The sequence below is a fragment of the Arachis ipaensis genome, chromosome B2 (genome assembly GCF_059453495.1).
Source record: "Arachis ipaensis isolate K30076 ecotype BB chromosome B2, ASM5945349v1, whole genome shotgun sequence".
NCBI lineage: Eukaryota > Viridiplantae > Streptophyta > Magnoliopsida > Fabales > Fabaceae > Arachis > Arachis ipaensis.
In genome coordinates this window covers 4,100,589-4,388,946 of record NC_142437.1, presented here as the reverse complement: position 1 = coordinate 4,388,946, position 288,358 = coordinate 4,100,589, and the positions used below count along the sequence as shown (strand labels likewise).

Here is a 288,358-nt window from a genome sequence, read left to right as displayed (position 1 = left end):
AAGCAGCGATGAATTGGGAGTGACCAACCTCAGTAACAGAGATTAGGAGTTTCCTAGGTCTAGCAGGTTATTATCGCAGATTCGTTAAGAGATTTTCACAGCTCGCCTTACCTTTAACTAAGTTGACTAGGAAGGATACGCCTTTTGTCTGGACTCTGGAGTGTGAGGAGAGTTTTCAAGCATTGAAGCATAGGTTGACTACTGCACCCGTATTGATATTACTTGAATCAAGTGAACCGTTTGAAGTGTACTGTGATGCATCACTGAAGGGTTTAGGGAGCATTCTGATGCAGCACCAGAATGTTGTAGCATACGCCTTATGGCAGTTAAGGCCGCATGAGATGAACTATCCGACTCACGATTTAGAACTTCCTGCTGTTGTGTTTGCTTTAAAGATTTGAAGGCACTATCTCTATGGCATTAAGTTTCATATTTTCTCAGACCATAAGAGTTTGAAGTATCTTTTTGAGCAGAAAAAGTTGAATATGCGTCAGAGGAGGTGGATGGAGCTTCTAAAAGATTATAATTTTGAATTGAATTACCATCCAGAAAAAGCGAACGTTGTGGCGGACACCTTGAGTCGTAAGTCTTTGTATGCAGCTTGGATGATGCTACAGGAAGAAGAGTTACTAAGGGCATTTCAAGGTTTAAATTTGGGAGTTAGAGAAGAATCTGAAATTCTGTGTTTGAGTCAGTTGCAGATTTTAAGTGATTTTAAATCAGAACTTCTGAAGGCTCATCGAGATAGTGAAGCGTTATGTAAGGTATTACTAGCAGTTGAACGGGGAAAATAGTGGAGAGTGTCAGAAGGTCAGGATGATTTGTGGAGGTTCAAGAACCGAATCGTTGTGCCAGATGTCGGAGACCTGCGACAAAGTATCTTGAAGGAAGCTCATAAGAGCGGGTTCTCAATTCACCCGGGGAGTACCAAAATGTACCAAGATCTGAAAGCGATGTTCTAGTGGCCAGGAATGAAGAATGATGTGGCATTGCATGTATCTAAATATTTAACGTGTCAGAAGGTTAAGATCGAGCATCAGAGACCATCAGGGACCCTTTAGCCTTTAAAGATTCCACAATGGAAATGGGAGAGTATCGCAATGGATTTTGTGATAGGGTTGCCTAGAACCCGGTCTGGTTGTGATGCTATTTGGGTGGTTGTGGATTGACTGACAAAATCAGCTCACTTTCATCCCATTCGAATAAGTTGCACAATGGAGGAATTGGCTAGAATGTATATCAAAGAGATTGTCAAGTTGCATGGCGTGCCTTCTACCATTATCTCTGACAGAGATCCTCGTTTTACCTCAAGGTTCTGGGGGGCCTTTCAGTGCGCATTTGGGACCCAGTTAAGTTTGAGTATTGCATATCACCCTTAGACATATGGTCAGTCAGAAAGAACTATTCAGACCTTGGAGGATATGCTAAGGGCTTGTGTTTTGGACCAGCCGGCGAGCTGAGATCGGTATATGCCATTAGTGGAATTTGCTTATAATAATAGCTATCATGCAAGCATCGAAATGGCTCCATATGAGGCTCTGTATGGCAGGAAATGTCAATCTTCGCTATGTTGGTATGAAACTGGAGAAAGAAGTTTATTAGGGCCTGAGATGATAGCTGAAACTACTGAGCAGATAAAGAAGATTCGTAGCCGAATGCTTATAGCCCAGATCCGTCAGAAGAGCTATGCTGATCAGAGGTGAAAGCTTTTGGAGTTTGAAGAAGGAGAGCATGTCTTTTTGAAGGTTACACCAACCACTGGAGTGGGAAGAGCTATTAAGACCAAGAAGCTGAATCCCCATTATATTGGGCCATTTGAGATCCTGAAAAGAATTAGGCCAGTGGCTTATAGAATTGCCTTACCGCCGTATCTTTCGAATTTGCACGATGTGTTTCATGTGTCACAGCTTCGGAAGTATACTCCTGACGCAAGTCATGTTTTGGAACCGGAACCAATCCAAGTAAGAGAAGATCTAACACTCCCAGTAATTCCGGTGAGAATTGATGACACCAATTTTAAATGATTACGCGGGAAGGAAGTATCATTGGTAAAAGTAGCTTGGAGTCGAGCTGGTATCGAGGAACATACTTGGGAACTCGAATCAGATATGCGGAAGGACTACCCACATCTCTTTTCAGGTATCGAGGAATGAATTGTTTAGTGTTATTGAATGGTAGTTGATAAATGGTGTAAACTTGTGTTGAGTTTTGTTATTGGTATATGGTGTTAGTGTTGGGTTTGGCAAATTTAACAAGGAAAGGAGTGAAGTTTTTTATTGAAAATTGAGGTTTGGATACTTTTGAAAACGTTGGTTTTTGACTAAACTTTGACGGGCTATAACTTGGCTTTTGGAACCCTAAATTGATTATAACTTGTTTTAAATGAAAATTGGGTTCGTGAAATTTATGCCGTTCAAAGAACGGAAGAAAAACGATTTAAAACAATTAAGTTATGGCCATTGGAAAATTTGGTAAAGAATATGTGGATATGCAGGTGGTTTTCCCTGATTGTGCAGCTCTCTGTTAATTCTTTTTTTTTAAGAACGCATGTCCATGCGTACGTGTGGCCCAAGCGTACGTGTGGCATGAAATTTTGGTGATGCATACGCGACCGGTCCCATGTGCACGCGTACGGTAAACAAGCATGTCCACGCGTACGCGTGACATGGAGTTTTCACCCATGCTCACGCGTGAGCCACGCATACGCGTGGCACCTGTTCCAACAAACATGATTTTTGAGGTTTTAAAACCTATTTCAAACTTCTAAACCTCTATTTTCATTCCTTTGGTCATAAATAATAGTGTTAAACCTGATAAATCAAATGAAGTTAGTAGGTAGGAATAACTTGAAGGTGAAGTAAAGTTGAAAAGTGATGAGTTGATTATGAAATGTTACGAATAATCATATATGATACTTGGCTGGATATTGAAATGAATGATTATGCATGATACTTGGCTTGGATGATTAAATGATTTGAGATACGAGATTCCCTAGATAAAGTACCGTGGGTTGCCACCACGTGTACCAGGTTGAAAACTCGATACTCTCTGTTGACCCTACGACGTAAGGGTGACCAGGCACTATAAATTCCCGGGAATGTAACCCCCATTGAGCAATATTGATTATTTGAGAAAAAGCTATGCATAGACTCTTGGGGATGCACGTTGAGGGACAGTCTAAGGTTTTCGGACTTGTCGGGTTGGCTAGATAACCGACAGATGAGCCTCATCAGCCATAGGACATGCATGCATCATATGTATATTACTTGAAGTACTTGCTTGTGCATTAACTGGGTGTGCCTAAGTGTACTTGCCATGCTATATGTATATTCGTTACCTGTAGTATTTGTAACCTTCTTGTGTTTGCCTTTATCTGTTTATCTATCTGTGAAATGCTGACGGAGATGGAGGTATAGAGGAATGGCAGTATCGGACTTAGATTTAACGTTAAGTTAAGTTATGTTTAGATACTTTTAGAAAACCACCTTTTATGGCTTCTGTTTAATACTTTAAGCTCTATAATTTGAGTGTCGCCATTCTAGGATTGCCTCTGGCATTCCCAGGACCTTATATATTATGTGTGTGGCACCTTTACCATACTGAGAACCTCCGGTTCTCATTCCATACTATGTTGTTGTTTTTCAGATGCAGGTCGAGAGGCATCTCAATAGGCGTCTGGATACCTGAGGCAAAGTGGTTACTGGGTTATTTTGTTGTGCTGTGATATATATATATATATATGTATATATGTACTTAGCTTTCTCTCTGCATAACTTATTCTTTTTGATCCTCTTAGAGGTTTATGGAGAGGCAGGATTGTGTTTATGTACATTTAGATTTTGGATATGTATATGTGTGTGTGTGTGTGTGTGTGTGTGTGTGTAAATATTCTCTGGCCAGTCTTGACTTCGCGGGTTGAGATAGGAGCTTGTTATTTTGTATCTTTGGCATTCTATTCTACTTTTATTATCTTATGTTTAATAGTTATAGTTTTCTTAGCACGCAAATTAATTCGTTCCTTGAGCGTTGCGCTTTTATTTCGCGATTTTTATTTCCCCTATTCTTCAAGGTTCCTAGCATATTACAATCTTTCTGCTATTACATGTATACATTTTATTTTAGAGGTCGTAATACCACACCACCTCTATTTTACGACTTAAGCGTAAAGTTTTATGTGGTAGGGTGTTACACCTTAGAAATTGTGGGAATCGGTACCATCAAAATTAAGATGTTTGATGGTTCCATCCATATAGTTCAAGGTGCAAGACATGTGAATGGCCTTAGAAAAATTTGTTATCCGTTGGGCTGTTAGGTTCTTAAAGGTACAAGATCAATATTGAAAGTTGATTGTTGAAGGTGACTAATGGTGCTTGTGTGATTATGAAGGCAAAATGGCTAACAACCAATCTCTACTTGCTTTCTAGAGATGCAGTTCGAGATGTAGAAGCATCAGTTGCATCTGCAAACCAAGAAGACACAACGATATTGTGACATCACAAATTAGGCCATATGTCAGAATGTGGTCTATAGGTTCTTGCATAATATAATCTCCTTCCATGGCTTAAAACGGTGAATCTACCTTTCTATGAGCACTTGTGACAAGCAAACAGCATAGATTAAAGTTTGAAAGATCAACCGCTAAAAGCAAACGCATACTAGACTTGATTCATTCTGATGTGTGGGAATCACCAGAATTATCATTAGGAGGAACAAAATATTTTGTCTCCTTCATAGATGATTACTCACGAAGAGTCTGGGTATTTTCCATCAAGAAGAAGTCAGATGTGTTTCTAGTATTTAAGGAGTTTAAAGCACGAATATAGCGTGAAAGTGAGAAGAAAATAAAGTGCTTGAGGACAGACAAGGGAGGAAAATACACTGATGGTGATTTCACTATATTTTACAAGCACGAGGGTATTCAGAGGCAATTCATAGTTGCATATACAGCTCAGGAAAATGGTGTTGTAAAGTGGATGAACAGAACTCTTCTAGAAAGAAGTCGAGCTATGTTGCAGACTGCAAGATTAGCCAAGTTTTTCTGGGCAGAAGCAGTCAAAACAGCCTGCTATGTGATTAACAGATCATCGTCAACAACAATTGGGTTGAAAATTTCATTGGAGATGTGGCAAGATAAGCCACCTGATTATTCTTCTCTCTATATGTTTGGATGTCCTGTTTATGTGATTTTTAATATCCAAGAAAGAACAAAGCTTGATCCTAAATAAAAAAAGTGTATCTTCTTGGGATATGCTGACAATGTAAAGGGGTATCGTTTATGGGATTCCACTATCCACAAAGTTATTGTCAGTAGAGATGTTATATTTGATGAAAACGAGTTACAAAAAGAGCAAGAAAATAACAGTAGCACTAAAGAAACTAATACAATATACATGAATAATAAGTCTAGAGAAAAGGACACTTCTGAAGCAGAACCTGAGCAAGTTGAACAAGGACCAGCTGAAGCTCACAGAACAACACGTGAACTGAGAAAATCATCATGGCATGCCCACTATGCCATGACTTATCATGATGCATATTATTTTGTTATTGAAAATGGAGAACCATCAACCTTTCAAGAGGCTGTTGAAAGTCCACATTTTTTTTATGGATGGCAGCCATGCAAAAAGAAATGGAAGCACTACGTAGAAACAAGACGTGGGAGCTTGTCCCACTCCCGGACAGAAGAAAAGCAATTAGTAACTATTACGGATCCTACACCCGGAACGGTCCCCGAACCCGGTTACCAGGGTCCGACCTACTTCGCCCTTCCAGAAGGCCCGGAACCGACCCACCAGAGCTCCGAACCAACTTTCGAATTCAAATGTCTCCCTTATCTTAGCCAAATAAGATAAGATAAGATAAGATATTTACCATCACTTATAAATAGAGGACCCAGGTCCCTCCAGGTATTCATTCATTCCTCACACCTTATACCTCTTAGATCCATTCTGACTTGAGCGTCGGAGTGTCTTTGCAGGTACCACCCCCCATTGCTCCAGTCAAATAATCTGGCATCCGCCTCGACCCGCAAGTTCTCGATCCATCTCTCAACCCGTACCGGAGACATCTTGTACAGTAACAAATGGATTTAAAAAATAAAGTGTGACAATCACGACCAGATAGAAGTTATCGTGCAAAACTAGCGGTGAAGGGATTCTTCTTTTCGGTCGATCTGCTTTGTCATTCTCCATCGTTGCTATGTCTCCTGGCTGTCGATCCTTGTCATCACAGCTGGCCATCGTTGTTGGATACCTAGTCATTGCTGCATCTAGTTTTGATTCATTGAGTTGAGCTTTTGAGTTTGCCCCAGTTTCCTTACTTTGAGCCCCTACTTCTGATAGGTTTTTTTTTCTCTTTTAATTTTTTTTGCTTTAGTTATTGCATATTATATTTTTCTATTGTAATGCAAAAGAACATGCTTGGTTTATACTGCGAGGTGTTTTACCAAAACTAATTCTTACAAAGATTAATTGCTTTGAATTGTCTTTGTTTTTAATCCCATGATAATTCTCAAGGCTAAGCTGTTTATATATTATTTCTCTTAGGTGCCTCAGTGAGATGTTAGCATCTACTTATTAATTCCTCATTACAGTATTATAATTAATTATAATTTATGTTTATGCTAAATTCTTATATGTTAATAGTTTATTTAAATGATGGTTCATGATTGTTAGTAACTTGATTAAATTTAATTGTCAATAAACTGTTGAACTTGAATGTTTAATTGTCAAATGTTTTTTTTTTTAAGTTAAATACTTTAAGAGTGGTTGTTGAATGATTTTGAATTTGTTAAGGACAGGCAGAGTGCTTGAGAATGTTGGTTATGGAATAAGTTCCTCAATTTATGATGCCATGAAGATTGATGTTAGAAGATTTGAGTTTAGTCTAATACAACTTTTAATCATTGATTAGTTGTATTTCTTTTATTTTGTCTGCTAGCTTTGATTATCTTTGTGTATGTTTTATGTTGTCTTAATGTTGAGATTTAGACTCAGAGTGCTTAATTATAAGTATTTATTATATAATTGTAGAGGATTTGAATGTATAATACTTATTATAACTTATATTACTATATATTTTAGTTTATTATGTGTTTTGGGTTAAAGTTATTAATTTTAAATGCCTAGATTTAAGTAAATATACATATTTTATGTATGACGATATATACATATTTTCTTTAAAAATTCATAACAAGTAAACTCATGCAAATTTATTAGTCTCATGCAAGTTTACTAGTCTTAGGTGAGTTCTACGAATTTTTTTAGGTTTGTGAATTTGACAACTTTGATATGAATTTAGAAAAGACAAATTTATATAATATAATTATATAAATGGCGAAGGTTAAAACCTATTAAGAAACTTTATGACTTAATATAGTAATAGTCTAAATTTTACTATTTATTTTATTCTCATTATAAATCATCGTTCTAATGTGAAATGATATGCTAACAAAGAATGAAGGACGAGATACAAACCTGGTAAGTTATAATATAATCTCCAAATTAAACCTGATAATCCAAGTGAACCTTCAAGAATCTTAGGACTCGAATCTAATTGCCACAATAGAAGAAGGAAACAAATCATGATTATTTCAACATTGCTAATAGAGGTAGAACATATGTTCATCAAAATAGGCCAAGTGTTATAAAGATGTATGTATTTGTACATTTCATATATACAAAATAAATCTAACTCTAACTCTATATTAAGTTGACACCGTATATATTAGAGGAAAAAAGATTTGACATGAAATTGAAAGGGGTGTTAGCCAACTTCAAGTATTTTGATAATCCATTAAAAAATAACTAGTTTTTTTAGTGTTTAATGCATTGAATTTTAATTTAAAAATTATTTATCCATGAAATTTACTACTTTAATAACCTTAACAAATGTTTTTAGGATCCTCGTCATCACTGGTATAAATTAAATAAAAATAATAATAATAATAATAATTACACATTGTAGAGAAAAAAAAACCACTTACGGAAGAGTGTCAAACTTGTGTGCCACAAATAAATTGAGGCGAAAATAATGTATGATAAGTTGCTGAATGGAATTAATTAAGAGTAAGAGTTTAATTTGAGAATGGGATAGATGAGGTGCTGAGAGTGAGAGAAAGGGACTTTGTTCTTTGCAGGATAACATAAATTAAAAGAAGAGCAATTATATTATGAAATCAAACAAAACGGTTCTTAAGAGAATATATCATAAAGCACGCAAAATAAATCTTTCTTCTTGAAATCATTTTAGAAACATTAAACAATAAAGTTAAGTTTGCATTGGATTACTTGGATGATTTCTTCATCAAAGTATATACTATATAAAATGGGATTCTAAACCTTCTCAGTCAGAAAGGTATATGAACTTTTAAAAGTAATAATACATAACATATGAACTTTACTCTACTAATATTGTTTTTTTATCCCATTATATATATATAATGTCAATCTTATTGATGATCAATAATGATACCGAATTAAATTATCATAACAAGAAAGTATAAGGAGCCAATATATGTATATTGTACAATGTGTACAATAAGAATTAAATTATAATTAAAACCAAATCATAATCAATTAATTTTTGAATAGTTTTTAATTTTAAATTTGAAACAAATTAGGATTGCAATCAGTTATACCAACACACAGACTCTCTCTTTATACAGTCTTATCCTCTCTATCTCTTTCTTCTCGGTACTCCCAGCTGTGCGTAGAGGTCACCCACCACCATTGCCTTCCGATCGTGTGCGTTGTTCTCGTCGCACCGCACCAGCGCAACGACTCCAACCAACACCTTTCTCACCGCCGTGCGCAAAGGCCACCCACCACTGGTACATTACGATCGTGTGCGTTATTCTCGCCGCACCGCAGCAACCCACGTTGCAACCATCGCAGCAACTCCAACCAGGACCATAACTGAAGGTTCATTTCAATATGTATCTGGATGGTTAATTATTAAACAAAATAGATAGTCAATAGTCATTCTGCGTATATGATACCACTTATTGCTTACATGATTATCTTTACGCACAAATGTCGGATGTTCTTGTCTACGTATAACTGGATGTTCACAATTACTTTACGCGTGGATGGTTGGTTTAGGAGGTTCGGTTCTGCGGTTTGCGTGGGTGACGATCACTATTCCGGTTCACGCGGCGCCGCAAAGGTCGGATGTTCAACTGCTTCAGGTGCGAAGCAGTTCCTTCCTGCGACAGGAGTAGGCGCGCGGAGGCTGAGCGCTGCAGTTTGGGTCGGGGATGAGGGATGCGCCGGTTTGCAGTGGCGGGATGCAGCTTGCAGCGCACACGTCGGGGTGGGGATGGGGGGTTTTGCGGAGCAAAGTGGGGGGTTTGGGGGACTAGGGAAACGGTGGGTGCAAAAGGGTTAATGATGGATAAATTTGAATTAGGGGTAAATGGGTGGTCAATAACACAAAATTGAACAGGCTATTTGGGATTAGGGTAAATAAGGGTTAATTTGCATTTTTAATTTAGATTGGGTCAAATAAACAACCAATTGTACATATTATATAGATATCTCATTGTCTCTCTAGCAGGACTCACAACCAATTAAAAATAAAATATACTTAATGAGAGACATTTCGAATAATTAAGGTTTAATTACTCTGTTGGTCCCTATAGTTTCGCGAAATTTTCAATTAGGTCCTTATACTTTTTTTCCTTTTAATCAGGTCCCTATACGTTAATTTTTTTTTTCAATTTAGTCCCTATTAACGTTAAACGTCAAAAAAAATGTTAGTAAATTGTGAAATTACTTTTATACCTTTAGGAACCTAATTGAAAAGAAAAAAAATATAAGGACTTAATTGAAAATTCGGTGAAACTATAAATATTCAATGAAAAATATTCCTATAATCCCTATTCAATGATTCATTATGTTAAACAAATAATTTTTTTATTAAAATTTCATAATAATAAAAAATTAATATCCATAAATAAAATATTATATAACTCAAACAAAATCTTAAAAATATACCTTTTATTATGCTTTCGCTCATTTTCTAACACATAAGGCATACAAAATGTTGCTATCTCTACTCTGAATTAAATAAAACAATGTAAAACAATGAGGCATAGAAAGTCCATTTCTTTTTGCCTCAAGCTTCTCACATAATCTTGGATTTAAACAGTCTCAAATCGTCTGCAAATTTCACATGATTTAGATTGCTCCTTAGAATATTGTTAGGTTGGCAAGCTGAAATCAGAATATTTCTCTGATGACGTTCTTGTCACAGCTACTTTTGATAGTGTCTGTTTAGCTCTTGGCATTGGCTGAGAACCAGCACCATTCCTCCCACTTAAAGCATCCAACTTCAACAAATTCTGTAAATAAGAATTAGTATATATGACCTCCTGTTGTCAATAAGAAGCACAAGATAGCTTGCTTGATATATGGAAGTTGAGAAAGGTAGAAGTATATATGGAAGTTGAGAAAGGCACAATAATAAGATAATGAAAATTATCCATCTATAGATATTCCAGAAATCATTTTTTCTATCTGTGATGAAAAAAAGCTCACCTGCATATTAAAATAACCTAAAGCAATAAAAATCATGGGTCAATGTCTCATGAAATCATAACTTGATGATATTAAGGAAATATCTTGTTTAGAGATTAAAGAAGATGCCAAATTTACATACCATCAAGGGATCACGTAGGCTCAGTTAGAGATTCCATAAGTGAAGGATCACTCCCAGCAACACAGATGCGCTTGTGGATCTCTCTGTATGAAACATTAAGATAATTAAACTCCAAGTTGAAAAATAACATATACAAATATCCCAAATCAGTAACTCCAACTATCATCAGTACTTGAAAGCCAGATCCAATACACAAAATAAGAGCATAAATGGATAGTTAAAAAGGAAAAATCTTTTAGAGGGACTAAAATTTTTTTATAAGCTTGTATCTAAACAATGAATCAATGTAAGGAATAGTATATTAAATAGAAACTATCAACTATTGAGTTTCATTCCACCTCATTCATAATTAATTCCTTTGTGGTACTATATATTAAAGATCCACATAGTGGATGAATAGGTCCACATATATCACCTTGAATTTTTATAGGAATTCAGGGGACTCAAATCCAATCTTTACTGGTGATGGCCTTAAAATTAACTTCCCTTGAAAACATGCAGCACAACAAAATTCACTAGATTTAAGAATCTTCTGGTTCTTTAGTGAATGTCCATGGGAGTTTTCAATAATTCTCCACATCATGGTTGTTCCCGGATGACCCAATCGGTCGTGCCAAGTTATGAATTCATTTGGACTAGTAAACTTCTGGTTTACAGTGGCATGTGATTCAATTGCACTAATATTGGTATAATATAACCCAGATGAAAGTGAGGATAATTTTTCTAATATAACTTTCTTATTTGAATCATGAGTTGTGATACATAAATACTCATGATTTCCCTCATTCATTGTCTCAATATGATATCCATTTCGGCGAATATCTTTGAAACTCAATAAGTTCCTCAGAGACTTAGTAGACAATAGTGCATTATTTATTATGAATTTTGTTCTTCCGGAAAATAAAATTATAGCTCTTCCGGAGCCTTCTATCACATTGCCTGAGCCAATAATAGTATTAACATATTCTTCTTTTGGCACAAGATGGGTAATATATATCACTTTTGAGAATGGCGTGCGAACTTGCACTATCCGCAAGGCATACATCTTCATTATATATCATTGCTATTTTCTTCAAAGACAAATAATAATAATATTAATAATAATAAAATGAGTAGTATGCACAGTTAAATTGAATACTTTATCGAAATTATTTTTCTAAGAAACACTGTCCATAATGTCATATACTAAAATTTTATTTTGAAACTTGACACATTTAATGATTTCAAAGCATAAACATTAATATTTTATTATTTATATACATCACATTTGAAACTTTAAATACATAGAAAATAAAAATTTACAATAAGTTTCTTACATTATTTATTAACATGGATGCTTAACAATCTCACATATTAAACCATTCCATCATTAATCAAATGACCAATATTTCCTTCAAGATCCTCAAAGAAATTAGATACATCATAATGAGTAGTAGAATTTTCAGCATCATTTGAAACAAAATTTGTTTCCTTTCCTTTGTCATCCTTTTTCAAAGATGCCTGGTAAAGATCGACTAGCTGTCTTGGGGTACGACAGGTACGTGACCAATTGCCCTTTCCACCATAACGGAAACACTTATCCTCTGTTGATTTATTTTGCCCAATATTTCTTTCTTTATCCCACTTCTGGTGAGATCCTCTCTTTTGAACATAATTCCTTTTCCTTCCATAATTTTTCTTGTTATTAAAACCTTGCCATTTACCTCTTCTGGGGTAATTTGCCGCATTTACTTCAGGAAATGGGGTGGCGTCAGCTGGGCGCGCTTCGTGATTCTTTAAGAGCATCTCATTATTGCGTTCAGCAATAAGAAGGCAAGAAATTAACTCAGAATATTTTTTAAATCCTTTTTCTCGACACTGCTGCTGCAGGTGCACATTCGAGGCATGGAAGGTCGAGAAAATTTTCTCTAACATATCATTATCAGATATCATTTTCCCACATAATTTCATTCGTGAGGTGATTCAAAACATTGCTGAATTATATTCATTTATGGATTTAAAATCCTGTAAACGCAAGTGCATCCATTCATATCGGGCTTGAGGAAGTATCACCGTCTTTTGATGATTATACCTTTCTTCAAGGTCTTTCCAAAGATCTGCAGGATCTTTTAATGTAAGATATTCATTTTTCAATCCTTTGTCAAGATGACGACAAAGAAAAATCATGGTTTTGGCTTTATCCTTCTGGGCAGGGACGGACTTAGAGGGGGGCGAGTAGTGGCCTCGGCCCCTCAAAATTTTTAAAAACTATATTTATATACGAGATATGTATTTAAAAATATAAAAAATATTATATAATTCAGTATTTTTATATGTATTATTTTTTATTATGTGATAGATTTATGTCTTAATTATTTAATGCACTAATATTTTTCACTTAACTAATTTAATATCATATAACTTTTAAATTAGTTTTTATATAATAATCTCTATATTTATTTAAAAAAAATCATTTGTCTATTTTATATTAACATATTTAAAATTTATATTATTATATTAATAATAACTTACGTAGTTATATTTTGGTAATCACAGTATGTACTTTAGATATTCTTTTCTTATAAAAAATACTTATTTTTCTTCTAAATTTACGTTGTTAAAAAAAAACTTTTATAAAAATATCTTATATCTTGTATTCTATAAAGGTATTGTATCTTTTAAATAATTAATAATTTATCATTTATTTTCAAATTTTTAAAAATTTTTGAAAGAATTAATTTTAATTGATAAGATATGTGATCATTTTTAACTAAACACGCTATAAATTATTGATACTTTATAATTTTATAATGTACGATTGATATTGTTATATTTTTTTATGTAACTATCATATTAAAAATAAAATTGTGAAAAAAATTTATAATTATATATATATATATATATATTTGATAAATTTTTTAAAAAATTAACTCTAATAACTATATGTTAATTATTTTTATGAAATGAAAAAAATTTATCTAAAATTCGGCCCCTCCATACTAAACTTTCTGGATCCGTCCCTACTTCTGGGATGCATTATTTTCAGTCTTAATGGTATCTCCAAGATTCATTGAATCAAGATGGATTTCAGCATATAGTATCCATGATAAATAGTTATTTCCAAATATATCAAGAGCATTAAATTCAAGATGAGAGAGTTTCGACATAATGAAAATTGTTACCTGAGTCTTCCTAAAATTTGATTAGAGTCTCGTGCTGATAACATGTTTTAGAATAAATAAATAAGACTCTAATATTAATATTTACCACAATTACTATCTCAATATAATACATATAATTAATGTATTTATTAATATATGTAGTATCTTATATATAAGAGAGAAGAGTATTTGATAGTATAAAGGAGGAATAGAGAATTTTTATTACTGTTGGTGTGTTTTGCTCAGAGGCAAAAGCCTCTATTTATATGCGTATATGATAGTAGTTTTTTAAATTATATTAAATAAAATTCTCCTTAAAAACCTGAGCCTCGTAAAAAATGGACATCCACCTCAAACTATCTTATCACAATCGTTCCTAATATGTTTCTTTCTAATTTTTCAGTTATGGTCAATTTTTTATTGGATAATCTTCACATTACTATGCTTTGATATTGGTCCCACGTTTTTTCTTTTTGTGTAACACCCTAACTACCAAAGCTCGCACTTCCGGCTGTGCGACTCTGATAGCTCGGACATTACGACGACACTTATATTATTTAATACTAAAATATGAGCCTGTTTAAAACTTTAAACCGCAATACCGCTCCCAAAGATACTTTCATTCGATAACGTACATCCATAAATACCATTCAACTTACAACAACTCATACAGAGTACATCCATATATATATATACATAAATATATATAAATAATATTACAAACATAATACAATACAATTCCTATCCCTCTTACAGATTATATCGAGATAAAGGCGAGGGTACAATAAACCATAACTAAAACAATATAGAGCATCATAACAACAATTAAATAAGCTCTTCGTAACTTCTGCGCCCATATCCTGAAAGGGGAAAAATGTAGGGGGGTGAGAACATCATCCTCGAAAGGGTTCTCAGTAGAGGGTTTTTGGGAATTACTGTAATAGGATACATGAAGATAATCGCACCAGTAATTCATAACCGTCTTATGCCTCTTTTCAAAAATAACGGTTTACGATGAAAGTAAAGTCGGAAATCTTTTCAGAAAGAAGAACCGTTCAATTCTCAAAAACTCAAAAGCCTTTCAAAGCGGTTTATCTAAGCGAAACCAAAATAGCCTTTCATATTTTATTCCAAACCAGAAACACAAAACCGAAATCAACCGTCAGTTCATCTCTTTCCAACCACGGCCCTAGGCCCAAACAATCCAACCAACAACCAATCACCTCAATCCAACAGAGTCCCAGATGCAAACACAGATAGGAAGTTCAAGCACAAACAAACAGTTATTACAAGTAGAACAGTTAGCAATTAATCACATAGGCAAACCAAGTATAATATGCACACCCAACCAATGTCACACAAATGCATATGATGCATGCCTGTCCCTAGTGGCTGATGATATCATCTGTCGGTTATAGAGCCAACCCGACAAGTCCTGGTAGCTAACCATTGGACTGTCCCTCTGTCGTGCATCCCCAACTCGAGTTATACTCATCATAAACTTGATCATAATCATGATCCATATCCATCACCCTCACTGGTGAATATTTATCCATCACCATCACTGGTGAATATTTATGGGGGCGAGCTCATCCGGGCCTTTCACAGTGCCCGGCCACACTTACGACATAGGGTCAACAGAGTATCAAGTCTCGACCTGGAGCACGTGGTGGCTAGCCACTGCTACTACCCAGGGAAACTCGTATCTCAGATAGTGGAAGTGCAACATTCATATATATCAATGATTCAGCATAAACATGCATTCAATCTCATCCATGGATCAACATCCATCTCAGCCATCCGGCTCACGGTTCAGTCCAGAACCAGCCAATATTCATATCATACACAGCCATTCCGGCTCACGGTTCAATCCAAAACCAACCAATATGTATAATCATACACAGCCATTCCGGCTCACAACAAAACATCACTTCCACCATTCAACATCATTAAATTCATAAAGTCGGCATTTAAGCCATAAATTATTTTCTCAATTCATTTCACTTTGAAATCGAGTTTCAACTCTTTTCAGCCTTGGCTTTAAAGATCTCATTTCTCAAATCATCTTAGGCTCATAAGCCACTTTTACTCAAGGTAAATTCCCCTTTGAAAACAATGCCACTCTCGGCATCCTCTTTCCAAACTTCCATAACCATGGCAAGTTAAAGATTTATTTTGAAACATTCAAAATCATCCATTCAACAATGGGATTTTATAACAAAGTTTCTCGACAGAGTCCCAAGTCTTTAGGGGAGAATAACATATCTCATTTCACCAAATTCATTTAAAATCATTAAAACATTGGCTTTCTGATTTGAGTAAGAAAATAGGATCTAAGCCAAACCGAGTCACGTAATCTTTACTTCTTTCAAAACCATTTCCTTTACTTAAACAAAACCGGCTTCAATTCCATAATTAAATCTGAAGCGTTTCAAACTGATAAGAGAATCATTTTTGTTGTGTTAAACTTAGAGTTCAAAAGATACTTTGAATCTTATTTAAAACGTCAAAATAATGAGGCTCATCACTCGAAATCCAATTCCTTTTAAAATCACGAAAACTCTCCCAAGGGACAATCTTTGTGTTTAATAGAGAAAAACATAAACCCGTTTTACCTTTTAAAACAGCCTCAAAGCAAAATTCTCTTTCGAATGACTTGTACCCAAAGACATACTGTTCTTCTTGGAAAATAAGGAGAAATCATGATTCTCTTTTCAATAATTCTTTCAACGCATAACTTCATTGCTTTCTTAATTGTTCTAAGTAAAGGTAATAAAAGAAGCCATAATTTCACAATCCTCAAAATAGATAGGAAAGGCATTAAACTTAAAATTCCCCAATTAACATTTCAAATAAGGACTCGGATTCTATAGAAATTTCGGCAGCACCTCCCCTAAAACTTGGACTTTTGCCACCCGGTTCGGGTCCCAACTAAACCGTTTCTCATTCCTTTTCAACAGCTCAAAACCAGAAATCAATTCAAAAGCAAGCTAAATCCAACAATCGCCTCAGTGGCATATCTCAAGGAAACCATTTCAAATATCAACTCAATATCAACCGATTTAACTCATTTCTAAAGCTTTAAAGAATCGGTTCAGCATTAAATCATTTATCAAAACCAAATCAATTAAAGCGACCCAGGCTGACTTTCAAGAGTATTCTATCTTTCACATCATCAAAATAATTGACTCAATTCAAACTAATCCTCAACGGATTAAACTCATATTTCAAATCTTTAAAGAATCGACTTCAGACATTACATTTCACAAAGCCGCACCACAATTCAACCAAACCAACATCCATAGTCATTCGAGTCAATCAAATAATACATAAGGCAGATACAATCACCAAATACACAATATCTCGCACCAGTATCCATATGTAATAATTCCAATAATAAACTATAGTTTTTGGAAAGCGCCCCTACCTCAAAACGCAAATCCATAACTCAAACATGTCACAGAGTCCTTTCCGCCTCAACCCGAACTGACGGCAACTAAAATCTCAGCTCCCAGTCACGTTCGCAACAACCATCGCAACACTATTCGCAACATATAATAATCAGGACTCGACCCCACATTACCCAAAACTCATATTCATTAATCAAACACAACCGAATACCAACGCGAGGCTTTTTGAAACATAATTTACTTACTGAGCTAGCGAAACGAAGCAGCCGCAGCTCCATATCAACCCGGCAGCGACTCCGTCAGCCACCTCAAGCGGCAGCGGCGATGAAAGACTCCGACAACCGCGGCTACACAACAACGTCATAGCGATAAAACCCAGGAATAGAAAGGAATGAAGACCAAATGCAAGGACCCTTACCGGCAGTGGTTTTCCGGCGACTAAACTGCGTTCTCCGGCGGCAGAGATGGCGGAGCAGCTCGAAACGGCCAGCAGCAGTGGCGGCGTTATCCCAGCACCAACATCCACCACCGTTTTCCGGCAACCAGAGGCACTGCGGGGTTTCACGGCGGCAGATCTAGCAGGAAAAGGGACCCTCGGCAGTGGCGCGTCGGCGGCGACTGGACGCAACTCCTCCAGCTTGCATCTCCTTCTCTCCCAGCGTCGCCCATTCTCGGCCTTCCTCCTCCTTCGAGTTCGACAAAAAGGGACCCACGGCGGCGCTGTGCTTCCTCCACGATTGCGGACCCGACGATGGCGCAGCAGTGAGGACGACGGAGCTGGCGGCGAGTCCCTCTCTGCGCGACACTGACAGAGCGGCTTCTTCCTTCCTTCGACTCGGACCTGACGGCGGACCCCAAGACGGCGCGACGGCTGGGCGGCGATCACAACGCAGCCCTTCCCTCTCTGCGCGATCTCCCTTCTCAAGCTCCCTCTCCCTCTCTGCCTCAATTTCTTTCTTTCATGGTAAAGGGAAGCCGTGTGGGTGTGGGCCACGAAGCACAGCTCGCAGTGAGGCGGCTGAGGACGATGGCGGCGCGGTGAACTCCCTTCCCTTCCCCCTTCACGCCGGCGACCCCTCATTCCTTCTCCCTCAATTTCACTTTCTGCTTCTGTTTCCTTCCTTTCATGAAAAGGAGAAAGGAAACCGTGCGTATTGTGGCTGCTGGGGTATGGGCAACAACGGGTAACCGGGTAGGGTTTCAGGGTTAGGGTTTTACTTTTGAAAATTAGGGTTAAGGGCATTATGGTAATTTCACATAAAATTGGGAATAATATAGTAATTGAAACCCAAATTAAATCCAACACTAGTTATATATAGAAAATACTATTTGCTCACCAATTTCACAAATTATTTTCAATAAAATGCCCAAATCTAAAAATTAGAAATAGTATACTTAATTTCTTCATTTTCCAAAATAGCAGTAATAATATTTAAAATATTATTTATCTAATCCAAATCATATAAAATCCTTATTATTTCATAACTATCAATCTTATACTTTAAATATAGAAAATAATCCAATAATTATAAAATTGGATAATAATTATAACTCATCTCAAATCCAATAAATCAAAACTTGCCTTAATTATCTTTAATAAAATAATCTCTGAAATTAAGGCTATAAATTACTGTAGGATTTGAGACTTGATCATAATAAGACTTTTCAAAAGTTTTGGGTCTTACATTTTGAACTTGTATTGGTCCTAAATTTGATTGGACTATTGGGTCAATTTATTTGGAATTTAGTTTTATCTTCAACAAAAGTCCATATTTAGGCCGAGGTTTTGTATTTAATTTTTAAATATGGTAGTTGTTGGGCTTTCTGACATATATTAGATTTGATGTTTATTATTTTTATAGTTATGATCAATTTGTCATTTTGGTATTATGTATTTAATTTTTTAAATATTTTAAAAATATTGATATTTCAGTAATTTTAATCATTAATCTATATATTTTATAATCAATGAATAAAATTACTGAAACATTAGTATTCTTCTTAAAAGGCTTCTTAACTTATATTCTACAAAATCCCAAATACTAAGGCCAAGGCTAATATTTGAATTTGTTTTTTTTTTTTTTGAACAAATGTAGCTCAACACAATAAAGTAGAGCAGAGGAACAAGGACAACCAAATAAACACAGACATAACTAGAAAGCTAGTATCCGTTGTCATCTCCGACATTGCCATCAACAACCAAACGGATCGACCCCACACCATTCCTTGTAACTCAAGAACGACATGATCTTTACTCCTTCAACACTTGTCTCTATCTGTTGGAAGACTCTGTTATTCTGCTCCAACCAGATGTTCCAAATAACCGCACAAAATCCAATTAGTCATTTTTTTCTCAGACTTCTCACATGTAGCTTCGATCCAGCTCTCATAGAACTCTTTAGTGGTTCCCGGGATGGCCCAAACTCTATCAGAATACGTCAGCCATGCACACCACACCTGCCACGTGAAGTCAAAGGCAAAAAATAAATGATGAACAAACTCTATGTCCTTTTTACACAATACACAAATATTGTCATGATGATTAATAATGCAAGTCTACTCAACCTCTCTTTCGTATTTATCCTGCCTACTAGCACAATTATTTATCAAAAACGGTTGAGAACAATGACCAAAATAAATATTCTAGTTTTAGTTAAAAATTACAGGAACCCAAGCAAAATAATATATTTTCATAAAAACTAAAAGCTTAGTTAAGCCTAAAATATTTCATACAAGACTTTTTTTTTAATTCTTAAAGGATGAACAAAACAAGATCCTTGAGCAGTATTAAATTCTCTATGCAATCAAAACCTGGGAATTTTTTAAACTACAAAATCCAATCAAAAATCGAATTAATCTATAGTAACATTCAGAACAATTCAAACTTAACATATTATTCATAGTTTCAGTCTTAAATAATAATGCAAAATTATATAAAGGATAAAAGTTTCGTAGCTAAAAACATGAATTGTACTCAAAACAAAGCAATTAAAACAGAATCATTAGACAAAGACACTACACATAAAAATAATGCTTTTATTTCCCTTTCTTCTCTTCATATTTGATCTTGATTGCATCTCCTCCATCTTCTTCATCATCATCATCATTCTGGTCTTGCATATCTATCTGCAAAAATTCAAGAGTACACTACCAGCTACTAGAGATGATATATGAAATAATAAATATACCACAAACAAGTAAGTGCATGTATGTAAGGATTTTCAACGCTTAAATAGTCAAAATCGTCTCTGAAGTCTGAAAAATTAATCACTCTCTAAATAGGTTTTTGAAAAATTTTTTAAATTAAATTTGTCTTTTAAACATTTTAAATTAGTCACATTAATCTTTCCGTCACTTTCATTGCTGACGGCGTCAAAATTTGCTATTGTGACACATTAAGTATGAATAAAGTTTTAGAAATTTAAAACTTGTGAATGATAAATTTGATTAAAAAATCTTTTAGAGACTAATTTAAAAAATAAATAATCTTTTAGAGATAAATTTGACCATTTACTCAATTTTCATTAGAAATTTTCATGCAAATATAAATAAAGCATTAGAAATTGAATAAACTAACCTCGCAATGTGGGATATGAGCAATTTTTTTCAAATTCAGACCTGTCTTCCTGTTATACCTTGCACTTAGTATAGGACAATCTTCTATCTCTAAGAATTGAAGATTATGAAATTGATCCAAGTTGTTGGGAAGAAATGACAAGAGTCTACAAGAAATGTATTGAAGTTCTTCAAGAGAATTACTTGGAAAGCATGTGGGAAATGATTCCATTCTTCCTCCCCATATTCTCAAATAGCGCAATTTAGTAGCTCTGTAAAGCCAATCAGATAAAGCTTCCAACTTGAATGATCCATTAATCACAAGCACTTGAAGGTTCAAACTATAGGCTGCCACATTTTTCTTTTTTTCTTCTTCTTCGCCTTCGAAATTCACCAGTTCAGTACACCAATGAATCACTAGCTTCTTTAAAGCAGTTAACCGACCAACAGCACTTGGTACATACACTAACTTTGTACAATACCAAAGAAACAAGAATTTGAGTTGTCGAAAGTGTCCTATGTTCATGGAGGACAAACTTGTAACTTTGACAGTTAGAAAAAAATATTGAAGGCTGATGAGATTTTTCATGTTTGTTGGAAGCTCTTGAAGGTTGTAACATTTAGGAAGGTTCAAACATTGTAGATTTTGCAAGTCACAAATGGAATTAGGGAGTGTTTTTAAACTACTACAACCTTTTAGATTGAGGTATCTCAAGTGTTTCTTCATCTTGGCAAAACAATTATCAGGCAATGAGGTGAATTTCATCTCTTCTAAGTTGAAAACCTTTAGATAGTTGAATTTGTCAGAGGCCAATTCCTCCATGGATGCTTCTTCTTGTTTCCCCAGCTGCACAATGCTTCTAGCTTTGCTTGACTCCTTCATTGTTAATTTTGCAAGTTCATGCACAAGATCATGCATTTTGAGCCTTTTAAATGTCATTGAATTTTTCAAATTAAAGGAGTAGGAAGAAGCATCAATTTGAAGCAAAGAAGCTGAAACTAGCTTATTAATATACAGCTCTCCAATGTCTTCTGCATCTTCGTCTTCGCGTGTAGGTTGAAGGAGTCCATGCGCCATCCAAAACATAATCAACTCAATAACCACAAATGGATAATCTTTTGGGAAACAAGAGCAATATGAAAAACATTGCTTTAGTTCTGGTGGCAAGTAATTATAGCTCAATCTCAATGATGGCAAAATAGTACTATTTTCTTGATCTAACTCCCACACCTCACTATCACTTATTTTTTTTTCCACTCATTTTCATCATGGGATTTTGATCTAAGAAGGCAACCTAAGATTACTATTGCTAAGGGTATTCCATTACATTTTTTAACAACATTTTTTCCAATTTTCTTAAGCCTTGGGTATTCCTCTGCTTCCTTCTCTGCTTATTGGAATGAAAATTTCACAAATAGTTTCCAACACTCACCTTTGTCAAATGGTTTCAACTCAAATTGAAGATTGCTTCCCATAATAGAGGCAACATTTTTGCTACGAGTAGTCACCATGATTTTGCTGCCTTTCGATTCTTTATCGCTGCTCGCTGTGAATAGGTAGTCTCTCAATACTTTCCATTCAGAGAGATTTTCATTCCAGACATCGTCTAGCACGAGCAGGAACCTCTTACCATGTAATTTCTGATCAAGAAGAGATTACAAAGCATCCAAACTAGAATTTTGTTCAACTCTACCTGGTTTTGAGGCAACTTCAACAATTTGGAATATTATCCTCTTAACAACAAATGAGTCAGACACACACACGCACATTAGTACATCAAAATTCTTTGACACTTCAATATCATCTATTTAAATGCCTGTGATTAAACGATTTTCTGTTGAGATTAATATGTTGTGTTTGTTATTTAATTGGTTGATTTCTAGATCTTTTGTGAAACGGATTGAATCCGTGACTTTTAGTTTCCTTTGATTTAAATACATAAGGAATGATCCTAAATGATGGATTTGGAAACGTTGATTTGAAATGTTGGTTTTGATTGAGTTGAGGTTGAAAGGAGGGGACTCGTGATGGGTGGCAAACTTCAGTTTTTAGGGGAGGTGCTATCGAAATTTTCTCAAGAATTTGAAAGAGTGTTGGTTATGGTGTTGAAAATGATTTTTTTTTTTAGTAACTTTAACAAAAGAGATGTGTTTCGAATGCTTTTATAGATTATTAAAGAAGATCAGATTCTTATGATTTTGTTAACTTGTTATTTCAAACTCATTTGATTTCTAAAAACGAAGAGGGTTTTGATTAATTAGTCAAAGACTTTAAAACAGCAAGTTATATATAAATTTGAGGGTTTGGGAATAAGAAAGTAAGTCTGGAGGTTATGCTTGGTGTTGAGCTGTGATTAGTGGTAATTGGCTTGATAGAGAGAGAGAGGATAAGGATGGAGTATAATTAAGGCATGGTGATGATTTTTGGTTGATTATAGCGATGTGGGATGATGACTATGATTAATGATGACGGTGATATTATTGATGACATGATTTTAGATTTAATAAGAAGTGAGTTGATGAGATGATGAAAGTAATGAACGAGGCTGTTGGTCAGCGTTGGACGAATGATCGAGATCCTCGGAGATAAAGGAATTAGAGCGCGGCAACGGAAGCGCACTGAGTAAAAAGACCTTGGAACTACTATGCATTGAATATAAAGGCAGAGTACGCTCATGTACTCGTGGTGGCGGATGGAATTTTCGAGGGTGAAAATTTCTATTAGGGGGTAGAATGTAAAACCCGGTCAAACCGTAATTAATTAAATAATAAATTAAATAGGAGCGAATATGGTTAGAAAATTTAGCAATCAGAATTTGATAATTTAAAAATGCGCACTAAAAATTTGACCGGCAGTATCGACTGCGATCTGTCCGGTACTGTGGCTGAGAAAATTAATTAGAAGTGAATGATTTTAAGAAATAAGAATTTATAACTTGGGAAGATAAAAATATTTAAAATACGATTTAAAACTCTAATCTTAAAGGTTTTGGACCAAAATTGGGCCAACGAATTAAACCAAGTGAACCAGGTCTAAGTGGGTCCAAGACCAAGACCCAACATATATAAACATTAGTTATGAGTATTTCAGCTCATTAACCCTAAAGAAAGGGTGTGGGGCGCTGAAATGGAGAAGAGAGGAAGAAGAGAGAAAATCCTAACTTCATCAAACTTTAAATCACCATAACTTTCTCTTCGAAACTCTGATTGACGAGCCGTTTGCAGCCACACGTCGCTCTTCTCATTCTCTACAATTCTATCGAAGTTTTATGGTGAGAACTCACTGTCCTCTGCCCAGTTTTTTTCCTCCTTAAATTCAAGTTTGGTTATGGGTGTTGACTAATTTTATGATTTTGGTTATTTAGGAGTGCTCTAGTATGAGCCATTGGTGAGTTCCATCAACCAATTTTGTGGGTTACGGTAAGGAACCCTCTAACCCTTGTGATTTATCAATTTCATAAACCCTAAGTTGATTATAACTGTGAAAATTGATTATGTAAGAGTATTGGGTGATTTTGGTGCACAATTGGAAGATTGATATTGCTTGTGGGGCTTTGGTGAGGCTTGGAGTTAAGGGTTGGTGAAGACTCTCAAGAAGAAGCTCAATTATTTTGGCTACAAGAGGTACGGTTTAAGTTTTATTTAAGTACCGTATGATGTGATGATAATTCCTAGGTTAGATGCCCCTAGGATTAAGTTTGGATTGTATAAATGGTTGGTACTAATATGTATAGTTGATATGTAAGGTAAATTAATGATTGGATTGAGAATTGTGTGAATTTGTATATTTGGTGTGTTGAGAATTTGACGAATTGGATAATGAATATTGGTTTGTGGAATATGCATTTAAATTGTGAATTTGGGCCGGAGGCCGTAAATCTTGGGCCGGAGGCCGGAAAGAGGTAAGGAAGGTAAGTGATGTGTGTATTGTGTGATGTCATATGAGATTGAATGGATATTGAATATTGAGTGTGTGAATAAATGGGAGGAATGTGGAATAATAAGAAATTAGGAATTTAGGAGTGGAAGGTGACGAAATTGAATTGAATTGTGTAGATGAGGTAGATTTGGTTTTGGTTGAGTGTAATTTTGTGAATGTGGTTGGATTGTGGTCATTTGGATGAGTGGAAATGAATTTGGCTTGTGAACATTGGAATAATTGGTGATTTCTATTTTTGGGTAAAAACTTATTTTTGACCAACTTCGCCGGTCCGTAACTCGGCTGTCGAAGTTAGGAATTCTTCAAAACTGAATTTTTATGAAAGTTCATTCAACGATCTTTCCAACGGTTCAGACATGGTTGAAAAAGGAATTTTGTAGAAGAAGTTATGTGTGGCGGAAGTTTGAGGTTTGAAAATGAAATTCTGCAGCTTTTTAAACTTAGTAAAATTTTTGGTAAAACGTAATCCGATGCGCACGCGTCACTCACAATTTTTACTCTCTCACGCGTGCGCCTGGCTGATGCGTACGCGTCGCTGTATTGATGCAGGTGCGTGGTATAAATTCCAGAGAGTTGTGATGGTAGCGTGCCGATTTTGTGCGAGGAGCACAAAACGCATCCATGCATATGCGTGGCTGATGCGCACGCGTCACCCTACCTCTCTACTTCCCACGCGTGCGCATGGGCAACGCTTATGTGTCACCTGCTTTTCTCCGCTACCCACGCGTGCGCGTGAGCGATGCGCACGCATGACCCTGTTTTCACCAAAAAAATATTTTTTGAGTTTTTAAAGCCGAATTTCAGACTTCTAAACCTCTATTTTCATCGTTTTAGTCCTAAATTTTTATAGTGTGCCTAGTAATGAAAAGAAGTTAGGACATGTGGTAACTTGTGGATGAAGTAAAGTGAGAATCAATGATGAATGGTGAGAAATGATGATTGTATGAGTTGCTGAGGATGATGGTGAAAGTGTTGTGTATGTTATGAGCCGGATGGCTGCGATAAGCATTGAATTATGGCTGAGTATGTATACGTATATGACTAATGATTAAATGATTATGATTGATTGAGGAAGCTTGAACATGTGGCGAGTATGCCAAAGATGCATATATGGTTAATAAATGAATATGGTAAATGAATAATGATGGAAAATGTTGAATGTGAATATGTTTGTGTTTTCTCTCTGGTTGTAAGGGTGACAGGGCACGAATTCCCTCTAATGGTAATAAGGCACAACAGAGAGACTGTGCCCAGGTAGTAGGCAGTGGCATTGTCCACTTGCTTCGGGTATGAGATGGGAAAGGAGAATTATGATAAATGAGTTTAATTATGAAGTTTTGAATGAATGTATGTCTGTGATACCTGGGTAGTAGCAAGGGTTGTGGTTCGTCCCGCTTGCTCCGGGTCATTGTTTGAGAATTGGTAATAATGAAGAGTGCTATGAATGAATGTGTATTTGTGATACCTGGGTAGTAGCAATGGTCGTGGTTTGTTCCGCTTGCTCCAGGTTAATGTTTGAGATTTGATAATAATGATGATTGATTTTAAACTGAATGAATGTATGTTTCGAGATCCTGGGCAGTAGCAAGAGTTGTGGTTCGACCCACTAGCTCCAGGTCAGAGATTGTGACGCCTGGGTAGTAGCCGCAGTAGTGGTGATTCCATTCGCTCCAGGTTGAGCTTTTAAACACCCGCCTGGATAGTAGCCGCAGTAGTGGTTGTTGCACTGGTTCTGGGTTAAACGGGTAGTAGCAAAGGGGTTGTAGCTCAAGCCCACTTGCTCCGCATGGGTGTTTCTGTCCATGGTTAGCTACCAGGACGTATCGGGTTGGCTATATAACCGACAGATGATATCATCAGTAATAGGACAGGCATACATCATTTGCATATGTTTGAATTGTTTGGGTTTGCCTATTTGTTTTGGATTGCTATATCATATATGCTGTGTTACCTGATTATGTGCTACTTGTTCTACTTGTACCTTAATGTGTATTACTTGCCTGTATTATTTGTGTTTGTACAACTGAGAGGTCCCTCATGCTGGTGTCGATTGACGCTGAGGACTGTTCTTGTTGAGATGGAGTAATGATATGATTTTATTTTTACCTTCTTTTTGTCGATACGTGAGCGCTACGAATTCGCGATTTTATTTTTACTCTTTTCAAGCTTCTCGATTAATACTCCTTTCAATTTTATTTGTAATTATGTGTTAAAATTCCCCTTTGAGAGTTATACCACCTTATTATCATTAACTTATGACTCGAGTATAAGGATTTGAATATTACGGTGTTACATATATAATTTTAATTTTAACAATATATAATCACCATAATAATAATTATCGTAGAATCCAAATTATATATACTAGTATGAATTACTAATATTATTATTATTGTTAGATATAATTGTTTGTGTATATTTTTTATCAGTTTATGTTTTTTTTTTAATAGTATTATAATATAATATCATAATTTTTATAACTTAAAAATTTAAAATTTAATTTTTATTATTTAAAAAAATTCAATTTACGCGCCCTCCAAAAGAAAGAATTTGACCAATGTGATATGAACAATCGGAAAAGTTAAAAAAAAATCTTTTATACCATAAAAAAATATAAAAAAGGAGTATAAAAAATTATGGACACATCATTTCTCACAAGTTCTACCTTGTATTTTTTTTAGGTCTTGAAATTATGCTGCACTTTTAATTTATGGTTGTATTATTCTATTAATTTTAAATTTTAATGCTAAATAAATTTTTTATTTTTGGTTGTATTTAATTTTTAAATATGGTAACTGTTGGGCTTTCTGACATATTTGTTCTAGATTTGATGTTTATTGTTTTTATAGTTATGATCAATTTATCTTTTTGGTATTATGTATTTACTATTTAATTTTTTTTAAATATTTTAAAAATATTAATATTTCAGTAATTTTAATAATTAATCTCAACTATATTTATATATTTTATAATCAATGGATAAAATTACTGAAACATCAATATTCTTAAAACATTTCTTAACTTATATTCGACAAAATTCCAAATATTAAGGTCAAGGCTAATATTTCAATTTGTTATGCTAGTATTTAATATGTTACATCATTATTTATCAAAAACGGATGAGAACAATAATGACCAAAATAAATCTTCTAGTTTTAGTTAAAAATGATAGGAACCCAACCAAAATAATATATTTTCATAAAAACTAAAAACTTAGTTAAGTCTAAAATATTTCATACAAGACTATTTTTTTTTAATTCTTAAAAAGGATGAACGAAATAAGATCCTTGAATAGTATTAAATTCTCTATGCAATTAAAACCTCGGAAATTTTTTAAACTACAAAATCCAATTAAAAATCGAGTTAATCTATAGTAACATTAAGAACAATTCAAACTTAAAATATTATTCATAGTTTCCAAACTCAACATACACACTCAAGCCTGAGGTGGCCAAATACATAGCTTTACTTCAGTCTTAAATAATAATGCAACATTATATAAAGGACAAAGTTTTGTAGCTAAAAACATGAATTGTACTCAAATCAAAGCAATTAAAACATAATCATTAGACAAAGACACTACACATAAAGATAATGCTTTTATTTCCTTTTATTCTCTTCATATTGATCTTGATTGCATCTCCTCCATCTTCATCTTTATCATTATGGTCTTGCCCATCAATCTGCAAAAATTCAAGAGTACACTCCTAGCTACAAGAGATGATATATGAAATAGTAAATATAGCCGTAAACAAGTAAGTGCGTGTAAGAATTGTCAATGATTAAATGATCAAATTCGTTTCTAAAAAAACATTTGTTCTCTAAATTGGTTTTTGAAATATTTTTTTAATCAAATTTGTCATTCAAAAAATTTAAGTTAGTCACATTAGTCTTTTTATCGTTTTCATTGCTGATAGCGTCAAAATTTACTTAAATGACACCGCAGTAGCTACATCATACACCTAACCGTCCTAATTAGGTCTAACATGATAAGTTTATCTAATCTAATTAGGACAATCATCTATCTCTGAGAATTGAAAATTATATATGAAATTGGTCCATGTTGTTGGGAAGAAATGACAAGAGTCTACAAGAAATGATATGAAGTTCTTTAAGAGAATCACTTGGAAAGCATGTGGGAAATGATTCCATTCTTCCTCCCCATATTCTCAAATAGCGCAATTTAGTAGCTCTGTAAAGTCAATCAGGTAAATCTTTCAACTTGAATGATCTATATTAATCTCAAGTACTTGAAAACTTTTAGATAGTTGAATTTGTCAGAGGCCAATTACTTCTTCATTCTTAATTTGCAAGTTCATGTACATGATTATGCATTTTGAGTCTTTTAAATGTCATTGAATTTTTCAAATTCAAGGAGTAGGAAGAACCGAAGAAGAATCAATTTGAAGCAAAGAAGCGAAACCAGCTTATTAATATACAACTCTCCAATATCTTCTAGTTAACAACAAAAATATTATTTAATTAATACACTAAATTAATTATTATGTATTTTTGTATAGGTATATAAATAGTTTAATTTATTTTTAATGTGTATTCTTACTATTCTATATTTTAATATATATTTTATATTAGAAACTAATTTTAGTAGTTAATTTTAGTGTACACCTAACATAGTTGAATTAACAAATATATTAATATTAATTAATAGAATTTCAATAATCCTTTTGTTATTTTAATTATTTTTTGCCATATTTTATAAGTCTTTGATTTTCAAGCTACTAAAAGGTTAATAGATTTTATGAAGCTTAGATCAGAAGTTCTTGTGATCATTTATATATAAATATATATTTTGTTGTCCTAAATTGAAGAAATCCAAACACTCCTATTAAATTTTAGTGAATCAAAAGAAAAGTAATTACAAGAACTAAAGCAAAATAACATGTATTTTATAAAAGTCATTTAACCATTTAATAATTGTAATAAGGATGAATGAAATAAAATGCATGCTTGGATGTAAAATTTGTTTGCACAATCAAATGTGATTAGAAATTTTAGCTGTAACACCGAATTAAAAATTGAATAAAATAGATAGAAATCTAGAACAAGTAAAACCTTGACATATTCAAACTACTTCTAAACTCAACACCCAAAAGTTTGAGGTGCCCAGCTACATAGCTTTCTTTCAGTTTTAAAAGAAAATGGAACATACAAAAGCAATCGACCCACACAAATTAAAGCATTTATAAAGTAGTTGTAGCTAAAGACTGTTAGTGTTGTAAGTGTGAGGAGTGTATGGAGTTAGTTCCACATAAAAAAAAAAAGAGTAAAAAATTTATAAGATGAGAGACTCATAAACTTAACATCTTAAGTTTGTGAGTTAGATGTAGTATCTACTCTTGCTTAAATACTAGTCTCTGTCTTAAATACTAGCCTCCAATAAGCATCCTTCTTAATGGTCTCCAACAAAAATATAATCTGAGTTGCCAAACAAAGCAATTATTAGAACACAACCATTAGGCAAAGATAATGCTATTATTATCAAGTATATGTAAAGTTGCAATAATACAGACTAGTGCTTATGAAATTAAAATAACTTGAGCTTTAATTCAACCATGCATGTATATATATATATATATATATATATATATACTATTAAATTGTTTTATAATTTTCTAAATTTCCATTTTCTGTCAATTGACAATAAAAAAAGTATTTCACTATCCAAAAATAAAGATTCATGCATCAACTCCTATAATCACAGTAATAATAAAATTTTGTGCTCATTTTAAATAATGTTGAACCAATATTCAAATGGTTAAGAATTATTCATTCTTTGAATTTCACATAACAATTAGCTTATTGTGGTTTTCAATACAATAATTCATAATACGTAGTAATGGAAAGAGTTACCATTATTAGTGGTAATATTAAGATTCATAACTAAAATTCAAGACATGTGCTGCAGGCATAATAATGTTAATCGATTTCATGTATTTATTTAGAAAGATTATTAAAAAGAAATTCAAACAATTGACAATTTAAAAAGTTCTAGAATTAATTATAGGGAGAGTAAGATATAACTCTAACTGGTTAATTAAACATAAAACATCAACAATTAATTATTCATGCATCATAATAATAATAATAATAATAATAATAATAATAATAATAATAAAGTTAGATTTGTAATATTATGAGATAGACTATTTGAACTAACCTTGCAATGTGGGATATGAGCAATTTTGGACCAATCTGGACCTGTCTCCTTATTGTACCTTGCATATAATGCAGGACAATTATATACCACTAAATACTGAAGATTATGAGTTTGATCCATGTTGGGAAGAGATGACAATTCTTCACACCGATAGATATAAAGTTCTTCAAGAGAGGTCATCGGCAACCTTGTGGGCAATGATTTTATCCCTGTTTTGTCTATACTCAAATATTGCAATTTAGTAGCTCTTTCAAGCCATTTTGGTAAAAAGTCCAACTTTTTTGATCCAATGATAAAGAACAATTGAAGGTTTAAATTATTTACTACCACATGTTGCTTTCCTTCTTCCTCTTCATCCTCAAAATTCATCAGCTCTTCACACCAAAAAAATCCCAGCTTCTTTAAAGTAGTCAAGCGACCAACTGCACTTGGTACGGACACTAACTTTGAACAATTGAAAAGATACAAGAATTTGAGTTGTTGGAAGCGCCCTATATTCATTGAAGACAAACTTGTAATTTTGATCTTCATCAAAAGCAAATATTGTAGATAGATGAGTTTGTTCATGTTTTTGGGAAGTTCTTGAAGGCTGTCACAATAAAGGCCCAAACTCTGCAAACTTTGCAGCTTACAAATGGAATCAGGAAGCTTTTTCAAACTAGGAAAATTTTCAAGAAAGAGAAATCTCAAGTGCTTCTTCATTGTGGCAAAGCAATCATCAGGAAACGAGCTCAACTCCATATCTTCTTTTAGGTGCAACACCCTCAGATAGTTGAACTTGTCGGAGATCCATTCTATCGATGCTTCTTGTTGCCCCTCTTGCACAACGGTTCTTGTTCTGCTTGACTCTTTCATTGTTAATTTTGCAAGATCATGTACAAGATCATGCATTTTGAGTGTTTTAAATGTCATCAAATTTTGAAACTTAGGAAAAAAGAAAGATTTTTCTTCATCAATTTGAAGTAAAGATGTTGAAACAAGCTTCTTAATATACAACTTCCCAATATCTTCTGCATCTTCATCTTCGCGTGTAGGTTGGAGGAGTCCATGAGCCATCCACAACATAATCAACTCAAAAACCTCAAATTCATAATCCTTTGGATAACAAGAGCAGTATGAAAAACATTGCTTTACTTCTGGTGGCAAGTGATTGTAACTCAATCTGAGTGATGGCAAAATATGAGTTTCTTCTTGATCGAGATTCCACACCTCACTATCCCTTATTCTTCTCCACTCATTTTCATCATGAGATTTTGATCTAAGCAAGCAACCCAAAGTTGTTATAGCCAAGGGTACTCCTTTGCATTTTTTAACAATTTGCTCCCCCATTTGCTTTAGCCTTGGGTACTTCTCTTCTTCCTTCTCTTCTTGGAATGCACATTTTACAAACAGCCGCCAACATTCATTCTCAGGAAGTCCTTCTAATTTCATTACAAGATTACTCCCCACAATGTCAGCAACTTTTCTGCTACGAGTGGTCACTATAATTTTGCTGCCTTTGTCACCACCTACTTCTAACAAGTGATTTCTCAATTCATCCCATTTGTTGTGGTCTTCATTCCAAACATCGTCTAACACGAGTAAGAATTTCTTACCATGTAATGTTTGATTGAGAAGAGATATCATATATTCCAAACTAGAATTTGCATCCGCAACATTCTCTCTCTTTAAGGCTGCATGAATAATTCTTTGTATTAGCTTCTTCACATCAAAATCATCAGATACACACACCCACATTAAGAGATCAAAATGCTTCTTTATTGGGGTATCATTGTAAACCATTTGTGCAAGTGTAGTCTTTCCCAAACCTCCAATCCCAATAATTGAGATCACATCAATACTATTAGCTTCTGATTTTTGTGTCATCAATGAATTTATAATCTCCTCTTTCTCTTCAAGTCTACCACACAAACGGAAAGGCAATGAAGAAGCAGTCTCTCGCCATGCTAAATTGTGCTCCATAGCTGGAGCGTTGACATGTTGTTCAACTATACCCAACTTTCTCCCTTCTCTTATTTTTTCATCCATCTTCTGTTTCATATCTTTGATTTTGTGGGCCATCCTGATGCGAAATGCAAGTGGATTACTTGTATATGAGAAGAACCGGCGGACCTTGGTGCAAATGCTTCCATACATTTTGATCACTTCATTAAGTTTTGCTTCATACTCTATTTCATCTAATATGTCACCAGCGTCATCAAATGCCTCTCTGAGTTGCTTCAACCACTCATCTATACTGTGGTTTTTTGCTTGCTTGTTCTCAGCATCTATGAGATATGCTTTGATGATTCTCAAAGAACTTTCAAAGTTTTTTACATCATCTTTAAGACCACATGCCAGAGCAATCTCTTGAAAAGATTTTGTTGCTAGATTGCCTAAGAGTGTTGATGCCACACCAGAAACAACATCAGCCATTGGAGAATTAGTGAAAACAACCTAGCAAAAAAGTATAAGATGGAAAAGAAAGGTTAACCACACAAAGGGAAAAAAATTACAATTGCTCAATGTAAAAATTACTAGTAAAGTAGTTAATTTCCTAGTTAATAAAAAAACAACATTGTATACTATAACATAAAAAATCTCCTAATAAAATATAAGTGGTTTATTCTTTGAGTTATTAAAATCGATTTGGTATAATCAATTTGGTCACACTGCTTTATGAGTATATCTGTTGTCTGATTCTTGCTCAAAATTGGAAGTAATTTGATCAGACAAGATGCAGACAATCAACATCAATGTCTGGACATGAGGCCCAATTAATATTAATAAATCCTTTCAAACTAAGGTCAGGTGAGACAGGGAATAGAAGTCCAGTAGCAGGGGTGTTTTTAAGGTACATGAGAACTTAAATTGCTGTTTGGTAGTGTGCAGTGGTAGGACAATCTAAGCATGGACTTAATTTGCCAACAACATAGCAAATATCAGGTCGTATTGTTGTCAAATATACTAATCTGTCCACTAATAGACGATAACCTAAGACGTTAATGTAAGGAAGAGCCACTATCTTGGATAGTTTGGATGTGTATTTCATAGGTGTACTCGTAGGTTTGGCATCATCAAGGCCATAGTCTTTCAACAAATTAGTAACATATGTGAAAAGAAGAAGCAAAATTCTTCTTTTGGTTTGAAATCAACAAAAATGGCTAGAGGTTACAAATGATACAAGTAGAGCATGATGAAGTTTTAAGAAAATTAAAGAACATTATAGAACTTAAACTTGGTCTAGAATCAAGTATGATGCAAATGGTCCTTATTAAGTTAGAAGACTCATGAAACTACTTGCAAGTTGTCCAACTTGTATAGTCAAAGTTCTAGTTGTAAAACCCGTAAAATTAATAAATAAGTATCCAATAAATAAATTATTATTTAAAAATATTAGAAAGTTAAATTTTACAGTTAAATCATAGTTATCAAAACCGAACTGGTAATCGACCCGGTTAAGTTACTGGGTCACTGGATTAATGGTTCAACCGGTGGGTTACTAGTTGAACCGTTTGACCCAGTAATAATTAAATAAATATATACAATTATAATAAAATTAAATTTTTGATACATTATATTTAATTATGTAACGCTATATCAAAAAAAATAATTATTTTTTATATTAACAGCATGAAATGGTTATTCAAAAGAAGAGAGGTGATTGATACTTATGTAAAATATCTTATATTGTTAGTATATCAAAATTAACTATAAAATAAACAAATACAATATTATTATGAAAAAATAAAAATAATATTTTATATTTTTAAATTATATTGCTTTAATTTAAATATAATTATTTTTAGTATAATATATATAATTATTAGTCCTTAGTATGATAACTTAATAAGTGCTTGGTTTTGCTTTTATAATATATATAATTATTTACCCTATTACTACTAAAGGACAAGTTGTCGTAGCGGAAGATCTACCTTGCTTTATCGCAAAGACCCTAGGTTCGAGCCACACACAGTCATAATTTTTTCCATGGCACCGCTTGTACATCATGGAGGTGCGGACATTGACCCGCCGGTCAAAGATGTCCGGTTCAAACCGAGTCGACCGGTTTTAGGCGAGTCAAACCGGTTTTCTGTGGGTCAATTGCAGAAACGGTTAGGAGAGTCACCTGGACCGGTTTAAGATCCGGTTCACTAGTTTGATAACTATGAGTTAAATAAGGTAGAGATCATTAAAAATAAATTTTGATACTAATTTTAAAAAATTTGACCCGAAATTGAGTCGAACGGACCAAACCAGTTGAACCGGATCCAAATCAAGCCCATGACCCAACCCAACCCCATTTTACTTAAGCAACTCAGCATCCCCTCTCCCCATATGATGAGAAACACGGTGCACAAGGGAGAAGGGGGAAGAATAAAGCACAAATTTACAAACCCTTGGCTAAAGTTTAACTTCATATAACTTTTGATCCGGAGTTCCGATCGCCGCACCGTATGCGGCCATGCGACCGCAATGTCAAGCTCTACAAAGTCCAGTACTCAATTAGGTAAGGAAGTCACTTTTCAGTTTCGATTCTCTCCTCCCCCAATTTCAAAAATCCTATGATTTGGGTGTTGAGATTTTATTGGTTTTGATGTTTAGGATCAAGCTAACCTAATAGGCTTGCCGAGTTTTGACCCAATTTTCCGTTGGTAAGGTGAGGATTCTCAAACCATAGTGAATTTCTTTATTAATTGTGGTTAAGTATTAAGTTTGTGTATATGTATGTGATAATGTATATTAGGTAGTGAATATGTGATTGTGGAACACAATTGAGGTGATTGAAAGCTTGGATTGAGTCTTGGTTGCTGAATTTTGGTGGTGAAGGCTTGTGGTCTTGCGTATTTAAGGTGTCTTTAGCATAGAGAGAAATCGGCCAAGGTATGATTTTGGTTTCCCGTATATAATATATAATGTCTTGTGAAAACATAGGCTAGATGACTATAAGATAGGTTGAAGCATGTATGTATGTTATGAGTTAGTAACCTTAATAAAAATATTGACTGGTCTTGAAATGCGTTGGTGATTGGTGATTTAATGATGATATTTTAATGATTGAGAATGAGATTATGTTGATTATGAATTCTTGGGGTTGAAATTCATGAATTTGTGTATTGATGGGTCACGGAGTGAATGAGAATTGGTTAGGTATGAGTATGAATTGGTTGAATGAGTATGACTTGTTATATGTAGAAATATTGTTGTGTAATTATTGATGAGTATTGACTTAAAGTATATTAAATTGAGAATCTTGAATGAGTTGAGGAATTGAGAATTGAATAGTTTAAATGGTTGAATGATTGATTAAAGGTTGATAAGCATTTGGCATTGATTATGAGTGTTTTGGAAGTGTTTTGGTTGATAGTGGTTTGGTTTGAAAAAGAAAATTTGGTAAAAATAGAGGTTGGTATTTTTGAGGAAAAATATGATTTTTTACTGAACTTCAGCGGGCCATAACTCGGCTTTCGAATCCTCAAGTTTTTCCAAATTTGTTTCAATTGAAAATTGCGTCCGTGAAGTTTACACCGTTTGAAGAATGATGAAAAACAATTTTTTACAAAAAAAGCTATACGCGTTGGAAGTTTGGTGTTTAAATGTAAATTCTGCAGCATTAACAGTGTTGAGTTTGGAAAACTAATTTCTATGATGTACAAACATTATAAGCTAATTATCAATTGTTTGTATAACTTATTTGGTTAAATGTGCAGGAAAATAAATTAAACATCTTGGCCCAAGGAACAAATGATTAAGCCCATTGTAACACATACATTGGTCCACCATAATTAATCCAAGTCCCATCACACATCCATGAACCAAAGAAAGATAGATGGCCCAAATCCTTCAAGCCCATTCGGTAACCTATACTTCCCACCTTCAAATACTTGAACCCTAAATTCATTTCAATTAATTTCCTTGAAGCTTCCACCGAAAGCCAAATCCTTTCTTCTCTCTCCTCTCTCGTTTTACTTCAGTCACGTCATAGACAAGGAAGGAAGAAAGAAAAGGAAAGTTCAGAAGCTATGGTAGGTTGAAGAACAAAAGGTTTGTTTCCAAATCTAAGCAAGAAGAAATTAAAAGGCTACAACCAAGTAGCTAGTTTTCATATGGTCAGAGCACATCAAGAAAGTATCTTCTCTCATTTGTGCTACATCGAGGAACCAAGAAGAAATCCACGAAGTCTCAAGCACAAATCAAGCAACCATGGAGAAAGTGAAGTCAACTATAGTCAGAAGCTCATCCACAGTCCAAATCAAAACCTGGAGCCAAAACAAAGCTCTACGGTCAAGATTGAAGAAGCTTGAAGAAAAAGGATGAGAGAGAATGGATAAGTTGCATTCAACAAATTCGGATCTCTCCCCCATCACTGACAAAGCCACTGCAAGCTCTGTAAAGAAGAAGAAGATAGTATGGACCTTAAACTAGCTTCAACCTTGGAAGATTCACTCTTCTATAATAAGAGTGAACGGCCAAGGGTTGAAAGTAAGAGAGAAAGAACAAAGCACAGAGTTCGGTTCTCATAGCTTCCTAAGCTTGTTGATTTCTCCTCCTTCATGTTGTTCATTAGTATTTTCTTTTTCTCAGTTTAATTTGTCTGAGTCTCATTGAAAAAGGCAAACATGGTGAGGTTTGTAAGAAAAAGCCAATAAGAGGTAAAAGGCAGTGAGTTAAATTAGGAGAAAAAGCCATAAGATGTCTCAGATTTTCTTTGTACATCTTTCTGTTTTGTTTCATAATCCTGTGGGGATTCCCTTACAAGTTGGGTTAGCACTTGACTGTTGAAAGATAGGTTGAGTCCTAGTCAAATTTAGATTGGGTTAGAATCTAGATTTGTTCCAAATAGGATTGGGTAGATCCTAGGGAAACATTGGTGTATGTAATGTGTTAAAAAAGTTAGTGAAATTCCATCATAATTGTGATGGAGACTGGACATAGGCTACATTGCACTAGGTAGCTGAACCAGGATATATCTGGGTGTTACTCCTTCCTCTCTACTTCTCTTCTATTTCTATTACTCAGGAGACAAAAAGAAAATGTCTCTCAATTCGATACGAGACAAAAGTAAAAATATCTCCTAAGTTTATTTGAAAAAGCAAAAAGTAATAGTCACAAGAAAAGGAGGCTAAGATTCAACCCCCTTTCTCTTAGCCATTGATAACCATCAAACAACTTTTTGAGAAAAAGGTGTGGGACGCGTACGCGGACATATGGCTGCGTATGCGACCATTCGCCTCTGTCCAGGGTACTCGCGTACGCAGGCAAGGGTCGCGTACGCGAGTTGGGAAAAATCACCCTTCTGCATACACGGGACATGATTCGCATACGCATGCCCTGTTTTTCAAAAACTTGAGTTTTGTGATTTTAAACATGATTTTGAACTTTTAAAACTCTATTTTTACCCTTTAAGACCCTAAACTTAGTTTTATTCATAGTGAGGGGGTTGAACCTTGAGGAAATGGTGACTTGGAAGTGAAGAAAGTGTGTGAAGTGGTGAAGTATGGTTGAGGAAGTGCGGAATTGATGATGACGTATAGTTGATGACTAAATTAAGAGGTGAATGTTGAGATTGGTAATGATTGAATATGGCCGGATTGGCTGAGATGGTAAGATCTAAGTGTGATCCTGCTTATGTGTCACCTCGAAAATTGTATTGGTGCTTACACCGGGCAATGATGGAGGTTCCAACCCGTTTTGCTCGTGGTTGCGGTGTCCTGATGGAGACGGAGGTTTTATCCCGCCCGTGGTGAGGACGGGAGTTTCATCCTGCTCACGAGGTTTGCAAGTTGAGGACAAAGGATTCCCTCTCTTGTCGTGATGTAGATGTGGGGAAGGTAGAAAGGCACTCTCCTTCGTATTGTTTTTTCTCACATTCTTCTCCGGTTGCAAGGTGGAAAGGTACACTTATTTGTAATTCCTCTAGGAGAAGGTGGAAAGGCACTCTCCTTCATTTGTGTTCCTCCTTGGGATGCGTAACCTAGAGACCATGTCCAGGTTAGCTACCGGATGTGTCGGGTTCTGGTAACTTAACCAACACGTGAATTCACGGCTAGTAAGAAAGGCATACATCATATGCATATGTGTGTTTTGAATGATTGTGCATTAATTGGATTTGCCTATGTGATTATCATGCTTACCTGCTATATTTGCTACTTGCCATATCTGTATCCTATTTGTGTTTGTTTTGTTTGTATTTGCTTGTCTGTGTACTAGAGTTTTGGAGGATTGGAGAAAGGTGGAAATTAGGGCTTAAGTTAGAAAGGAATTAGAAATAAGAACCTTAGATAACCTACCCTGTTTATGGTTTTTTATTTATAAACCTTAAGATTTAAATCTGAGTGTCGAAGTTCTAGGATTGCTTTTGGCTTTTCCGGGACCTTGTATATTATGTATGTGGGCACTATTACCATACTGAGAACCTTCGGTTCTCATATCATATATATGTTGTTATTTTCATATGCAGGTCGGTATGCACCTCGGTGAGCATTTGAGATCTCTGGCAAACAAAATCTATTTTAGGATTTTATATTTTGATATCATATGATATATTATGATTTAGAATTCTCCTATATGTATATATAGCTAACTATGTCCCTCTTAGAGGTCGACGATGGAGAAACATGTCGTTTATTTTGTATTTTGGGATTCCTTCGGGTTATGACATATGTATTTACTTCGCGGGATGAGTCAAGAGCTTGCTATTTTGTATTTTTATCCTCCACTTCTTATTGTGTAGTTTATGTTTTATCCGGTTGCGCTTTTCCATGTGCAATGTGTTTTATTTTTGCAGTTTTTATTTAAACCTTCTTTCAAGGCTCCTAGTTATAAATTTCTTCAACTATATTACGTACATGTTTTCTTTTAGATGTTATAATATCTCACTACCTCTATTTTATGACTTAAGCTTAAATCTCTACGTAGTAGGGTATTACATGCAAAATTTGCAACTTGAAGATAAGTTATTTTAGTTGCAATATTTGACTTAGTCAAAGAATGAGTTATTACATAAGTTGATATTTATCAACTTGTCATACAACTTGATAAAGATGAATATGAAAGAAGACTCTAGTATACACACTTGTGCAATTTGTGCATAACTTGATCAACTTGTAAACCAAATGCACCTCCATAAAATACTATATAGGGAGTTAAGGTATTTGCTAATGTATGTCATGTTTTTGCATAGAATTAGTGAGTGAAACTTAGAGAGAAAAGTAGTAAGGTCTCTCATGTGTGTAATCTCTTTGTATGAATTTCTATAATATGTAAGAGAGTATTATAAACTTCTCTATATATTGTGAGAGACTGTAATTACACCACTTTGTCATATTATTTTCACTATTGTCTATATTCTTGTTCAGTTCCATCTATTTCTCGTCCACAAATTATAGTTGTGTTATTTTGTCTCTATTAAATCTGGTACCTAACAGTGGTATCAGAACTTTAGGTTCTTAATCTTCCGCTGCAAAAGGGCAAGTTGGTATCAGAACCATGGAAACAAAATTTAAGATCGAGAAATTCAATGGGAATAACTTTTTTCTTTGAAAACTGAAGATCAAGGCAATTTTGAGAAAGGATCATTATAGAAGGCAGGCCTACCGATATTCCTGATGACAAGTGAAAAGAGATGGAGGGGAACGTCATTGCCAATTTACACTTGGCTATGGCAGATTCCGTATTATCAAGCATATCGGAGAAACAGACAGCAGAGGAGATTTAGGAGGCACTCACTAAGTTGTACGAAACGAAGTCACTTCACAATAGAATATTCATGAAAAGGAGGCTCTATACTCTTCGTATGAGTGAATCTACATCGGTGACGGATTATATCAACAATCTTAATACTGTATTTTCACAACTGACAGCCATGGAGTGTCAAATTGTAGAAAATGAACGTGCTGAACTGCTTCTCCAAAGTTTACCAGACTCGTATGATCAACTTATCATCAATATCACAAATAACAATATTTCTAATCAACTTTGATTTGATGATGTTGCTGCCACTATTCTTGAAGAAGAAAGCAGGCACAAAATAAAGATGATCGAAATGGAAAGTTCTAAGCAAGCAGAAGTTTTGTTGGTGATGAGAGGTAGATCAACAAAATGTGGCTCTAGTGGGAGTCAAAGTTGTGGTAGATCAAGGTCTCGAAAGAAGAACCTTACTTGTTATAACTGTGGCAAAAAAGGGCACTTGAAGAAAGATTGTTGGTTCAACAAGAAGAGCATAGAAAAAACTGCTAATGCAACTACCTCACATAGTTGTGTTGCAAACACCTTTGATGATGGAGATGTCTTGTGCATCGAAGTTGCTATTGGTCATGAAGACAATAAACCATTAGCTGATATCTGGCTATTGAATTGTGCAGCAACATATCACATGACTCCACATCATGAGTGGTTTAGCACTTATGAACCTGTTTCAAAAGGATCTGTACTCATGGGAGATGATCATGCCTTAGAAATTTTTGGAATCGGTACTATAAAAATTAAGATGTTTGATGGTTCCATCCATACAGTTCAAGGTGTAAGACATGTGAATGGCCTGAGAAAAAATTTGTTATCCGTTGAGCGGTTGGATTCTTAAGGGTACAAGATTAATATTGAAATTGGATCATTGAAGGTGACTAATGGTGCTTGTGTGATCATGAAGGAAAAATGGCTAACAACCAATCTCTACTTGCTTTCTAGAGATACAGTTTGAGACGCAGAAGCATCAGTTACATTTGTGGACCAAGAAGACACAATGATATTGTGGCATCGCAAATTAAACCATATGTCAAAACATGCTCTATATAGGTTCTTGCATAACATAATCTCCTTCCAGGGTTTAAAACGGTGAATCTACCTTTCTATGAACACTTGGGACAAGCAAACAGTATAGATTGAAGTTTAAAAGATCAATCGCTAAAAGCTAGCACGTACTAGACTTGATTCATTCTAATGTGTGAGAATCACCAGAATTATCACTAGGAAGAGCAAAATATTTTGTCTCCTTCATAGATGATTACTCACGAAGAATCTAGGTATTTTCCATCAAGAAGAAGTCAGATATGTTTCTAGTATTTAAGGAGTTTAAAGCACGAATAGAGCCTGAAAGTGAGAAGAAAATAAAGTGCATGAGGACCGACAATGGAGGAGAATGCACTAATGGTGATCATTGCATTTTGCAAGCATGAGGGTATTCAGAGGCAATTTAAAGTTGCATATATACCTCAACAAAATGGTGTTGTAGAGCGGATGAACAGAACTCTTCTAAAAAGAAGTCGAGCTATGTTGCGGACTGCAGGATTAGCCAATTCTTTCTGGACAGAAGCAGTCAAAACATCCTGTGATTAACAGATCACCGTCAACAGTAATTGGGTTGAAAACTCCAATGGAGATGTGGCAAGGTAAGCCACCTGATTATTCTTCTCTCTATATGTTTGGATGTCCTATTTATGTGATGTTCAATATCGAAGAAAGAACAAAGCTTGATCCTAAATCAAGAAAGTATATCTTCTTGGGCTATGCTGTTATTCTCAGTAGAGATGTTATATTTGCTGAAAACGAGTTGCAAAAGGAGCAAAAAAACAACAGTAGCACTAAAGAAACTACTACGATATACATGAATGATAAGTCTAGAAAAAAGGACTCTTTTGAAGTAGAACCTGAGCAAGTTGAACAAGGACCAGCTGAAGCTCGCAGAACAACACCTAAACTGAGAAAACCATCATGGCATGCCGACTATACCATAACTTGCCATTATGCATATTGTTTTGTTATTGAAGATGGAGAACCATCAACCTTTCAAGAGGCTGTTGAAAATTCACATTCTTCTTTATGGATGACGGCCATATAAGAAAAAATGGAAGTACTATGCAGAAACAAGACGTGGGAGCTTGTCCCACTCCCGGATAGAAGGAAAGCAATTGGTAACAAATGGATTTATAAAATAAAGTGTGATAATCATGACCCGATAGAACGTTATCGTGCAGAACTAGCAGTGAAGAAATTCTTCGTTTTCGGTTGATCTGATTTGTCATTCTCTATCATTGCTATGTCTCCTGGCTGTCGATCCTTGTCATCACAGTTGGCCATCGTTGTTGGGTACCTGGTCATGGCTGCATCTAGTTTTGATTCATTGATTCGAGCTTTTGAGTTTGCCCCAGTTTCTTTACTTTGAGCCCCTACCTCTGATAGGTTTTTATTTTCTTTTTTAATTTTTTTGCTTTAGTTATTGTATATTACATTTTACTGTTATAATGCAAAAAAACATGCTTGGTTTATGGGGCGAGGTGTTTTACCAAAACTAATTCTTACAAAGATTGATTGCTTTGAATTGTCTTTGTTTTTAATCCCATGATAATTCTCAAGGCTAAGCTGCTTATATATTATTTCTCTTGGGTGCCTCAATGAGATGTTAGCATCTACTTATTAATTCCTCATTATAGTATTATAATTATAATTTATGTTTATGCTAAATTCTTAATTATATGTTAATTGTAAGACCCAGAATTTTCGAATAAATCTTATTATAAATTAATTTCAATTCATTTAATTCATTAGAAATTTTATCTTTAGGAATTATTTTATTAAAGCTAATTAAATCAGGTTTTGATAATTAATTAGAATTTTACCTAATTTTATAATTATTGAATTATTTGCTATATTTAAATTTCAAAATTAGTAGTTATTGGATGACAAGAATATTTATGTGATTTAATTCAAATAATTGATATTTCTATGATTTAATACTTCAAGTTTTAGAAATAAAGAAAATTAATCTTATTATCTTATAAATTCAATTAGAGAATTTGATTTTAAACCAATTAGTATTTTAATACAACAAATAATATTTTAAAATAATTTTGAAGATTAAAATTAGATTTCAAATTAACATTATATACTCTAATTTGATTAAAAATAACTAAAATCTAAATTAAATCCTAAATTGCTAAAACAAAACCATAAGCCTAATTTTTATAAACACTCACACTCACATCTCTCAGTTCACACGCACACACAGCTGCACCCCTTTCCCTACCCTCACTTACCCACAAAAATCCCATCAGAAGGAAAGAAAGAAAAAAAAAAAAGAGAAAGGGGAAGAAGGATGGGAACCGAGGAAGGAAGGAGATGGGGGAGAAGAGTGAGGCGGCGCGGTGGGTGTCACTGCCACCGTCGCCGCCGCTGCTGGCAGAGGAGAGGGGAGATCTGAGAGAGAAGGAGAGTGTCGCGTGGGAGCCGCTGCGTCGCGTCACCGCTGTCGGATCTGTCATCGCGCCGCCGAGGAAGAGAAGAGGAAGACCCGTGAGAGAGGGAGGGGAGGAGGAGCTGTTCGGACCGCCTTCGTCGTGTCACCTGCGCCGTCGCCACCATTCGTCGCGCCGCCACCACGCTGCGCCGCCATCGTCATCATCGCGGGCTGCTGCTGCTGCGCGTATGGTCGTTGCCGCCTCTGGGTCCGTCACCGTCAAGGCTGGTCGCGGGTAGAAAAAGGAGAAGAGATCTCCGTTGCCGCCGAGCCAAACGCAGGAGAGAGAAGGAGCCCGCGGGAGAGGAGCTTGTTGCCGCCGCTGCCATGGCTTCCTTGCCGTCGCCGTGGTTAGGTAGTCACCGGAGGGAGCCGTCGTTGTCAGCGCCGCCATCGGGGTTACCGCCGCTTCTACCGTCGGAGAACACCTCTGCCGCCACCGAGATCTACCGCCGGTAAGGTTTTAAGTTGGTTTTTGCTTTCTTTGAATTTCCGGGAGCTTAATCATCGCTGTATGTTTGTTTCAGTCGCCGATGCCGGAGTTCTGGTCGCCGCTGCCGTTCGAGGTGGCTGCCGGAGCTGCCGCTAAACCAATTCAGCGACCGCCGCTGTTTCATTTTCTTAGTTCGGTAAGTATTTACGTTTCGGAAAGCCGTGTTAATATTATGTTATGTTTGGTTATAAACTCTGAGGTTCTGGTAACGTAGGGTCGTGTTTTGAGCGATGCATGTCGCTTTTAAGTTGCTGTGAGTGCTGCAAAAGTGATCAGGGACGGAGTTTGCGGTTGCTGTTGGTTTCGGGTTAAGAGAAATGGTTTCGTTGACGCATTTTAAGTTATGGTTTCGACGAGTCGAGGTAGGGGTTTTTCTTAAAATCTAATTTATATTACAGAGTTGTGATAAATAGATATTAATGTGAGAGAACATATGCCTGTGATTATAATTGCCTTCTAAATGTGGTTGTTTGCTGGACTGAATGACTGATTGCTTGGCTGCTTGAGTAGTTTGTGATTGCTGAAAAGAAATTAGTTTGAAAGGTTATTTAGTTGATTATTATGAGAAATGGCTTTTCTTGGTTTTGAAGCTATTTTTGATGATGTAAAAGAATTGGCTTTGGAAATGGTTTAATTTTGAGTTAGTGACTTCATAAATGATTTAGTATTTGAGCTGGTCTGATTTTAAAAAGAGATTTATTATGGGCACTGATTCGCTTTGAAAATTATTTGATATTGGAACTAGCCGAATCTTGGAAAATGATTGAGGTTTTGGAAAGGTTTGAGAAACGTTTGGATGGGACCCGAAAAGGGTGGCAGAATCCGAGTTTTAGAGGAGATGCTGCCGAAATTTTATAAAATTAGAAGTTTCATTTGAAGTAGTTATTTTAAAAGGTTTAATTTTAAGCATTAAATGATGATTTAAGAATACTTCATTTATCAAAGAAGGATGATGAGGATTGATTTGAAATATGATTTTTGAATAAATTTGGAAATGGATATGGATTGACGAATGATGATAATATTGAGAATGGCTTAGATATTGATGAATGATGAATGAATTATTTATATGGCTTATGAATTTGAAATATCTGAGATACGAGGTTCCCTGGATTAAGTGCCGTGGCTTGCCACCACGTGTACCAGGTTGAAAACTCGATACTCTGTTGACCCTACGACGTAAGTGTGACCGGGCACTATATAAATTCCCGGGAATGTTACCCCCATTGAGTAATATTGATTATTTGAGAAAAAAACTATGCATAGACTCTTGGGGATGCACGTCGGGGGACAGTCTAAGGACAATTCAGACTTGTCGGGTTGGCTGGATAACCGACAGATGAGCCTCATCAGCCATAGGACAGGCATGCATCATATGCATTTGTATGCTTTGCTTGGGTTTGAACTTGTTTTGGTTTGCCTAATTGCTAAACTGTTCTTAACTGCTACTTGAACAATTTGCTGTAACTGCTACCTACTTGTGCTTTCCTTGTTTGTCTTGCCTGTGTTTGTCCTGGTGTGCTACATTTAAGAATGAACCTTGGTGCTGAATTAATGACTGTGTTGTTTGATTGTGTGGTTGGTTTCTGATTGAGATTTGCTTATGAGAAAGGAAAGATTTTGATTTTTTTTGAAAATGTTAAACACTGCCTCTTTGAAAAGGTTTTAAACGATTAGCTATTGAATTTTAGAAGTATTTATAAGACAATGATAATTACAGAATCTGAAAACAGTTTTCTTATTGAATATCTTCTTATGACAACTTTGAAACTCCGTGGTGAGACCGTGTGGTTAGGTTCTCACCCCCCTACAGCTTTACCTTTTCAGGAACCGGATGAAGAAGCGTTAAGAAGAGTTATACTGCGTTTGGTTGATATGTTGTTGTATTAATTAGGTTATTTTATTCCCTCGTCTTTGTTATAACAAATTTGTAAGAGGGATAGGAATTGTATGTTCTATATGTATATTATATTATGGGTTATTATGTAAGGAGTCTTGTATATGAATCTATGCCTGTTTGTATTTTTATTAAGATAAAGTGTTTATTTCCGGTTTTTAAGGAAATCAGCGATACAGTGTCGAGTCACAGGCTCCTATTTTAGTATTTAGTATGTAAAGTAGTCGTAATACTCCTTGCTATCAGAGTAGCGCAGCCGGAAGCGTGATTTCTGATAGTGAGGGTGTTACATTATGGTATCAGAGCGGTCTTTCCTGTAGAGCCTGAGAAATGGACCGATTATGCTTCAATTGCATACTCTGAGTGTCTGTCATGTTATAGGTCTTGTCCGAATGACGAGAATTAGAGCTTTATGCACATGACTGTCTTTTGATTAACGCTGTTAGCTTACTATTGCATATCTGTTGATATTAAGTCTGGCCAGCTTAATGTTGATGGTTTATGTATACGGTAAAGTTAATGGGTTATCATGGACAAAGTGGAGTTAATAAGCGATGCGGTTCACGGGTTCTGGGAACGTTAGAAATTAATTTTTGAAGTTAGTTCCATTTTGACGTATAATTTTGTTCGTGTCGCGTAGCTTAATACACCGTTTTCTCTTTTATTGGTTATGTTGGAATTCCTTGTTCTAGATTTTTCCTTTTAGAATATGATTCGACTCTGTTTCTAGCAATACTTATTCATCCCTATATATATATATTTCTGTTTGATTATAATCCTGATTATTCACTTGAAATCATTTGGAACCTCTACCCTAATGTTGCTCATATTTCTCTCTTCGAATCATGAGTTTTTTTTCTTTAAGTTGGTTTTGAACTTGTTTCGCATGACAACGGTCTTTAATTCTTTGATAAACGTCAAATGTTATTTCTTGATTAGTTTACACTGAAGTTAGGTGTTTTAATCATGCCACATGATGCGTGTGTTGCTTATTCTTCGATTTATTATCTTTTTCGCTCCCTGTTTCAATTCTTTTTGGAACCAGATTTGATTATTCATCATTGTTATTATTTATACATTTCTTCATAAATTTTGTATCCTTTTATTCGATCTTAAATCTGTTCTAGCGTAACACATAATTCTTAATACTTGAGTGATTTGAAACCGTGAAAGTTACGATTCATAGTAAGCTAATTGTGTGATTTGGTTCTTCTACTTCACCTTCTACAACTTATGCGTATTTTGCCCAGGTTACAATTTTTTTTATCCTGTTTTCCTTTAAATGAATAAAGTACTCTCCTTGGTAAAAATTTCGAGTTTGTTTTGGTATGAGATAATAATTCTAGTAATATTCTTTCGAAGTTTTTGTTTCGAAATCTACATTGAGAAAAGTTTTGATCTTTTTATTCTATCTAATCTTGTCTATAACCATTCTTTGAATTTTGGATATAACTATCTCTGATCTTACATGTACTTTCCTACAAGAAATAAATAAATCCTTTATGTAGCTAAAGACATACTTGTTTTTAAGGGTACTATCTATACTTTTATTAACTATATAGGAACACTTTACATTAGATTTCTTTCTTTGAACATAATTTGATTCTCCTCTAATATTTACTCAAATTTTTATATATGTCTTTACTTGATTATGTACTCTAAGATTCTTGATAAGCGGTTCTTGCTTCTGTTCTAGTTAATTGACTAACTTTATATAATTTATTTTAAATTGGATTATTTTGACGCAATACCTTATTAAAACTTCTTGTAATTATTTTGGGAAAGTGAATTCATTCCTTCATAGGGTTACAACTTGATTTTTCCTTTCAGTACATCTTTCTGTTTTTATACATCCTTGCTTACCTATAATTTCAAACGTTTCTCCAAGTTTTTGTGAAATACCATTTTGGTTGCTTATTCTTCTTTATCAAAATTTGTATTCCTTTGAGTAAACTTCAAACTTATTTTGGTGCAACATACCACTTTTTATAATCTCGTTCTAAGATTTTTGTTTTGGATTTCATTGAAAAAAAAAAAAAAAAATTCAATTCAGTTCTTTTGCTGGATTCTATTTGTAGCCTTACTTTAAATTTCAATAAAATCGTTTTGGAACTTCGCATATATTCACTATATGAAGCTTTAAAACTTTCTTATGCAAACGAAACTAACTTGTTTGTAATATACCAAGTATTCTTTTATTGACTAATTTACCTCGGACCTTCTCTTCTGAATAAAATTTAAATTTTTATGCATATTCTTGTTTGATTATGATCTTTTAAGATTTTTCAACATTTTTAGTTCAATTAATTTTTATTATTTCAAGTTTTACACAAATAATCTAATTTAACTTGAATTCGATTTAACATAACTCAATATTTACGCTTCTATTACCTCACTTGAAGGATATTTATTTCATATCTTTTCTTTTTAAAATGAGAAATCACACTTTCTTAAATTTTTCCATGCTTTTGAGTTTTGCAAATGATGTCGTTAGTTCAGTCATTCCTTTCTTGTGAACTTAGTGTTCCTTTGTTCTGGCTTGAACTTATTTCAATTTAAATCATCACTACTTTTCTTATTTCTTATGGAGTTCCTGGATTCAAATTTCCTATTTAGATGCAAAACGATTTTCTTTCCAGAACATTTTCTCGTGCCTGTAAATCGTTATTTAGTTGCAATCTTACGCATCCTCTTGAATTTATACGAATTTTATCCTCGTCAGCATAATCTTTAATCATTTCTTTTCTATGAAATCTCATATTTTTTCGACTCAGCTTGGATATGTTAAAAACTAATACGCAGATTTTCTTCTTATTGGTCCTATTGAATTTCTTTTGATCCAAGGGTTATCCTTGAAATTATCAATTGATTCTTTTCTAGCAAACTTCATTGCTTGAGCATCCTTGTTTACCTGCAATTGCATTTATTCTTTCAAATTTTCGCGAACGCGGCCCTTGTCGCTTTTCTTTCTTTTTCATGGTTTATTATCGTTCTGAATATACTCGAGATTAGTTTTGGTATCTTGTGTAACCGTTAGACTTAGTAAACGACATATTAGTCCTTTAGGACAGTTTTGGTGAACGCAAAAGGTGAAATTCGTAAGTGTACGACGTTGCAGGGAGTTGTGGAACCTTATTTCATGTGAAAGGATTTTGTTGATGTTGGGTTTGTGACCATTAAAATTTGCGAAGTGTTGACGAGGTTGAAAACCTTCGGATGAGTTACTCAATGAAGTACGGTTGAGAATAGTGGAGATAAGTTATGTTGAAGTTTGAATAGTTGAATCTCTGAAGTTGGTATGAGATCAGTAAACGGACATTAAGCACATCGTTTTAACCCCGGCTTATTTTATAAACTTTTTCCACCTTACTTTACCATTACATGTTGAAACATATCATCTTGTACATCAAGCCTATCTTGTAATTTCTATTTCACATCATACTTATACCCTTTAAGTTTTTATGCTATATGAAAATTCTGGTATTTGAAGTGATATAAAAATCTCTTTTATTTTGTATCAATTTTCGAGGACGAAAATTTTATAAGGTGGGTAGGATGTAAGACCCAGAATTTTCGAATAAATCTTATTATAAATTAATTTCAATTCATTTAATTCATTAGAAATTTTATCTTTAGGAATTATTTTATTAAAGCTAATTAAATCAGGTTTTGATAATTAATTAGAATTTTACCTAATTTTATAATTATTGAATTATTTGCTATATTTAAATTTCAAAATTAGTAGTTATTGGATGACAAGAATATTTATGTGATTTAATTCAAATAATTGATATTTCTATGATTTAATACTTCAAGTTTTAGAAATAAAGAAAATTAATCTTATTATCTTATAAATTCAATTAGAGAATTTGATTTTAAACCAATTAGTATTTTAATACAACAAATAATATTTTAAAATAATTTTGAAGATTAAAATTAGATTTCAAATTAACATTATATACTCTAATTTGATTAAAAATAACTAAAATCTAAATTAAATCCTAAATTGCTAAAACAAAACCATAAGCCTAATTTTTATAAACACTCACACTCACATCTCTCAGTTCACACGCACACACAGCTGCACCCCTTTCCCTACCCTCACTTACCCACAAAAATCCCATCAGAAGGAAAGAAAGAAAAAAAAAAAAAGAGAAAGGGGAAGAAGGATGGGAACCGAGGAAGGAAGGAGATGGGGGAGAAGAGTGAGGCGGCGCGGTGGGTGTCACTGCCACCGTCGCCGCCGCTGCTGGCAGAGGAGAGGGGAGATCTGAGAGAGAAGGAGAGTGTCGCGTGGGAGCCGCTGCGTCGCGTCACCGCTGTCGGATCTGTCATCGCGCCGCCGAGGAAGAGAAGAGGAAGACCCGTGAGAGAGGGAGGGGAGGAGGAGCTGTTCGGACCGCCTTCGTCGTGTCACCTGCGCCGTCGCCACCATTCGTCGCGCCGCCACCACGCTGCGCCGCCATCGTCATCATCGCGGGCTGCTGCTGCTGCGCGTATGGTCGTTGCCGCCTCTGGGTCCGTCACCGTCAAGGCTGGTCGCGGGTAGAAAAAGGAGAAGAGATCTCCGTTGCCGCCGAGCCAAACGCAGGAGAGAGAAGGAGCCCGCGGGAGAGGAGCTTGTTGCCGCCGCTGCCATGGCTTCCTTGCCGTCGCCGTGGTTAGGTAGTCACCGGAGGGAGCCGTCGTTGTCAGCGCCGCCATCGGGGTTACCGCCGCTTCTACCGTCGGAGAACACCTCTGCCGCCACCGAGATCTACCGCCGGTAAGGTTTTAAGTTGGTTTTTGCTTTCTTTGAATTTCCGGGAGCTTAATCATCGCTGTATGTTTGTTTCAGTCGCCGATGCCGGAGTTCTGGTCGCCGCTGCCGTTCGAGGTGGCTGCCGGAGCTGCCGCTAAACCAATTCAGCGACCGCCGCTGTTTCATTTTCTTAGTTCGGTAAGTATTTACGTTTCGGAAAGCCGTGTTAATATTATGTTATGTTTGGTTATAAACTCTGAGGTTCTGGTAACGTAGGGTCGTGTTTTGAGCGATGCATGTCGCTTTTAAGTTGCTGTGAGTGCTGCAAAAGTGATCAGGGACGGAGTTTGCGGTTGCTGTTGGTTTCGGGTTAAGAGAAATGGTTTCGTTGACGCATTTTAAGTTATGGTTTCGACGAGTCGAGGTAGGGGTTTTTCTTAAAATCTAATTTATATTACAGAGTTGTGATAAATAGATATTAATGTGAGAGAACATATGCCTGTGATTATAATTGCCTTCTAAATGTGGTTGTTTGCTGGACTGAATGACTGATTGCTTGGCTGCTTGAGTAGTTTGTGATTGCTGAAAAGAAATTAGTTTGAAAGGTTATTTAGTTGATTATTATGAGAAATGGCTTTTCTTGGTTTTGAAGCTATTTTTGATGATGTAAAAGAATTGGCTTTGGAAATGGTTTAATTTTGAGTTAGTGACTTCATAAATGATTTAGTATTTGAGCTGGTCTGATTTTAAAAAGAGATTTATTATGGGCACTGATTCGCTTTGAAAATTATTTGATATTGGAACTAGCCGAATCTTGGAAAATGATTGAGGTTTTGGAAAGGTTTGAGAAACGTTTGGATGGGACCCGAAAAGGGTGGCAGAATCCGAGTTTTAGAGGAGATGCTGCCGAAATTTTATAAAATTAGAAGTTTCATTTGAAGTAGTTATTTTAAAAGGTTTAATTTTAAGCATTAAATGATGATTTAAGAATACTTCATTTATCAAAGAAGGATGATGAGGATTGATTTGAAATATGATTTTTGAATAAATTTGGAAATGGATATGGATTGACGAATGATGATAATATTGAGAATGGCTTAGATATTGATGAATGATGAATGAATTATTTATATGGCTTATGAATTTGAAATATCTGAGATACGAGGTTCCCTGGATTAAGTGCCGTGGCTTGCCACCACGTGTACCAGGTTGAAAACTCGATACTCTGTTGACCCTACGACGTAAGTGTGACCGGGCACTATATAAATTCCCGGGAATGTTACCCCCATTGAGTAATATTGATTATTTGAGAAAAAAACTATGCATAGACTCTTGGGGATGCACGTCGGGGGACAGTCTAAGGACAATTCAGACTTGTCGGGTTGGCTGGATAACCGACAGATGAGCCTCATCAGCCATAGGACAGGCATGCATCATATGCATTTGTATGCTTTGCTTGGGTTTGAACTTGTTTTGGTTTGCCTAATTGCTAAACTGTTCTTAACTGCTACTTGAACAATTTGCTGTAACTGCTACCTACTTGTGCTTTCCTTGTTTGTCTTGCCTGTGTTTGTCCTGGTGTGCTACATTTAAGAATGAACCTTGGTGCTGAATTAATGACTGTGTTGTTTGATTGTGTGGTTGGTTTCTGATTGAGATTTGCTTATGAGAAAGGAAAGATTTTGATTTTTTTTGAAAATGTTAAACACTGCCTCTTTGAAAAGGTTTTAAACGATTAGCTATTGAATTTTAGAAGTATTTATAAGACAATGATAATTACAGAATCTGAAAACAGTTTTCTTATTGAATATCTTCTTATGACAACTTTGAAACTCCGTGGTGAGACCGTGTGGTTAGGTTCTCACCCCCCTACAGCTTTACCTTTTCAGGAACCGGATGAAGAAGCGTTAAGAAGAGTTATACTGCGTTTGGTTGATATGTTGTTGTATTAATTAGGTTATTTTATTCCCTCGTCTTTGTTATAACAAATTTGTAAGAGGGATAGGAATTGTATGTTCTATATGTATATTATATTATGGGTTATTATGTAAGGAGTCTTGTATATGAATCTATGCCTGTTTGTATTTTTATTAAGATAAAGTGTTTATTTCCGGTTTTTAAGGAAATCAGCGATACAGTGTCGAGTCACAGGCTCCTATTTTAGTATTTAGTATGTAAAGTAGTCGTAATACTCCTTGCTATCAGAGTAGCGCAGCCGGAAGCGTGATTTCTGATAGTGAGGGTGTTACATTAATAGTTTGTTTAAATAATATGGTTCATGATTGTTAGTAACTTGATTATATTTAATTGTCAATAGGCTGTTGAACTTAAATGTTTAATTGTCAAATGTTTTTTTTTTTAAGTTAAATACTTTAAGAGTGGTTGTTGAATGATTTTGAATTTGTTCATGACAGGCAGAATGCTTGAGAATGTTGGTTATGGGATAAGTTCCTCAATTTATGATAGCATGAAGATTGATGTTAGAAGATTTGAGTTTAGTCTAATAGAACTTTTAATCATTGATTAGTTGTATTTCTTTTATTTTGTCTGTTAGCTTTGATTATCTTTGTGTGTGTTTTATGTTGTCTTAATGTTGGGATTTAGACTCAGAGTGCTTAATTATAAGTATTTATTATATAATTGTAGAGGATTTGAATGTATAATACTTATTATAACTTATATTATTATTTTAGTTTATTATGTGTTTTGGGTTGAAGTTATTAATTTTAAATGCCTATATATATATATATATATATATATATATATATATATATATATATATATTATTATGATATATATATTTTTTAAAAAAATTTATAACAGGTAAACTTATACGAGTTTATTAGTCGAATTTAGGTGAGTTCCACGAATTTTTTTAGCTTGTGACTTTGGCAATCTTGATATAAATTTAGAAAAGACAAATTTATATAATATAATTAGGCAAATGACGAATGTTAAAACCTGTTAAGAAACTTTATAACTTAATATAGTAATAGTCTAAATTTTATCATTTATTTTATTCTCATTATAAACAATCGTTCTAATGTAAAATGATATGCTAACAAAGAATGAAGGAAGAGATACAAACCTGATAAGTTATAATATAATCTCCAAATTGAACCTGATCCAAGTGAACCTTCAAAAATCTTAGGACTCAAATCTAATTGCCACAATAGAAGAAGGAAACAAGTCATGATTATTTCAACGCTAATAGAGGTAGAACATATGTTCAAAATAGGCCAAGTGTTATTAAGATGTGTGTATTTGTACATTTCATATATACAAAATAAATCTAACTCTAACTCTAAATTAAGTTGACCACCGTACATATTAGAGGAAAAAAGATTTGACATGAAATTGAAAGGGGTGTTAGCTAATTAATTTCAAGTATTTTGATAATTCATTAAAAAATAACTAGTTTTTTTAGTGTTTAATGAATTGAAGTTTAATTTAAAAATTATTTATCCATGAAATTTACTACTTTAATAACCTTAACAAGTGTTTTTAATAATAATAATAATAATAATAATAATAATAATAATAATAATAATAATAATACACATTCTAGAGAAAAAAAAAAATCACTTACAGATCAGAAGTGTCAAACTTGTGTGCCACAAATAAATTGAGGCGAAAATAATGTATGATAAGTTGCTGAATGGAATTAATTAAGAGTAAGAGTTTAATTTGAGAATGGGATAGATGAGGTGCTGAGAGTGAGAGAAGGGACTTTGTTCTTTGCAGGATAACATAAATTAAAAGAAGAGCAATTATATTATGCTTTCCTTTTGAAATCAAACAAAACGGTTCTTAGCAGAATATATCATAAAGCACGCAAAATAAATAACTTGGATGATTTCTTCATCAAAGTATATACTATATAAAATGGGATTCTAAACCTTCTCAATCAGAAAGGTATACGAACGTTTAAAAGTAGTAATACATAACATATGAACTTTACTCTACTAATAATTATTGTTTTTTCTATCCCATTATATATATATATAATGTCAATCTTATTGATGATCAATAATGACACCCAATTAAATTATGACAACCAATTAAAAATAGAATATACTTAATGTGAAACATTTTGAATAAGAGAGTCACTCACATAAAGACGTTTGAAACGTCTTTTTTTAAAGACGTTTTTTAATAATTAAAATTTAATTTATATAATCGATCAAATTGTGTTATTTTTGTCAAAATTAGACCAAACAAACGAATTTGACCGAAAATCGATAAATCAAATCTTGAACCGATCTAAATTAATATTCTTTTTTATAGAAAATGACTATAATACTCTTATTATAAAAAATGACTAAAATATTCTTATTATTTATATTAATTTTAAAAATCTTAAATTCTAATTCTATAATGACATAGAGAGAAGAGAACGGTTAAAATTTAGAGTTTTAAAATATATAGTAGAAATATTTTAAGTCATTTTCTATAATAGGGATATTATAGTCATTTTTATAAAAAATATTAATTTAAATTGGTTCAAGATTTGGTTTATCGATTTTTTGGTTAAACCGATTTATTTCATCTAATTTTAACAAAAATAACACAATTTGATCGATTATATAGGTTAAATATTAATTATTAAAAAAACATCTTTAAAACAGATGTTTTAAGCGTCTTTATGTGAGTGGCTCCCTTCGAATAATTAAAACATAACATATTCCAACACAACACCCCTGAAAAGTTTGGGATGAAGACGCATAGTTTTAATTCAATTAGAGTGAGTCCCTATATCGTGGGGATGATAAATAAATAATAGTATATAATATATTTTAATAAATATTATATTATTTAAAAATTAATTAAAATATATATATAAATTACTATTAAATTTGATTTTTATATTAAAATATTTTATAATATAAAAATTATTTTATATTAAAATTATACAAAATTATATTTTTATTTTTTATTTATATTTTTATATTTATTTTAATTGATAAACTTAATCTTTTTGTATGATATATGTTTTTTTTTTATTTTTTTGTTGTTATTTGTTAGAGTAGTTTTTTTCTTCTTCCTGTCATATAGTTTTAAAAAAGCATATTTCTTTTTTGAACTATTGACATGTATGTATTTTTTATTATCTTTTTTATTTTATCTTTATATATATGTTCTTCGTCTGAAGATCTGTTTTGAATTCGTTTACTTTTTTATTTTTAATTTCTTGATTGGTATATTATCTAAGTTTAATAATATTATTAATGTTGGTAAATTTGGTTCCTATAATCAATGAAGAATATAAATGAATAATATAAATGATGTTTTGAATAAATAAAATTTTTGTAATATTATCTATTTTATTTATTGTAATAGAGACTGAGTTTTAATATTTTTTATTAGAACAAATATTTTAACAACAATGTATTATTTAGAATCTTTTTTAAAGTTAAAATTATTTACTTTGACTTCAAATATAAGTATTAAGTTGCATATGTTGTGATAAGATAAGATAGCCTGAGGTGGATGTCCATTTTTCATAAGGTTCAAGTTTTCAAGAGAAATTACATTTAATAAGGTTTGAAAACATAACCTTATGTATGTATATAAATAGAGGCTTAAACCTCTGAGATACACAACAACATAAATAAAAGTACTTTTCTCTCTTTTCTCTCTATATTCTACTAATACAATATCAATATATTATAATAGTATTGGTGAATATTAATATTAGAGTCTTTTATTTATACATATTTATTTTATATTTTATCATATCTTCCTTATTTATTTTACAACATGTTATCAGCACGAGACTTTGATCAAATTTTAGGAAGACTCCAGGTAACAAATTTTCATTATATCGAATCTCTCCCATCTTGAATTTAATGCTCTTGATATATCTGAAAACAACTATTTATCATGGATACTAGATGCTGAAATCCATCTTGATTCAATGGATCTTGGAGATACCATTAAGGCTGAAAATAATGTATCCCGGAAGGATAAAGTCAAAGCCATGATTTTTCTTCGTCGTCATCTTGACGAAGGATTGAAAAATGAATATTTCACATTAAAAGATCCTACAGATCTGTGGAAAGATCTTGAAGAAAGATACAATCATCAAAAGACAGTGATACTTCCTAAAGCCCGATATGAATGGATGCACTTGCGTCTACAGGATTTTAAATCCATAAATGAATATAATTCTGCAATATTTTGAATCACCTCACGAATGAAATTATGTGGGGAAAAGATAACTGATAATGATATGTTAGATAAAACTTTCTCGACATTCCATGCCTCGAATGTGCTCCTGCAGTAGCAGTATCGAGAAAAAAGATTTAAAAAGTATTCTGAGTTAATTTCTTGCCTTCTTGTTGTTGAACGCAACAATGAATTACTTTTAAGGAATCATGAAGTGCGCCCAACTGGCGCTGCCCCATTTCCTGAAGTAAATGCGGCAATTCATAACCCCAGAAGAGGTAAATGGCAAGATTTTGGTAACAAGAAAAATTATGGAAGGAAGAATAATTATATTCACAAAAAAGGATCTCACCAAAAGTGGGATAAAAAAAAATTCTGGGCAAAATAACTCAACAGAGAATACATGTTTCCATTGTGGTGGAAAGGACCATTGGTCACGTACCTGTTGTACCCCAAGGCACCTAATCGATCTTTATCAAGCATCTTTGAAAAAGAATGACAAAGGAAAGGAAACAAATTTTGTTTCAAATGATGCTGAAAATTACACCACTCATTATGTGAGGATCCTGAATAAAATATTGGTCATTTGATCAATGATAGAATAGTTTAATATGTGAGATTGTTAAGTATTCATGTAAATAGATAATGTAAGGAACTTATTGTTAAGTTTTATTTTTTTATGTATTTAAGTTTTAAATATGATGTATATAAATAATGAAGTATTAATGTTTATGTTTATGTTTAAGAATTTTGAAATCACTAAATGTGTCCGGTTTTAATAATAATAGTGATAATAATAAAATTTTAGTGTATGACATTGTACAGTGTTTCTTAGAAAAATAATTCCAATCAAGAATTTAATTTGACTGTGCATGTATTACTACTCATTTTATTATTATTTATCTTTGAAGAAAATGGCAAGGATATATAATGAAGATGTATGCCTTGCGGATAGTACAAGTTCGCACACCATTCTCAAAAGTGATATATATATATATATATACCCATCTTGTGGTAAAAGAAGAATGTGTTAATACTATTATTGGCTTGGGTAATGTGATAGAAGGTTCCGAAAGAGCTATAATTTTATTTCCTAGAGGAACAAAATTCATAATAAATAATGCACTATTATATACCAAGTTTCTGAGGAACTTGTTGAGTTTCAAAGATATTCGCCGAAATGGATATCATATTGAAACAATGAATGAGGGAAATCATGAGTATTTGTATATCACAACCCATGATTCAAATAAAAAGGTTATATTAGAAAAGTTACCATCACATTCATCTGGGTTATATTATACCAAAATTAGTACAATTGAATCACATGCTATTGTAAACCAAAAGTTTACTAGCCCAAATGAATTCATAACTTGGCATGATCGATTGCGTCATTCGGGAACAATCATGATGCGGAGAATTATTGAAAACTCCCATGGACATTCACTAAAGAACCAGAATATTTTTAAATCTAGTGAATTTTCTTGTGCTGCATGTTCTCAAGGAAGTTAATTTTAAGGCCATCACCAGTAAAGATTGAATTTGAGTCCCCTGAATTCCTTGAAAGGATTCAAGGTGATATATGTGGACCTATCCATCCACCATGTGGATCTTTTAGATATTTTATGGTCATAATAGACACATCTTCGATATGGTCACATGTGTGTTTATTGTCTTCTCGCAACCTGACGTTTGCGAGATTACTTGCTCAAATTATTCGATTAAAAGCACAATTTTCAGAAAATCCAATCAAAGCAATTCGTCTTGATAATGCTGGTGAATTTACTTCCCAAGTTTTTTATGCCTATTGTATGGCTAATGGAATAAGTGTTGAACATCCAGTAGCTCATGTTCACACACAAAATGGGTTAGCAAAATCACTTATTAGACGCCTCCAATTAAATGCTAGACTCTTACTTATGAGAACAAATCTCCCAACTTCGGGTTAGGAGCATGCTATTTTACATGCCGCAGCACTTATTCGTTTAAGACCAACGAGTTACCATAAGTTCTCTCCTATGTAATTAGCTTTTGGCAAGCAGCCAAATGTTTCCCATTTAAGGATATTTAGGTGTGCGATATATGTTCGCATTACACCACCTTCTCGCACCAAAATGGGACCCCAAAGAAAATTGGGGATATATGTTGGAAATGATTCTCCCTCTATAGTAAGGTATCTTGAGATACAAACTGAGGATGTATTTAAAGCCCGAATTGCGGATTGTCATTTTGATGAATCAAAATTTCCAACATTAGCGGGAGAGAATAAGCTTCCTGAAAAGGAACTTAATTGGAATGCATCATCCTTGATGCATTTGGATCCTCGATCAGGGCAATGTGAACTAGAAGTTCAAAATATTATATATTTGCAAAGAATAGCAAATGAATTGCCTGATACATTTTCCGATACAAAGAGGATAACCACGTCTTATAAACCAGCAAAAAATGCCCCAATTCAAATTGATGTCCAAGTCGGACAAATAGCCACTGACACAAATTCACGCCAGAAGCATGGCATGCCTGTCGGTTCCAAAGACAAAAATTCTCGAAAAAGAAAAGAGGTAAATACTATTCCTGTTGAAAAAGACATAGTAAAGACACCTACAGTTGTCCAAAATTTTGATATAGTTTTAACGCCAGAAGACGTTCAGGTACCTGAAAATTGAGAAAAAGACGAGATCTCGATAAATTATGTCTTTACAGAAGAAAAATGGGACCGAAATAAGACAATTGTCAATGAAATATTTACATATAATGTGACATTAAATATCATGCATGAAAGTAAGGATCTTGAGCCAAGATCAGTCGAAGAATGTCGATAAAGAAATGATTGGCCAAAATAGGAAGAAGCCATGAAGGTTGAGCTAGACTCACTTGCAAAACGTGAAGTCTTTGGACCTGTAGTCCGTACACCAGAAGATGTAAAACCTGTTGGATATCGATGGGTATTTGTGAGAAAACGAAATGAGAAAAACGAAGTTGTACGCTACAAAGCTCGACTTGTAGCACAAGGTTTTTCACAAAGTTCCGGTATAGATTATGAAAAAACATATTCCCTTGTAGTGGATGCAATAACATTGCGTTATTTGGTCAGTTTATCTGCATATCATAAACTACATATGCATTTAATATATGTGGTAACAACCTATTTATACGAATCATTAGATCGTAATATCTATATGAAAGTCCCCGAAGGACTAAAGATATCTAAACTATCCAATGAATATTAATAGGGATTGTACTCAGTTAAATTGCAAAGATCTTTATATGGTCTGAAGCAATTTGGACGAATGTGGTATAATCGTCTTACTGAGTATCTGGCCAAAAACGGATTCAAGAATGATGATATCTGCTCATGTGTTTTCATAAAGAAATCTGCATTTGGGTTCATTATAATTGCGGTGTACGTTGATGATTTAAATATCATTAGAACTCCTGAAGAGATTCCAACAATTATAAAAACTCTAAAAGAAGAGTTTGAGATGAAAGATCTTAGAAAGACTAAATTTTGTCTCGGCCTGCAGATCGAGCATACAAAAAAAGGGATCTTTATTCATCAAACAACATACACAGAAAAGATCTTGAAGAGATTTTATATGGATAAGTCACATCCATTAAGTACCCCAATAATCGTAAGGTCTTTGGATGCGGAAAAAAATCAATTTCGTCCTAAAGAAGAAAATGAAGATATCCTTGGTCCTGAAGTACCATATTTTAGTGTCATTGGAGCACTAATGTATCTTGCCAATAATACAAGACCCGATATATCATTTGCTGTGAATTTACTAACAAGATACATCTCTTCTCCAACCAGAAGACATTGGAATGGAATCAAACAAATCTTTCGATATCTTTATAGAACGGTTGATATGGGATTGTTTTATCCATATGAATCCAAGTCACAATTAGTTGGCTATGCAGATGCTGGATACTTGTCTGATCCAAATAAAGGAAGATCTCAAACAGGATACTTATTCACATATGGTGGTACAACTATATCATGGAGGCCCACAAAACAGACAATAGCAGCAACCTCCTCTAATCATGCTGAAATACTAGAGATTCATGAATCAAGTTGCGAGTGTTTTTGGCTCAGGAGTTTGATCCAATATATTCTGTCATTATGTGTGGACTGATTGATCATAAGATAGCTCCAACTGTCCTGTTTGAAGATAATATAGTATGCATTGCTCAACTTAAGGGTGGATACATTAAAGGTGATAGAACAAAGCATATTTCTCCCAAATTCTTCTTCACTCAGGATCTTCAAAATTAAGGGACAATTGATGTCCAACAGATCCGCTCAAGTGATAATCTGGCATATTTATTTACGAAGTCACTCCCAAAATCCTCTTTTGAAAATTGGTACATGAGATTGGGATTCGCCGATTTTGAGACATTAAATGATGTCGACAAGAGGGAGAGACTGTACTTTTTTTTCCTTGGTCAGGTTTTTTTCCATTGAATTTTTCTTGACAAATTTTTAATGAGGCAGTCCCTATCAAAGAATATTGTACTCTTTTTCCTTCACTAAATTTTTTTTTCCATTGGGTTTTTCTTTAGTAAGGTTTTAACGAGGCATAATCTTAAATGGTCATCTAAGGAGGAGTGTTGTGATAAAATAAGATAGCTTGAGGTGGATGTCCATTTTCCATAAAGTTCAAGTTTTCAAGAGAAATTACATTTAAAAAGGTTTGAAAATATAACTTTATGTATGTATATAAATAGAGGCCTAATCTTCTGACGAGATACACAACAACATAAATAAAAGCACTTTTTTCTCTTTTTTCTTCATATTTTACTAATATAATATCAATATATTATAATAGTATTGGTAAATATTAATATTAGAGTCTTCTACTTATACATATTTATTTTATATTTTATTATATCTTCTTTATTTATTTTACAACAGCATACAATTTTTAATTCGGACAGTGCTTCAGTGTCACTATTAGGGGTGGCAATATGTACCCTACCCGCGGGTACCCAATCCGATCCCACCCGGTTGGGTAGGTTTGCCAACCCGATCCGCAACGGGTAAGGTTATCGTGCGGGTTGGGTAGGGTGCGGGTTGTGCCTCAACCCTATCCGACCAACCCGCACCCTATATATGTATATGTTATATACTTATATAAAAATATATTTTAAGTGGATGTTGAACCAAAGACCTCTTACTAAATGCAAAAGATCCTTAGTCATTAAAAGAAGATCATTAATTAATAATTTAATATTTTTTTTAACATAAAAGTCAGTTCTTTTTTAAATTATCATCAAGTTATATAATAATATTGCATCTTTTTTTATAATTCGCGGGTAGGGTCGGGTACCCGAAAATTAAGAGCGGATAGGATTAAGGTTGAGATATTCTCAACCCGCGAGTAGAATTAGAGTTGGTTCCAAACCCTATCCTACTTCACCCATTGCCACCCCTAGTCACTATTGTCTTAGAGATCGGACCAAATACTTTACAAAAGACTTTTTTAATTCAATGCATTTGCAAAAATTAATGGATCCGTACATTGCACTAAGGCACTATAACTTTGGCAGTCTCGACAGGTTGAGGCACACCCTGCACATTAATTTAGCATTAAAAGCATTACATATATTCCACACAAAATTGAATAATTCAAGAGCTAATTAATAGGGTTTCAATAATCCTTTTGTTATTTTAATTATTTTTTGTCATATTTTATAAGTCTCTAATTTTCAAGTTATTAAAAGGTTAATAAATTTTATTAAGCTTAGATCAGGTGTTCTTGTGGTGTTATATAGAAGTAAATACCAAATCGATATTCGAAAGATTTTGACATTGACAAAATAGTACATAATTTTTGTTATTGACAAAATAATCCCTAAAAAATTTTAAAATTTGACAAACGTGTTCCTGAATTTGTCGGAGTAAATCTCCGATAAATACAATACTGACATAGTTACCGTATTTTAATAACCTGGCAAACCACTCCCAAACCCTAGCTAATCCCTCCCTCCCCAACCCAGACTCTCCTCCATCTCCCTCCCCATCGCAGCCCTCCCCTTCAATGGAGGAGGGGGTTGCGTTGGGTAGGGGGAGGACTGCGATGGAGAAGGAGATGGAGGGAGAGTCTGCGTTGGAGAGAGAGGGATTAGGGTTTGGGAGTACGTAGTTTGCCAGGTCACTAAAATACGGTGGCCATGTCAGCATTGTGCTTGCCGGAGATTTACTCCGGCGAGTTTGAGGACATGCTTGTTAAATTTTAAAATTTTTTAGGGATCATTTTATCAATAACAAAAGTCTGATACTATTTTGTCAGTATCAGAATCTTTCGAGTATCGATTTAGTATTTACCTCTCCTATATATTTTGCGGTTTTGTTGTTTATCCTTCATTGAAGAAATCCAAAAACTCCTATTAGGTTTTAGTGAATCAAAAGAAAAGTAATTACAAGAATTAAAGCAAAATAACATGTATTTTATCAAAGTCACTTAACCATTTTATAATTGTAATAAGGATGAATGAAATAAAATGCATGCTTGAATGTAAAATTTGTTTGCACAATCAAATGTGATTAGAAATTTTAACTGTAAAAATTGAATAAAATAGATAGAAATCTAGAACAATTAAAACTTCGACATATTCAAACTCAACACCCAAAAGTTTGAGGTGCCCAGCTACATAGCTTTCTTTCAGTTTTAAAAGAAAATGGGACATACAAAAGCAATCGAAGCATTATAAAGATATTAGAACACAAAGATATTACATAGAGATATTAGAACACAACCATTATATTAGACAAAGATATTACACAAAGAAAATGTTATTATTATCATTTCTCTTTTCTTCATTCATATCTTTTATTCAATCATCATCTTCATCATCGTCATAAATTCTTCATCATCATCATTATCATCACCATCATCATCATTATCATCATCTTCATCAATCTGCAATAAAGGCCAATAGACTAGTGCTTATGAAAATAACTTGAGCTTTAATTCAACCATGCATATATATACTAAATTTCCATTTTCTGTTATTTGACAATAAAAAAGTATTTCACTGTCCAAAAATAAAGATTTATGCATCAACTCCTATAATCACAGTAATAATAAAATTTTGTGCTCATTTTAAACAATGTATAACCAATATTCAAATGGTTAAGAATTATTCATTCTTTGAATTTCACATAATAATTAGTTTATTGTGCTTTTCAATACAATAATTCATAATACGTAGTAATTGAAAGAGTTACCATTATTAGTGGTAATATTAAGATTCATAACTAAAATTCAAGACATGTGCTGCAGGCATAATAATGTTAATCGATTTCATGTATTTATTTAGAAATATTATTAAAAAGAAATTCAAACAATTGACAAGAACTGCTTTCTTCTTCTTCACTACCATACCTTTTATAGATAAATTATATGCAATTATTTAGAAAAAAAATTAGATTGTCAATTTAAAAAGTTTTATAATTAATTATAGGCAGAGTAAGATATATAACTCTAACTGGTTAATTAAACATCCAATAATTAATTATTCATGCATAAATTGAACTAATAATAATAATAATAATAATAATAATAATAATAATAATAATAATAATAATAAACAATCAGTATGGTTAGATTTGTAATATTATGAGACAAATTATTTGAACTAACCTTGCAATGTGGAATATGAGCAATTTTGGACCAATCTGGACCTGTCTCCTTATTGTACTTTGCATATAATGCGGGACAATCATATACCACTAAATACTGAAGATTATGAGTTTGATCCATGTTGGGAAGAGATGACAAATTTTTACAATGATAGATATAAAGTTCTTCAAGAGAAGTCATCGACAACCTTGTGGGCAATGATTTTATCCCTGTTATGCTTATACTCAAATATTGCAATTTAGTAGCTCTTTCAAGCCATTTTGGTAAAGCATTCAACTTTTTTGATCCAATAATTAAGAATAATTGAAGGTTTAAATTATTTACTACCACATGTTGCTTTCCTTCTTCCTCTTCATCCTCAAAATTCATCAGCTCTTCACACCAAAGTAAGCCCAGCTTCTTTAAAGTAGTCAAGCGGCCAACAGCACTTGGTACGGACACTAACTTTGGACATTGAAGATACAAGAATTTGAGTTGTTGGAAGCGTCCTATGTTCATTGAGGACAAACTTGTAATTTTGATTCCCATCAAAAACAAATATTGAAGATAGATGAGATTTTTCATGTCTTTGGGAAACTCATCAAGGTACAAACTCTGCAAATTTTGCATCTTACAAATGGAATCAGTTAGCTTTTTCAAACTAGGACAATTTTCAAGATAGAGATATCTCAAGTGCTTCTTCATTTTGACAAAGCAATCATCAGGCAACGAACTCAACTCCATATCTTTTTTTAGTTGCAACACCCTCAGATAGTTGAACTTGTTAGAGGTCCATTCTATGGATGCTTCTTGTTGTCCCTCTTGCACAATGGTTCTTGTCTTGCTTGACTCTTTCATTGTTAATTGTGCTAGATCATGTACAAGATCATGCATTTTGAGTCTTTTAAATGTCATTAAATTTTGGAAATCAAAGAGGCGGAAAAGATCATCTCCATCACCAATTTGAAGTAAAGATGTTGAAACAAGCTTTTTAATATATAACTCCCCAATATCTTCTGCGTCTTCTTCTTCGCGTGTAGGTTGGAGGAGTCCATGAGCCATCCAGAACATAATCAACTCAATAACATGAAAGTCGTAATCCTTTGGAAAATAAGAGCAGTATGAAAAACATTGCTTTACTTGTGGTGGCAAGTGATTGTAACTCAATTTAAGTGATGGCAAAATGTCAGTTTCTTCTTGATTGAGATTCCACACCTCACTATCCCTTATTTTTCTCCGTTCATTTTCATCATGAGATTTCGATCTAAGCAAGCAACCCAAAGTTGTTATAGCCAAGGGTACTCCTTTGCATTTTTTAACAATTTGCTCCCCAATTTGCTTTAGCCTTGGGTACTTCTCTTCTTCCTTCTCTTCTTGGAATGCACATTTTGCAAAGAGCCTCCAACATTCATTCTCAGAAAGTTCTTTTAACTTCATTTGAAGATTACTCCCCACAATGTCAGCAACTTTTTTGCTACGAGTGGTCACTATAACTTTGCTGCCTTTGTCACCACCTGCTTCTAACAAATGATTTCTCAATTCATCCCATTTGTTGTGGTTTTCATTCCAAACATCGTCTAACACGAGTAAGAATCTCTTACCATGCAACGTTTGATTGAGAAGAGGTATCATATATTCCAAACTAGAATTTGCATTAACGACATTCTCTCTCTTTAAGGCCGCATGAATGATTCTTTGTATTAGCTTCTTCACATCAAAATCATCAGAAACACAAACCCACATTAATGTATCGAAATTCGCCTTCACTTGGGTATCATTATAAACCATTTGTGCAAGTGTAGTCTTTCCCAAACCTCCAATTCCAACAATTGAAATCACATCAATACTATTAGCTTGTGATTTTTGTGTCATCAATGAATTTATAATCTTCTCTTTTTCTTCAAGTCTACCACACACACGGAAAGGCAATGAAGAAGCAGTTTCTCGCCATGGTAAATTGTGCTCCATAGCTGGAGTGTTGACATGTTCAACTATACCCAACTTTCTCCCTTCTCTTATTTTTTCATCCATCTTCTGTTTCATATCTTTGATTTTGTGGGCCATTCTGATGCGAAATGCAAGTGGATTACTTGTGTACGAGAAGAATCGGCAGACCTTGGTGCTAATGCTTCCATACATTTTGACCACTTCATTAAGTTTTGCTTCATACTCTATTTCATCCAATATGTCACCAGCATCATCAAATGCCTCTCTGAGTTGCTTCAACCACTCATCTATACTGCGATTTTTTGCTTGCTTGTTCTCAGCATCTATGAGATATGCATTGATGGTTCTCAAAGAACTTTCAAACTTTTTTACATCATCTTTAAGACCGCATGCCAGAGTAATCTCTTGGAATGATTTTGTTGCTAAATTGGCCAAGAGTGTTGATGGCACACCAGAAACAACTTCAGCCATTGAAGAATCAATGAGTGGAACCTTATGGTGATAAAAAGTAATGTTAGAGGCCAAGAATATATATATATATATATATACACACATACGTGGTGGGTGTCTTCAGATAGCATTGCTTTGGGTGGCTAAGAATGATTATGTATTGACTGACAAATAATCTTGCAACAAATTATACATATGGAGAATCAATGTATTGTTAATGCTGGTTGATTGAAAAGTATATTAAAGGAGAGTGTGATAAATGACAAACTTCAAATTGAAAATCCCTTTTCAAAAGCAGTCTCAAAATTCATAGCATAAAACAAATCTCAGTCCAAATTTCATCAACAAAATCAAATGTTAATATAAAAGTGGAAGCAGTTAATAATGATAGTAATTTATCTCCCAAACTTTAGCTTATGTGTAATTTACCCTATTTAAAATGTAAAATCCAGTATTCTGATGAACTTGTCAAATAATACAAGAAAGATATATTATTAATATTTTGTCCAAAATTAGTTCTTACACTTTGTCAATATATAAAATATAATATTAAAAATATTTTTGCATATTAAAATAAGCTATTAAAATTAATTATTATGTATTTATGTATAAATATATGTATAATTTAATTTATTTTTAATATGTATTTTATATTTCAACGACTCAACGTATATTCTACCTTGATAACTAATTTTAATTTAATATAATCTAACATAGTTGATAAAACATATATATAAAGCGACAGTTTGTAACAAAAATTCTGAAAGCCGAACTAATAATCAAATCAGCAGATTTATTAAAAGTTTAAAAATTCTATTGAACTTAAATCACGTTAATCGAATTTAATAAAATAATTTTTGATATTTTATTATTTTTAAACAGTTAATCGTTTAAAATCAAACTGATTCGGCCGATTAATTGATTGTTTGAGTTTTTTTTTATTAATTCATTGTCGATCAGTTTTTATTCTGACTGAATTGATTCGATGATTAATTCTCGATTAATCAGATTGAATTCAGTTCTCAGAACAATAGTTTAGAAAACACAGAAATTAGCATCTTTCTTGAACCTCTTAAAAATTCCTGGCGGTTAAATTGTACATTTAGAAGGTTTACGATATTATGTTTTTTTTTTTTCCTTCATAATTTAGTCTACCATTATTGATATTAATTTATTTTTTAGTACTTAATTTTCATTACTTTTCAAACAATTAAATAAACGGTGGAAATTGAAATATAACAAAAGAAGCAGCACGAGAAGATCAGATCTAATTAAATCCTTACATATGAAGTAAGACTGAAAATTAGAAACTAGAATAAAAAATTCAGCTCTAAATTCTTGTTTTGAAAACTAATCAATATATCATACCTCCTGACGTTGCTGAAGTGTGATTAAAGCCAAAGAACATCAAAGAAGAACAGCTCATATATTTTGCACCGAAGAAATTCCCACCAATGAAATGCTAAAAAAGAAAAACTTTTATTAGAAACTCGTTGCATTTGAGAACTACACATTGAACTGAGTAAACTTAAAAAAATAAGAAATAAGAAAAAAAACCTGCAAGTAGTGAAAATTTTGGTTATTGCTTGTTTGGACTCTCTTGTATTAGTGGATGAGTAACGAATTTATTGAAGAAGTGAACAATAATGGAGTGATGAGTTTTTTTTTTTGGACAGAGAGATGAGAAGTGAGTTATATATATGGATGGAAGAAATTGTAATGGGGGTAACATACTTCAATTAGTGGACCTAATCATGCACTATTTTCTATTGTTAATTCAAGTATAGTGCAGTAGTCTATAATGGGGGTAACACGTCTTTTGTCCCTTTCCAATAATCAATTAGGGAAAATTAACTAAAAAGAAAAGAATCTTTTGTTTTCTTTTTCTTTTGGTGTCTATCTTCTCTTTTACTTTGATTCTCTTATATATATATATACTTATACTTGATCAATAATAATTTGTATTTATAATTATAAATATTTTGCATACAACAAACATATAATTTATAATTTGTAACTGTTAAGCACCAGTTCACTTGTAATAATCCTAGACAAATAATAATGACAAAAATCTTAAAAATTACAAACATTTCTCTATATATAATTGATGTTATAATTACTATATAACTTTGTCAACCTAAAGGAAAGTAATATTTTTTTATATTTAAAAATATTTTTTATTTAAAAAATAAAAGTAAAAAATGTTACAATAATATAAAAATATATAATTTTAATTTTAATAATACTACTATAACCACCATAATAATAATTATCGTAGAATCCGTATGAATTACTAATAATATTATTATTGTTAGATATAATTGTTTATGTATTTTTTATTAGTTTAAATTTTTGTTAAATAATATTATAATATAATATTAGAATTTCTATAACTTAAAAATTTAAAATTTGATTTTTATTATTTAGAAAAAAATTTCAATTTACGCGCCCTCCAAAAGAAAGAATTTGACCAATGTGATATCAACAATCGGAAAAGTTAAAAAAAAAAATATTTTATACCATAAAAGAAAATAAAAAAGGAGTATAAAAAATTATGGACACATCATTTCTCCCAAGTTCTACCTTGTATTTTTTTAGGTCTTGAAATTATGCTGCACTTTTAATTTATGGTTGTATTATTCTATTAATTTTAAATTTTAATGCTAAATAAATTTTTTATTTTTGGTTGTATTTAATTTTTAAATATGGTAACTGTTAGACTTTCTAACATATATTTGTTCTAGATTTTATGTTTATTGTTTTTATAGTTATGATCAATTTGTCATTTTGGTATTATATATTTACTATTTAATTTTTGTTAAATATTTTAAAAATATTAATATTTCAGTAATTTTAATCATTAATCTCAACTATATTTTGTAAAACGCTTCTTAACTTATATTCGATAAAATCCCAAATACTAAGACCAAGGCTAATATTTGAATTTGTTATGCCAGTATTTAATATGTTACATTATTATTTATCAAAAACGGATGAGAACAATGACCAAAATAAATCTTCTAGTTTTAGTTAAAGATTACAGGAACCCAAACAAAATAATATATTTTCATAAAAACTAAAAACTTAGTTAAGCCTAAAATATTTCATATAAGACTATCTTTTAATTCTTAAAGGATGAACGAAATAAGGTACTTGAGTAGTATTAAATTCTCTATGCAATCAAAACCTGAGAAATTTTTAAACTATAACATTAAATTAAAAATCGATCAGAACAATTCAAATTTAACATATTATTCATAGTTTCAAACTCAACATATACACTCAAGTCTGAGGTGGTCAAATACATAACTTTACTTCAGTCTTAAATAATAATGCAACATTATATAAAGGATAAAGTTTTTGTAGCTAAAAAATATGAATTGTACTCAAAACAAAGCAATTAAAACAGAATCATTAGACAAAGACACTACACATAAAGATAATGCTTTTTATTTCCCTTTCTTTCCTTCATATTTGATCTTTATTGCCTCTCCTCCATTTTCATCATCATCATCATCATCATTTTGGTCTTTCCCATCAATCTGCAAAAATTCAAGGCTACACTACTACTCTACTAGCTAATACAGATGACATATGAAATAATAAATATAGCCACAAACAAGTGTATGTATGTAAGGATTTTCAATGCTTAAATAGTCAAAATCGTCTCTGAAGTATGAAAAGTCATTCGCTCTCTAAATAGGTTTTTGAAAGATTTTTTAAATTAAATTTGTCTTTCAAAGATTTTAAGTTAGTCACGTTAATTTTTCTGTTACTTTTATTGCTGACGACGTTAAAATAGACAAAATTTATTAATGTGACACATTAAGTATGAATAAAGCTTAAGAAATTTAAAACTTGTGAAGGATAAATTTAATTAAAAAATCTTCCAGAAACTAATTTAAAAAATAAATGATCTTTTAATTTAGAGACATAAATATGAATAAAGCATTAGAAATTGAATAAACTAACCTTGCAATGTGGGATATGAGAAATTTTTTTCAAATCCAGACCTGTCTTCTTGTTATACCTTGCACTTAGTATAGGACAATCATCTATCTCTAACAATTGAAGATTATGGAATTGATCCATGTTGTTGGGAAGAAATGACAATATTCTACAAGAAATGATATGAAGTTCTTCAAGAGAATCACTTGGAAAGCGTGTGGGAAATGATTTCATTCTTGCCCCCCATATTCTCAAATAGCGCAATTTAGTAGCTCTGTAAAGCCAATTAGGTAAAGCTTTCAACTTAAATGATCCATTAATCACAAGCACTTGAAGGTTCAAACTATAGGTTGCCACATTTTTCTTTTCTTCTTCTTCGCCTTCGAAATTCACCAGGTCAGAACACCAATAAATCACTAGCTTTTTTAAAGCAGTTAAGCGACCAACAGCACTTGGTACCGACACTAACTTTGTACAATACCAAAGAAACAAGAATTTGAGTTGTCGAAAGTGTCCTATGTTCATGGAGGACAAACTTGTAACTTTGACAATTAAAAAAAAAAATATTGAAGGCTAATGAGATTTTTCATGTTTTTTGGAAGCTCTTGAAGGTTGTAACATTTAGGAAAGTTTAAACGTTGTAGATTTTGCAAGTCACAAATGGAATTAGAGAGTGTTTTCAAACTACTACAACCTTTTAAATTGAGGTATCTCAAGTGTTTCTTCATCTTGGCCAAACAATTATCATGCAATGAGGTGAATTTCATCTCTTCTAAGTTGAAAACTTTTAGATAGTTGAATTTGTCAGAGGCCAATTACTCCTTCATTGTTAATTTTGCAAGTTCATGTATACAAGATCATGCATTTTGAGTCTTTTAAATGTCATTGAATTCTTCAAATTAAAGGAGTAGGAAGAAGCATCAATTTGAAGCAAATAAGCTGAATCCAGCTTATTAATATACAACTCTCCATGTCTTCTAATTAACAACAAAAGTATTACTTAGCTTGTATACTAAAATTAACTATTATGTATTTTTGTATAGATACATATATAGTTTAATTTATTTTTAATGAGTATTTTGTATTTTGTATTTTAATGTGTGTTTTATACTAGAAACTAATTTTAGTAGTTAATTTTGGTGTACAAATTAAACTAACATAGTTGAATTAACAAATATATTAATATTAATTAATAGGATTTCAATAATCCTTTTCTTATTTTAATTAATTGTTGCCATATTTTATAAGGCAAATCACTATATTAAGCCATGGGGAGGAAATATTTACAGAAATCAGCCAATCAAAAGCTGGTTCATAAATCAACCAAGAGACATTTCTATATAGTTCGAATCTACCTAATTCGAACTGCATTTTCATGTACAGATTCGAATTACATACACGCACACACCCACTAATTTGAAACAACCTGGAAATTCAAATTAGTGGGTGTGTGTGTAATTCGAATTACATGGAAATGCAGTTTAAATTAGGTAGATTCGAACTATATAGAAATCTCTTGGCTAATTCATGAACCAGTTTTTAATTTGGCTGATTTGGATAAATTTTTGCTGCCGTTGACTTATTGACGTGATTTGTCATATTTTATAAGTCTCTAATTTCCAAGCTACTAAAAGGTTAATAGATTTTATTAAGCTTAGATCAGATGTTCTTGTGGTCATTTATATATAAATATATATTTTGTTGTCCTGAATTAAAGAAATCCAAACACTCCAATTAAGTTTTAGTGAATCAAAAGAAAAGTAATTATAACAACTAAAGCAAAATAACATGTATTTTATAAAAGTCATTTAACCATTTTATAATTGTAATAAGGATGAATGAAATAAGATACATGCTTGGATGTAAAATTTGTTTGCACAATCAAAATGTGATTAGAAATTTTAGCTGTAACACCGAATTAAAAATTGAATAAAATAGATAGAAATCTAGAACAATTAAAACCTTGACATATTCAAACTACTTCAAACTCAAGACCCAAAAGTTTGAGGTGCCCAGCTACATAGCTTTCTTTCAGTTTTAAAAGAAAATGGGACATACAAAAGCAATCGAAGCACACAAAATAAAGCATTTATAAAGTAGTTGTAGCCAAAGACATGATCTGAGTTGCCAAACAAAGCAATTATTAAAACACAACCATTAGGCAAAGACATTATACAAATTATCATTTCTTTTCTTCATTTCTTTACGTAAAACTCCACATCAATTTCCATCTTCATCATCAGTTAATTTTCTTCGTTCGTCGTCGTCATCATCATAATATCCAATCTGCAATAATTCAAGGCCAGTAGACAGACTAGTGCTTATGAAATTGAAATAACTTGAGCTTTACTTCAACCATGCATATATATACTAAATATAATTAAATTGTTTTATAATTTTCTAAATTTCCATTTTCTGTCAATTCACAATAAAACAGTATTTCACTATCCAAGAATAAAGATTCATGCATCAATTCCTATAATCACAATTATAATAAAATTTTGTGCTCATTTTAAATAATGTATAGGCAATATTCAAAAGGTTAAGAGTTATGCATTCTTTGTATTTCACATAATAATTAGCTTATTGTGCTTTTATTGACGAATATTGCACGGGCTTTAAATAATTAAAGATAATGTACATTTGGATAGTTAATAACTAAAAGCAATGATTAACTAACTTTGGAAAATTTTTACCAACTGACTAACAGAAGGAATTTTATTTCATTTAATTAAAATTTTGATTTTAATATCTTAATATCATTATTTTCTTAAAATTAAAGTGAAACATGGCTATTAGGGTATGACTCAAAGTTGAAAGTATAAATTTATAACCTATATTATATTGCATTTTCAAAATTTGGAAGTATTCCACTCTACCATACCTTTTAGATATAAATTATACACAATTATTTAGAAAGAAAATTAGATTGTCAATTTAAAAAGTGTTAGAATTAATTATAGGGAGAGTAAGATATAACTCTAACTGGTTAATTAAACATAAAACATCAACAATTAATTATTCATGCATAATAATAATAATAATAATAATAATAATAATAATAATAATAATAATAATAATAAACTAGTATCGTTAGATTTGTAATATTATGAGATAGACTATTTGAACTAACCTTGCAATATGGAATATGAGCAATATTGGGCCAATCTGGACCTGTCTGCTTATTGTACCTTGCACTTAATGCGGGACAATCATATACCACTAAATACTGAAGATTATGAGTTTGATCCATGTTGGGAAGAGATGACAATTCTTCACACCGATAGATAAAAAGTTCTTCAAGAGAGGTCATCGGCAACCTTGTGGGCAATGATTTTATCCCTGTTATGTCTATACTCAAATATTGCAATTTAGTAGCTCTTTCAAGCCATTTTGGTAAAAAGTCCAACTTTTTTGATCCAATGATAAAGAACAATTGAAGGTTTAAATTATTTACTACCACATGTTGCTTTCCTTCTTCCTCTTCATCCTCAAAATTCATCAGCTCTTCACACCAAAGAAATCCCAGCTTCTTTAAAGTAGTCAAGCGACCAACAGCACTTGGTACGGACACTAACTTTGAACAATTGAAAAGATACAAGAATTTGAGTTGTTGGAAGCGCCCTATATTCATTGAAGACAAACTTGTAATTTTGATTCCCATCAAAAGCAAATATTGTAGATAGATGAGTTTGTTCATGTTTTTGGGAAGTTCTTGAAGGCTGTCACAATAAAGGCCCAAACTCTGCAAACTTTGCAGCTTACAAATGGAATCAGGAAGCTTTTTCAAACTAGGAAAATTTTCAAGAAAGAGAAATCTCAAGTGCTTCTTCATTGTGGCAAAGCAATCATCAGGAAACGAGCTCAACTCCGTATCTTTTTTTAGGTGCAACACCCTCATATAGTTGAACTTGTCGGAGATCCATTCTATCGATGCTTCTTGTTGCCCCTCTTGCACAACGGTTCTTGTTCTGCTTGACTCTTTCATTGTTAATTTTGCAAGATCATGTACAAGATCATGCATTTTGAGTGTTTTAAATGTCATCAAATTTTGAAACTCAGGAAATAAGAAAGTTTTTTCTTCATTAATTTGAAGTAAAGATGTTGAAACAAGCTTCTTAATATACAACTCCCCAATATCTTCTGCATCTTCCTCTTCGCGTGTAGGTTGGAGGAGTCCATGAGCCATCCAGAACATAATCAACTCAAAAACCTCAAATTCATAATCCTTTGGATAACAAGAACAGTATGAAAAACATTGCTTTACTTCTGGTAGCAAGTGATTGTAACTCAATTTGAGTGATGGCAAAATGTCAGTTTCTTCTTGATTGAGATTCCACACCTCACTATCCCTTATTTTTCTCCACTCATTTTCATCATGAGATTTTGATCTAAGCAAGCAACCCAAAGTTGTTATAGCCAAGGGTACTCCTTTGCATTTTTTAACAATTTGCTCCCCAATTTGCTTTAGCCTTGGGTACTTCTCTTCTTCCTTCTCTTCTTGGAATGCACATTTTGTAAACAGCCTCCAACATTCATTCTCAGGAAGTCCTTCTAATTTTATTACAAGATTACTCCCCACAATGTCAACAACATTTCTGCTACGAGTGGTCACTATAATTTTGCTGTCTTTGTCACCACCTACTCCTAACAAGTGATTTCTCAATTCATTCCATTTGCTGTGGTTTTCATTCCAAACATCGTCTAAGACGAGTAAGAATTTCTTACCATGCAACGTATGATTGAGAAGAGATATCATATATTCCAAACTAGAATTTGCATCCACCACATTCTCTCTCTTTAAGGCAGCATGAATGATTCTTTGTATTAGCTTCTTCACATCAAAATCATCAGATACACACACCCACATTAAGAGATCAAAATGCTCATTCACTCGGGTATCATTGTAAACCATTTGTGCAAGTGTAGTCTTTCCCAAACCTCCAATCCCAATAATTGAGATCACATCAATACTATTAGCTTCTGATTTTTGTGTCATCAATGAATTTATAATCTCCTCTTTCTCTTCAAGTCTACCACACACACGGAAAGGCAATGAAGAAGCAGTCTCTCGCCATGGTAAATTGTGCTCCAGAGCTGGAGTGTTGACATGTTGTTCAACTATACCCAAGTCTCTCCCTTGTCTTATTTTTGCATCCATCTTCTGTTTCATATCTTTGATTTTGTGGGCCATTCTGATGCGAAATGCAAGTGGATTACTTGTATATGAGAAGAATCGGTGGACCTTGGTGCTAATGCTTCCATACATTTTGACCACTTCATTAAGTTTTGCTTCATACTCTATTTCATCTAATATGTCACCAGCGTCATCAAATGCATCTCTGAGTTGCTTCAACCACTCATCTATACTGTGGTTTTTTGCTGGCTTGTTCTCAGCATCTATGAGATATGCATTGATGGTTCTCAAAGAACTTTGAAACTTTTTTACATCATCTTTAAGACCACATGCTAGAGCAATCTCTTGGAATGATTTTGTTGCTAATTTGGCCAAGAGTGTTGATGCCGCACCAGAAACAACTTCAGCCATTGAAGAATCAATGAGTGGAACCTTATGGTGATAAAAAGTAATGTTAGAGGCCAAGAACATATATATACATATATGTGTGGTGGGTTTTCTGGTAGCATTGTTTTGGGTGGCTAAGGATGATCATGTATTGACTGATAAATAATCTTGCAACAAAGTATACATATGGTAATCAATATATTGTTAATGCTGCTTGATTGAAAAGCATATTAAAGGGGAGTGTGGTAAATGACAAACTTTAAATTGAAATTTGCTTTAAAAAAAGTATTTTAACGTGTGCGGTTGGAATAAATTGGAGAAAACTGGCCTCGAATAAAATTACCATTTACTATACTCCCTTTTAGTACACTATTCAATCAACCAACATTAACAGTATTTTAATGACTATACGTGTCATTTGTTGGAAGAATATTTGTCAATTAACACATAATATTTTTAACCATCTAAAACAATATCACCAGAGAACACAATATATATATGTATATAAAACAAACTATCAAGTTTTCAAATTATCAAAGCTTGAGGTCTCCTTAGATATTTTGGTTGAATAGCAGTGTATAAGTAACGAATTCATCCAAAAGATATCATCCCAAAAGCATAGTCCAAACCTTTTTGTTTCGATATTTTTGAATCTAAACAAAATATATAGATATTTTAATAAATTCTTAAAATGGTCTTTGAAATTGGTCTCGTACACTAAAATTGTCTTTAAGATTCTAATTGTACCAATTTAGATCCTTAAGATTGGTAAGAGTGCATTACGTTAATCTCTTACTCGTTTTTTATTAACGGCACATTGACGTATCATATTATAATATAGCCACATGTAATAATATGATAACGGATTGGTTAATGACACGTGGTATCTTAACGTGGACGATTATATTACGTGTCACAATATTATTTGTCCATGTGTCAGCTTATGTCACGTGTCATAATATTATTCGCTATATCATCGTTACATATGCACTAATTAAATTAATCCTTGATTTTGCACTAAATGATTTATTTTAGTCTCTAAAATTAAATGGTGTGCTTCAAATTAGTCTCTTCACGAGTTTTTTCTATTTTTTTTCGTAAATTCAAAATTTTCAATATCTTTAAATGCACTAACTTCAATCATATTTTTCACATATTTTTTAAATACAAGTACTTTTACAAAATATTTTTAAAATTTTAATTTTAATTATCTAATTTTTTCTATAATAATTTAATACACATAAATTTTGTAATATATAAAGATGTTATTTTAGTAAAAAAATTATATGATTAATTAACACATATTTTTTATTTTTGCCTAAAAATATACGTGTTTTTTTATAAGAAATTAAGAACTAATATATATATATTTTAAATTTTTCAGTTCCTATAAAATACATCTTTTTTGGACTAAAATAAAAAATATGTTTTATAATCAATCAATCAATATGGCTCTTTTATTAATAACATAATTTTATACTACAAAATTTTTCGATATTAAATTATTATGAATAAAATGTATATGGTTAAAACTAAATTTTGAAATTTATAAAGAAGAATGTTAGAGGGTCATTAGAATTTATTATTTTGGTTAATAGTTAGCCATTAATATTTAAAAATATAAACTAAAGTATATGTTATTAGATTATTCCACTAAAGGAGGTTAATAGCTAAAAGTGATAACAAAAAATAATAAATTTTGATAACTCTTTAACATTTATCTTCTATAAAAATACTTGTATTTAAACAACTTGTGAAAAATAAGAATTAAAATTAGTACATTCAAATATATTAAGAATTTTGAATTTATAAAAAAATAAAAAAAAAATATGAAGAGACTAATTTAGTGTACAACATTTAATTTTATAGACTAAAATAAATCATTTAGTACAAAATTAAAGACCAATTTAATACATTTACAATAATAATATAACAGATGTCAATACATGAATAATATTGTTACACGTTGTTACGTCATTATGTCACGTATCATTAACTAACCCGTCATTATACCACGTGTTATTAACCAATCTGTCATCATACCATTATATACATAATCAAATCATAAAATAACATATGTCACTAAAAATCTATATCATTAAATCATATCAATGCATTGTTAACGAGAAAGATATCAGAAACTAATGTGGTGCTGTTCAATTTTAAATACATAATTGGTGTAACTAAAATTTCAAGAATAATTTAAATGCGCAATATCATTCTCAAGTCTACTGAAAAAAAGAAAAAACATGAAAATCCCTTTTCAAAAGCAGTCTCAAAATTCATAGCATAACTGAACTTATCTGATTGCTTGCAATAATTTAACCTTCGACCAAAGGGCAAAGATATTAAAACGAATCTCAGTCCAAATTTCATCAACAAATATTCAAATGTTAATATAAAACTGGAAGCAATTAATAATGATAATAATTTATCTCCCGAACTTTAGCTTATGTGTAATTTACCCTATTTAAAATGTGCAATCCAGTATTCTGTTGAACTTGTCAAATAGTACAAGAAAGAGATTTTATTAATATTTTGTCAAAAGTAGTTCTTATTTTGTCAATATATAAAATATTAAAAATATTTTTGCACATTAAAATTAGTTATTAAAATTAACTATTATGTATTTATATATAAATACATGTATAATTTAATTTATTTTTAATATATATTTTATATTTTAATGTGTATTCTACTTTAATAACTAATTTTAATTTAATATACATTTAACATAGTTGATAAAACATATATATATGTAAAAGGGCAGTTTTAAACAAAAGTTCTGAAAGCTAAACCAATAATCAAATCAGCAGAATTAGAGGTTTAAAAATTCAACCAAACTTAGATCATGTTGAATAGAATTTAATAAAATAATTTTTGATATTTTATTATTTTTAAACAGTTAATTGCTAAAAACCAAACTAATTCGATCGATTAATTGATTGTTTGACCTTTTTTTTATCAGTTCATTGTCGATCAATTTTTATCCTGACTAAATTGATTCCATGATCGATTCTCGATTAATCAGATTGATTTCAGCTCTCAGAACAATAGTTTAAAAATACAGAAATTAACATCTTTTTTGAACCTCTTAACAACTCAGTTAAATTGCACATTTAGAAGGTTTACCATATTATGTTTTTTTCCCTTCATGATTTAGGGTTTGTTTGAAACTTCAAAACTAATTTTTTTGAACTTTTAACTTATGAAGTTTTTTTGAACTTTTAACTTATGAAAAGTAGTAGTATTAAGATTTAGTTTGGGTAAACATCTTAATTAAGCTCCTTTTAAAAAAATAGCTTAAACAATAAATAGTTATATTAAAAGTAACTTATAAATAAATTATTTTGTATTTGAGTTTTTAGTTATAAAAGTACTTATTTTATAGAAATGTGATAAGAAGTAGTAGTATTATAAGAGAAGTTATTTCTTTTAACTTCTCTATAAATTTTTAAATAGTTTTTTAAAAAGCTATAATTTAGTTTTAAAAATTACACCATAGTCTACCATTATTAATATTAATTTATTTTTCAGTACTTAATTTTCATTACTTTTAAAAATTAAATAAACGGTGGAAATTGAAATATAATAACAAAAGAAGCCGCACGAGAAGATCAGATCTAAATCCTTACATATGAACTAAGAGTGAAAATTAGAAACTAGAATAAAAAATTCAGATCTAAATTCTTGTTTTGAAAACTAATCAATATATCATACCTCCTGAGGTTGCTGAAGTGTGATTAAAGCCAAAGAACATCAAATAACAGCTCATATATTTTGCAGCTAAAAAAGAAAAATTTTTATTATTAGAAACTTGTTGCATTTGAGAACTACACATTGAGTTGAGTAAACTTAAAAAAATAAGAAATAAGAAAAAAACCTTCAAGTAGTGAACATTTTGGTTATTGCTTGCTTGGACTCTCTTGTATTAGTGGATGAGTAATGAGTTTATTGAAGAAGTGAGCAATAATGGAGTGATGAGGGTTTTTTTTTTTTTTTGTTGGACAGAGAGATGAGAAGTGAGTTATACGGATAGAGCTATAGAAATTGAAGAAAGGGTGTGGAATAGAGGAACTTGAAGAAAGGGTGTATAAGAGCAACTCCAATAGTTGTTTTTTTGGAGTTTCTGTCACTGTTCATGTCGGTAAAAATAGGAACTAACCATTGGAGTGAGTTGAGAAAAAATGCTTTCTCTTGGATCCTCTGAATGGAGACTCCCATTGTTCAATAATTATATAAAATAAATAATTATATAAAATTTTAATTAATTAAATAATTATATTAAATAATTAAATAATAATTAATTTAGTAATAATTATAATAAATAATTATATTTTTATTTAATTAATAATTTATATTAATTATTTAAATAATAATTAATTAAGTAATTAAATTATAATTAATTTATTAATAATTATAATAATTAATTAGATTAAATAATTAAATTTTTATTTAATTAATAATTTATATTAATTATTTATATCATAATTAATATTAAATATTATTTATATTATTATATTAAATTATAATTAATTAAATTTATTTACATTAAAAAATACATTTAATTTTTATACTTTACAAAATAAATTTTAGTTTGGTTGGTTATTTTTATTTTTAGAATTTAAAATGCTAACTACATTATTAAAATTAGCAGTTGTAAAAACTAGCCGTTGCAAAATTAGCCGTTAAAAATTTTAATTAGTGTAATTTCGAATTATATATTATGTATTATTGTTATATATAAATTTATTTAATATTAATATCCTTTAATAGTGAATTATTTTTAAATTTATAAATTTAAATAATATTATTGAAAAAAAATAATTACATTAATTTTAAGTATTTTAATTAATTAATTAAGTAGGACCACAATAGAGACTAAAGTTAGTTCCTCCTAATGGAGAAGAAAGAGATGCTTTGAGTTCCTATTTACTGTTTATGACGCAAAAACTGATGTGGAGTTACTTTTTATAATAGATGGACCATAAATAGAAATTGAGATAAGTTCCCTACTGGAAATGGTTTAATAGAGATAACATACTTCAATTACTATACCTAATCATGCACTATTTTCTCTTGTTAATTAATTCAAGTATAGTACAGTAGTACACACGTCTTTTGTCCCTTTCCAATAATCAATTAGAAAAAAACAATACTATTTGTTTTTTAAATTTTAATTCTTAATCAATTTTTTAATTTAAATAATTTTATTTAATTAAAATTTAATTAAAATATATTTCAATTTTTTAGATAAATATATAATTTAACTAAAATTAATTTAAATTTTAAATACTAAAATTTCTCTGACTTCTTATCCATAACTATCTTATTCTATCATTTTTTTTCTCTCTGGTATGCGTGCTCTTTCTTTTTACAGTGAAGTCAGTCTCCATGTACGTAAAGTAGATAAAAGTCATAAAACCATAAAGATTCTTCTCTCTCTCTCTCTTTTTCTCCACTGTTTATGTGACTATCAGTTTTGTATTTTACCTTTTTTTTTTTTAGGGTAGTACTACAGTGCTAAAGTAAATTTTTTTCAGTATTAGCTGAAATGAAGTGTCAATAAGATGAATTATACGCGTGAACGGCGTGGTATTACTTTACTTGCAAATGTAGATAAAAATTGAAAGAATAGCAGGGGTATAAAATGGTGTCAATTTGTGTTGGATTAATTATTTAATAAAATATATTAATTTAGAAGCATAAACATATGATTAAAAAAGATAATATTTTGTCTGTTTTTATTGATAATAAATATGGACATGTTGTTTCTTTTTCAGGTGGGCTGTTGTGAGAATCTATGACTTTGAACAAAAAATTATTTTGAGTTGGGATAATAATAATAATAATAATAATAATAATATTTTATTTTTCTTTTTTAAAAGATATTAAAATAATATTTCTCTTTTTTTTATTTGTAAAATATATATATATTTTTTTTATAACTTTTAAAAAGCTCCCTCTTTAATCTATTTTAAATTTTTGGTATTAACTAATATTAATTTTATCTATTTTTAAGAAAAAATAAATTACTTTTATAAAAATACTTTTTAGCAAAATATTTATTTTTTATTATTAAATTTTATTTACTAAAATACTGTTCAATAAATTTTTTTTATTAATTAAATTATATTTTTATTAAAATATTTTTAAAAAATTTAATAATTAAATTATTTTTTTAAGATACTTTTTAATAATTTTTTAATTATTAAATTGTAATTTAATAGGGATTACGTTTTAGGATTTATCATTTTAGGTTAGTAGGATTTATAATTTAAGATTTGAAATTTAGAGTTTATGATATAAAATAATAGTTAAAATAAGAGATCGAATAATAAATATTTAAAAGTTATTTTTTTTAAATAATTATGTAAACAAATTTATTTTAATATTGTGTATATATCGTAAATAAAATATTTTATTTTTTATGATTAACATTAGATATTTTTATGTTAACAATAAATAATAATAAAAATAATATGATACTGTACAAAAGATAAATAGTATATGATATATTTTTTATCGTAATAATAAAAAATAATGAATATGTTATGCTACTGTACAAATGATAAATAAAATATTTAATTTTTCATCTTTAATATTAAAGTACTTTACATTGGTAATAAATAATAATAAAATTACTCTAATAAAGTACACATAACAAATAAAATATGACTTTTTATTTTTATTATATATTTTTTATGTCAATAATAAATTAAATATTATATTTTAAGAAAATTTTAATGATAAATATAATACACAACTATCATAATTACAAATTTTAACAGAGCTAAACTTTTTTGATGATGTAGAATGTAATTTACTAAATTATACAATAATTTATACTTCGGTACCGTAATTACACCAAAAAAAATTAGAAATTTATTTAATGTTGCTAAGCCAATTCTTAAGACAAGGGTTTAGGATCTTAGTTGTAGGTTTAGGGTTAACCAATTTATCTGATGTAAATTTTAATGATTAAACTCTAATTACATGATCCTAAATCCTAAATCATAAACCTTAAATGCTTCACACTCAGATATTTAATCCGATAATCATAAATAAAAAAATCTTAGTAAGATTATTTTTTGATATCAATATATATTAACGATTATACATATTAACAGTGATAATATTTTTTTTTATCTAATGTTAAAATAATATATGTAGATATCAAAAAATTAATAATAAAATATAAAAACTAATTTTTAACAAAAATTTTAGTAAAATCACCATTTAATAGTTAAAATCCTATTGAAAGATATCTTAGAAAAAAATAATTTAATTATTAATTTTTTTAAAAATATTTTAATAAAAATATAATTTAATTAATAAAAAGTAATTTATTAAATAATATTTTGGTAAGTAAAATTTAATGACAAAAAATAAATCTTTATTAAAGAGTATTTTTGTAAAAAAAATTTTTTTAAAAAAAATAGATAAAATTAACATTAGTTAATAAAAAAAATTAAAATGAATTAAAGAGGGAGTTTTTAAAAACTATAAGAGAGGAGAGTGTATATTTTACAAATAAAAGAAAGAGGAGTATTATTTTAACATCTCTTAAAGGAGAAGAGTAAAATATTTTATTATTATTATTATTATTATTATTATTATTATTATTATTATCCCAACCCAAAATAATTTTTTGTTCAAAGCCATAGATTCTCACAATAGCCCATCTGAAAAAGAAACGGCATGCCCATACCCATTATCAACAAAAACGGACAAAAATATTATCTTTTTTTAATCATTTGTTCATGCTTCTAAATTAATATACTTTATTAAATAATTAATCCAACACAAACTTGATACAATTTTATACCTGCTGCTATTCTCTCAGTCTTTATCTACACTTACAAGTAAAGTAATACCATGCGTACAATTTATCTTGCTTATCTTGTTGACATCTCATTTCAGCCAATGCTAAAAAAAAATTACTTCAGCACCGAGGTATTGTCCTTTTTTTTAATCCTAATATATTAAGGAATGTAAGAATAAACATCTTTAATTATGTTTTAAAAAATATAATAATTTATTTATTTAATAATAATTAAATTGATTCTATTTGATTTTAGTAATAGAATTATTATAAATAAAATAATTTATATTTTAATTTATTTGAGTCAAACTACTAAAAAAATCAAAATGTTTGAGTAATTCATCTTTTCTTTTACTCTAGTGCCTTTTTTAATAATTCATCTTTTCTTTTCTTTTAATATATATATATATATTAAATGTGACTTCAATTTTGGATGTGTTCATAATTTAAATTGTATACAATTATATTATTTTAGATATATTGTAAAAATTTAATGTAGTATTTTAAATATATTTATAACACATCTAAAATAACATATAATAAAATTAACTTATTAATTAAATAATATCACCTCTTTTCCTCCGTTTTTAATTATATTTTAGTTTCATATTTTTGTATTTAAACGTTATTTTTTTTTCTTTCTCACGTGATTATTTTTGTGGTAGTTTTTTTATTATTTTATATATGTTCATAACACATAAAAAATAATAAGATAACACATAAAATACTGGTACATATCCAAAATTTATTTAATTTATGCTTATATTTTTCTAAACAAAAATAATTTTTAATACATCCAAAATTCGTTCAAATTTATATTTATATATTTTTTAGTATAACTGATTTTATAACATATCTAGAATTATAAAATTGCACACTAAATAAATTTTTAACACATCCAAAATTCATCCAAAAATAATTATGTTCATTACTCTTGTTAATTAGAAATGAAAAAACCATATATTTTGAAATTGGGCAGAGTATTTATCCAAGGATGAAAGTCAATTTTGTTAACTTGGTTGGTGATGTAAAATTTATTTGGATATAATTAAATTGTAAAAAAAATATATTTTTAATAACTTTTTTAATATATTTGACAAAAATTTTAACAATAAAAATAAAAATATTAGAATTACTTCTCCTTTTTCTCTTTCTCCTCTTCCTTCTTCTTTTTTTTATTGGATTTTTTTTTCTTTTTTTTTTCTTTTTTTCCTCTATCATCAATTATCTCATTGTTAAAGATAATAAATAATTCAGGTTCAGATTATCAATTGAACCAGAACGAAATTAATTATTGCTTTGAATCCAATCAAGTGACTAAGGTGAGGTGTGGTTCAATTCAGAAGAAAAAAAGTAGCATTAGAAGAAACATTTTTCTATATTTGCAGCAAATTTGGGTATAACACGAAAATATTTAGGTGTAATATAAAGATATTTGGGCGAATTTTTATTCTGATAAGTTTTGCATAATTCAAAACTCTTCCTCTTCAATTCCTCCTCCTCATTTTCTACTGCTGCTTCTTATTTTTTTCATCATCACCATCTTCTTCTTCTTTTTTTCTTATTCATTTTTTACTTTTTGTTTTACCTTCTCAAGTTTCTTCTTTTTTTAAACTCTCTTAACAAGAATAAAAATAAAAATCAAACAAAAAAGAAGAAACATATAATGCTGTAAAATTACTTGAAAGAGGATGAACTTACATTCATTTAACTAAAAGAAATAAAGAAATAAGAAAAAAAGAAGAAGAAAATACAGTATTAGAGAAAATATTTTTCTGTATTTGCAGCAAATTTGGGTGTATTTTAAAGAATTTTGGGTGTATTTTTATTCTGATAAGTTATGCATAATTCAAAATTCTTCCTCTTCCTCCTCCTCCTCCTCCTTATCTTCTGCTGCTGCTTCTTCTTTTTTTTTTCATCATCATCATCATCATCTTTTTTTTTCTTATTCATCTTTTTCTTTTTGTTTTACCTTCTGAAGTTTTTTCTTATTTTACTGTTTTAACAAGAATAAAAACAAAAAAGATTAAACAAAGAAGAAGAAAAAACACACAATGGTACAAAATTACTTGGAAGAGGAGAAACTTACATTCATTTAACCAAAAGAAAGAAAGAAATAAGAAAAAAAAGAAGAAGAAAAAAATGCAGCATTCGAGAAAATATTTTTCTGTATTTGCAGCAAATTTGGGTGTAACACGAAGATATTTGGGCGTAACACGAAGATATTTAGGTGTATTTTTATTCTGATAAGTTCTACAAAATTTAAAACTCTTCCTCTTCCTACTCTTCATCTTCTACTGCTTCTTCTTCTTCATCTTTTTATTTCGTTTTCTTATAATTCCTTTTGAGAGAAAAAATCAAACAAAGAAGGAAAAAATACACAATGTTGTAAAATTAATAAAAAGAGGAGGAGAAAAAAATGTGGCAACAATAACAACAATAAAAAAGACGATGGGGATAAAACACGTGAAGAAGAAGGAGGAAAAACGCAAAGAAGAAGGAGAAGAAGAAGGAGAAGAAGAATGAGGAGGAAGAGGAGGAGAAGGAGAAACACAAAGCGCGCTATGAAAACCGTTGAGTAGCGCTTGTGTTAACATGCTCGTATGGGTGAGCGTGCTTGTTGTTAAGTTTGTGAAGGTTGTGGTAGGCTTAGAGAAGGGGGGTTGAATCTATGCCTTCCTTTTTGATTGCTGTTATTACCCTTTAAAACAAATTTGCAATTCTGATTCTGTTTGAACTCAGCAGCGGAAATTTATGAGACAATTTATTTTTGTCTCATGAATATCAAAAAACAGAACATAGCAGAGAAGAGAAAAGCTAACGCCAGCATGTATCCTGGTTCGGTTGCCTTGTGCTATGCAACTTACATCCAGTCTCCTCCACAACTATGGAAGAATTTCACTATAGTTAATAGTATTACATACACCAATAACACAGGATTGACCCAATCCTTTCACACTTAAGTTTTAACCTAACTTGACATTGGCTATGCTAATACCTAACTATACCTCTTAGTGCTAACCCAACTAAGAAAGGGATACCTTACAGGTACAAGATACAAGACACAAACATACCTAAAGAAATCTGAAAAAAACTCTAGATTTTTCTCTCAAGTGTTTCACTCAGCCTTTTTCAACTCATGGCTTTTACTTGAGCTTTCTCACAATGCCTTTTCTCACAAGAAATTACAGAAAGATAAACATAGAAAAGTACATTACAATCTGTTAAACATGAAGGAGATTGACTTCATCAACAGCCTCTTTGCTATGTGAAAAACCAGCTTTGCAAACCTCTGATTCAGTTCTTCATACTGGCGGAATGCACCTTTGATTAGGTTACACTGTCCAGTTAGTTGAACTTCTTCAAAGAGCTCTCTCAGAACAAAACCTCTATTCACTGGTTTTCTCTCCTTTGTTTCTGAATGAACAGCAAACCTCTTTTATCTCCTTGCATGTTGATGAGTTCATCTTCCTAGGTCAACTCCTTGAGCACTGAGCTTTACCAACCCACAAGCTCACTTTTTCAAACATCAAAGTATGACCTTTGCTTCTGACTTTTCCAACTTGACCGAAAGCCATGAAGGAGTAACCGAAATTGTCTTCCAATGGTCAACCAAATCTAAACCATAGAGATGCAACTTGGTCCCCAAGAATCTCTTGTGACCGTGGATTTGTAGCAGTAAAGAACAGAGATCAACTTTCCCTTGAATGCCATTTTCGGATAGAGCAGAGAGTTGGGAAGAAGGGATGAAGATCTGATGCATGCAAGATGAGATGGATTCCCTTTCTTAAGCTTGATTTGGTTTGGATTTTCTGTTTTAGCTTCTGTGCTTTAAGCTTCAACTCTCTCTTTCTTACTTTTTTGGTTACTAGCTTAGGGAGGAAGCTTTTTCTCTCTTTCTCTTTCTTACTTTTCTGAAGCCATGATTTGACTTGATTAGAGAGGAGGGGAATGTTGCTTTGGTTAGTGTAAGATGGAGGGAATTGAAATTAATTTGGGCTTGGATCGGGTACTACTCAAATTCTACCCATTTGTTATCTTGCTTTGATTTCTTTGGGCTTTCCTTGCTTTACAGCCCGCCAACCTTTTTCCTTGATTTCAATCAGTTTGGGCTGCTTGATATTAAATTTAGGCCTGCAACATATTATAAATAATCAGTAATATGCAATTAAAATTGATCAACACTAATTATTTATTTTGCCCAAAAATAATGTTTGTCATCATTAATTAATTTAGTTAATTTCTTAATTCAACAATCTCCCCCTTGATGACAAACATGATTTAAGCAATAATCAAAAGGAATAGAGTTTGAGTAAGGTTTAGAAACTCCCTTTGACATTTGTCATTTGCTTTTATGTTGCTCCCCCTTTCCTTTTCAATATTAGCTCCCCCTGGATTTATGCTTTCCTCTTTGTTCCTGTTTCACATTGTACTTAAAGAAAGCACAATAAAGAGCTATGCACAATTTTCTTGGCTAAGGAATATCAAGCAAACATCACTGTATAATTAGCCCAGCATTAAGTTGATATCATCAGCAAGTGAAATCATACCCAAAAACCAAAAACTGAACACTATTGCTTTTACTCCCCCTTTTGTCATCAAGGGTGGACGACAAGCAAGAGCAACAAAAACATCAAAACAGATCCTGCAAGAAAAGGTTAGCTTACAGTCCAAAGTCCTAACTAAATCATCAACAGTGCAGCAGTATTTAGTGTTATTACAGTCATCCAAAATAAAACTGTTCAACAGTAGCAAAAATAAATAGAGTTCATGAGACAAAAAGAGCAGCAGCATCAGTTTTTATGAGACAAATCCTAGACATCAGAACCACTCCCCTCCGAAGCAACTTCCTCTTCAACATCAGTGGCAATGTCTTTATCATTTTGAAGGTTATCAATGAAGTTCATGAGCACAGCCACCCTATCCCTCGATTTCTTCAGAAAGTTCTCATGCTTGCTAGCTAGTTTTCTTTGTTCCTTGCTCATGGCAATCAAGTGATTTGATTGGGAGACAAACTCTTGAGCAACATCCTTAACCACATTTAGCAGAGTAGATTTCTTTCCAGTGGAGATGGAAGTACCCTCAGTGGAAGGAGCAGGTGAATCCTCGGGAACAAAATCGTCATCTTCATCATCTAGGACAACTCTTTCAGATCTAGTGGGTCCTTTGTTCTGTTTCACTGAACCACCTCCCTTTAGATATGAATGTCTATTTTTATATTTCTCATTAGTCAAGTCAACACCAAAATACTCAAAAATGCAAGTTAGAAACATGCCATAAGGAAGAGCTTTGTCCTTTTCACTTCTAACAGAATCAAACATGTATCTAACCATCAAATATGCAAATGAAATTTTAGTTTTGGTGAGAATGGCATATAAAACAAGAGTGTCAGTGTATGAAACCCTTTGATATGAACCACTTTGAGGAAGTATAATGTGGTTGACCATTCGGTGCAACTGAGCACGTTCATATCCTAGGGCTTTGTGTGTGGGTGTAATGCCATCAATTAAGGAGATATGTTCACAAGTACTAGCTAGGGCATCATTGTAAGAAACACCAACTCCTTCATCCCACTTAACTGACGTGTAGGCACAAGGCCCAACATCAGTATACTTCAAAGCATCACTGATGGTCTCATTGTTTAAAACGATATCTCGGCCTTTGACATATGAATGAGCAGTGCCTTCATGATAAGTCATGTTTGCATAAAACTCTTTGACCAACAAGGGATAAACAGGTTTTTTGATGTAAAAAAGGTGATTCCAGTCCAGAAAAATTAAGTTATCAATAAAAGAAAAACCTTTTCTTTTCAAAGATGGCAAATCAGCGAAAAATGAAGGGCATAGGGTACGATACTGGATGACTCCCTCATAAAAATCATTATTCATGGCAGATTTGAATCTATAGGGATTATAGTTTGAATGAGAGGTCAAAAAGTGAGCTTTGTGATCAAAAGGTCCAATTTCTGGTTCTTTAACATTTTTGAGAGGGACTCGAGTGTTACCTCGTTGAGAGCGCATTGGAACCGACCTGGATTTTGGTTGTGTTGGTTCGGGAATGGGTTCCTCAGTCGCTGGACGTTTGCCTTTGGAGGAGCTAGGCTTTGCAGAACCATGTTTTGAGGAGCCAGGCTTGGTAGGTGTGGCCTTTGGTGGTGGCGTCGGCTTGGCAGAGGCAGGGAACCTTGGAGTGTTTTTGGTCCGAGCCATGGGGTCACAGCGAGGAGGAGAGGTAGGAGGAGAAGGAGAAGGGGTAAAGGTCCGGTCTTGAGAGCGAGTGGAAGGCTTTGTGGGAAGTTTGTAAACCTTTTCACGAGGAGGCCTTTTAGCAATGGTTTTCTTCCTCATTTGGTTAGTTTCAGTCTTTTGAGGGAAGAGAAGCAGTAAAGTGAGTGGGAAGAAACCGAAGAGTGTGTGGAGAAGTTATGGAGGGAAGAGAGGGAGTGTTGGTAACCGTACCCAAAAAGTGAATTTCTAAAACCATGCAACTGCATCACCATTTGAAAAGACTTGAAAAGACATGACCTCATAAAAGAAAGATTTTATTGGATTTTAAAATAAAACAGGAAATTAATTTTAAATTTTGAATGACAACAAAAATTAAACTGAACCCTCCCAAGTAAAAAAAAATTAAGTTAGATTAAAAACCTTTTCGGGCCACAAAAAAAAAACTTTAAACTTAAACACACAAGTCAAAAAAAATAAACAAGCAAGAATGTAACATTCATATTGGGCCCAGATGTGGTTTGAATTAATAAAACACATAGGTCTACCCAGATCTGAATTGAGGTTGGCCCAGATTAATTTTTCACTAGTAATAAGCCCACAACACGCTGACTAGAAGGAAGCATTCATCATCTGTCCAGAATTGTCTCATACCTGTTTATGAGACAAAAAGCTCCAGCAAAAACATCAGCACTTTTCAAATAAGGAATCATAATTCAAAATTCCTAGACAAGTCCTAAGCATGCAAAACCTATCCTCAGCCAATGGTTTTGTGAAAATATCTGCTAATTGCTCCTCTGATTTAACAAATTGAATACTAATATCCCCCTTTTGGACATGTTCTCTTATTGAGTGAAATTTCACTTCAATATGCTTAGTCCTAAAGTGCAAAACTAGATTTTTAGAAATATTAATAGCACTCATATTATCACACATCAAGGGAATATTTTCAGCCTTTAATTTGTAATCAGCAAGCTGTGTTTTTTACCATAAAAGCTGAGAACAACAAGAAGAAGCAGCTATATACTCAGCCTCTGCAGTGGATAAGGCCACTGTTGGTTGCTTCTTACTTGACCAAACATTTAAGGACTTTCCAAGGAAGTAGCATAAACCAGAAGTGCTCCTTCTATCAACTCTATCACCAGCAAAATCTGCATCACAATAACCAACTGCAGAAAAATCATCAATCTTAGGATACCAAAGACCAAAATTGGATGTGCCATGAACATATCTAATGATCCTTTTAACTGCAAAAAGATGTGACTCTTTTGGTTTGGATTGGAACCTAGAACACAATCCAACACTTTGCACAATATCGGGTCTAGAGGAAGTTAAGTACATAAGAGAACCAATCATTCCTCTATACCTAGTCTCATCAACATCTTTCTCAGTTTCTCCCTTATCTAATTTTGAATTAGGGTGCATGGGAGTTCCCATGGGTTTGGCATTTTCAAGACCAAATTTCTTAACTAATTCCTTGGCATACTTTTCTTGATGAATGAAAATACCATTTTCAGTTTGTTTAATTTGCAGCCCAAGGAAAAAATTAAGTTCACCCATCATATTCATGCAAATTCACTTGTCATGAGTTTTCCAAATTCAGAACAAAGGGATTCATTGGCTGATCCAAAAATAATGTCATCAACATATATTTGGACTAGAATAAAAGAATCATTAGAATTCTTGATAAATAGAGTTGTGTCAGTGGTGCCTCTTTGAAAACCATTTTTCAAAAGAAAAGAGCTAAGTCTCTCATACCAAGCTCTAGGAGCTTGTCTTAAACCATAGAGAGCTTTAGACAATTTAAAAACATGATTAGAATGCTCTTTATTTTCAAAACCAGGAGGCTGCTCTACATATACTTCTCTATCTATCACACCATTCAAAAATGTACATTTCACATCCATTTGGTATAATTTAAAACCACAAAATGCAGCATAAGCTAAGAGAAGTCTTATGGCTTCCATTCGGGCAACAGGGGCAAAGGATTCATCAAAGTCTATTCCTTCTTCTTGGTCATATCCTTGTGCCACTAGCCTTGCCTTGTTTCTTGCGATGCTACCATCTTCTCCCAACTTGTTCCGGAATATCCACTTGGTGCCGGTCACTTTCTTTCCACTTGGCCTTGGAACCAACGTCCACACTTGGTTCTTTTCAAACTCAAGAAGCTCATCCTCCATAGCCTTAATCCAAGAGGGGTCACTAAGGGTTTCCTTGACATTTTGAGGCTCTATTTGTGAAAGAAGGGCAATGTTTGAACCTTCATTTGCCTTTCTAGTGGAAGACCTTGTTTGCACTCCATGAGAGACGTCCCCAATGACAAATTCCTCAGGATAATTCTTCAAGAATCTCCATTCACGAGGTCTGGTGGACTTGGAGGCAGATTCAGTTACCAAGGGATTCTGGGCGCTGCTGGCTGCAGAATTTCCTTCAGATTCATGAGACAAAATGAAATTGTCTCTTGAATTTTCAGCATTTGCTGTTTCTGGTTCAGCTTGTCCAGAATTTTCTTTTCCATGATTTTGAGCAGCTTCATCATCCTTTTGAGCTTGATTTCCTGCATCACAATCTTCCAAAATGCTTTGTACCAAGCTAGTATCACAAAATGTGACATGTATAGATTCTTCAATAATTCTAGCATCTTGATGATAAACCCTATATGCTTTACTAGTTGTGGAATATCCTACAAATAAACACTCATAAGGCTTTGGATCAATTTTTCCCAAATTTTTTTTGTTATTTAAAACAAAACATTTGCATCCAAAGATGTGCAAGTAATCTAAGTTTGGTTGGTAGCCTTTCCAAAGTTCATAAGGGGTTTTCTTCAAAAATTTCCTTATGATTGCTCTATTCAAAATGTGGCAAGCTGTGTTAACCGCTTCAGCCCAAAGGAATTTTGGAACATTACTCACAAAGCATAGCTCTTGTCATCTCTTATATGCTTCTATTTCTTCTTTTCACAACACCATTTTGTTGTGGTGTTCTTGGACAAGAGAAGTTGTGAGATATTCCAAATTCCTCACAAAAGGATTCAAACAAATTATTTTCAAATTCAGTTCCATGATCACTTCTTATAGAAGAGATTTTCAAATCCTTTTCATTTTGAATTTTCTTGCAAAAAGGTTCAAAGGCCGAAAAGGCTTCATTTTTGTGTGCAAGAAATAAAACCCACCCAAACCTAGTGTAGTCATCCACAATTACTAAACCATAATGTTTACCACCTAGGCTTTGTGTTCTTGTCGGATCAAATAAATCAATGTGTAGCAACTCAAGTGGTCTTTTAGTTGAGATGTCTTCCTTTGGTTTAAAAGAACTTTTTGTTTGTTTTCCCATTTGGCAAGCATCACAAGTGATGTCTTTGTCAAATTTTATCAAAGGAAGACCTCTTACTAATTCTTTCTTTACAAGTTTGTTTATTTGAAACATACTTGCATGACCCAATCTCTTGTACCATAACCACTTTTCAGATTCTTTAGAGTGAAGACAAGCTACATTTTGATCCTTTAGTTCATCAAGAGTAAGTCCATACATATTATTGAAACGCTTGGCAACAAACATCACTTCATTTGATTTTTCATTAACAACACAACATTCAAGCCTTTTGAAAACAACTAAATATCCTAAATCACACAGCTGACTTATACTCAAAAGATTGTGCTTTAAACCACAAACCAAAAGTACATCATCAATGAAAGTAGATTGCTCATTACCTACTTTTCCAACAGCAATGATTTTACCTTTACCATCATCTCCAAAGGTCACAAAACCTCCATCATACTTATTTAGTTTGATGAAGTAGATTGACCTTCTAGTCATGTGCCTTGAATATCCAATATCCATGTACCACATGTCTTTTTTGTTCTTGGATGCTAGGCAAATCAGCATGAGGAGTTTCAAGTAGCCTTAGGTATCCAAATTAATTTGGATTCTTTGAAGTTAATCCATCTTGGTTGCCCAAGTGCATTGAAATCACAAACAACATTGTAGACTTTGTTTCCTACAACTCTCTTTTCAATGAAGCATTGTGCATATGAGTGACCAGATTTTTTGCAATTGACACAATGATTTTCTGGTGAGTGTTGCTGAAACTGAGGTGAGTTATATTGCTTGAAATGATTAAAGTGTTGAAATTTTCTGGTTTTTGGAGGAGATGCATTTCTTTTGACAAACTGATTTTTGTTAAAGTTGTTCCTCTTTGCAAAAGCATTTTCACCATAATTTCTTTGAACATTTTTACCTTTCGAATATGAGGTTTTGTTGTAAAATGGTGGTTTCTTGAAAACAGCCTCATTTTTCGAAATGTAACCCAAACCTGGCCGGTTTGAACTCAGACTAGTTCTTGGTGAAGGCTCAGCTTCACTTGTGTATTCTTCATCAAATTTTTCTTCACAAGTTGAAACATATCTGATACGTGATTTGTTTGGTATGGATTTGGTATTTGATGAAGAAGCCACAAATTTTATAGAGGAAGTGTTGGAAACTGCATATTCCTTGGCTATGTAGCCTAAACCAGATTTTTCAAACAATGGTCTTTGACTTGCAAGTAATTTGTCCAAGTTACTAGAACCTTGAGCAAATTTTGCTAAGTCACCATTCACCCTTTTAATCATATCATTTGATCTTTCATTTTCAGCAATTAACTCATGAGAAGGATCCACAATGTGCTTTCCTTTTAATTTTTCAAGTTCAGATTTTAGAAATCTGTTTTCTTCAATGATGTCCAAAGCACATTCAGTTTCCTTCACTTTTTCTTTTAAAAAAATATTTTTAGCTCTTAACACATCTCTTTCAGATCTACATTCATTGTATTTGTCAAGCAGTTTTGAGGTGTTTAAGGTGAGATCATCAATAATAGCATGCAAGTCCTCAATGGTCAAATCATAATAGTTTACCTCATCAAGATTGTTGTTTCCAGCCATGAAGCAGTCTTTGTCATCTCCTTCAGATTCTTCTTCTTCATTTGAGTCATTCTCAAGATCCTCCCAAGCTGCCATGAGTACTCTCTTTCTTTCCTTCTTTCCTTTGTCCTCCTTTTTGAGCTTTGGACAGTTTGATTTGAAGTGTCCAGCCTCCTTGCAATGATGACACGTCACCTTGCTCAAGTCTATCTTTTGCTCCTTTGAACTTGACCCCTTGTATTTGCCTTTGCTTTTCATCATCCTTCTAAATCTCCTAGCAAAAAACAAAAGCTCGTCATCTGAAATACCATCACTAGACTCACTCTCTTTTGGTTCTATTTTTGACTTGAGGGCTATTCCCTTTTTCTTTGAGTCTGTGTTTGTGTGTGGCTTCATAGGCAAGGAGTTTTCCTCTCAGCTCATCATAGGTTATGGGACTTATGTTGTTACTCTCGGTTAGGACAGTGGCAGTGTTTTCCCACTCTTTTGTGAGGCTTCTAAGGAGTTTTCTCACCAAGGTTTGTTTTGCATAGTTTGTACCCATAGCATCAAGGTTGTTGATTATGATTGAGAATCTCTCAAATGCTTCATCAATGCTTTCTCCATCCTTCATGCTAAACATCTCGTACTCTTTTCGCAGCATATCAATCCTCGTTTTTTTGACTTGTTTGGTGCCTTCGTGTGTAACCTGGAGTTTTTCCCAGATTTTTTTGGCTGTCTTGCATCTAGACACCTTCCGGTACTCTTCAAAGCTGATAGCACAGTGAAGAAGGTTGATTGCTTTAGCATTCAGCTCTATCTTCTTCTTATCATCTTCATTCCATTCAGCTTCTTCTTTTGGAGTCACCACTCCATCATCGCTTGTTTTTGTTGGGATCTTTGGACCGCTCACAACGATCTTCCATATGTTGTAGTCAATGGATTGGATGAAGATCCTTATCCTTTCTTTCCAGTAGGAATAGTTCTTCCCGTTGAAGAAAGGTGGCCGGTTGTTTGACTGGCCTTCAGTGAGGGTGTAAGCAACTGTGGTTGTGCCCAAGTTGTTTGCCATTGGATCTTTGCTCCAAGCGGTTAAGCTTGATTCTTGAGACCTTAGCTCCTGATACCAATTGAAGGTTGTGGTAGGCTTAGAGAAGGGGGGTTGAATCTATGCCTTCCTTTTTTATTGTTGTTATTACCCTTTTAAAACAAATTTGCAATTCTGATTCTGTTTGAACTCAGCAGCAGAAATTTATGAGACAATTTATTTTTGTCTCATGAATATCAGAAAACAGAACACAGTAGAGAAGAGAAAAGCTAACGCCAGCATGTATCCTGGTTCGGTTGCCTTGTGCTATGCAACCTACATCCAGTCTCCTCCACAACTATGGAAGAATTTCACTATAGTTCACAGTATTACATACACCAATAACACAGGATTGACCCAATCCTTTCACACTCAAGTTCTAACCTAACTATACATTGGCTATGCTAATACCTAACTATACCTCTTAGTGCTAACCCAACTAAGAAAGGGATACCTTACAGGTACAAGATACAAGACACAAACATACCTAAAGAAATCTGAAAATAACTCTAGGCTTTTCTCTCAAGTGTTTCACTCAGCCTTTTTCAACTCATGGCTTTTACTTGAGCTTTCTCATAATGCCTTTTCTCACAAGAAATTACAGAAAGATAAACATAGAAAAGTACATTACAATCTGTTAAACATGAAGGAGATTGACTTCATCAACAACCTCTTTGCTATGTGAAAAACCAGCTTTGCAAACCTCTGATTCAGTTCTTCATACTGGCGGAATGCATCTTTGATTAGGTTACACTGTCCAGTTAGTTGAACTTCTTCAAAGAGCTCTCTCAGAACAAAACCTCTATTCACTGGTTTTCTCTCCTTTGTTTCTGAATGAACAACAAACCTCTTTTATCTCCTTGCATGTTGATGAGTTCATCTTCCTAGGTCAACTCCTTGAGCACTGAGCTTTACCAACCCACAAGCTCACTTTTTCTTCTCAAATATCAAAGTAGGACCTTTGCTTCTGACTTTTTCAACTTGACCGAAAGCCATGAAGGAGTAACCGAAATTGTCTTCCAATGGTCAACCAAATCTGAACCATAGAGATGCAACTTGGTCCCCAAGAATCTCTTGTGACCGTGGATTTGTAGCAGTGAAGAACAGAGATCAACTTTCCCTTGAATGCCATTTTCGGATAGAGCAGAGAGTTGGGAAGAAGGGATGAAGATCTGATGCATGCAAGATGAGATGGATTACCTTTCTTAAGCTTGATTTGGTTTGGATTTTCTGTTTTAGCTTCTGTGCTTTAAGCTTCAACTCTCTCTTTCTTGCTTTTTTGGTTACTAGCTTAGGGAAGAAGCTTTTTCTCTCTTTCTCTTTCTTACTTTTCTGAAGCCATGATTTGACTTGATTAGAGAGGAGGGGAACGTTGCTTTGGTTGGTGTAAGATGGAGGAAATTGAAATTAATTTGGGCTTGGATCGGGTACTACTCAAATTCTACCCATTTGTTATCTTGCTTTGATTTCTTTGGGCTTTCCTTGCTTTACAGCCCGCCAACCTTGTTCCTTGATTTCAATCAGTTTGGGCTGCTTGATATTAAATTTAGGCCTGCAACATATTATAAATAATCAGTAATATGCAATTAAAATTGATCAACACTAATTATTTATTTTGCCCAAAAATAATGTTTGTCATCATTAATTAATTTAGTTAATTTCTTAATTCAACAGTTTGTCTCAACTTGTATGACTTGTAAACTAAAATGACTTGTATGTATAACACTACTCATTCTTAAAATGCTTCTTAACTTATATTCGACGAAATCTCAAATACTAAGGCCAAGGCTAATATTTGAATTTGTTATGCCAGTATTTAATATGTTACATCATTATTTATCATAAATGGATGAGAACAATCACCAAAATAAATCTTCTAGTTTTAGTTAAAAATTAGGGTTAAGTACGATTTTAGTTCTTAACGTAGAGGTCGAAAATTTATTTTGTCTCCAATCTTTTTTTTGCTACAAAATGGTCCCCAAAGTTTCAGTTTGTTTTAAAATCGTCATTTTTTTAAAATTTTTTATTTTTATTACTAAATTACCCTTAATAAAAAAATTAAAAAAAAAAACAAAAAAGAAAGAAAACACGTAAAGTAAATGGAAAAGGGGGAAGGGGTTACACGAAGGGAGAAGGGTTTGGGGGGGGGGTTCGGGAAGAAGAGGGGGAAGGGTCATCGCCGTTTCCGTCGCTGTTCTTCGTCGCCACCGCCGCTGCTCTTCGCCGTTTCCGTCGTTCAATAGCACCAGAATTAGTCGCAGTTGCGCCTTCAAATGTTAGGGCCGCCATTGCTCGTCGTCATTCGATGGTTGAATCTCGCCGCTGTTCCTTTGGGCTCGGCGGAGGTGCTCAATGGCGGTGGATTCTGGTTCGAGGCAAGAACAGAGGAAGGCTTCGGTGGTGAGCTGAGGGAGGAGAAGAGGTCACACTGTGATGGTGGCGCTAGGGTAGCGCGAAGAGAGAAGAAGAAAAGGGTTGCGGCTCTTTGATGGCGGATCGGCGCTGTGATGGTGGTTTCGGGTGGCTCGTCGGATTCTGCTTCTGCTTCCATTCTTTTTCTTCTTCTTCTTTTGCTTCTATTTATGTTGTTGATATTTTATTATTGTTGTTTCTGGTTGCTTCTGCTTCTGATTGATTATATTGTTTCATTGTTATTGTTGTTGTTCTGTTTCTATTTCTGCTCCTGCTTCTTCTATTTCTACTTGATTCCATATTTCCATTGTTGATTCATTGGTAATTCATTGTTCTTGTTGTTGTTGTCCTGCTGCTGCTTCTGTTTGATTAATTGTTGTTGTTGCTTCTGGTTTTGTTTTTACTTGTGCTTCTGCTAGTGCTTCTGCATGATTTTGGGGAAGAAGGGGAATGGACATTTTGGTCCAAAGGACGGTTTTAAAATAAATTGAAACCTCTGGGACCATTTTTTTAGCAGAAAAAAGGCCGGAGACAAAATAAATTTTCGACCTCTACGTTAGGAACCAAAATCATACTTAACCCTATAACTTACAGAAACCAAGCAAAATAATATATTTTCAAAGAAACTAAAAACTTAGTTAAGCCTAAAATTAAAATATTTCATATAAGACTATTTTTTAATTATTAAAGGATGAACGAAATAAGATACTTGAGTAGAAAAATTTTCAAACTATAACATCCAATTAAAAATCCAATAAGATACTTGAGTAGTAACATTCAGAACAATTCAAACTTAACAAAGTCATAGTTTCAAACTCAAGTCTGAGGTGGCCAAATACATAGCTTTACTTCAATATTAAATAATAATGCAACATTATATAAAAGACAAAGTTTTGTAGCTAAAAACATGAATTGTACTCAAAACAAAGCAATTAAAACAGAATCATTAGACAAAGACACTACATATAAAGATAATGCTTTTATTTTCCTTTCTTCTCTTCATATTCGATCTTAATTGCATCTCCTCCATCTTCATCTTTATCATTTTGGTTTTGTCCATCAATCTGCAAAAATTCAAGGGTACACTTCTAACTACAAGAGATAATATATGAAATAGTAAATATAACCGTAAATAAGCAAGTGTGTGTAAGTATTTTCAACGAGTAAATAATTAAATTTGTCTTTAAAAAATTATTTATTTTTTAAATTGGCTTTCGAGTTTTTTTAATTAAATTTATACTTAAAAAATTTTAAATTAATCATATTAGTCTTTCTGTCATTTTTTTTGTTAACAGCATTAAAATTTATTAATATGACACGTGAAGTTAAATAGCATAGTTTTGATAAGGACATATATTTTACGTGCTAAGATTAAGTGGTGAGTTTTGTAGGATCCTAACTAGCACAATTATGTCTCATGTGAATAGACAATAAAACTTCACTTTGATGCTAGTTAAGTGAGAGTTTAGTTTTCATGTATCTAGGATAATGTAATGTGAAAATAATATATTAACTTTGTAATTAGTTTAGTTTCTAAATTCTAATTACCAGACACAATACAAAATCTCAGTCCCAGAACCTAAACTCCAGTCTCTAAAAACAAACGCTACCTTACAAACATGCCATAAGAAATTGAATTCTAATTGCGATGGAGATAGGGATGGAGAATGCTAGATTTTGAAGATCCCAATCCTCTGCTTTGGGTTCCTATAGGAGGTCCCTGCTGCCCAATATCAAATTGTTTATTTAAACCAAGGTCAGCCATGAGAACACAAACATGTGTCAGCAATTCTCCTCCGGATCGAAGCCGTTGAGCATGCGAACTCCACTCACACTGAGTTGCAGTATAAGTTAGCATCTCTATCCACACCTGACAAATTGTATCCCATGAACATCCAACATTTTTAAACTGTAAAGCAAGATGGCACCCACTCAGTAACAAAGACTTGCTGCTCCTTTCTTTTCCATGTTTTTCCAGTGGCTGCAGACTTTCCCAGTACATATGAATCAACGCTGTAGAAGCATCCTTACCATCTTCAACCGGGAATTGTCTTCGATGCAGTATTCTTATGGCTTCCCTGAATGTATCTCTAACATATTTAATCCTGTCAACACATTTCGGAAGCAAGAATGGATGTACAAGTAGAATGTACAGCATGTAATCCGACAACATCTTGCTTACCTTCCGCTCTTTGTTGTCATCCTCCTCCGGAGCCGGCTCGGAATAATAGTAAATATCAGTTGCCACATGCCAGATAAGCAGGCTGTGATCAAATTCAGTCTCCAGACTCCAACCAATCTCATCAAAACAGCTACTTTTCTTTTTGAGTGCATAGCCTCCTCTATATGAAAGCAATTCCAAGAGGAACTTTTGTTCAAACCTTTTGTCATTGTATGCTGTGTGTTTCTCCAGGAGGTGTTGAAAGATCAACATTTTCAGATCATTATCGACTTCTTTCGTAGTCCTTTCGAAGAACAACTCTAGCTTAAAGTAGGTTCTGAAGAGAAAGTCATATCCAATCCAAATTGGTACCCTCTTGTTCATGCAGAAACTCAGTAAGTTGTGTTGAGCCATGTGTCCTGACCACCTCTTTTTACCATGAGACAGAGCCCACTCTGTGAAACTTTTGCAATTCTTGGTACGGATAGTCCAATCAGAACAAATAAGAGAAAAAAATGCATACAATTCAAGCAAAATAGCCCCAGCAAATAAAACAATTGTTATATAATAGTCAACCCTTGAATAGTTTGCAGAGTTAACAAACATAACAAATCCTATCAGAGCAGATGAGATAGAGGAGAAACTGATGACCCGAAAAATGCAGCCTGGTATAGAATAAATTATAGGTGCCTTGGTGTATAACACATCATAGAGAAGGCCTAGTTGGACCTCAACCAATTTAAAGGCATAATTACTCTGTTGTTCATCATTAACTCTCTTGTTCTTCATTACCATGATTGAGTAGCTCCTTTGACCTTCTGCGAACCGCAGGCTTAGATTGGCATAGAGACGCTTGACAATGTTAAACAAGGAGTAACCTCGGTGGATGAATTCTAATTCATCATCATGAGGAACATGCTGCAGATCTTGGGGCTGTAGAGTTGGAGATTCTAGCAGAGAGTCTTCAAATTGAGAAGGGCTAGCAGATCTAAGAACCCAAGTACGCTCTGCATACTTTATAATCCCAGAAATGAAGACTGGTATAGCTAGAAAAGTTAAAGGAGAGCGGTTCCAAGACCTTAAGTAAACGTTGAAGGCGACTCCAACTTGAACAATGAGACCCAGCAAGTGCCTTAGCCATAGGCTGTTGTCTTCCAAGGAGAAAGCAGTAATTGTGTCAGGTCCTCCAAGATGCAAGAGAAGAAAGGGTGCCCATAGTGCTTGAAGAGCTGAGTTTTGATCATGGTTGTTGTTGTTGGCAAGGTTACCAAGAGAAACAGTGGCTAACCAGTCTGCTGACAAATATGTAACCCAAATGATGAAGCTCACAAAAGGGTTTCTAATAAACTTCCTTTTGGAGCCAGACATGATGAGAATAACCTGCATTGTGAGGCTCAGTATAACCAGCACCCGCAGCTGCCATTTATTCCACTCATCTCTGATGTGTGTAGGGATGATTTGCATTTTCTCTGTCTCACGCTAGCTTTCTTTTGACAACCAAGTAGAAACTAACAGGCCTAGCTACCTGCAAATGCAATAAGCTGCGTTGCTATTCAAGTCAATATGTTATATTTTCCGGAAGAAAAGATCTTTTAAACGGAACTTAAATGAGTAAGAATATATATATAATTATTCTCCACGTAAAAGTTAATTTTTTAATATAAATCTATATAAATTATTTATATTTATGTGCGTACATTTTTTTCATGCTATTACTGCACATTTTTTTTCTTCTTGCTGCATGTTGTTGTTTTTCTTTTTTTACTTTTTTATTTTTTTTTTGTTATCGTCGTCAACACCACCTTCTCCTCTTCCTCTCTTTTTCATTGGAATTTCTTTTCTTTCTTCCTTTTTCTCTTTCTTCTCCATCATCAGTTATCTCATTATTGAAGATAATAAATAATTTAAGTTCAGATGATCAATTGAATCAAAACGAAATCAATTATTGTATATTTTGAATTCAATCAAGTGGTTGAGGTGTGATTCGATTCTAATTGATATTTTTGTTAGTAGTTTATAATTTTGTAGGTGAATAATGTTGTTTTTGTTTATAAAAATTGTTGTTCATCGTTGATGGTTTGAAATGAATGTAATGTAAAAGTTCTGTATTAAAAAAAATATTTTTCTGTATCTGTAGCAAATTTGGGTATAACACGAAGATATTTGGGTGTAACTACGAAGATATTTGAATGTATTGTTTAAGAATTTTTGACGTATGTCTTCTTCTTCCTCACTGCTTCTTCTACTTTTTTTTTATCATCATCATCATCATCTTTTTTTTTATTCATTTTTTTTCTTGTGTTTATCTTCTCAAGTTTTTTTTTTGTTTTACTCTCTTAACAAAAAAAAAATCAAACAAAGAAAAAGAAGAAACACATAATGGTAAAAAATTACTTGAAAGAGAATGAACTTATATTCATTCAACTAAAAGAAAAAAAGAAATAAGAAAAAAAAAAGAAGAAAAAAAGGTAACATTAGAAAAAATATTTTTCTGTATTTGCAGCAAATTTGGGTGTAACACGAAGATATTTGAGTGTATTATTTAAGAATTTTAGATATATGTGTGCTAATAAATTCTGCATAATTCAAAACACTTTTTCTTCCTCCTCCTTATCTTCTACTGTTGTTTCTTTGTCTTTATATTTTTATTTCATATTCTCATAATTCTTCTTAAGAAAAAAAAATCAAACAAAGAAAAAAAATACATAATATTACAAAATCAATAAAAAGAGGAGGAGGGAAAAAAATATAACAACAACAACCGTAATAAAAAAAATGATGATGAAGATAAAACAGGCCAAGAAGAAGAAGGAAAAACGCAAAAAAAGAGGAAGAACGCAAGATACAAAGAGAAACAACGTGATTTTACGCACGCATTATGTAAGTGAATTTTATTGAATTAAGATTAACTTGTATGACTTATATGACAAAAAGATTTGTATGTATAACAATACTCATATTTATTTTTTGTATTTTTATTAAAAAAATATATTAACACAATTACTAGTATATTTATTATCTTAGAGAGCGCTTGGTTGATGCAGTGAGCAAAGTACACCTTTCCCAACCATCTCTGCTCTCATATTTCCTCAATTTCTCTTGGCTTCCACCGACAAGAGAGAGGTCAAGCAAGCACTATTTCATTCTTGTCTCTGGAATTCTTCTCTTTGATTCATCACTAGGATTAAGGAACTTCTCCACAAGGTCATAATCGTAAGCTTACTACTTTCACATTCCATGTTTTCCTTATTTCTCCAATATTGTCCCTTACCTATTTTTATGGCTATTGATTTATGAAAGACTAGGTAGCGGCTTATCATTAAGTCAATTTTTATTTTCTAATAATTCATGTATAGAATTAAAAAGATATTTATTTTTTCGTAGTAGTTTTTTCATTCATACACCATTCATAAATCTTAAATCATTTGTTAAGTTTTTTTAATTTCAATTCATACTTTTTAGAAAGATGCAATATATTTGTGGCCATCGATAACTACAAATAAAATATCTTAAAAACTACACCATTTATTTATTTTTATTAGCTGTTTTTTCATTCATCCATGCAACAGTCACGAAGAAAAAATGATGCTAATGGAAACAAATTTTTTTCTTAAATGAAAATCTGCATAACTAGTATGAGATTTGAAGGTTAAAAATGAGGGAAGTAAAAGGTTTCACCAAATTTCTCTCGTAGAAAATATAAGGAACCAATTTTTACTTATTTAACATTAGCTAGATTTAGAATTTATAATTTAGAATTAAAAATTTATGATTTCGAGTATAGAATTTAGGATAAATAAAATAACTTTTTTTAAAAAAATTGGAGATGTATAGTTAATTAATTCTATGGTGTTCGATCACTCTTTTGTTCTTTAATTTTTATTTTCTCAATTGGATACTGGTTTTAAACTTTAAAATGATTTTTCTTAAATAATTTCTTAAGTTTTTGTTTTTGTTTTTTTTTTAAATTTCATACCTTCTAAAAAGATGCAATACATTTGTAGCTATAGCTATGATTAAATAATATTAAAATATTTTTACTACAAATTTTCAATTATATAAACAGATTTTTAAAAAAATGAGACTATTGAGTATCTGTTGGTTGTTCTTTAGCAAAGTGAAACTAACCATGATGATTTATTGTTCTATTATTGTAGAGCCAGCGTGTCCATTCCCTAGCATTTGATCAAGTCTTGAGAGATTCTTGAAGGACCTTTCTCTTGGATCAGGTTCATGAAACTTTATAACTCTCCTCATCCTTAGTTTCTTGTTAATTTTTTTTTGCTTCATTGTTAATCAAAATACTTTGTGTATAGATATAATGATATATTAAATAGAGGAGTGCTACGGACCATTAAAATACAATTTCTTTCTCATTCATCAACTCTATCCAACCCAAAAATCTTAAGATAACAAGTTAATAAGTCTCTTATCTTATAAACTCTTCACTCTTATTTGCTTTCTTTGATATGTGACTAACTTTATACACTCCTCACACTTGTAATATTAACACTTACTTCCCCACTAGACAGGAACGAATGACTCGAGCACTAGTTCAGACTCGGTTGAGTTGTCTGTCTAGGTCATTTTTTTTCCACAGGTTTGACTAAGCCATTTTTAAATCAGGCCAACAAATTAAAAAAAAAAATTTGTGCCTGATGAGACCATGAACACGACTACTAGTATGTAAATTAAAATGTTAACTGAGATTAATTATTTATATTGGAAAATTAAATTTTATTTTGAAAAAGACTAAAATATTTTTATATAATTAGTTAAAATTATTTTATTATATTTTATCTTAGAAAATTGATTTTGATTTTGATAATTTTAAAATTTTAAAGAATTTGTACGTAACAAACCTAATTTATCTGTTTGTGAATGTTCCCACACTCACCTATTAAAAGACGTCCACAAAAGAGAAGTCTCTACATCATTCTTTTTTGGTAGTAGGTCTCTGCATTTTTATAAGACATATTTTGTTCTCCATTTTCAAATACCAGCTTTCATACCATTTGTAATGGTCCAACCCGCCTGCATGTGGACATTGTTTACTTTGACATCTCGTACTTTTATTCTTGACGGTAGAGAGGGCAAAATTTTTCACACTCAGCCACATGTTTTTGTTCTCCTAAAGCATGAAAAAATTGAGTGTGAAAAATTTTTCACACTCAGCATATGGATTCCTAAAGCATGAAAAAATTGAGGACATTTTGTTCTCCTCTCTAATCAATATGACTTTATATTCCACCTCTTAATAATGTCTGACATCCTCATTAACACATTGATTCGAGTATGGACTTTGATACTATATGTAACACTCCAACTTTAATATTTGTCTTTTTTTTTAATCTTTTTTTATATAATTTTACTAAATTTGTAATTTAGTCCTTATATTTTTTTTAATTAGATCCTTATACTATTTTTAATTTTGTAATTAAGTACTTTTTGTGTTAAAAACGTTAAAATTAATGGAATATTCTTTCTAAAATTATTGTAGTCAAAGATTGAATTAAGTTCTTAAAGGTAGATACCTTTAATTTGCAGAAAAATATTCAATTAACTCTAATATTCTTTATAATAGTAATGAACAATCAGCACAGAGACTCTATTAAATAAAAAACTCTAATTGCATATTTAAAAAATGATAAGAACCAAAAAATAATTAAACCACTGCAATAATCATCCTTTACTTCATGTCTCGCCTGTCTATGCATTATATTGGAAATTATAGTATATTATATTGTTTATACATTAACTATGAAATTAAGTACTTTACTAGTATTTCTACATTGGTGCAGTTGTAATCCCCCTCCCCCTTCCTTTTGTGTGTTTAACCTTTCTTTTCAATGTTATACTTTTTTCTAGGCTCTTTCCACTGATTCTCTAATGGCTGATGTGTCTAGTATGACATCAACACTTTTGGGCAATCTACAAACAAAATATTTTCAAGACATTGCTCTGGTATTTGGTCTTCAGGATGAATTGGAGAAACTTCAAAGATTAATGGGAGTCCTCTCTTCCTTTCTCTTTGATAGCGAGAACAAGCATGCAGATTATATGTGGTGGAGGGAAGTCAGAAAGGCACTTGATGATGCTAGACTCATTTTTGAGGAAATAGAGTATGAAGCAAAACGTAATGCAGTGGACAAAATGCATGGAAGCATCCACACGAAGATATTCCAATTCTTCTCATGCTTTAGGAATCCATATGCATTTCGCATCAAGATAGCCAACAGAATCCAAGATATAATGCAGAAGATAGATGAGCTAATATCACAAGGAAGAGAGAGGGGAATAATTGAACATGTCAACCCTCCAACTCGGGAGCTCACACCGGCAAAAAGTCTTTATACATGGGACCGATTTAAGCATGTTGTTGGTAGACTTGAAGAGAAAGAGAAGATTATAAAGTTATTAATGAGACAACAATCACATGCTAATAACATTGATATGATATCGATTGTTGGGATTGGAGGTTTGGGAAAGACTACACTTGCTCAAATGATTTATAATGATGATAGAGTGAAGGAGCAATTTAATATGTTAATGTGGGTGTGTGTGTCTAATGATTTTCATTTAAAGAGGTTGATACGAAGAATTATTGATGCTGCCTCAATTTATCCTGAAGGGGAAACTATGGAATATATGGTATCGCTTCTCAATGAAATGTTACATGGTAGGAGATTCTTACTGGTGCTAGACGATATTTGGAATGAAGACCGCAGCAAATGGGCTGCATTGAAAAGTTGCTTATTGAAGGCAGGTAGTGACGCAAAATCAGAAGGCAGCAAAATTATAGTGACAACTCGTAGCAAGGATGTTGCTTCTATTGCTGGGAATGGTCATATAATCGAGTTACAACCACTTTCTGAGGATGAATGTTGGAAAGTGTTTGCAAACTTTGCATTCAAAGAAGAGAATGAAGAAGAAAAGTATCCATGGCTCAAGCAAATTGGGAAAGAAATTGTTGAAAAATGCAAAGGATTGCCCCTCGCTGCAAAAGTTTTAGGTTCCTTCCTATACGATATCCGTGATGAAATGATGTGGCAAGAAATAAAAGATGCAGATATCTGGAATCTAGAGGAATATAGCTTGTTGTCAGCATTGAAATTGAGCTATAATCACTTGTCACCAATATTAAAGCAATGTTTTTCATATTGCTCTTGTTTTCCAATGGGTTATGAATACAGTGTTACTGATTTGATTATGTTTTGGATGGCACATGGACTTCTCCAACCCACTCGTGAAGGGCAAGATGAAGAAGATATTGGAACCTTGTATATTATGGATCTTATTTCAGCATCTTTGCTTCAAATCGAACGTCCTCCTTTTTACGACTTCCTTCCTTTAGACAATCCAATGCTGTATGAGACATTCAAAATGCATGGTGTTTTACATGATTTTGCAAAATTAACAATGAAAGAGTTAGATGAGACTAGAACCATTGTATTACCATGGCTACAAGAAGAACGGGGATGGGAATGGGAATGGGAATGGGCATCCAAGAAATTCAACTCTGTAAAGGTGTTGCACTTACAACATATGGAATTGAAGTTTTTGCCTGATGATTACTTTGCCAATATGAAGCTTTTAAGATACCTCAATCTTCGAGATTGTATTTTGGAGAAACTCCCAAATTCTATTTGCAAGTTGCAAAATCTACAGTTTTTGAATCTTCATCGTTGTTACAAGTTACAAGAGCTTCCCAAAAATATGGAAAATCTCATCAGCCTTCAAGTTTTGTTTTTGACTGTCAATGCTATAAATTTGTCCTCTCTGAATATAGGGCGCTTCCAACAACTTAAGACCTTATTTCTTTTGGATTGTGTGAATCTATTGTCCCTACCGGCTGCTATCGGTTGCTTGAGTACTTTAAGGAAGCTAATGATTCATGGGTGTGATGAGCTGATGAATTTTGAGGATGAAGATGAAGAAGAAAAGCAACATGTAGAAGATCATTATTTAAACCTTAAAGTACTTGAGATTGTTGGATCACACAAGTTGGAAGCATTACCTAATTGGCTTAAAAGAGCTGGCAAATTAGAAAGTTTGAGGATAGCGGGTACAAGGATAAAATCATTTCCAGAATGGTTTCCAATCTCCTCCTCTCTTGAGAGACTATATATCTATTCTTGTCCAAAATTGTCATCTCTCCCCATGGCCATGGATCGACTTCATCGTCTGCAACATTTAGAAATTGTTGATTGTCCCAAATTGTGGGCAAGGTACAACAAGCGTACAGGTCCAGATGTGAACAAAATTAATCATGTCCCACATTGCAAGGTAAGTCAAATATATCCATATTCAATAATTTAGCATGAAAAATATTAGAAATTTAATCGCTATTAAATTTATAATTTGTATAAGCTAAGCATCAACTAAAGTCAGTATCTATAAATAACACTGTTAACAAGTGAATCTTTTGTTTGGACAGTGGAGTCTTGTTTGTTGTCAATGATTTCTACTTGAAGTTCAAGTTTTGTTTCAATCATTAGTATACCCTTTGAAAATTTGTTTTTGGTGTACCTTTTGAATGTTTATATTTCAGGTTGATTATTATTATTGAACAAAGATTTAAGGCCAGGGAAGCCGGTTAAGAGGACATGAAGGTTGAGAAAGACAATGAAGGTGTACCTATGTCATCTTAAGAATTTGGTTATTTGGTTCTACTTTGTTTTATTTTGTGTTGTCCCCGTTCTGATTGCTCTGTAGCCTTTGTTTGGTAGATGATGTTTTTAGCTATTACTTTAGTCTGTGTCCATGCTTCTGTTGCTTTTGTCTGTCAAAACTCAAAACTAAAATAAAGCTATGTTTTTAGCTATTAGAGTTTCTTGAGTTTTGGGGTGTGAACTAGGTTTGGGTCTGTTTGGGTTTGAATTTTTGGATTAGTGTTTGTATTTGCCTATGATCATAGTAAAATTTCACTATTATCATGATAAAGACTGGATATAAGTTTCATTGTACTTTGAGGTTGAACTAGGATATATGTTGGTATTATCTTTCCCTCCTCCTTTTCTTATGAAAATTACAGAAGACTTAGAGAAACGAGGGTTGAATCTATGACCTTCTTTTACTTTAATAAACTAATTCTTTGTTTCACAACTTGAACTTGATTTCTGTTTGTATTGTGCAGCGAAAAATTTAAGAGACAATTTGATTTTGTCTTACAATTATCAGAAAACAGAACATAGAAAGAGAGGAGAAAGTTGACACAGTCATAGATCTTGGTTCAGTTGCCTTGTGCAATGCAACCTACATCAAGTCTCTACTACAATAGTGATAGAATTTTCACTATATTTAAAGTATTACATACACCAAATTTCTAGGATTCACACAATCCTATTAAGATTCACAAGTTTCTTCCTAAACTTGACTTGGTTATGCTAATATCTGACTCTTTACTTGACACAAGACAGAAAATTACAACCAAAGCAAATCAAAATCCACTCTAGACTTTTCTCTCAAGTGTTTCACTCAACCTTTTTTCACTCTTAGGCTTTTTCTCAATACCTCTCTTTCAGCCTTTTAACTCTCAAAGATAATACAAAAAGATATACATTGAAACTGAGATACAAAACTGTAAAACATGAAGGAGATTAATGCATTAACAGTCTCTGTTGCTATAAATTGAATCGGATTCAGCTAATTTTGATTAAGTTCTTCATCTTGGTGGAATGCTTCTTTAACTTAGAAAACACCGTCCAAAAATGTTGAACTCTTCTCAGGGAAGCTCTCAAAACAAAACCCAGATGATTTTCTCTCCTTGTCTTCTGAAAACAAAATTTTTTTCTTTTTGTACCTCTTACCAAGTTGCTGTTTGGATTTCTTTCTATGTCAATTCTTTGAACCCCGAGCTTCTTTTGCTTGTCATCTCACTTTCTTCATTTAACCCTTAAATTAGGGATTTTAAAGCAGGTTCTTTTGCTTGACAGAAGACCTAGATCAGCAAAGAAAAATTCTTCAATGATAAATCTAAATTCGAACCCTTGAGTTTGTGCTTTGTCCCCAAGAAATAATTTGAGCCTTTGATTCACAGCAGTGATTATTAGAAATCACTTTTTTCATTTATCCCAAATTGGCATTGCAAAGATTTGAAGAAAGAGTGAAGAAAATAAATTGCATGCAAATGAAAATAAATTACATTTATTCTCTGACTTAGGCTTTGATTAGGGTGATTAGACATTTGCTTTTGGGATTTATCTTTCTCTTTTTTTCTTCTCTGGTGAATGAACCAGGAAAAAACTTTCTCTCTTTCTTCATGAGTCTGATCGAAGTAATGTGAACCATGGCTTCAACTTGGATGGAGAACTTGGGCTTAGATTAACTACTTTCTATTCAGCCCAAGTGACTTCGTCACATTTTATTTGGGCTTAGCTTGTAAATTTTGCATACTGTAGCAAATTCTGTTTTTTCTTTGTTTCATTTGTTTGGACTGCTGCTATTTCAAACACAATCAAAACTAATTGGATATTTAACCCAATAAATTAATGTTTGTCATCATCATTTTAGTTAGTCATATTCTTGACTCTACACCTTATATCTGTTAATTTCATCAGATTATTTCATTAAATCTACTGCGATCTGCTGCTGCTTTTAAGTTTCAAAAGAACCTTGATTCAAATTGTTTTTTTTTTAAGATTCATAAAACCTTCAAAATGAAAAACCTTTTATTTAATAATGTATGCAACGATAATGTGTTACATCCCAATTTCATAGGTAGTGTAATTTTGTGTATTTAAACTGCAAAAGTAAGGGAGAAAACAATTTCACAGCAATTGCGTGTGAAATTGACAAGGCAATTTACTCACACTTCCACTGTGTGCGAAATTGGGACAAGGTTTTTTTTCTATTCTGCATGCACTGCCAATGAAATTTTAAAAAAATGATATGAACAAATCAGATACGATTTTATTAATTTATTGATATTTTTATTTTTAATTAATATATTAATTTTAAAATATATAATTGTCAAAAAAAATAAAAATCTAAATTGTGTTATTGGTTCAAATTCTAAAACATTTATTTTTATATATTTGAATTTAAAATGAAACAATTAACATTTTTTTTAAAATTATTAAAAATGATCATTTGATTCACTGATATTATTTTGAGGTGTCACCTGAAATCAAATTGAGTTTTGGGCCTAGATGTGAAATCTAAAAAATTAAAGCTAGGGGTCTTGACTTGTTTGTTTGGATTTAGAATACCTACAAAAAATTTTAATACTTAAGTGAGCAAAAATTAAAGCAGATTTTATGTGAAAATAGATAATAAAAAATAACTAAGTATTAGAGTATTTATAGAATTATAAATATGACATAATTATTTTTTGGAAATGACTTCAGATTATCATAAACAGTTATTCCTTTATAAAATGGGAAATTATTCCCACGTTTGAATTGGTTATATATAATCTATAATTCTATAATCTATACCAATATCTATACCAATATATAAAGGTATAGACAATACCAGAGTTTGGTGTCCAATTTTAGTAGACATTATTTGTCCTCAAATAATTTATTTTACAAACTAAAATTATGAACAAAATAGTAAAAATACATTTTTGTTTTTAATTAAAAATCATTAACCCACAAATCTATACCAATATATAAAGACAATACCAGAGTTTGGTGTCCAATTTTAGTAGACATCATTTGTCCTCAAATAATTTATTTTACAAACTAAAATTATGGACAAAATAGTAAAAATACATTTTTGTTTTTAATTAAAAATCATTAACCCACAAAAAAGTCAAATAACTACCCACTAAAATGAAAACAGTTTTGTTACTTCTATTAACTTCCCACTAAAATGAAAACAGTTCTGTTATTTCTATAAATATAACAACACATCTTCCATTGCCTCCATCCACTGCATTCATCCACTGCAGTTACAAATTTTATTCAGTTACTACTTTTACGCATAACATTCACTTATATCTCTTCTTCTCTTTAGTTTACTTATCTAATCTATATTTTTATTCATTTCTCTGTTTTTTTAATTTATTCCCAACTTTTAACGTATGAAAACAGTACTGTATCTCCTTTTGTTTTTATCAATTTATTAGATTGATATATAACATTTAAATGTGGCAAGATAAGAACTATGTTATACATTTTTTATTGTTTTAATCTTTATGATTATTTTCTTCTCTTTATTTTTCTATCTCGTGAGCCATGTAAGTTTTAATTTATTATTTTTCATATATATTATACGTCTAACAACAATATATAGAGTCAATACAGAGAATTGACTATGACTTTGGTGTCTAATTTTTTGGACTATATTAATCCTACAATAAACTATTTTGGAAACTAAATTATAAGGACAAAATAGACATAAAATTTGTTTTGAAAAATCCAATAACTTCCTACTAAAATGACAGTTTTAAAAAATGTAAGACAGTCTGCAAATTGCTAATAAATAAAAAGAAAATGAGCTGGTATGAATATCAATATCTTCACATTCTTCATCATCTTCATGCTTTGTTTAATTCTATGTTAGTTTTAGTTTATATCATTTGTTCTATCAATATCTTCATGCTTTGTTTAATTCTATGTTAGTTTTAGTTCAGTAGTTTAGTTTTTACTTTTTTGTATTTTTCTTACTGTTCTATTATTCTCCTTTCTTCAACATTCTCGCCTTCGTCTTCTTCCATTGCCTTCATCAACTGCAGTTGTTAATTTCATTCAGTTTTATAGCGGTTACTACTTTCACATATAACATCCACTTATATATTTTCTTCTCTTTAGTTTACTTATCTAATCTATATTTTCAATCATTCCTCTGCCTTTTTAATTTATTCTCAACTTTTGACGTATGAAAATACTACTATATTTTTTTTTTATCAATTTAATTTAGAAAGAAATATTTTTTTTTGTCTTATCAATTTGATGCAGAAAGAAAACAGTTTCTTTTTATTTGATATGTGTTTTATGTTTTTTATATGTCCTTACCTATCACTAATTGAATGAAAGAGTTCCATAAATATTTTGTTAACTTATTTTTTTAAAATTACTTTGTAATAATATTTTTTAAATTTTTTAAAATATTAATTATGTAGAGTATTATGTTTAAAATTTGAATACATAAATATATTTACTTTGAAAATAAATTAAATTAATCAATGAGTAATATCTCAAATGGCATAGTCTCCCCATATTCAATTAAGAGGTTGCGAGTTCGAGTCTCCTATCTTTGGTAAAAAAAAAAATTAAATTATTAATTTTGTCTACCACAATATTATTTATTTTGCATATTGGCTAAGTTATATGATTGGCATATATATGTATAGGACGCAAGAAAATTTCCACCCATCAAAGATTCGTTAAAAATATTAATATGTTAATTTCCTAAACTATCTAAGCTATTAATTATGTAGCGTACTGGATTTGATATTTAATTATATAGAGTACTATGGTTGACATTTATTAATTTCCTAAATTGTATTGCAAAAAAATTATAATTTTATATTATTTGTTTGTCACATAATTAACATATAACAGATAAAAAAAGCCTACACCTATCAGTAGAATGAAAAATTCTCACACATATTTTGTTTACTTCTTTTTTTTATTTATAATCTATTTTACATTGGATAATATTATTTTTATTAATTATTAGTTCGACATATAACACAACAAATGTAGCAATATAAAAACTTTGTTAATTGATTTTTTAAATGATCTGGTGACCTAAGATAAGAATTTTGTTAATTGATTTTGTTAATCTCTTTTTTATTTTTAATCTATTTTATATTAGATAATATTATTTTTTATTAATTATTAGATTTACATATAACATTTAAATGTGGCAAAATAAAAACTAGGGCAATTTACTTAAATAAATAGAATAAAAAAAACGTTTACCTAAATATGCAAAACTGGTTCTTGTTACCTGCATGTGCAAAAAGCCATTTCTATGTAATCCGTGGCAACCCACCACGGTTTCAAAACGTGCATAAACCGTGGCAGGTCCCAGCGGATTATGGCCAAAAGATATAGAGTGTAAACCGTGGTAGGTCATCACGGTTTACTAAGGAGAGATGGCGTGCATAAACCGTGAAGAGTCACCATGGTTTATGAAAAAACTTGTTTGCACATAAAACCTTGTGGTGACTCACAGTTTATGTGTGGTAAATAATGGCCAGAAAACCTTATTAATTTTATGTCCAATAGAAAATGAATTTATTAGCACAATAAATTTATGAGCAGAATCTTAAATTATGTCTTATCAACAACAGCTTTTTATAATAGAAAGAGTACAATAGAAAAAAAAATCAGATAATACTAAGAAAATGATTTTTATAGTGCTTAAAAAATTAATGTCTATTTACTAAAAAATAAAAAATTAATATTTAATTTAAAATGATGAAATTTAATAAATTTAAAATATTTAAAATTTGTTGTGTAAAATAAATTAGAAAAAAATTAGACTCCAATAATAAACACCATGAAATTTTTGGATTTTTTTCTATTATAAAATAAAAAAATATTTTTAAAAATAAATTACACTAACATTAATGTTTGGAATCTGTGTTTTTATTTTTTATTTTGAGTTTTTATGAAGTTTTCAAAATCTTAGGCAAAATTATAAAAACTACTCAAAAGTTAGTTTAAGCTTAAGGTGACATCTCTTATTATATTCATCTTTATTTTTTCATTTATAAAATAAAGATTCATTACACTATAACATATTAATGAGTACAATAAAATAATTACTTGTTAATATTGGTATATTAATATTCATTAACATGCTTATTGATTAAATCTTTTATATAGATTTAATAAATTCACATATAAGTGTATATTGATACATTAGTATTTGTTAAATTTAAAATAAAAATATTTATTATATTATAAGAATATTAATGAGTACTCTAAAAAATATTAATAAGTAATTATTTTATTATGTTCATTAATATTTTTTATAGTATAATAAATATTTAAATATAGTGTAAAATAAAAAATAGGGATAAACATAATGAAAAAATAATTGATAATACATGTAAAAATTTTATAGTATATATTAGTCAATAATACATAAAGAGAACAAAAAATTTTTATTATAAATATTCAATAGAAATAGATGATTTTTTTTTTCTTTATAAGATGTACTATATAGTGTGTATTTATTAGGCTGTCTTTGTTTTCAACAACAAAATAGGATAAAACACTGAAAATAGAATAGGACAAGACACTGATGGACAGGGACACAAAATTTTGTGTTCTTGTAATTCTGCTTGGTGATAAACTAGAATAAATTATGAAAATCTAATTTATTCTCATTTTTTTCATTAAAAAAATTTGAGATGAAAAATATAATAATAAAAAATATAATTATAAAAAATTAACAAGAATAATAAAAAAAATAAAAAATAAGTTGTGTCTCTTGGACATAAAATTAACAAGGTTTTCTGGCCATTATTTACCACACATAAACGTGACCCACAAGATTTTATGTGCAAACAAGTTTCTTCATAAACCGTGGTGCACGCCATCTCTCCTTCGTAAACCATGGTGACCTACCACGGTTTACACTCTATATCTTTTGGCCATAATCCGCTGGGACCTGCCACTGTTTATGCACGTTTTGAAACCGTGGTGGGTTGCCACGGATTACATAAAAATGGCTTTTTGCACATGCAGGTAACAAGAACCAGTTTTGCACATTTGGGTAAATGTTTTCTCTATTCTATTTATTTAAGTAACTTGCCCTAAAAACTATGTTATACATTTTTTATTGTTTTAACCTTTATAATGATTTTCTTCTCTTTATGTTTCTAACTCATGAGCCATGTAAGTTTTAATATATATATATATATATATATATATATATATATATATATATATATATATATATATATATCTATAACAATATATAATGCTAAAACATGGAGGTTTGGTGTCCAATTTTCTATTTTCTATTTTAACCCTACTAACATAATTCAAAAATATTATACAGTTACTTATTTTACTAACAGTTACAAAAACTCACGTGTAACTTCTATTCAATTTTTTACTCCCACGATCTCTCTTTTTTTTTTTTTTATTTTGGTCTGATTCTTCTTTATCTTATGAACTCTTCTCTGTACCGCACAATTATTTAAATGAGTTTTTCTGACATCTTAAACTAGGTAAAGACGATGTCAAAAGATTTATTTTCGAGGCCATATATGAAATAAAAAAAATAATTAGAAGCCAACAAGTATTTAATCAGTGGTGATAAATAGTTTTTTTGTATAGATCTTATTATATTCGGAAGTATTCATTTAAATTATGTTTTGTTTAATTCTATATTGGTCTTTGTTTGTATAGTATTGTTTTAAGTATATCTGTGAATACTGTACTCTGATGGTCTATCCAGTAGTTTAGCCTCATTCTAATTATTCTATTAGAATTTTTTTATAACCATAAAAAATATATCTTTTTTTATTTTTTTTATAATTTCATCTCTTTTACTGGTTTTTTTTTACCTCCTAATATACTTTGTTATATTTCTCTTGCTGCCATTATTTTTTTACCTTCAACGCTATCGACTTCATCACATCCATCGTTACAAATTTTATTTAGTTTTATTGCAGTTATTATTATTTTTCTCTTTAATTTACTTATCTAATTAATATTTTCATGGTTCTTTTACTTTTTTTTTTTTTAATTTGTTCCCAATATTTCACGTACAAAAGATAGTGTTCTATCTTTTTCTCTTGCCAAGGAAGAACTAATTTTTTTCATATTATGTGTATTTGTTTTTAAATATGTCTGTATCTATCAATGATGAATTGAAAAAGTCTAATATTTTATTAAATTTAAGGATTTTTAAATTACTTTATATGTGATAATATTATTTTTTAATTTTTAAATTATTAATTATACAAAGTATTATATTTGAAATTTGAGTACATGAATATTTATTTTTAAATTAAACTAAAATAAATGAATTATATTACAAAAATATAATTTATTTTGACTTCTATAATATCATTTGTTTGGCATATGGCACTAGTTATTTGATTAACATATAAAAGATGTAACATATAAATAGTGATAATTAATTACGGTGGGGTGAATAGACGGTGGAAGGAGAAGAAAAAAACGAGAAAGAACAAAATAATATAATAACAACGATTAGACAATGATAGGTATGTGTATAGAGAATAATAATAAGAGAAAGAATAGTGTTTGATATAGTAAGGGGATATAGTAAAAATTATAAGTTAATAATTTAGAAAAATAATGAAATTAAAAATATTTAAAAAATTAAATATAAAATTAAAAAAGAAAAATAAAATATTTAAAAAATTAAAAAATTTTAAAAATTAAATATAAAATTAAATGCTTTATGTCTTACTTTTTTAGCGAAACTTCAACAACTCATAAAAGTTAACGGAATAGATGGTTATAAATCAAAGTGATAGGCAAAATTAACATTTGCAATAATAATACTTTGTGATAATTAATTACGGACGGTCGGGTGAATAGAATATGGAAGGAAAAAGAAAAAACGAGAAAAGAGAACAAGGTAATATAATAATAATAACGGCGATGAGACAATGACATACAGGTATGTGTATAGAAAATAATAGCAAGAGAAAGAATAATGTTTGATATAGTAAGGGATATAATAAAAATATAAATTAATAATTTTGAAAAAATAATAAAATTAAAGATAATTAAAAAATTAAATATAAAATTAAAAAAATAAAATATTTTTAACAATTGAAATTATGCATGAAGATAGAGAGTGCTTTGAATATAAATTTTTATCTCGGCTTCAAATTAAATACGAATTAAAAATAAATAATTAAACTTAATAACGTTTATAAATAGTTAATTTGTAAATAATGTTTCTAAATTTTTATTTTGATTTTATTACACATCATTTTTAATTGAATAATCTTGAAGGGTTTATATATTTATTTTTATGATCAATAAATCTGACAGTTTTTTAAGGCTAAAGAAGTTATTGATAAGAAGATGTATGATGAATTACGAAATATTTTTGTCAGATACACAATTTTTATAATCTCCTATTTTATTTATTAATTATTCTTATATTTTGATATTTAAAACGAAAAAAATAAGCATTCTCATTTATTCTATTTTTCACTATTTTAAAAAAAATAAAGAACTCTTCGTATTTAGATTTATATTTTGGCCTACCACTTAAAAAAGATGAAGACAAATATAAATATTCATAATATTTAAGTAAAAATTATCTTTTGTAAATAACTAACATGTATTTTGATTTATATATAATTTTTTGAATCAGAATAATGTTATTGTCATTATTTTTTGAATGATATTTTAGTTTATAATAATTTTAATTTTAATAAAATATAATATAAATAAAATCACATCAACATTAAAATAAAAAAATACTTATCTAATAAATTTAAAAAATGAATAATATATTAACAAAAAGATAATATTAATTTCTTAAAAACAATAGAAAAGCGGCTCTGTTGAGCCGCTAGTATATATAATGACAAAACCTGTTTTGGTGTCCAAAACTTTTTTTTCTATTTCTATCCCTCTTAATAACCTACCCCACGTCAGTTATTCGGCATTACAAAATCTCCATTCACGTCTTCTGTTATTTTATAAATCCCGTAACTTTTATAATAATTATCTATTTCTTCCCTTATTCTCTCACTTCACATTGCTGTTACTAAAAAAACTTCCTTCATTTTTCATCCATCTTTTCATGCATCTTTCTCACTTCATCTAATATAATTTGTTTTTTGTCGTTAAATAAAAGTGTGAAACTATGTTTATATGTTTGTTTTGATTAATTACCGTTGACAGGATACCAATGGAAGTGGTCGACCGACTTGGCAAGACTATGCCTGTCGACGAAGACAAAACATGAGCGAAGAACAGAGGCAGCAATACCTCGAAGGCGTGCCAGTTAAGTTATACATCCCATTAATAAATTTATGTAGTTAGTATATCATTTAATATGAATTATCTTTTACAATATATTTTCGTGCTAATAACAAATTTTCTAAATATGCAGATACTAATAATAACAGTATAGTTGGTCCAAGTAATAGACCGAATGATCTAAATATAGGTAAGAATTCTGTATATTTATTTAATTAATAATAATTTATTTTTTCTTAAGTTTTAATTCGATAAACCTTCCATAATTGTTCTAAATAATATTGTTATAGATATTATTATAATATCTTATTGTGCTTTAAATTAAATATGTATAACAATATATAAAGAGAATAGGGGAGTTTAGTGTCCAATTTTCACTTTTCTATCTTAATCTTATTGATAAATAGTGTTTAATATAATTTTCGTCTTAAAATTTGGTCAAAAATGTAATTATTAGTTAATTTTCCTTTATTCTTTGTACAGTTACTTTTTTATTCTACACATAACTTCTACCTACGTTGTCTTTTTCTTTGTTCTATGGAGTACATGTAGTAATCTCTCTCTATCTTTATTTCACTTAATTAAAAAAAAAATGATAAATATGTGTATGGAGAATAATAAAAAATAATAAAAATGAAAATAATTTTTTTTAAAAAATAATAAAAAAAAATAATTTAACATATTGAATATAAAATAAAAAAATAATTAAAATTATGTGAGAAAAGGAGTTCTTTAAATTTAAATTTTTATATCTGCTTCAAATTAAATAAGATTAAAAAAATAAATAAATTTATAAATATTTATAAATCTTTATCTTAATTGTTACATATAAAAATAACATAATAATTTTAGTATCATACTTAAATTAATTTAAATTTTATTATTCTATACATTAAAAAATAAATAACTTATAAACTTTTTATTTTTATTTTTATTTTTATTTATTAATAATTTATTATTTATTAAAATTTTTATTTTTTATCTCAAATTTATAATTTAAAAAACATAAAAATTAATTTCCTAAAATATTTAAAAAATATATATATAAAAATTACAATTTTGTTTTGAAATTAAATAAAATTTTAAGAAAATCTTAATAATTTTATTAGTTAGAGACATAGAAGTTGACATATTATATCTATAGAAATATTAAGAATTATTACAAATAAGTGTTAAGAATAGGGAAGATATTCACCAATAATATAATATTTTTATATTCAATTATATATGTTAATTGTAGCTAAAATAGTAGTGCCAATATAATATTACTCTTTTAAGAAGGTATAAAATATTTGATATTATTTTTTTATAATTGTTGGTAAATTTTATAATTTGATTAACAAAAAATCTGAATACTTGATATCTTAAATATTGTATGAAAGCAATAAAATATGACTTAACAAGTAAGTCTGAAAAATAACAAGGATCTATATAATAGGTATACATCTAGATATCTAAATCCAAGAAGAAGAAAAATATTCCTTTAGCAAATTTTTAATAACTCAAAAGTTAACACAATGGTAGTTATGGATCAAAGTGATAAACAAAAATGAGAGTTGGAATAATAGTATGGTGATAATTAATTACGATTGGGATGAATAAAAGAAGAAGGAAAAAAAAAATAAAACAAGGCAGCATAATAATAATGATGAGACAAAGGATAGTGTACTATGAAGCACAGACACTTTACTGAGTTATCGTGTTCGCGTGTCGGACACATTTCTACCCATGTTGTCTTCTTCCTTATTCTATGGAGTGCATGTAGTACTTTCTCTCTATCTTTATTTCACTTAATTAAAAAAAATAATGATAAATATGTGTACGAGGAATGGTAAAAAATAATAAAAATAAAAATTAATTTTTTTAAAAAATAATGGAACAAAAGATGATTTAAGATATTGAATATAAAATTAAAAGAAAAAATTTTTAGCAATTAAAATTATGCGAGAAGAAGAGTTCTTTAAATTTAAATTTTTATATCTGCTTCAAATTAAATAAGATTGAAAAAATAAATAAATTTATAAATATTTATAAGTTTTTATCTAACGTAATAATTTTAGTATTATACTTAAATTAATTTAAATTTTATTGTTCTATACATTAAAAAAATTAAATAACTTATAAATATTTTATTTTTATTTATTAATAATTTATTATTTATTAAAATTTTTATTTTTTATCTCAAATTTATAATTTAGAAAACATAAAAATTAATTTCCTAAAAATATTAGAAAAAATAACAATATAAAAATTATAATTTTGTTTTGAAATTAAATGAAACTTTAAGAAAATTTTAAAAATTTTATTAGTTAGAGACATAGAAGTTGACATATTAGATCTAGAAAAAGATTAAAAATTATTACAAATAAGTGTTAAGAGTAGGGGAGATATTCAACAATGTAATATTTTTATATTCAATTGTATATGTTAATAGTTGCTAAATCTATATAATATTACTCTTTTAAGAAGATATAATATATTTGATATTATTTTTTTACAATTGTTGACAAATTTTATAATTTGATTAACAAAAAATCTGAATACTTAATATCTTAAATTTTATTTGAAGGTAATAAAATATGACTTAACAAGTAAGTTTGAAAAATGATAAGGATCTATATAATAAGTATACATCTAGATATCTAAATCAAAGAAGAAAAAAATTTTTTTAGTAAATCTTTAATAACTCAAAAGTTAACACCATGATAGTTATAGATCAAAGTAATAAACAAAAATGAGAGTTTGGATAATGGTATCGTGATAATTAATAACGATTGGGATGAATAGAAGAAGAAAACAAAAAAAAAGAGAATAAAACAAGGCAACATAACAATAATGATAAGAAAAAGGATAGTGTATAATATGATGAGATAATATAATCAAAATAAAAATTAATAATCTTAAAAAAATAATAAAATTAAAGATAATTAAAGATATTTAAGATAATATTAAAAAGATATATTTTTTTATCTATTAAAATTATGGATAGAGATAAAAAATATTTTGGATATAAATTTTTAAATTTGTTTCTAATTAAATAAGATTAAAAAAATAAACAAATTTAATATTATTTATAAATTACTAATTTTTAAATAATATTAATAAATTTTTATATTAATTTTGTTACACATAATAATAAATTAATATTTTTTAATTTTATTTTTTAATTTAAATTTATTTATTTTAATATTTTACATGTTAAATAACTTAAAATATTTTATTTTTTATAATTTATTTTTAATTATCATTAAATTTATAATTTTAAAATAAAAATAAAAATTTAATTTCTTAAACTGAATAGAAAAGTGGCTCAACAGATGTGATTGTGCCTGGTGAGCCACTAGTGGTGATAACTGATAACTGTAGTAGTGAAGGGAATATTCGGCTTGCTCTTTAATACTTTGTTTGGATGGATGATGGAAAATGAAAGGAAAGAAAATAGGAGAAAAGAAAATAAAAGAAAAGAAAATAAGAAAAAAAGATATTTTTTTATGTTGTTTGGATGAAGAAAAAATAAATAGAAAAAAGAAGAGAAAGAAAATCATAACCGAGTGAAATTACATTAAAATCCTTTATTTTTCTTTTGTTTTTTTAACACTATGGATAAATTAATAATTTCACTTTCACTCTGTGTATTATCATCCATTTTCATAGCAAGAGTGAGAAGAAAACTTGAGAGTGGTCCCACGCCACTTTTTTTTCTTTCCTTCCAATTTTCATTGTCATCCAATCAATAAAAAATGAAGTTTCCATCTATTTTTCCTCCTTACATTTTTCTTCCTTACATTTTCTATTAATCCAAACAGAGTGCAAGTCAAGTCGGATACATGCTGCATGAACTCACATCCAAGTCGATCTGACCCGTGTATCACTGTTGGGTTGAGTTCGGTTGGCCCAATTTATTATTCTATATGTTCTATATCAAGAGTGTGGCACTCAAGACCAAGAAAAAAAAAAGAGTGTGGCACTTATGAATAGTGCATTCTTTTAACTTCTAATTTTTTCATACAAAATTTAGATATAATATAATTTAAATTAAAAATAAAATAAAACTTAGTGATAAATTAATACTGTTGCATAATTGGATGAGTTATTTTTTTATTATTTTTTTGCTTTAGATCCAAGATAAAACTGAAAATTTTCATTTTTTTTTTTGGTCATAGAAAATTTTCAGTTTAATTCTCATAAAAAAACTTGCTTCTGCTCAAATTTCAATCTATAACTAAAGGTTTTTTTTATTGAAAAAATAAAATCCACTTTCGAGATGCCAGCCTGCCAAAAACGTGGAGACGAGTACACTTTTGGAACGGTACATTTAGACTAGATGGACTAGGGTGAGTTTTGGTGAGATGGGGTGGACATGTCCATTTGCCACCCTTGGATGAGGCTATAGAAAAATTTGGCAAGTCCGTTCATTTTTATATTAAAAAACAAATATATACAAAGAAATGCCAAAAAATAATACATCTTACAAAGATAAGAAAATATTTTATTTTCCTATATGAGTATATGCTCTTGATAGAAAAACGGTTTTCAATCTATGCAGAAGTTATTATTATTATTATTATTAGGTTTTTTTTAATAAATAAAATAAATATCAAATTTATATTATAGACCCGCTTAGGTTAATTTACATTTATACACTTTATTGTATATTTCATCCTCAATATAAACGAATTTCTTATTAATGTTTCTCATCTCTAACATAAACGAGATCTAATCTGCATATGAGATAAAATACTGTCATTATTTTTAACGTATTTTGTTATGCCAAAGACAAGATATATGTTTAAAAAAAAACTTTTATAGTATCTTACTTAATACAACGTACTAGTACAAATAATAATTTTTGAAACATAAATACAATATAAAAAAAGACATACAAAACAACACAATATAAGAAGGACAAATTGTCTGACAATATGAAATATAATATAAATAACAAACTAACATATATAACCACGGGTCTTCTACGCGAGTGCGTTCGAACAGTTTCTATGCGTGTGATCCATCTGCCTACACAAGTTATAACGCTTTTTCTGACGTTCAACAAGATCTATCTCATTTCTAATCCGTGTAGACACCCTTAACCTTTCATCGCATAATTGGGTTGGATCACAATTTCGTACCATGCCATTTTAGCCATAACTTCTCATCCACAATTGGCGACTAGTCCATCTTGTACACGTTGAACACAGACTCCATCATGCATAATTACATACAACATTGACATATCTACCCTACTCAATACTAGCCGATGTACATGCTGCAAGCAATTGCAGTGTGTGATAGTGGCTAGGTATACTGGATATATAGGTTAGAAACAGCAATCAGTGTGGGTAGGAGAAATCTCTGTCCCAACAAAGTCTTCGCTACAAATTCATCCTCCTCAAAGCTATCGAAGGAATCCTCGGTCTCGACGATATACTCCTCATCTGACTCAGAATCCTCCTCCATGTGATATTTTGATGTAGCGTAATACAACAAAGTGGCCCCAAGGGTAAAAATATCGACGGACTAAATATCAACAACCTCGATGTATAACTTCATTATTTGGTGTGCTAGTATTCTCTCATGAGCCTTAAACATCGCATGCATGTGTTCATCACCTATGATCCAAAAAAGCTTGAACTTGAAGCATCAGTTTGCCAAAGGAAAGAGGAACCTATACCCAATTCTAGTAACCTTCCTTCGACCTAGAATTCCCATCTTTATCATTCTTCAAATCCTACATATGGTTGAACCAAAGGATTTGAAATAACACCGGGTTTGGACATTCAAACAACACTCTTTCGTCGTCGTTTCTAATACAACTATTTACGGAAACACTCATAACAACATACTCACCATTAGATATCTTCAGAAAATATGTAAAGAGAATTGAAGAAAAGATATTAGAGTTACAATGATATAAACGAGCTCCTTATATAACTAAAAATTATTATCCCATGTGTATTATATTTGCACATATAATAACTTTTTTAAACATGTATTGCGTCCTTAGTTAGGACGCATGAAATTGTTATAAACAATTTTGTTCTTAATATGGATGAGATATGTCAAGAATGATGATAATATTTTATCTTATTACATACTAGAAATACTGCTAATTATTTTTTACTTATCTCGCCTGTACCAAAGACGAGATACGTTGATAAGAAATTCATCCATGATGAGGAAGAAATATATAATAAGGTATATATATAAATTAACTCACACGTGTCTATAATAATAAATTTATTGTTTATTTTATTTATTTAAAAAATTAAATATTTTTATCGTACGTGATAAAAATAATTAAAATGTACTATTTTTTATAAATGTCAAACTTGTAATTGAGAAACTTGTTATATGATAAGAATTTCTTTGTATTATGTAAAAATGAGCGTAAGATTTTATTTTTATACCTCCTTTTCAATATATATATTTTAATTTTGCCCTTACAAAAAGATAAAATCCAAATAAAAATTTTCATTTGATGTAAGATTATTAAATTTTAAAAAATAAAAACATTTTAATTTTTTTAAATAGTGGTCGCAAAACACTCAGTTTGCTAGCTTGCTTGGTTTAGTACCTGGTACCTTAAGAATAATTCACCAGCTTTTTCTTTTTAAAAAAGACAATTTGATAGTGTGTATAAATTTTGTCTAAATATGACTATACGAGTGTTGAGAAGTGAGACCTACTTTTATATGAAGTTAAAACATGTATAATTTATATGCACCATAAAACACACCATTTAAAAATTAATGCAAACTGAAAACATAGGAAATAAATCATATTCCCATCACACAAATAAATCATGGTCTGGTATTAGTAGTTCATAGGAAACAAACATCAGAGGGTAAAAACATAGTGAAACTGAAACTGAAACCTCACAGAACATAGAAAGCAAGCCAAATAAGTCATGCAAGCATATAACCGTAGTTAATAGTTACATATTACATCCTAGTATCAGAACAATGTTTTGAGAAATTGATTTTGGCTCCGGAGACCTTCAATCACCTTCCACTTTCCAAAGACCCTTTGAATATAGAGAGCACAAAAAGTTTAACACGCGCAGATCTTGCAACATTCTCTGGAGACTGCACAGTCATTGTAGCTTTCAAATACTTTTAGAAACGCCATGGATGGTTGGAAACCGCTTTAAACTTAACCTTCATTTACAGGAAGAGGGCAACAAAATCAGTCAATAACAACGTGGATGTTTCCTTGTAGTTTAACACTGGGTATATCCAATAATTAATAATAAGGGATAGAGTGAGAGGATTTTCACGCATGAGCCAAGAATAGATCAAGTGAGTGTCATTGGTAATCATCAACTTCTAGAAAGTTAACCAATCCTCAAACTAGCTTCTAACTATGGTTAATTAGACTATTTAATTTTTATAATGACTCTTTCACATCACAGAAGTTATCTAGATTAAAGCAGGTATTAAGAACCAGGCTTATGAAAAACCAAAAATGAAGTAATTAACCACACACTGTAACCACACACAGACTAGCTTACTAAATTTATGGATTGAACATACACCAGAGAATCATTGATTCTGAACTAAACTTATCTTCTAGAGCTTATTATACTCATAAAAGTATTTAGTAGATATGTTCGATTATTATGCAGCAGACACCATTAAAACTGGCACAACTGAAAATATGAACAAAATTCTGCATGCCATGCAGAGTGCAGAGATTACTAAGAACAAAATAATAATTAGACTATAGAACAACTCTGCTAGTGTTTACTAAATGATGGTATGGAAAATGGAAACGAAATTTACCTTAAAATCTACTTCCAACTAATTGGATAAGACAATATGGTGGTTGTTGTTGCTGGTGCTGCTGCTATTATTGTTGTATGCTTCCAGAACAGGACAATTTTTGATATCACGTTTCAAATCTTTCTTCTCCAGTATATACTGTGGAAGTGTCCTTAACTTTGGGCAGTTTTCAATTGACAAAGCAGAAAGCAATGGCATGATATTGGCATGGTTGCTGTTGCCAGACCAGTCTTCCCAGCCATTCATGATTTCAAAGGAAAGCTTTTGCAATCTGGGAAATGCAACTATTGATGAGGAAACTTGGTCGCAGCTGACAGCATTGTCCGGTGACAATCCTAGAAAATCAGAGCCTACAATCTTCACATTAGGCATATACCTGATCTCAAGTGATTCAAGAGAAAGCAGGTGCCCAAGAGAGGGTAAGATACTGCATTTACTCCAATGAGCAAGCACTAGGTGCCTTAAATTCCTCAATGTTTTCATCCAATCAGGCAACAACTGTCCTCGATAAAAGAATATCTCAAGGCATTGCAATTCAGGAGGCGCTTCCAATGCATTAAGTACACCTTCGTCGTGGTTAATCTCTGAACCTACAGAAGAAAAGCACAGTTCCAAGCCAAGCAGGTCTTTCTTATTTTTCAAACATGCTTTTGAAGCTTCAACAGCACAAGTTTCACCTCCCAAACCATCTATGGTGATGGACCCTTGAATGAGATTTAGCTCTTTCAAATCTCCAAGATTGCATGCTTTGCTACCAGCAACACTACTCCCAATGAAACGACTCAATGTTCTGAGCAAAGTTAAATTTGCAACCCCTTTTGGTAAGTAGCTAAGACTTGTCGTCCAAAGAATCTCAAGATGCCGCAACTTGATTAGATTTCCTATGCCTTTTGGTAGTTTTTGAAGTCTATCACATCCATTTAGATTTAAAGTTTGCAAATGAAGCAAGCCACAAATAGCTTTAGGCAACTTCTTCAAATCACGGTTAAAAGATAAGTCAAGATACCTTAGAAGTAACAATTCCCCAATGTTTGATGGAAGCTCTTTGATCAAACAAGAGCTCAAGTCCAATGCCCTGACCACCTTCAAATGACTCAGTACTCTAGCAAGGGTCGTTGGATCTGAAAAGAAATTCTCAGACAAAATCATCAAAGTGCGTAGTTTCTTTGCATTGGCAATGGGCTCCGGCAGAGAAGATTGAGCTGCAATGATTAGGGTGCAATGACGAAGTATTGTTGTATCATCAGCCACTCTAGCCTCCTTCATATAGTCAATAAGCACTCTGTGGGATTCATTTTTTGCAAGAAAATGGATTAAGTCGCTCATTCCACTCTCCAATTTGCACTTGAAGCAACCATGACTATCCTGATTAAATTCTTCAAAGATGTTGCGGTCTAACAATTGTTTAATGTACTTCCACCCCTCTCTTTCCATTTCGTTTTCATCTGAGGCAATAAAACCTTGTGCCATCCACAGTTTGATTAACTTGCCCACATCTATGGAATGATTCTTAGGAAAGACTGAACAATACAATAAGACTTGTCTCAATTCGGGTGGCATCGAAAGATAGCTCAACATAACTGAAGACAACAATTCTGCTGAATCCCATGTCTCACTTGCCAATACCTGTTGCCACTCTTTTATGGAATTCTTGCCACGCAAGATATTACCAAGAGATTTCGCCATCAGCGGCACGCCGTTACACTTCTGTACAATGTCTTTTCCCACTTCATTGAACATTTCTTCTGCTTTTGTCTCGTTAACTGAATGACCAAATGCATAGTCTTTGATAATTGACCAACAAGCCGAGTCAGAAAGAGGATCGAGAAGCACGATGTTTGTTTCTGAACATATTCTGTCTGCAATCCCCTTGTTTCTTGTGGTAATCAAAGTGCGACTTCCCAGATCGGTGAAATGGAACCACTGCTTTAGTTCTTCCCATTGGAGATCATCTTCAAGCCAGATGTCATCCAGAACGAAAAGGCATCTCTTATGATCAAAAGTTTGACGAAATTTAAACAACAGTGCTTCGAGGTCAGTCTCATTCAATGATTTAGCAGTCACACTTTCTATAATGGACCTTATGATCCGGTTAAGATTGAATTCCTCGCCAACAAATACCCATGCCCTGCAATCAAAATAATTCTCCACTTCAGGAGTGTTGTAAACAAGTTGTGTCACTGCAGTCTTTCCTATTCCAGCACCTCCCACAATAGAAATAAATTGAATGCGCTCGGCTTGACCATCATTGCTAAGCAGCTTCTCAATTAAAGCTCCAGTAACATCATCTCGTCCATGTATTGTTGCTGCATGAACAAATGAAGTCGTCGGTTGCCTTGCTTTTTCCTCCTCGCTCTCCTCTTCATAACTCAAATCGCTATCAAGTTCATCTTCCATGATTGGGTTTTGAGTTCCTCTTGTAGCTGCTGAGAGGTCCCTTTCTAATAATTGCCACTGTTTTGAGAAAGGAGGTGCACGACGCAAGATAAAACAAAGATACTTTGCAATATGAGGCACCCCTTGACACTTCAATGTAATGTAATTGCAGTATCTCCTGGAGACTTTCTCTGGATCGGAGAAGAAGGATAACTCGTCCCTGATAATGGACAAACAGTGCTGCTCTTTAAGATTCTTCAGGTGAATGATGTCCATCTCTTTGGATCCAGCTACTCGTGCAACATCCATCTTGCGTGTTGTTATTAAGAGGGTACTTCCACGAGCCCCGCAATCTAAGCAGTTCTTTAGTTGTTCCCACTTGTGATAATCCTGGCTCCAAACGTGGTCCAAGACAAACAGGTATCTCTTTCCCTCAATGCGATGACGGATTTTCAAAAACAAGCTATCCAATTCAAGCCCATGTATCGGATCAGATGTAAAACACTCCAACATGGCCCTTGCAATCTTTTTCAGATTGAATGGCTGTGAGACATACACCCAGCTCTTCAATTCGAAATACTGGCGCACGACTTCACTGTTGTACACAAGTTGGGCTAGAGCAGTCTTTCCTATTCCAGCAATTCCTACAATAGAAATTGTTTGAATACCTTGGACTTGGTCATCATTGTGGCATAACTTTGCAATCAAATCACTTAGCTCATCATCACGGCCATGTATTGCTGCTTGAAGAACCAAAGAAGTTGTAGGTTGTTTTGCTCTCTTCTCCCACTCAGTTCGAATTGAACGACTATGAAGTCCCCATTCTTCTTCTTCTTCTTCATCGGAGTCTATTGCTTTCGGGACATACCTTTCTACCACTTCTGTACATTCTTCTTCAGTCCCTAAACTTGACCTCAAGCTATCACCAAGAGACTTTGCATTAAGAGGCAACCCGAGACACTTCTGTGCAAAAACTGACCGAAATTCAATGGAAAACTCCTCTGTCGGTATGGATGCTGTCTCCGTGGCAATGGACCAACAATGTTCATCTGAAAGATAGCTCAGAGGAAGGAACTCTGTCTCTCTGGATCCTGCTGCTCGTGCAACTGCCTTCTTGGGAGTCGTTATCAAATAAGTACTCCCAGAAGCCCCATGACTGAGAAGGATCTTTAGTTGTTCCCAATCGTAACTGTTTTCACTCCAAACATCGTCCAGAACAATAAGGCATTTTTTCCCCGAAATCATCTCAACACTTGTCTGAAACAAGCTTTCCAATCCAAACTTACTGCGTATGATATCATGCGTCAGATTTTCCAACAAGGACAGAGCGATCTTAGACAGGTTGAATTCTTTGGAGACATAAATCCATTCCCTTAAATCGAAATGATCGATCACTTCTTCATTGTTATAGACGAGACGGGCCAATGCAGTCTTTCCTATTCCAGCCTCTCCAACAACAGATATGAACTTGATATGACCGTCTGTGTTCAACAATTTATCAACTAAAGTTGAACTTTCACCTTCTCGACCATGTAAATTCAGGTTAGCAAATCGAGTTCGGTTTACCTCGCCGCATTGAGACTGTAATGACATCCTCCTATCGAGTGTTAGTTGATTCAAGCTGGCTTTGAGTCCCAGCTTGTCACTATCGCATAGGATCATCAATTTATTGAGGACTTCCTCCAATTTACGGGGGCCACGTTGTCGAAGAGGATTTAGTAAAGAAGCAGGGTGGTTTAGAAAGTGAACCTTTTTAGCCTTCTGAATTTTCAGTCCTTCCAGAATGTCTACGGTGTCGTAGCATAGATCCTTAATTCTTTCCAGCCTATTCTTCACGTCTGAATCCCTCACTTGACGACCCTCTACATCGTCATTGACCTGTAGGAGAATTTTATATATATTCCTTATCGTCGATGACGTGCTTTCATCTACCATCGGAAGTCCTTCCCTATACAGTAGCTCAACTGCCATGTTCATGAGTAGAGCCGCCATAGAAGAGAGATCCAAGCAATCCTCTCGAAAGGTGTGACTCTACTGGTCTCGTCGGACTCGCAGCTCGCTTCTCTTTTCTCGCCTCCGTCGTCGCTGCTTTCGCTGCTCTTGCCGTCGCTGGAGATCTCGCTCGCTGCTCGGTCCTACTCCTCTGATCTCTCGGAGCTGTCGCTAGCGCCAACTCGCAAGACCCTCTTTAACGCCGTCGCTGTCAGTCCTGCAGGCAGGCCGCCGTCACTTACTCCGATCCGCTGCCGTTTCGGCTTGCTTTGTTTTTTTTAAGTTAGTAGAAACTCCAATTCAAGATCTTTAAATAAAAATGAAAAAATTATGGCATTTGAGCTGTGAGGTACAGGTTGACACCTTTCTATTTTCTAAGACCTTCTCTGTGTATTGAATATGAGTGACTGTTTAGTGTTTATGTGGGACTGATATTAGTCGGATATCTATAAGTGGATTTTATGGTGTCTTTTTAGTGTAATGTTTAAATTGACTAACTTGTTTTTATAAATAAAAAGTAAAATATATAAAATAAAAATAAAATATTTAAAATTTATTAAATATTATTTCTTTATTTTTTTAGTAAGTTAGGCACCATATTTTAGGTATCATAGTATTTACCTATCTATATTTACAAGATTTAGGTGTTTAATTCAATATGACGATTAATTTAAAGAGCAAATAGAGTGATTTATGGATCGGATCTGATCTGTATTTTTATGGTATTTATTTGAATCAAATTTAAAAATTTTAGGTATTCACATATTTCATCTGCAAATTTATAAAAATAAAGAGATAAATAATAAAATATTTTTATTTTAAAAATAGAATAAAACATGACTATATTTTCAAAAAAAAAATATATCTTTTCAATTGTCTTTTAAAATTATTTCATGTAGCTATGTTATAAGTATAATTTTTCATATTCACGTACTTTTTCCTCCACGATAAAATAACATTATCAAAAAGGTTGAGAATTAAATACGTATTTTTATTAGTTCTTCAACCATCTTTGGATTAAGAACTGATATTTCATTTTAGCACTGTTTTAACTCTTTTTGCTTTCTCGGACTCTGATTAGAGGTCAGACTTGGACGATTGAAGATTCACCTGTGACTTTGCTGTATCTTGGAGCTAACTTGGTGATTTGGTCTAACCACAAGCAAGCATCTGTGAGCCGAAGTAGCACAAAAGCGGAATATAGAAGCTTGGCTGAGGCGGATTCCCAACTAATATGGATTCAAAATCTGTTATAGAAGTTACATGTTCAATTGCCATCAATTCTAATTTTATATTGTGACATGAGTATTGTTGTATTAGCAGCCAACCTAATTCTTTACAGCAAGACAAAACATTTCAAGTTGGATTTGCATTTCATTCGAGAAATAGTAAATCAAAGGCTTTTGAATGTTGTTCATATTGGTTCGGTTGATCAAGTAGTAGATGTTTTTATTAAATTCCTTTCTATTAATCGCTTCAATAAATGCAAGTTTAAACTTGAAGTGATTTCTAAAATCCTATTAAATTCGAGGGAGAATAATAGAGTTAAAAGAATAAAGATTTTATTATAATAACTATTTAAGATTTTATTATTTTTTGTTTTTATAATATTTTTTGGTGTCTAAACATGGAAAGAAACAAAACAAACACTATCCTATATTTGAGCGGATGATTTGCTGGAGATCAACACAAGGCTCAGACCAAATAACATTATTAGAGTTACTCTTGGCACCATATTTAGTCATCCAATTCGCAGCTCTATTTGCTTTTCGGGACACCCATTCAACGTGAACAAGTCAAGGACGAGATAAAAGTTCCTGAATTTTGTGAACCAAATCTGTTACTTTAGATGAATATCCACTTGTAAGCTCATGCATGATGGGCAGAATGTTAAGGCAATCCGTTTCACATATAATATCCCTCAAACCGCAATCCCAAGCTAAAACCAACCCCCTCCAAGCAGCAAATAATTCACATCTGATGATAGACCAAGGAGGAATGCTTCTAGAGCAGCCCGAGATCCAATATCCCTTAGAATCTCTAATGATACACCCAAATCCCGCTAAATTTAAATCCATATACAAGCTTGCATCACAATTAACTTTAAAACTATTGCCTCCGGTGGTTTCCAACACAGGCAATTTCGGAGAGACCTAAAGGCATTGTTTTGATTCCTGTAAACCTGTAAGTCCTTGGTAGTAATTCTGGCCAAGGCAACAACCTTGTAGTCTGTCCAAGGGTTGTCAGTATTGAATATGTCATTGCACCTATGTCTCCATATCCACCAAAATCATGCACCAAAGGACACCTCATTGTTAGCCAAGGCCTTCCAAAACCACTCTTCAAGAGAAGTACCAGCCGTCGAGTCCAGGATACTAGGATCCAACATATGTCAAATTGCCTTTGATCGTTCACAGTCTCTAAGGCAATGCTCCATAGTCTCCTGCGCCTTGTTACATCTCTTACACATATCTGAAAAAGCTAAATGCCGCTTGAATCGAAAGGTCTCAGTTGGTAGAGTATCATGTAAGCCAAGCCACATAGTAAATTTGAACTTCTCCGAAATATTTGTATCCACAACCAATTCCAATTACTATTGACATTCCAATTTAATGTTTTTTTTAATAACCATCTATAACCCTCACTTGCACTATACTTTTTTGTTGCTGGAGGCCACCACTCCCACTGTGGCTCCAACTCAGTCGAATTAGGATATCTCAAACCACAAATAAACTGCTTAATCTCATGCGGAATAGGCGTGGTAATACTATCAACTTCCCAAGACACCCCTTTCCACAAATTAGCCACCATAAAATCTGATTCAAAAATATGTACACAAGGAACAAGGTTGCAAAGCTTACCAAAAGGAGTCCACTCATCATACCAAATTGATTTGTGGACATCTCCAATATTTCAATGAAGCCTTTCTTTGAGATGCTCATAGGCACTAACAATGTTCTTTCAGATAGCCGATGAAAAATTTCTACTATTTTCGTTCATACCAGATTGATTCCTAAGATATTTATGTTTCAGAACCTGCACTCACAACTTCTCACTATTGCTTTTATACTATATTACTTCATTAATAAGCACTAACTTATTTATTGATTTAATTTTTTATAAATTAAATATATGTAATAATATTCACGTTGATAAATATATGTCATATTTTAATTTTAAAAATTTTCGATTCAAGTTTTGTACATAATGTTTTTTAATTTATTATATATAGTGAAAGATATTTTAAAAGGGAAAGTTATACAAAAAATCTCTCTTATATTCCTATTTTAGTGGAGGTAGATGTCCGGTCCTAAGGCATATGCTTAATTTGTGTTTATATTTTTAATTTTTATTTCTAAAATTATAAAAGAAGCAAAAGTATAAACGATAAAATTATTTTATTTTCATATATTCTTTTATAAAAATTTAAAATAAATAACACTTAAAAAAATACAAACAAAACAAAATATTTTCTATGATTTTTTTCTTAAGCCATTGCTAAGGAATTTATGTTGTTGGTCCAAAATCCTAATTTGGTTTAAAAAGAATATTTATTAAAAAATTACTGGTTTTTCTTTTCTTGTCTGAAGAGAGAAAACTGCTTAGTCCAACTTAAATATGCTGTTGGACTTTCTGAAATATCTTGTTCCTAATATGTTTCTTTCTAATTTTTCAGTTATGGTCAATTTTTTATTGGATAATCTTCACATTACTATACTTTGATATTGGTCCCAAGTTTTTTCTTTTTGAACTTGTATTGGTCCTAAATTTGATTGGACTATTGGGTCAATTTATTTGGAATTTAGTTTTGGAAAAGTCTAAGAACTATAAATTTTTGTGTTTTCTGGTCAGTACTTAACCATCAAAATAAAAGTGAGTAATCTCTAATCATTAGATGTAATCTCACACCATTAAAAATACTATTGATGACCAATTGATTGTTACAAAATACTAACATTGCTGCCCCTAGCATTCCTCATAATTTTAATCATTAATCTATATATTTTATAATCAATGAATAAAATTACTGAAACATAAGTATTATTCTGAAAACGCTTCTTAATTTATATTCTACAAAATTCCAAATACTAAGGCCAAGGCTAATATTTGAATTTGTTATGCAAGTATTTAATATGTTACATCATTATTTAATATTTATCAAAAACGGTTGAGAACAATGACCAAAATAAATATTCTAGTTTTAGTTAAAAATTACAGGAACCCAAGCAAAATAATATATTTTCATAAAAAAAAAAATTTAGTTAAGCCTAAAATATTTCATACAAGACTATTTTTTTTTTTTAATTCTTAAAGGATGAACAAAATAAGATCCTTGAGCAGTATTAAATTCTCTATGCAATCAAAACCTGGAAAATTTTTAAACTACAAAATCCAATTAAAAATCGAATTAACCTATAGTAACATTCAGAACAATTCAAACTTAACATATTATTCATAGTTTCAGTCTTAAATAATAATGCAACATTATATAAAGGATAAAGTTTCGTAGCTAAAAACGTGAATTGTACTCAAAACAAAGCAATTAAAACAGAATCATTAGAGAAAAGACACTACACATAAATATAATGCTTTTATTTCCCTTTCTTCTCTTCATATTTGATCTTGATTGCATCTCCTCCATCATCATCATCATCATCATCATCATCATCATCATCATCATCATTCTGGTCTTGCCCATCTATCTGCAAAAATTCAAGGGTACACTACCAGGTATTAGAGATGATATATGAAATAATAAATATAGCCACAAAGTCACAAACAAGTAAATGTATATATGTAAGGATTTTCAACGCTTAAATAGTCAAAATCGTCTCTGAAATCTGAAAAATCAATCGCTCTCTAAATATGTTTTTGAAAGATTTTTTAAATCAAATTTGTCCTTCAAAAATTTTAAGTTAGTCACATTATTCTTTCCGTCACTTTCATTGCTAACGGCGTCAAAATTTGCTAATATGACACATTAAGTATGAATAAAGCTTAAGAAATTTAAAACTTGTGAAGGATAAATTTAATTAAAAAATTTCTCAGAAACTAATTTAAAATATAAATGATCTTTTAGAGATAAATTTGACTATTTACTAAATTTTTATTAGAAATTTTCATGCAAATATAAATAAAGCATTAGAAATTGAATAAACTAACCTCGCAATGTGGGATATGAGCAATTTTTTTCAAATCCAGACCTGTCTTCTTGTTATACCTTGCACTTAGTATAGAACAATCATCTATCTCTAAGAATTGAAGATTATGGAATTGATCCATGTTGATGGGAAGAAATGACAAGAATTTACAAGAAATGATACAAAGTTCTTCAAGAGAATTACTTGGAAAGCATGTGGGAAATGATTCCATTCTTCCTCCCCATATTCTCAAATAGCGCAATTTAGTAGCTCTGTAAAGCCAATCAAGTAAAGCTTCCAACTTGATTGATCCATTAATCACAAGCACTTGAAGGTTCAAACTATAGGCTAGCACATTTTTCTTTTCTTCTTCTTCTTCGCCTTCGAAATTCACCAGGTCAGTACACCAATGAATCACTAGCTTCTTTAAAGCAGTTAAGCGACCAACAGCACTTGGTACAGACACTAACTTTGTACAATACCAAAGAAACAAGAATTTGAGTTGTCGAAAGTGTCCTATGTTCATGGAGGACAAACTTGTAACTTTGACAGTTAGAAAAAAATATTGAAGGCTGATGAGAGTTTTCATGTTTGTTGGAAGCTCTTGAAGGTTGTAACATTTAGGAAGGTTCAAACATTGTAAATATTGCAGGTCACAAATGGAATTAGGGAGTGTTTTCAAACTACTACAACCTTTTAGATTGAGGTATCTCAAGTGTTTCTTCATCTTGGCAAAACAATTATCAGGCAATGAAATGAATTTCATCTCTTCTAAGTTGAAAACCTTTAGATAGTTGAATTTTTCAGAGGCCAATTCCTCCATGGATGCTTCTTCTTCTTTCCCCAGCTGCACAATGCTTCTAGCTTTGCTTGACTCCTTCATTGTTAATTTTGCAAGTTCATGTACAAGATCATGCATTTTGAGCCTTTTAAATGTCATTGAATTTTTCAAATTAAAGGAGTAGGAAGAAGCATCAATTTGAAGCAAAGAAGCTGAAACTAGCTTCTTAATATACAGCTCTCCAATGTCTTCTATATCTTCGCCTTCGCGTGTAGGTTGAAGGAGTCCATGCGCCATCCAAAACATAATCAACTCAATAACCACAAATGGATAATCTTTTGGGAAACAAGAGCAATATGAAAAACATTGCTTTAGTTCTGGTGGCAAGTAATTATAGCTCAATCTCAATGATGGCAAAATAGCACTATTTTCTAGATCTAACTCCCACACCTGACTATCACTTATTTTTTTCCACTCATTTTCATCATGGGATTTTGATCAAAGAAGGCAACCTAAGGTTACTATTGCTAAGGGTATCCCATTACATTTTTTAACAACATTTTTTCCAATTTTCTTAAGCCTTGGGTATTCCTCTGCTTCCTTCTCTGCTTCTTGGAATGAAAATTTCACAAATAGTTTCCAACACTCACCTTTGTCAAATGGTTTCAACTCAAATTGAAGATTGCTTCCCATAATAGAGGCAACATTTTTGCTACGAGTAGTCACCATGATTTTGCTGCCTTTCGATTCTTTATCGCTGCTCGCTGTGAATAGGTAGTCTCTCAATACTTAACATTCAGAGAGATTTTCATTCCAGACATCGTCTAGCACGAGCAAGAACCTCTTACCATGTAATTTCTGATCAAGAAGAGATTTCAAAGCATCCAAACTAGAATTTTGTTCAACTCTATCTGGTTTTGAGGCAACTTCAACAATTTGGAATATTATCCTCTTAACAACAAATGAGTCAAGACACACACACCCACATTAGTGCATCAAAATTCTTTGACACTTCAATATCATCTGTTTAAATGCCTGTGATTAAACGATTGTTGAGATTAATATGTTGTGTTTGTTATTTAATTGGTTGATTTCTGAATTTTTGGTGAAACGGATTGAATCCGTAACTTTTAGTTTCCTTTGATTTAAATACATAAGGAATGGTCCTAAATGATGGATTTAGAAACGTTGATTTGAAATGTTGGTTTTGATTGAGTTGAGATTGAAAAGAGGGGACCTGTGACGGGTGGCAAACTTCAGTTTTTAGGAGAGGTGCTGTCGAAATTTTCCCAAGAATTTGAAAGAGTGTTGGTTATGGTGTTGAAAATGATTTTTTTTGAGTAACTTTAACAAAAGAGATGTGTTTCGAATGCTTTTATAGATTATTAAAGAAGATCAGATTCTTATGATTTTGTTAACTTGTTATTTCAAACTTATTTGATTTCTAAAAACGAAGAGGGTTTTGATTAATTAGTCAAAGACTTTAAAACAGCAATTTATATATAAATTTGAGGGTTTGGGAATAAGAAAGTAAGTCTGGAGGTTATGCTTGGTGTTGAGCTGTGATTAGTGGTAATTGGCTTGACAGAGAGAGAAAGGATAAGGATGGAGTATAATTAAGGCATGGTGATGATTTTTGGTTGATTATAGCGATGTGGGATGATGACTATGATTAATGATGACGGTGATATTATTGATGACATGATTTGAGATTTAATAAGATGTGAGTTGATGAGATGATGAAAATAATGAACGAGGCTGTTGGTCGGCGTTGGACGAATGATCGAGATCCTCGGAGATAAAGGAATCAGAGCGCGGCAACGGAAGCGCACTGAGTAAAAAGACCTTGGAACTACTATGCATTGAATATAAAGGCAGAGTACGCTCATGTACTCGTGGTGGCGGATGGAATTTTTGAGGGTGAAAATTTCTATTAGGGGGTAGAATGTAAAACCTGGTCAAACCGTAATTAATTAAATAATAAATTAAATAGGAGCGAATATGGTTAGAAAATTTAGCAATCAGAATTTGATAATTTAAAAATGTGCACTGAAAATTTGACTGGCAGTATCGACTGCGATCTGTCCGGTACTGTGGCTGAGAAAATTAATTAGAAGTGAATGATTTTAAGAAATAAGAATTTATAACTTGAGAAGATAAAAATATTTAAAATACGATTTAAAACTCTAATCTTAAAGGTTTTGGACAAAAATTGGGCCAACGAATTAAACCAAGTGAACCGGATCCAAGTGGGCCCAAGACCAAGACCCAACATATATAAACATTAGTTATGAGCATTTCAGCTCATTAACCCTAAAGAAAGGGTGTGGGGCGCTGAAATGGAGAAGAGAGGAAGAAGAGAGAAAATCCTAACTTCATCAAACTTTAAATCACCATAACTTTCTCTCCGAAATTCTGATTGACGAGCCGTTTACAGCCACGTGTCGCTCCTCTCATTCTCTACAATTCTATCTAAGTTTTATGGTGAGAACTCACTGTTCTCTGCCCAGTTTTTGTTTTCCTCCTTAAATTCAAGTTTGGTTATGGGTGTTGACTAATTTTATGATTTTGGTTGTTTAGGAGTGCTCTAGTATGAGCCATTGGTGAGTTCCATCAACCAATTTTGTGGGTTAAGGTAAGGAACCCTCTAACCCTTGTGATTTATCAATTTCATAAACCCTAAGTTGATTATAACTGTGAAAATTGATTATGTAAGAGTATTGGGTGATTTTGGTGCACAATTGGAAGATTGATATTGCTTGTGGGGCTTTGGTGAGGCTTGGAGTTAAGGGTTGGTGGAGACTCCCAAGAAGAAGCTCAATTATTTTGGCTACAAGAGGTACGGTTTAAGTTTCATTTAAGTACCGTATGGTGTGATGATAATTCCTAGGTTAGATGCCCCTAGGATTAAGTTTGGATTGTATAAATGGTTGGTACTAATATGTATAGTTGATATGTAAGGTAAATTAATGATTGGATTGAGAATTGTGTGAATTTGTATATTTGGTGTGTTGAGAATTTGACGAATTGGATAATGAATATTGGTTTGTGGAATATGCATTTAAATTGTGAATTTGGGCCGGAGGCCGTGAATCTTGGGCCGGAGGCCGGAAAGAGGTAAGGAAGGTAAGTGATGTGTGTATTGTGTGATGTCATATGAGATTGAATGGATATTGAATATTGAGTGTGTGAATAAATGGAGGAATGTGGAATAATAAGAAATTAGGAATTTAGGAGTGGAATGTGACGCTATTGAATTAAATTGTGTAGATGAGGTAGATTTGGTTTTGGTTGAGTGTAATTTTGTGAATGTGGTTGGATTGTGGTCATTTGGATGAGTGGAAATGAATTTGGCTTGTGAACATTGGAATAATTAGTGATTTCTGTTTTTGGGTAAAAACTTATTTTTGACCAACTTCGCTGGTCCGTAACTCGGCTGTCGAAGTTAGGAATTCTTCAAAATCTGAATTTTTATGAAAGTTCATTCAACGATCTTTCCAACGGTTCAGACATGGTTGAAAAAGGAATTTTGTAGAAGAAGTTATATGTGGCGGAAGTTTGAGGTTTGAAAATGAAATTCTGCAGCTTTTTAAACTTAGTAAAATTTTTAGTAAAACGTAATTCGATGTGCACGTGTCACTCACAATTTTTACTCTCTCACGCGTGCGCCTGGCTGATGCGTATGCGTCGCTGTATTGATTCAGGTGCGTGGTATAAATTCCAGAGAGTTGTGATGGTAGCATGCCGATTTTGTGCGAGGAGCACAAAACGCATCCATGCATACGCGTGGCTGATGCGTACGCGTCACCCTACCTCTCTACTTCCCACGCGTGTGCATGGGCAACGCTTATGTGTCACCTGCTTTTCTCCGCTACCCACGCGTGCGCGTGAGCGACGCGCACGCATGACCCCGTTTTCACCAAAAAATTATTTTTTGAGTTTTTAAAGCCGAATTTCAGACTTCTAAACCTCTATTTTTATCGTTTTAGTCCTAAATTTTTATAGTATGCCTAGTAATGAAAAGAAGTTAGGACATGTGGTAACTTGTGGATGAAGTAAAGTGAGAATCAATGATGAATGATGAGAAATGATGATTGTATGAGTTGCTGAGGATGATGGTGAAAGTGTTGTGTATGTTATGAGCCGGATGGCTGCGATAAGCATTGAATTATGGCTGAGTATGTATACGTATATGACTAATGATTAAATGATTATGATTGATTGAGGAAGCTTGAACATGTGGCGAGTATGCCGGAGATGCATATATGGTTAATGAATGAATATGGTAAATGAATAATGATGGAAAATGTTGAATGTGAATATGCTTGTGTTTTCTCTCTGGTTGTAAGGGTGACAGGGCACCGATACCCTCTAATGGTGACACAGCACAGATACCATCTAATGGTGACAGGGCACGAATTCCCTCTAATGGTAATAAGGCGCAATAGAGAGACTGTGCCCAGGTAGTAGGCAGTGGCATTGTCCACTTGCTTCGGGTATGAGATGGGGAAGGAGAATTATGATAAATGAGTTTAATTATGAAGTTTTGAATGAACGTATGTCTGTGATACCTGGGTAGTAGCAATGGTTGTGGTTCGTCCCGCTTGCTCCGGGTCATTGTTTAAGAATTGGTAATAATGAAGAGTGACTATGAATGAATGTGTATTTGTGATACCTGGGTAGTAGCAAGGGTCGTGGTTTGTCCCGCTTGCTCCAGGTTAATGTTTGAGATTTGATAATAATGATGATTGATTTTAAACTGAATGAATGTATGTTTCGAGATCCTGGGCAGTAGCAAGAGTTGTGGTTCGACTCACTAGCTCCAGGTCAGAGATTGTGACGCCTGGGTAGTAGACGCAGTAGTGGTGATTCCACTCGCTCCAGGTTGAGCTTTTAAACACCCGCCTGGATAGTAGCCGCAGTAGTGGTTGTTGCACTGATTCTGGGTTAAACGGGTAGTAGCAAAGGGGTTGTAGCTCAAGCCCACTTGCTCCGCATGGGTGTTTCTGTCCATGGTTAGCTACCAGGACGTATCGGGTTGGCTATATAACCGACAGATGATATCATCAGTAATAGGGCAGGCATACATCATTTGCATATGTTTGAATTGTTTGGGTTTGCCTATTTGTTTTGGATTGCTATATCATATATGCTGTGTTACCTAATTATGTGCTACTTGTTCTACTTGTACCTTAATTTGTATTACTTGCCTGTATTGTTTGTGTTTGTACAACTGAGAGGTCCCTCATGCTGGTGTCGATTGACGCTGAGGACTGTTCTTGTTGAGATGGAATAATGATATGATTTTATTTTTACCTTCTTTTTGTCGATACGTGAGCGCTACGAATTCGCGATTTTATTTTTACTCTTTTCAAGCTTCTTGATTAATACTCCTTTCAATTTTATTTGTAATTATGTGTAAAAATTTCCCCTTGAGAGTTATACCACCTTATTATTATTAACTTATGACTCGAGTATAAGGATTTGAATATTACGGTGTTACATATATAATTTTAATTTTAACAATATATAATCACCATAATAATAATTATCGTAGAATCCAAATTATATATACTAGTATGAATTACTAATAATTATTATTATTGTTAGATATAATTGTTTGTGTATATTTTTTATCAGTTTATGTTTTTTTTAATAGTATTATAATATAATATCATAATTTTTATAACGTAAAAATTTAAAATTTAATTTTTATTATTTAAAAAAATTCAATTTACGCACCCTCCAAAAGAAAGAATTTGACCAATGTGATATGAACAATCGGAAAAGTTAAAAAAAAAAAAATCTTTTATACCATAAAAAAATATAAAAAAGGAGTATAAAAAATTATGGACACATCATTTCTCACAAGTTCTACCTTGTATTTTTTTAGGTCTTGAAATTATGCTGCACTTTTAATTTATGGTTGTATTATTCTATTAATTTTAAATTTTAATGCTAAATAAATTTTTTATTTTTGGTTGTATTTAATTTTTAAATATGGTAACTGTTGGACTTTCTGACATATTTGTTCTAGATTTGTTGTTTATTGTTTTTATAGTTATGATCAATTTATCTTTTTGGTATTATGTATTTACTATTTAATTTTTTTTAAATATTTTAAAAATATTAATATTTCAGTAATTTTAATAATTAATTTCAACTATATTTATATATTTTATAATCAATGGATAAAATTACTAAAACATCAATATTCTTAAAACGTTTCTTAACTTATATTGGACAAAATCCCAAATACTAAAGTCAAGGCTAATATTTCAATTTGTTATGCCAGTATTTAATATGTTACATCATTATTTATCAAAAACGGATGAGAACAATAATGACCAAAATAAATCTTCTAATTTTAGTTAAAAATTATAGGAACCCAACCAAAATAATATATTTTCATAAAAACTAAAAACTTAGTTAAGCCTAAAATATTTCATACAAGACTATTTTTTTTTTTTTTAAATTCTTAAAGGATGAACGAAATAACATCCTTGAGTAGTATTAAATTCTCTATGCAATCAAAACCTCGGAAATTTTTTAAACTACAAAATCCAATTAAACATCGAATTAATCTATAGTAACATTCAAAACAATTCAAACTTAAATATTATTCATAGTTTCCAAACTCAACATACACACTCAAGTCTGAGATGGCCACATACATAGCTTTACTTCAGTCTTAAATAATAATGCGAACATTATATAAAGGACAAAGTTTTGTAGCTAAAAACATGAATTGTACTCAAATCAAAACAATTAAAACAGAATCATTAGACAAAGACACTACACATAAAGATAATGCTTTTATTTCCCTTTATTCTCTTCATATTGATCTTGATTACATCTCCTCCATCTTCATCTTTATCATTCTGGTCTTGCCCATCAATCTGCAAAAATTCAAGAGTACACTCCTAGCTACAAGAGATGATATATGAAATAGTAAATATAGCCGTAAACAAGTAAGTGCGTGTAAGAATTGTCAATGACTAAATGATCAAATTCGTCTCTAAAAAAACATTTGTTCTCTAAATTGGTTTTTGAAATATTTTTTTAATCAAATTTGTCATTCAAAAAATTTAAGTTAGTCACATTAGTCTTTTTATCGTTTTCATTGCTGATAGCGTCAAAATTTACTTAAATGACACCGCACTAGCTACATCATACACCTAACCGTCCTAATTAGGTCTAACATGATAAGTTTATCTAATCTAATTAGGACAATCATCTATCTCTGAGAATTGAAGATTATATATGGAATTGGTCCATGTTGTTGGGAAGAAATGACAAGAGTCTACAAGAAATGATATGAAGTTCTTCAAGAGAATCACTTGGAAAGCATGTGGAAAATGATTCCATTCTTCCTCCCCATATTCTCAAATAGCGCAATTTAGTAGCTCTGTAAAGTCAATCAGGTAAATCTTTCAACTTGAATGATCCATATTAATCTCAAGTACTTGAAAACTTTTAGATAGTTGAATTTTTCAGAGGCCAATTACTTCTTCATTGTTAATTTGCAAGTTCATGTACATGATTATGCATTTTGAGTCTTTTAAATGTCATTGAATTTTTCAAATTCAAGGAGTAGGAAGAACCGAAGAAGCATCAATTTGAAGCAAAGAAGCGAAACCAGCTTATTAATATACAACTCTCCAATGTCTTCTAGTTAACAACAAAAATATTATTTAATTTATACACTAAAATTAATCATTATGTATTTTTCTATAGGTATATATATAGTTTAATTTATTTTTAATGTGTATTCTCACTATTCTGTATTTTAATGTCTATTTTATACTAGAAACTAATTTTAGTAGTTAATTTTAGTGTACACCTAACATAGTTGAATTAACAAATATATTAATATTAATTAATAGAATTTCAATAATCCTTTTGTTATTTTAATTATTTTTGACCATATTTTATAAGTCTCTAATTTCCAAGCTACTAAAAGGTTAATAGATTTTAGTGAATCAAAAGAAAAGTAATTACAAGAACTAAAGTAAAATAACATGTATTTTATAAAAGTTATTTAACCATTTTATAATTGTAATAAGGATGAATGAAATAATTAAATGCATGCTTGGATGTAAAATTTGTTTGCACAATCAAATGTGATTAGAAATTTTAGCTGTAACACCGAATTAAAAATTGAATAAAATAGATAGAAATGTAGAACAATTAAAACCTTGACATATTCAAACTACTTCTAAACTCAACACCCAAAAGTTTGAGGTGACCAGCTACATAGCTTTCTTTCAGTTTTAAAAGAAAATGGGACATACAAAACCAATCGAACCACACAAATTAAAGCATTTATAAAGTAGTTGTAGCTAAAGACAGTTAGTATTGCAAGTGTGAGGAGTGCATAGAGTTAGTCTCACATCAAAGAAAATAAGAAAAAGTGAGAAATTTATAAGATGAGAAACTCATTAAGTTATCATCTTAAGATTGTGAGTTAGTTGTGGTGTCTACTCTTGCTTGATTTCTAAGCTTTATCAATGACTTCCTATTCATGTCAATAATCTTCTCAATCTGCTCCTTCAAAGATATGATCTAAGTTGCCAAACAAAGCAATTATTAGAACACAACCATTAGGCAAAGATAATGCTATTATTATCAACAAAGCAATAATTCATGGCCACTAGACAGACTAGTGCTTATGAAATTAAAATAACTTGAGCTTTAATTCAACCATGCATATATATACTAAATATAATTAAATTGTTTTATAATTTTCTAAATTTCCATTTTCTGTCAATTGACAATAAAAAAGTATTTCACTATCCAAAAATAAAGATTCATGCATCAACTCCTATAATTACAATAATAATAAAATTTTGTGCTCATTTTAAATAATGTATAGTCAATATTCAAATGATTAAGAGTTATTCATTCTTTGTATTTCACATAATAATTAGCTTATTGTGCTTTTCAATACAATAATTCATAATACGTAGTAATTGAAAGAGTTACCATTATTAGCGGTAATATTAAGATTCATAACTAAAATTCAAGACATGTGCTGCAGCCATAATAATGTTAATCGATTTGATGTATTTATTTAGAAAGATTATTAAAAAGAAATTCAAACAATTGACAAGAACTGCTTTCTTCTTCTTCACTATTTCTAAATTGAACCAAAAAAAAAAAAAAAACTCTGCTTATTATACATTTAAAATGAATTGACGACTATAATTATGTCGCTAGGCCGTGAAAATTTAAAGGCAAACATAATTAATTGGTGGAGCTCATTTTTATTGACGAATATTGCACGGGCTTTAAATAATTAAAGGTAATGTACATTTGGATAATTAATAACTAAAAGCAATGATTAACTAACTTTGAAAAAATTTTTACCAACAGACTAACAGAAGGAATTTTATTTCATTTAATAAAAATTTTGATTTTAATATCTTAATATCATTATTTTCTTAAAATTAAAATGAAACATGTCTAGGGTGTGACTCAAGTTGAAAGTATAAATTTATAACCTATATTATATTGCATTTTCAAAATTTGGAAGTATTCCATATTATAAGGACTAATTAGTTCACTCTACCATACCTTTTATATATAAATTATACCCAATTATTTAGAAAGAAAATTATATTGTCAATTTAAAAAGTTCTAGAATTAATTATATGGAGAGTAAGATATAACACTAACTGGTTAATTAAAATTCCAACAATTAATTATTCATGCAAAAATTGAAATAATAATAATAATAATAAACCAGTATGGTTAGATTTGTAATATTATGAGAGAGATTATTTGAACTAACCTCGCATTGTGGGATATGAGCAATTTTGAGCCAATCTGGACCTGTCTCCTCATTGTACCTTTCATATAATTCGGGACAATAATATATCTTTAAATATTGAAGATGATGAGTTTGATCCATGTTAGGAAGAGATGACATTTCTTCACACCGATCGATATAAAGTTGTTCAAGAGAGGTCATCGACAACCTTGTGGGCAATGATTTTATCCCTGTTATGCTTATACTCAAATATTGCAATTTAGTAGCTCTTTCAAGCCATTTTGGTAAAGCATTCAACTTTTTTGATCCAGCGATTGAGAATAATTGAAGGTTTAAATTATTTACTTGCACATGTTGCTTTCCTTCTTCCTCCTCATCCTCAAAATTCACCAGCTCTTCACACCAAAGAAAGACCAGCTTCTTTAAAGTAGTCAAGCGACCAACAGCACTTGGTACGGACACTAACCTTGAACAATTGAAAAGATACAAGAATTTGAGTTGTTGGAAGCGCCCTATATTCATTGAAGACAAACTTGTAATTTTGATTCCCATCAAAAGCAAATATTGTAGATAGATGAGTTTGTTCATGTTTTTGGGAAGTTCTTGAAGGCTGTCACAATGAAGGCCCAAACTCTGCAAACTTTGAAGCTTACAAATGGAATCAGGAAGCTTTTTCAAACTAGGACAATTTCCAAGAAAGAGATATCTCAGGTGCTTCTTCATTGTGGCAAAGCAATCATCAGGAAACGAGCTCAACTCCATATCTTTTGTTAGGTGCAACACCCTCAGATAGTTGAACTTCTCGGAGGTCCATTCTATTGATGCTTCTTGTTGCCCCTCTTGCACAACGGTTCTTGTTCTGCTTGACTCTTTCATTGTTAATTTTGCAAGATCATGTACAAGATCATGCATTTTGAGATTTTTAAATGCCATCAAATTTCCAATCTTGGGAAACAAGAAAGAATATACTTCATCAATTTGAAGTAAAGATGTTGAAACAAGCTTTTTAAGATATAACTCTCCAATATCTTCTGCATCTTCCTCTTCGCGTGAAGGTTGGAGGAGTCCATGAGCCATCCAGAACATAATCAACTCAATACCATCATATTCATAATCCTTTGGAAAACAAGAGCAGTATGAAAAACATTGCTTTACTTCTGGTGGCAAGTGATTGTAACTCAATTTGAGTGATGGCAAAATGTCACTTTCTTCTTGATTGAGATTCCACACCTCACTATCCCTTATTTTTCTCCATTCATTTTCATCATGGGATTTTGATCTAAGCAAGCAACCCAAAGTTGTTATAGCCAAGGGCACCCCTTTGCATTTTTTAACAATTTGCTCCCCAATTTGCTTTAGCCTTGGGTACTTCTCTTCTTCCTTCTCTTCTTGGAATGCACATTTTGTAAACAGCCTCCAACATTCATTCTCAGGAAGTCCTTCTAATTTTATTACAAGATTACTCCCCACAATGTCAACAACATTTCTGCTACGAGTGGTCACTATAATTTTGCTGCCTTTGTCACCACCTACTCCTAACAAGTGATTTCTCAATTCATTCCATTTGCTGTGGATTTCATTCCAAACATCGTCTAACACGAGTAAGAATTTTTTACCACACAACGTTCGCTTGAGAAGAGATATCATATATTCCAAACTAGAATTTGCATCCACGAAATTCTCTCCCTTTGAGGCCACATGAATGATTCTTTGTATTAGCTTCTTGACATCAAAATCATCAGATACACACACCCAGATTAAGGGATCAAAATGCTCATTCACTGAGATATCATTGTAAACCATTTGTGCAAGTGTAGTTTTTCCCAAACCTCCGATCCCAACAATTGAGATCACATCAATACTATTAGCTTCTGATTTTTGTGTCATCAATGACTTTATAATCTCCTCTTTCTCTTCAAGTCTACCACACACACGGGAAGACAATGAAGAAGCAGTTTCTCGCCATGGTAAATTGTGTTCAAGAGTTGGAGTGTTGACATATTGTTCAACTATACCCAAGTCTCTCCCTTCTCTTATTTTTTCATCCATCTTCTGTTTCATATCTTTGATTTTGTGAGCCATCCTGATGCGAAATGCAAGTGGATTACTTGTATATGAGAAGAACCGGCGGACCTTCGTGCAAATGCTTCCATACATTTTGACCACTTCATTAAGTTTTGCTTCATACTCTATTTCATCTAATATGTCACCAGCTTCATCAAATGCCTCTCTGAGTTGCTTCAACCACTCATCTATACTGTGGTTTTTTGCTTGCTTGTTCTCAGCATCTATGAGATATGCTTTGATGATTCTCAAAGAACTTTCAAACTTTTTTACATCATCTTTAAGACCACATGCCAGAGCAATCTCTTGAAAAGATTTTGTTGCTAGATTGCCTAAGAGTGTTGATGCCACACCAGAAACAACATCAGCCATTGGAGAATTAGTGAAAACAACCTAGCAAAAAAGTATAAGATGGAAAAGAAAGGTTAACCACACAACGGATAAAAAAAATTACAATTGCACAATGTAAAAATTACTAGTAAAGTAGTTAATTTCCTAGTTAATGAAAAAACAACATTGTATAGTATAACATAAAAAATCTCCTAATAAAATATAAGTGGTTTATTCTTTGAGTTATTAAAATCGATTTGGTATAGTCAATTTGGCCACACTGCTTTATGAGTATATCTGTTGTCTGATTCTTGCTCGAAATTGGAAGTAATTTGATCAGACAAGATGCAGCTCTCTTGCGAACCACATGACAATCAACATCAATGTCTGGACATGAGGCCCAATTAATATTAATAAATCCTTTCAAACTAAGGTCAGGTGAGACAGGGAATAGAAGTCCAGTAGCAGGGGTGTTTTTAAGGTACATGAGAACTTAAATTGCTGTTTGGTAGTGTGCAGTGGTAGGACAATCTAAGCATGGACTTAATTTGCCAACAACATAGCAAATATCAGGTCGTATTGTTGTCAAATATACTAATCTGTCCACTAATAGACGATAACCTAAGACGTTAATGTAAGGAAGAGCCACTATCTTGGATAGTTTGGATGTGTATTTCATAGGTGTACTCGTAGGTTTGGCATCACCAAGGCCATAGTCTTTCAACAAATTAGTAACATATGTGAAAAGAAGAAGCAAAATTCTTCTTTTGGTTTGAAATCAACAAAAATGGCTAGAGGTTACAAATGATACAAGTAGAGCATGATGAAGTTTTAAGAAAATTAAAGAACATTATAGAACTTAAACTTGGTCTAGAATCAAGTATGATGCAAATGGTCCTTATTAAGTTAGAAGACTCATGAAACTACTTGCAAGTTGTCCAACTTGTATAGTCAAAGTTCTAGTTGTAAAACCCGTAAAATTAATAAATAAGTATCCAATAAATAAATTATTATTCAAAAATATTAGAAAGTTAAATTTTACAGTTAAATCATAGTTATCAAAACCGAACCGGTAATCGATCCGACTAAGTTACTGGGTTAATGGTTCAACCGATGAGTTACTAGTTGAACCGTTTGACCCGGTAATAATTAAATAAATATTTACAATTATAATAAAATTAAAATTTGGATACATTATATTTAATTATGTAACGCTACGTCAGCAAAAATAATTATTTTTTATATTAACAGCATGAAATGGTTATTCAAAAGAAGAGAGGTGATTGATACTTATGTAAAATATCTTATATTGTTAGTATATCAAAATTAACTATAAAATAAACAAATACAATATTATTATAAAAAAATAAAAATAATATTTTATATTTTTAAATTATATTGCTTTAATTTAAATATAATTATTTTTAGTATAATATATATAATTATTAGTCCTTAGTATGATAACTTAATAAGTGCTTGGTTTTGCTTTTATAATATATATAATTATTTATCCTATTACTACTAAAGGACAAGTTGTCGTAGCGGAAGATCCACCTTGCTTTAACGCAAAGACCTCAGGTTCGAACGGACCAAACCAGTTGAACCGGATCTAAATCGGGCCCATGACCCAACCCAACCCCATTTTACTTAAGCAACTCAGCATCCCCTCTCCCCATATGATGAGAAACACGGTGCACAAGGGAGAAGGGGGAAGAATAAAGCACAAATTTACAAACCCTTGGCTAAAGTTTAACTTCATATAACTTTTGATCCGGAGCTCCGATCGCAGCACCGTATGCGGCCACGCGACCGCAGTGTCAAGCTCTACAAAGCCCAGTACTCAATTAGGTAAGGAAGTCACTTTTCAGTTTTGATTCTCTCCTCCCCCAATTTCAAAAATCCTATGATTTGGGTGTTGAGATTTTATTGGTTTTGATGTTTAGGATCAAGCTAACCTAGTAGGCTTGCCGAGTTTTGACCCAATTTTTCGTTGGTAAGGTGAGGATTCTCAAACCATAGTGAATTTCTTGATTAATTGTGGTTAAGTATTAAGTTTGTGTATATGTATGCGATAATGTATATTAGGTAGTGAATATGTAATTGTGGAACATAATTGAGGTGATTGAAAGCTTGGATTGAGTCTTGGTTGCTGAATTTTGGTGGTGAAGACTTGTGGTCTTGCATATTTAAGGTGTCTTTGGCGTAGAGAGAAATCGGTCAAGGTATGGTTTTGGTTTCCCGTATATAATATATAATGTCTTGTGAAAACATAGGCTAGATGACTATAAGATAGGTTGAAGCATGTATGTATGTTATGAGTTAGTAACCTTAATAAAAATATTGAGTGGTCTTAAAATGGGTTGGTGATTGGTGATTTAATGATGATATTTTAATGATTGAGAATGAGATTATGTTGATTATGAATTCTTGGGGTTGAAATTCATGAATTTGTGTATTGATGGGTCACGGAGTAAATGAGAATTGGTTAGGTATGAGTATGAATTGGTTGAATGAGTATGAGTTGTTATATGTAGAAATATTGTTGTGTAATTATTGATGAGTATTGACTTAAAGTATATTAAATTGAGAATCTTGAATGAGTTGAGAAATTGAGAATTGAATAGTTTAAATGGTTGAATGATTGATTAAAGGTTGATAAGCATTTGGCATTGATTATAAGTGTTTTGGAAGTATTTTGGTTGATAGTGGTTTGGTTTGAAAAAGAAAATTTGGTAAAAATAGAGGTTGGTATTTTTGAGAAAAAATCTGATTTTTTACTGAACTTCGGCGGGCCATAACTCGGCTTTCGAATCCTCAAGTTTTTCCAAATTTGTTTCAATTGAAAATTGCGTCCGTGAAATTTACACCGTTTGAAGAATGATGAAAATTTTTTTTTTTACAAAAAAGCTATACGCGTTGGAAGTTTGGTGTTTAAATGTAAATTCTGCAGCATTAACAGTGTTGAGTTTGAAAAACTAATTTCTGTGATGTACAAACATTATAAGCTAATTATCAATTGTTTGTATAACTTATTTGTTTAAGTGTGCAGGAAAATAAATTAAACATCTTGGCCCAAGGAACAAATGATTAAGCCCATTGTAAAACATACATTGGTCCACCATAATTAAGCCAAGTCCCATCACACATCCATGAACCAAAGAAAGATAGATGGCCCAAATCCTTCAAGCCCATTCGGTAACCTATACTTCCCACCTTCAAATACTTGAACCCTAAATTCATTTCAATTAATTTCCTTGAAGCTTCCACTGAAAGCCAAATCCTTTCTTCTCTCTCCTCTCTCCTTTCACTTCAGTCACGTCATAGACAAGGAAGAAAGAAAGAAAAGGAAAGTGCAGAAGCTATGGTAGGTTGAAGAACAAAAGGTTTGTTTCCAAATCTAAGCAAGAAGAAATTAAAAAGCTACAACCAAGTAGCCAGTTTTCATATGGTCAGAGCATTTCAAGAAAGTATCTTCTCTCATTTGGCTACATCGAGGAACCAAGAAGAAATCCACGAAGTCTCAAGCACAAATCAAGCAACCATGGAGAAAGTGAAGTCAACTATAGTCAGAAGCTCATCCACAGTCCAAATCAAAACCTGGAGCCAAAACAAAGCTCTACGGTCAAGATTGAAGAAGCTTGAAGAAAAAGGATGAGAGAGAAGGGATAAGTTGCATTCAACAAATTCGGATCTCTCTCTCATCACTGACAAAGCCGTTGCAAGCTCTGTAAAGAAGAAGAAGATAGTATGGACCTTGAACTAGCTTCAACCTTGGAAGATTCACTCTTCTATAATAAGAGTGAACGGCCAAGGGTTGAAAGTAAGAGAGAAAGAACAAAGCACAGAGTTCGGTTCTCATAGCTTCCTAAGCTTGTTGATTTCTCCTCCTTCATGTTGTTCATTAGTATTTTCTTTTTCTCAGTTTAATTTGTCTGAGTTTCATTGAAAAAGGCAAACATGGTGAGGTTTGTAAGAAAAAGCCAATAAAAGGTAAAAGGCAGTGAGTTAAATTAGGAGAAAAGGCCATAAGATGTCTCAGATTTTCTTTGTACATCTTTCTGTTTTATTTCATAATCCTGTGGGGATTCCCTTACAAGTTGGGTTAGCACTTGGCTGTTGAAAGATAGGTTGAGTCCTAGTCAAATTTAGATTGGGTTAGAATCTGGATTTGTTCCAAATAGGATTGGGTAGATCCTAGGGAAACATTGGTGTATGTAATGTGTTAAAAAAGTTTTGGTGTATGTAATGTGTTAAAAAAGTTAGTGAAATTCCATCATAATTGTGATGGAGACTGGACATAGGCTACATTGCACTAGGTAGCTGAACCAGGATATATCTGGGTGTTACTCCTTCCTCTCTACTTCTCTTCTATTTCTATTACTCAGGAGACAAAAAGAAAATGTCTCTTAATTTGATACGAGACAAAAGTAAAAATATCTCCTAAGTTTATTTGAAAAAGCAAAAAGTAACAGTCACAAGAAAAGGAGGCTAAGATTCAACCACATTTCTCTTAGCTACTGATAACCATCAAACAACTTTTTGAGAAAAAGGTGTGGGGCGCGTACGCGGACATATGGCTGCGTATGCGACCATTCGCCTCTGTCCAGGGTACTCGCGTACGCGGGCAAGGGTCGCGTACGCGAGTTGGGAAAAATCACCCTTCTGCATACACGGGACATGATTCGCATACGCATGCCCTGTTTTTCAAAAACTTGAGTTTTGTGATTTTAAACATGATTTTGAACTTTTAAACCTCTATTTTTACCCTTTAAGACCCTAAACTTAGTTTTATTCATAGTGAGGGGGTTGAACCTTGAGAAAATGGTGACTTGGAAGTGAAGAAAGTGTGTGAAGTGGTGAAATATGGTTGAGGAAGTGCGAAATTGATCATGACGTATAGTTGATGACTAAATTGAGAGGTGAATGTTGAGATTGGCAATGATTGAGTATGGCCGGATTGGCTGAGATGGTAAGATCTGGGTGTGATCCTGCTTACGTGTCACCTCGAAAATTGTATTGGTGCTTACACCAGGGAATGATGGAGGTTCCAACCCATTTTGCTCGTGGTTGCGGTGTCCTGATGGAGACGGAGGTTTTATCCCGCCCGTGGTGAGGACGGGAGTTTCATCCTGCTCATGAGGTTTGCAAGTTGAGGACGAAGGATTTTCTCTCTTGTCGTGATGTAGATGTGGGGAAGGTAGAAATGCACTCTCCTTCGTATTGTTTTTTCTCACATTCTTCTCCGGTTGCAAGGTGGAAAAGTACACTCATTCGTAATTCCTCCAGGAGAAGGTGGAAATGCACTCTCCTTCATTTGTGTTCCTCCTTGGGATGCGCAACCTAGAGACCATGTCCAGGTTAGCTACCGGATGTGTCGGGTTCTGGTAACTTAACCAACACGTGAACTCACGGCCAGTAGGAAAGGCATACATCATATGCATATGTGTGTTTTGAATGATTGTGCATTAATTGGATTTGCCTATGTGATCATCATGCTTACCTGCTATATTTGCTACTTGCCATATATGTATCCTATTTGTGTTTGCTTTGTTTGTATTTGCTTGTCTGTGTACTAGAGTTTTGGAGGATTGGAGAAAGGTGGAAATTAGGGCTTAAGTTAGAAAGGAATTAGAAATAAGAACATTAGATAACCTACCCTGTTTATGGTTTTTTATTTATAAACCTTAAGATTTAAATCTGAGTGTCGAAGTTCTAGGATTGCTTTTGGCTTTTCCGGGACCTTGTATATTATGTATGTGGGCACTATTACCATACTGAGAACCTTCGGTTCTCATACCATATATATGTTGTTATTTTTATATGCAGGTCGGTATGCACCTCGGTGAGAATTTGAGATATCTAGCAAACAAAATCTATTTTAGGATTTTATATTTTGATATCATATGATATATTATGATTTAGAATTCTCCTATATGTATATATAGCTAACTAGGTCCCTCTTAGAGGTCGACAATGGAGAAACAGGTCGTTTATTTTGTATTTTGGGATTCCTTCGGGTTATGACATATGTATTTACTTCGCGGGATGAGTCAAGAGCTTGCTATTTTGTATTTTGATCCTCCACTTCTTATTGTGTAGTTTATGTTTTATCCGGTTGCGCTTTTCCATGTGCAATGTGTTTTATTTTTGCGGTTTTTATTTAAACCTTCTTTCAAGGCTCCTAGTTATAAATTTTTTCAACTATATTACGTACATGTTTTCTTTTAGAGGTTATAATATCTCACTACCTCTATTTTATGACTTAAGCTTAAACCTCTGCGTAGTAGGGTATTACATGCAAAATTTGCAACTTGAAGATAAGTTATCTTAGTTGCAATATTTGACTTAGTCAAAGAATGAGTTGTTACATAAGTTGATATTTATCAACTTGTCATACAACTTGATAAAGATGAATATAAAAGAAGACTCTAGTACACACACTTGTGCAATTTGTGCACAACTTGATCAACTTGTAAACCAAATGCACCTCCATAAAATACTATATAGGGAGTTAAGGTATTTGCTAATGTATGTCATGTTTTTGCATAGAATTAGTGAGTGAAACTTAGAGAGAAAAGTAGTAAGGTCTCTCATGTGTGTAATCTCTTTGTATGAATTTCTATAATATGTAAGAGAGTATTATAAACTTCTCTATATATTGTGAGAGACTGTAATTTCACCACTTTGTCATATTATTTTCACTATTATCTATATTCTTGTTCAGTTCTATCTATTTCTCGTCCACAAATTATAGTTGTGTTATTTTGTCTCTATTAAATCTGGTACCTAACAGTGGTATCAGAACTTTAGGTTCTTAATCTTCCGCTGCAAAAGGGCAAGTTGGTATCAGAACCATGGAAACAAAATTTAAGATCGAGAAATTCAATGGGAATAACTTTTTTCTTTGAAAACTGAAGATCAAGGCAATTTCGAGAAAGGAGAATTATAGAAGGCAGGCCTACCGACACTCCTGATGACAAGTGAAAAGAGATGGAGGGGAACGTCATTGCCAATTTACACTTGGCTATGGGCAGATTCCGTATTATCAAGCATATCGGAGAAACAGACAGCAAAGGCGATTTGGGAGGCACTCACTAAGTTGTACGAAACGAAGTCACTTCACAATAGAATATTCATGAAAAGGAGGCTCTATACTCTTCGTATGAGTGAATCTACATCGGTGACGGATTATATCAACAATCTTAATACTGTATTTTCACAATTGACAGCCATGTAGTGTCAAATTGTAGAAAATGAACGTGCTGAACTTCTTCTCCAAAGTTTACCAGACTCGTATGATCAACTTATCATCAATATCACAAATAACAATATTGCTAATCAACTTTGATTTGATGATGTTGCTGCCACTATTCTTGAAGAAGAAAGCAGGCACAAAATAAAGATGATCGAAATGGAAAGTTCTAAGCAAGCAGAAGTTTTGTCGGTGATGAGAGGCAGATCAACAAAATGTGGCTCTAGTGGGAGTCAAAATTGTGGTAGATCAAGGTCTCGAAAGAAGAACCTTACTTGTTACAACTGTGGCAAGAAAGGGCACTTGAAGAAAGATTGTTGGTTCAACAAGAAGAGCATAGAAAAAACTGCTAATGCAACTACCTCACATAGTTGTGTTGCAAACACCTTTGATGATGGAAATGTCTTGTGCATCGAAGTTGCTATTGGTCATGAAGACAATAAACCACTAGCTGATGTCTGGATATTGAATTGTGCAGCAACATATCACATGACTCCACATCATGAGTGGTTTAGCACTTATGAACCTGTTTCAAAAGGATCTGTACTCATGGGAGATGATCATGCCTTAGAAATTTTTGGAATCGGTACCATCAAAATTAAGATGTTTGATGGTTCTATCCATACAGTTCAAGGTGTAAGACATGTGAATGGCCTGAGAAAAAATTTGTTATCCGTTGAGCGGTTGGATTCTTAAGGGTACAAGATTAATATTGAAATTGGATCATTGAAAGTGACTAATGGTGCTTGTGTGATCATGAAGGCAAAATGGCTAACAACCAATCTCTACTTGCTTTCTAGAGATACAGTTCGAGACGCAGAAGCATCAGTTACATTTGTAGACCAAGAAGACACAATGATATTGTGGCATCGCAAATTAAACCATATGTCAGAACATGCTCTATATAGGTTCTTGCATAACATAATCTCCTTCCAGGGTTTAAAACGATGAATCTACCTTTCTATGAGCACTTGGGACAAGCAAACAGCATAGATTGAAGTTTAAAAGATCAACCGCTAAAAGCAAGCACGTACTAGACTTGATTCATTCTAATGTGTGAGAATCACTAGAATTATCACTAGAAAGAGCAAAATATTTTGTCTCCTTCATAGATGATTACTCACGAAGAATCTGGGTATTTTCCATCAAGAAGAAGTCAGATGTGTTTCTAGTATTTAAGGAGTTTAAAGCACGAATAGAGCCTGAAAGTGAGAAGAAAATAAAGTGCATGAGGACCGACAATGGAGGAGAATGCACTGATGGTGATCATTGCATTTTGCAAGCATAAGGGTATTCAGAGGCAATTTACAGTTGCATATATACCTCAACAAAATGGTGTTGTAGAGCGGATGAACAAAACTCTTCTAAGAAGAAGTCGAGCTATGTTGCGGACTGCAGGATTAGCCAATTCTTTCTGGACAGAAGCAGTCAAAACATCCTGTGATTAACAGATCCCCGTCAACAGCAATTGGGTTGAAAACTCCAATGGAGATGTGGCAAGGTAAGCCACCTGATTATTCTTCTCTCTATATGTTTGGATGTCCTATTTATGTGATGTTCAATATCGAAGAAAGAACAAAGCTTGATCCTAAATCAAGAAAGTATATCTTCTTGGGCTATGCTGTTATTCTCAGTAGAGATGTTATATTTGCTGAAAACAAGTTGCAAAAGGAGCAAAAAAACAACAGTAGCACTAAAGAAACTACTACAATATAAATGAATGATAAATCTAGAAAAAAGAACTCTTTTGAAGTAGAACTTGAGCAAGTTGAACAAGGACCAGCTGAAGCTCGCAGAACAACACCTGAACTGAGAAAACCATCATGGCATGCCGACTATACCATAACTTGCCATTATGCATATTGTTTTGTTATTGAAGATGGAGAACCATCAACCTTTCAAGAGGCTGTTGAAAATCCACATTCTTCTTTATGGATGACGGCCATATAAGAAAAAATGGAAATACTATGCAGAAACAAGACGTGGGAGCTTGTCCCACTCCCGGATAGAAGGAAAGGAATTAGTAACAAATGGATTTATAAAATAAAGTGTGATAATCATGACCCGATAGAACGTTATCGTGCAGAACTAGCGGTGAAAAAATTCTTCTTTTTCGGTTGATCTGATTTGTCATTCTCTATCGTTGCTATGTCTCCTGGCTGTCGATCCTTGTCATCACAGTCTTGTCGGGTACCTGGTCATGGCTGCATCTAGTTTTGATTCATTGATTCGAGCTTTTGAGTTTGCCCCAGTTTCTTTACTTTGAGCCCCTACCTCTGATAGGTTTTTATTTTCTTTTTTAATTTTTTTGCTTTAGTTATTGTATATTACATTTTACTGTTATAATGCAAAAAAACATGCTTGGTTTATGGTGCGAGGTGTTTTACCAAAACTAATTCTTACAAAGATTGATGGCTTTGAATTGTCTTTGTTTTTAATCCCATGATAATTCTCAAGGCTAAGCTGCTTATATATTATTTCTCTTAGGTGCCTCAATGAGATGTTAGCATCTACTTATTAATTCCTCATTATAGTATTATAATTATAATTTATGTTTATGCTAAATTCTTAATTATATGTTAATTGTTTGTTTAAATAATATGGTTCATGATTGTTAGTAACTTGATTATATTTAATTGTCAATAGACTGTTGAACTTAAATGTTTAATTGTCAAATGTTTTTTTTTTTTAAGTTAAATACTTTAAGAGTGGTTGTTGAATGATTTTGAATTTGTTCATGACAGGCAGAATGCTTGAGAATGTTGGTTATGGGATAAGTTCCTCAATTTATGATAGCATGAAGATTGATGTTAGAAGATTTGAGTTTAGTCTAATAGAACTTTTAATCATTGATTAGTTGTATTTCTTTTATTTTGTCTGTTAGCTTTGATTATCTTTGTGTGTGTTTTATGTTGTCTTAATGTTGGGAATTAGACTCAGAGTGCTTAATTATAAGTATTTATTATATAATTGTAGAGGATTTGAATGTATAATACTTATTATAACTTATATTATTATTTTAATTTATTATGTGTTTTGGGTTGAAGTTATTAATTTTAAATGCTTAGATTTAAGTATATATATATATATATATATATATATATATTTTAAAAAAATTTATAACAGGTAAATTTATACGAGTTTATTAGTCGAATTTAGGTGAGTTCCACGAATTTTTTTAGCTTGTGACTTTGGCAATCTTGATATAAATTTAGAAAAGACAAATTTATATAATATAATTAGGCAAATGACGAATGTTAAAACCTGTTAAGAAACTTTATAACTTAATATAGTAATAGTCTAAATTTTATCATTTATTTTATTCTCATTATAAACAATCGTTCTAATGTAAAATGATATGCTAACAAAGAATGAAGGGCGAGATACAAACCTGATAAGTTATAATATAATCTCCAAATTGAACCTGATCCAAGTGAACCTTCAAAAATCTTAGGACTCAAATCTAATTGCCACAATAGAAGAAGGAAACAAGTCATGATTATTTCAACGCTAATAGAGGTAGAACATATGTTCAAAATAGGCCAAGTGTTATTAAGATGTGTGTATTTGTACATTTCATATATACAAAATAAATCTAACTCTAACTCTAAATTAAGTTGAGCACCGTATATATTAGAGGAAAAAAGATTTGACATGAAATTGAAAGGGGTGTTAGCTAATTAATTTCAAGTATTTTGATAATCCATTAAAAAATAACTAGTTTTTTTAGTGTTTAATGAATTGAAGTTTAATTTAAAAATTATTTATCCATGAAATTTACTACTTTAATAACCTTAACAAGTGTTTTTAATAATAATAATAATAATAATAATAATAATAATAATAATAATAATAATAATAATAATAAAAAATTACACATTCTAGAGAAAAAAAAATCACTTACAGATCAGAAGAGTGTCAAACTTGTGTGCCACAAATAAATTGAGGCGAAAATAATGTATGATAAGTTGCTGAATGGAATTAATTAAGAGTAAGAGTTTAATTTGAGAATGGGATAGATGAGGTGCTGAGAGTGAGAGAAAGGGACTTTGTTCTTTGCAGGATAACATAAATTAAAAGAAGAGCAATTATATTATGCTTTCCTTTTGAAATCATACAAAACGGTTCTTAACAGAATATATCATAAAGCACGCAAAATAAATAACTTGGATGATTTCTTCATCAAAGTATATACTATATAAAATGGGATTCTAAACCTTCTCAATCAGAAAGGTATATGAACTTTTAAAAGTAATAATACATAACATATGAACTTTACTCTACTAATAATTATTGTTTTTTTATCCCATTATATATATAATGTCAATCTTATTAATGATAAAAAATGATACCGAATTAAATTATGACAACCAACTAAAAATAAAATATACTTAATGAGAGACATTTCGAATAAGGGAGTCACTCACATAAAGACGTTTGAAAAGTCTTTTTTTAAAGACGTTTTTTAATAATTAAAATTTAACCTATATAATCGATTAAATTGTGTTATTTTTGTCAAAATTAGACCAAACAAACGAATTTGACCGAAAATCGATAAATCAAATCTTGAACCGATCTAAATTAATATTCTTTTTTATAGAAAATGACTATAATACTCTTATTATAAAAAATGACTAAAATATTCTTATTATTTATATTAATTTTGAAAATCTTAAATTCTAATTCTATGATGACATAGAGAGAAGAAAAAGGTTAAAATTTAGAGTTTTAAAATATATAGTAGAAATATTTTAAGTCATTTTCTATAATAGGGATATTATAGTTATTTTTATAAAAAATATTAATTTAAATTGGTTCAAGATTTGGTTTATCGATTTTTTGGTTAAACCGATTTATTTCATCTAATTTTAACAAAAATAACACAGTTTGATTGATTATATAAGTTGAATATTAATTATTAAAAAAAACATCTTTAAAACATATGTTTTAAGCGTTTTTATGTGAGTAGCTCCTTTCGAATAATTAAAACATAACATATTCAAACACAACACTCCCGAAAAGTTTGGGATGAAGACGCATAGTTTTAATTCAATTAGAGTGAGTCCCTATATCGTGGGGATGATAAATAAATAATAGTATATAATATATTTTAATAAATATTATATTATTTAAAAATTAATTAAAATATATATATAAATTACTATTAAATTTGATTTTTATATTAAAATATTTTATAATACAAAAATTATTTTATATTAAAATTATACAAAATTATATTTTTATTTTTATTTATATTTTTGTATTTATTTTAATTGATAAACTTAATCTTTTTGTATGATATATGTTTTTTTTATTTTTTTGTTGTTATTTGTTAGAGTAGTTTTTTTCTTCTTCCTGTCATATAGTTTTAAAAAAGCATATTTCTTTTTTGAACTATTGACATGTATGTATTTTTTATTATCTTTTTTATTTTATCTTTATATATATGTTCTTCGTCTGAAGATCTGTTTTGAATTCGTTTACTTTTTTATTTTTAATTTCTTGATTGGTATATTATCTAAGTTTAATAATATTATTAATGTTGGTAAATTTAGTTCCTATAATCAATGAAGAATATAAATGAATAATATAAATGATGTTTTGAATAAATAAAATTTTTGTAATATTATCTATTTTATTTATTGTAATAGAGACTGAGTTTTAATATTTTTTATTAGAACAAATATTTTAACAACAATGTATTATTGAGAATCTTTTTTAAAGTTAAAATTATTTACTTTGACTTCAAATATAAGTATTAAGTTGCATATGTTGTGAAAAGATAAGATAGCCTGAGGTGGATGTCCATTTTTCATAAGGTTCAAGTTTTCAAGAGAAATTACATTTAATAAGGTTTGAAAACATAACCTTATGTATGTATATAAATAGAGGCTTAAACCTCTGAGATACACAACAACATAAATAAAAGTATTTTTCTCTCTTTTCTCTCCATATTCTACTAATACAATATCAATATATTATAATAGTATTGGTGAATATTAATATTAGAGTCTTCTATTTATACATATTTATTTTATATTTTATCATATCTTCCTTATTTATTTTACAACATGTTATCAACACGAGACTTTGATCAAATTTTAGGAAGACTTCAGGTAACAAATTTTCATTATGTCGAATCTCTCTCATCTTGAATTTAATGCTCTTGATATATCTGAAAACAACTATTTATCATGGATACTAGATGCTGAAATCCATCTTGATTCAATGGATCTTGGAGATACCATTAAGGCTGAAAATAATGTATCCCAGAAGGATAAAGTCAAAGCCATGATTTTCCGACGAAGGATTGAAAAATGAATATCTCACATTACAAGATCCTACAGATCTGTGGAAAGACCTTGAAGAAAGGTACAATCATCAAAAGACAGTGATACTTCCTAAAGCCCGATATGAATGAACGCACTTGCGTCTACAGGATTTTAAATCCATAAATGAATATAATTCTGCAATGTTTTGAATCACCTCACGAATGAAATTATGTGGGAAAAAGATAACTGATAATGATATGTTAGATAAAACTTTCTCGACATTCCATGCCTCGAATGTGCTCCTGCAGCAGCAGTATCGAGAAAAAGGATTTAAAAAGTATTCTGAGTTAATTTCTTACCTTCTTGTTGTTGAACGCAACAATGAATTACTTTTAAGGAATCATGAAGTGTGCCCAGCTGGCGCCGCCTCATTTCCTGAAGTAAATGCGGCAATTCATAACCCCAGAAGAGGTAAATGGCAAGATTTTGGTAACAAGAAAAATTATGGAAGGAAGAAGAATTATATTTACAAAAAAGGATCTCACCAAAAGTGGGATAAAAAAAAAACTCTGGGCAAAATAAATCAACAGAGAATACATGTTTCCGTTGTGGTGGAAAGGACCATTGGTCACGTACCTGTTGTACCCCAAGGCACCTAATCGATCTTTATCAAGCATCTTTGAAAAAGGATGACAAAGGAAAGGAAATAAATTTTATTTCAAATGATGCTGAAAATTACACCACTCATTATGATGTATCTGATTTCTTTGAGGATCTTGAAGAAAATATTGGTCATTTGATCAATGATAGAATAGTTTAATATGTGAGATTGTTAAGTATTCATGTAAATAGATAATGTAAGGAACTTATTGTTAAGTTTTATTTTTTATGTATTTAAGTTTTAAATATGATGTATATAAATAATGAAGTATTAATGTTTATGTTTATGTTTAAGAATTTTGAAATCACTAAATGTGTCCAGTTTTAATAATAATAGTGATAATAATAAAATTTTAGTGTATGACATTGTACAGTGTTTCTTAGAAAAATAATTCCAATCAAGAATTTAATTTGACTGTGCATGTATTACTACTCATTTTATTATTATTTATCTTTGAAGAAAATGGCAAGAATATATAATGAAGATGTATGCCTTGCGGATAGTGCAAGTTCGCACACCATTCTCAAAAGTGATATATATATATATATATATATATATATTTTACCCATCTTGTGGTAAAAGAAGAATGTGTTAATACTATTATTGGCTTGGGTAATGTGATAGAAGGTTCCAAAAGAGCTATAATTTTATTTCCTGGAGGAACAAAATTCATAATAAATAATGCACTATTATATACCAAGTTTCTGAGGAACTTGTTGAGTTTCAAAGATATTCGCCGAAATGGATATCATATTGAAACAATGAATGGGGAAAATCATGAGTATTTGTATATCACAACCCATGATTCAAATAAAAAGGTTATATTAGAAAAGTTACCATCACATTCATCTGGGTTATATTATACCAAAATTAGTACAATTGAATCACATGCTATTGTAAACCAAAAGTTTACTAGCCCAAATGAATTCATAACTTGGCATGATCGATTGGGTCATTCGGGAACAATCATGATGCGGAGAATTATTGAAAACTCCCATGGACATTCACTAAAGAACCAGAAGATTTTTAAATCTAGTGAATTTTGTTGTGCTGCATGTTCTCAAGGAAGTTAATTTTAAGGCCATCACCAGTAAAGATTGAATTTGAGTCCCCTGAATTCCTAGAAAGGATTCAAGGTGATATATGTGGACCTATCCATCCACCATGTGGATCTTTTAGATATTTTATGGTCATAATAGACACATCTTCGAGATGGTCACATGTGTGTTTATTGTCTTCTCGCAACCTGACGTTTGCGAGATTACTTGCTCAAATTATTCGATTAAAAGCACAATTTCCAGAAAATCCAATCAAAGCAATTCGTCTTGATAATGCTGGTGAATTTACTTTCCAAGTTTTTTATGCCTATTGTATGGCTAATGGAATAAGTGTTGAACATCCACTAGCTCGTGTTCACACACAAAATGGGTTAGCAAAATCACTTATTAGACGCCTCCAATTAAATGCTAAACTCTTACTTATGAGAACAAATCTCCCAACTTCGGGTTAGGAGCATGCTATTTTACATGCCGCAGCACTTATTCGTTTAAGACCAACGAGTCACCATAAGTTCTCTCCTATGTAATTAGCTTTTGGTAAGCAGCCAAATGTTTCCCATTTAAGGATATTTAGGTGTGCGATATATGTTCCCATTACACCACCTTCTCGCACCAAAATGGGACCCCAAAGAAAATTGGGGATATATGTTGGAAATGATTCTCCCTCTATAGTAAGGTATCTTGAGATACAAACTGAGGATGTATTTAAAGCCCGAATTGCAGATTGTCATTTTGATGAATCAAAATTTCCAACATTAGCGGGAGAGAATAAGCTTCCTGAAAAGGAACTTAATTGGAATGCATCATCCTTGATGCATTTGGATCCTCGATCAGTGCAATGTGAACTAGAAGTTCAAAATATTATATATTTGCAAAGAATAGCAAATGAATTGCCTGATACATTTTTTGATACAAAGAGGATAACCACGTCTTATAAACCAGCGAAAAATGCCCCAATTCGAATTGATGTCCAAGTCGGACAAATAGCCACTGACACAAATTCACGCCAGAAGCATGGCATGCCTGTCGGTTCCAAAGACAAAAATTCTCGAAAAAGAAAAGAGGTAAATACTATTCCTGTTGAAAAAGACATAGTAAAGACACCTACAGTTGTCCAAAATTTTGATATAGTTTTAACGCCAGAAGACGTTCAGGTACCTGAAAATTGAGAAAAAAACGAGATCTCGATAAATTATGTCTTTACGGAAAAAAATGGGACCGAAATAAGACAATTGTCAATGAAATATTTACATATAATGTGGCATTAAATATCATGCATGAAAGTAAGGATCTTGAGCCAAGATCAGTCGAAGAATGTCGATAAAGAAATGATTGGCCAAAATGGGAAGAAGCCATGAAGGTTGAGCTAGACTCACTTGCAAAACGTGAAGTCTTTGGACCTGTAGTCCGTACACCAGAAGATGTAAAACCTGTTGGATATCGATGGGTATTTGTGAGAAAATGAAATGAGAAAAACGAAGTTGTACGCTACAAAGCTCGACTTGTAGCACAAGGTTTTTCACAAAGTTCCGGTATAGATTATGAAAAAACATATTCCCTTGTAGTGGATGCAATAACATTGCGTTATTTGGTCAGTTTATCTGCATATCATAAACTACATATGCATTTAATGGATGTGGTAACAACCTATTTATACGAATCATTAGATCGTGATATCTATATGAAATTCCCCGAAGGACTAAAGATATCTAAACTATCCAATGAATATTAATAGGGATTATACTCAGTTAAATTGCAAAGATCTTTATATGGTCTGAAGCAATCTGGACGAATGTGGTATAATCGTCTTACTGAGTATCTGGCCAAAAACGGATTCAAAAATGATGATATCTGCCCATGTGTTTTCATAAAGAAATCTGTATTTGGGTTCATTATAATTGCTGTGTACGTTGATGATTTAAATATCATTAGAACTCCTGAAGAGATTCCAACAATTATAAAAACTCTAAAAGAAGAGTTTAAGATGAAAGATCTTAGAAAGACTAAATTTTGTCTCGGCCTGCAGATCGAGCATACAAAAAAAGGGATCTTTATTCATCAAACAACATACACAGAAAAGATCTTGAAGAGATTTTATATGGATAAGTCACATCCATTAAGTATCCCAATGATCGTAAGGTCTTTGGATGCGGAAAAAAATCAATTCCGTCCTAAAGAAGAAAATGAAGATATCCTTGGTCCTGAAGTACCATATTTTAGTGTCATTAGAGCACTAATGTATCTTGCCAATAATACAAGACCCGATATATCATTTGCTGTGAATTTACTAACAAGATACAGCTCCTCTCCAACCAGAAGACATTGGAATGGAATCAAACAAATCTTTCGATATCTTCATAGAACGGTTGATATGGGATTGTTTTATCCATATGAATCCAAGTCACAATTAGTTGGCTATGCAGATGCTGGATACTTGTCTGATCCAAATAAAGGGAGATCTCAAACAGGATACCTATTCACATATGGTGGTACAACTATATCATGGAGGTCCACAAAACAGACAATAGCAGCAACCTCCTCTAATCATGCTGAAATACTAGAGATTCATGAATCAAGTTGCGAGTGTTTTTGGCTCAGGAGTTTGATCCAATATATTCTGTCATTATGTGTGGACTGATTGATCATAAGATAGCTCCAACTGTCCTGTTTGAAGATAATATAGTATGCATTGCTCAACTTAAGGGTGGATACATTAAAGGTGATAGAACAAAGCATATTTCTCTCAAATTCTTCTTCACTCAGGATCTTCAAAATTAAGGGACAATTGATGTCCAACAGATCCGCTCAAGTGATAATCTGGCAGATTTATTTACGAAGTCACTCCCAAAATCCTCCTTTGAAAGATTGGTACATGAGATTGGGATGCGCCGATTTTGAGACATTAAATGATGTCGACAAGAGGGAGAGACTGTACTTTTTTTTCCTTGGTCAGGTTTTTTTCCATTGGATTTTTCTTGACAAGTTTTTAATGAGGCAGTCCCTATCAAAGAATATTGTACTCTTTTTCCTTCACTAAAATTTTTTTTCCATTGGATTTTTCTTTAGTAAGGTTTTAACGAGGCATAATCTTAAATGGTCATCTAAGGAGGAGTGTTGTGATAAAATAAGATAGCTTGAGGTGGATGTCCATTTTCTATAAAGTTGAAGTTTTCAAGAGAAATTACATTTAAAAAGGTTTGAAAATATAACTTTATGTATGTATATAAATAGAGGCCTAATCTTCTGACGAGATACACAATAACATAAATAAAAGCACTTTTCTCTCTTTTTTCTTCATATTTTACTAATATAATATCAATATATTATAATAATATTAGTAAATATTAATATTAGAGTCTTCTACTTATACATATTTATTTTATATTTTATTATATCTTCTTTATTTATTTTACAACAGCATACAATTTTTAATTCGGACAGTGCTTCAGTGTCACTATTAGGGGTGGCAATATGTACCCTACCCGCGGGTACCCAATCCGACCCCACCCGGTCGGGTAGGGTTGCCAACCCGATCCGCAGCGGGTAGGGTTATCGTGCGGGTTGGGTAGGGTGCGGGTTGTGCCTCAACCCTACCCGACCAACCCGCACCCTATATATGTATATGTTATATACTTATATAAAAATATGTTTTAAGTGGATGTTGAACCAAAGACCTCTCACTAAATGCAAAAGATCCTTAGTCATTAAAAGAAGATCATTAATTGATAATTTAATATTTTTTTAACATAAAAGTCAGTTCTTTTTTAAATTATCATCAAGTTATATAATAAGATTGCATCTTTTTTTATAATTCGCGTGTAGGGTCGGATATCCGCGGGTTAAGAGCGGGTAGGGTTAAGATTGAGATATTCTCAACCCGCGAATAGAATTAGAGTTGGTTCCAAACCCTATCCTACTCCACCCATTGGCACCCCTAGTCACTATTGTCTTAGAGATCGGACCAAATACTTTACAAAAGACTTTTTTAATTCAATGCATTTGCAAAAATTAATGGATCCGTACATTGCACTAAGGCACTATAACTTTGGCAGTCCTTGCACATTAATTTAGCATTAAAAGCATTACATATATTCCACACAAAATTGAATAATTCAAGAGCTAATTAATAGGTTTTCAATAATCCTTTTGTTATTTTAATTATTTTTTGCCATATTTTATAAGTCTCTAATTTTCAAGCTACTAAAAGATTAATAAATTTTATTAAGCTTAGATCAGGTGTTCTTGTGGTGTTATATAGAAATAAATACCAAATCGATATTCGAAAGATTATGACATTGACAAAATAGTACATAATTTTTGTTATTGACAAAATAATCCCTAAAAAATTTTAAAATTTGACAAACGTGTTCTCGAATTCGTCGGAATAAATCTCCGACAAATACAATACTGACATAGTTACCGTATTTTAATAACCTGGCAAACCACTCCCAAACCCTAGCTAATCCCTCCCTCCCCAACCCAAACTCTCCTCCATCTCCCTCCTCATCGCAGCCCTCCCCTTCAATGGAGGAGGGGGTTGCATTGGGTAGAGGGAGGACTGCGATGGGGAAGGAGATGGAGAGGGAGTCTGCGTTGGAAAGAGAGGGATTAGGGTTTGGGAGTACGTAGTTTGCCAGGTCACTAAAATACGGTGGCCATGTCAGCATTGTGCTTGCCGGAGATTTGCTCCGGCGAGTTTGAGGACATGCTTGTTAAATTTTAAAATTTTTTAGGGATCATTTTATCAATAACAAAAGTCTGATACCATTTTGTCAGTGTCAGAATCTTTTGAGAATCGATTTAATATTTACCTCTCATATATATTTTGCGGTTTTGTTGTTTATCCTTCATTGAAGAAATCCAAAAACTTCTATTAGGTTTTAGTGAATCAAAAGAAAAGTAATTACAAAATTAAAGCAAAATAACATGTATTTTATAAAAGTCACTTAACCATTTTATAATTGTAATAAGGATGAATGAAATAAAATGCATGCTTGAATGTAAAATTTGTTTGCACAATCAAATGTGATTAGAAATTTTAACCGTAAAAATTGAATAAAATAGATAGAAATCTAGAACAATTAAAACTTCGACATATTCAAACTCAACACCCAAAAGTTTGAGGTGCCCAGCTACATAGCTTTCTTTCAGTTTTAAAAGAAAATGGGACATACAAAAGCAATCGAAGCATTATAAAGATATTAGAACACAAAGATATTACACAGAGATATTAGAACACAACCATTATATTAGACAAAGATATTACACAAAGAAAATGTTATTATTATCATTTCTCTTTTCTTCATTCATATCTTTTATTCAATCATCATCTTCATCATCGTCATAAATTCTTCATCATCATCATCATCATCACCATCACCATCATCATCATTATCATCATCTTCATCAATCTGCAATAAAGGCCAATAGACTAGTGCTTATGAAAATAACTTGAGCTTTAATTCAACCATGCATATATATACTAAATTTCCATTTTCTGTCAATTGACAATAAAAAAGTATTTTACTGTCCAAAAATAAAGATTCATGCATCAACTCCTATAATCACAGTAATAATAAAATTTTGTGCTCATTTTAAACAATGTATAACCAATATTCAAATGGTTAAGAATTATTCATTCTTTGAATTTCACATAATAATTAGCTTATTGTGCTTTTCAATACAATAATTCATAATACGTAGTAATTGAAAGAGTTACCATTATTAGTGGTAATATTAAGATTCATAACTAAAATTCAAGACATGTGCTGCAGGCATAATAATGTTAATCGATTTCATGTATTTATTTAGAAATATTATTAAAAAGAAATTCAAACAATTGACAAGAACTGCTTTCTTCTTCTTCACTACCATACCTTTTATAGATAAATTATACGCAATTATTTAGAAAAAAAATTAGATTGTCAATTTAAAAAGTTTTATAATTAATTATAGGTAGAGTAAGATATATAACTCTAACTGGTTAATTAAACATCCAACAAATAATTATTCATGCATAAATTGAACTAATAATAATAATAATAATAATAATAATAAAAAACAATCAGTATGGTTAGATTTGTAATATTATGAGACAAATTATTTGAACTAACCTTGCAATGTGGAATATGAGCAATTTTGGACCAATCTGGACCTGTCTCCTTATTGTACTTTGCATATAATGCGGGACAATCATATACCACTAAATACTGAAGATGATGAGTTTGATCCATGTTGGGAAGAGATGACAAATTTTTACAATGATAGATATAAAGTTCTTCAAGAGAAGTCATGGACAACCTTGTGGGCAATGATTTTATCCCTGTTATGCTTATACTCAAATATTGCAATTTAGTTGCTCTTTCAAGCCATTTTGGTAAAGCATTCAACTTTTTTGATCCAATAATTAAGAATAATTGAAGGTTTAAATTATTTACTACCACATGTTGTTTTCCTTCTTCCTCTTCATCCTCAAAATTCATCAGCTCTTCACACCAAAGTAAGCCCAGCTTCTTTAAAGTAGTCAAGCGACCAACAGCACTTGGTACGGACACTAACTTTGGACATTGAAGATACAAGAATTTGAGTTGTTGGAAGCGCCCTATGTTCATTGAGGACAAACTTGTAATTTTGATTCCCATCAAAAACAAATATTGAAGATGGATCAGATATTTCATGTTTTTGGGAAACTCATCAAGGTACAAACTCTGCAAATTTTGCATCTTACAAATGGAATCAGTTAGCTTTTTCAAACTAGGACAATTTTCAAGATAGAGATATCTCAAGTGCTTCTTCATTTTGACAAAGCAATCATCATCAGGCAACGAGCTCAACTCCATATCTTTTTTTAGTTGCAACACCCTCAGATAGTTGAACTTGTTAGAGGTCCATTCTATTGATGCTTCTTGTTGTCCCACTTGCACAGTGGTTCTTGTCTTGCTTGACTCTTTCATTGTTAATTGTGCAACATCATGTATAAGATCATGCATTTTGAGTCTTTTAAATGTCATTAAATTTTGGAAATCAAAGAGGCGAAAATGATCATCTCCATCATCAATTTGAAGTAAAGATGTTGAAACAAGCTTTTTAATATATAACTCCCCAATATCTTCTGCGTCTTCTTCTTCGCGTGTAGGTTGGAGGAGTCCATGAGCCATCCAGAACATAATCAACTCAATAACATGAAAGTCGTAATCCTTTGGAAAACAAGAGCAGTATGAAAAGCATTGCTTTAGTTGTGATGGCAAGTGATTGTAACTCAATTTGAGTGATGGCAAAATGTCAGTTTCTTCTTGATTCAGATTCCACACCTCACTATCCTTTATTTTTCTCCATTCATTTTCATCATGACATTTTGATCTAAGCAAGCAACCCAAAGTTGTTATAGCCAAGGGTACTCCTTTGCATTTTTGAACAATTTGCTCCCCAATTTGCTTTAACCTTGGGTACTTCTCTTCTTCCTTCTCTTCTTCGAATGCACATTTTACAAAGAGCCACCAACATTCATTCTCAGGAAGTCCTTCTAATTTCATTACAAGATTACTCCCCACAATGTCAACAACTTTTTGGCTACGAGTGGTCACTATAATTATGCTGCCTTTGCCACCACCTGCTTCTAACAAATGAGTTCTCAATTCATCCCATTTGTTGTGGTTTTCATTCCAAACATCGTCCAACACGAGTAAGAATTTCTTAGCATGTAAATTTTGATTGAGAAGAGATATCATATATTCCAAACTAGAATTTGTATCCACGACATTCTCTCTCTTTGAGGCCGCATGAATAATTTTTTTTATTAGCTTCTTGACATCAAAATCGTCAGAAACACAAACCCACATTAATGTATCAAAATTCGCCTTCACTTGGGTATCATTGTAAACCATTTGTGCAAGTGTAGTCTTTCCCAAACCTCCAATCCCAACAACTGAGATCACATCAATACTATTAGCTTCTGATTTTTGTGTCATCAATGAATTTATAATCTCCTCTTTCTCTTCAAGTCTACCACACACACGGAAAGGCAATGAAGAAGCAGTTTCTCGCCATGGTAAATTGTGCTCCAGAGCTGGAGTGTTGACATGTTGTTCAATTATACCCAAGTGTCTCCCTTCTTTTATTTTTTCATCCATTTTCTGTTTCATATCTTTGATTTTGTGGGCCATCTTGATGCGAAATGCGAGTGGATTACTTGTGTATGAGAAGAATCGACGGACCTTTATGCTAATGCTTCCATACATTTTGACCACTTCATTACGTTTTGCTTCATACTCTATTTCGTCTAGTATGTCACCAGCATCATCAAATGCTTCTCTGAGTTGCTTCAACCACTCATCTATACTGTGGTTTTTTGCTTGCTTGTTCTCAGCATCTATGAGATATGCATCGATGGTTCTCAAAGAACTTTCAAACTTTTTTATTTCATCTTTAAGACCATATGCCAGAATAATCTCTTGGAATGATTTTGTTGCTAAATTGGCCAAGAGTGTTGATGCCACACTAGAAATAACTTCAGCCATTGAAGAATCAATGAGTGGAACCTTATGGTGATAAAAAGTAATGTTAGAGGCCAAGAATATATATATACATATATGTGTGGTGGGTTTTCTGGTAGCATTGTTTTGGGTGGTTAAGGATGATCATGTATTGACTGATAAATAATCTTGTAACGAATTATACATATGGTAAGCAATATATTGTTAATGCTGGTTGATTGAAAAGTATATTAAAGGAGTGTGTGGTAAATGGCAAACTTGAAATGCAATGACAAATATGAAAATTTGCTTCCAAAAAAATAAAATATTTTAACGTGTCATTGGATTAAATTGGAAAAAACAGGACTCAAATCAAATTACTATTTACCACACACTTTTTTAATACACTTTTCAATCATCCAGCATTACCAGTATATTAATTACCATACATGTCATTTAATTTATTGTAAGATTATTTGTAAGTTAACACATGATTATTTTTATTCACGGTGCATTGACGTGGAATATTAATAACACGTATCATATGATAATATGGCCGTATGTAATAATATAATAACGGTTAGTTCATAACACATGGTATTCTAATGTAGACGGTAATGTTATGTATCACAGTATTATTTATTCACATATCAGTTTATTATGTCACATGTCATAATATTATTCGTTCACGTTTCATATATTATGTCATTATTATAGGTATATTAAATTAGTCTTTGACTTTGTACCAAATGATTTATTTTAGTCTCTAAAATTAAATGTCGTGCGCCAAATTAGTCTCTTCATGAGTTTTTTTTCCTCTTATTTGTAAATTTAAAATTCTCAATATCTTTGGATGCACTCATTTCAATCATATTTTCACATATTTTTTAAATACAAGTGCTTTTATAAAATATTTTTAAGATTTTAGTTTTAATTATCCAAATTTTTCTATAATAATTTAATAGACATAAATTTTGTAATATATAAAAATGTTATTTTAGTAAAAGAATTATATGATTGATTAACACACATTTTTTATTTTCATCTAAAAATATGCGTATTTTTCATAAGAAATTAAGAATTAAAATACACAATTTTTTTTTCAGTTCCTATTAAATACACATTTTTTGGATTAAAATAAGAAATATATTTTATAATCAATTAATCAATATAGCTCTTTTATTAATAACATAATTTTATATTACAAAATTTATCGATGTTAAATTATTATAAAAAAATTATATGATTAAAACTAAATTTTGAAATTTTTAAAGAAAAATGTTAGAAGATCATTAGAATTTATTATTTTGGTTAATAGTTAGCCATTAATATTTAAAAGTGTGGGCTAAAGTATATATTGTTGTATTACTAGACTAAAAGAGGTTGGCTAAAAGTGATAACTAAAAACAATACATTCTGATGGCTTTCTAACATTTATTTTCTATAAAAACACTTGTATTTAAATAATTTGTGAAAAATAAGAATTAAAATTAATGCATTTAAATATATTAAGAATCTTAAATTTATAAAAAAAATGAGAAAAATAATGAAGAGACTAATTCATTTATGGCATTCAATTTTAAAAATTAAAATGAGTCATTTAATACATTATCAGAGATTAATTTAATACATCTATAATGATAACATAACAGATGTCAATAAATGAATATTATTATTATACGTGTCATAACCATTTATACCATCATGACACGTGTCATTAATCGACTCATTATTATATTACGTGATATTAATTAATCTCATTATACCGTTATACATAATCAAACTATAAAGTAACATGTAACTAAAGATTTATATATATCATCAAGTCATATTAACGCATTATTAATGAAAATGATATCAGAAACTAAGGTGGTGGTTTTTTGTCAATCTTAAATGCATAATTGGTGTAACTAAAGTTTCAAGAACAATTTAAGTGCATAATATCATTCTCAAGTCTACTTTAAAAATTTACTCGTACTTAGCATAATGTTCAGCTTTCTCTCGTGCCATTGTCTTAAAACATAAAAACAAAGCTTTAATTCAAAATACTTTTTAAGTGTAAAAAGAAAACATGAAAATCTATTTTCAAAAGCAGTCTCAAAATTCATAGTTAGTCATGTTATAATGTATAATTATTTGTTATTTTTAATTTTCAAAAAATTTAAATTTTAATTTTTATGTTATCTTAGAGGACTATACTTTATATTAATTTTTTCAACATCAAAAATTTCGCTAATGATTCTTTAAATACTAATGAGTCAAATGATGATTTTTAATAAATTTTTAGAAATCGTTTGTTGTTCCATTTTAAATTCATAAGTTTATAAAAATACAGATTTTCTGGAATTTAAACTAAAACACAAAATTGAATTTCTATTCTTATTGGTTTTGATTTTTTTGATATTTTATTTGAATTCAAATGGAGGATATTTCCTTATTAATATTTATATTTCAAAGTCAATAATCTGTACAGGTAGTAAATCGAATCAAGCTGATTCGATTTACTATATATGTATTGTGTATTGTGCAGTAGTAAATAGAATAAGTTAGATTCGACTTATATATATTTAGTGTACTAGTAATAAATCGAATCAATTATATTCGATTTAATACTATAATGGTTAATTCGAATTCAATGAATTCGATTTATGTACATATATGAAACACTGCTAATTCGAATCATATTGATTCGATTTACATAAAAATATGCATGGAGACATTTAGTATTGTACACGGATCGGATTAGATCGAATATAGCCTATAATTCTATCCGATCCGCACTGCACTTATTGGATCGGATTAGATATTGGGTATATCCGCATAATTCAAAAAAAAAATTTAAGGTCCTGTCGGGATGTTTTTACAAAAAAAATGTCCAAAAAATCCATTTTTTCACTTGTTTAAGCCTATTTACTCCTAAAATATTATCAATAAAAGTTCTCTTGAATAACAAAAATAAAAAAAAAACACAAGATTTAATTATTCTAAGTTGAAGTATAACATAAAAAATAAAAAACAAAATATCACAAAATTATAAAACAACACACTAAAATTCATATCACATTAGGGTTTACTTTCTTAAACTATGATATTTATATGATGAGATATGCGCATTTGCGGATTGGATCTGATCCGATCTGATGGCTCTATAGATCAGATAACATCCGTAAAATTTGGATTAAATGCAGATAATTACTACGAATATACGGATATTATCTAATTCATGTGCAATTCTAGAGACATTCACATAATATTTTTTGTTTTGAGGAATTTATGTAAAATTGAAATGTGTTTAGTTTATGAACGTCATTTACCTTTTATTTTATGTGTAATTTACCCTATTTAAAATGTGCAATCCAGTATTCTGATGAAGTTGTCAAATAGTACTAGAAAGAGATTTTATTAATATTTTGTCCAAAATTATTAGTTCTTATTTTGTCAATATATAAAATATTAAAAATACTTTTGTACATTGAAATCAGCTATTAAAATTAATTACTATATATATATATATAAATATATGTATAATTTAATTTATTTTTAATGTATATTTTATATTTTAATATGTACTTTATTTTGAGATCAAATTTTAATGTACATCTAACATAATTGATAAAATATTTATGTAAAAAAGATTTATTAAAATAAAAGTTCTGAAAGTCAAATTAACAATCGAATCAGCAGAGTTAAAAATTTAAAAATTCAATCAAACTTAAACCACTTTAAATTAAATATAATAAAATAATATATTTATATATAATAATTTTTTATATTTATTATTTTAAAATAGTTAATTGTTAAAACTCAAACTGATTCGACCGATTGTTTGATTGCTTTTCTTCGTTTTTTTATTAGTTTATTGTCAATTAATTTTTATCCCCACCAAATTGAATCCATAATCAAGTCTGGATTAACCAGACCAATTTCAATTCTAGAACAATGATTTGGAAAACATAGAAATTAGCATCTTTTTTGAACTTCTTAACAATTCAAGCGGTTAAATTGCCCACTAGAAGATTTACGATATTATGTTTTTTTTTCTTCATAGTTTAGTTAGTCTACCATTATTGATATTAATTTATTTTTTAGTACTTAATTTTCATTACTTTTAAAACAATTAAATAAACGGTGGAAATTGAAACATAACAAAAGAAGCATGAGAAGATGAGATCTAGATCCTTACGCTGGAACTAAGACTGAAAATTAAAAACTAAAATTGAAAACTTAAATCTAAATTCTTATTTTAAAAACTAATCAATATATCATACCTCCTGACGTTGCTGAAGTGTGATTAAAGCCAAAGAACATCAAACAACAGCTCATCATATATTTTGCACTGAAGAAATTCCCACCAAAGAAATGTTAAAAAATAAAAACTTTATTAGAAACTTGTTGCATTTGGGAACTACATATTGAGTTTAGTAAACTTAAAAAACAAAAAATAAATTAATATAAATAAAAAAAAATAAGAAAACAAACCCTTCAAGTAGTGAAAATTTTGGTTATTGCTTGCTTGGACACTCTTGTAATAAGTGCAAGAAAATTTAATGAGTAGTGAATATTATTGAAGAAGTGAGCAATGGAGAGATAAGAAGAGTTTTTTTTTTTTTTTTTTTCCGACAGAGAGATGAGAGGTGAGTTCTATGTATGAAGCTATGGAAATTGAAGATAAGGTGTGTAATGGGGGTCACATTCACATACTTAATTGACTTACTATTCCTGATCATGCCCTCATCCACTGATCTTCCTTCAAAAAAACAAGGACATTAAAGAAGGATCACTGGCCTCAGCCCAGACAATTAATACTCAGTCTAAATGATGAGTCATTTTTGCATACATTTTTTTATTTTTAGTATTAAACATAATTAATAGCTAATGAGGTATAGCTCAAATGACATAGTCTATTCATACGCATCAGAGAGGTCGTGAGTTCGAGTCTCTCTATTTTTGATTAAAAAAAATTAAAAGTAATTAATAAAAGATAAAAAAATTTGTATCTTTTATATTATAATTAAAATATTAGAAAATGTGTAAAAAATAATGCAAATAATTTGGTGATTTGATTCATATATACAAGAACTCATTTGAAGAGAAAAAAATATATATACATAAATTTTTTTGCCTCAAATTAATATGATAGCGTTTCGTTTGTGTAATTGTATTCTACTCATAAGTGAAAAAAAAAAAAAAAAACTGACGAACTAAACTTGTCTCAGGATGTCAATTTAAGAATTAAAAGTTATTTTTGACCCAAATAAATATTTTAATTTTGGCCATTATTTTCTTAAAAGGTATATCGTTGTCTTTTATTTTATTTTTTTAATTATAACAAATGTATCCTCTCTCTCGCAACCCATGCTAAATAGTATGAGAGAGACAATTATACTTAATTAATATATATAATTACTAATTTACTACCCACGAATATTACATTGAATCTTGGAATCTATCTCAGCATCAATCGATGTAAGGCTAACCTGATACTTTTGTAAATTACAATCCTTGTCATATATCATATATCATATATATACACTAAAGGCACGAGCAAAATTGTGTTTATTATTATTATTAGTTGATTAATTAATAGCCACTATATAGTAATCAAATTCCGATGAATTAAGATAGTAATTTTTTTTTGTCTCTTTCAATTCAGTGATTTTAGATTCAATTTTCTTTTAAAAAAAGAATAAATTTCAAATAGATACCAAAAGTAGTGATTACGAAGAGGTAAAAAATTGATTATTGTAATCTTCTCTTTTATTTTTTTTTATGTCTATTTTTTTATCTCTTGAAAGTTTTTATATATAAATTAGTAAAATTTATTTATTAAAAAAATTTAATATTTATATTAAACAAATAATAGCAAAAATCTTAAAAATTGTTGATTCCAAGTACCTTTTTTTTATATATAATTGATGTTATAGTGGTTACCATTATAATGATTTGAAAATATTTGATAATAAAAAAAATAGCCAAAATCAGTTAGAACTTATTTTATTTAATATTTATTAATTATTATAAAAATTAATAAATATTAAATAAGATAAATTTTGATTTTTATTTTGACAATCTAACATTAAAGTAATATTTTTTAATATTTAAAAATATTTTTTATTTAAAAATAAAAGTAAAAAATATTGCAATAACATAAAAATGTATAATTTAATTTTAATAATACTACTATAACCGCCATAATAATAGTTACCGTAAAATCCAAATTATATATATATATATTAGTATGAATACTATAATTATTTATATATTTTTTTTATTAATTTAAATTTTAAAAAATATTATCATAACATAATTCAAAATTTTTATAACTTAAAGATTTAAAATTTGAATTTTATTAATTTAAAAAAAAAATTCAATTTACGCACCCTCCAAAAGAAAGAATTTTGACCAATGTGATATGAACAATTGGAAAAGTTAAAAATTTTTATCTTTTATACCATAAAAAATATAAAAAAAAAGAGTATAAAAAATTATGCACACATCATTTCTCACAAGTTCTACATTGTATTTCTTTTTTAGGTCTTGAAATTATGCTGCATTTTAATTTATGGTTGCATTATTCTTTTCGCAAATTGCGTGTGGAATTATGGATCCCTGGCATCATGATCAACTCGTGGAGCCACCACAATAATGATGAAGCTGTCTGATATTTATTAACAAAAATATTATTTATAAACATTAAAATTAAAATTAATCACTAAAATTAATTATTAATATATTTGTATATAGAAATATATATAATTTAATTTATTTTTAGAGTAAAGTATCGTTTTTGTCCCCAACATTTGAGGTAAGTCTCAAAGTTGTCCCTAATGTTTCAATCGTACTATTTTTTTCAAAAGGATCATGCTAGGGAGACAATGGACTATTTGTACAATGTGTACAATATAGGTTATTGAGTTACAAAATGAACATTCCCAATACTATCTAGAATAACCATCCGAGTACTAGGGATAATAAACATCTTCCCAAAACATAAACATCTTCCTCTAATACCATATCATGATACCACTCATCTCAAAAACTTCAGCCGATGGAAAAAAGTAACATTAATGGTTATATCTCTAATACTCTATAAACCTCCATTGTACACATTGGCTCCTCATACTTTCCCTTTTCAAAATTGACTCAATGTTGTCCTGCCATTAGGGATCCGTTAACAGAATTGACAGCGAGACAAAATTGAAACGATTTTGAAACGTTAGGGAGTTAAATAGGACGAAAACGTTAAAGACGAAAACGATACATAAAAATAAATTTTAATTTAATTTTACCTTTTAATAATATTAATTTTTTACTGTACATAATATTCAATTATTTTTTAATTACATATAAATAAATTACACTTTATCACACTACTTTTTTTTAAATAAATTTATTTTTTTTATAATTTTAAAGAATTTTGATACATTAAAGACAAAAAGTATAATTTATATTTTATTGTATATATATTATTTTTTTCTTTTCTGCAAGTTTATATACTAATTATTCTACAAACATTTCACGATAACTAAAAATCTTTAAGAGTAAAATTATAAAAAAAATAATTTATTTAAAATGCAAGTAATATGATTAAGTGTAATTTACTTAGATGTGATTAAAAAATAATTGAATACTATGTATAGTAAAAAGTTGATATTATTGAAAGATAAAATTAAAATTTATTTCTACGTATCATTTTTATCCCCAACGTTTTCGTCCTATTTAAGTCCCTAACGTTTCAAAATCGTCTCAATTTTGTCCCGTTGTCAATTTTATTAACGGATTTCTAACGGCATGACAATATTGAGTCAATTTTGAAACGTTAGGGACTTAAATAGGATGATTGAAACGCTAGGAACAACTTTAAAACTTACCCCAAACGTTAAAGACAAAAGTAATATTTTATTTTTATTTTTAATATATATTTATATTTTAGCATATATGTAAACCCCGGTTAAATTAGTTAATAAATTAGTTTTTAATAAGGAGGATTAGAAATGCGAATATTATATCAAAATAGGGTAGAGCTCATCGAAACGAGAATTTTGACACTAATTTTGAAAAAAACGGCCCAAAATTGGACCGAAATGACCGAACCGGTTGAACCGGATCCGAACCGGGCTGTCGGTTCAACCGGACCAGCCCTATTAAATGAACCCAGCTTTGTCTTCTCCCTCATTACTGCAGCAACGAAGCTTTCAGCTTCCAGGGAGAAGAGAAACGAGAAACATTCCCGTAACCCTCACGTTAATTTCCGATCCCCGTAACTTCTCCGTTCGAGCTCTACATTTCTATCGGAACAATTTCATAGGTAACTTATTTAATCACTCTCAGCTTCATCTTCCCCCAATTTTCGAATTTTAAGTGGGAATATTGAATTTCTTTGATTTCTGATGTTTTAGGATCCAATTAGCTTGAGAAAAACGTTCACTCTTGCTTATGTGAAGCTTGGGTAAGGTGAGGATACGATAATTCTATTTTATTTTCATTAAATTTGAGCTTTGAGTATTAAATTGGGTATATATATATTATGAATGTGTATTAGGTTGAAAATAAATAATTGGAGCTTGAAATTGTGAATACTGGAACTTGGAGGAAGCGGATTAGTTGAGTTTTGAGGGGTTGTCTTGGTTTTGAATAAATAGCTTTGGTCGTTACGTGGAAATCAGCTAAGGTATGGTTTAGGTTTCTTGCATTTAATATATAATGTTCTGTGAAAACTTAGGCTAGACGGCCATAGGATAAGTTGGAATGCAGGTGTATGTTTAATGTTTAGTAATTTGTCGATGAATATATTTGGTTGAAGTTTATTGGATAATTAGTTATTAATCTTGGATGGTGAATGTTATTGTTGATGAACATGGTTGGTTTAGTGCTAATGATTTGGTGAATTATTGATTTGAGATATTTTGTATTAGAAGCCTAGGATTAGTGAACTATGATCCTTAGTTGAATTTTGGTTGTTGGATTTGAATATTGTATGAATATAATTGTTAATCTGAAGTAGATTTATTGTGGTGACTGTTATGATGATGAGGAAGGGTATGTTGAATTGAAAAGAAAGCAGGTTTGGACCCGAAAAGGGTGGCAAAGTCCGAGTTTTAGAGGAGATGCTGCCGAAATTTTATAAAAAATTAGAGATTTTGTTTATATGATTATTTAAAAAGATTTAGATTCAAAAGTTATATGGTTTGATTTTGAGTTATTAAGAAAATGAGCATGTTTTAAGTTTGATTCATTTAGAAAAGAATGAATTATGTTTTGAATTGGAACTATTGATGGACGGAATGGGAGGTGTGATAATGAAGGATAAGGATTGAATATGATTGATGTATGATGATGAATGAAATGCGATTGAGAATGATGTTGATGTTGATGAATTATAATTGAATTATTTATATGGCTTGTGAATTTGAATAATCTGAGATACGAGATTCCCTGGATTAAGTGCCGTGGCTTGCCGCCACGTGTACCAGGTTGAAAACTCGATACTCTGTTGACCCTACGACGTAAGTGTGTGACCGGGCACTATATAAATTCCCGGGAATGTTACCCCCATTGAGTATTATTGATTAATTGAGAAAAAACTATGCATAGACTCTTGGGGATGCACGTCGGGGGACAGTCTAAGTACAATTCAGACTTGTCGGGTTGGCTGGATAACCGACAGATGAGCCTCATCAGCCATAGGACAGGCATGCATCATATGCATATTACTTGAATTACTTGCTTGTGCTCTAATTGGGTGTGCCTATCTGTATTTGCCATGCTAAATGTATATTTGTTATCTGCAGTACTTGTAACCTTCTTGTGTTTGCCTTTGTCTGTTTAGTTGTCTGTGAAAATGCATGATGGAGTTGGAGGTATGGAGGAATGGCAGTATGGGATTTAGATTTAAGGTTAAGTTAAGTTAGGATTAAATATTTTTAGAGAACCACCCTTTATGGCTTCTGTTTAATACTTTAAGCTCTATAATCTGAGTGTCGGTGTTCTAGGATTGCCTCTGGCATTCCCAGGACCTTATATATTATGTGTGTGGCACCTTTACCATACTGAGAACCTCCAGTTCTCATTCCATACTATGTTGTTATTTTTCAGATGCAGGTCGAGAGGCATCTCGTTAGGCGTCTGGACTCTTGAAGCGGAGTGGTTACCGGGATATTTTGTTATGCTATGATGTATATATATGTACTTAGTTTTCTTTCCGCATGACTTATTCTTTTTGATCCTCTTAGAGGTTTATGGAGAGGCAGAATTGTGTATATGTACTTTTGGGTTTTGGATATGTATGTATATATGTGTAAATATTCTCCGGCCAGTCTTGACTTCGCAGGTTGAGTTAGGAGCTTGATATTTTGTATCTTTGGCACTCTATTCCCACTTCTGTTAGCTTATGTTTGATAGTTATGGTTTTCTTAGCATGTAAGTTAACTCGTTCCTTGAGCGTTGCGCCTTTATTGTGCGATTTTTATTTTCCCCTTTTCTTCAAGGCTCCTAGCATATTATAATTTTTCTGCTATTATATGTACTCATTTTATTTTAGAGGTCGTAATACCACACCACATTCGTTTTACGACTTAAGCGTAAAGTTTAGTGTAGTAGGGTGTTACAATATATTTTATACTAATAACTGATTATAATAATCTAATTTTATTGTACTCATAACATAATCATTTAATAATCATTAGTAAAAAAAACTGATGCTGGAACTTGTAAATAAAAACAAAGCTCTACTTCCAAATAGTGTATGGCACGCCATTAGTGTACCTAATCTATTTTATTATATTTATAAATAATTTGTTTATAAAATAATCAATATATATTTATTAAAAAATTTATTTATTTAATATATAAAAAAATTAAGTAATAAATTTTTTTATTATTTAATATTTAATTTAATTAAAAAAGAATATATTAGTTAATATTAATTTATATTTTTTAATTAGTTAATTTTTAAAATACATTTTAATTAAATTTATAAAAAAATAAATAGATAAATTTTACTATTATATAAATAAAAATAACCATTAAAATTATTTTCACAGCAGCACCAACTATGAGAAATTCACCAATCTACATGTAATGTGTGAACAATGATAGTTGGGTCCCATAGTCGGTAGCAATTGCGAAGGCTACGAACTTAGAAATGGAGGGAAAATTGAAGAAATGACTTTAAATTTTTGTGGAAATCCATTAGGTTTTTTTCATCTTTTTTTTCTTTCTTTTTTTATAAAAAAGAAAGAAAAAAAAGATGGAATTTGAATCTTTATCTTTAGAAAAATTTAGAAAAAATCTACATATTGAGAGTAGGTTCAAAGATGTATCTAGGGATTAGTCTTTTCAAAGTAAATTCTCCCTATATACTCATTTTGAGGAGTGCTACACATACAAGTCTTTTTGACTTACAAGTCTTACAAGTTACTAGGTCTTTTAATGCGTTATTCAATGTTTCCTATTTTCAAAGCGCTAGACTCAGAACGGTTCTTCTTCGTTTTTTTTTTCGATTTTCATAGTTTCTGAAATCAAGCTTTGAAATCGTTTTAAAGAAGAAGAAGCAGCAGAAGATGAGGAGAAAGAGAAAGAGTTCTGAATTATGCAACAAATTTTGGGTGTATTTTTTGTAATCCTTTGGGTGTATTTCTGTAATCCTTTTGAAGATAATGGAACTTCAGAAATACACCCAAACGATTACAGAAGTACACCCAAAATTATTACAGAAATAAACCCAAACGGTTACAGGAATTTACCCAAACGATTATAGAAATACACCCAAAGGATTACAGAAAATACACCCAAAGGATTTAAAGAAATACACCCAAAATTTGTTAAAATACATCTTATGCATAATTCAGAACTCTTTCTCTTTCTCCTCCTCATCTTCTACTGCTTCTTCTTCTTTAAAAACGATTTCACCATGAAAAATCGAAAAAAAAAAAAGATAAAACAGAGAGAAAGAACGTAAATGAAGAAGAAGAGGAAGACGATGTGGAAGAACGTGCAGAAACGAAAGAAAAGGAGAAGAAGAAGAGTAAGAGGAAGAAGAACGTGCAGCAAGAAGAAGAAGAAGAAGGAGAAAGAGAAGGCAAGAAACGAAAGAAAAGAAGAAGGAGAAGACGAAGAGGAAGAAGAATGGTTCGAAGCGTGTTTTGAGCGTTAGTTTTAATTGAACTTGTAAGGCTTACAAGCCTTAATCGCTTGTATGCCAAGAATTACTCATACTGAATATATATGAGATTTTAATTCACTTATGTAAAGGTATTAACTGTCAATTCTTAAATATTTAAACAAAATATTTCTAATTTTTTTAGATTATTAGTATAAACTCGACTAAATAAAAAGAGAAACAAAACTAGCTAACATATAACAGTTATGTATTTTTTTTGGTATTGCAAACATGGATAACATAGCCTCCAAAAAATAGTTTCAAACAAGAGAAACAACAACTTAATCTAACAATAAAAAAACTATACATCCAAAATAAAACAACAATTAGTAATTTCTTTTGACCACCAATGTTACCATTGTACCCATTTAGTGAAATTGCTTGCAATATTAGAGATTAGCCAAGTACGAATTCTCCTAAGTCAACATTTTAACTTATTACATCAACATTTAATTTATGATATTATCACTTATTTAACAAAACCTCTTAACAGCAATGACTAATAGAAACCTCTTTTATGTTTTAAGTAACACGTATTTTATAAAATCTAAAGCATATTTTAAGCCTAAAATATTTAATTTAATTTGAATATTTATTTTATTTGTAAAAATGGACAAATAAAGTAGTTATTGAATATAAGTTTCTGCAGGGTAAGGTCAAATTTAATTGCAAATCTTTAAACAATAACACCCACTTAAAATTTGAATAAACCTATAAAGAAATTTAGAATAATAATTTAAACTTAAGATATTCAAACTTCAAACTCAATACTTGTACGCGTACATAGCTTTTATTCAGTTTTAGGAGAAGATGGCACATACAAAAACAATAGAAGCACACAAATTAAATTAAGGTGGCTACTCCAATGAAGATTTAATGATTGTCATTATGTGAAGATATATCATTTTGACCATTGGATAATAGATTGTAGGGTTTGATCTTATTTGAAATAAAAATGTTATCTTTATTTAAAATATTACAAAATAAATAAGTTACACTTTTTAAACAAGGATCATCATGAAAAGATGTTTTTAGCATCTTCATAGGAGTAGCTGCCTTAAATTAAAAGCATACATAAAGTTGTAGCTAAAAACATGATCCAACTAGCCAAAAAAGCAATTAGAACACAATCATTATAGACTTATTTGGGTGAATTTTTAAGAAAAAATCTTTTTTCGAGTTATTTTTTTTTAAAAGATTTTATGAAAAAGTAAAATAATTTTATATTTGGATATCTCATGCAAAAAGATCTTTTTATTTATCAATTATATTTGAATATAACAATATAAAAGGACATATTTATTTATTTATTATATAAAAAAGATCTTTTTTTTTTTAAAAAAAAAATATCTTTTATTTTTCTAGTGCTTTTATTTTTACTACTAAAAATTTGTCAAACACATTAAAAAATAAAAAAAATCTTTTTTCATTAAAAAAGATCTTTTTTATCAAAATAATAACACACAAACAAACATTATATTAGGCAAAGACATTACACAAAGATAATGTTATTTTTATTATCTTTTTTTTCCTTCATATCTTTTATTTAATTTTCATCCTTTATCTTCATCGTTTTGGTCAACAAAATCGATCTGCTATAATTCAAGGTAGATCAATCGGAAAATAGATTAGTGCTTATGAAATTGTTCGAATATAATTAGGATCAATTAGCATATCTGAATATTTGATTCTCCAATGAAAGAGACTTGGCATGGACATGAGGAATCAGAGCTTTCACCCCCAAGGAAACGGCAGAAGGATGTTGCAAGAGGGAGTTCTCACCGTCATTCACCTAGCCTTTCTGAAAAGTCCAATGCAGCACCTGTCAGTGACAGAAAAACAGGTTTGATTTCTGGTAAAGATATCAGAAAAGAGATTGACAAAAAGAAGAAGGATGATTTGATGAGATTTAAAATGATGAATCCTTCAATCAGTGGGCGTGGTGCTGAACCAGTGTATCGTGATAAAGTAAAAGGAGTACGCATTTCCAAGGAAGAATACTTGAAGTCAAAACAGAAAGTAGAAGAAAAGCCAAAGGAGAAGGAAATAGAATGGGGCAAGGGCTTGGCTCAGAAGAGGGAAGCTGAGGCTAGGATGAAGGAACTAGAAATCGAGAAGGACAAGCCTTTTGCACGCAGCAGGAACGATCCAGAACTTGACAACATGCTCAAAGATAGATTAAGATGGGGTGATCCTATGGCACATTTGGTAAAGAAAAAATATACAGAGCCTGTTCTTCCGGATTTGGGAGAAGGTGAGAATATGAAAGAATCAGGTTTTGTTGTTCCGCAATTGAAAAGAGGTTTAGATGCTGCACCAAATCGCTATGGGATAAGGCCGGGGCGACATTGGGATGGAGTTGATCGTAGTAATGGTTTTGAGAAGGAAAAAGAGAACAAATGAGAGGCAAGCTCGAGACCCAAAAGTTTGAGTCTTTGAGGTGACTAGCGCAGCAACATAGCTTTAATTTCTTTCACTTCTAAAAGAAAATGGGACATACAATCAAAATTCCCTGAGATTTAAATTTAAAAAACAATCAAAATAAAACATTTGAATCTATTTTAACTTTTTATTTTAATTCTCTTCTTTTATTTTATTCAAAAAAAATTACTTTAGTCTTTTTCTCTCCTCTCTAATCCAATCAGTGAACATCATCTCATTGCCACCTCAAAATGTCGCGCCTCCACCACCGTACAGCCCCGCCACTCGCCACGATGCTGACGCCCTGCCGCAACGCTAGCCTGAGGCAGAGACTCCGATTGCGACATTGATTTAAATTTTTGGGCATCAACTCCCAAACTCATGCGGAGCGGTTAGAAACCAGAAGGAGCAGATGGAGTTTCTAACCAGGCTAAGCGACGGTGATGGAGGTGTTGCGAAACCAGGAAGCCACAGCGATGGAGGTGGGTTGATGGTGGAGGTGGATCTCGGTTTCTCCGGGCCACAGCGACAGCGGCAGTCATGAGAACCACGGATGAGCACTTGAGCAGTAGCAGCCATGAGGATCAAAACTATGGCAGTGGTTTCTCTACAGCTTGAGTGCGGGTGTTTGCAAGCTTCAACGATGGCAGGTCATAATAGAGACACACGAACTACGGGAAAGGATAAAGTTAGATCCGGATCGAGTAGGATTTGAATCGATAGGGGTTAATTTTCTGTTTGTTTGGATAGATTGGGTGTGTTTGAAATTTAAATTTAAATATAAATTTAAATAGTTAAATATAATTTAATTTTTAAAATAATTAGACAATTCTAATAATCCTAAAATGGTATATTTTTATTTTTTATAATTAAAATAAAATGAGTTGTGCTCTTTTTAAAATTAAATTAAAATAAATTTTTAATTCAAATTAAATAACTTTAATTTTAAAAAGTAATATAAATTTTGAATCTTTTAAACAATTAAACAACTCTTATTTTAAAAAAATATTTTTATCTTTTTAAAATTAATTACAAAATTATTTTATTTTTTATAATTAAATTAAATTTTTAATTAAAATTAAATAAATGTAATATTAAAAGATATTTTATTTTTAAAATTAATAATAAAAAATAATTTTTTTTATCTTTTTAGTTTTTTATTTTTGTAATAATTTAATATCAACTAAAAAATAAAATAAATTCAAATTAAAATAATAAAATAAAAAGATTGTAACTAAATAAAATTTTGATGAGACACCAACAAAACAAAATTTTGATGTTATTATTATTTTTTTTTTTGAAAAATATAACCGAAAGAATAATAGATTGAAGAATTTTGGTGCGTAAAAAATTAAAGTAAGATTACTAGTTATTACTATTATTATTTGTTAGTATCGCATACAAAATATATATACATAAATTAGTATAGTAATCAATATCTACTATAAGACGAGCTATGGCCATATCCATATAGGCTCAATTTTTTAGAAATGGGGGCATGTGTGTGCTTTGCTCCGATATGATTTAGGGGTGAAACAGACATATTTGTGGGACAGAATTTTTGTCGGTGTGGACAAAAAGAAATCGGACCCTGCGTTTTTTTTTTAATCTTAAATTTTTAGTAACAAATCGAAGGGTCCGATTTGTTTGAGTGAGAGATGAAAATTCGTATGCATGAAATCGGACCCAACGATATCACAAGGAAGAATTTTGCATGCAACTCGGAGGGTCCGAATTCCACTCCAAGCAGATACAAACGCAAAGAAATCGGACCGTGGGTTTTGCTTGCTGTCCTCGAAGGGTCCGAGTTCCTCCTACCCTGAACCCACATTTTTGTTAGACACCTCCCACCCCCATATCATTCTCATACACCAGCATGGGTCCAATATCAATATTAAAAAGCGTATCCATATATACCTATACTTCCCAGATTTGTTAAATTGTCACAATGCTTCAGAAATTAATATTTAAAATTAAAGCGTTTAAATTTCGTTGGTTTTTAAGATCCTCTAAAATCTGATATATATATATATATATATATTGATTTACCTAAAATTGAACTAGTTTTAAGTTGGAGTGTTAATTAACCATACGGATAAGAGAGAAAATAGGGTTATTTTCTGCCTTGTTCCCCAAGGCTCAAGTTCTGACATCTTACTGTACAAGTTGCATTTGATGACGTGTCAAATCCTCATTGGTTCTAACTGAGCAAAACGAATAACTACTTTCTAAGGAATCTCAGGTGGTTACAAACGTAGAAATCTTTCTGCGTATTTAAAAGCACCCGCTAGGAGTTCAGTTGAACTCATCACAATAATATTCATTATTCAGTTATTGATGATGGTCCTTTTTTTATTCCCAAAACAATGACATTAAAAACAAATGCACTTTTGTTGTTTCAAAAGAATTTGCCAAAAACAAGATTGTCTTCGTGCATGGTTTTGCTTCTTCGAGACATGATACTGCCATTGCACATTGCAGATATCCTTCGTTCCGTATTTCTTCCTTTCATATTCACTATTTCTTTTAAAATAACTTTATATTTTTATTTTTTGTTTTAAAATTTTAAAATTACTAAAAATAAAAATACCAATTAAACTGCCCCTAAATTTGAGATAGTTTAATTTTCATGAGAGCTGAGTAATATGCAATGGTGGTGAACCATGTTAGAAATTAATTAAACTTCATGCATGCTATTAATCATAAATAGATCAATATTGTAAATGCTAATATGTATCTTGTCTTTCTCATCAAAGAAATAAAATAAAATGGCATTTTTGTTATGAAAAATGAAATCACATATAACATGTAATTTATAAAATTTAAAAGCATATTTTAAGCCTAAAATATTTTAATATAAATTGCCTATCTTTTTTATTTGTAAAGATGAACATAATAAAGAAGTTGAATATAACTCTATAAGTTTTTTACAAGGAGAAATTTTTAATTAAAATTTGAATAAGCTTATAGAGGAATTTAGAATAATTATTTAAACTTAACATAAAAGTTCAAACTCAACACTTATACTTATACGTACATATTTGTTCAGTTTTAAAAGAAAACGGGACATACGAAAGCACAATCGAAGCACACAAATGAAAGCATTTATAAAGTAGTTGTAGCTAAAGACATGATCTGAGTTGCCAAACAAAGCAATTATTAGAACACAACCATTACACAAAGATAATACTATTGTTATCATATGTTTTCTTCATATCTTTTATTCAATCTTCATCTTCATCAACTTCATCATCATCATATCATCAACGTGCGTTAACATCAACTTCACCATTAATAAATCTGCAATAATTCAAGGCCAGTAGACTAGTGCTTATGAAAGTAACTTGAGCTTTAATTCAACCATGCATGCATATATATACTAATTAATACAATTAAATTATTTTATAATATTCTAAATTTCCATTTTCTGTCAATTGACAATAAAAAAGTATTTCACTATCCAAAAACAAAGATCCTATAATCACAATAATAAAAAAATTTTGTGCTCTATTTAAATAATATATAGGCAATATTCAAATGGTAAAGAGTTCGTTATTCATTCTTTGTATTTCACATAATAATGAGCTTATTGTGCTTTTCAATACAATAATTCATATATACGTAGTAATTGAAAGAGTTACCATTAGCGGTAATATTAAGATTCATAACTAAAATTCAAGACATGTGCTGCAGGCATAATAATGTGAATCGATTTCATGTTTATTTGGAAAGATTATTAAAAAGAAATTCCAACAGACTAACAGAAGGGATTTGTTTTTTTCATTTAATAAAATCAAACTAAAGCGAATGTATAGTAAAAAATAAAATAAAATAAGATTGATTTTAATATCTTAATATCATCATTTTCTTAAAATTAAAATGAAACATGTTTAGGATATTTATAACTTATATATATTATATTGCATTTTCAAAATTTGGAAGTATTCCATATTATAATGACTAATTAGTTCATTCTACGATGCCTTTTATATATAAATTACACACAATTATTTAGAAAGAAAATTAGATTGTCAATTTAAAAAGTTTTAGAATTAATTATAACTCTAACTGGTTAATTAAAAATCTAACAATAATTAATTATTCATGCATCATAATGATGATGATGATGATGATGATAAAAACCAGTATGGTTATATTTGTAATATTATGAGATAGATTATTTGAACTAACCTCACAGTGTGGGATTTTAGCCATTTGGGGCCAATATGGACCTGTCTGCTTATTGTACCTTTCATATAATGTAGGACAATCATATATCGATAAATACTGAAGATTATGAGTTTGATCCATGTTGGGAAGAGATGACAATTCCTTACAATCATAGATGTAAAGTTCTTCAAGAGAGGTCATCGGCCTTGTGGGCAATGATTTTATCCCTGTTGTCCTTATTCTCAAATATCGCAATTTAGTAGCTCTTTCAAGCCATTTTGGTAAAGCATCTAACTTTTCTGATCCATAGATAAAGAATACTTGAAGGTTTAAATTCACATGTTGCTTTCCTTCTTCCTCTTCATCCTCAAAATTCACCAGATCTTCACACCAAAGAAAAAACAGCTTCTTTAAAGTAGTCAAGCGACTAACAGCACTTGGTACGGACACTAGCTTTGGACAACGAAGATACAAGAATTTGAGTTGTTGGAAGCGCCCTATGTTCATTGAGGACAAACTTGTAATTTTTGTCTCCATCATAAACAAATATTGAAGATAGATGAGATTTTTCATGTTTTTGGGAAACCCATCAAGGCGCAAAATCTGCAAATTTTGCATCTTACAAATGGAATCAGTTAACTTTTTCAAACTAGGACGATTTTCAAGATAGAGAAATCTCAAGTGCTTCTTCATTGTGACAAAGCAATCATCAGACAACGAGCTCAACTCCATATCTTCTGTTAGTTCCAACACCCTCAGATAGTTGAACTTGTTAGAGGTCCATTCTATGGATGCTTCTTGTTGTCCCTCATGTATAACGGTTCTTGTCTTGCTCGACTTTTTCATTGTTAATTGTGCAACATCATGTACAAGATCATGCATTTTGAGTTTTTTAAATGTCATTAAATTTTTGAAATCAAGGAAGGGGTCAGAATCTCCTTCAATTTGAAGTAAAGATGCTGAAACAAGCTTCTTAATATACAACTCCCCAATATCTTCTGCATCTTCTTCTTCGCGTGTAGGTTGGAGGAGTCCATGAGCCATCCAGAACATAATCAACTCAATAAGCAAGTACTCATAATCCTTTGGAAAACAAGAGCAGTATGAAAAACATAGCTTTACTTGTGGTGGCAAGTGATTGTAACTCAATTTGAGTGATGGCAAAATGTCAGTTTCTTCTTGATTGAGATTCCACACCTCACTATCCCTTATTTTTCTCCACTCATTTTCATCATGAGATTTTGATCTAAGCAAGCAACCCAAAGTTGTTATAGCCAAGGGTACTCCTTTGCATCTTTTAACAATTTGCTCCCCAATTTGCTTTAGCCTTGGGTACTTCTCTTCTTCCTTCTCTTCTTGAAATGCACATTTTGCAAACAGCCTCCAACATTCATTCTCAGGAAGTTCTTTTAACTTCATTGAAAGAATACCCCCCACAATGTCAGCAACTTTTTGGCTACGAGTGGTCACTATAATTTTGCTGCCTTTGTGACCACCTGCTTCTAACAAGTGATTTCTCAATTCATCCCATTTGCTGTGGTTTTCATTCCAAACATCGTCTAACACGAGTAAGAATTTTTTACCATGCAACATTTCATTGAGAAGAGATATCATATATTCCAAACTAGAATTTGCATCCACCACATTCTCTCTCTTTGAGGCCGCATGAATGATTCTTCGTATTAGCTTCTTGACATCAAAATCATCAGATACACACACCCATATTAAGGGATCAAAATGCTCATTCACTCGGGTATCATTGTAAACCATTTGTGCAAGTGTAGTCTTTCCCAAACCTCCAATCCCAACAACTGAGATCACATCAATACCATTAGCTTGTGATTTTTGTGTCATCAATGAATTTATAATCTCCTCTTTCTCTTCAAGTCTACCAGACACACGGAAAGACAATGAAGAAGCAGTCTCTCGCCATGGTAAATTGTGCTCTAGAGCTGGAGTGTTGACATGTTGTTCAACTATACCCAAGTCTCTCCCTTCTCTTATTTTTTCATCCATCTTCTGTTTCATATCTTTGATTTTGTGGGCCATTCTGATGCGAAATGCAAGTGGATTACTTGTATATGAGAAGAACCGGCGGACCTTGGTGCAAATGCTTCCATACATTTTGATCACTTCATTAAGTTTTGCTTCATACTCTATTTCATCTAATATGTCACCAGCGTCATCAAATGCCTCTCTGAGTTGCTTCAACCACTCATCTATACTGCAGTTTTTTGCTTGCTTGTTCTCAGCATCTATGAGATATGCATTGATGGTTCTCAAAGAACTTTCAAACTTTTTTACATCATCTTTAAGACCACATGCCAGAGCAATCTCTTGAAAAGATTTTGTTGCTAGATTGCCTAAGAGTGTTGATGCCACACCAGAAACAACATCAGCCATTGGAGAATTAGTGAAAACAACCTAGCAAAAAAGTATAAGATGGAAAAGAAAGGTTAACCACACAAAGGGAAAAAAATACAATTGCACAATGTAAACATTACTAGTAAAGTAGTTAATTTCCTACTTAATGAAAAAACAACGTTGTATACTATAACATAAAAAATCTCGTAATAAAATATAAGTGGTTTATTCTTTGAGCTATTAAAATCGATTTGGTATAGTCAATTTGGTCACACTACTTGACGAGCATATCTGTTGTCTGATTCTTGCTCGAAATTGGAAGTAATTTGACCAAACCGGATGCAGCTCTCTCGCAAACCACATGACAATCAGCATCAATGTCTGGATATGAGGCCTAATCAATGTTAGTAAAGCCTTTCAAACTAAGATCAGGTGAGACATGGAATAGAACTCCAGTAGCAGGGGTGTTTTTAAGGTACGTGAGAACTTAAATTGCTGTTTGGTAGTCTACAGTGGTGGGAGAATCAAGGCATTGAGTTAATTTGCCAATAGCATAGCAAATATCAGGTTGTATTGTTGTCAAATATATTAATCTATCCACTAATAGACCATAACCTAAGACATTAATGTATGGAGGAGCCACTATCTTGGATAGTTTGGATGTGTATTCCATAGGTGTACTTGCAGGTTTGGCATCACCAAGGCCATAGTCTTTCAACAAATTAGTAACATATGTGAAAAGAAAAAGCAAAATTCTTCTTTTAGTTTGAAGTCAATAAAAATGGTTACAAGTTACAAGTGATACAAGTAGAGCATGATGAAATTTTAAGAAAATTAAAGAATATTATAGAACTTAAGCTTAGTCTTGAATCAAGTATAATGCAAATGGTTCTTATCAAGTTAGAAGACTCATGAAACTATTTGTAAGTTGTCCAACTTGTATAGTCAAAGTTCTAGTCAAAATTTGCAACTTGAAGATAAGTTAGTTTAGTTGTAATCTTTGACTTAGTCAAAGAATGAGTTATTACATAAGTTAATATTTATCAACTTGTCATACAATTTGATAAAGATGAACATGAAAGAAGATTCTAGTACACACACTTGTACAATTTGTGCACAACTTGATCAACTTGTATACCAAATGCACCTCCACAAAATTCTATATATAGGGGGTTAAGGCATTTGCTAATATATGCCATGTTTTTGTATAGAATTAGTGAGTGAAACTTAGAGAGAAAAGTAGTAAGGTCTCTCGTGTGTGTAATCCCTTTGTATGAATTTCTATAATGCGTAAGAGAGTATTATAGACTTCTCTATGTATTGTGAGAGATTGTAATTTTACCACTTTGTCATATTATTTTCACTATTATCTATATTCTTGTTCAGTTCCATCTATTTCTCATCCACAAATTATAGTTATGTTATTTTGTCCCTATTAACTCTGGTACCTCACAGTGGTATCAAAGATTTAGGTTCTTAGTCTTCCGCTGTAAAAGGGCAAGTTGGTGTCAGAACCATAGTGACAAAATTTAAGATCGAGAAATTCAATGGGAATAACTTTTTTCTTTGGAAAATGAAGATCAAGGCAATTTTGAGAAAGGAGAATTATAGATGGCAAGCCTACCGGCACTCCTGATGACAAGTGGAAAGAGATGGAGGGAACGCCATTGCCAATTTATACTTGGCTATAGCAGATTCTATATTATCAAGAATCTTAGAGAAACAAATAGCAAAGGAGATTTAGGAAACACCCACTAAGTTGTACGAGGCAAAGTTACTTCATAATAGGATATTCATGAAAATGAGACTTTATACTCTTCGTATGAGTGAATCTACATCGAAGACAGATCACATCAATAATCTTAATACTGTATTTTCACAACTGATAGTCATGGAGTGTCAAATTATAAAAAATGAACGTGCTGAACTTCTTCTACAAAATTTACCAGACTCGTATGATCAACTTATCATCATCACAAATAACAATATTGCTGATCAACTTCGATTTGATGATGTTGCTGCCGCTATTCTTAAAGAAGAAAGCAGGTGCAAAATAAAGATGATCGAACGGAAAGTTCTAAGCAAGCAGAAGTTTTGTCGGTGATGAGAGACAGATCAACAGAGAGTGGCTCTAGTAGAAGTCAAAGTCGTGATAGATCAAGGTCTTGAAAGAAGAACTTTACTTGTTACAATTGTGGCAAGAAAGGGCACTTGAAGAAAGATTGTTGGTTCAACAAGAAGAGCACAGAGAAAACTACTAATGCAACTACCTCACATGGTTGTGTTGCAAACACCTCTGATGATGGAGATGTCTTGTGCATCGAAGCTGCTATTGGTCATGAAGACAATAAACCACTAGCTGATGTTTGGCTATTGGATTGTGCAACAACATATCACATGACTCCACATCATGAGTGGTTTAGCACTTATGAACCTATTTCAAAAGAATCTGTACTCATGGGAGATGATCATGCTTTAGAAATTGTGGGAATCGGTATCATCAAAATTAAGATGTTTGATGATTCCATCCATACAGTTCAAAGTGTAAGACATGTGAATGGCCTGAGAAAAAAATTGTTATCCATTGGACTGTTGGATTCTTAAGGGTACAAGATTAATATTGAAAGTGGATCGTTGAATGTGACTAATGGTGCTCGTGTAATCATGAAAGCAAAACGGATAACAACCAATCTCTACTTACTTTTTGGAGATACAATTCACGATGAAGAAGCATCAGTTGCATCTGCAAACCAAGAAGACACAACGATGTTGTGGTATCACAAAATAGGCCATATGTCAGAACGTGGTCTACAGGTTCTTGCAGAGCATAATCTCCTTCCAGGGCTTAAAACGGTGAATTTACCTTTCTGTGAGCACTGTGTGATAAGCAAACAATATAAATTGAAGTTTGAAAGATCAACCGCTAGAAGCAAGCACATACTAGACTTGATTCATTCTGATGTGTGGGAATCACCAGAATTATCACCAGAATTATCACTAGTACTCAAGAAGTTTAAAGCACAAATAGAGCTCGAAATTGGAAAGAAAATAAAGTTCTTGAGGACAGACAATAGAGGAGAATACACTGATGGTGATTTCATTGCATTTTGCAAATATGAGGGTATTCAGAGGCAATTCGCAATTGCATATACACCTCGTCAAAATGGTGTTATGGAGCAGATGAACAGAACTCTTCTAGAAAGAAGTCGAGCTATGTTGCGGACTACAGGATTAGCTAAGTCTTTCTGGGCAGAAGCATTCAAAATAGCCTACTACGTGATTAACAGATCGCCATCAACAGCAATTGGGTTGAAAACTCCAATGGAGATGTGGTAGGGTAAGACACCTGATTATTCCTCTCTCTATATGTTTGGATATCCTATTTATATGATGTTTAATATCCAAGAAAGAACAAAGCTTAATCCTAAATCAAGAAAGTATATCTTCTTGGGTTATGTTGACAATGTAAAGGGGTATCGTTTGTGGGATCCCACTGTCCACAAAGTTATTGTTAATAGAGATGTTATATTTGCTGAAAACGAGTTGCAAAAGGAGCAAGAAAACAACAGTAGCACTGAAGAAACTACTACAATATACATGAATGATAAGTCTAGAGAAAATGACTCTTCTGAAGCAAAACCTGAGAAATTTGAACAAGAACAAGTTGAAGCTCGCAGAACAACACGTGAATTGAGAAAACCATCATGGCATGTCGACTATGTCATGACTTGTCATGATGCATATTGTTTTTTTATTGAAGATGAACATAAGATGTAATAACCCACATTTTTGAAAATATAAATATAAATAAGTTATAATTTATTTTATAAATTGGAGTTCTTTATTTTAGAAATTATTTTACTATAAGTAATTAAATTAATTTTATAATTATTTGAATTCAACCAAATTCATATTTTTATATATATTTTTGTTTGATGAAATATTTTACATAATTAAAACTATAATTCTAGTAATTTATTAATAATGAAAATTATATGTATATGTTAATTTGAGAAATTGATATTTTTAATTTAAAAATAGAGTTTAGTTAATAATATTATTATCGAGTTCGATATCTGCCGATATGAGTAAATATCGATACTTTTCGGTGAACTTAGATTTACTAATACTTCACCATATATCTTTCATCCTTTTGTTACTAATGTCATTTATATTAGCAACTCATATATATTATTACTTGGATTTTAATATATCCAGCTTTCATAAATATTCGTTTATGATATTCATAATTTGATTCACTGACTTAGTAGCTTGGTTTCGTGACACCCAACCCTTTCCATTTAATACTATGACACATAGCCATCAAACCACTAATTATCATCCTCATTCCATCTTCATTCATCGAAAAGCATCTGGAGAAAGAAAAGAAAGAAAATAGAGAGAGAACTTCATGGAAACAAAATTTTTTCGGCTTTGATTTCTTGAAATTCGTAACTACAATAAAAAATCTAATCAAATAAAAGTGTTTGTATCCTCCTCCTCTACACGTTGGCGTCACTTTTATTCGGTAGAAGTTGACGGTGACATAGCTCCCCTTCCCCTTGAGTTCAGCCAATTAGAGTTCTAGGAGGCACAGACGATTTCTGACATTTTCTTCTTCAGCAGCTCAATCAAAAAGCTTCTCCGAAATTTTCGTTATATTGATTTCATATGAAGGTAGGATTTAGTAATTTTATAATAATTAAATATGAATTTGATAAGTGAATGTTGGTTTGATTGATTATTGTTTGAGTTTGATTAAGTTTATGTTAAATGTTTGTTGAATTATTGTTGTTTACTTGAGATTTTGGTTCGGTTATGTATGAACAGCCAGCTGGGGTGTTTTGATGATTGTGGAGCTATTGTGATTTGGTATTTTGAGATAAATTTGATGAGGTTTGATGGCCACAAGATTAAATTAAAAGTTATGAAAAATCGGTTACCGAAAACGTTGAAAAACTAGTTAAAAATCAAGTAATTTTGATGAACTTTTGATGAGTTTGATTTGGTTCTTTGAAAAACACAAAACCCTCATGTTTTGACTATTTCGTGGCCAAAATATGATTAAGAAAAAGTTTTGGAGCTGAAAGTTAAATAAAAGAAAGTTTGTGAGTTAAAATAGAATTTTTAGAAGTTTAGTGATTAAAGTGTAATTTCTAAAAAATTTGGGGGTCAAAATGAATATTCGAAAGCTTTAAGAATTATATTAGCTTATTTTGAATTATTAAAAAAAATGATTTGATTTTGGAAGCAATTGAATTTTGAGTTGGTTTGATTTTGAAAGAGATTTAATATTTGGATTGGTTCGATTTTGTAAATGATTTTGCTGTTGGAAATGGTTTGGATGGGACCCGAGAAGGGTGGCAAGGTTCGAGTTTTAGGGGAGGTAGGTGCTACCGAAATTTTTAGAAGAATTTTGAGAAGTTTTATTTTGGTTAATTTGGATTGAAGAATTGTTTTATTTGATTTTGATTTATTTAAGAAAAGAATGAATTATGTTTGAGTTTAAATAATTTGGTTTTGAAATGAGATTGGTTGTCGCTCCCCTAAAAGTCTAGAGGCCTTGTCGAGGGATTTAACTAATATATGATTATTCTTTTGTATTTTGAAAGAAGAATTGATTTTAAGTGAAATTGTTTTGAAAGTTTTTGGAGAATGTCACAAAGAGGAGATTTAAGATTTGAATTACCGGGTAAGATGCAGTGGCGTTGTCCACTTGCTCTGGGAAATAAATGAGAAAGAAGAATGAATATGATAAATGAGACATGGTTGAGATTGATTGATGACAATTATGTATGTGTTTTCTCTCTAGTTGTAAGGATGACAGGACACCTATTCCCTCTAATGGCGATAGGGCACCTAATCCCTCTAATTGTGACAGGCACATAATCTCTCTAATGGTGACAGGGCACGTATTCCCTCTAATGGTATTAATGCGCAACAGAGAGACAGTATCCAAATTAGCTACCGGACATGTCGGGTTTAGCTATATAACCGACAAATGAGTTCATTAGCCATAGGGATAGACATTCATCATATTTGTTTGTGCATACTTCTCTATGATATGTGTTTTCTGAGATTGTGTATGTGTGCTTCTTGACTTATGATTTTTTCTATATTTCTAGTTTGTTAAAGTTGTTCGTATTATGAGGTTTGTTGCTATTGGCCATCTGTTAAAGATTGTAAGTATTCTATTGTGAAATTTCTATGTAGCAAATAATAAAATCACTACAAGACTAATATTTATTTGAGGGAGTATTTTGGTAAAGATTTTTAAAAACCTCCACAATATATCTTATTTATAGCAATTTAAAAAATCCCACACATAATTAATTAAAATTCAAAATTTTGGAAATAAATCTCATTTTTCCTTATTCCCGAAATAAAAGGCGCTGAGTTAGCTAAGAGAGTGGCTAAGGAACCCTAGGTTTTCTACCGCCATTTTCGCTGTCGTTCCCGCTGTCGTGTCCGTTGCAGTAGAGAGCTTTTGGATTGAGCCACCTCTTCTATCAATGCGTTTTCAGATCTGTTCTCTCTATACTATCGTTGCTGCCACTGCTGCCACCACAGTTTCCACCACAGTTGTCGCCACAGTTTCTGCCGTCGATGCCACCGTAGTTGTCGTGGTATAACGCATTTTCAGATCTGTTCATTCCCGAGCTCCTTCTTTAATGCCGCTTTCTCTCACTCTAATTTCTCCTTTGAACTGCCACTGGTACTTCTTTTTCTTCTTTTTCCCAATTAATTTGCTGATATTTCTTCTTTGTTAACAATAAATTCTCGCCTCCTCAGTTCTGTTGCAACTTTCGTACCGATACCCCATCTTGTTCTCTCAATTTGTGGAGGTTTTAAACTGCCACAAATGTGACTTAAAACAGTCACAAAAGTCCGATAAAAAACTCTCACTAAACACACACAAAACTCCCCACTGAATAAATTGTGGAGGTTTTTAAAAACTCCCACAAAAGATGTTGTGGCACCTCAAATTTTGGGAGTTTTAAAACCCCCCCCCCCATAAATCATTTGGTGGGGGTTATAAACGTCCACAAATAAGAAAGAAAACTGCCACAAATAAACAAAAACTTGGTAGTAAATGAACATAACTATACACTCCGACCCTACTAAGAACTCCGCAGTTCTTATCCCCTATTTCTACCCCCTTTCAGCCACAGGTGCGAAGGTTTAGTGCGGAGCTATAGGAGCATAGAAAATTATGTTTACGAGTTGAGTCGTTAGAATTTATTTTCCCTTCGTCTTATTAGTTAGAGTTTTATTCAGAGGGGTAGGTTTTGTAATTGTTTTTGTATATAATACTATAATGTATTATTAATATTAAATATGTTAATAGGCGATATTTGTTCTTGTTGAAAAATTTTTAAATTTTTAATAAAACCATCAATAGATTTACATGTAAAGGTTCATACTTTATTATTTAATATATGAAAGTTATCGTAATACCTCCGCTATCAGAGTGGCGCACCCGAAAGCGTAATATTCTGATAGTAAAAGTGTTACACAAGATATGAGAGCTTGTCCCATTCCCAAACAGAAGGAAAACAATTAGTAACAAACGGATTTACAAAATAAAGTGTGACAATCACGACTAGATAAATCACGACTAGATAGAACATTATATGTTAATAGTTTGTTTAAATGATGGTTCATGATTGTTAGTAACTTGATTAAATTTAATTGTCAACAGACTGTTGAACTTAAATGTTTAATTATCAAATGTTTTTTTTAAGTTAAATACTTTAAGAGTGGTTGTTGAGCGATTTTGAATTTGTTTAGCTCAGGCAGAGTGCTTGAGAATGTTGGTTATGGGATAAGTTCCTCAATTTATGATACCACCATGAAGATTGTGTTAGAAGATTTGAGTTTAGTCTAATAGAACTTTTAATCACTGATTTGTTGTATTTCTTTTATTTTGTCTGCTAGCTTTGATTATCTCTGTGTGTGTTTCTTTTATGTTGTCTTAATGTTGGGATTTAGACTCTTAGAGGGCTTAATTATAAGTATTTATTATATAATTGTAGAGGATTTGATTGTACAATACCTATTATTACTTTACTATTTTAGTTTATTATGTCTAGATTATTTAAGTAAATATATATATATATCTTTTATATATATGTTAAAAATTCATGACAGTTAAATTAATGCGAGTTTACTAGTTGAAATTAGGTGAATTCTATGAATTTTGTTAGATTTGTGAGTTTGACAACTTTGATATGAACTTAGGAAAGACAAATTTATATAATATAATTATACAAATGGCGAAGGTTAAAAACTATATATTAAGAAACTTTATGACTTAATATAGTAATAGTCAAAATTTTATCATTTATTTTATTCTCATTATAAACCATCGTTCTAATGTGAAATAATATACTAACAAAGAATGAAGGACGAGATACAAACCTGGTAAGTTATAATATAATCTCCAAATTAAACCTGATAATCCAAGTGAACCTTCAAGAATCTTAGGACTCAAATCTAATTGCCACAATAGAAGAAGGAACCAAATCATGATTATTTCAACATTGCTAATAGAGGTAGAACATATGCTCAAAATAGACCAAGTGTTATTAAGATGTGTGTGTATTTGTACATTTCATATATATATATAAAAGATTTAACATGAAATTGAAAGGGGTGTTAGCTAATTCACTTCAAGTATTTATTGATAATCCATTAAAAAATAACTAGTTTTTTGTGTTTAATGCATTGAATTTTAATTTAAAAATTATTTATCCATGAAATTTACTACTTTAATAACCTTAACAAATGTTTTTAGGATGGTCGTCATCACTGGTACAAATAATAATAATAATAATAATAATTGCACATTGTAGAGAAAAAAAATCACTTACAGAAGAGTCAAATTTGTGTGTCACGTATAAATTGAGGCGAAAATAATGTATGATAAGTTGCTGAATGGAATTAATTAAGAGTAAGAGTTTAATTTGAGAATGGGATAGATGAGGTGCTGAGAATGAGAGAAGGGACTTTGTTCTTTGCAGGATAACATAAATTAAAAGAAGAGCAATTATATTATGCTTTCCTTTTGAAATCATACAAAACGGTTCTTAACAGAATATATCATAAAGCACGCAAAATAAATAACTTGGATGATTTTTTCATCAAAGTATATACTATATAAAATGGGATTCTAAACCTTCTCAATCAGAAAGGTATACGAACTTTTCAAAGTAGTAATACATAACATATGAACTTTACTCTACTAATAATTATTGTTTTTTTTTATCCCATTATATATATATAATGTCAATCTTATTGATGATCAATAATGACACCCAATTAAATTATGACAACCAATTAAAAATAGAATATACTTAATGTGAGACATTTAGAATAATTAAAACATAATTTGTAAGACCCATAATTTTCAAAAAAATATTATTATGAGTTAATTTCAATTCATTTATAAATTAAAGACTTTATTTTAGAAATTATTTTACTAGAAGTAATTAAATCAAGTTTTGACAATCAAATTAGAAATTTTACTCAATTTTATAGTTATTGAATACTTTTCTATATTTAAATTATACAGCTTAACAGTTACAAAAAAATAAGAATTTCATACGATTTAGTTAAGTAATTGAGATTCTAAAATTTAATACTTTAATTTTATAAACAAAGAAAATTAATTATATTGTCTTTAATTTTAAATTAAAATATTTGATTAAATGTTAATTAGTAAATTAATAATCAAATAACATTTTCAAAATAATTTTAATAGATTAAATTAGGTTTTAAACTAATACTCTATACCCCTAATTTTATTAAAATTACCTAAACTTTCCTAATCCTAACTTTCTAACCCACCGTCATTCCCTTCCCCCAAACCTAATACCTAAACTACTTCAGGGAACAAGGAACAATACAAAAGAGAGAAAGAAAGGAAAATAGAAAGGGAAAATGGGAAAAAGAAAGAAAGAAAGAAACGTTGAGGGAGAGAGGGAGAAACGAAACACAGTTAGAGAAGAGAGAAGAGGGGGACGGCTAGCACTGGTGGCCCGGGCTGCTCGCCGCCATCGCTCGTTAGCACCGACGCGGAGGAGAGAGCCGAGAGGAGAAGAGGGGAAGAAGGCGCACCGGCGTTGTTGGGTCTCGCCGCCACCGCCACCGTCGCGTCCTCACCGAACCTTGGAGGAAGACCACGCCGTTAAGCCGCTTCACCGCCGAACATGTCCAACCGTGTCACCGCCGTCGGATCTGTCATCGCGCCGCCGAGGAAGAGAAGAGGAAGACCCGTGAGAGAGGGAAAGCGTCAGGAGAGAGGAGGAGCCCGCGGGAGAGGAGCTTGTTGCCGCCGCTGCCATGGCTTCCTTGCCGTCGCCGTGGTTGGGTAGTCACCGGAGGGAGCCGTTGCTGTCAGCACCGCCGTCGGGGTTACCGCCGCCTCTGCCGCCGGAGAACACCTCTGCCGCCACTGAGATCTGCTGCCGGTAAGGTTTTAAGTTGGTTTTTGCTTTCTTTGAATTTCCGGGAGCTTAATCATCGCTGTATGTTTGTTTCAGTTGCCGATGCCGGAGTTCTGGTCGCCGCTGCCGTTCGAGGTGGCTGCCGGAGCTGCCGCTAAACCAATTCAGCGACCACCGCTGTTTCATTTTCTTAGTTTGGTAAGTATTTACGTTTCGGAAAGCCGTGTTAATATTCTGTTATGTTTGGTTATAAACTCTGAGATTCTGGTAACGTAGGGTTGTGTTTTGAGCATTGCATGTTGCTTTTAAGTTGCTGTGAGTGCTGCAAAAGTGATCAGGGACTGAGTTTGCGGTTGCTGTTGGTTTCGGGTTAAGAGAAATGGTTTCGTTGACGCATTTTAAGTTATGGTTTCGACGAGTCGAGGTAGGGGTTTTTCTTAAAATCTAATTTATATTACAGAGTTGTGATAAATAGATATTAATGTGAGAGAACATATGCCTGTGATTATAATTGCCTTCTGAATGTGGTTGTTTGCTGGACTGAATGACTGATTGCTTGACTGCTTGAGTAGTTTGTGATTGCTGAAAAGAAATTAGTTTGAAAGGTTATTTAGTTGATTATTATGAGAAATGGCTTTTCTTGGTTTTGAAGCTATTTTTGATGATGTAAAAGAATTGGCTTTGGAAATGGTTTAATTTTGAGTTAGTGACTTTATAAATGATTTAGTATTTGAGCTGGTCTGATTTTAAAAAGAGATTTATTATGGGCACTGATTCGCTTTGAAAATTATTTGATGTTGGAACTAGCCGAATCTTGGAAAATGATTGAGGTTTTGGAAAGGTTTGAGAAATGTTTGGATGGGACCCGAAAAGGGTGGCAGAATCCGAGTTTTAGAGGAGATGCTGTCGAAATTTTATAAAATTAGAAGTTTCATTTGAAGTAGTTATTTTAAAAGGTTTAATTTTAAGCATTAAATAATGATTTAAGAATACTTCATTTATCAAAGAAGGATGATGAGGATTGATTTGAAATATGATTTTTGAATGAATTTGGAAATGGATATGGATTGACGAATGATGATAATATTGAGAATGGCTTAGATATTGATGAATGATGAATGAATTATTTATATGGCTTATGAATTTGAAATATCTGAGATACGAGGTTCCCTGGATTAAGTGCCGTGGCTTGCCACCACGTGTACCAGGTTGAAAACTCGATACTCTGTTGACCCTACGACGTAAGTGTGACCGGGCACTATATAAATTCCCGGGAATGTTACCCCCATTGAGTAATATTTATTATTTGAGAAAAAGCTATGCATAGACTCTTGGGGATGCACGTCGGGGGACAGTCTAAGGACAATTCAGACTTGTCGGGTTGGCTGGATAACCGACAGATGAGCCTCATCAGCCATAGGACAGGCATGCATCATATGCATTTGTATGCTTTGCTTGGGTTTGAACTTGTTTTGGTTTGCCTAATTGCTAAACTGTTCTTAACTGCTACTTGAACAATTTGCTGTAACTGCTACCTACTTGTGCTTTCCTTGTTTGTCTTGCCTGTGTTTGTCCTGGTGTGCTACATTTAAGAATGAACCTTGGTGCTGAATTAATGACTTTGTTGTTTGATTGTGTGGTTGGTTTCTGATTGAGATTTGCTTATGAGAAAGGAAAGACTTTGAATTTCTGAAAATGTTAAACACTGCCTCTTTGAAAAGGTTTTAAACGATTAGCTATTGAATTTTAGAAGTATTTATAAGACAATGATAATTACAGAATCTGAAAACAGTTTTCTTATTGAATATCTTCTTATGACAACTTTGAAACTCCGTGGTGAGACCGTGTGGTTAGGTTCTCACCCCCCTACAGCTTTACCTTTTCAGGAACCGGATGAAGAAGCGTTAAGAAGAGTTATACTGCGTTTGGTTGATATGTTGTTGTATTAATTAGATTATTTTATTCCCTCGTCTTTGTTATAACAAATTTGTAAGAGGGATAGGAATTGTATGTTCTATATGTATATTATATTATGGGTTATTATGTAAGGAGTCTTGTATATGAATCTATGCCTGTTTGTATTTTTATTAAGATAAAGTGTTTATTTCCGGTTTTTAAGGAAATCAGCGATACAGTGTCGAGTCACAGGCTCCTATTTTAGTATTTAGTATGTAAAGTAGTCGTAATACTCCTTGCTATCAGAGTAGCGCAGCCGGAAGCGTGATTTCTGATAGTGAGGGTGTTACATAATTGTTGAGAACTTTTTCTAGAGTTAAAATCATTTACTTTAATTTTAAATATTAGTGTTAGGTTGTATACAATTTTTAATTCGAATGGTATTTTAGTGTTATGATTGTCTTGGAGTATAATTAGATTTAAGCCAATTGTGTTTAATAATTTTTTTTCTATTAAATAGCACAAAAATTGTTGTAGTACTTTGATATGAAATTTTTAATTTAATTTTGAATTTATAATAATTATTGAGTTAGTAATTTATAATTTGATAGATTTTTTATGATAAGTATAATTTGATGAAATTTTTTATAATTTGAATTTATAATAATTTTGTATGTTGTAGCACAAAAACTTCATTTTATCTATTTTTTGTGGATTTTTCCTTAACATTTGCTTGTTCTTCTTTTCTTAGTACATACAGTTTTTCAATGACGTTTATAATAATAAGAATAATTTTTTTTAGTGTATATATATTTTGAATAAGTTATGTTTAGTAAGAATAATTTAATTAAATAGCATAAAGTAAAAATATATAATGTTAATATTTTTAAATTTACTCTATAAGACAATATCTTAAGTGATATAAAATCAAAATAATATTAAAAAATAATCAAAATTGATTCTTTGATTTGAATAGCCTATTAAAATAAGTATAATTATAAGGATTTTAAAATATAATTATATGTAAAATATTATAAAATAATAATAAAAAATATATAAATAGTAGGAGTAATAAGAATATTTTTTTATAAATTTGTTTTAGAAACAAAATAAATATTTTTTTATCTAATCATCTAATACAATTATTTTTAAGTAGATAGAATCTTCTCTATTTATTAGTGTAAATATTTTTCATAAGCGAACTACAAATTATAAAATAAAGTAATAGATATAAGAACTTTATGTATGATATATAAGTAGATCAAATAATATGAAATTTAAATATTTTATAATTTAAAATTTGTTATGATAATATTAACATATTATTATGATACTTTTAATGTAAATATTTATTACATTTAATTAATATTTTATATTTTTATTGAATAATAATATTAATAAATTAATTAATAATGAGAGTTAGGTTTTAATTTTTTTTTAATATTTTGCTTTTTGCTAGAAAAATGTTAGATAATCAATATTTTAAAAAATCGTGTCAAAATAGGATATTGAGCAGAATATCTAATATAGGACAACTCATTTCTAATTTAGTATAGAAACTTTAAAATATGTAATATTAAGTTTTAAAATAGTTGGGAGAATTATTGAGCTATAAGTTGCATGAAATAAATTAACTCAGTACAACGTGAATAGTGCCCAACCTTATATATTTTTAAGATTATTTAGTGCCCGATTTATGGTAGAGACGCTAATTAATTGAAACAAATTAAGTTTATACGCTATTTGCATTTAGGACTGGAAGTGAGTTAAACTGAGTCAAGCTAGACCAAGCTCAAGCTTGCCTCGCAAAAATTGAGCTTGGCTCACGGCTCGACTTATTAACAATCGAGCCTATTTCTTAAACTCAAACTCGACTCACCGAAAGCTCACGAGCTGGCTCGAGCTCACGAACTAGCTGGAGCTCACGAGCTAGCTCAAATAATAGAAACATAAATACATAATCTATAATTCTATATCAATAAATGATAACTTATATATTTTAAAAAATATTTAAAAAGATCAATTTTCTATATTATTATCTATCAATAAATTATAAATTTTTTATTTATGTCCTACATCAAAATTATATGTAAAAAATAAATAACAAATTTTAAATAATTCAGATTATATATATATATATAATCGAGTCGTGAGCTAATGAGCTGAGCTTTTCCAAACTTAAACTTGACTCATTTAATTTATGAGCTCAATTTTAAGCTCAAGTTTGGCTCACTAGCTCACGAACTTAGCTTATCGAGCTATTAACGAGTCGAGCTCGAACTAGCTCATGAGTTGGCTTGACTCACTTCCAGCCCTATTTGCATTGATCACTCTAGATCAAATTTAGAATTAAATAACTGATACAAAAATGTTTGAAGTTTTAATTAAAACAATTATTTAATGCACGTATGTAATTTTTAGAAGCTAAAGTCTCCAGAAGGTGTATCGCCCGATCCATAAAAAGGGGGAAAATATCACAAGTGTTTCATATTTTAAATTATAACATATTTATTATTAATTTCTCTACATAATGATATATGTCGTGCAGCAGTGTACACACTAATATACTCTATATTATATGATCAAGGTATCCTCATGCTAACTGCTAAATAATATTCAAGTGAAGTAATTATACTTTATTGCAACCCAACTCACGAATATTGAAATCGAGATCCCATCATCAATTAATTAATGTGATTGTAATTTGATTATGAGAAAGTATAGGGAACAATAATTTTTTAAATAATAAATTAAAAAAAGTTTATTTTAATTTTAAATTTTAAATTTAAAATTAATTAGATTTATTTATATTTAGTAGAACTAAAATATAATCTATGATTTATATTATTTACAATTTTTGTTATTAACCTAACGAAATTGTTTAATTATACACTGTCATAGTGTCATACACTCATTTTGGATTATAAATTGACTAATTTAAATTGAGAAATTGTAGTTAATTATTTATTATAGTAAACAATTTCTCAATTTAAATTAGACAATTTGTTTTTAAAATAAAATACGGTAAAAAATCTAACATCATAGTTATATCAATTGGTTTTTTAATTAAATCATTTGTATAAAATAAATCAATTTTTTTTAAAAATTAAATGGTAACACGTGTCATTCATCCAAAAATAACTTCATGTGAAATCAACTGCAGGTAAGTTTTCACCTTATTCATTAGTCTGTTTAAATAAGTGTCGAGATTCGAATCACGTTTTGTACATACAACAATTCATTAACCAACGATAAATTGTTAAACAGAATTTTAATTTACAACAAATTAATCTTTGACCTAACAAATTGGAGGTACCGTAAAATAAAATGTAAACCATATATTAGATATTAATATTATGGATCAAATGCTAGATATTTAGAACCCGAATACACAAAAATTAATGTAGCAGTAAAACTTAAGATTATTGCATGAATTGAAGCATACACACTAGTGAATGTTCGATATTAAAAAAAATGTGTCATTATTGGTTATTGTTACTACTCTTAATTAATTAAAAATACAAGTATATAGTTGACCACAACCACGTGAAAGACAACAAAACAAAAGCAGCCACCATTATAACTATTTAGTCTATTTTAGGAATGTCAACGGAGCAGGGTGGGGTGGGAGATGCCTCCCTGCTCTCCATTTTCGCCCTTAGATTTGCTCCTCATTCCCTTTCCTATTTTCCGCTGTGGGGAAATATTGTTCTCCATCCCATTCTCTACGGGGCCCCATTTTTCGTGGGGACCCATTCCCCATCTAGATAATAGTTCTAACTAATTATTAGTTTCCATATGAATATAGTTGCAAGTATCTATCTTATACAAAAACTGCAAGATTTTATACAAAAAGTCTAAATGACACGATGGTGACTTCTTTCGAAATGACGCAATGGGGGGACGCAACGACGAGGCAAAAGACAACGCAGTGGACGAGGTGGGAGACGCGACAACAGAAATAAGAATGAACACGACGGCAGAGTTACGAAAAGGAACATTGCAAATAGAAATTACGACGCGGTAAGGGTGATGGCACGGTGAGGTGTGACGATGCGGTGAGAAGGGTGGCGAGGGGGTGGTTGGCTGGCTGCAGAGAGGTTGGATGAAGTATGGACAACGTTAGGGATCTCTGAATTGAAGAAGAGTTATGTAAATAAAGATTAGGAGTTTTGGGTTTCTATATATATGTGTGTGTGTGACAAATGACTAAAAAACATATATGAGAAATAAACTATTAAGGATAATTCAGGAAATTCATACATTTCGGGGAATAGCGGGGACGGAGTAGGATCCCCGCTCGGGTCCTCGCGCCTGCTTTGGGAGAATTTTGTCTCCCATCCCCATCCCCGCAAAAAAAATTCCCCACAATCAGATCTCCATTCAAAACAGTTCTTGCAGGGATCCCCGCATCTCAAAAAGTTTTGACATCCCTAGTCTGTTTGTGAAATAGACCAATACAGCTATGTACAAGCTAAGCCAACAACATTAGGAGCATCGAAATATCGAATGATTCGTTTCTATTTGTTTTTTTATTTATTTTCGTACCAATGATTTTAATTTTTATAAAAAAATTACCAACGTTTTAGCTTCGAATGATTCGATTATAGCCATGGGAATGGAAATTATTATATATGTGTATAATCATTTGTCTATAAGTTTATTCATTTTAATTTGCATTTTATGGTATATTTTAAGATGAAGACAACTGTGAAGAGAAAATAAATGAGTTAAATCATTTCAATATATAGTAACGAGTAAGACACAGAGATATTCTAATTTATGATTTACTATTTTATTAGTAATAGTATTTGGCTAATTGCTATTGTGATGAATTATTTATTATCTTATACAGCTAATTCTGGTATGTGATTGGATAATAAACTAAAAATTATTTTAAATTGACAATGTATTAATTAAAATAATCTCACAATCATTAAGGAGAGTAATACACCTTAGAGACTTTATTTTTTATAGATATCACGAAACTTGTAATACACTCTTTTCACGTTCATGAATGATCGTTTAGAATGTGAATATTTGCAAGTATATTACAACAAAAATTATTTTTAATGGCAAGTTTTTAGCAACAATAATATAATGACCACTATATCTCTATTAATTAATATTTTTATGGAAATTATATATTTGTCATTATTACAATTCTATAATTGCCGTTAAAATCTTTTAGCAACAAACACCATAAAGGACATGTCGAATAGCGACGATTTTTAACGCCGCAAAACAGCAAACCAGCAGTTTGGTAATTATTGCGGTTTAGGGCGCGAGCATTTGATTTTACGGCAGTTTTTAAGAACCGCTAGTATAACCATCACTAATCAGGTTGATGATTTGCGGCGGTGTATAACCGCCGCTATTTAAGTAAGTGGATTTTAAAAATAATTTGCGATGACCGCAATTTCATACACGAGCTTTAAAAAATAAATGACCAACTATAATAGTTTATACCATTTTTCTTTACTATAACCTATTTTCTTTACATCATATTTACTAAATTTGAGATATTAACATAAAAAATATGAAATAAACAATATTAAACTTTTCTAAAATGTTAACTAAAAAAATACTTATTTGTGAATTATTTACTCAAAAAATATTTAACAATACAAAACTACTACATCTAAAGAGATTGTGAAGTCAACAAAGCACTTACTTAAAGTACTAAAATACATGAAAATGAACATTTTTTGGTGACTAAAAAAAATCAAACAAAACAGGCCACAAAACAAGCCTAAAACTAAATAGGCAAGTCATTATAGATAACAGCAGCAAGAACATCTCATCGCTCTATCCATTCAACATATTCTCTTCTGTTCCTAGCCGCATACTTTGCCATAAAATCCACAGCTTTATTTGTAAAGCGTTGAATTAATTTGCCGCACATGAAGTTGAACATCAAGTCAATGTAAACTGCAAAAAAAAGGACATTGATTATTGGGTTGTTGATGTCATAGGTATTCTTCTGATGCTTGCTTCTTAGTAAATGTAATGATTCTTCTCCGTGCATTATATTCTCTTAGTAAACTAACATTTGTATTTTGTTCATTGCTGTTAGAAAATGGTATGATCTCTTCTATGGAGCTGACTGTTAAGGAGACATTAGCACTTCCTCCTGGAAAGAAGATTGTTCTACACCATAACAGAGAGTTGCAACAAGTTGGTCAGGCAGCGGGCTTATTGAGTGGGTTCTTGGGGACATTGGGGTCTGATTTTCAACAATTACCAATTTGTGCAAAGAGTTGGAAGACAATGAGCAAGGCTTCCAAGGAGCATGCGTATGACCAGGTTAAGGTAATGTTTACTCTTTTGTTTGATAAAGTAAGGCGCTACCAATGCTCGGTGTAAATTGCTGTTTTTTTACATATTAAATGAACAATAGAAGGAAAGGTTCAGACGCACACACATGATATCGACCATACAAATTTTTGTAGAATATTCGATAAATTTCTAAGGAATTTTTTGTATAGTTTAAATTGCACTATATAATTATACATCTTAATCCCCAATTAATCTGATCCTTCGTGTATAGCAATGTAACTAATAATTGTAGTAATAATAATAACAACAATAATGAAGAAACTTATAAACCTCATGAGAATGTTAAAGCTGCTCCTATTGCTATTAATTAGAGAGTGACTAGCTATTATTTATGATTTTTGGTTAGATGAAAATGCCTTTCAAAATTAAAATTGGAACACATCTGCACAAGTTGAATATGTTACCGTTCTAACTTTGAAATTTTGAATGATTATGTGGTTTTAATTTTTTCTTGAGAGATTATTTCATTGTTTCCTTTCTATGGGGATGCTGTTTTTTTATGCAGCAACTCTCCGTTAGTAGGTGGATACACAATTGGTTTTCTATTTTATTTGTTTTAGTCTGGTAAAATAGAGAAGGATAGTGCATGTTGGGTTTCTTGTAGTTGACTTCTGTGAATTTTGTTGTCGAGAATTGTTAATGTCATAAAGTATGTATTTTGATAATACATAAGTCTTTTTGAGGTGGTTAATTATTATATGTTGTCTTTTGATTTGAACTACTTATAGCGAGTCTTCTACTATGAGGACGATAAAAGAGGGTGGATAAAGCAGGAAATTTTACAAAGAATAGAAAACTGCTGGAGGAATTCAAGAAATCATTTGTTCCATAAGATTTATGACGAAGAACTAACTTTTGAGGAAAATATCAAGCGTAAGCCAGTAGGAATAGAGGCAAATCACTGGAAAAAGTTTCTTCAATATCGAATGGATGATGACACGAAGGTAACAAATATGTAGTTAAAATTTCAATGTATGCGATTTTAAATGGTAATGAACTACTACTAAATATGCTGAATTTATTGTGATAGTGGAAAAACTACTACCCAAAAGTTCATCACTTTATCATTTTTTTGTTTCCTGAAGTTGTACGCTCAAGGCTGATTTATAGAATCATTAACAGTGTAGTAATTTATTCCGATAACATTTATTTTTTTCATTTTGTGTGCAGGAGAAGTGTAGAAAAAATGCCGTTAATCGTTCAAAGCAACAATACACACATACCGGAGGTTCTAAAACGATGGCAAGAAAGAGACACGAAGAAGTAATTAATTTAACTTCAGTTCAACAATATTGACGTGTTTCTGGTAATACAGTGTTGTGTTTAATACAAATGTGTGTTGATGATTGTTATAGGAGCAACGACTGGGAAGGCCTATTGGGAGAGGAGAGGGATGGACCATAAGTCATAAAAAAAAGAATGAAAAGTATATGAATGAAGAAGCGCGTTTGGTTGGGGTAAATCATGTTCATTACTTTTTCAAATTTCCTTTTGCAATTACTATCATTGAATTTAGATTAGTGTAAATCCGGACCTCACATGTTTGCAGGAAGCAATTGAATTTGTTGAGAGCCAAGACCCCTCTAGCAAGGAATTTTCACAGAATGATTCCCTTGCACAAGTGCGTGGAAAGGAGCACCCAGGAAGAGTTCGTGGACTCGATATTGGTACATGTCCGAGTCGGTGTTTTCGTAACATTCCAGAGCAGTCGGACTACGGTGTACAGATTGAGGAGTATCAAATGGAGATTGTGAAACTCAAGGCAGAAGCAGCAGAACTCAAGGCGGAGGCAGCAGAACTCAAGGCAGCAGCAGCAGAGGAAAAGGCAAAGAGACAGAGAATGGAGGCAGAGGCAGCAGAGGAAAAGGCAAAGAGACAGATAATGGAGACAGAGGCAGCTGAAGGGAAGGCAAAAATACAGACAATGGGAGATTTGTTGACATACGTAATCCAGCAACAAGGAGGTAATTTGCCACCTGAAATAGCTGCGGGTTTAGATTCTTTGAGAAGTGCACCAACCTCATCCCATGCAAGATGATGTGTGAACACTAATGATTTGACTTATCAGTGTTGGAATCAGAATACTCTTTTATTATTTACTTTCGTAATGACTTTTGAGATATTTATTTGTAGTTTTTTATTTTGTTGACTTTATTTGTAGTTTACAGTAATGGATGCAAATTATCGTTATAATGATTCACCTTTGCATTTATTAATTATGTTTTGTTTCGTGTGTTATTTTTGGATTAGTTGTTGGTTATTTTAATAAATTAATGCAGTTGAGTGGATGAACATATAAAAAATAAAAGAGTTGTCATTTTCTATTATAAATTATGGTATTTTTTTTAAAAAAAGTGTTACTCGACATTTGGCAGCGGTTTTAATTTCGCTGCTATATTCATAACAGGATTAGTAAACGTATGGCATTTTGCAGCGGTTGACAACCGCTTCAATCTCCCTTAAATCATATTTTGACGATTTAGTAGCGGATGAAACCACTGCAAAATAATTCTGCTGCAAAATACCATTTAGTAGCGGTTGTTCCAGCGGTTACTAATAACCGCTGCTAAGGGTTTAGCCGCACACTATCTTTCAGCGGATTTATCAATCGCTGCTATCTGCCGGATGTGGTGTAGTGTCAGCTTGATTAACACCGGTCTGGTTTTGAATTAAAAGGAATGCTTCATAGCTATCAATTTCACAAATCACATCGCGACAACTCTTCTCCCAAGCAAGAACAAGTCCACGCCAGATAACAAACATTTCTCCACGTATAACATTGTTGAACGGTAGAGAACCTGATACTCCACATTTTAAAATATTAATTTAAAAAAGACATAAAATAAAAGGTTCATTACTCACTCACTGCTGCAACATAAACTTGAAATCTTGAATCAAAGCCAAAAAGTATATTTCCACTCAAGATAGGCTTAATTGCAAAATAAAATAGTAAAACAAAAGGAAAAAAATAAAATTAAAATCAACTACTATTCTTTTCTTCTCACAAGAAATCTAATTAAAACATAAGGAATCATAGCGTATAGTTCAACTTTAAGAATCAAGTATAATTATTACAATTAAACTTGTTGTCTATAGAAAAATCCTTTATGCTTGTAATCTCTTCATATATTTGAAAAATTTTCGATCTAGTAAACAATTCAACTTTTTTTCTGTAACTGAAATAGAAAAAAACATTAGTAAGAATCTATTCACAGAACACTATACATATTGTAAATTTGACTTACAATTATGTATAAGTTTTTACATATATACCTTCAAATAGCTTTGGATTCAAACTCAAGCTTTGCCAAAGAAACGTTCACTTTGAAATCTGTAAACAATGAACCATTATAGTTAGTAGTAGAACTATTCTTTTGTCTTTCAAGTATAGCTTTCAACACTTTTCGAATAGAATGAAATCAAGGTTCAAGAATTGTCATTGAGTGTCCAAGCTTTGGAATTGGATATAGAATAATCAATGATAATTGGTAAATAGTCCAACCTAATCTTTAATTTCCCATCAAATTCAAATCTAAAAGGTTACAGTAAAACACTAAAACTAAATAAGCACTTTCTCTTATAGAATATTTTGGTACTTAGACCTCATTTTTTAAAATCCGAAAGCCAATAAATGCCATTTCTATAATTTTTTATACTCAAACTCCACATCACAGACATATTAATAAACACTTAATCAACTTTAACTAAATAAATATTTTACTAATTATCTCTCTAACAGAGTAGTGACTATTGGACATCATTATATTACCTTGAGAACAAACTCCATGACCTTAGAGATGAATTCAAACCAGCCTCCGTTCTTTTGCACAGTGTCTTGGCGGGCATTGGTGGAATTCCATATGAAGCTGTTAAAAAATCAAACACCACCATTTAGTTCTAATGTATATGGATATAGAAACCATTCTTAAATGCAACACTTCAACTCAAGACTTGAAATAGTTTAAGTTGCAATTGAATCAAGGTAGATCTAACAGTTCATCCTAATTCCTAATAGATAACCCTCAGAGTAACAATGAACAAATTATAATGCAACAGAGCATCAGTAATACTCTACTGTAATAGAACAAGGAATAAGTTGATGATTTTATGCCTGCTGATTCTGAAAAGAAATGATCCTCCAACAAGCCAACAAGAACGATGAACGCGACAATAGCACTAATAAAATTTCTTATAATTAGGTAAGATTTAGAAAAGTTCCTACCAAGGTTGTCAAATTTGCGAGTGTAAGTAAACTCGTGGAACTCACTTAAACTCGACTCCTAGACTGGACTTTACCTGTTATGATTCTTTAAAATACAATTTTAAAAGAAAAAGTCTAGGGGGCCAGCAACTTTTTCAAATTCTGGCCAGCAAGTAACCAGCAAGGAAAAATGAGCCATTGGATGAAATCTCACACCAATCTCACACCATTAAAATCATCATTGATGGTTATTTGATGGTTACAAATACCAAAAGTTGTTGGCCCCCTAGCACTCCTCATTTCAAAATTAATAATTTCAACTCTAAAATACATCATAAACTAAAATAGTAGTAGAAATTATAAGAAGTAGTACATTCAAATCTTCAACAACTATGCAATAAGTACTTATAATTAAACATTTTAAGAATCTAAATTAGGACAACATAAAACACATTCAAAGACAATCAAAGCATCATGTAGTAGATAGCATAAAAAGAATACAACAAATCAACCCTTGAACATTCAACTTCAACTTGCAATACTAATTCAACTGCACATCGTTCATAGCATTACGCTGCTATATCAAAATTCTGGTTTATGTCAATCACTCTTTTGGCTGTTCTATTTTAAAATTTTTATTTCTATCGTATAACAATATAAAATAATCAAATCGGGGCACTAAAAAGTTATGCATTCAAGTTTGATTCAACAATATAAACAACCAAAATCAATAGGCTAAACCTAAAAGAAATAAAATTTAAGAAAAAATATATGAAATAGAGTTAAATTATGGAAGAAACAGTGGCTAGAAACTCAAATCAGGGGGCACTTGACCCGCATAACTCAGAACTTAGGAGTTAGGAGCTCCAATCTCAAACCCCAATTAGTGAGTATCTGAAGCAGAAGCAGATGCAACGACATCAACAACCACAAACCTAGCAACGACGACCAATAGGGACAACAAGGAGGCACCACCGACGGCTAGGGGGAAGCAGCAACGAAGACCGACTGGACGGTTGAGACGGAGGCATGAAGCAGAGCAGAGATAGGAGAAGTTGAGAAAATGTAGGATAAAGATGACGGCCGCCAAGCTCCACGAAGAAGCTGCGAGGTGGAGTGAGAGGTTAGGGCTACACGCAGTTCTGCTGAAGGAAGAAGATTGGAGAAGGGGATGGAGGTGCAGTGGCTCGACGAATGAAGAAAAGTCCCTGCGTACGACGAACGGGCAGTTGTTAGACGGATAGATGGACCGTCGAAGAGAGGCTAGGGTTCTCAGACCTTGGTTATGAGTTTTGATGAAAGGGGGATAAGGGTCTTAGCTCACTACTGCACTGAAATGATTTCTTTTTTTTAAAATATAAATGAAACGACATCGTTTTGAATGAACCGGTCAGTTTTTTATCCAATCCAACTAGCCGGTTCTCGGCCAATTTAGCGGCTCATGTTAGATTTTGAAGGCAGCAGTTTTTCAAAGCAAATCAAACCGTCTATGTTGTTGGTTCACAGTTGGATCGGTCCGATCAGCCAATCCACCAGTCCAGTTTTCATAACCATGGTGACGACGATGTCACGTTGAGTGATGATGATGACAGCGCAGTGAGAGGCGACGGATTGGTAAGGGTTTGTTGGAGAAAGAGGATTTGTGAGAGAGACGGGTGTTTGAGAGAGGTTCGAATAGGTAGAGGGAGAATAATGAGAAGGTGCCAAATTAAAATTGTCTTTTAGTGGCGTTTAGCTGCAAAACCGCTGCTAATTTACCAGATTTTGCTTCACTCGATAAAATTGCCGACCAAACCGATGCAATCTTTCAATTTGGCGGTTGTTACGTAAACCGACGCTGAATAGTCGCCACAATCCTCCACCTGTGTTGTAATAAAAGTATAAGATGGATAATGTCTAATTGTCAGTAAATATATTAGCGACTATTTTTATTGTCACTAAAAACAAAATAAATAACTGCTACAAGTAATTTTTCTAATATAGTGATAATCCAATAATATTAAATTGGATAGACTCTTATACAATATTAGAATTGAGATTGAGTGGGTTAAACTTAATCCTAAAAACTAATTCATAGAATGAGAAATATCTCACACTTATAAACTCTCTAGAAACTTTATTCTTAAGAAATATAAGACATATAATAAAAAGTATCTATTTTTTTGTTTGATCCTTGTAAATTTTCTTTGGTTTTAGTTAATCCTACAGTTAGTTTCGTTAAATGCTGCGATAACATTTTAAATGTTTGCAGCATCTTTTGTCACGTTAGTATTTCAGCTTGTCACATCATCAATTAACCTGCTAAGACAACACTTAATAAAATAAACTAACGGTAGTGACTAAATAAAACTTGTCATTTTTTTTAGAACAAAACCAAAAAGAATTACAAAAACCAAAACATAAATATTTTATAAAAATTAAAAACTTATTTAAGTAAATATTTTAAGCATTACTTTTAGAAGAAAAATCATTCCCGTAACGAAAGATACAAATGATACTCGATATATAAAATATGTTCATGTATGTGAGACTTGTACTTTTCTAATGCAAATTCATGCAATAATTAAAATTGAACGTGCGTGACCTATTCATCCGGTCCCATAAATAATATTATAGCCTTATTAACCGTCTATAAAACCCTCTCAATTCCCATCAAAACAACACACACCATCATCTCCACCTTAAACATTGTTGCTACATAGAAATAAAATCAACCATCATTTGTTATAATGGAATCCCATGTTAAACAACGAAAACAACAACAACAAAGTCTTATCCCATTAGTATTCATGATGCCAAGTCCCGGCAAGGGTCACCTCATTCCAATGATTGAGTTCTCCAAAAAACTCACTAAAAATTACGATCTGGGGGTAACTATTATTATCCCCAGTAATAGTCCTCCTACAGAGGCGGAAACCACCATGCTCCGCCACATCAACCACATCTTTCTCCGGCCGGTGCCACTTTCTGACCTCCCATCTACCACCAAAATTGAGCTTCTCATCTCACACACCATCCATCATTCTCTCCCTTCTATTCGCCAAACCCTACACTCCATCACCTCCTCCGGCCGCCACCGTGTCACTGCCTTCGTCGTTGACCTCTTTGGCACTGAAGCATTTGACATAGCATCCGAATTCAACATACCCTCTTATATCTTCTTCACTTCCACTTCCATGTTCTTGTCCTTCTTCTTCCACCTTCCACAATGGAAAGCAACTCAATGTGAATCTAATGGCTCAACCGAACTGGTTCAAATCCCGGGTTGTGTCCCAATTCATATAAAAGACCTAGCTGATGGGCTTAAAGATGATGAAATTCTCAATGTTATCATTCAACATGCTAAGCGGTTTAAGTTGGCTCAAGGAATCATTGAGAATAGTTTTCTTGACCTTGAACCGAGTACCATCAAGGAATTGCAAAAGGTTAAACCGGGTAGGCCTCCGGTTTATCCGGTTGGACCGTTAGTTAATATGGTTAATGATCAAACCAAGATGCATGGGGACAATAATAATGATAATGCATGTCTAAGGTGGTTAAATGAACAGCCACGTGGCAGTGTTTTATTTGTGTGTTTTGGAAGTGGTGGAACCTTGTCTAGTGCTCAAATTGATGAGCTGGCACTAGGGTTAGAGATGAGTGAACAAAGGTTTTTATGGGTTATCAAAAACCCTAATGACAAGATTTCTAGTGGGTCTTTTTTCAATGTGAATAATATCCTTAATGATCCTTTGAACTTTCTACCTAAAGGATTTGTAGAAAGAACTAAAAGGAAGGGACTAGTGGTGCCAAATTGGGCCCCACAGGCCCAAGTCTTGGCCCATGAGTCCATTGGTGGATTTTTAACTCATTGTGGTTGGAATTCTATTCTTGAGAGTGTGGTTAATGGGGTGCCCTTAATTGCATGGCCACTATATGCCGAGCAAAAAATGAATGCGGTTTTGATCACTAGAGATATGAAGGTAGGGTTAAGGCCAGAGATTGGTGAAGATGGTTTGGTTGAAAGAGAAGAGATTGGTAGTGTTGTGAAGAGGTTAATGGAAGGAGAAGAAGGGAAGAAACTTCGTTATAGAATGAAAGAACTTAAAGAGGCAGCTATTGAAGTTGTTGGGGAAAATGGGTCTTCAACTAAACAAATTGAAGAGTTGGCTCTCAAGTGGAAGAAGGTCTAAGATAATTATTGTATAATTAATTTAGTTAGCTCAATTCAAATGTCCATGTCGCATTATTACTTTGTGTTGTCTTCAGTTATATAAAATTCTCAAGCTATTCATTTTATGCTTTATGTACACACAAGATATATTTTCTTAGTTGAATATGATTAAAATTGATTGGTGGGGTACAATGGTATATATAGAGTAATTATTATTAGGTACATGTGAATATATATTAATCATTTATGGATAATTAATCTTAATGTTTCGCTCAAAACTAACATGAAAATAAACTTATCATCTTGTCATCGTCTAACATTGGTTCATCACCAATAAAAATATATATAAGTTAGTCGAGCACTAATTTATTTATCTGTTTAAATAAATATTAGGGGACTAACAACAAATTTTTACATAGAATTTAAATCTGTTCTAGATTAGTTTTTTACGTCTTGAGCTGGGGGTACCAAACAAACATTGGTTCATAACCTTTTCTTTTGTTTTGTTGGTTGATAACCTATTAACCTTTTTTTTTTTTTTGGACGGAAGAACCTATTAACTTAACTATAGCAATTTCATTACGCCAATGGTCAAAATCAAAACCTAATGTATATAGAAAGGAAAAGCCCAAATAAATGTTTATGTAATCTTCGTACGTATATACTGAGCAAAGCCGCCATAGATTGCGATTGAAACATTTTATTAACTTTTATTTAACTGAGAAAAAAATTTATGTAATCTTGGTATACTACGCCAAGTCGCCAAGCCGGCAGATTGCGATTAAAATGTTTAATAATATTTGTTTAATAATGATTTAACTTTATATATATATATGTGTGTATTCATACCCAACACTAAGGCCGGGTTTTTAAAGATTAGCCTTCGCTATCAACCGACCTCCTTAGAAGAGGTCGAATTTAACAAAGACTTCACTCCAAAGAAGTCGGGTTCGAAGGATAACTAACAGATAACACTTATTTAAATAAGTAACTGTCCCTAAAATCTCTCAACCCACTTCTAGGAATCATATTCCAATTTTCCTAAGATAAAGGGACGGTTACCCACCTTAAAAGGTGGAGCTACTCCAACGGTGGTTATTAGTTCACCACTATAAATACACTCACACCCCTCAGGTATCTCAAAGTTCCAATACTCTCTGAACCTGCTTAACCCTTTGCTGACTTAGGCATCGGAGTGTCTTTGCAGGTACCACCCCCCCATTTCTTCACATACACAGGTCGGACAGCGGCTCCCAGACACAAATTGAGTCGGAGACCACCTCTTCTTGACGTTTGGGCCAACCTTACAAGACCAGTCCATTAATCTCCGGTTACCCAACGTAACATTGGCGCCGTTGTCGGGGACCTGGAGATCAACCCATGATGGCAGACAATTTGAACGAAGACGGAAATATAGCATCTGATTCGGAGCAAGAGAATCAAGACGCTTGTAACAACGACAGGGCTATAGTCTCTCACCAAGGAGCGACTAATCAACACCAAGAAGGCACCTCAGGGGTAAAAGACCCAAAGAGAAACTCCTCTGAGGATCACGAATCAGGCAAAGAAGGACAACTCCAGGCAACTGATTTTATGGGATTGTTACATGGCCACCAAGGACGGCTCAAACAGCTGGAGCAAGAATTGGAGCGACAGCGAGAAGCGGAAAGGAGCTTGAGAAGAGAGGTCGAACGACGGAAAGAGCTTGAAGAAAAGCTCTCAAGACTAGAGTCCGCCCTCCGAGCCAGAAACTCCTGCAGCGACTGAGAAGACTCTCCCTTAGGAGGGAAAGATCCCTTCAGTGAGGACATAATGAGGGCGAAAGTTACAAGGAACTTCGAAAGTCCTGATATGGACTTATATGATGGGACCATTGACCCAAAGCATCACCTAAACAATTTTAAAAGTCGGATGATATTTTTCTGCCATTGGATAAAGCAAATAGAAAGGGTCAGAAATGCATTAATGAGGAATAATTACAGTATAGGCAAAGGTTACATTGAGAATGATACCCCCTTTTCTCCAAAAAAAAGGCACCCCGCTGCAAAACATTCTACATTACACAAGGTCTAGAGAAAGACTGCACCTCAAAGGGTGTAATGCAGGCAGCCTAATCTGATACAAGCATCAGTGATTAGCTGATTCTAAAGCTTGAGTTCGCGTGGAAACAACTCAACTGTTATTTTAAAACTCTCTTAAAATTTTATTTAAAAAATAAACAAAATAAAAAACGCTTCACCTCAAAACAATAAGGCAAGGTGGGTGCCTCTTGAACCATAAGTGGCCAAATTTAACGAAAATGAGAGAAAGGGGTGGAGAGAAGGAGAGGGAGAGGAAATTCAAGCAACTTAACACAACCAGTTGAACTAGATTAGAATCAAAAGCTATCATAGAAATCTCAAGCTACAATACTGATGCTATTTTGTCACACTCCTTAAACTATGATGGTCATAAAATACTCACTAAAAATGGAGTGAACTAACCTTCCTTATCGTGAAAAGATAGCTTTACACCATTAACTCCAGGAGAAAGCTGATCAACATTACTGATCAATTTACTTTATCGCTTTGCACATCTGATAAAGAGATCCGCCTAAAAATTCAGCTCAATGGCACTTAGACACAAGAAAATTCAACTATCCAAGAGTTATGTACACAGGCTACACATTTTCTTTTCACATACCACTATATCAACATTAATTTTAGTTCACCCAAAAGATTAATTTTATTTGCAAATTATCTTATGTATGATATCAAATGTGTCGTGGAACATTACAATCTGTACATATAACTCAAGCTTAGGTTGTTTCTTATAAAAATCATACAAAGTAAATAAATATTTAACTACATTGTAGTCATATCTCCATATCACGTGACACAATATTAAATAAATGCAGCTAAACTTTAATATCAATTATTTATTAGATAATAAAAAACTTTAAGCTCCATCATTTTTGTTGCTAATTTCTTCATTTTGGTAACAAATATTCACACCGTCCAAAATCAACATGTACAATAGCAAAAACAAAATCTTTTGCTAAAAATCGGGTCAGCTACGCATGAACAATGTCTAAAGACAATCATTTAATCTAGACTTTTTTTATGGTTTTATCTATAATTTTTATTTTTTATGGTTGCGTGGCGGCAGCGGAAGCGGAAGCGGGGGAAGCGGCGGCAGCAGAAGCGAGTTGCGCGACGAAGATGAGCGGACGAGAGAGATGGCAGAGGGAGAGGAAGAGACAATGACAATAGTAGTTGAAAGAAGGGTAAAATCCTATCAGAGCAAATGACTCACTACTTTGAATTTGGGATCAAAATAAAAAAGAGAAAAAATGTATAAATTAATAAACATAGGGATTAATTTCTAATTATTACTTTTTTCAAAAATAAAAAAATAGGATTCAATTCATAATTATTTTTAGGTGGGTTAATGATACTTCCACATGAAATAAGGAGTAAAGAATCTATAACCTAAAAAAACATACATCTTTATTTTTAAAATGTGATTATTTTATTTCAAATGGATCATTTTTGTTATTATAGTGACAAAAAATATTTTTAAAATAAAAAATTTTAAAAATCAAATTTTTATTTTGTTTTTTTAAATAGTTACTTAAATATTCTCAAAATATTTTTGATAAAATACATAAACAATTTATTAAATACAAAAATCATTTAACACTTATAAAAAAATTTAATTTTTTTTTATATTTTAAAATATTTTAAGAATAGTTTGTCATTAGTAAATTCGAAAACTATTCTTGTCAGCAATTTAATAATTCTAGAGACATTTTAATGGTTTACTCTCCAAATAAAATGTTTTAGGAAAACCAATATATAATGCTAAGTGATAGATAGTTAGTAAAATAAGTCTATAATTTACCTTAGGAAATATACACTTGATGATGGAATTTCTCTCATTATTCTTGAATTTTTTTTCCAGCTACGCCACCATTCTTACATGTGACAAAAATACATAAATAAAATGTACAAGGAAATAACATTGCCTATATTAGTGGTGGAATTTCATAATATTATAATATGATATTTGACAATATATATTGTAAAACATTTACTAATTTTTAGACTTTGTTTAATCAATGATTTAATTTTTGTCCCATATCAAAAATGTTATTCTTATAAAAAATTAGCCACCAATATATTTATATATAAATACATATGTGATTTAATTTATTTTCAATATATATTTATATTTTAACATATATTTTGAATTTATTTCTCAATTAATTAACTAAATATAATAAAATTAATTATCACTATTTTTTGAATTTATTTATTTATTTTTTATACTAAATCAAATTTAACAACATAATTATTATTATCTATTAAATTTAACAAAATATTTTTTTAATATAAAATACAAAAAAAATTATTTATATTTTATTTTAATAAAAATATAATATAACAAGTGAGTCCCTCCCTGCAGTTGGGTTGTAACTAATTTGCATGGGTGCAAAACAAGGCGGCATGCAGAGCTTGGTATTGTCTCAATCGCTTGTAACTAATTTGCATGGTGTCTGTGGTTTGCATGGGTACGAGTATTAGAATATCATAATTAGGGAACAAAATTAGGAAAATATCAAAGAGGATTAGAAAAAAATTAATATAATTTATTAGGATATTATTCTATAATAAGTGTACTCTTAGCGTACTCTTGTAAATTAAAGAAATAGACGTTTTAGAGATAAAATTAAAAGAGTGTACTCTTGCATATGAAATTTAGTTTTGCTGTTAGTGCAAAAAAATGCCGCATCATCTTTCTTCCGCATTCTTCACCTCACAAACTCCACTGATGACATTTTTTGAATAGACTCCTACATTCAACCGACATAAACCAAGATTCCAGTGTCTTAAAAGTAGGGGTGGGTATGGTTTGGATTTTTATAAATCCAAATTGGATCCACTTCAGAATCAGTTTTATGGTTCATAAAATCAAACCAAAATTAGATTGAAGAGAAAAATTGTTTTAAAAAAATAAAAATCGATTTTAAACCGATTTTAAAATTTAAATTTGATTTTACTTACAAATCAGTTTTAAATCTAGTTTTACTTATAAACCGATTTTAAATTCGATTTTTTTAAATCCAAATCTAAAATTTGATTTTTTTTTATAAAATCCAGTTTTAAAACCAAATTTTTTAACAAAAAATCCAATTTTAAAACTACTTTTTGAAAATTCATTTTTAAAATCAGTTTTTTCAACCAAAAATCCAGTTTTAAAACTAGTTTTTTAAAATCCAATTTTCAAATCAAATTTTTTAACAAAAAAATCCACTGTTAAAACCAGCTTTTAAAATTCAATTTTTAAACCATATTTTTTTAAAGTAAAATTGATACTAAAGTCATTTTAAAGTGTATAGATTCATTACAACTAAAATTTGGTTCTTTATAAATCTAATGACAATGGCTAATCTATATAACATTTAATCATTCTCAAAACATAAAAAAAATATCATAAAAAAATCTCTCTAAAACAATATAGCTTCAATATAGCTTTTGTTTCTTTCCCAACCACATAAGAATGAAAAAGAATAAAAAAAAGGGACAAAACAAAAATAGTGCATTGGATGAGAGATAAAATATTCTTAATAACACAAAAGCAACAAAATAGCTCAGAAATTCAGCATGATCAAACCAATAAAGATACTGATCCTTATTATCAACCAGTTCATAACTATCGAATCCTGTGGGAGGATTTGCTACAAGAAGAGTTCAGGTTAGTTATTTTGGCTGAGGGTGAACCAGAACCGAACATTTTGGGCTGTGGGAATAGCGTTCTTCGTAGACGAAGAGGAGGAAACCTAATAAAATGGAAAGAGTACATAAAGAGTACGCAAAGATAATAAAATTGTGAAAGAATAATGAAAAAAAAGAAAAGATGAAGAAATTTTATTGATTGTTGATTGATTGAAAATTGTAAACTATGAAGGTAAAACTAAGTATATATAGAACATTGGTCTATGAAAGATAAAAGTAAATAAAGATAAGATAAAGATAAAGATAAAGATAAAGATAAAGATAAAGATAAGATAAAGATTAAAATTATAATTGAATTTGTGTATTCTATTGGCTGAATTTGTGGGCCGTGAGACGTCTTTATTGTTGTCATGGGTTAAGGTGGAAGTGTGGTTTAATACGCCGCCGCAAGCTGGAGGATAAAAGATGTCAACAACACTAAGCTTATTCAGATTAAGATGGAAGGGTTGAGAAGATAAAGACTTGATAAAGATGTCAGTTAGTTGCCCAGAAGGGAGAATTGGGAGAAGTTTCATCACTCCAACTTGAACTTTTTGTCGAACCAAGTGACAATCAACCTCTAAATGTTTGATCCGTTCATGAAAAATCGGATTAGCAGCAATACGAAGAGCACTCTGATTAGTGGTGCCAAATTGGGCCCACAGGCCCAAGTCTTGGCCCATGAATCCATTGGTGGATTTTTAACTCATTGTGGTTGGAATTCTATTCTTGAGAGTGTGGTTAATGGGGTGCCCTTAATTGCATGGCCACTATATGCCGAGCAAAAAATGAATGCGGTTTTGATCACTAGAGATATAAAGGTAGGCTTAAGGCCAGAGATTGTGAAGATGGTTTGGTAGAAAGAGAAGAGATTGGTAGTGTTGTGAAGAGGTTAATAGAAGGAAAAGAAGGGAAGAAACTTCGTTATAGAATGAAAGAACTTAAAGAGGCAGCTATTGAAGTTGTTGGGGAAAATGGGTCTTCAACTAAACAAATTGAAGAGTTGGCTCTCAAGTGGAAGAAGGTCTAAGATAATTATTATATAGTTAATTTTTTTTTAGTTTGCACCAGGGTATCCATCAAGCCGGCAATGACTAATCTCTTGGGTACAAACTCCATTTCCATTCTCCAGTGAGTATCGAACCCGAGAGAGATAGTTAAAGGAGACAGACCCTCATCCATCTGTACCAACTTGCGTTGGTACTGTATAGTTAATTTAATTAGCTCAATTCAAATGTCCATGTCCCATTATTACTTTGTGTTGTCTTCAGTTATATAAAATTCTCAAGCTATTCATTTTATGCTTTATGTGCACACAAGATATATTTTCCTAGTTGAATATGATTTAAATTGATTGGTGGGATTACAGTGGTATACATAGAGTAATTATTAGGTACATGTGAATATATATTAATTATTTATGGATAATTAATCTTAATGTTTCGCTCAAAACTAACATGAAAATAAACTTATGATCTTGTCATCTAACATTGGTTCATCATCAATAAACATATATATAAATTAGTCGACTTATCTGTTTAAATAAATGTTAGGGAATGGTCAAAATCAAATTCTAATGTATTGAAAGGAAAAGCCCAAATAAATGTTTATGTAATCTTCGTACGTATATACTAATAAGCAAAGCCGGTAGAGATTGAGATTGAAACATTTTATTAACTTTTATTTAACTGGAAAATTAATATTATATTTATAAAAGATGAGATCCTTTTAATATAATTATTTTAGCGTTAAATTTTTGTTAATTCAATTAAAAATTATTAAAAAAAATTCAAATTACTGCTTCTATCAATTTTATCTCTAAAACACCTATTCCTTTTTCACACTCTTTCAACACTATCAACCTTTTTTTTCCGCCATCATTCTTCATCAAAAACAAAAAATTAAATTAGAAAAATCCAATAACGTCAAATTAAGATCTAATTTAATAATATCAAAATAATTAATCCAAAAAATAAATATAAATAATATAAATAATACATCAGCACATATTAATAGAGATGTGAAATTGTGATCCAAAAAAAGATGCGCATTGAAGTTATCAATACAATACACACTAGACTTGCTCACATCATTTTTCAAATCTTTTACCTCTAACCTAGTAATACACACCATTAGAGAATTCATTTTACAAAAGAAAAGCAAAAAAGACCAAATAAGACAAAAAGAAATTAAATAATTAATAAGAAGCTAATAAGCCACCATGGATCAATTTCAATAATTTTGACCTATACACTTGTTTGACCCTTCCACTTGTTAGCCAACTCCACAATTTGCTTTGTTGAAGCTCCATTTTCTCCAAGAGTTTTAGTAGCTGCCTCTTTAAGATCCTTCATTCTATGACGAAGTTTCTTTCCCTCTTCACCCTCCATTAAACTCTTCACAACGCTAGCAATTTCTTCTTTTTCCACCAACCCATTTTCCCCAATTTTTGGTCTCAATGCCACCTTGGTATCTTCGGTGACCAAAACCGCATTCATTTTTTGTTCAGCATAAAGTGGCCATGCAATCAAGGGTACTCCATTGACCACACTTTCTAAAATAGAGTTCCAACCACAATGGGTTATAAACCCACCAATGGACTCATGGGCCAAGACTTGGGCCTGTGGGGCCCAAGATGATACTACTAGGCCCATCCCTTTAGTTCTCTCAACAAATCCTTTGGGCAAGAAGTCAAAAGGGTCAGCTTGGCTTTGAGCATTGAAATAAGATGCATTTGCAACCTTGTCATTTGGACTTCTCACAACCCACAAGAATCTTTGTCCACTTTTCTCCAAACCTAGTGCCAGCTCATCAATTTGGGCACTAGACAAGGTCCCACCACTTCCGAAACAAACGAATAAAACACTGCCACGTGGCTGGTCATCCAACCACCTCAAACACTCGTGATCTTTATCACCGGTTCGACCATTTTCAACATTCACCAATGGTCCAACCGGATAAACCGGAGGCTTACCTGATTCCGCCTTTTGTAGCTCATTAAGAGCACCCGGTTCAAGTTCAAGGAAACTATTCTCTATAAATCCGGCTGCCCTTTTAAACCGGTTTACATGGTGGAGTAACCACTTGTAGGCTTCATCGTTCCGGTCTTGAACCGGATCTGTCAAGTCCTTTCCATGAACCGGAACACATCCCGGAATTTGAACCGGTTCAATTAGATCTCTATATTCACCTTGAACCATTTGGTCTAATTGTGGTAAATAGAAGGAGAAGGACAAGAGCATGGAAGTTGAAGGGTAGTACACATAAGAGGGAATGTTAAGGTCATCGGCAACGTCGAAGGCGTCGGTGCCGAAGAGGTCCACGACGAGGGCAGATACACGGTGGCCGGAGGAGGCGAGGGAGGCGAGGGTACGACGTAAGGAAGAAAGGGAGCGAACCACGGTGAGAGAGATAAGAGGCTCAATCTTGGTGTCTGAAGGGAGGTCAGAGAGGGAAATTGGAGGGAGGAAAGTGTGGGAGATGGTAGCCGGGAGGGAGCGGAGCACGGTGGTTTGCGCGGCGGAAGGAGGGCCGTCACAAGGGATGATGAAATGAACATTAATAGTATTGTCATTGTGGGTAAGCCTTTTGGCAAACTCAATCATTGGAATAAGGTGTCCCATGCCAGGACTTGGCATCATAGTAACTAAGGTTGTTGTAGATTGTTGTTGTTGGTTTTCCATGATGTTGTGTGTGTTGAATACAATTGGCAATGGCGATTGTGAATTATTGTGTATGTGATTTGGGTTTGGAGATAAGATTATGGTTTGAATGAGGGTGAAAAAGAGAGAGAAGGGGATTTTATAGAGTTTTTTGTGGGGTTCGATGATTGATGTTGTGACATATGAAACTACGTCGTAGTGCTTACATTATTTTATTAGTCACATGCGTACTATACAAGTGCATGAATTTAATTAGCCATCATCATAATATATTATAAAGAAAAAGTCTAGGAACCAACAACTTTGTTAAATTCTGGCCAGCATGTAACCAGCAAAAAAAAAGTGAGCCATTGAATGAAATTTCACACTAATCTCACACCATTAAAATCATCATTGATGACTACTTGATAGCTATAAATCACAAAAGTTACTGGTCCTAGCATTCCTCTATTATAAATACATGTATCTGCTGCTTTTTTTTTTTCCCACATGTTTTGTTCTTGGCTAAACTACAAGAAAGTGGTTGTTGACCTTAATTACGTAAGATATGTGTGGACAATATTATGCAATAATGTACGTGAGAAAGATAATAACAAAATCGGATGTTTCAATTAATAGCATAATTAACATAGTATATTCTTAAAAATATTTTTTAATTTATTACTAATGTAAATATTTTAAATTTAATCACAAATTATATATTATTATTAATGAATAATTATTATATTTTAAAACAAGTAAAATTATTATTCATTAATTTTATTATTTTTACTATTAAAAATAGCTAAACTTTAAATTTAATTAACTCTATAAGATATTTTATAACAAACATTTTTATACATATTTTTATTTAAAAAATATTATATATATTTTTATATATTATTCCGTACAAGAGACGGTATATGTCCTAGTTAAGTAATTAAACAAAGAGAACTATTATATATAGTATTTTTATATATATTCTTGTATATTTTTATTGTTTATATTAAAAATATTCATAAAAAGTAAGAAAATAATTTGTTTGTAATATCATAAAAAGAAAAGATACAAAACTATCTACACAAAAACACAATAATAATTTATTCTAAACAAATATCATATATTAAGAAATATTATCTACGTACTTTTATATATACATTGAACCCAAATTATTCTTATATATTTTATTTACTATATATAATGGAAATATGAAAAAGTTTGATATATAAAAAAGTTTGAACCCAAATTATCATTCTATATATATATGAATTTTCTTTGTAATTTCTAGAATTAAAATCAAGAGTTCTTGTTACTTAATGTAAATCGTTTGTTATTTTGATGATTAATTACAAATTTATTAATTATGAAATATTTTTAATAAATAAAAGAGTAAATTCACACACACACTTAGTGACTACTATGTTATAATAATACTTAATATAATAATATGGATTCTTATAATAATTGGATTAAGGTTTTATATATGGTGCATTATTTGGGTGTGACTTTTCCTATTTTGTCCCCACTATTCTCTACATGAAGGAAAGGGTGATGTCAATCCAAACGTAAGCCACATGTGATAAACTTATATAAAATTAAGTTGGATAATATTAATTTCTGGTTTTTCCCAATCTCAAAATTCTTTGCGGTGGAAAAGTCTTACATTCAAACTTTGTTGTCTTGGATTTCAATAATTGGTGGTGGAAATTTCTACGTCCTGCTGAAATTGAAGTGACCTTGAAATGATGAAATCATCATTCTCACCTAATTTGTAATCATATTGTAGATTACAAAAGCCTTCACATATTAATTATTTTAATAATCACGGTTAAGACTCTGAGTAACTAATAATTAAAATAATAGAGTAGTTTATTGATTAAAAAATAGAAATAATAAAAATGAATTTAAAAACAGGTGTATATCCTAACAATGAAATAGTCCGTGCATCACAGTTCATATTTAAATTGTATGATAGTGGTTTTTTAAATTGAACTCCAGGTATCATAATAATTTTTAGATTCTTTTCAACTTCAAATTAATAAATATAGTGATAATGTGCCTAATTTTTTTTTGTTATGGAAGAAAAAGTGGTGATATACTTTAACATGGTAATTTTTTGTATTTTTTAAAACTGTAGAAGTACACAAATTCCTGGCACCGATTTCTGTACTTAAAATTTTTTAATTTTTTTTAACACAAATTCCTGGCACCGATTTGTGTACCCTACACAAATCCCTGGCACCGATTTGTGTACCTCTCACAAATCGGTCGGTCCGATTTCTGCTTCTCCAGTTAAACGATCTCACATTTAAGTATAACACCCCAACAATCCACATTTAAGAAAAACACCACTACCACTCTAATATTAAAAATAAAAAATTCTGATAATATGTCTTATTACGTTAAATTGGTGTAAAATTTAATCCATTAAAATATAACTCTAAGATATTAGATAACTTGAGCCAAGTTATTAGAAAACGAACTACTATGACCTAGTGTTTGGACTATATTTTTAAAACACAAATACAAAGTTAACAACATATTAAAAGTAGAAACAAAGATTAAAAAAAAATTACAGAATTTGGATCCTCTAAATTTTAAATTTGTATTTTAGAGGGTAAAGTGTAATCTTCTATTTTTGAATGGTTTCTCTCTCATATTTATTCTTGGTCTCACCTATAAAATAAATGGTGAGAGATCACATTTTAATCTCTAAAGTAAAATTTAAACTTTAAAGAATCCAAATCCAAAGTTACAGGTTGAAAAAAATTTATCCTTATTATCTTCATTTTTTTCATTGCAAATATATTAACATACAAAACTTTTATAAGAGAATACAAAAAATATACTCAATATATCTATATTATATTTAGGGTAAAAAACATAGATAAACCAATAGGGGAACTTGTTACATGAATAAGCCAAACCAAAAAGAGATCCACGAATCAGCCAAACACTATTTATATACAATTCGAACCTAATTGGTTCGAACCCTATTTACACATAATTCGAATCTAATAGGTTCGAACTTCAAGTTTATAAATCAAACTTAATTGGTTCGAATTATGAGTGATTGTGCTATATAACGAGTTCGAATCAAGCAGATTCGAATCAGTTATCCTTTTCCATACCCCACCAAATCCCAGAGAAAACGACCCAGATTCGATCCGAGAAACAGTAGAACCGAAGACTCAGCTGATGGGGGACGATCCTGCAAGACTGTACCGGTTGGATGGGGTTGCTCATATAGCTGGGGTCATCAACGACGAGGTTAGTACATAGAAAAGTTTTTGCACACGGTTTATTTGAGTTAGTGGTTTTGCATGTGGTTTTAGCGGTTCTATATGTGAGTGGTTTATCGGGGTGGCATTGCAAATGGTTTAGCTTAGAGGTTATTGCATGCGGTTTTTGGTAAGTGGGTTTTTGTAAGTGGTTTTATATGCGCTTCTGTGAATAGTTTATGTAAGTGGTTTATGTTAGGTGGTTTTGTTTGTGGTTTGTTGTAGTGGTATTGCAAATGGTTTAATTTAGTGGTTTTGCATGCAGTTTAGTTGGTGGTTTAGGATAAGTGGTTTATTGTACGTGGTTTAATAATGTGGTCCATTTAATGCGCAGCCACAACGATGCATCAGGAGCATGCGGCGGCAACAAGGCATGCCACTCGACGAGCGTTATGTTCCGTACCTGCAGATGGCCGGGTTATACCATCTGGCTAGACTGAACGATAGATGGTTCCGGTTAGACGAGCCCCTTGTCAGCGCCTTCGTCGAGAGGTGGCGTCCTGAGACGCATACCTTCCACATGCCCTTCGGAGAGTGCACGATCACGCTTCAGGACGTGGCATACCAGTTGGGGTTGGCAGTGGACGGGCGTATGTCAGCGGTTGCCTTACAGACTTCCATCTGTATATCGAGGGTGGACGTCCAGCTTGGGTGTGCCTAGTTGTATGTTACCCATGTTCGTCTATGTATTTTGTTACCAGTGTTACTTTGTATCCACCTTTAGATGTATGTCTGTGTTAGAGAGAAAACATTTGTACTTTGCATTTTGATGTTATTTAATTGCCGCATCATGTCTTCATAATGTAACTCGTACACTAATTTATTTTCATGCGTGTTCAGCATACATTTCGTTTAATACTACCGAAACAAAACGTATTCATAAATTCCGATCCCATGCATGTAACATATGCAGCTTCGTTCCTTACTAATTCGAACCATCTAGCTTCAAATTGCATTGAACGTAGTTCGAATCAATTAGGTTCGAATTACTTGAGGGACAAAATCGGTAGTAATTCGAACCAATTAGGTTCGAATTATAAACTTGGAGTTCGAACCTATTAGGTTCGATTTATGTGTAAATAGGGTTCGAACCAATTAGGTTCGAATTGTATATAAATAGGGTTTGGCTGATTCGTGGATCTCTTTTTCATTTGGCTTATTCATGTAACAAGTTTTTTCCCTTAGTTTATTTGTGTTTTTTACCCTTATATTTACATCCTAATAATTACATGTGATTATACTTAATTTAGTTACATAGTATTCCATGAGAAGTCAATATTGTTTTTTTTTTTTCTCAAATTTGATATCATTTTCCGTTCTCTTACTTATTGCAACAATTATTTTGCACGTGCACGTTGTGTGTGTTTTTTATATTACACACGGTATTTTTCAATCTAAATTAAAGATTAATCTGTCGTAAATCTGAGTTTCATTTAAAGATCTATCGTTAGTCAATGAATTGCTACATGCTCAAACAGAATTCAAATTTTTGACACTTGTTTAAGCAGATACGTAAACTGACCGATCGACTAACCCAAATTTATTTTCTTTTGTCTTTCTTAATTCCTCTTAGATGGCTAGACGCTAAAGGCAGCTTTTCAATTCATGAAGTTGAGTTCACCAAATCTTTTCTTTTTTGTCAAACACATCCAATACTTTGTTCGTTTTTCATTTGAGTTTTACCTTTATTTTATTGTTTTGTGAAATCCATTGATTTATCTCTCCTATTACTAAAAATTTAACTACTTCCATTTATATGTAGAGCTAGCTACTAAAAAGGTATTAATTCTCTTGAACATTGAGCTACGAATGAATTTATTTTAAATTAGCATTTAAACTTTTTCGACGGTTGATTCCTCCCAATGAATTCCTTTCTATTTTTTATTATCATTTTTTTTTGGATGAATTTTGGAATGGCACCTTTCTTCTTCATGGTTGAAGTTTGTAATTTTATTAAAAAAAAAGTTTGTAGTTTTAGTATATATTTATTTGCAAATTAGAATTATAAAAGGGGAAAAAATATAATGTAAAATTTTGCACAAGACACCCTCTTGTATATTTTTTTATTCTAAAATTTTAACTCTTAATAAAGAGTTTAATTTTGATGTATTGATAGTCTAAATAATTTTATACATAGAAATTAAATTTTAATACACCTAAAAGAATAAAAACTACTTATTAAGAGCTTCCTTGTTCAAAAAATAAATCACAATATCCTTCAACCTGACAAAACAAAGATTAATTCGTCGCGAATCTAAGTTTTATTTAAAGGTCTACTGCTAGTCAATAATTTACCGCATATACAAGGCAAAATTTGATTTCTAAAGACTTGTTTAAACGGACGAGTGAGGTGATCGTTCGTTTGAACAACCCATTTGATCAACATTATCTATATTAAAAAAATAAGATGGACAAAAATCAAACGAGAAACCATTTTCCATGTTTGTTGAACCCATTGCTAATCTTCCTCTAAAATAAATCTCCCAAAGGTTTTTGGACCTTTAAAATATGTTGAAATGGGCTATACATAAAAGCAAAAAAAGAATAGTATTGTTGGGCCTAAAAACCCCTTCCAATTTGAGGTAGGGATTATTTTGGTAATTTCACCTTTCACCATGTAAAAGAAGGAACTTGACACTGCTAGAAACAGAGCTAAACAAAGAAGAAGAAGAAGAAGAAGAAGAAAATGATTCACCGAACATGGAGTCTCCTTACCGGTCCTGCCACCCTCTTCGGCGGTATAGTCGCCACCGTCGCCGTCGCCAATTTCATCCTTGTCAAAAATGTAAAATCCTCTCCTTTTTATTAATTCCCTCTTTTTTTCATTTAGTGATTTTCGGTCGTTTTAGATTTTCCTTATTCGAAAGGATCGATTTTGATTCGTTTCTATGGAATCCGAAGCTGAATCATGATTTGGGTTCATAGAATTTTTTTTCAATTTTTTGGTTTTGTTCGTGGCAGTTTGTGAGATTTTGTTTGCGTAATTAGGGCTAGCTTCTATTGTGCAATCTGCTGTTAACTATGATCTTGTATGGTTTTGTGAATTGAACTGAAATTTTTGGTTCTTACGATTTGATTTTGTGTTGTTCACATTGTCTTGTGGATTTCGGGAAGTTATCATTTTTCACCTGAAGATTAGGGATTCCTATAGTGAAAATTAAGGAATATATGTTGATAATGATTATCATATCTGAGATAGAGAATCTGTTTCATATTGTTTGGTTAAGAATTTATAGGAAGATCATTTATAATTTATGCATTAGTTGTATTATCAGTTAATTCAGATAAGTTGCTTCACAAAAATGAAAAACATATTGGGATTTTAAGAATACAATAGAAACTTTGTTCAAACATAGCGTTTATAACATGAGCATCTTTTTTTTAACTCTTAACCACCAATATCCGGAATCTATTCTAGTCTGACATAGCGAAAAAAGTTACATACCTAACATGGACAAGTTGGGTTAGCTCACTACAAGGATAAAACTTTAAATCTGCTGGTTTTTTTCAAGCAAAAACAAGTGTTAAATTAAGCTACCCAAATGTTTGGTTCTACTTCTGTAGAATTGATTCTAAGTAGTATTAGTTCTACCCGGATTGATTTTGTGGCAAGTGATGCAAGTTTTTGTAGTTCCTCTATAAGTGATTTTTGATGGAAAGTAAAAGGAATTTACTTCTATCATAATCAATTTGAGAAGGTAGAATCAATTTTTAACTTGTAAGATTCAAACATAATGTTACATTGTTACTTGGGTAGAATCAATTTCACTCAAACATATTTATGTTTTGCCGTGCAATTGGCTGGCTATTCCATTCACGGTTGTAACAACGGTTGAGTCGATGGTCGAGTCATGTCCTAATAGGTGAGGTAACTTGCATGGATCAACCTACCAAGTTTGCGAAATTTTGTGTATAAAACATTTATGAATATCTAATTTTTTGTTGGTTATTCTAAATTCCTAGTGTTTTAGTTTTTAGTTATGTCTCCCATGCCCACTTCTTTTGTTTTAAACCATTTAACTGTTAATAGGGTGACTGTTATTGACTTTGTGTATTGTAACCTTTCAGGATCCATTCATCAAACCAGATCAGAAGAAGTATGAAAACCAATCTGCATCCAAGTAGGAGAAAAAAATGTCACAGAAGTTTTCATTAATGGATGTGAACTAAAGTTTGTTTCTTGAGCTTTGTATGCTGTTTCAAAACATTATGGTGCTCTCTTTAGTTAATAAATACTGAGATTTTGAGTGAAGTGTTGACCATATCTAGATCAAAATCACAAGTTCTAGAAAATTGGTTCATATTTCAAAGATTTTTTCTTTCATCCATGTATATTGTCAAGTGTCATTCTGCATTGTGGTGGTTAATCCACTAATCAACCGTGCTCTTTTTATTTATCCTTATCAATTTACTTTGAAATGCTTACCATTTAGGACTGGGTCAGACTCTTCTAAAGTGAAGAAATTGATAAAGCGAAAGAGTGAGAGTTTAATCACCTTTGAATCAAGGTAGTAGGGGTTCACACATAACAGAATTTACAAATTCAACAATTATTAATGAATCGTTTTAGGAGATCTTTTCCCTTTCGAATTATTAAGTACATAAACATTTCTATTGATGAAAATTTGACAATGACACTAAGTGTGAATGTTTAAACCAAGGTTCCATACAAAATAAATCAAGTCCAAACCTCATTTGTGCATTGCAAACTTTGATTTCACTTTACAGTTCAATGTACAATATATGAAGCTCTTCCTAATTGTATATGGTTTAAACTATAAGAACTTTTGAGATAAAACTCCCATGTATGAAAAGAATTTGTAATTGTACCTGATCATAGATTAAGGATTCACTAACATTTCCATTATTATGTCATTCCAAGAATCAATTGGTCCTGGCAAACACCAATGTAAGCAATCATTTTGAACTTTTGCATTCTTATCTTTGGCAAAGGGTTGGTACTGTCTGTATGGTCCTGGATGACCATCTGGTCTCAACAATGATAGAAAAGTTGTGTCCAGAAGTTTCAATTTCGCAGCTTTATCCGATCCTGACGATACTGCTTTCGCGAATTCTTCAAGTTCAATACCTCTCATGGTGGAATCTACATCAATCATTTCTATTTGACCCTCTTTGAAAGGAACTGTTCTATTACAATACCCTCCACTGAACCACTCGCCATTCTCAAAGTGATCAGGTGTCGTCGTTCTGAAGAAAATTGTCGCCTTGTGACTTGATTTCACAAAGAAGTCTAAAACTAGCCCGATCGCCTTTCTGTATGCATAGTCAAATCCGAAATCAGTTAGGTTCTTTCCAGGACAGTAATGACATCCAACAATTGTATTGTTTTCGTGGTAAATCGCGGTCTTGAGGAACCATTTCCCGCCACCAATCAAAACAAAATCAAAAGTTTCATATTGTTTAGTCCAAAGGGTGTCAAGAGTGTCAAGATGAAGCTGTGTCTCTGAAGAGGAAACTCCATCCATGTCCTCAAAAATTGTTGCTTTGATGAGAAAAGGAGTCCATATTACTGAGAGTGTGAAGTTGTGAGATGGGAATTTCCATATCTTTGATCTGTATTCTTTGTCATGGTAGATCTCAACAGCTGGTTCTACCTACAAAAGAATAAGACCATTGGAGTTTTGATCTTGGTAGGTACATAATTTGTAGGGACAAGGCAATTCATGACAATTCATAAAAGAAATGATGTAATCTTACACCTACTAACTATTAATCTCTTTTTTTTTTTTTTCCTTTTCTTTTTATTGTAATGGAGTCTGCTACATAGTTTAAACTGAGATTTTAATTCTGTTATAATTTATGAATCATGTTTATAAAATAAGGGATTTTTTTTTTTAGTATTTTTGTTTTTATAAAGATATGAGTATCATGATTTAATTACAAGACCTATATTATTTAACATAACTCTTAAAAATTGATAATTTGTATTGGTAAAACATGTGATTGAAGCTAAGCTTAACCACAATAACTAAAAAGGATTAATAATCATTAACATGGTATGATTCATTGTGACATCAAGGAAGATACTCTCAAGTGTATTATTACAAGCACTTCAAGTGTTCCACTCATGAAAAGTAAGTTGATATAAACAAAAAAAAAAAGATTTTTTTTACTATTATTTTTTATAAAATTCTAAAAATAAAAACAGAAAATGAAATCTCAAATCAAATTCACCCTTAAATTTCATTATTTTCATATTACAAAGTACAAACTATCACAAGACTAATCTTAAAGGATGATTAATAGTTAACTAAAATCATTGATTAAAATTACTGAAATACCAGAATTCCAAAAACATTTAAATTTTTTTCTAATGGATGAACCTACTTAATAAAAGACACTTCTATTTGAACTTTTTAGAAGGCAGCATTGGACCAACCATTTAATATAAGCACCAGCTGTCTCCCACAACATGTGATCCAAAAACAGCTTCATTAACAAATTGACAAGGATTATCATAAAATGTCACATAGTGCAAGCTGTTACACCATAGTGCTCATAATTCACATTATGAAAAACCACTATTATATAATTGATTTGGACCATTCTTCCAGATCTTGATCTAACTACTAAACTATATGTTCAACTAATTTTATGTGTGACTAATACAAACATTATTTGAGACAAATTCACATGGCTTTAGTTTATATTATTCTTTATGTTTAAATGGTGAAAATTCAGGTGAAGTCAATTTCACGTGAAGTTGATAACTGAGAATCGTTAAATAATTTGAATTATTAGACTAAATTTTTATCTAACAGCTCTCAGTTATCAACTTCACGTGAAGTTGACTGCACCTGAGTTTCCACCCATTTAAAAATAGAGAGAAATCAAGGAATATATTCCTATACTGATTTTTTCAAAATCGATTGTGTGTCTCCAAATGAATAATATTCTCATTAGGAACTACTAATCATAAATAAAACTGAGTTTGTTGCATTGAGACTAGCTTAATACTCCATGCTAAAGTATATTTATAATAAATTAAGACCTTATTATCTTTGGTCAACTGACTTAGAATTTACCTATTTTATTGTGAATTTATCTAAATATAAAATGTTATGTATAACAATTTTTTTTCTAGAGAATTTGGTACACATTATACAATAAGAAATATATTAGAGGATGCAAAGTTAAATGAGAGAATTAAAGTTGTATTTGGGAGTTGATATAGGATTAAAAAAAATATTAACTCACATAAATTTAATTAAGGATAAAATATGGGCCACATTTTTCTTAACATCTATATCTTTTATGTTTTAAAATAGAATTAATAGTCAAAATAGTTACTAAAAAATCACATATGCATTAATTAAATTTTTAAAAAATTAGGCATCTAAAAATACTGTGGCGAATTAGATTTCAATTTGGTCAGTTAAATAATAACACTTGACGTAAATAATTTTGTAACACATTATCATCTAATTAACAAAAGAACCAACTTGATTTACTGTTGTATTGATCTTTTAAGAATTAATTTAAAAATTACATAATTTTTTCAAGTATCATTTTGATCTTTAACCTAACAATTACTAAATGAGTTAAGATAACTAAAGGAAGTGAAAGTACCTGAGATAGAATGCAAAGAAGGGATTGCACATGGTTGCGTGAGATGGAATCACCAATGAAAGCAAATGATTTATTTCTCATGAAATCAAGAAACTTTCTTGGATTAAACTTTGGTAGTTCACACCCTCTTGGACTCCACCTCCAATAAAGGTACCCTGAATCAGACCTTCCATTTTTCATGCAATTTTGATGATGCTCAATCAAATTGCAACTCTCATTTGTGTACATTGGACCAGATTTATCTGCCACCCATTCTCCCACAAATAGATCACATTTTTCTGCTCCTAAATCAGATTTTTGCATAACTAGTTAGTTAAAACAAGCACTTGTCTAGAACCATTAATACATAACAAGTTAGAACCACATATACTAACAGAATAAAACGTTTTATATAATTATTCAATCATATCTATTTTTTTTGAATAACTATTTGTGGTGTATGAAACTGTTTTCTACTATCAGTGCACCAAAATTAAATTCTACTAAAAGAACAAATTGATAACAAATTAATACGTAAAATGTTTTTATGTAGATGGCAATGAATAAATTAGCCCATTTTAGATTTTCTCTTGATTATTAAAAAAATTGATTTTTTTTAAGATTCTAAAACATTTCTTACTTTTTAGGAGTTTTTTAGAGGCTAAATTGATGGTTTAATCTAAGTGTTTATATTATTTTAGACCAAGGTTTGAAGTTCTAACATCAAAATTAACATTTGCATAAGGTCACATTTCATTTCAACAAGAAAACAATCACTTATAGGTTATCTCATATTATTATTGTACTTACTAGGTTATTGGTTAAAAGAAGAAGGAAAAGAACACATGAAAAAACAGTAGTGTTGAGGAGGAAACATGTTTTGTTGCAAAAGAACATGATAGAGGAAATAGAGCTAAAAGTGGAAGGTGACAATGCACATAATGCAAAAACGACAAAAGCTTTTAAGTAGTTTTTTTCCTTCATTTTGTTTAACATTTCAATGCTTGAAAACTTCACCCCAAAAAAAAACCTATAATCATAAACTAATAGTAATTTAGAGACATAAACATTTGAACTTTCCATAAACTAGTTGGTTTATTTTACTTTATTTGGCTTCTTAAAACCCCCACTTTAGCTCACACAGTCACACTAGCAAGTTGTTTTTGATGTCATACTACAAAGAAATGACCCAAAAAAGGAAAAGTGGAAACAAGTAATAATTAATTAATTAAAGAACTTAGAAGTTTGAACAAATCCTCTAGTGTGCATATAATCACTAGATCAAGTAAATAACTTAAGATTTATCTCACTTTTTTAAGAAGATTTAAACATAACTAAATTATATTCTATTTCTACATGTAAAATTATTCATATGTTTTTTTTATCTAAAGTTTTTATGTGAGAACGGATCATCAAACACTAGAAGATCCTCTTCCAAAACAAACCTTAAAGATGGTTTAGAAAGCTTTGGAAATCCATGCATGTTTCCAATCCTAATGAACAAGAAGATCACAAAAAATAAACTAAAAAACAAAAACTCTTACCATTTTGAGAGCTTTGGCTTTTGTTGTTGTTTGATGAAAAATCAACAGAATCAGATGATGCTTCAAGAGGAAGATGAAAAACAGGGGACTCTGTTTTTTCCTCTGCCATTGGAGGAGGAGTTTCTTCCATCACCATTGATGATGATGATGATGATGATGATGATGATGATGATGAAAAGCTGAATGAATCCGGCAATAGAAGCCGAAAAGCAAGACCTAAACAGAGGAATGACACTGCAATCTTAACACAAACATTGTTCTGCATTTGCATTGTTGAAAATTGCTTTGGATCAGACCTCATAATCTTCTTCACCATGAAAAAACAGAGGAGCTTAAAAAACAGAGGAAGTAAAGAGAAAAATTAAAAGGAAGCTTAGTTCCTTTAATGTAACAAACTAAACGGTGAAATTAAGCAATTATTGTTATATAAGAGGGAAATGGGTGTCATTGTTTGCAATAAAAAAAGGAACTTGTTTTCAGCATAATTCTTGTTGTTGTGATAGTAACGTTTGTATTTAATTTAGGTTCTGTTTGTTGGTAGTGCAAAATATAAAAATAAAAAAAAATAGCATATAATTATATATGGTGACATGTACCATGTGAGTGCTATAAATGGGGCTAAAGAAAAAAAGAAATATTTTTTTTTATGAAAATTCAAAATTAATTATATAAAAAAAACGAATAATTTTGTGGAATTGTGGGTAATGTCCCTAGCAGTGAACCTTCCTTGGCAGGGAAGAATGTGTGTCATTTGATTTTGGTCCTCCAACATTGTTCTTTTTTCTTTTCTTTTCTTTTTTATTCCTTTTGTTCTCAGCATGTGCTTGTGTAATTTTTTTTTTTTTTTTTTTTTGAAAAAGCTAGTGTAATGTTCATAGATCTATAAATCAAGTAAACTATTAGATCCTATTTGTCTTATTTTCACCTAAATGACTCTAACTATTTTTGTTAAAATAAGTTGAGTTACTATCAATTTTTTGTCAATTAATAAAGATAGAATCTAAAATCATAAAGTAAAAAATAAAGGGAAAAAAAAAGGTTTGAAAATTGGAATCACTTGAACAATACAAGTTTTTGCAACTATAATAATAACACTCTCACTCACTCTATTTCACATGGACAAAGATAGAAGTACCTTGAAGGTGTTGGACACCAATTTTGCCTTTTTGTGTTTGGGTGAAGAATGGTGAATCTCTTTGAGTAGTTGAGTAACATCAAAGGCATTTGTTGATTGTGCATCTTATTAATTGTTTCACCAACTTCATTCAAAGAAATGAACCCTCACCTTTTTTTAGTTCCATTTCATTTATTATATATGGATAAGTATTCTTTTTGTGACATTTTTTAATTTTCTTTTAGGTCCATTAGATTTAGTGTGTTCCTTATTATAATACTCAAACTCTTACTTTCTGTGAAGAAATAAAGCATCTCTTGGGATTAGAGGGTTTTAGTTTGAGGACACAAAGCACTCAATTACAAGACAAAAGATATTGTAAAGTGATATAATCACTCTTGAATTTGTAATTTTTATCATGTGTAAATTCTATCATCTTAATTCAAGAATGATTTAAGCTATTATTTTTTCATTTTGCCAATATTTTCACTTTAGAAAAACTTAATTCTAAATTTTTAATTACAAACTCAATAGATATCTTATCAAACTTTGGGTAACAAAATATAGGAATTTTTTTTCCCTCTAAAACTAAACAAATAAAATTTGGAAAATGGAAATGACAAGAAAATATATACACACTCTTTTTTATGTGCAATGTGCCAATGTAAGTAACAAGAAGGGTATTTATTATCCAATTTTTTTGAAAGGAAAGGGTAGTATTAATTAATCAAAAGATCCAAGATATCTAAATGGACTAAATTACATATTTCACTCACATAATATTTAGTATAGTAAAAGCTAATTTTATTAAAGAATGTGCTACTAAATTTTCCCTTACTTTTAATATGAAATACTTGACATATTCTAAATTTTGACAAAAGATTTCTACAATTAAAAATGATAGTGCCAAATATAATTATTATATGATGTCTTACCCGTTGAATATATAATAATGGCATAAAGCAAGGAGTGTGAGTCTAAATATACAAACATCTAAGCTCACAAATCTATTGGTTGTATATTCATTTCATGTAAATTTCTCTAATGCATGAACTCTTTTCCAGTTTCTTATGAACAAGTTGAATGATCTTTTGAATTTGAAGAACAAATTCACCAATAACAACAAAACTCTCAAAATTTTGATAAAATCTTCCTAATATGTGGTTTATTTAAGTAATTTAATATCACCTATCTTCAAAGAATCCCAAATAATATATCTTTCATTATTCATTATAAATGCAAAACTATATGCCTTGTAAACAGATCAAGGAATATAGTTACATATAGTATGCTACATGAAATCTAGAATAAATGGAACACTCAATCCTCAATTTTTAACTTTGCTAAATCTACTTGATTAAATCAAGCTCAAAATTTTTTCTTCAACTATAGAAGAATGAAAATTTTACATGTAGTATTGTATAATCTCTATGCAGGAAATATATATATATAGAATAAAATAAATGCAAGTAACTTTGCTACCAGTTCAAATAAAATTTCCATGATGTGATTCCAATAATGTTTACAAATCTGCATGAAGATGGAACAAGAAGCCTTATCAAAACCTTCTTTTTTTATATATTTTTTTTATGCATCTGTTCTTGGTACTTTCATGCCAAATCCATGTTTTGCTTTCTCCACTCTGAAATGGTCAAAGACAAGAGAGTTAGCAACTAACCCTAAGTCCCTAACTGATGTTTGTTATATATATTTAAAAGTTTGTGTGAAGGAAAAATCATGCACCGAATTCGTGTACTCGTTTTACATTGGACATCGTACTGACTCATCCTTGATCCACCATTGGATTGGATTTCAATGGTGTCGATTATGGATGAGACGGCGCAACGTCCCATGTAAAACATACAACAAACATTTCTCATCAAATTATCATATTCAAGCACTAGAGAAATATGGTACTAACATCAGAATTGTGTAAAGCTTTAAGTAACATCTTAAAGAATAGTGACAAGAACAAACAAATGATTGAAAAACCATGGTTTCAGCATATCAATAATTATTACTATTATTATTAAATCAATGGAGCAGAATCATCATAAACCAAGGACTTACGTCGGCGCAAGTCTGCCAAGGCACTCTAGCTCTTCTCCAGTGTCTTCATCTAGGATTCTCCCGGAGATTTCGACGATGTAAGATCTGTCGCTGTCACGGGGAAGTCCTCTTCCAGAAAGCAAGTCCAAATCTCTTTGGTGAAGCTCCCTACCATTCACAAAAATGCCGGTATTTCCACCAGCACATTTTTCCGACATAGGATAATTGAACTCTTCTATAAATGGCTGCAAGAGATTCCAATTTATTCACTTATATTGACCACAAGATCAGCAATATCATAAATGAAAGTGTGACAGAATATTACAACTTACTGGAATTATTCCAAGACAAGGTCCACCCATGACGCCCCAGAATCCGGCCCGAGAATCATACCTAATGAAGCAATAAAACAAATCAGTCACTACAATTCATAAGCAATCAGTAGAAAATTCATCATTTACCAGCAAAATTGTTAGTTTAAATTTCAAAGCTTAACTCATTTTGATACTTTTAGCATTTTTCATTTGAGTCCTTTGATACATATCAATCTAACATCAAAGTTGCAAATGAACGAATAGGTGGAATCTAAAGCATACGAACCAGTAATTTCCGGGACGAATGGATCCAGCTAGCTTTTCCGCCTTCTTGATTGCACGATCCGACAAGGGCTGTCCATTTATGGAAACTTTGCATTTGCCATGATCATCGGTTCCATTAGTTTGAGAAGAATCCCTGAAACCTTTCTTGATAAAGCTTGCGAAAAATGATTCACCACCCTTGTTAGATCTGAGATGATCATGTTCTTGGCTTGCATAGCCGGTATCCTGGGAGGCTCCGGAGTTCGAATAGTCATGGACATCCATTTCGGTTGCAAGCACCACCTCTTTCAAAGAAGTTTGCCTTGATGAGGGAACCTTGTCTACTATTTTGCCTTTTTCTTGTTCCGACCGACTACTTAGGTTGCCTTTACCAAACCGGTTAATCACACGGTTATTATCACTGAAATCAAAATGCTCTTGAAGAGGAAATCCAGCAGGTGGGGGAGATATCACTGCTTTATTCAGGGGAGCAATGGACTTTTCGGCTTCACCTTCGGCAATCATAATTTCTGGACTGTTTTCATCCTCTGAGGTACCTAGAGACGAAGAGGGGAAACTTTGTGTCTCTTGGGGCTTTCTAGAGTTCATTCTTGACTCCACAACTGGCACAGGAGACTCTCTATCCACCGAGTGAAAATCATAGCCAGCATAATCATCTGAAGAGAAGTTAACACCACTTGTGTTCACAGCCTCATTGGCAGTATCTTTGATCGCTGTAGTAGTTTCCTTCACTTCCGAATTAAGAGAGATAATTAGCTTCTTATTGCTGATAGCAAAGCTTATTTCTGAAGAACAAGCCCCACACCTCACTTTTTGCCGCCGTTTTTTCACCACAACCAATGCTTTGATAGGAAGTTGTAGCAACTCAAAGCAATTATAACATGTGATGAACGGAGAACCACCAGCTATAGGATGGATATACCGAGCACCACTTCCTGGCATTACTTTTCGAGGAAGGGTTCGGACAGACTTAGCCATGTTAGAGTTATAGTCACCAGTAGGCCTTCTAGCACGTAATTGAGTTTCATGAACAGGAGGAATGGCAGTTCTTGAACCATGAACATGAGGATCAAATGTCCCCGGAACCTCATGATGGTACAACATGGGATCATTCGGGGTATCAAGGAATCTACTATTAACAAATGCAGGATTTGGTTGTGTCGGCAATGAACCTCTGCGTTTGTTGTCGTAGCAAAAAAAGCAAGCGCAGGAAGGTGGATGAAGCATTGCATTATGTGCATAGAGTTCATATGAATCTGAACTAGTATCAAAATACCGGCCGGGAAAGTAAGGATGCATTGGTTGTTGTGGGAACTGATGGTAAAGCTGATTTGGACCTCTCCTCATTTGGGCAGCGAAAGGATCCCCGAATCGAGGAATGTAATTTGGATTATGCATTGAAGGATGGAAGTTTGACATAGCCATTTCATGACTACTTGTATAACCATACGGATCACGATGATAATCGAAATAAGGTGGCCCAGGTGCATGTTTGTTAGGGCCAAATAACTGCCTTGAAATAGTCCTGTTCGACCTGTCCGAAGACCAAGTGTCCCGGCTGCCATAAGGATCTGGCGAAACTGTCCTTCCTTCGGGACGAAACTGCTCTTTAGAACTATTACCCACTTCAGGAGACCGGTTCAACTGATTTGTTAACTCGTCCAGCTTCCTTAGAAGCTCGGCGCGATCTTGCTCGAGGTGCTGAACCCTGCTTGCACCATCCATGTCTTTCTCACTCCTCCATTGCTTCCCATAATTGTAAGGGAAACTAGAATAGCTGCTTGAAGTTCCCTCATCAGGATAGTTCAAAGTGGAAAACCTCACACCTTCTATATCAACAGGTGGCTTTCTCCAAAATTCCATCTCATTTCTTTCCCCATTTCGCCAATTAGACATGCTCTCGAATAATTCGGGCCCTTTTTCATGCGAATTTTGTTCCGGCTGCCCTCTTCTTATTGATTTACTATCCCCTTCATCCTTGTTTACATTCGAATCAAAACCATTCTTCGAAATCTCACTCTCGTATCCATTTTTCACTTTCTCCAAATCTATTTGACCATACCTCGAGGAGCCACCATTCGACTTAACATCAATATCCGAATTATTACTCAAGTCAACCACACCTTTCCCCCTTGAATTTCCCAATTTAGCTCCATCTCTTCCAACTATTTCTTCGTCTGATATCTCCGATAAGGCACCACTTCCATAACCCTTATTATGCTTTGCTGCAAACAAAATCCATAATAAGAAATCAAAACATCCAACCCCTTTTCCATGCTTTTGTAATGTTCTTCAAGTTCAAAAGATCATAACTCCACTAATTCACATGCCTGATTGCTATATTTTGCAGTAACTTAAAAACCCTTTAATTTAGTTGAATTGCTTAAAAACATAACCAAATTTTAATCCAAAATTTTGCATCATAAACATGTCTTACCAAAATGACCTATAAATCATAATCATAACCTACATGAACTAGAACACCAAAACAATCCAAGAATTAAACAAAGCATAAGAAAAAGAGGAATCAAAGAAAAAGGGTTTACCTCTAAGAACAGCACCACAACCACCACATTGATAAACAGAGTAATCAGCAAGCTCAGGAAGCAGATTCTGGCACTTGGGGCACCTCACCAACCGCATTTTTGAAGAATCCTCCATTGTCAGAGACACAACAAAGGAGGGTTCTAAGCTCTCTAACCAAACACCACCACCATAACCAAACAAACTAAAAAAAGCAAGACTTTATGGTAGAAGCTTCACCATTTCAGCAAAAAGTGAAAACTTGGCTCTCAAAAACAACAAAAATGTTTGAAAGTGAAGTGACCAAACTTGTGGGGTGGCACCAAAATTACAATAAAATAAAATAAAAATAGAAAGGTGGAATTTTTCACACCGAGAAAGAGAGAGAGAAACAAAGATTGCTCTTTTATAATGTTTGGTCTTGTTTTCTTTCCTCTTAGAATCTAAACAGCAAAAAGAGCAAAACTAAGGAGGAAAAGGGGGTAATTTGAGAAGCACAAAAGTGGGGACAAAATTTCCTATGGGAATCTTAGAACTATGCAAAATTGAGCTCTTTTTTAATTAAAATAAAATAAAATTCATTGGTTCATTTCGTTCAATTCCAATTCCATTCCACATAATTAGTTAAAAATGGCAACTTTATGTGTGCTGTGTTGGGTTTTGGGGAGAGAGAGAGAGAGAGAAAGAAAGAGAGAGAGAGTAAAATAGTCATGTTGAAATGGTTTTGTTCATGGTTGTACGGATCAATGGCAGTGTTTGTTGGCAAAAACGAGAGAAAAATCCAAAACCAAAGACAAAGAGTACTTTTATATTCATGTTATTAATTATTAATTAATATTATTATGTTTAAGTCTAGGATTTGGATAATTGAGGTACTATATGGAAATTATTTATTGGTGATTATATTTTTTAAATAAGACAAATATAAAAGGATTTATAAATTCATAAATTCATTTTATTTATCTTCAGTAAAATAGTTTTATATCTATCATTAAATAATTTATGAGAAAAGGACAAATAGGTCCCTAACCTTTTGTCTCGCGGACATTTTCGTTCCTGACCATTGAAAAATACTTTTAAGTTTCTGACCTTCACAAAACTTGGACGGATCAGTCCCTGACGGAGACATTTGGACAGATCAGTCCCTGACGGAGGCATTTGGACAGGGACTGATCCGTCCAAGTTTTGTGAAGGTCAGGGACTTAAAAGTATTTTTCAATAGTCAGAAACGAAAATATTCGCGGGATAAAAGATCAGGGATCTATTTGTACTTTTCTCATAATTTATATACATAAAAAAAACTATTAATTTTACTGTATTAATAGTATAAAATAATTTATATAATAGATTTATTAAAACAAAGTTCTAAAGACAATTATTTTTACTTACTTATACATAACTTCACCAATTCCAATTCTTAAATGTCAAAATGAAATATAATATAAAATGAAGGGCCAAAGGGTAACAAAATCATCCTCTATGTCAAAGGAATGAATCAAAGACTTTTGAAGGAATCCATATCAATTGATTTCACATGGAATTGGAAAAGAGAAGGTTCTAATTAACACTGCTTATTAATGTTTTAGATTAGGTCTATTTGATGAATTCAATTGGAAATGGTCTTTCAAATTGAGTTTAGAAGAGCTCCAATATTACTCGGTTTGTTAGGCTAACAACTATTCAACGGATATCATTTAATTAGAGTTGTTTTTAGGGGCAATTTAATTAGAGTTTTACTTAGTCTCAATCATTCAGATTAAAGTATTATTTTGCTTTCTAATATTTGGACTAAGTCTTAATTCAATTTTTAATGTTTTAAATGTCTTATTTAGTTTTAAAATTTTTTAAATATCTTATTTAAATTCTAAAATTTTTTAAACAAATTTAATATTATCCTAATGTCTTATTTTAGTATATAAGTAACATCGACTCACTAATGATAGCCAACTTAAATTTTTTTTTATTCTAGAGCATTGATGATTGATTGATAGGATTTTAAGATTTTTTTTTTATTTTACAAGAAAGAGATTGAGAAGAAAAAATATTATAAGAAGGTTTTATTATATTTCTCTAACACAAAAAAAAATACATAACTTAATAATAAGATTGTTAACGTCCGCATCACTTACTGTCTTAACTATTTTTGTAAATTTAGCGATAAGAAAACATTGAACTCGTTTAAAATTTTTTGGAACAGAAATAAAACGTTTAAAATGTTAAGGACTAAATTAAAATTTTGTTTAAATATTAGAGACTAAAATAGTATTTTATTTCAATAATTTATTATATAGCTTTTTTATATTTTAAAATATAATTATTATAATTTCAATTAAATGAAACAATTGTACAAAATATTTAATTATGGTCAATATGCTTTTTATGTTGATGTCAAACCAAGACTAGAAGCATAATCTTATTCTTACAAGAAAATAAAATAAAATAAAATAAAATAAAATAAAATCAATATCCAGCTTGCATTCCTGTTTCTAACAACAAATACTCTGTCACTAACCACACGTCTAGCCCTTGAAAATAGAATATTAAATATGAAAAAAACACACTTCTTTAGGAAAAAATAAAAACAAAATTCTCATACTAACAAGTAACAAATAAATAAAGAAAAGTCAACGTGCCCTTAAACCACATGTTTTTATAAAATTCAAGGGATTTCATGAAGAAAAACAATTTGAGTGGTTCCAAGAATATTATAAAACATAACTTATATAAAAACATTAAAATTTTCATTGTATTATTTCTTTAACCAAATAATTATTGCACTTATTATAAATATTTCAAAAAAATTATTGATTATGAAAGATAGTAAGAATAATTTCATTAAAATAATAAAAATATAGATATAGATTTGATTTTGGATTTGGTCATAATAATTAGTAAGAATGAGTTTTGGTTTGGGAGAGAAATAAATGAATGAATGAAAGAGGAAGAGAGAGAAGCTAAGAGGCGTAGTTAGTAGTTACGTTAAAGTAGTGAATTCTGACAAGTCAATTTATTCTGACAGGTCTTATTATCACTTGGCTCTTCTATCTTTCTCAATCTCTAATGTGAAAGAGATCACTAAGTCTATGACTATGAAAGATGATATATCTCAAAAGTAACAAAGTAATTAAAAAAGAATTTATATAATTAATGTATTATTTTGGTTGCATATGATATATTATAATTCGACATATTTAGAATTAATTTGTTAACAATTAAAATTTTATTTAAAAAATTTTTGTTAATAAATAAATCGTAGCATGTAAAAAATAAATTCAAATTTTTAACACTTATAAATTATTTAAATAATCACAGTCAAATAATAAAAAAAATTTAGAAATAGGACTGACAATGGGTAGAGTAGGATTTAGACTTTACCCTAATCTTATCCGCGGGTTGAAAACTTTCTTAAAATTCTACCCTACCCTACCTGCGGGTTGAGAATCTCTCAACCCTAACCCTACCCGCACATTATAATTCTAAACTCTACTCTACCCGACTCTACCTGCAAAAAAATAAATTTTTTTTAAGTAAATATAAAATTCAACCATTCTAAATTTTATACATATTAATAAAATTGAAAATAAAAAATTAAGTTCAAATTAAAATTAAAAACAATAAAATCTTAAAGAAATTCAACATAAAATTATAAATAATATAATTATCAAATAACTTAGTGGTTATTTCAAGTTTTATAAAAAGAATATTGTAAGTTTAACATTCACTTTCTTCACTACATACATAACTTTTTTACATATATATTATATTATATATTAAAGATGCAGGTAGAATAGGATAGGGTATACACTGAACTCGTGCTCTACCCTGCTTGCAGGCAAATTCGCACCATATCCTATCCTATTCACAATGGGTTAGGTAGATAACTCTATCCAAATGGGTTGATTCGAATTGAGTACCTGCAGATAAAATATATATTGTGAGTCCTAGTTAGAAAACAACTAAAAAAAAGTTACATAAAAGAGAATGTACTATTTAAGTATTTATAATAGGAAAATTATTTTTATTGAAAATAGTAATATTTGAAAAATAATAATAAATTATTAAAAAAGGGATAGTTGATATATATATATATATATATATAATGAATAGTTAATAAGTGATATAGTTTTGAACAATTAGTTTAATTTATTTTATCCTTAATTAGATATATAAAAATATTTATTTAAGATAAAAAATAGTAATTAAAAAATATTTTAGATGATAAAATAGAAAGACAATTATATTCTTGCTTCTTTTCTTTTTCTTTCATTTTTCATAAGATAAATAATATTCATAAATCTGTATCTATATATAGATATGTATTAGGTGGGCCCTATATAGGTCCCCACAATACTGGATACTGTACATGGTCCCAATGCAACTATCCTGTATAGTTATTTAATTTTTGTTTGTCCTTTTTGGAATTTTAGTGTGTTTTTTTATACCACCCAAAGGGCCAAAAATATAAGAAGGAGAGGGAGAGAAACCAACCCAAATGAAGATTTCGTTTTCCATACAGTGTTACCGACATGTCTTATTGTCTTTGACTTTTGCCAGTATTTCATGTGCTGGGATTTCTAGCTTAGTTGGGCAAATGTTTTTAATTAATTATACTACTTTTTTAGGTAAAAGTTAGCAATAGTATTTTTTCGAAATGTGAGTTGATTAGATTGTTATTTTTAAGTGTGGAATTGTTTAATTAGAAAACAAAAATTGGGCCGTTTGAGTTCGATTTGTGAGAAGTACAGAAATTAGATCTCTGATTTGTGACAAGTATAGAAATCAAACCGTTCGATTTGTGAGAAATACAGAAACCAGACCGTTCGATTTGTGAGAGGCACAGGAATCGGATCGAGAAATTTCTATTAAAAAATTAAAAGATTTGATATACAAAAATTGGACTCTTCAATTTGTGTATCTTCTATATTTTTTAAAAACACCAAAAATTACAATGTTAAGATATATTACTATTTTACTTTTATTTAAAAAAAACGCCACTAATTATATGTAAGATCTAATAATGCAAACGGCCTTATATATATTATCTTGAACAAGATATAACTTATTAGATTAATTTGCTTGTATGTTGTATCTAAAGTTTTTGAGATTTTCTGATTAATTAGAGCTTTATGTAGGGAAGAATTTATTAGAAAGATAATTATTTATAATTTAATTTTTATCAATTTAAGTTTTTACTATATACCTAATTTTAAGATATAGTATCAGAGTGGTTTTTATCCAAAAATCATTTAGATTTATATTATACAAAAGAAAAACAATATATATAAAGCAAAACAAATAAGATTCATGAATCCAAAAAAAAAAATTATTGTATGAGAAAATATGTTAGAGACATGATATAAGTATTCATATTTTTTTTTTAGTTTTTAATTATATAAAAATTCATAACATTTGTTAGTTTGTAATAAGTTAATTTTTATAGCTGAGTTAATTATATTTATTATAACATATGATATCAAAGTTTATCCTATAATTATTATTCGATTATATTTTTTTAAAAGGACGAAAGATATTATCTTATTAGCGATGATAATTATTTTATTAAATTATATTAAAGACTATAACAAACATGATTCCTAACAGAAATCGTTAAATTAAAAATATATATTTACTATTTTGACTAACCATATTCTAGCATTTAGTACATGATTCCAAACATGACTACTTTTCTATTCACCAAGTTAAATTTAAGGTCGTGTATAAGTGATTATTACAAATTAGTAATTTTAAATGTATCGATCTAAGTAAGTGTTTAATTGTAACGCATAGATAGAGATAAGAATAATCAACCCGTTAATTATGTATTCCATCATGAACACTCATCAATGGTGGCCACATTTAATAATTTGAATGGAAGTTTTAAAGTTTGGTAGATTGCTTCTTCTACTTTATCATGTATGTCAATGGAGTCATCAACAAAGGGGAATGGATCCTCTCAATTAATTAAAAGTTTTCAGTAGCTGTACTAATAATGTTTGAACCATCAATTATTTAAAATGATTTGATATTAATAAGCATGATTAATTTATTTAGTTTTATACAGTATTATATATATTATTATTCTGGATATAGTAGTTGGATATATTTGTTAGTTAAGTTATTTTAAAGTTTAATTTTTTTGTTGGTCTCTATCATTTTAGATATATATATATAATCGAGTTTTTACATTACTTTTAATTTTATAAGTAGATTATTTTTATGTTAAAAATGTTAAAATTAAAAAATATTCTTCTAAAAAAATATGTGGTTAAAAATCTAGTTAGGTTCTTAATTGTGAATATATTCAATTTACGAAAAATATTTAGTTAATTCTAATATTCTTTTATGCTAAGAAAGATTTAATTACAAAATTAAAAATAATTTAGGGACCTAATTAAAAAGAAAAAAAAATATAAAGACTTAACTGAAAATTTGCTAAAACTATAGGAACTAATAAAGTAATTAAACCTTATTTTAATTATCAATAGAACGTTTCTTTTATATAGCCTACTATATGCAGCAATCTATTGGTCAGCAACACACCCTTAATGGAACTTAAATCTGCGACGAATTAGTTTTTGACCTATCGTGGATAACAAAAAAATAATAATAAATAAAGTATACACTATTTAAATAATAAGTCAAAATGGCAAATAAAATTGTATCAATATTATTTTTATAATTGTGGCTTCAATAATATAAACTAAATATTAATGAGGGTTTAAGTATCCCAAAAACGTTTATGCAAGAATACAAACGTTTTTTTTTTAATTATTCACCATAAAACCCTAAAACCGTTTCATGGTTCAAAGCCTTTACATATTACATTATTATTATGACAAATTTTACATTCCTCAAAACGGATTAATTAATTATTAATTAATCATACATGTATATAAATAAACCCATATACATAAACTTTTTCATTTGCAAGTTCACTAATCCATTCCAACATTTTCCCTACAAAATGATACTTGGAATGAAGCACATTTTCTTTTTGCTACAATTATTTTTTATTTCAATTAGGGAAGAAGCATTTTCATTTCAAGAGGGTCATCATCATCATCATCATCATCATCATCATGGAGAGAAATTCAAATTTCCAATTCCAATTCCTATAACAACCGTTCAAGTAACAAATCTTTTGCAAAATGGATTGAGCTTCACAATTCATTGTAAATCAAGAGATGATGATCTTGGTGTTCATGTAGTTGAAAGCAATGGCCAATACCATTGGAAATTCCATAGCAACTATCTTGGGACAACATTGTTCTTTTGTGGTATAACATGGAACAATGGATCAATAGTCTATGATCTTTATAGATACAATAGGGATTATAGAAGATGTTCAACTCATTGTCATTGGATTGTAACAAATGAATTTCTTATTGGTTTTACACAAAAACCTAGACAACAAGATATTACCATATCATGGTTTAATAATAACATAGACATAGTTAATTTCGTCCGAAAATAACTGTCGGCTTTTATGGTTTAAAAATACGATAGTTTTTTTTCGGACGAAAAATATGCTGTTGAAACTTCTCTTAAATTTGTTTTACTTGAATATGATGGTTTTGATTCCATGGTTTTTGACATGATCATGAACTATCCAATGCAATTATGCTACTTATAGCTTTAGCTTAGTTTTGAAGGAAAAGAAAGGGTTATGCATTGTTCTTAATTATCTTCATCACTTTCTTATTATTAACATGAAACTTTTAAGGTAAGGGAGTTTGGATCATTTTTCACTCTTTTTACACTTGTTGATACCATTAAGTTTGATTAGAAATTGTTGTATAAGCAATATATCATCACTTGAATAAGCAATTAGCTAATCCAATGTTATGCTAATATAAATTAGAAGTGATAGATACTTGAGAAAAGGACAAATAGGTCCCTGACCTTTTGTCTCGCGGATATTTTTTTTCTTGACCATTGAATAATACTTTTAAACCCCTGACCTTCACAAAACTTGGATGGATCAGTCCCTCCGTCCAAATACATCCGTCAAGGACTGATCCGTCCAAATGCCTCCGTCAGGGACTGATCCGTCCAAGTTTTGTGAAGGTCAGGGACTTAAAAGTATTTTTCAATGGTCAGGGACGAAAATGTCCACAGGACAAAAGGTCAGGGACCTATTTGTCCTTTTCTCTAGATACTTTAAATGATAATATCTTCATATAAAAATTATATTTAATAAGACTTGTCAATCACTGATGAGAAGAAGAGGATTGACCCTTTTGAGGAGCAAGTGAGATTAGATCATCCAAGACCTTTATCAGAACTTGTTCTTGATCTTTCAATATCATACTCCAAGCTTACACGATGTTTAGCAGCTTAGTTATATATGCAAAAGTTTGTGCTTTGTGTTAATTCATAATACACGTTAACTATCACATAAAAGTGTGTGTGAAAAAATAGTCTAAAATTATTCAACAATGGTTCAACAGCAATGACACAAGGTAGTCAAAATTTCAGTGTATCAAAATTACCACCTTCAATAATAGAGTCATAACTATGAAAACATTGTACCTATTCTTTAAGTGTTTTTGAAGCAGTGCATCAATATCAATTTCTGTGGAAAAAATCAACAAAAATGAGCACCTGCTCAGGATTATCATGTGAAAATATCATACACCAGTAGCATGAACAGTTGCTGCATATTTCTTTTAATGGTAAAAGTATTTCCAGAAATTTTTATAATAAAATCTTTATGCATTAGTCTTTCTTTTGTCATAGTTTTATTCTTCCAATTTGATCAATGGAGCCTCACCTATAATTAAATTCGTGCTCTCCTTAAGTAAATCACATCAAGAATTCTATTGCAATCATAGAACGAAAACTATATAAGACGTCTAATAACATTCACTGGCATTATCATAATTTATCAGATATAGAGCCAATGGAAATTTTATCACATTGTAGGTGAAAATGAAAAATGTTTGAAAGGGACAATATGTAAATTTCGAGTATTTAGTGAATAATTAGTTAATAAATAATTTATTAATCTAAGAAATTGAAAAATAAAATTTTATAGTTTAATGGAGTAGAGAATATTAAAATAAGAATTTTGACACTAATTTTAAAGAATTTGGTCCAAAATTAAACCGAACAAACTGAACTGGACGAACCAGATCTATATTGGGTCCAAGGCCCAACCCACAAGTCACACCCACTTAAATAAAACCCTTTCTTTCTTCCCCATTCAGCAAGAACGCTGAAGCAAGTTCATGGAGGAAAGAACTTGAGAAAATAACCTAACCCTCTACTAGATTTCAACTTCATATAACTTTTGATCTGGAGCTCCGATTGACAAGCTGTCAGCGGCCACGCATTCGTTTCAGAATCCTCTACAAAACCTACCCAACAGTTTGGTAAGAAACTTGAGTTTTCTCACCCAGATCTTCTCATCTTAGTTTCGAAAGTTGTTGAGAATTTGTTGAATTTTGGTGTTTAGGAGCAAATTAGCTTTGTGGATTTGCTGAGTTCTGTCCCAAACTTCCGTCGGTAAGGTGAGGAATATTTAATCCGTGTCAAGTTATCTAATTAGTGAACCCTATGGTAATTTTAGTGTTGTTTGGTGAAATTAGATTGAATTGTGTATTTTTGGAAATAAATTGGTGGTATTGGAGACTTGAAGTTGGATTTGGAGGTCGGAAAAATATGTTTGGTGAGGTCTTGGAGCCTTGGACTATTGAGGAACGGTGACAAATGGTGATGTTCCGGGTTTATCGAAAAATCGGCCAAGGTATGGTTTTGGTTTCTCATATATAATATGTAATGTGTCATGAAAATTTAGGCTAGTTGACCCATAGGATAAGTTGAATTGATTGTTGGTTGAATTAAATTGTTGATTGGGATGCGTTGAGGATAATTGTTGAATTGGTGTTATGGAATTGGTTAAGTGGATTATGAGGTGTTGAATGTTGAGTTGTCTGTGAGAATATGTTGTTTGTGGTAATTGATGAGGATATTAAATAATGATAATGATAGTAGGATGACTTGTGAATTGTATTGCATTGGTTTGTAAAATTGTATATGATGAAACCGCTAAGAATTAGGTATTTGCATGTGATGGTAACGTTTGACTTGTGATGTGGCTGAGTATGGCTGAAATGGTCGAGATGGCAAGGTCTAGGTGCGAACCCGCTTGCGTGTTAACTTGAAAATGTGTTCGAATGGCAAGTTGAGGATGTAGGATTTCCTCTCTTGTCGTGATGGGGATGTGGGGAACGTGGAAAGGCACTCTCCTTCGTATTGTTTTTCTCACATTCTTCTCTGGTTAGAAGGTAGAAAGGCATACTCCTTCGATGTGGAAAGGCACTCTCCTTCGTATAACCTCCAGGAGAAGGTGGAAAGGCACGCTCATTCGATGTGGAAAGGTACTCTCCTTCGTTTATGATCCTCCTGGAGATGCGCAACCTAGAGACAAATGTCTGGATTAGCTACCAGATGTGTTGGGTTCTGGCAAAGTAACCGACGCGTGAGCTCACGGCCAGTAGAACAGGCATGCATCATGTTGCATTTGTTTGCTTTGTTTGGGTGTGCATAATTGTTTTGGTTTGCCTATCTGATAAATTCTATTTAACTGATAACTGCTCTTTAATTGTGTTTGCCTTGTATTTGCTTGTGTTTGTGATTGTCTTTCTGTTTTGAGTACCTTGGTGGTGGACAGGTGATAATGTTGATTTGATTTGAAATGGGCCAGAGGTTGGATTGAGTTTATTTGGGCCAGAGGCCGAACTGGTTTGTTTTGGGCCATAGGCCGTGATTGGTTGGGTCATTGGTAAAGGTTAGAGTCAAATGAGACATGAAGTATTCTGCAGGGTTCGAGTCAAATGAGACAGGAAGTATTCTGCAGGGTTAGAGATATATCGTTATTTAGGTACCTTAGAGAGTTTTACCAAATTTATGGTTCAGTTTATTCCTTTAGGTTTTATAATCTGAATGTCGGCGTTCTAGGATTGCCTCTGGCTTTTTCGGGACCTTATTTATTATATATGTGGGCACCTTGACCATACTGAGAATCCCCGATTCTCATCCCATACAATATTGTTGTTTTTCAGATGCAGGTTGAGAAGCACCACTCTGTATTCTAGAGACTCCGATGAAGTGAAGAACTCTTGGGACTCAGGGTTGTATTTTTACTTATATCTATATATGTATTTAGATTCTCCATCTTGTATTTTATGTTTGTCCCTCTTAAAGGTTGGCTCAGAGAAACAGGTTGTCAGTTTTATGTTTTGGCTTACTTTTGGATTTATTTGTATATATGTATATGTATATACTCTGGCCGGTTTAAAATTCGCAAGCCGAGTCAAGAGCTTTGTTATCTGTATCCTTGAAAATCTTCTAGTGTGTATATATATACCTTTGGCGTCTTACTCTTAACCTACCCAGTTTACGTCTATCGTTCATGTGAGCGTTACGACTTTTGTTCTAAACTTTTATTCACAAGCTTCTAGTTAAAATTCCTTTCAACTATTATTATATATACATATTTTTTTAGAGGTCGTAATACCTCGCCACCTCAGTTTTATAACTTAAGCATAAGACTCTGTGTGGTAGGGTGTTACATTATGGTATCAGAGTAGTTCATTCCCGTAGAGCCTGGGGAATAGACTAAATATGCTTCTGAGCATACTTTGGTTGTGTGTACGTGCTATTTAGGATGTTTGCTTGACATATATAGCATAAATGTTCATGAGCATTACCTTTGGAGATTCGAAGCACTAGACTTTAGATATTAAGACTGATCACCTTAATATCAATTGTTCAGTGTGGACAAGACTCAAATGGCGTCTCGTGGGTACGAGTGAAGTGATACGATTGACGATAGGGCGACTGCACAGATAATTGCTGACGTGATGAGACAACAAGCTTGAAACAGTGATAAAGGCGGTGATGGACCTGGTGATGAAAGAAACCGAAAGATTAGAACTCGTGCAGCTGGAGTAAAGGTCAATAGCGCTTAGTTAGAGAGATAAAGAGATTCAAGGAGTGTTCTGGTAGAGTATGTGAATGATTAAAATCTTAGTGGCTTATAATCAGAGTGACGCTACGGAAGCATGGCAATTTTGGTGGCTCTAAAATTGTATCGATGTGATAAAGGAGTTTTAGGATATGAGGGTGTCTTGAGGAATCAATGTAGGATCGAGGAGTGAAACGTGTGTGTGATTTAGGCTATAACGGACTGAATTAGACTAAGAGATTGGAAAATTGATTAGTGTTTGAGATAGTTGAAAAGGATTAGAGATCGATTTGGTTTGGATAGGATTCTTGGAGGATAAGGGAGTTAGTAGTCAATAAAAAAGAGTTTGACGAAACTAAGAATGAAATAGACGGGTTTAACTCAGGCTTGAAATGGGAATAGGGTGTTAGACTAATGTTGGAGAATGACAAAATGAATGGTAAGAGATTTGTTGAATCTGAGGGAGCGTATATGGAAAATTGAGAGCAAATTTTCGAGAACGAAAATTTCTGTTAGGGGGTAGAATGTAAACCCGGAGTAATTAGTGAATAATTAGCTAATAAACTAATTATTAATCTAAGAAATTAAAAAAATAAAATTTTATAGTTTAATTGAGTAGAAAAAATTAAAATAAGAATTTTGACACTAATTTTAAAGAATTTGGCTTAAGATTAGGCCGAGCGGACCGAACCGAACGAACCGGGCCCGTATGGGCCCAAGGCCCAACCCACAAGTCACACCCACTTAAATAAAACCCTTTCTTCCTTCTCCATTCAGCAAGAACGCTGAAGCAAGTTCATGGAGGAAAGAACTTGAGAAAATAATCACTTAACTTTAGGGGTGAGCACGGGTAGCGGGTATCCGATTATCCGTCCGAACCCGAACCGAACCAATTAAATTGGTTCTGAAACAAACGGGTAATCGGGTCCAATTCGAATCAAACCGATAGTTTTTGTTAGTGATTGGTTCGGGTATCGGTTTTGGGGGTGCGGAACCCGAACCAACCCGCAAACTCGATCATATATTAATTAAATAAAAAATATATATATGGCTTTTCCATTAGACAATGATTATTCATTATTAATATGTTTGGATTTTAATGAGTTTAGTTTTTAATGTATTTGGTGTTTAACATATTTGGATTATTTCTATTGATGTTACATGTTTATTGTACTTGTTGAATTTTTAAGATAAAAATTTGGTTTTTTTTTATGAATTTCAAAGTCATCGGGTACCCAATTACCCGAACCAAACCAATCCGTTCTTAATCGGTTTGGTTTAGTTCGGGTACATGTACAAAAAAATACAAATTCGAACCAAACTGAACCAATTACATTTTGATCGGTTCGGTTCTAATTTTACCATAAATCCGAACCAAACCAACCCGTGCTCACCCCTACTTAACTTCAATTTACTCATTGCTAAATGAATTCGTTTATGATTGAACGTTGACTTTGTTGTCGTAATAATCACTCACTTAAATTTGTTTCAATTTATTATCACGATTGAAGTTATTGTTGTCTTGGTGAAATAATCACTTGGCTAAATTTTATGTTGATGTTTGTAAATCATCTTTTGAGCTAAATCTTTTGTTGCTGATAATTATTATAGTTGAATTTGTCGTTGAAAATGAGGTTCATATTCTCTGAAATAAAAAATTATTCAGTTAAATTGTTGTTTCCATGCTTTCTTTTTGTATTATTATGAATTATTCTTAGTATTGATTTGTGAAAAATACACAAATATAAATATAGATACAAATTAAAATGAAGGAAATGTCGTCAAACTTTAAATTTGTTTTATAAAGATATAGATGTCGATTTTTAGATTATTTTTTGGATTTTATTTACTGATTGTGTTGTCTTTTTCCTTCTCTTGATTTAAATTTAGAAAGTATTTTGTATTAGTGATTAGTTTTTATTTCTTTTTGCATCATTAGTTATATCTAAGAATTGATACTTGATTGTTATTAATATGTTTGTGAAGACATCATTTTAAGTTTTAACTTTTGATTAATGTTCTGAAAATCAGACCAAATCGGTTAGGTATGAAAAACCGCTGAAAGCAAATCCGGTAAAAATCACTGAATCGGCCGAGAACCAGCAGTTGGACTAGACCATGAACTGGCTGGTTCGAAGGAAACGACGTCATTTGCAACTTTGGCCTACTAATTGCTTAACTGAACCACTTCACTTCTCCCCAATGTTCTGAAAAAACCGGACCGAACTGGTCGGTCGAACCCGTCTGACCGCGAACCGATAGCTTAGGCGGTTCGGTCAAACCGGACAGGGACCCGGCCGGTTTACAGGAAACGAGGCCATTTCCTTTGTTGAAAGGAAAAAAAGGGATTGCACGCGTTTGACTCCCTTCTCCAACTCCTTCCTTAGTCATCAGCAAAATGCCCTAGCCTCCACCAAAGAAATCAAACCCTAGCGTCCACCAATCTTGTCGCCGTCTGTTGGAGTGAGAGACTGCTGCTGCCGCCTCCGTCGCACTCAAGAACTTCCATCTTCGTGCTATCGGCGTTCGTTACTTCGCTCTCACCATCCCCTGTTCGCTCTCATCAGTCGCCTGTTCGCCGTGGTCCGTTGCGCTCAACCGCTCTCCGTCGTCCGTCGAAGGTCAATGCTCGCTGCTAGTGCTTGTTCTTCGTGTTTTTTTTAATTGTCTGTTCAGAAACCAAACCCTCTTCATGCTTGTTCTTCGATGGTTAGTGATCGTCGTTTTTAATACTCACTGTTGGTGTTTTGTTTTTCACTGATTGATGATTATTGATTAAGTGTTGTGTTGCTGTTTTGTTTTTTTACTTTGTGCTTGAGTTAATTGGATGCTCTGTCAGTGCTTAGTGCTTGTTCTTGGCTGATTGGCTTTGCTCACTACTCTGGCTTGTTCTAGCCTATTCTTGATTAATTAACTCTGTTACTGGCTTATTGATTGATGCTAAATTGGTACGGATAAACTGTTACCGGCTTGTTCTTGGCTTTTTTGTCTGTTGTTAAATTTTGTTAAAGTTTCTTGATTTTGTGCTCATTACCTCATGCAGTACTTTTTTTTTTGTTGTTAATCATTGTGCTGAGCTTGTTAATCATTGGCTTATTGATTGATGCTAAATTGGTACTGATAAACTGTTACTGGCTTGTTCTTGGCTTTTTTTTATCTGTTGTTAAATTTTGTTAAAGTTTCTTGATTTTGTGCTCATTACCTCATTTAGGACTTTTTTTGTTGTTAATCATTGTGCTGAGCTTGTTAAAATTGGGTTAAAAACTTTGTTAATCTTTGTTAAAGCATGTTAATTTTTGTGTTAACCTTGTGAAAACTCTGTTAAAAACTTGATTGGCTTTGCTCACTACTCTGGCTTGTTCTAGCCTGTTCTTGATTAATGAACTCTGTTACTGGCTTATTGATTGATGCTAAATTGGTACTGATAAACTGTTATTGGCTTGTTCTTGCTTTTTTTCTGATGTTAAATTTTATTAAAGTTTCTTGATTTTGTGCTCATTACCTCACTCAGTGCTTTTTTTTGTTGTTAATCATTGTGCTGATCTTGATAAAATTGGGTTAAAATTGATAATCTTTTGGAGTGTGATGTATAATAGGTTGATTTCAAGCTGAGATTTTCTTGTAACATTGATACTGACAACTGGAATAACTTAACAATTGGACTATTTATTTTAGAGAGGAAAAACATCTACATAATTTTCCTATTTTATTGATGAGCATTTGAGCTGTTTATATTTGAAGCTTGTAAAACAGATGGAATGCTTTCTATGAAAACCACGATTAAGTTTAATGTTCTTCTCACAGTTAGTTTTGCTTTGATTTCATTGAATACATGCATACACCTCAAGCTTGAATATGTTTTGAGCCATAGTATTAAAATGTTTTGAAATTTCTACTTGAAACTTTATTAGGGAGCAGCTCAAAGTTAGGAGTGGAGTAGCTTGCAGCATTGAAAACCATCAGCACAATGAACTGGTGATAGAGGCAGTCATAATAATAAGTAACATGCCAGTAGACATGTTCTGTAATTTTATATTATAGCAATACACATATTCTATAATTTTTATTGTGTTGATGATTTATTGATTGTTTTTTATTGTGTTGATGAGAGTTGTTCTATAATTTATTTATTATTTTATTTTGAAACGATTTTTTCGGTTGAATTACGGTTGGACCGGTTGGACCAGTAAACCAGTGAGTAAAACGGTTCGATGACCGGTCCGGTTCTCAGAACCTTGCTTCTCCCTCCTCTCAGCCTATGTTCTGCTTGCCCCGAATCATTCACTCTCCCTTATCCAACCCTAGCTACTCTTTTCGACCCACTGCCGCCTTTCCGTTGGGCCACTGCTGCATCCATCCGTTGAGCTCGGCCGCCGTCCATCCGTGTAGCCACTGCCCCCAAGTCTCCATCCCCCCTGCTCTCTTCTTCCACGAGCTCGCCCCATCCCCTACTCTTTGCATCTTCTCGCCGTCGTCTGGTCGGCGTCGTCTTCGAAGGTCAGTGAATGTCTTGCTCGCTTGTTCTTCAGTTGTTCAGTTGTTCTTCGTTTTTTTTCTACTTTTTTATGCTCTGTTTTTGTGATTAGCTCTGGTTTTGTGTGTTGCGATTTTATTGATTAATGAATGTTTTGTGATTAGCTCAGGTTCTTTACTGATGTGATTAAACACCATGGCAGTTAGATTACCTCCAGAAACGGTGCCAAGAATTGGGAATCCGCCATATTATTTTTTATTAAGGATTTAGGATTCAATCAAGAATTGGCTTTGTTTGCATCTGCTATAGTTGACTTAGTTAGTTAGCACACTGTGCCAAGAATTTTGCTGTGTGTATATCTGAGTTCAAGCACCTTTGGTTACTTTGTGCAACTTGAGTTACGACGTGCTGTTGTATTAGTCGGGTTCTCTGTCATTGTGCGTATGTCGCTGAAATTTGCAACCTCCATTGATGCACCATTTTGCCTATGTGGCACGTCAAAGATTAGCAACTGTTGGTGCATTTTGTTGGAGAGTGCTATTCTTTGGGGGGCATGATGTTATTTTTTTCTTTTGGGGGGCAATTTTGTTGGAAACCAAAACTTTGGGTGGCCAAAATGCTGGTTTTCTCAAAATATTAGTTGTATTGTATGTGTTCATTATTATTTGATCAATTCGACATATATTTGACAGAGTTTGAACTACTTTTGCTGTTTTGGCATCTCTTTTTCGACTTAGTTCTTTTTGCTTGTCTTCTAATTTCGTTGTGTGTTTAATATGATGTTGAATGCCTCTTTGCTGGTTGCATGATTATCTCCTTTGCTTTCATTCTATGAACTTTCTCTGATATTACTTATTTCCAATTCTTTTTGGCCTTGACCAATTGCATGCACAGCTAATGGTATTTGGTATTATTTAAGAGGAGATTGCTGTTTTTGGCACCCGTATCACTAAAAAGAATTTAAAAACAATCGTGTATGTGGAGCTGAAAGTGAGTGACATATTGTTTTCATGGTTATAGTAGCATGCTTGTCCAAGATCCTACCAAAGGTACCAATGTGGATGATATTTTTTATCAAGCGAGACAGTCAACTGTTGATCCACCTTCTGAAAATACATCAAGGTCAAAGAGTTTGATTCAAAAAGTTCTAGATAATTGAATATTTGTTATTAGTTTGGTTAATTCAATGATTTTTTTTTTACTATCTTAATGAGTTCAATAGTGATGTAATGACTAATAAATGATAAATTATTAATAATTATGAAATCAAAGGTTATATTAGATTTTGGTTGATGTATTACTTTATATTTGGAAGACATTTTAAAATTTATATTAGACTATAATTATGTTTCAGAGTATTTATTCATAATTTATTTATTATTTTATTATAAAACGGTTTTTCCAGTTAGACCACGGTTGAACCGGTTAGACTAATGAACCAGTGAATTAGTGACCAAAACGGTTTGATGGCTGGTCCGGTTTTTAGAATCTTGCTTTTGATGTTAATTTTATTTTTATAATTTTATATTTTATTTAATTATGACCGGGTCAATCGGGTGAATCAGTGACCCATCGGTTGAACCGGTGATCCAGTCGTATGACTGAGTCAATAACCGGTTCGGTTTTGATAACTATGTATTGAAGCGTCATATTGCCACTTTCTTATCATCATTTCAATCTTTTTTGGTGTGTAGATTTATCAAGAATGTATCAAAGTGAATGACTTAAGCAGAGAAATCACGGAGAGCAAAAAGCAGCTCTTTCCAATGAATTCAATATTTCAACACTCTTCTTCTCCGCCACGTTCCACTGCCACCATTACCACCCTTCTCAAGGCCTGCAAGACCATTCATCACCTCTACCAAGTCCACGCCTCCATCATTCAACGAGGCCTAGAGCAAGATCACCATATCATCTCCTGCTTCATTTCCATTTCCGCCTCCTTTGCCACCACTGCTTCATATTACACCGCCGTCTTTGACTGCGTCCTTAGCCCTTCCCCTTTCCTCTGGAACTCCCTCATCGGAGCCCACACCAAAGGAAGTTTTTTTTTTGACACCTTCTCTACTTTTATTCGCATGAAGGCACATGGGTCTCTTCCCGATAGGTACACTTACTCTTCTGTGATTAAGGCCTGTTCAAGCATGTCTAGGTCCTGGGAAGGAAAATTGCTCCATGGCTCGGCATTGAGGTGTGGGGTTGAAGGTAATATGTTTGTTGGAACCTGTTTGGTCGATATGTATGGGAAATGTGGAAAGATTGGTGACGCTCGCAAGGTGTTTGATGGAATGTGTGAGAAGAATGTAGTTTCATGGACGGCTATAGTGGTTGGCTATGTGAAGGATGGGGATATGGTGGAGGCAAAGAGGCTGTTTGATGAAATGCCTCAAAGGAATGTGACATCATGGAATGTGATGATATGGGGTTTTGTGAAGGTGGGGGATTTGGGCAATGCTAGGGTAGTGTTTGATGCTATGCCGAAAAAGAGTGTTGTTTCTTTCACGATCATGATTGATGGCTATGCAAAGGCTGGTGACATGGCTACCTCAAGGTTCTTGTTCGACCAAGCTCCGGAAAAGGATATTGTTGCATGGTCTACTTTGATATCAGGGTATGTACAGAATGGTCAACCTAACAGGGCCTTGAGAGTATTTCTTGAGATGGAGTCAATGAATGTGAAACCTGATGAATTCATATTGGTTAGCTTGATGTCGGCTTCTTCTCAGTTGGGTAATTTAGAACTGGCTCGATGGGTTGATTCTTATGTAAACAAGAGCTCTATTGATATGAAACAGGACCACGTGATTGCAGCGCTTCTGGATATGAATGCTAAATGTGGAAACATGGAAAGGGCATTAAAATTATTTGAAGAAATGCCTAACCGTGATCTAGTCTCATATTGTTCGATGATACAAGGGTTGTCAATTCATGGATTCGAGGAAGATGCACTGAAGTTCTTTAACAGGATGGTGAAGGATGGGCTAACTCCGGATGAGGTGGCCTTCAAAATCATTCTAACAGCTTGTAGTCATGCTGGACTTGTTGATGAGGGCTGGAACTACTTTCGCTCTATGAAGGAAAAGTACTGTGTTAGTCCTTCACCTGATCACTATGCATGTATGGTTGACCTTCTAAGTCGATCAGGGCATTTACGGGATGCTTATGAGCTTATAAAAGTAATGCCGGTGGAATCTCATGCTGCTGCCTGGGGTGCACTTCTTGGGGCATGTAAAGCATACGGTGATTCAGAGTTAGGAGAGATTGCTGCTAATCAACTTTTTGAGATTGAACCTCAAAATGCTGCTAACTATGTGCTGTTGTCTAACATCTATGCAGCAGCGGATCGTTGGATAGATGTTTCCCTTGTAAGAACGAAGATGAGGAACAGTAGGGTGCGAAAGGTACCTGGTTGCAGTCAGTTTAATCCAGACTTGGGCTCTTTGGCCTTTTAAGCTTCCAAAATTGCATATATGAAGCTGTCAATGAGGAAATTCTGTGCGGAAGGTACCTGGTTGCAGTCAGTTTAATCCAGACTTGGGCTCTTTGGCCTTTTAAGCTTCCAAAATTGCATGTATGAGGCTGTCAATGAGAAAATTTTTGTTGCATAAGAGGTGGTGCAATTTTTTGCAGTTGATATGGGAGCTTAGTGGTTGCTCCATTGTTGTTAAATTGAAATAGCATTGACAGGATTGATTTACATGAATAATTATTTATTAAAATATTTAATAAAAAGAGATGATTATTCATGTAAAATGATAATTAAGATCTCAACATGTATTACTTTAAATAATTTAGTCAAATATATTAATTTATTTAATTCTTTTTTACTATTTTTTCACACACACTTTCGTGTGATAGTTAATGTGTATTATGAATTAACACAGCCCAAACTTTTGCATATATAGCTAAGCTGCTAAACATCGTAGACCAAGAATAAGTTCTGATAAAGGTCATGGCTGATCCAACCTCACCTGCTCCTCAAAAGGGTCAATCCTCATCTTCTGATCAGTGAGTTTATCTCTCTCAATACTACTGTTGTTATTAATTCAATGTGATAAGAAAGTCTAGTTATGTGTTTCTAGTGCTAGCTTTATTCATAAAATAGGAAATGGACTTCTGATAGCAATAATTCTTTGATCTAGCTGTGAAATGTTGTGTTTATAATAGGTATCTAGAAATCAAGATAATAAAGAGGAAAATTGACATGCATAATATATGTTACAGTTGTGATTTGAAGTGAGGAACTTGAACTTGTAATCTATTGTTTTGATATGTAGTTGATTGGTTCAAGAAAAGTGAAAAGAAAGATTAAAAGTTCAAGTTCCTCACTTTAAATCTAAATTGTAAATGTTATGCTTAACAATTCTAAATTGTTTTTCTGTGTTTTTTCAGGTTGATCTTGAAAGAGTTGTAAGGGACACTCATGGTTATATAGGAGCAGACCTTGAATAAGAGATTTTATTCTGCAGTGTATAAGAGAGAAGATGGATGTGATTGACTTGGAGGATGAATCGAGTGATATTGAAATTTTGAATTCTATGGTTGTCACCAATGAGCACTTCCAAACTGCTTGGGCTTCTTCAAACCCATCTGTGTTGTGTGCAAAAGTGAGTTCCCTTGCTGAATTCTCAACCTGAATGATTCTAAGCATGATTAATCTTTTTTGATTGCATAAACTTTGGAAAAGAAAGACACTACTCTTGCAAATATATACAATGCATATTAATGTCTTATCCTTTGTATTTCCTTGTATTTATTAAGTTCTGTTATTATTTCAGTTACAAAATTGAATGAAAATGTTCTGTTATTATTATGTTGACCTTTAATGTGGCAATTGTTTACGTGAACCATGATGGAGGTTCCAAATGTTTCCTATGATGATATTGGAGGTCTGGAGAATGTTAAAAGGGAGCTTCAAGAGGTGCAACAATTTGAAACTTTGATTTCATATTCCGAATCTTAAATGTGTTGTATATTAGGTATGTTTTTACTAATAAACTATCCTTTTCCTCCATGTAGTCAAAGATTTTCCTGCAAGAATCTATGTCCCTAAATTCAGCATACAAGTCAACCAGAGTTCTGCCAAGTGCCAACCACCATATCAACTTCGGCACCAAACTTAAACACCAGCCCATGAACTCCCCTAACCTAGTCCAACAACGAATAACACTTGAACAAGCCAATAAAAGTACTGTGATCAGGTCTTAAGAAATGAACCTCCTCATTTCACTAAACAACCTCTTCACCACACCAAATTTACCAACTTGAGCAAATCCAGAAACCCTGACATTCCAAGCAACAAGGTCCCTCTCCAACAATTCATGAAAGACACAAGAAGCACTTTTAAGATCGCTGTCACTGTTAAAGTACATATACACAAGAGAGCTCCCAGCAAACTTGTCCCTCTCAAGGCCACACCGAACCAACACACCATGAAGCTGCAAACCAACATCCCTCAAACCAGGATCAGCACAAGCATGGAGCAGTGCAGATAACGTGTACTCATTGGGACTCTCACCAACCTCACGCATGTGATTGAACATGTCAAAGGCTTTTGGGAGATACCCATTTCTAAGATTTGCAGAAATTAAGGTTGTCCAAGTGATAACGTTCTTGTGGGGCATTTGGTCGAACAGGTGGTGGGTATAGCTGAATTGGCCACATTTTGAATAAAGGCTCAAAAGGTTATTTGCCAAATGCGTCTGCGAGATGCATTAGGTGACTAAAAGCTTTACATGAATTTGTTTGCACTCTGCGAGCTTTGTGGGGTTTGAAGACTTCGCCAATGACAGCAAAAACTGGTGAAGATGTTTAACTCATTGTGATTGGATTGTAACAAATTAAGTTCTTATTGGTTTTACACAAAGACCTAGAGAATAAGATATTACCATATCATGGTTTAATAATAACAACATAGACACAGTTAATTTCGTCCAAAAATAACTCATTTTTTTATGTATCTAGTTACGAATGGAATAATTATATATATAAATACGATAGTTTTTTTTTCGGACGGAAAATATGTTGTTGAAGCTTCTTAAATGTGACATGATCATGAACTATCCAATGTATATGCTACTTGTAGTCTTAGCTTAGTTTTGAAGGGAAAGAAAGGATTATTTATTGTTCTTAATTTTCTTCGTCATTTTCTTATTATTAACATGAAACTTTTAAGCTGAGAGTTTGGATCATTTTTCACTCTTTTTTCTCGCACTCTCCTTCGCCACTAGAGAATAAAATCACTTGTTGATACCGTTTGATTAGAAATTGTTGTATAAGCAATATCATCACTTGAAAAAGCAATTAGCTAATCCAGTGTTATGCTAATATAAATTAGAAACAATAAACTTATCTAGTTCTCTTGACTTCTAAATTACAAGGTTTGAATTTTTCTTATGAGAATTAGTTTGGTAGACACCTTGCAAGTACTCTTCCATAATGTATTTGGTTGTTGTTTATGTCCATTAAAAAATAAAAGTAAATTTTTTTTTTTTTTTTGGGGGGCCAATACTTCACACACCCACTCTACTCACACATCCATTAGATATTCTATTTTTTCATTGAGAGAGATTGGAACCTATGTGACACTTTTAGGAAGCAAATTAATTTATAATGACATATTTATACAGTAAACAAATCCAATTGCATTCTTAGTGGGTTGATTTGGTGCAAAATTCACCTATATCTCTTTATTATTTCTTTGGTGCAAAAAAGAAGGAGGAGATTTGTTGAGACCTCCAATCCGGGTGCTTTCTACATTGATAATGGCAATAAGCTGTTCACTTGTCTTAAGCACCAATTAACTGGAATAGACTCCTCTGCTTTAAGCTTTGCGACTGAATGAGCCAGGAAGTTTTTCTCTCTTGGGATCTGGATGAACATACTTTTGTTATACAGAATTCATTTTGTATAGATATAACGTTAGTTTTTTATTTGATGAAGTTTATGGGTATAAATGATTGTTTTTCTTATAGAAATTCTATAATTATGTGTGTATTTATAAGGAGGTGAGTGTGTGAGATTGTGATATAATATTTAAAATTGAGTATTATCTAATTCATTTGAAAGAAAACAAAATTTCCTTACTTTTGTGCGGTATAAAAATTTCCCTTCAAATGTATTTGGAATACTAGCGTTTCAGTAATTTTAACTGTTGATTTTATTAATATATATTATATATATTTTTTATAATTAAAATTAATGATTAAAATTATTAGAATATCGATGTAGCTGGTACACTTAAAATTCTTCCAATTGTATTAGTCTTGTTTTATGATTTTTTTTCCCTTAGTTTTTTTATGAAAGATTTATAAAAATAATATATATGCAAGGCTGTATATCTGTGTATGTTATCTAAGTCCCCTTCAATGAAGAAATTAAATAATGTTCATCTTATAAAATATGAATTTAGTTTTGATGCATTATTAAAACTGTTTTATATGTGTATTTAATTACATAAAGTCACATTAGTAAAAATAATCATTTTTTTATTGATCACGTAAATGATCATCCACAAAAATAGTTATGATTGCACGACTATATAAAATGTATTACACTATCAGTGCATAAAAATTAAACTCATAAAATATATGCTAATCTAGCGCAACTATCACTTTTCAAAGGTTATTTATCAGTTATCACACATATCTCATATAATTTTATTTTATTTCTTTAAGTCAAGGTTCAGATTGAATTCTAATATATTCCTCAGATGCATGTTTCATTATAAGTGACAACTAAAATGAGCTGTATGAGTGTTTCATATGTTTTGGCAAAGAGATTCCCAAATTTTATGTACCCAAAACCTTACTAGATTTCTAGAACTAGGATTTTATGGTTTTATAAATAAATTTCAGATTTTTTTTTCTATTAAATTTAAGATGATTTTTTCTTAATTTGTAACATATATCTTAAAAGTTAATTATTCAATTCTAGAATTATTAAATGTCCTTTAAAATTCGTATATTCACTTATTTGCATGCTGAAAGTCATATTTGTTGGTTGAAATTTGATATATTTTTAAAATACAATATTACAGTTAAAATTAAATTCCTAAGATTTAAATATCTTATTTCTTATTTTTTATATAAACATTGTATGCAAAATCTAATAAAATATTACTATAGCTTAAAAAAATTGCATTATTGCTAATTCATTAATTTCAAGTGTTAATCACACCTTTAAACAATCAAATTAAAATTTAAATAAGCATGCATGTTTTCTTTTTCCTCCACAAAGAAAATTTGCCACAATTTCAACTAGCCCTCTTAATTTTTTTGTTCTTCTTGTTCTTATTTTTCTTCTTCATCATCTTCATAAAGAATTTTCCCAATCTTGTGACATTGAAAGATCCTTTGGAATAATTCTCTTGGGACACAATATTAACATCATGTTCAACATCATAGACCATGTTGGTGAATATTTTGATATTGGAGTTTATTTGATGATCCATGATGATGATGATGATGAGAATTTCATAAGGTTCCTATCAATGATTCCAATTCATATGAATCATATAATGGGCTTCCACAATCCCACATAGTAGTAGACAAAATTTCTTCTTTGTGATCATCTTCAAATGCTTTTTCTTCATTCTTCTTCAATGCCTTTTCTTGTTTTTCTTCTTTCTCATTTTCTTTTCTCATCATCATGTTTGATGTGTTCATCTTCTCTCTTATCTCTACTTCTTCTAAATCCTTTGATTTTAATTTCTTCTTGGTGGAGATTCTTATAAAAGTCACAAAATTCTATGCATTTTGTTCATTTATCACTCATCAAGTTATAGCCATCCATAATCATCATATAGTATCTATACAATATTCATTCATATCTATACAATAGCAATATATAATGGGAATACTGATAATTATGCATAATTTTAATTTCTTTTCTAAAATATGTTTTATTATATATAATTATAAGAACGAGATATATATTTTTTATTTGTTAATTCTAAAATTTGAACCGAAAATAGAGTTACCGAAGACTAATGTGATTTGAGCCTAGACGTAAGATTCAAACTCTTTTTAATAAGGGTTTTGACGTTTTTCAATGAGACAAAGTCGTCTGAAGTCTTCGATGTTTAAATTAGAATGAATTTTAAATAGATTTAAGTAAATTAGAGTTAAAAAATATTTAACTGTGACATGGTTAACTCAAAATTTTAGTTTTTATCTAAAATAAAATAATGCAAATTAATGGCTGATCATAACTCTTAAGTTTGTTGAGGAAAATGTTCAAAAACTATTTATCATTATAGTAAATTAAAAAGTGGGATACAAAAAGTTTTAAAAAAAAAGGTGACATGATTCAACTACAAGTAGGGTAAGTAAATGAGTTTCATGCGTGTCAATCCATATATGCATGCAGCATGCTGTTCTCTATATTTGTAACTTAAGTTCTTAGGATGCTATACATACAGAAATTAAATAATTAAAAACTAGAAATAATCAAACATTGCATGTGGACTAAGGACTTGATCTTTAACTTGTTTTTTATTATTTATCTCTGGTTAAATTAATTTATTATAGGTTTTCCTAATAATCTGATTTTTAAAAAAAAATTAAATCTCTATTATTGTCGCCTTATATATATACATGTTAAATAATAGGTTGTGATGATCAAGTATTTGATGAGTTGTTTTTATTATTAGATTATTGAATAGTGTTTTACCTTGAACTTACATATAATTAAATTAAGTGAGGATCTATTAAAATAGGATTAAGATAGATTCTCTAAAAATAAAGTTGGTAAATTGATAAAGTGAAAAATTATTTATTTTGATTCAGTTTGGGTAAATAATTTAATAATCTCTTTTAAAAAAAAGTTTAAAAAAATAAATATTTATATTAAAATTAGTTTATAAATAAGTTATTTTGTATTTGGTTTTTTAGTTTTAAAAATACTTATTAAAAAAAAGTGAAAGTTTTTTTTATTATAAGAGAAGATTTTTTTTTAATTATCCATAAGCACTTAAATAATTTTTTAAAAAGTTACCATTTGATTTTGAAAATTATACCAAACATTAATGCTATAATTTTTTATAAGTTAAAAGTAAAAAAAAAAAAAAGTTACTTATGGACCTATCAAAACTAAATTAAGATAGTGAGATACATATTTTATGAAAATTACAAAATCAATGATAATTAACCTCTTATTTTAAGTTATCACTTTACTCAAAAACATAAATATAATACAATTTCGGCGAATATTAATATAATTTGGAGAAAAATAACTGGTACAATGCTTTTTAAAATTAACTTGTTATTAAAAGTAAAAAAATAGAAAATAAAATACTTTTTAAATTATAAATCTTAAATTTAAATTATTGATATAAAATATAATAAATAAAAAATTAAAATTTATTTAATTAACAAATTAAAGACTTCAAAACATTTCATACTTATAAGGAGTGTTTAAAGAAGAATTGTAATTTCCATATATGCCAAAACATAAGTTTTGGTGAGTGAGCATTAAAATCTAATATGAAGGTTGGGGTAAAAAATCGTGTTGTGTGGTCCAATAGTAGAAGATACACATGATAGGTTATGAGTTAGGCTTCATCATGTTCCATGTTTTGTTTGTTAGCCATAGGTTTCAACTTTCATGCCAAAGGTGCATGTATGTATTATTTTCCTGTTTTTCAGTGTTTTAATTTATATAGTCCCTATTAATAGTTTTTTTACTGGCTTTGAGGGTGGAAAAAACAAAGCATGCAACCCAATGCTTTCTTTTTCCTTCTTTTGTTCTTAAATTAAGGATGTCTAGTTTTATGGGAAGAGGATTGATTGTAAATTAATTAGGGTGATGATGATTTATAAAAAGTTTCTAAAAAAAGACTTTCTATCACCTTTGTGTTAAAATGGATGAAATAATAATAATAATAATAATAATAATAATAATAATAATAATAATTTATTGAGAAAAAGAGAATTTTTAAATTTTGGAAAATGACATTGATTTTTCTTTCTTTGAATAAAAACATTGAATTGTGCTCGTGTTGTCGGTTGTCGAACGGGTCGGGTATATCGAATGCATGTAGGGAAGGTGGGGGACTGAGATCCGAGATGCTAGAACGTGGTTGGGACTCTTGGTCTAACTCCGGAGGGCGAGTGGAACAGCCGTGCGACCTCTCGAGCTGCCAGGGTGAAGGAGGAGCCACCTGCAAAGAGACTCCGACGTCCAAGTCGGAGTTCGTACAGATAGCAATAAAAGTGAAGGGGTAATGACGTACCTTGGGGAGGAGTAGGGCCCTCCCCCTATATACTCCGTATCTAGGACAGGTCCCACAGGAGCAGACTCGCCTTCTAAAAAGTTTCCTTCCCCCCAATTGAGGTGCTATGCTGGAGGGGTGGAGGTGTTGGGTCGGCTCCCTGGTTCGAATCCAATAGGCTCGTTGGATCGGCTGCCCGGGTCGGGGCCTAATTCCTACTGGACCGGGCCGGAACAAATTGTTTAGAGTTCAATTAAAAAAAATTATTGAAAATCAACTTTAACCAAGTTTTTTTAAAATATCTTTAAATTACAATCTCTATTCTTATATTTTTTTTCTTCCTTTTAACATCACTTTAAATACCATTATCACAACTTTATTTTTCGGTATCAACCATATCTTAAATCTTAACCCTCCAAAAAATGAGAAGTTAAAACTTAAAAGTCATTTAAACTAAAAAAGTTTAATTAATATTATTAGCTAATATAAAAATTAATTCTTTATACATTTTCCAAAAATATCTACAACTGAAATGAAAACATGTACTAGGAATGTGACAGGAATATAAATGTAATTTGGGTATGTTTTTTTCTGCTTCTGGCATTATAATTATGGGACATATGATGATGAGTCCATTGTCGCCCACCATTTAAATAGTGACTTCCACCCACTGCTCCTAAATAGTGATCACTTTTTCCATATTGCAAAAAACACAAATTAAGCATGAAACAAATAAAAACAACTTGGTTCAATAATTATTGAAATATTTTTCTAATTAATTCTGAAAAATGTTTCTTAGACACTCATTTTTCTCTTAAATACATTATTTTAAATAAATAAATGGGAAATTTTTGAATTAATTATCCTAAATTATTATTTCCCACCTACAACATTTTTTTTAATAATAGTAGTGAAAATTGAGATATTACGTAAATAAAAAAAATTAATTAAATACATAAAACATAAAATTGTAATAAGATTTAAATTATAAAATTATTTATTTTAATAAAAAAATTTTAAATTAGTTAAATTATTTAAAATCATCATAATATAAAAGTTTTTATAAGTTAACTCAAAATTCTAACTATTGTACTAATAAAGCATCTAAATTTCTCACGTTTTTTTTTTTGGTGACCAAAGTTCTCACATTTTTATATTCAAATAGATGTCTATCACAAAATAACAATACTACTTTTTTAAAAAATTTGATTTGACTTTTCATATACACTCTGAAATCTGAATTATTCTGGATACATATACCGGCCAGGGATGATAGATATAACCAAGTTGATGAACAAAATGTGCATCCCACAATGTTGTGTGAAAGAGACACTCATGATCATCATGTGTATATATTGATAGAATAAGCATGCTCATACCCATTGGATAGGTCTAGATAAAAGAAGAGGAAGAAGATAAGGGAGAGTGCATTTCCTCTTTTCTTTTTCTTTATTAGTTATTTTGGTAGTATCTAAATTTATTAGTAGAATTTTGACAATAATAATAATAATAATAATAATAATAATAATAATAATAATAATAATAATAAAGTACTAAATTTGTCTCCTATGTTTTGGCGTAATCCTGTTTTATTCCTTAAGGTTTAAAGTATTCTATTTGAATCCAAAAAAGTTTCATTTAACTTCAATGTAGTCCTACTATGAGGTCAAAATTAAATAATTAACGGATGTCCTACATGACAGCAGTATAAGAACAAAGTCGATAATTTTAAAAATAAGTACAAGTCCTAGAGGCACAAAATCAACCGTAGATGCATCAATATATTTATTTATCATTCTTCTTATAATTTAAATGAAATATTTATAGAACTAAAGAGAATGATAAATAAATGTATTGATGCATCTACGGTTAATTTTGTGCCTCTAGAGGTTGTACTTGTTTTCCAGATTATCGACCTTGTTCTTGTATTTCTGTTATGTAGGACATTCCGTTAATTATTTAACTTTGACCCCATGATGGGACTACATTGAAGCTAAATAAAACTTTTTTGGATTGAAATAGGACACTTTAAAGTTTAAGGACCAAACAGGATTACACCCAAACGTAAAAAATCAATTTAATCCTTTACTCTAATAATAATAATAATAATAATAATAATAATAATAATAATAATAATAATAATAATAATAATAGATGTTTGATTGCAAAAAATGACACATTTACTTGAATCTTCTTAATAATAAGAATGGTGAATATATCATCATACAAAGGCCTCTAAGAACAAAATTAGACTTAAAAGAAACCTATATATATGTATTACTTATATGATTTATATAGTACAAATTCAAAGATAAAGTACATTAAGAATGAAGATTAACAACACATATTCTCATATTTATTCTACTTAGAAACAAATTTATTGTATAAGCCAAAAAAACCATTTTTGGTTTTCTTGGGCTTACTATTATTATAATAATAATTATTATTATTTCCCTTCTTCTTCCCTCCTCTAATCACTTTTCTCTTCCCCATGATCTTGTCCAAAATTTCACTAAAGCTTGTTGACTTGAGAGAAGAAGAACCTTTGGAATCTTCAATTGAAATCTTCTTCACTTCATCATGGTGATGATGACTTTCATCAAAACCGTGGCTAATTGCCTTCTTTGATCCACTAAGATGTGGCAAAACAACCGTATGCCTATCAATAATATGAGAAAGTGTTGCCAATTCAAATGAATCATATAAAGGGCTTCCACAATCCCATAATGGAGAAGCTACTACTCCTCCAATAACAACTTCTTCTTCTTCTTCTTTCTCTTCTTCAGAATTCTTCATCAATGCTTTGCTCATCTTAATAATTGGAGATTGATTCCTCCAATCAACACCAAAGTTATATATATATATATATATAATGGGTGTCACGGGACAAACAAAATAAAATAGTAAAATACATCATACCATATGGTTTAGTTTGGGAAAAATTTTAATTTATATATATAACCACTTTTAGATTCTTATAACATGTGCATGATTAGGATCATAATCATAGAGGCATCATCTATCTACATCTAAAAGGGGGTTTTATTATTATTATTATTATTATTATTATTATTATTATTATTATTATTATTATTATTATTATTATTATTATACAAATTAATACTATTAGGGATCATAATCATAGAGGTATCATCTACATCTAAAAGGGGTCTAGTATTATATATATATACTGATACGGATCCGACCCACAGATTCCACACCCAGAACAATCTCCGAACCCGGTTACATGAGTTCGACCCGCTTCGCCTTTCTGAAAAGTCCAGAACCGGCTCACTAGAGCTTCTAACCAACAATCAAATTCAAATATTTTTCTTATCTTAACCAAATAAAATAAGATAATACAATCACCATCACCTATATAGAGGGGAGCCCCTGCCCCCTCAGGTATGTCATTCACTCTACACACCTTATACCTCTTAAGTCCATTCTGACTTGAGTGTCGGAGTATCTTTGCAAGTACCATCTCTCATTGCTCCAGTCAAATAATCTGACATCCGCCTCGACCCACAAATTTCTGATCCATCTCTCAACCCGTATCGGAGGCATCCAGTACATATACTATACAAATGCTAATAATTGCCTCAAGTTTGTCCCAAAAAATGACAAATCCACTTATTTGAATATTGGGATATACAAAAATTAAGTAAAAATTAAATAATAAACAGCTATATATATTTTGTTTTTATCAAATATATAAGGACTCATATGTACACTAATCACATCAACCAAAATAATGTAGTGAAGTATGATTATTCATAATCACAATCTCTAATTATCATTTTTATAATGGAAAATATTCCATGTATAAAATATATCTTTCTTTTTCATATTCATATAATTTTTATCTTTGTCACCGATTATATTTTTATAAAAAAAAATTGCAACTATTATAACTTCTACTTTTTTACTACTGGACCAATCCATTATTTATACTTATGAATATTTTATGTTTCTCTCTCTTTTTTTTTCTTTTTTCTTTTTAATTTCCACCTGATGTCACGTTAATATTGGTAGTCATATAAAACGTGATTGGAAAGAATATCCTCAAAAAGTTGCTTTATTTCAAACATAATCATGTAGCAGCACATACAATCCTATCTCTTAGAAAAAAAGGAGGAGGAATTCTAAAATTGCTAGAAACTACATGATATATATCTAGAGAACCCTAAATTGTTCATCATCAAAATAATCTTTTATATGACTAAAAAGCCAATTTCAAAGGTTATTGCAACAAACTTTTTGCCTTGGCCAATATCCCAAATATTTTTCCTTTTTAGAAAAAGAAAATAAATATCCTTATGATAAGGACAACATACAGTACACTTTGAAACAATACTACTGTGGTTAATTTTTAAATTAATTTTAATCAAATCGGACAATCTGATTCATCTGCATCTCACGTTTCATGAATAGTCGACACATTGAAGAATATTCAAAGAGGCATTTAGAGAATTGCTCCAATTCTATCTCTGTTCGTTCCGTTTGAAAAAAAGAAAGATTCAAATAAAGATCTAATTTCATTCAAGTAACGGATTCTAGCCAATTGAAAAGATCTTCTAATCAATCAGGGGATTCCAAATAATCTTTTTACTGTTGGGGATGAAATTACTTTGATGGTTTATACAAGTATTTTTGTTTCTCTGTTAGAGGTGTTTCCGGATGTCTGCGATAGAGTAAATAGCTCTATGAATAAATGGATCAAATCAAATTAAAAAATGAAAAGATTTGTACAAGTTATATCCTCCATCACCACTTTACAAAAAATGGTTAGATATCAATATGTTAGATACCTGTGACTCAATTAATGGAATAGTATCTTTCGAGCATCTCATATGATATATGGAATATATATATATAAATTAATATAGATACAATGATATTCATATTAATTTTAGTTATAAAATCTATAAAAAAATACGTCGAAATTATATTTATATAACGGTATATGTATATATATCATAATGAATTCATAATCATTTTTATTCTTTGTTTAAAGAGGAAAAATAAATTACAAATTAGAAGATTCGATTTATAACTTTAAATTTTTTTATTTTTGAAAACTAAATCCAATTTTAATGTAATTTTTTTAATTTTCAAAAATATAAATTAAACGGTTTGATTTTAATATTAAAAAATCTTTTAATATTAAAAATACAGAGGTACCGATTTATTAAAAAAAGTTAAACAATATAAAAAAAACAGAGGTACACAACAGTATAAATCACATCTCTCCTCACATAATTTTGTGACACACACACCCCTACAATATAGAAAAAATAATAAGCGCCACTATTGTTGCCTACTTCACAGTTCCACCATTTTATCTTCTTTGTTATAAGATCCACTTCAATGCTTTTCATCACTAATGTTCTCAACACTTTCCACCTTCTAATCAAAGTAAAAATGTCTCAATCAATGAAAGGTACATTGAGAATATAATAATAATATAATACAAAATTTATTTGTACTTTGTTGGGATCAGGTGACACGTGTAATTGTGGGGTGGACCTTATTGGTTAATCACAATTCACAAGTCTAGTTCAAGTGTTTAATCCACAATAATTAAAGGAGAAAGAAATTTGAAAATCCGTTTAATTAATATTATAATAATAAACTTTGTCTAAGCAAGCTTGTTTGTCTCCTCTTTCCACTTTTTCATCCTCCAATATTTGCTTTGGTTGATGAGAGGAACAAGTGAACAATGAAGCATTTGGACATTTATTTTAAAAAAAATATATATCTTCCTTAATTTATCCAATTTTCTTTTGGACTTACCCAATTTTTGAGGGCAAATACCAAATGCATTATTCTTTAGTGGAGAGTGACATATCCACACATCAAAATCAGATGTTACTTGGAAAGACCACTACTAATTATAATGCAAAAAAGTGTATTCATTTTGAAAAAAAAAAAAAAAGTCATCTTATGTAATGAATATGAAGATTCTAGTATGTAGTACCTTTATTTTTAATTTTTTTTTATTGTCCTAGAGTCATATAGTTCAAATGAACCAATATGGGATTGATCAAAAAATAAAACATAGATAATTGAGAATAAAAAAATATATTATTAAGAGAATCTTTTATTTTTTTATGAGACTAATTAAGCCAATTATATTCATCAAAATCTTAATAATAAGATCTGAATGTTAATAGTCTAATCTAAGGAGGGAAAACAGATCATTTAGCTCATATGATCAAGGTTTTTTGGTGTCTCATATGACCAAAGTTTATCTATGAATAAAGTATATCTTTTATTTTTGAAGTTTGTTAAAAATATTTTTAAATTTTATTTTATTTTTATTTGATCTTTAAAATTTTTTATTTGTATTAAATATATTCTTGATAACTAATTTTAAAAAAATTTAGGACCAATTCAACAATAATATATGATAATTATATTTGATTTCTTGTATTAAAAATTGTTCTTGTGAGATTATTGTTGAATTAATCTTAAATTTTTTAAAAAATTAACCATCGAAAATATATTTGATGTAAATTAAAAACTTATGAAACAAAATCAAAACAAAATAAAACTTTAAAATATTTTTAAAATTTTTAACAAATTTTAAAGACAAAAAATATATTTTATCTTTTATCTATTATCACATTGATCTTGTTAAATAATTTCTATTGCTATTTTTATTTTATTTTTTTGGTTGGTTTGGAAGTCTAGCATGCATATAGGGTCCATATTCATATGATCATTCACCCTTGTTCCCAACAATATGACTTTTGGTCTAATATTATTAAAGTATTTCTGATTTAATCATGCCAACCTTGCATGTGTATTTCAATGCATTATGTCAAATTGTCAACCATTGCTTGTATTATAGAGACCATAACAAAGTTGATAAATTAATGTGGCAGAAAATATTCTATAAGTTATTGTAAATTGTTTGGTTTGTTAATTGGAGCTAAGTTTAAAAAATAATAAAAAAATAAATTACTAAAATAGTATTCAAACATTTATATTACTAACCGAAAAAACTTCAAAAGATACCAACGACAAATAATTTTTTTTTAAAATTAAAAATGTGACAAAAGTAATATAAGAAATTAAGAAAAAAATCACACAATAAAGTAAGAAAACTATAAGAATAATATATTTTCATTATTAATATTATTATTTCATAATTTTGATTGCTATAGCTATTGATATTTTCCCAAATATATTTCATTCATTGATTTCAATTATTGAAAGCAGAACTAAAGTACTTGTTCACAACATTCTCATTCAATATTTGCAACACTTTGGCATTGTTAGACCCTACACACCTTGGTGTCTTGAACTGACTAACAGCAGATCCTAACCCTATATAATGTTCTAGAATCTTCTGGAATGTTCCGTGCCGGACGACTCGGAGTTCGAGGGCGCCGATGCAATTGACCTTCCTAGAGCTAGTATACCCTGCATCAACAAAGGATTTGTCCAAGCAATTGCAACATTCACTAAGAACTTCTTCACTTGCTTCGCCACTAATTTCCCAAACTATAACATAGTGCCCTGGATCTTTGGACACATCAACATAACTTGTGTAATCAACAACTTCTAATTTTTCTTCAGCTAGAAACTTTGATGCTTCTTCCACAGCTAATTGAAGATCCTTCTCTGTGTTCTTGTCTATGTTGATTGTAAGTAGAAGGCTGCTCCGCCGGACGAATTTTAGTTGCGGCGATGAGTTGTAGAATCCCATAACCTTAACAATATCGCCGAGTCGATACCTGTACAAGCCTGAAAAATCAAGCAAAGATTTCAAGATTAATAACTTGTTAAAATGATTTTTTTTTTTTCTACAGTACTTTTTAACTCGACAGACTAAGAATTAATTTATTTTATGTTAATTTGCATAAATTTTGCGTATTCGTTTAAAATCATGCATAATTCTAGGTTAAGATATTAGACTAAGGTGAAAATTTTCAATTTTTTTCCCACCAAGAGAATATGTGACATAAATAAACATTAGTAATAAGCATAATTAGGCATATATTTGCCATATGAATGTTATGTGAAAAGTTTTTTTTTTAAGATTAATTAGTTAATTTTTGTTTGGTTCACAATAACTATTGTCGTTTTGACTCTGTTTGGTAAATTATCCGAATTCAATTTTAAGTATATTGATTTATAAATTTACTTAAAATGGCAAAACAATTTATTACTTTAAATCCAAGATAATGCTAAAAAAATTGGAGAAATTAGTACGCATGATTTATGAAAAACAAAGGACAATAAAATTCAAAATTAGTTAGTTGCCAACAACCAAAGCTAAAAGCTATGCTACCTAGGTTACATTAATATGATTAGGTTTTAGGTATGTACTCTTATGTTGATTGTTTCTTACTATATCAGAAGGACATGATTTCATATTCTGTTGGTCATATCCATATTTAGAAATTAGAATCAAGTATTAAAGCATATCACAAGAAAAGTTAAAAAACAAAAACCACCAAAGCATCTTAGATAAAAAGCATTGTCAGAAAGTCAAATCTCAATAATTAGAACTTAGAAACCCAAAAATTCAATAATAATAATAATTTAGGATAAGATGTTATTTGAAAGCTAAAATATTATATTTTTATCTCAAATATCTTATTTTTATTTATTTATTTTTTTTTTCAAAAGCAATTTTTTTCGTTTGTTATTATCGTCTTTTACATAACTATAACAATCATAATTGTAATAGTTATAATGGTAGTTATATATGGGCCCGTTTGGATAGGTTCATAAGTGACTTTTTTTAACTTTTAACTTATGAAAAGGTGTAGTATTAATGTTTGGTACAATTTTTAAAGCAAAATTGTAATTTTCTAAAAAGCTATTTTGGTGCTTAAGGAGAAGTTAAAAAAAAATGACTTCTCTCATAATAAAAAACTTTTTATCACTTTTATCATAAAATAAATACTTTTAGAACTAAAAAATCAAACACAAAATAACTTATTTATAAGCTACTTTTAATATAAGCATTTATTATTTAAATTATTTCTTCAAAAGTAACTTAATTAAGTTGTTTACTCTGGACCAGTGATTTAAGAATGAAATTGATAAAAAAAAAAGAGGAAAAAAAAATAATAATAATAAAATATTTAAAAAATTGATCAACAAACAAAAATATCATAAAATAAAATATTTAGAACAAAAATAAGACAGTTTAAACGTTAGACAATAAATTAAAACTAAACACAAATGTTAGGACTAAAATAATAATAATAATAATAATAATAATAATAATAATAATAATAATAATAATAATAATAATAATAATAATAAAAGCTAAGGTAGAGAAGAATTAATTAAGTACCTGCTGGAGTGGTGATAACAATTTCATATTCTTGACCAACCTTAACTTGAGTGAGTCCAACAGGCTGAGGTTCCACATCAATGAAATCAGAGTCTGCCTTATTTTGAGGTATAAATTCAAAGTATCCAATTTGAGGAAGAACAGTGTACAAGGCAGACTCAGGTGGCAATGTTGGATTCACATTTGTAGCAATCCAACCTTCTGAAGATCCATAATCAGAAGTCAACAGTGGTAGGTCACCAGCATAGTGCCTTAACTTCTTCAAATATGGCTCCATTGACCCTGTCATTATTCCATACACATACTTTGCATTTGGAAATAGCTCTTGAATTAATCCATACCTGTGTTGCACAAATACATAAATTTATAAAAAAAAAATTAGTCAACTATGTTGCACAAATATTACTAAAAATATTAAATATGAGATTTTTTTTAAAAAATAAGTTAAAAATCACAAAAAAAAAATAAATAAATAGTAATGTAAGTTTTATATCAAATACATAAATTTTATGTCCTATAGTTTTATCATATTTTTAATTAGGTATTTATACTATATTAAATTTTGTAACTAAGTCCCTACTATGATAAAAATATTGAAATTAATATAGTATTCTGTTAAACTATACAGAATATTCCGTCAAGTGTTAGATATATTCGTTTTGTTTAACGGAATATTCTGTTAATTTTCGCGTTTTTGTCGATACGAACTTAATTACAAAATTTGATATGGTATAGGGAACTAACCGAAAAGAAAAAAATTATAAGAACTTAATTGAAAATCCGGTAAAACTATAGAGATCCACAGAATAATTAAACCTAAATTTTACGAAAAAATTTTGCGA

The 288,358-nt window shown here is 31.7% G+C and overlaps 16 protein-coding genes, 1 long non-coding RNA gene and 3 pseudogenes across 32 annotated transcripts in view; 5 read left to right on the top strand and 15 right to left on the bottom strand.

Moving 5' to 3' along the window:
- Nucleotides 1-8,120, bottom strand: part of LOC110268644 (putative disease resistance protein RGA3) — a 20,277-nt gene extending 12,157 nt beyond the window's left edge. Inside the window, exons 1-2 of the mRNA XM_021115213.2 lie at nucleotides 7,985-8,120; nucleotides 7,476-7,550 (exon numbers count right to left, since the gene is read on the bottom strand). The gene's annotated coding sequence lies outside the window, so the exon portion shown is untranslated. The remainder of the gene's footprint in view (nucleotides 1-7,475; nucleotides 7,551-7,984) is intronic.
- A 9,397-nt stretch (nucleotides 8,121-17,517) lies between these two features.
- Nucleotides 17,518-18,452, bottom strand: LOC148572872 (uncharacterized). Its single transcript, XM_088504447.1, has 2 exons — nucleotides 17,628-18,452; nucleotides 17,518-17,556 (listed from the first exon to the last, which is right to left on the bottom strand). Exons 1-2 carry the CDS (start codon nucleotides 18,450-18,452, stop codon nucleotides 17,518-17,520), a joined length of 864 nt encoding a protein of 287 aa, XP_088360573.1.
- A 1,793-nt stretch (nucleotides 18,453-20,245) lies between these two features.
- Nucleotides 20,246-54,953, bottom strand: LOC107626655 (putative disease resistance RPP13-like protein 3). The gene is made up of 6 exons (XM_088504699.1): nucleotides 54,813-54,953; nucleotides 54,312-54,383; nucleotides 30,883-33,318; nucleotides 28,658-28,666; nucleotides 20,787-21,857; nucleotides 20,246-20,335 (listed from the first exon to the last, which is right to left on the bottom strand). The coding sequence occupies exons 3-6, from the start codon at nucleotides 33,295-33,297 to the stop codon at nucleotides 20,246-20,248; spliced, it is 3,585 nt and encodes a 1,194-aa protein (XP_088360825.1). The 5' UTR covers nucleotides 33,298-33,318; nucleotides 54,312-54,383; nucleotides 54,813-54,953.
- Nucleotides 54,954-63,935: 8,982 nt separating this feature from the next.
- Nucleotides 63,936-69,124, bottom strand: LOC107626654 (putative disease resistance protein RGA3). Of its 3 annotated transcripts, none has more exons than XM_088504697.1 (4): nucleotides 68,971-69,032; nucleotides 68,782-68,875; nucleotides 65,038-67,455; nucleotides 63,936-64,334 (listed from the first exon to the last, which is right to left on the bottom strand). In XM_088504697.1, the coding sequence occupies exons 3-4, from the start codon at nucleotides 67,432-67,434 to the stop codon at nucleotides 64,251-64,253; spliced, it is 2,481 nt and encodes an 826-aa protein (XP_088360823.1). In that variant the 5' UTR covers nucleotides 67,435-67,455; nucleotides 68,782-68,875; nucleotides 68,971-69,032; the 3' UTR covers nucleotides 63,936-64,250. The 3 variants fall into 3 exon arrangements, with proteins under 3 accessions (XP_088360823.1, XP_088360822.1, XP_088360824.1); XM_088504696.1 differs by having other exon boundaries at nucleotides 63,936-64,314; XM_088504698.1 differs by having other exon boundaries at nucleotides 63,983-64,314; nucleotides 65,038-67,424; nucleotides 68,971-69,124.
- A 1,738-nt stretch (nucleotides 69,125-70,862) lies between these two features.
- Nucleotides 70,863-72,732, bottom strand: LOC148572871 (uncharacterized; annotated as a pseudogene).
- A 547-nt stretch (nucleotides 72,733-73,279) lies between these two features.
- LOC107626653 (putative disease resistance protein RGA3) lies at nucleotides 73,280-81,046 on the bottom strand. 2 transcript variants are annotated; one of them, XM_088504695.1, is made up of 4 exons: nucleotides 80,769-81,046; nucleotides 80,606-80,671; nucleotides 74,495-76,930; nucleotides 73,280-73,647 (listed from the first exon to the last, which is right to left on the bottom strand). In XM_088504695.1, exons 3-4 carry the CDS (start codon nucleotides 76,907-76,909, stop codon nucleotides 73,582-73,584), a joined length of 2,481 nt encoding a protein of 826 aa, XP_088360821.1. In that variant the 5' UTR covers nucleotides 76,910-76,930; nucleotides 80,606-80,671; nucleotides 80,769-81,046; the 3' UTR covers nucleotides 73,280-73,581. The 2 variants fall into 2 exon arrangements, with proteins under 2 accessions (XP_088360821.1, XP_016185033.1); XM_016329547.2 differs by lacking the exons at nucleotides 80,606-80,671; nucleotides 80,769-81,046 and having other exon boundaries at nucleotides 74,495-76,946.
- A 19,189-nt stretch (nucleotides 81,047-100,235) lies between these two features.
- LOC107626652 (uncharacterized) lies at nucleotides 100,236-102,987 on the bottom strand. The gene is made up of 2 exons (XM_088505319.1): nucleotides 100,921-102,987; nucleotides 100,236-100,374 (listed from the first exon to the last, which is right to left on the bottom strand). The coding sequence occupies exon 1, from the start codon at nucleotides 102,933-102,935 to the stop codon at nucleotides 100,950-100,952; it is 1,986 nt and encodes a 661-aa protein (XP_088361445.1). The 5' UTR covers nucleotides 102,936-102,987; the 3' UTR covers nucleotides 100,236-100,374; nucleotides 100,921-100,949.
- A 1,524-nt stretch (nucleotides 102,988-104,511) lies between these two features.
- Nucleotides 104,512-110,488, top strand: LOC107626651 (putative disease resistance protein RGA1). Of its 3 annotated transcripts, none has more exons than XM_016329545.2 (4): nucleotides 104,512-104,675; nucleotides 105,629-105,700; nucleotides 107,340-109,757; nucleotides 110,023-110,488. In XM_016329545.2, the coding sequence occupies exons 3-4, from the start codon at nucleotides 107,361-107,363 to the stop codon at nucleotides 110,038-110,040; spliced, it is 2,415 nt and encodes an 804-aa protein (XP_016185031.1). In that variant the 5' UTR covers nucleotides 104,512-104,675; nucleotides 105,629-105,700; nucleotides 107,340-107,360; the 3' UTR covers nucleotides 110,041-110,488. The 3 variants fall into 3 exon arrangements, with proteins under 3 accessions (XP_016185031.1, XP_088359554.1, XP_088359555.1); XM_088503428.1 differs by having other exon boundaries at nucleotides 104,517-104,684; XM_088503429.1 differs by lacking the exon at nucleotides 104,512-104,675 and adding an exon at nucleotides 104,793-105,015 and having other exon boundaries at nucleotides 105,555-105,700.
- Nucleotides 110,489-127,128: 16,640 nt separating this feature from the next.
- On the bottom strand, nucleotides 127,129-132,932 carry LOC148572870 (uncharacterized). The gene is made up of 2 exons (XM_088504810.1): nucleotides 128,143-132,932; nucleotides 127,129-127,518 (listed from the first exon to the last, which is right to left on the bottom strand). Exon 1 carries the CDS (start codon nucleotides 132,508-132,510, stop codon nucleotides 128,161-128,163), a length of 4,350 nt encoding a protein of 1,449 aa, XP_088360936.1. The 5' UTR covers nucleotides 132,511-132,932; the 3' UTR covers nucleotides 127,129-127,518; nucleotides 128,143-128,160.
- A 4,170-nt stretch (nucleotides 132,933-137,102) lies between these two features.
- Nucleotides 137,103-161,898, bottom strand: LOC110269138 (putative disease resistance RPP13-like protein 3). The gene is made up of 6 exons (XM_088503849.1): nucleotides 161,755-161,898; nucleotides 161,242-161,313; nucleotides 148,226-150,661; nucleotides 145,602-145,610; nucleotides 137,674-138,744; nucleotides 137,103-137,213 (listed from the first exon to the last, which is right to left on the bottom strand). Exons 3-6 carry the CDS (start codon nucleotides 150,638-150,640, stop codon nucleotides 137,103-137,105), a joined length of 3,606 nt encoding a protein of 1,201 aa, XP_088359975.1. The 5' UTR covers nucleotides 150,641-150,661; nucleotides 161,242-161,313; nucleotides 161,755-161,898.
- Nucleotides 161,899-170,892: 8,994 nt separating this feature from the next.
- On the bottom strand, nucleotides 170,893-178,959 carry LOC107626649 (putative disease resistance protein RGA3). 3 transcript variants are annotated; one of them, XM_088506345.1, is made up of 4 exons: nucleotides 178,792-178,959; nucleotides 178,581-178,648; nucleotides 171,955-174,378; nucleotides 170,893-171,252 (listed from the first exon to the last, which is right to left on the bottom strand). In XM_088506345.1, exons 3-4 carry the CDS (start codon nucleotides 174,355-174,357, stop codon nucleotides 171,157-171,159), a joined length of 2,499 nt encoding a protein of 832 aa, XP_088362471.1. In that variant the 5' UTR covers nucleotides 174,358-174,378; nucleotides 178,581-178,648; nucleotides 178,792-178,959; the 3' UTR covers nucleotides 170,893-171,156. The 3 variants fall into 3 exon arrangements, with proteins under 3 accessions (XP_088362471.1, XP_088362472.1, XP_020970871.1); XM_088506346.1 differs by having other exon boundaries at nucleotides 171,955-174,347; XM_021115212.2 differs by lacking the exons at nucleotides 178,581-178,648; nucleotides 178,792-178,959 and having other exon boundaries at nucleotides 171,955-175,175.
- Nucleotides 178,960-188,049: 9,090 nt separating this feature from the next.
- Nucleotides 188,050-188,933, top strand: LOC107626648 (uncharacterized; annotated as a pseudogene).
- Nucleotides 188,934-191,943: 3,010 nt separating this feature from the next.
- Nucleotides 191,944-204,439, bottom strand: LOC107623432 (putative disease resistance protein RGA3). Its single transcript, XM_016325686.3, has 4 exons — nucleotides 204,301-204,439; nucleotides 203,849-203,923; nucleotides 193,085-195,487; nucleotides 191,944-192,193 (listed from the first exon to the last, which is right to left on the bottom strand). Exons 3-4 carry the CDS (start codon nucleotides 195,464-195,466, stop codon nucleotides 192,185-192,187), a joined length of 2,391 nt encoding a protein of 796 aa, XP_016181172.1. The 5' UTR covers nucleotides 195,467-195,487; nucleotides 203,849-203,923; nucleotides 204,301-204,439; the 3' UTR covers nucleotides 191,944-192,184.
- A 16,578-nt stretch (nucleotides 204,440-221,017) lies between these two features.
- Nucleotides 221,018-222,522, top strand: LOC107628126 (hydroquinone glucosyltransferase pseudogene; annotated as a pseudogene).
- Nucleotides 222,523-230,246: 7,724 nt separating this feature from the next.
- On the bottom strand, nucleotides 230,247-232,013 carry LOC107623422 (hydroquinone glucosyltransferase). The gene has a single exon (XM_016325675.3). It carries the CDS (start codon nucleotides 231,901-231,903, stop codon nucleotides 230,467-230,469), a length of 1,437 nt encoding a protein of 478 aa, XP_016181161.1. The 5' UTR covers nucleotides 231,904-232,013; the 3' UTR covers nucleotides 230,247-230,466.
- Nucleotides 232,014-237,789: 5,776 nt separating this feature from the next.
- Nucleotides 237,790-239,394, top strand: LOC107623415 (uncharacterized). The gene is made up of 2 exons (XR_001616459.3): nucleotides 237,790-237,927; nucleotides 239,211-239,394. It is a non-coding gene; the product is annotated as an uncharacterized LOC107623415 (long non-coding RNA).
- A 345-nt stretch (nucleotides 239,395-239,739) lies between these two features.
- Nucleotides 239,740-244,799, bottom strand: LOC107623409 (protein trichome birefringence-like 25). Of its 2 annotated transcripts, none has more exons than XM_016325655.3 (3): nucleotides 244,256-244,799; nucleotides 242,733-243,016; nucleotides 239,740-240,757 (listed from the first exon to the last, which is right to left on the bottom strand). In XM_016325655.3, exons 1-3 carry the CDS (start codon nucleotides 244,569-244,571, stop codon nucleotides 239,984-239,986), a joined length of 1,374 nt encoding a protein of 457 aa, XP_016181141.1. In that variant the 5' UTR covers nucleotides 244,572-244,799; the 3' UTR covers nucleotides 239,740-239,983. The 2 variants fall into 2 exon arrangements, with proteins under 2 accessions (XP_016181141.1, XP_088360980.1); XM_088504854.1 differs by having other exon boundaries at nucleotides 242,733-243,010; nucleotides 244,256-244,740.
- A 1,901-nt stretch (nucleotides 244,800-246,700) lies between these two features.
- On the bottom strand, nucleotides 246,701-251,342 carry LOC107623400 (uncharacterized). Its single transcript, XM_016325641.3, has 5 exons — nucleotides 250,564-251,342; nucleotides 248,019-250,242; nucleotides 247,751-247,811; nucleotides 247,440-247,663; nucleotides 246,701-247,011 (listed from the first exon to the last, which is right to left on the bottom strand). Exons 1-5 carry the CDS (start codon nucleotides 250,676-250,678, stop codon nucleotides 246,957-246,959), a joined length of 2,679 nt encoding a protein of 892 aa, XP_016181127.1. The 5' UTR covers nucleotides 250,679-251,342; the 3' UTR covers nucleotides 246,701-246,956.
- A 13,517-nt stretch (nucleotides 251,343-264,859) lies between these two features.
- On the top strand, nucleotides 264,860-272,925 carry LOC107623364 (putative pentatricopeptide repeat-containing protein At5g37570). Of its 8 annotated transcripts, none has more exons than XM_088504622.1 (9): nucleotides 264,862-265,132; nucleotides 266,423-267,008; nucleotides 268,009-268,107; nucleotides 268,680-270,235; nucleotides 270,322-270,489; nucleotides 270,891-270,993; nucleotides 271,378-271,592; nucleotides 271,844-271,906; nucleotides 272,005-272,925. In XM_088504622.1, the coding sequence occupies exons 4-5, from the start codon at nucleotides 268,752-268,754 to the stop codon at nucleotides 270,374-270,376; spliced, it is 1,539 nt and encodes a 512-aa protein (XP_088360748.1). In that variant the 5' UTR covers nucleotides 264,862-265,132; nucleotides 266,423-267,008; nucleotides 268,009-268,107; nucleotides 268,680-268,751; the 3' UTR covers nucleotides 270,377-270,489; nucleotides 270,891-270,993; nucleotides 271,378-271,592; nucleotides 271,844-271,906; nucleotides 272,005-272,925. The 8 variants fall into 8 exon arrangements, with proteins under 8 accessions (XP_020970857.1, XP_088360748.1, XP_088360747.1 ...); XM_088504621.1 differs by having other exon boundaries at nucleotides 268,006-268,107; XM_021115198.2 differs by having other exon boundaries at nucleotides 264,860-265,132; nucleotides 268,006-268,107; nucleotides 268,680-270,489.
- Nucleotides 272,926-285,378: 12,453 nt separating this feature from the next.
- LOC107623354 (jasmonoyl--L-amino acid synthetase JAR6) overlaps nucleotides 285,379-288,358 on the bottom strand; it is a 6,043-nt gene continuing 3,063 nt past the window's right edge. The window contains exons 5-6 of the mRNA XM_016325583.2: nucleotides 287,517-287,857; nucleotides 285,379-285,952 (exon numbers count right to left, since the gene is read on the bottom strand). Coding sequence (XP_016181069.1) covers nucleotides 285,408-285,952; nucleotides 287,517-287,857 — 886 coding nt within the window. The 3' untranslated portion in view covers nucleotides 285,379-285,407. The remainder of the gene's footprint in view (nucleotides 285,953-287,516; nucleotides 287,858-288,358) is intronic.

Bases quoted from the DNA above. Each gene is read 5' to 3' on its own strand.
- LOC110269138 (XM_088503849.1), bottom strand. From the start codon at position 150,640: ATGGCTGATGTTGTTTCTGGTGTGGCATCAACACTCTTAGGCAATCTA. The intron at 137,214-137,673 runs GTTAGTTTATTC...GAATTTTTGCAG, and splicing joins CTCATATCCCACATTGCGAG to ATAGATGGGCAAGACCAGAA.
- LOC148572870 (XM_088504810.1), bottom strand. From the start codon at position 132,510: ATGGCGGCTCTACTCATGAACATGGCAGTTGAGCTACTGTATAGGGAA.
- LOC107626651 (XM_016329545.2), top strand. From the start codon at position 107,361: ATGGCTGATGTGTCTAGTATGACATCAACACTTTTGGGCAATCTACAA.
- LOC148572872 (XM_088504447.1), bottom strand. From the start codon at position 18,452: ATGCCCTTAACCCTAATTTTCAAAAGTAAAACCCTAACCCTGAAACCC. The intron at 17,557-17,627 runs GTAAGGGTCCTT...GTTGTTGTGTAG, and splicing joins TCGCCGGAAAACCACTGCCG to CCGCGGTTGTCGGAGTCTTT.
- LOC107623422 (XM_016325675.3), bottom strand. From the start codon at position 231,903: ATGGAAAACCAACAACAACAATCTACAACAACCTTAGTTACTATGATG.
- LOC107626649 (XM_088506346.1), bottom strand. From the start codon at position 178,638: ATGATGAGCTGTTGTTTGATGTTCTTTGGCTTTAATCACACTTCAGCA. The intron at 174,348-178,580 runs GTATGATATATT...CAATGGCTGAAG, and splicing joins CACTTCAGCAACGTCAGGAG to TTATTTCTAGTGTGGCATCA. The intron at 171,253-171,954 runs GTTAGTTCAAAT...CCTTTATTGCAG, and splicing joins CTCATATTCCACATTGCAAG to ATTGATGAAGATGATGATAA.
- LOC107623400 (XM_016325641.3), bottom strand. From the start codon at position 250,678: ATGGAGGATTCTTCAAAAATGCGGTTGGTGAGGTGCCCCAAGTGCCAG. The intron at 250,243-250,563 runs GTAAACCCTTTT...TTTTGTTTGCAG, and splicing joins TTGTGGTGCTGTTCTTAGAG to CAAAGCATAATAAGGGTTAT. The intron at 247,012-247,439 runs GTAAGTCCTTGG...TGACCATTTCAG, and splicing joins CTTGGCAGACTTGCGCCGAC to AGTGGAGAAAGCAAAACATG.
- LOC107623409 (XM_016325655.3), bottom strand. From the start codon at position 244,571: ATGGTGAAGAAGATTATGAGGTCTGATCCAAAGCAATTTTCAACAATG. The intron at 243,017-244,255 runs GTAAGAGTTTTT...AATCTGATTTAG, and splicing joins AAGCCAAAGCTCTCAAAATG to GAGCAGAAAAATGTGATCTA. The intron at 240,758-242,732 runs GTACTTTCACTT...ATTCTTTTGTAG, and splicing joins TTCTTTGCATTCTATCTCAG to GTAGAACCAGCTGTTGAGAT.
- LOC107626652 (XM_088505319.1), bottom strand. From the start codon at position 102,935: ATGCAAATCATCCCTACACACATCAGAGATGAGTGGAATAAATGGCAG.
- LOC107626655 (XM_088504699.1), bottom strand. From the start codon at position 33,297: ATGGCTGATGTTGTTTCTGGTGTGGCATCAACACTCTTAGGCAATCTA. The intron at 20,336-20,786 runs GTTAGTTTATTC...GAATTTTTGCAG, and splicing joins CTCATATCCCACATTGCGAG to ATAGATATGCAAGACCAGAA.
- LOC107626654 (XM_088504698.1), bottom strand. From the start codon at position 68,839: ATGAGCTGTTCTTCTTTGATGTTCTTTGGCTTTAATCACACTTCAGCA. The intron at 67,425-68,781 runs GTATGATATATT...CAATGGCTGAAG, and splicing joins CACTTCAGCAACGTCAGGAG to TTGTTTCTGGTGTGCCATCA. The intron at 64,315-65,037 runs GTTAGTTCAAAT...CCTTTATTGCAG, and splicing joins CTCATATTCCACATTGCAAG to ATTGATGAAGATGATGATAA.
- LOC107626653 (XM_088504695.1), bottom strand. From the start codon at position 76,909: ATGGCTGAAGTTGTTTCTGGTGCGGCATCAACACTCTTGGCCAAATTA. The intron at 73,648-74,494 runs GTTAGTTCAAAT...GAATTATTGCAG, and splicing joins CTCATATTCCATATTGCAAG to ATTGGATATTATGATGATGA.
- LOC107623364 (XM_021115198.2), top strand. From the start codon at position 268,752: ATGAATTCAATATTTCAACACTCTTCTTCTCCGCCACGTTCCACTGCC.
- LOC107623432 (XM_016325686.3), bottom strand. From the start codon at position 195,466: ATGGCTGATGTTGTTTCTGGTGTGGCATCAACACTCTTAGGCAATCTA.